We start from the raw sequence: 280,839 nt of genomic DNA, 5'->3' as shown, positions 1-280,839 counted from the left end.
CTCGCAGTGGACCGAGGGGCCGGGTGGGGGGGGGGGGGGAGAGGGGGCGTGCGGGTCCAGAGGAAAAGCCCCGAAAACCGGGAAGATGAAGGAGGGGGCGGGGCCCATCACCTCCCTCCCGCGGGGTCACCTTGGCCAGGCCCCCCGCAGCCCCCGGCGACGGGGCGGGCAGCTAGAATGCCTCTCCGCCGGCCCAGATTTCTCCGCCCAGCCCAGTTCCAGGAACGCGCGGGCAGCACCCGGCAGGCAGAGGCCCCAGCTCCGGATTCGGGGCAGCCCACGCCGGGGTTCGAGGCTGGGCTCAGCGCCTCCCGCCCGTCCAGCGCCGCCCTGGCTCCCCCCTACCCCGCCTTTCCCTCGCCTCAGTTCCCTCACAATGGAACGAGGACCAGGTCTGACCCGGAGCAGTCCGGGCTTCCTCTGGGCCCCAGTCTTGGTCACAGCAGTTGGGGGCAACCTGTGTCCTCTAGCTGAGCGCCAAGGGGTCCTTGACTGCGCGTGGCCCGCAGCGCCCAGCGCAGTGCGGGCAGAGAGTGGAATGAGCGGATAGAAACGAGTGAGAAAGCCCCGAACCTGCACCCGCTAAACTGTCCCTACCTCCTGGTGTTGAAACCAGACTGGCGTTCTGGAGCGTTTTGTTTGAGCCCATCCGGAGCCCCCACCCACTTATCTTCTTGCTGCTCTGCAAACGTTGGTTTAAAAAGCGCCCTGCGGCTGTTGGCCAACCCTGCCACTGTGCAGTTGGCCTTGAGGAGTCCAGCAGACAAAAAGCATCTTCTGTAGGTGAGGCGTCTACCTCTGGGCCTAATTCCACCTTCATCCGCGTATTTGTTGGCGCAGCGCGTCTGGCCGGAGCACACAGCATCCCCAGGGCCTGGCACAGTGCTCGGCACATAGTAGGTGCTCATGAACTGTTACGTGGATACACAGTAGATACTCATTATATTTGGGGCAAATGGATATATAGTAGGTGCTCATGACTGTTTCGTCAACGGACACAGAACTTGTGTGCATTCCATTTTAAGAGAATAAACACACAGTAGGTGCTCCTGGCCTGTTGCATTAATGGACACATACTAGCTGTCATGACTGTTGTGTGAAGAGACACAGAGTAGGTGCTCATGAACTGTTTAGTGAGAGATGAAAGACCAGTAGGCCCGGAAGGTAGTGATTTGGAAGTAACCCCACCCCCACCCGGGTTTCCCTCGTGTGGATAATGTGGAGTGAGGTCGGGTTAAACATTAGTGAGCAGATGGGCCCGGAGGGAAGTCCAGCTTCGCTACCTAGCGCCTTCCAGGAGAGGACTGTTAAGGGCCGACTCCTCGGGTCCAGCGGGTGCGTTGGGAGGGGCGGAGTCTGAGGGACGCAGAGCGCCCCCTCCCGGCGTCCGGGATCGTGGGGATTCAGCCCGAAACTCGGCCCTGCAGCCGTCGGTGTCACAAAGTCTGATCTCTACCAGGCCAGGCTCCAGGCCCTCGGGGAATCCACGTGTATGAAAAAGGTACACAAGGGCTAATTTTATATCAGTTAAAAGTGCTTACCGAGTGTTTGCAGGGTGCCAGGCACTGTGCAGTAGTGCAATAAAGAGTGACAACCTCAGTTGCCCTTGTTCTCCTGGAGCTTATAGTCCAACAGGAACTGAATCCAGTGACCAGGGAAATCCAATGATCTGTGAACCTAAAGGGGACTTGACCATAAGGAACCTTCACCCTCAGAGGAGGAAACTGAGGGCACAGGGAGGTTAAGTAACTTCGTCAAGTTCTTAGAAGCTGGTAGGAGGCATAGTCCAGATTGCAATCTCAGTCAGTCTGATTCCAAAGCTTGTGTTATAATTTACTATGTCCCTGGGGCATCAGATGGCAGGATGGGGTTTTGAGACATCCAAGAGGGCCAGGCTCTGAGAGGGCTTCAGGGGGGTTGCCTTTTCCAGGAGGCAACACCTACTCTAGCAGTCTGTCCAGGACTGGCTTCCTCCTTCTTCTTTTTCATATATATATATATATATATATATATATATATATATATATTAATGATTTTTAATAGAGAGGAAGGGAGAGGGATAGAGAGTTAGAAACATCGATCAGCTGCCTCCTGCACACCTCCTACTGGGAATGTGCCCGCAACAAGGTACATGCCCTTGACTGGAATCGAACCTGGGACCTTTCAGTCAGGCCGACGCTCTATCCACTGAGCCAAATCAGTTAGGGCTGGCTTCCTCCTTCTTAGTAAAAAGTAGGTAAGGAAGCTCAGCCGGGTGTAGCTCAGCGGTTGAGCGTGGACCCAGGAACCAAGAGGTCACCTGTTTGATTCCCAGTCAGGGCATATTCCCCGGGTTGCGGGCTCGATCCTCAGTGGAGGGTGTGCAGGAGGCAGCCAATCAATGATTCTCTCTCATCATTGATGTTTCTATCTCTCCCTCTCCCTTCCTCTCTGAAATCAATAAAAATATTTAAAAAATAAAAAAAGGAGAGGTGTCCTCTTTCCCCACCATCATGCTGAGTTTTCTCTCTCCAGAGTCCTTACTCTGAGCACTCATTCTTTGCTACCTGTTCCCTCCCATGTGTAATGGACTATCTCCCCTGTTATATCCTAAATTCCCCAAGGAGTAGGATACAAGGGCATTATTTGCTTTGTCACTCCCTCTGCAGAGTTCCTCCCAGGATCTGGAATATAGTATATGCTTCATAAATATTGCTGTTATGAACTGAATGTTTGTGTCCTCCCTAAATTCATAGGTTGAAGCCCTAAACCCCAATGTAACTATATTTGCACATGGAGCCTTTAGAAGGCAATTAGGTTTAAATGAGGTCATAAAGGTGGGGTCCCCATAATGGGATCAGCACTCTGATAAAAAGAGAGATAAGCCTTAGCCAGTTTTGCTCAGTGGATAGAGCATCAGTCTGTGGACTGAAGGGTCCCAGGTTTGATTCCGGTCAAGGCCACCGGCTCAGGTTTCGGGCTCAATCCCCAGTGTGGGGATGATTCTCATCATTGATGTTTCTAACTTTCTTTCCCTCTTCCTTTCTCTCTGAAATTAATAAACAATAATTAAAAAGAGAGAGATATAATCGATCTCTCTGTCTCTCTCTTCCCTCTCTCTCTCTCTCTGCCATGTAAGGACACAACAAGGTGGCCATCTGCAAGCAAAGTAGGGAGCCCTCACCAGGAAGTGAATTTGCCAACACTTTTTATCTTGGATTTCCTAGCTCCCAGAACTGTGAGGAGTAAATGTGTGTTGGTTAAGTTCCCCAGTCTATGGTATTCTGTTATAGCAGCCTGAGTTGACTAAGAACATTACAGATAGATATATTTTGGGGACTGAATCTTGTCCCCTAATCTTTCATCAATAAACATTTATTGAACATCTGCTAGGTTCCCATTCATTCAACAGATGCTTATTAAGCTATTATTATGTGTTGCTATTATTATGTGTTCATTCAACAACATTTATTGAGGGTCTACTGTGTGCCCAGGGTTAGACAACCCCATCAATGTCTTCAAGGAGATATCTCAATCTAGTGGGTACCACCTGTCTGTCAGTACCCAGAGGGGAAGTGGCTAATTTATTCACATACATTTGTTCTTTTTTAAAAATATATATTTTTATTGATTTTTCACAGAGAGGAAGGGAGAGGGATAGAGAGCTAGAAACATCGAAGAGAGAGAAACATCGACCAGCTGCCTCCTGCACGCCCCCCGCAACCAATGTACATGCCCTCGACCAGAATCGAACCCGGGACCTTCCAGTCCGTAGACCGAAGCTCTATCCACTGAGCCAAACCGGTTTCGGCTACATTGTTCTTTAATGCACAACACTAGTCCCAGCAGGGAACTCAGTACACAGTTTCTCTTTTCCCAGAACCTTTACTCTATCCAAGGAGCTGAGAGTGAACATAAAGAAGGCGGGCCTTAAAAACTACATTGCAGGCCCTAGCCCATTTGGCTCAGTGGATAGAGTGTCCGCCTGTGGATTGAAGGGTCCCAGGTTCGATTCCGGTGAAGGGCACATGCCAGGGTTGCAAGCTCCATCCCCAGGAAGGAGTATGCCGGAGGCAGCTGAGCAATGATTCTCTCTCATTATTGATGTTTCTATGTCTTTCTCCCTCTCCCTTTCTCTCTGAAATCAATTTAAACAAAACAAAAACCCTACATTGCAGACATAGGAGAAATGACAGGAGCTAAGATAGATGAATGGCAGCAGACCATGAACTCTGGCCCTTGAACTTAGCCCAGCCATCGGCTCTCCCTGAACCTTAGTTTCCTATCTGTAAAATGGTGGTTCTCATGCCTATTACAGGGCTGTGTGAGGCTCAGTGGAGAGGGTCACAGGGGACTTCCACCAATGCCTGGTGGGGAGAAGGAGCAGTGCAACAAATGGTAGCTATTGTTATTGAGGAAGCCTGCAACCTACTGTGAGTGGGACCAGGCACGAGGATAGAATGATGGAGGGAGTGAGATCAGGATGACTTATTAACCTTGAGCTGGCAGCCTGATGAACATCTCTCCAGTTGGCACTGTCTTGCCATGCCTGCTGGCTTGCTGTGCCTGCAGGGCTGGGACAGACGATGGGTGGGGTGTTTATTCTGGGAAGCAGCCCTGGCTGCTCCTCACACCCTGCGCCAGGGAGAAAGGAGGGCTTCAAGTTAGAACTGAGGCCCCTTCTGGGCCTGGCCTGGCCCTTAAAATCCTGCCCAACTGCCTAAAGGGCCCAGGGCTGAGAATGCCCAGGAGGCACAGCCCCAAGGATCAGCTGGGTCTTTCAGGTTTGGGACATACTCTCCCTGTGGGACTCACCTGACCCTCAGGAAACTGGTCCTAGAGGGCTTGAAGCACTCTGCTTTTGGAGTTCTGGAGGCCAGGCCTGGATGTCAGCATGGAGGTGAAGCTCCAGGGCTGAGAGGTGGGGTTGGGTGACACTGGAGGTGAGGATGTGACTTCTCTGCTCCTGGAAGAGACCCTGAGTGCTTTAATCAGGGTCAGCTTCATGATATTCGCCTGTGCAGTCCCACAAGCTTGGCACTTAGAAGGGCTCATGCTTTGGGGCTCCATGTTCTCCCATCACCATCTTGAAATCCTTAATCTTTTTTTGTTGTTGTTAATCTTCACCCCCAAGATATTTCTCCTCCCCTCCCCCCACTGACTCTTAGAAAAAGTGGGAGGTGGGAGGGAGAGAGAAACATCGATGTGAGAGAGACAGACACATGGATTGGTATGTGCCCTTGACTTGGAATCGAACCCGCCACCCTTCCGTGCCCAAGCCGGCGCTCATCGGCCAGGGCTCTTAATCATTTATTAACCCACGGCCCTGCTATTTTCCTTTTTCATTGGGTCCGGCCAAAGGTCCAGCCTGCCAGCCTTCATGCTTTGGTTTCCCCCTGTATGTAGTAAGGTCTCCCTCCAATGGGGCATTCACACCCACCCCTCAGCCACACCCACCCACCCACCCAGCAGTGCCCAGGCAAGCCCATTTCGGGGAAGACGGCGGCGGCTAGCACCTCGGAATAGCCCAGGCCTGCTGTGTAGATGGTGGGTATGTCACTCAACGTTTCTGAGCTTCTGGACAATAGTGTACTTACCTCGATTGGACTGTTTGTAAGTACCACAGCCCAACTGCGGGAAGGTTCAGAGAAAAGTTCATATAAAGGGTAGGGTGCCTGGTACAGAATACGCGCTTAGTAAATCAGAGCCATTATGTTTTAAAAATGAGGATTATTACTGGCGCTCTCTTGGAGGGAGCGAAAGAGGGAGCGGTCAGCCCGAATCCCCACGGACCTGCCCCAGGAAGGAGGAGCCGCCCCTCCTGTCTTCCCTGCTTCCCCGGGAGAGACCCTCCGCTCTCTTCCCCCTCCCCCGGGCCCAGGGCAGGGACGAGGGGGCGGAGGAGCGGGAGCGACACATTTTTGAGTCGTGACCAAGTGGAAACTCCCTCCCCGGGGCGGAAGCCGGGGGCGCCCCACTGGGGCCGGAGCCTCCGCCGGGGCTGGACTCGCGGCCGGGGGGCCGGGCACGGCGGGGGACCCGGGCCCCGCCCCTGACCCTCCTCATGAATATGAATGACCGGCCGGGCCAGCGGAAGCGCGAGGCTGTCCCGGCCCGGCTGGCCCCGCCCCCGCCTCCGCCGAGGGCCCGCGGCCGGGGGGCGTGGCCTGGCGGCGAACGTCCCGCCCCTCCCGCCCGCGCGGGGCCTTTTTCCGGCTGGCCCGCCCCGGACGTGACCTCGCGGGTGCGCGTTGGAGCCGCCCGCGGGGAGGTGCCTGCGCCCCCAGCACAGGTAGGGCAGTCCTTTGTCCCCGGCGCCACCCCCCGAAACCCGGGGGCGGCCGCCAGCCCCGGCCCGCGGCCCCGGTGCGCGCTGCCCCTCTTGCTCCGGCCCAGGGCGGGGCCCGGCCCCGGAGCCAGGCTCCTGGGCGCGCCTGCAGCCCGGAGCCGGGGTAGGAATCCTTCCCTCACCCCGGCGGGCGCGGGCACAGGGCAGAGGCTGTAGCAGAAGCCCTGCCCGCAGAGGGCTTACGGGCCAGGGCGAGGGAGGCCCGCGGGGGCATCAGAAGAATGTCCAGTGTGTCAGATGCGTGTCAGCGTGAGGACAAAAGCGGGCAAGGGCATCAGCCAGGCGGCTAGGGGAGGCTCTCTGTGTGGCTGGAGTGGAGAGGGGAGAATGAAAAGGATGGAATAATGATAATGGCTCACGTGTTGAGCAGGTGCCAAGCCAAGTGCTAGATGCTTTATGCATATTATTTCCTGTAATCATCACGACAACCTGGACCTGGGCACTACTGTTAGCTAAGAGGAAATCGGTGTCAGGGAGCCCAAGGAGATTGATGTCATTGCCTGAAACACACCCACGAGACCCAGGGTGGGGTGGCCTTAACCGAGATAGGTTCTCCACGCTACTCCTCAGTTTCCTCCCAGAGTACTAAAGGGAGGGGCAGTGAGTGACTTGAAGGGAAGGATGGGCGGTCTGGGCCCTTTTTTGCCGACAGTTTGCCCCCAAAAAACAATTTACCCAGCAGTTGGGGCCCTGAAACCCAGCCTAAAATTAGTGTACAGAACAAAGGTGTAGTCGGAGTGTTCCTGGAAAGAGTCTCTTCTCTCTGTTCTCCTGGGAGGGGCTTTTGTTGTCTGGGAAGCACTTGTCCCTCCTCTGGTCTCTGGAGCAGGTACTAGTGGCTTTGGGGAGGGAGAGTAGAACTGGGAAGAGGCTGCTGCTAGCAGTGGGCTGGGGGGAAGCCTAGTGCCCTGGAACAGTAACAAAGATGGTGTCCGCCAGGCAGGCTGTGTATACCCATCAGCAACTGCAGGGCAAGCAGAATCACCGAAATATCCCTGTGAGCCTGGAGAGATTAAAGCACAGCCACAAACTCACCCAAGTCTGCACCGGCAAGCAGGTTCTCTGACCACCGACCAGATGTGGTGGGAAGGGCCTCAGGGTTGCCGATCGGGGCTTCCTTTGCTGGCTGTACCCATCGCTTCTCTGCTGTCGAAGTGGGGGATGAAGGCCTGTGGGTTTTTCATGGAGACCTCTGCTCCAGCCTGGCTCAGCTTCAAGTCTTGGCCTTTGGGTTGGGATATAAAATGTGGAGGATTAGGAGTGGGACCCAGCCCTCTGAGTTTGAACCTCAGGAGACCAGTGAGTCAGGTCCTGGTGGTACAGGACCACAGGGGCACTTACTGTTAGGCCATTTGGTAGATAAGAAGGAGACTCAAGAGGTTAAGTGGTTCACCTGAGAGCCCACAGCTATGAAGTAGCAGAGATGGATCCAAGTGCAAACCACTAGAGTCCAGAGCCCAAGCCCTGCCCCTTAGGGAGTGGATTCACCCCAACAGAATATGTGGCCATGTGTTTGCTATAGTGGAGACCCTCCCACCAAACACACACACACACCACACTCCCTGTGGGGCCATAGGAATGGGGAAGTGATGATGACCAGAGGGGACAGAGACACTTTCTATTCTCAGATTCTCAGCTATGCAGTCCCAGGCCTCATCCCCAGGCCTTTGCATCTGGGCTGAATCGGTCTCTCCTTCTCAGGGTGGACTGGTGTAGGAGGGGCCAGAGGCACCGTAGGGGTCGTCTGCCAATGTCTTCAGCCAGGGGCTTCTTCCTGATGAGGTCTCAGGCTTTGGTCTTGGGCCCGGGCCCAAGGGCAGAATGATTCCACCTGGGCACCGGGAACCTACCTGTACTCCCTGGCCTTGAACTAAGGGTTCAGTTGAAGCTATGGTCACTGACTAGGTGGCCTGAGTGAGGGTGCCAGGATGGAGGGGGAGAGGTCTGAGGTGGCACATGTGAGTCATGAGACTTGAGTGAATAGAATGTCAGGAGATGGGAGCTGGTCCCCTGAAATGACCCCTGTGGGCCAGGAGTTGTGAACCCTCTGCACATTGCTTCCTGTTGATCTGGTCCCTCCTTCCCTTTTTTCCTCCCTGGAAATATTCTGAGTCTTAAAACCCCAATGGACTCTCAAACTCAAGATGCTGACCAGTGAGTCTGGGGCAAGGTTCAGGGACTTATTTTTTTAAAAATATTTTTATTGATTTCAGAGAGGGAAGGGAAGGGAAGGGAAGGGAAGGGAGAGGGAGAGATGGAAACATCAGTGATGAGAGAGGATCATTGATTGGCTATCTCCTGCACGCCCTCTACTGGGGATGGAGCTTGCAAACCCGGGCATGTACCCTGACTGGGAATCAAACCGTGACCTCTAGGTTCATAGGTCAATGCTCAACCACTGAGCCACTCTGGCTGGGCTGAGAATCTGCATTTTTAACAAGCTCAAGTGACTTGTGATGCATGTGGTCCTCTGACTAGACCTGGAAAACTGCTGTCCCAGGCCTCCCAGCCAGGCAAGCTGTAAGGAACCCCTTCCAAGCCTTCTGGCAGATAAGAGACTGGTGTGCCTAATGGTTTTCTACAACTAAAGTTAGATGCATTCTCTCTTGGAATGCTGTCGTCAGCTGAGCTTCTCCCCTGTTTAAAATAAATGATGGAGCCCAGTTGGAGTGGCTCAGTTAGTTGAACATAGTTTTGTGCACCGAAGTGTTACCAGTTCGATTCCTGGTCAGTGTACATATCTGGTTGTGGGTTCAATCTCTGGTCAGGTACATACAGGAAACAACTGATGTTTCTCCCTCCCTCTCTCTAAGCATGTCCTTGGGTAAGGATTAAAATAATAATAAATAAATGATGGAGTCTCAAGCAATAGCCCTGTCTCCAACCCTCCCCTGCCAAGTATCTCCAAAGATCCAGCTACCCTAGATGACCCGTTTATTTCTGAGCTCCTTGCTCTGTCCCGAGTTCTCCCCTCAAAGCACATTGTGCCAGGTTCTGCTATGTCCTAAAGCCCCAAGGGTCTGCCCCTGGTCCCTGAAACAGGTGTTTCCCTAAGGTTCCATCTTTGGACCTCTTCTGCTTGACAGGTGTCCTCATTTGAAGAGCGAAAGTGAGAGGAACACTTCTAACCCAGAGCTCCCAATATTTATACCCAGCCTCTGGGGGGTGCCAGCCCCATTTTTTTATGGGCTACCTTGATGTCTCCCCTAGGCCAGCCCGCTGGAGCTCCTCCAAATAGGCTCTTCGATTTGAGGGGAATCTAGCCACATCTGTCACTTAGGGTGGTCCAGCTGGGTGGGACTGTCTGGCTCCTTCCCGAGCTGCATGCCCTGAGAGAGGAAAGAGGGCCTGGCATCTTTAAGAGAGCCCCTCTTAGTAGCCAGGCTTCCCTGTTGGAAGCTTCTGACTTATTGCTTTCCCTGTTAAAACTATTAGTGCTGGCTTGTCTTCCTGACCTCTGGCCCCTGAGCCTCCACCCCCATGGCTGTCTGTTCTAGTGCCCCAGACTTGCAGCCCCAGGATCTCTTCGTACCCCTACCACCCTACCCACCCCGCCAAGGCACTATAGTCCCTGTTTGGGGGTCTTTGAAACGTACCATCAGCCTGTTCGCTTTTGCTCAGAGCCAAACACAGCCCAGGGATGTATGACGAGCACTTTGGACGAGTTTGTTTGGCTGCCCAAGCTCTGCTCCGTACGGCATTGGGCCACACTGCCCCTGCCTGCAGTCGGGGGTGTTGGTTCAGATCCTGATTTTGCCCTCACCAGCCTCATGACCCGACAGGTTCCTTGAGCCCACAGAGTTCCTGTATCCTCCTCTACAATGTGGAAGGTGGTAATAATAGTCCTGTCTCACAGGGCTCTTGTGAGGATTGACATTATGTGGCTTCATCTCTAAGGGTCCTTGGAATATAATATTGCCTGATCTGTATTATGTTATTTAATCCTCAAAACTACCCTGTCAGATAGATTGTTGCTGTCAGACCCATTTTGAAGATGAGAGGGAGGCTCAGAGAAGCCAAGCGATTTGCCCAAGAGCACAAAGCTATAAAGCAGCAGAAGTGGGGTTATTCTAATGCAAATCATTTCACTCCAGAGCCCAAGTTTCTAATCACTAACAACTCTATCCCTGTACCCCTGTGCTATGGGTTCTCTTTCTTCATCTCGAGTTCATTGATTCAAGAAATATTTTGGCATGTCTACTACCTAGGGATGTAGCAGTGAATGAACAGAGGAAGCTCTGCCCTTATGGAGCTTACATTTTGGTCAGGACACATGGGAAGAAATGTATAGGAACGGTAGATGCTTGCCCAGGGCCCCTCTTCCTCACTGTCTGTCCTGGGGGCACAGACCAGGACCCCCTATCTCACCTCCGTACTATTTCTTGCACCTGAAGGCCTCAAGAGGTAGACATTGGCTGAATTGGACTGGTGTGCGTTTGACCCTTGTGAAGTCGGAAGTGGATCACAGCAGGACCTGGTGTAGGGCTTGAAGACAATGGAATCCTAAGGGGATGGGGGCAGTGGCAGTGCTGGCATGGAAGGAATGGGAGTACCATCCAAGGCCAGGCTGAAGATAGGCTTTATTAGGGAACTACAAATCAACAACCATACTGCTTTACACCCACTAGGATGACTATAACAAGAAAAGAGAAACAATAATAAGCATCGGGAAGATAGGGAGCAATTGGAACCCTCACACACTGCTGGTGGCAATGTCAAATGGTGCAGCCATTTTGAAATAGTCTTGCAGTCCCTCAACATAGAGTCACCATTTAACCCAGCACTTTCACTCCTAGGTATATACCCAAGAGAATCGAAAACATATGTCCAGGCAAAAACTTGTACGTGGGTGTTCATAGTAGCATTATTACAATAGCCAGAAGCAGGAAACAACCCAGATGTTCATCAACTGATGAGTGGGTAAACAAAATGTGGTCTAGCCATCCAATGGAATATTATTCAGCCATGAAAAGGAATAAAGTTCTGATAGATGCTACAACATGAAAAAACTTTGAAAACATTATGCTGAGTAAAGAAGCCTTGCACAAAAGACCACATACTGGATGGTTCCATTTCTATAAAATCTCTAGAATAAGTAGATCAATAGAGATGGAAAGTAGACTACTGGTTGTCAGGGGTAGTGGGCACAGGGATTGGAGAATAACTGTTAATGGATACAGGGTTTCTTTTGGGGTGATGAAAATGCTCTAAAATTGATTGTGGTTTTATTTTTTTATTTTTAATATATTTTATTTATTTTTTACAGAGAGGAAGGGAGAGGGATAGAGAGTTAGAAACATCTATCAGCTGCCTCCTGAACACACACACACTCCTCCCCCCCTCCACTGGGGATGTGCCTGCAACCAAGGTACATGCCCTTGACCGGAATCGAACCTAGGACCTTTCAGTCCGCAGGCTGACACTCTATCCACTGAGCCAAACGGTTTTGGCTGATTGTGTGGTGGTTTTTTTTTGTTTTTTTTTTTTTTTTTATATATTTTATTGATTTTAGAGAGGAAGGGAGAGGGAGAGAGAGATAGAAACATCAATGATGAGAGAGAATCATTGATTGGCTGCCTCCTGCACGCCCCCTACTGGGGATGGAGCACGTAACCCAGGCATGTGCCCTTGGCCGGAATGGAACCTGGGACTCCTCAGTCCGCAGGCCGACGCTCCATCCCTCCATCCGTTGAGCCAAACCAGCCAGGGCTGATTGTGTTTTTAAAAAAATATTTTTTAATCGATTTTGGAGAGGAAAGGAGAGGGAGAGAGAGATAGAAACATCAATGATGAGAGAGAATCATTGATTGACTTCCCTCCTGTACACCCTGGACTGGGGATGGAGCCTGCAACCTGGGCATGTGCCCTGACCAGGAATCAAACTGTGACCTCCTAGTTCATAGGTCAACACTCAACCACTGAGCCATGCCAGTCGGACATAAAATTAATTGTAGTGATGGTTGCACAGCATGGTAAATATACAGAAAACATTGAATTGTATACTTTAAAAAAATATATATTTTTATTGATTTCAGAGAGGAAGGGAGAGGGAGAGAGAGATAGAAACATCAATGATGAGAGAGAATCATTGGTTGGCTGCCTCCTGCATGCCCCCTACTGGGGATCGAGCCCGCAACCCATGTGCCCTTGACTAGAATTGAACCCGGGACCCTCCAGTCTTCAGGCCGACGCTCCAAACCAGCCCGGGCTGAATTATATACTTTAAAATGGTAAATGGTGTGGTATGTGAATTATATCTCAATAAAGCTCTTACTCAAAATATTAGCCAGACTTTCCTGCATTAATGCTGACAGAAGGCACCAGGAAGTGGACTCAAGAACTTGCTGAGTGACTGGGGGAGATTCTTTGCGGTTACATTGCTGTAATTCTCATGAAATGGTTGTGGAGAAGTGATTGTGGAGGAGACTTTGATTCATCCTTAAGGCCTCAGCTTATGTGATATCCCAGAGCATGCCCCCCCACCCCCCCAACCTTATAACCCTCCCTTTGTCACTCGCCATCACTCTCGGTGTCTTCTTTCTTTCCTCTTTAGCACTTCCCACACTTGGAATTACTTTCTGTGGAGCCGATTTTGTCTGACTCTTGCTGGGCTGAGTTCCATGAGGTCAGGGGCTTGTCTGTATCTGGTTTACCCCACAGTAGGTGTTCAATAAATACCTGTAGAGTGAATGAACCCATACAGGGTAGGGAAAAAGTAGTTTATAGTTGTGAGGACGTGAAACACAGAGTTTACTCTTGTATTATTATTTATTAATTATTGTATTATTTTCCATACAAACAATTGTAAACCCACTTTTGCCCCACCCTGTATATACTGATAACTGGGGGAGGTCTGGGCTAGGGTCCATGCTTGCTGCAAGGGAGGGAGTGAGCAGAGTGAATCAGGGTGTCTCCTGGCCCCAGTGGCTTTCTTTTTCCCTCTGTTTCAGTTCCAGGAGAATGTCTCTGGAAAGGAAGCCCAAAGCCTGGTCTGGCTGGGAAGAGGGGAGAGGGGTGGGGAGCAGGAATGGGGGCTGGGCGGGCCTGGGGAGGAAGTCTGTAGCCCCAGGCTGCCGAGGGCGTGGTGTCTGTGTTTGCACCTTTGGAATGTGGCTGATTCACTCTGGGGAGAGCCATGTGCAGCCACTGTTGTTGCCTTGGATCTGACATCTGGAGGCTGAATTCCCAGAGGAGACAGATTCTTGCAAGCAGATGCCAACTTTGAAGGTCAAACTGAGTGATGGAGGTGCTTTAGAAGGAGGTCCAGAGCCCCCCCCCCGCCCCCCCCCGGATTCTGGGAGAGAGGTGAGGCCCCATCCCCAGCCGTGTTCCAGCCCCTAAGCTACCAGAGCTCTGCAGTCAGACCTGTGTTCAAAGGCCAGTTACTTAACAATTCATATAACTGCAAAGGCCTAGGGCCTGGCTGGTCAAGTGCTCAGCAATGGTGCTGGGACACTGAATTGCATCGCTCCATCCAGTAGTCTCTGTGTCACCCAGCTTGGCTCTCCCTGGGTTCCAGCAAGACCCCAGGCTTGCCTCTTGTTGGGTCTCAGCTCATCTCTGACGCTGATTGGACAGGTCTGGGTCAGGAGCTTACTCTAGCCCAAGGTAGACACCCCTAGAGCCACACAGGGAAAGTGGGAGTGAGGGGTCCCCCAAAGGAACCGGTGCCAGGGGGTGGGCAGAAACAGCACACAACCCCACTCTGCTCAGCTGCCTCCATAGGACTGGCTTCTGGGGCTCATGCCAGGCACTGTGCTCAACTCCATGGCTCTTACTTACTGAGTATTCTGCTGGCTATGCTCCTTAAGTTCTTAGAAGCTCAGTTTCTTTCTTTCTTTTGACTACTCACCCGAAGATATTTTTTCCATTGATTTTCAGACAGAGTGGAAGGACCTGGGGGAGAGAGAGAAACATTGAAGTGAGAGAGACACATCGATTGGTTGCCTCCCTCAGGAGCCAGGTATCAAACCTGCAGCTGAGATATGTGCCCTTGACTAGGAATTGAACCTGAGACCCTTTGGTCCAAGGGCTAGCTCTAACCACTGAGCAACTGGCCAGGGCATTTTCTTCATCTATGAAATCTCACAGGCTTCTTTTAAATATTGAATTAGTCAATAAATGCAAATCCCTTGGTACCTGCCTGGCCCACAGGAGGCAGGGTGCTAACATGTCTAGTTTCCTTTCTCTCCCCTGTATCTAGGTATTATGTGATTGCTCTGTGATGGTGCAGGCAGGTGTGTGTATGTGTATACACGTGTGCACATGCATGCAGCATGCCCCTTTCTCTCCTCCAAGGAGTTCTGTATTGTTTGGCTTTCCCCCAGGGGCTTAGGGACTCTATAGGACAGAGGGGAGAGGCAGGAGGGAGAGGGAAGGGGTTGAAGGAGAAGTGTACGGGCCTCACTTGCTGGTCTACAGCTCAGGCCTGCCTCTGGGAGTCAGTCACCTTCCTATTCCCTCAGTTCTACCTGGGGCTGGAGGGGGCCCAGGCTCTGGGAGTGGCTGCCTCTGTCCCTCCTATGTCACGTTAAATGCATGTTGGTCATTTGGGGACAGCACTGAAACAGGCTTGCTGATCTCATATTCTCTCCTCTAGAACCCTGGAACCTGGGGGTGAATTGGAGAGGAACCCAGGCTTGGGGATTCTCAGAAGAAGAAACTGGTGCTCAGAGTATTCTGAGCCCCTTGGACGCCTCGCAGAAACCAGGGGCTCCTGGGAAGGCAGAGAGCAGGCCTGCTGTAAGCCTTTCCAGCTTTTGTCAACTGAGGTAAAGCACCTCTCAGACTCTGCTTGGGGCCATGGAGCACTAGGCCGAGTTTCCTCCTCCTTGGCTCAGTGTCTTCCCCTCCTGCCAGTCCTGCTTGGTGCCACACCTCTGAGCTGCCACAGGTCGGTGGGTGCCAGCCCATCCTCACCCAACCATCCAAGTCCTTCGACTCTCATCCCAAACGCCACCACATGCACCTGTGGTTATTCTCATCTCCATGGCCATCTGGCATTTCATATAATGGAATCATGCAGTTGTGTCTGGCTTCTTTCACTGAGTATCATGTTTTTAAGGTCCATCCATATTGTAACACCTGTCAGTACTTCATTCCATTTTTGTTAATCTTCACCCGAGGATATTTTCCCATTGATTTTTAGAGAGAGTAGAAGGGAGGGAAAGAGAGAGAGAAACATACATGTGAGAGAGACATATCTATTGGTTGCCTCCTGCACACACCTCAACCTGGAGCCAGGGTAGGTGCCCTTGACCAGAATTGAACCCACAACCCTTCAGTCCTTGGGCCAACACTCTAACCACTGAGCAAAACCAGCTAGGGCAGTACTTCATTCTTTTTATGGTCAAATAATATTCCATTGTGTGGATAGATCAGAATTTGTGTCTCCATTCATTGATCGATGGATGTTTGTGTTGTTTCTACCTTTTGTGAATGATGCTGCTATTCCTGTATAGTTTTTTTTTTGTAAAGATGAAGGTTTTCAATATAAGTGTTTTTTTTTAAAAAAAATCACCCGAGGACATGTTTAGAAAGAGGAGAGGAGAGAAAGAGAGAGAGAGAGAAGCATTGATGTGAGAGAAGCATTGATCAGCCGCATACATGCCCTGACCAGGAATTGAACCCCCAACCTTTCTTGGTGCATGAGATGATGCTCCAACCAACTGAGCCACTCTGGCCAGGCTCAATATAAGTGTTTTTTTGACAAACACTGCAGTTAATCCTCACAACAGCCCTGTGTGTCAGTGCCGGCATGCTCTTCCTCCTGCAGATAAGGAAACTGAGGCTCAGAGAGGCGAGTCAAGGTCACACAGCTGGAAGCACTGGGATGATATAGCTCTTGGCCATTAGGCCCCATGATGCGTACTGAGGTGTTTCGGTTCATTTTTAGCAGAGCCTTGCCAAGTGCTATCCCACAGTAAATGTTGCTTATTCTTCCATCAAGGCTCATGCAGAACTCAAGCCCCAGGTGTGCTCCATGTTCAGTCATGGTGAGTGCCAGTTATGTGCTCGGTGGTAATCCTGTGGCTCCACGGAAGCACCTCAGGTGGTTACGGGAAGTCCCTACTGTTGCAGATTCATCCACAGATCTGGGACTGGGCATTAACTCCTGCCTCTGAATACATGTTCAGCCTGTATCACCTTGCTTTTCTGGGATCCCAAGGCTGTCTTTCATCTCTTGCCTTGGATTTGGCACACAGACATGGTTTACCTGCTGGTGAACTTTGCTTCTTCCACCTTCCTTCCCTTGTGGCATGGTGGGTGGGTGTGCAACTCCTGTTGTCATACAAGCCATGGTTCAAGTCGGCTCTGCCACCCTGGCTATGTGGCTTCAGGCAAGTTCCTCAACCTCTGAGCCTCTATTTGCTCATCTGTAGTGGAGGAGTCATAATACTACCTATTGATACACTGATTAGGTGGTTGTGGAACTAAGAAAAGGGAGATGAAGCCCAGCCGGTGTGGCTCAGTGGTTGTGTGTCGACCCATGCACCAAGAGGTTGCTAGTTTGATTCCCAGTCAGGGCACATGCTCAGGTTGTGGGCTTGATTCCCAGTGGGAATGTAAAAGACAAGGGAGATGTGCCCACTCAGTATCCTGTCCCTCACACACACTTGGGAAGCCACTCGTCTCTGGTCATTCCTCACTGCAAAGGCAGGCTGGCACCTGGCCCGGGGAGGGGGCAGGAGCTTTGTGTCTCTCCCTGCCCCTGGGACAGTGGGAGGCTCCCATGACTCAGTTCTGCCCAAGGAGGGGGAAGTCAAGGCCAGACCTCTGAGGCAGGGAACCCAAGGGACCTCCCTGTCCTCCTCCTCACTCTGCTCTCTGCCCATCTCCCCATCTCCCATCTCCCCATCCAGTGCTTCCAGCAAAGCTGGGCAGGGCCCAATGCATTCTCTGCTGGTTGTCTTGGCCCGGTCCTCCACCGCGTCCCTAGATCTGCAGCACAGACCTGCTGCCCTGTGGACCACCCTGAGTGGGTGCCATAGCCCACAGCCTGAGGCTGGAGAGGCAGCCATTCGGAGGGGATGTGGATCAAGGATGGGAAGACCTCTAGTCGCCAGAGTGGAGCCTCCAGCTCCTGCCAGGGAAACCCTCCCAGCGGCTGCTCAGCCTTTCCCAGCCCTGCCCTTCTCCTTAGCGTCTCACATTTCAGCTTCTGAGTTACTGGCACCACCTTGTGCTGCTGTGCTGCTGAGGCCACTGCACCAGACAGACGTTAACCCCCCATGTGCTGGTAGTGGGCTCCCTGGAAAAGCAGCAGGGGCTCAGGGTCCACGGGGCTGAGGGAGGAAAAAGCCGTCCTGAAACCAGTCCCTTTGCCGTAGCCTGGCTCCCCTGCTGGGCTTTATCTTGGTCCTCCCTGTCTGCCCACACTGAAAGCTGAAGCCCCCCTGACCCCTCGGACTTGTTCCTTCGGCTGCCTGGACGCTGACAGTCGACCACAGAACCTGGTGTCTCTGTCACTGAGTACTCGACCTTGTCCGTTCTTGTAGCCTGTGTCTTCGCCCTCCATATTTCTTGCCACACCCAGCTGAGCTCCCCTCTTGCACCTGGACCACTAGTCCCAGTGAGTCTTGAGGCCACAGGAGGTTGTGAGGAGCCTGCAAGGAGCCAGGTGCTGGCACCGGCTAGCTGGGACAATCTTGGGCAAGTCCTTGGGGTATCATCACAGACGTGGGTGCTGTAGTGAGGATGAAATAGGGAATTTGAGTAAAGCCGCCAGAGCATCAGCTGGCACTTAGTGGCACTCAAGGACTCCCGCCCACTTGCACATAGGCCTCCCCCACCATACACACACACACATGCTGGAGCTTTGAGTCCCCCTCCTCCAGAGAGCCACTGTTTCCAGCTGCCTCACCCCTCATAGCCTCTCAGGTCTGCTTTCTCGTCCGAGCAGACCTCTGTCCCTCCCCTGCCCAGGCCATGCCCAGCCCCAGCCCCCTCCTTTTCCATCCTCAGGCAGGACTGGACATCCTCCTTCTCTCCCTCACCTCTCTATTCCTCCGAGGAGCGTCAGCTGCCCAGAGAGACAGTGCACACCTCCTCTGAGCTCAACAGCAACCTCAGTTGTCCTCTTTGGACCTTTCTCCTGAACCCCAAATGCTCCCTCCTGGTTTCTTGTGGCCCCTTTGACGATCCTTCACCCTCCCTGCCACACCTCCTTGGTCCCTAGGCTGATTTACTCTCCTTTTATATTGACCCAGGCCCCTGAGCTCTCTCCTCCCCTTCCCCTGCACTCTCCTGGGAAGGGCTCAGGGTGAGAGTCAGGTCCCAGCTTTCCAGCTATGCCATGCCTCAGGCTCCTGGTCTTCTGGATGGGATCGTCACAGCTGAACTTGTGCTTACCGAGATCAACTGAGAAAGTGGTCAGCCATTTCATTTAAAAAATAAATATTTTTGTTGATTTTAGAGAAGGGAGAGGGAGAGAGAGATAGAAACATCAATGATGAGAGAGAATCATTGATTGGCTGCCTCCTGCACATCCCCCACTGCAGATCGAGCCTGCAGCCCAGGCATGTGCCCTTGACCGGAATCGAACCTGGGACCCTTCAGTCCGCAGGCTGACGCTCTATCTACTGAGCTAAATCAGCTAGGACAGCCATTTTATTTAAAACCGAAATAGTCCAGCCAGGTGGCCATATGTTGAGTTTTTATAAAGGGAATGCACCTCACTGAAGCAGGCATACCTGGTTCCTCCTTGTTGACATGGTGAAAAGCAGAGACATTTCCCTGGGGAAAGCCCTCACAGAGGGAGGTGAAACTTTACTGTGAGTGTGAGGGGAGGAGCTGAGTGCTGACCATGGAGGGAAGAGAAGAGGGATGAGGGCAGGAGCCCACTCCAGTGGGCTGTAGCAACGGGCCTGAAAGTAGGGAACAGAACCAGAAAGGCGGGACAGAGAACACGGGGCACACCGCAGGTAGACTCCAGCCCCCCTTTTTTATTTTCACCCAAGGATATGTTTATTGATTTTAGAGAGGGGAAGAGAGAGAGACAGGGAAACATCGATGTGAGAGAGAAACATCGATCTGTTGTCTCCTGTACGCACCCCGCCCGGGCATTGGATCTGAAACCTAGAAATGTGCCCTGACCAGGAATCGAACCCATAACCTTTTTGGTGTACGGGATGATGCTCCAACCAACAGCCACCCGGCCAGGGCACCAGCCCCCTTTTCAAGATCTTGCTTATGAGCAAAGTGAGTCAGATCGAGCTGGATAAAGGAAGTGGGCATCTGGAGGTCAGGACCTTTTGAGCCTTCTGAACAAGCCCATTGCCTCCTTGGGGGTGCTGGAGGCTGGAGCTCAGCCACGCCACCCCAATCTCTGCCTTGGCTTTTCTAAATATGTTCACTCTGCTTGCTCTCCCAGGATCCTTTGTGCCAGGCGCCCTCTAGTGGTTGGGGGACCCCAGCCTTGTTGGCCCAAAGATCTCTGCGTCTAGGCTAGGAAAGGAGACCAGGGCATTGGGGGATATTGGGATATGCTCCAAACCCCTGCACGAGTGTCTGACCCTCCCCCCCGCCCCCCATTCTATCTTCCTTGGAGTATTCAGGATCCCCTCCCAAGCAGGGGATTTTTGCTTCTATGGGGCCTTCATTCCTGACCCAAGAACTTATATCCACATCCCACACCCCAGCTCCTAAACAGGTTGGGGTCCCACATGTACCAGAGCATGCTGGGGTTCGAAAGGCCATCTGTTCACCTTGCACCCCCCCTCCTCCACACACACACTCATGCTTAGAGGAAAAGCCTCAAATTAGGATTGGGGTGGGGGGAGGGTCCCTAGATTCCAGTTTAGGTTCCATCTCCCTTTCTCTGTATGTCATTAGGGAAGTCCCTTAACTTTCTCTGTACCTCCTTCATGTTTCCCTCATCTGTGGTAACAGAATTCTTCTAAGGCCCCCAATGACCTTTGCCCTTATATACTCCCCTTCCATTGAGTGGGCAGAACCTGTGAATAGGGTATCACTCCCATGATTAGATTATGCTATATATGCCTAGTTGACCTTGAGGTAGAGACATTATCCTGATAATGTCAAGCTAACAAATTCCATTAGTTTGACCTAATCACATGCGTCTTTAAAAGTAGAGAGTTTTCTCTGGCTGCTTCTGGAAGAGGAAATTGGAGAGATTTGAATCGAGAGAGGGATTCATGCCTGGGACATTCTCTTGTTCAGATGGAGAAGGCCAGGGCACAAGGACCTGAGGATGGCTTCTAGGAGCTGAGAGCCAACCCCAGCCAGTAGCCAGCAAGCCAACGAGACCTCATTCTACAGCCAAAAGGAACTGAATTCTGCCAACATCCAGTGAACATGGAAGAGGACCAGAACTCCGGATGAAATCAAAGCCACAACCGACACCTCAATTTCAGCTGGTGAGACCCTGAACAGGGAACCCAGCCATGCCATGCCTGGCTTTCTGACCTCCTGAACTGTGTGATGATAAACAGGTACTGTTTTAAGCCAATAAATATGTGGAAATTTATTACATGGCAACAGGAAATGAATACTTCATTTGTCCAAAGAGAAGAATAGTATTTTAGCAACATGTGAGATAAAAATGAGAAAAATCTATATTACCCTCCCCCCAATGCTGCTGTGTAGAGTAAAAATCTGCAGCAGCTTCTGTATTTCCAGTCCCCCCTCCTGGCTGCAGTTAAACCCACATTCTTAGGGTTCATATCTTTCACCTGAGCTTCCAACCATTCTGGATGAGGGCACGTTTGTTTTGAGAAGGGCTGTGCTAATGGCACCATCAGAGCAGCCAGATCCCACTTTGGCTAAAAAAAGGCACTCTGGAACCCTCTACTGTAGGGGATCCCTGGACTTTGGCCATCTTTAGGGTCAATAAAGCCATTTAAAAAATAACAGCTTTATTAAATATGATTCACCCATCTAAAGTGTAAAATTGAAAGGTTGTAGTATATCCAGAATTGTGTAACCATCACCACAATCAATTTTAGAACATTCTCTCATTGCCCCAAAAGAATCCCCCGATTAGCACTCGCCCCTCATTTCCTCCTAACGCCCCCTCATTCCCTTGGCAACCACTAATCTATCTCTATAGATTTGCTTATTCTTGACATTTCATGTCAATGGAATCATTCAGTGTGTGACCTGTGTCTGGCTTCTTTCACTTAGTATCACGTTTCCAGGGCTCATCCATGTTGTGGCGTGTGTCAATGTTCCATTTCATTTTTTTGGTACTTTATTTCTTTTTATGACTGAATAATATTCCATTGTGTAGATGGAGCACTTTTTGTGTATCCATCATTAAAGCCTGTTGATGACTCTCATTCACTCCTCCTACATGGAATTTGGGGTGGGGCTGTGGGAAGGGGAGCAAAGGGGAGGGAAGGGCACTGGGTGCCAGCTCAGTAGATGATCTGCGTTTCTAACAGGGATCATCTGTGGGCATTTAATGAATTACACTCTTTAAAGAGGTCTAATTCTTAAAGGGCAAGCATTCTGCGGGCTGATTTTCACACCATTTTCAATGTCAACCTTACAACATGGCTGTCCCTTTCACCTGCAGCAGTTTTATTTATTTTTATTATTTAATATATTTTTATTGATTTCAGAGAGCAAAGGAGAGGGAGAAAGAGATAGAAATATCAGTGATGAGAGAGAATCATAGATCGGCTGCTTCCCACACCAGGGATTGAGCCTGAAACCCAGGCATGTACCCTGACCAGGAATCGAACCATGACCTCCTGGTTCATAGGTTGATGCTTAACTGAGCCTCTCTGGCTGGGCCACTTGCAGCAAATTTTAACAGGGAGATAGGGCCGGGGGGTTGGCCTCTCCTCTGTCCCTCCCTGCACATCACCAAACTCTGTCATTCTCCCTGGGCCGCTCAGACACCTCTGGCCACCACCACCCATGGCAACCTGGTACCAGCGATATATCAACTACACTTATTGATGCCAGGCATGCCACTAACTTCTCATGATAGCCTGAAAGCTAAGTGCTGTACGACCTCTGTTTTACGACCCTGGAGCTGGGGTTCAGGCAGAGTCTGGATTCTGAACCACACTGCATAGCTACTAGTCCTTTCTGGAACTGTTGTCCAAAGAGCAGGGAGTGTGTGTAGACAGATGAGGGAGGTCTGAGGACTGTGGCCCCAGGGAGTAGCCTCCCATATGCCAAGAAAAAAAGAATTTCAAGACGGTCATATATGGTGAAGACAGAAAACAGAGCCCTTTGGAGGTCACCAGTGACTTTAGCAAGAGCAGTTCTTATGAAGTTGGCTTTCTAATTTTCCCAGCACCATTTATTGAAGAGGCTTTTTTTTTTTCCTTACACACCATTGTGTGTTTCTGTCTCCTTTGTAGAAAACTATTTGCCCATGTACATGTGGTTTTATATCTGTGCTCTTAATTCTGTTCCATCGATCTGTGTGTCTTTTTTTTTCTTCTGCCAACACCATGCTGTTTTGATTATTGTAGCTCTGTAGTATAATTTGAAGTCAGGTAGTATGATACCTCTGGCTTCGTTCTTTTTTCTCAGGGTTGCTTTGGCTATTCGGGCTCTTTGGTGGTTCTATACAAATCTGATGATTTCTTGTTCTATTTATTTAAAAAATGACATTGGGATTTTGATGGGGATTGTATTAAATCTGTATATTGCTTTGGGTAATGTGGCCATTTTAACTATGTTGATTCTTCCAATCCATGAACATGGGATATTTTTCTATTTTGTTGTCTTTTTCAATCTCTTTTAATAATGCTTTATAGTTTTCAGTATATAGGTTTTTTACATCCTTTGTTAAGTTTATTCTTAGGTATTTTATTCTTTTGGTTGCAATTGCAAAAGGAATTTCTTTTTCAGAAGTTTCATTGTTAGTATACAGTAAGGCAGTAGATTTTTGTACACTGATTTTGTATCCTACAACTTTATTGTATTTGTTGTTGTTTCTATTAGTTTTTTTGTGGAGTCTTTAGGGTTTTCTATGTGAAGAATCATGCTATCTGCAAAAAGTGACACTTTTACTTCTTCTTTACCGACTGGGATGACTTTTATTTCTTTCAGTTGCCTTATTGCTCTGGCAGAACTATCTATCCTATCTAATAAAAGAGTAATATACAGATTGATCATCACTGCAACACACAATATAGCTGCCCCCATGTGGTCAAAGATCCTGCCCCCATGTGGAGACAAGATGGCCACTACAAGATAGCCAGCAGGAGAGGGCAGTTGGGAGGCACCCGGCCTGCAAGGGAGGGCAGTTGTGAGGGACCAGGCCTGCAAGGGAGGGCAGTTGAGAGGGACCAGGCTTGCAAGGGAGGGCAGTTGGAGGTGATCAACCCTGCAGGAGAGGGCAGTTAGGGGTGACCAGGCTGGCAGAGGAGGGAAGTTGGGGGCAAACAGGCTGGCAGGGGAGCAGTTAAGCATCAACCAGGCTGGCAGCGGAGTGGTTAGGGGGTGATCAGGCTGGCAGGCAGAAGCGGTTAGGGGCAATCAGGAAGGCAGGCAGGCAAGCAGTTGGGAGCCAGCAGTCCTGGATTATGAGAGGGATGTCCGACATCCCTGGTGGGATCGGGCCTAAACGGGCAGTCGGACATCCCTCCAGGAGTCCCAGATTGGAGAGAGTACAGGCTGGGCTGAGGGACAACCCCCCGCCGTGCACGAATTTCGTGCACCGGGCTTCTAGTATAATAAATAAAGAGCCAGGTGCTGTCATGGCCAAACGGATGACCGGTCACCATGAAGTGCATGGAGCACCTCTCGGTCCCCCCACATCCCTCCGGCCCCCCTAGCCATTTGCCATGCGGGGAGGGGGGGAGACGGAAGGCAGGAGTTGGGACAGGAGTTGGGACAGTTGAGCGGTGGCGGTGGCAGTGGGCTGCTTTGCGGGGCAGCAGCGAGCTTAGCGGAGCAGTGGCAGGGTGGGGGGAGTTTCATGGAACAGTCGCGGGGTGTGGGGAGTTTCGTAGAACAGTTGCAGGGTGCAGGGAGCCTCGCGGAACAGTGGTGGGGCGGGGGGAGTTTCATGGAGCGTCCCGTGGCGAGCTTCAAGGGGTGGCAGCAAGCTTCGTGGAGCAGTCAAGGGGCGGGGGGAGTTTCACGGAGCAGTGGTGGGGTGGGGGGAATTTCACAGAGCATGGTGGCGCGGGAGGAGCCTTGCAGAGCAGACGAGGGGCCGCGAGCATTGCAGAGCGTCCCAGGGCGGGGAGCTTCACGTAGCATCGCAGGGCGGCAGAGGCCAGTGACAGAGGCCAGGCTAGGCCTAGGGACCCTAACCGTGCACGATTTTGTGCGCGCTGGGCCTCTAGTCTATATAATAAAAGCCTAAGGCACCATTATGGCAGAATGACCAGAATGACCAGTCGCTATGACACTCACTGACCACCAGGGGGCAGATGCTCAATGCATGAGCTGCCCCCTGGTGGTCAGTGCACGCCCATAGGGGGAGTACTGCTCAGCCAGAAGCTGGGCTCATGGCTGGCCTCTCCTGGCACCGTGGCACTGCTAAGGAGCAGCGAGCTGAGCAGTAAGGAGCAGCGAGCAGGAGGGCAGTAAGGAGCGAGGGGTCCCAGATTGTGAGAGGGCAGAGGCCGGGCTGAGGGACCCCCCCACTCCAGTGCACAAATTTCATGCACCGGGCCTCTAGTGCTGAATATTCGAGTGCTGAGAGTGGGCATCCTTGTCTTGTTCTTGATTTTAGAGGAAAAGCTTTCAGGTTTTCACCATTGAGTATAATGCTGGCTGGAGGCTTGTCATATATGGCCTTTATTATGTTGAAGTACTTTCCTTCTATTCCTATTTTATTAAGTGTTTTAATCATAAATGGATGTTGTATCTTATCAAATGCTTTTTCTGCATCTATTGATAAAATCATATCCTTTTTATTCTTTCTTTTGTAATATAGTGTATTACCCCTTTGCACTCGCTTGCTTTTTTCTCGAATCCTTTATTCTAATGCTAACCATGTCGAGTCACACTCGACATCCGAGTGCAAAAGGTTACCTTGATAGATTTGATTATGTTGAACCACCCTTATGCCCCTGGAATGAACCCCACTTGATTGTGAGGTGTTATGATTATTTTTTGAGGTATTATTGTATTCCATTTGTTAGTATTTTGTTTAGATTTTTGCATCTGTATTCATCAGAGATATTAGTCTGTAGTTTTCTTTGTGTTATCCTTGCCAGGTTTGGTATCAGGGTTATGTTGGCCTCATAAAATGTGTTAGGAAGTATAGCCTCTTCAATTTTTTTGGAAGAGTTTGAGAAGGATAGGTTTTAAATCTTCTTTGAATATTTGGTAGAATTCACTGGTGAAGTCATCTGGTCCTGGACTTTTATTTTTTGGGAGGTTTTTGATGGTTGTTTTAATTTCCTCATTGCTGATAGGTCTATTTAGATTTTCCAATTCTCATGATTTAGTCTAGGAAGGTTATATATTTCTAGGGATAAATTTTCTTCTAATTGCTTCCATTTTCTCAGAGAAACAGATGTGAGGTCATGAGCTGAGAGTGAGGAGCAGGAGGAGGTGATAGAGGTGTTGCAGGAAGGAGAAAGTGGGAGAGAGAATGTACTGGGCAATATGAAGCGACTACCAGCCATCCAAGATCCACTGGCATTTAAAAATAAGATCACTTGCCCTTGCCGGTTTGGCTCAGTAGATAGAGGGTCGGCCTGTGGATCAAGGGGTACCGGGTTCGATTCCAGTCAAGGGCACGTACCACGTTTGCAGGCTCTGCCCTGGCCTGGGCCCTGGTCGGGGCTGTGTGCAGGAGGCAACCAATTGATGTGTTTCTCTCATATCGATGTTTCCCTCTCTTTTCCACTCTTTCTAAAAATCAATGGAAAAATATCCTCAGGTGAGGATTAACAAAAAAATAAAAATAAGATCACTCAGTAAGGTTGTGGGATTTCCTTTTCCCAGCCCTGTTCCGCTTGGGGGGTAGGTGCAAGGCAGGAGGGGTTATTAGACTTGAAAGGGAAAGTGTATGTGAGATGATTATATTGATAGACTATGAATTCTAAGCCAGATAAGGAGGGAAGTGAGGGCAAACTACTGCGCATAAGCTAAAGCCAGCCCACTGATACATATTTTTTTAATTGATGAGAGAGAAAAAGAAACATCGCACTTGGTTGCCTCCCATACATACCCTGATTGGGAATTGAACCCACAACCCTTTGGTGCATGGGACGATGCTCCAACTAACTGAGTCACCTGGCCAAGGCTGTTTACTTTTTTAAAAAATAAATATTTTTATTGATTTCAGAGAGGAAGGGAGAGGGAGAGATAGAAACATCAATGATGAGAGAGAATCATTGATTGGCTGCCTCCTGCATGCCCCATATTGGGGATCGAGCGCGCAACCCAGGCATGTGCCCTGACCAGGAATTGAACCAATGACCTCTTGGTTCCTGGGTAGATGCTCAACTGCTGAGCTACACCAGCCAGTGGCTGTTTAAATTTTTTTAAAAAATTGTGGTAAAAAAAAATATATAACATTACATTTGCCAATTTAACCATGTTAAAGTGTATGATTCAGTGTCATTAATTACATTCACGATGTTGTACCATCATTACCACTATTTTCAAAAGTTTTCATCACCCCAAACAGAAACTCCATACTCCTAAAGTAATAACTTCCCATTCACTCATCCCTCCAGCCCTTGGTAACCGCTAATCTACTTTCTGTCTTTATGAATTTGCCTATTCTAGATATTTCACATGAGTGGAATCATACAATACTTGATCTTTTGTATTGGTTTATTTCACTTAGCATTATGTTTTCAAGGTTCACCCATGATGTAGTATGTATCAGAACTTCATTCCTTTTTAAGGCTGAATAATATTCTATTGTATGGATAGTCCATGTTTTGTTTATCCATTCATCAGTTGATGAACAGTGGGGTGGATTGTACCTTTTGGCTATTGTGAATAATGATGCTGTGAACACCACTATACAATGATACGTTTGAGTCACTGTTTTCATTCTTTGCAGAATGAAATTACTGCAGCATATTGTCACCTCTGCTTCATTTTGTAGGGCTTACAAACTAAGAGTGGTGTCGTGGACACAATAATGCCCCCCACCCAAGATATTTATATCCTAATTTCCAGTACTTGTGAATGTTACCTTACAAAGCAAACTTTGAACTTGCTTCGTATCTTGAGATTGGGAAAGTATTCTGGATTATTTGGGTGGGTCCAAGGCCATCATAGAAAGGAGGCAAAAGAGTCAGAGAAGATGTGATGACAGAAGCAGAAGTTGGAGTGACACACTTTGAAGATGGAGGAAGGGGCCATGAGCCAAGAAATCCGGGCCACTTCCCAGAAGTTGGAAAAGGCAAGGAAATACAATCCCCTGTAGAGCTTTCAAAAAGAACACAGTCCTGCTGACACCTTGATTTAGCCAAATATAACCCATTTGGACTTCTGACTTCCAGAGAATAAATGTGTTATTTTAAGCTACTAAGTTTATAATAATTATTACAGTAGCTATAGGAAACTAATACATATAACTTTTATGTGCAGTTTACAGAGAAAGTTTGCTGACTCCTAATTTAGAGCAAGAAGATACTGTCAGATGTCAAGGATGTGAGGGATTATGCTGAACACCTTCTGAGGGCTCCAGAAAACACAGTGAACTTGAGCTTAGGAGTTGGGAGCGGGAGGGAAATGGGATCAGATTAAGGGATGTACAGAACCGCCTGGGAATGGAGGTTGGCCTGGATTTTAGGGATTTATTGTGCTACTGCTATAGTGATGGGAGAGAGTTGGAGTGTAGGACTGGGGGCAGTGATGGTATTTCAGGCCTTAGGGCAGGAGCTGCTGATCCAGTTCGAAGGACTTTGGGTTTGTGCATCTGAGGGTTCTCGGTGAGAAGGTGCCTTTTGCAGAAATGGAGAGGCCAGTCTTAGTGACAGAGCTCATGGGGACCAGGCTGGGTCAAGGCAGTTCTGTAGGAAAAGAAAGATACATTTCTCCCAGCTGTTATTCATCCATCCATCCATCCATCCATCCATCCATCCATCCAGGCACTGTACATGTTGCTCAGTGTATAGTTATGGGGTTCTGTATCCTGTTGTCCCTGAGATGTCATAGTTTCCTGAGCACATTCCCTGTGCCCACAGTCGAGGCCTTCCAGGGACTGTGATGTTAAGTGGCTTAGGCTCTGTCCTTAGGGAAAACTGCCCAACAGTTTGCTTTAGGGATTAGAAAACATGCATGCAAAACTGCTCAACATCTAGAAGGTGCTCTCACTATCTAATAACAATAATCTCTTGCCCTGGCTGGTGTGGCTCAGTGGCTAGAGCGTCGGCCTGCGGACTGAAGGGTCCCGGGTTCGATTCCGGTCAAGGGCATGTACCTTGGTTGCGGGCACATCCCCAGTAGGGGGCGTGCAGGAGGCGGCCGATGGATGATTCTCTCTCATCACTGCTGTTTCTCTATCTCTCTCTCTCTCCCTTCCTCTCTGACATCAATAAAAATAAAGTAAAAAAAAAAAAAAATCTCTAACTAGAGGCCCGGTGCACGAAATTCGTGCAGGTGGGGGAGGTCCCCTCAGCCCGGCCTGTGCCCGCTCTCTCGCAGTCCGGGAGCCCTCAGGGGATGTCTGACAGCTTAGGTCTGGGGAGCCAGCCTAAGCTGTCAGTTGGACATCCGTAGGGCTGCTGTGGAGCCGGGCTTCTGGCTCAGCAGTGCTGGAGGGGTGAGGTCCCTCAACCCAGCCTGCCCTCGCGCAGTCCAGGAGCCCTCCGGGATTTCTGACAGCTTAGGCCTGGGGAGCAGGCCTAAGCTGGCAGTTGGACATCCATAGGGCTTCTGGCTCAGCGGTGTTCCCCCTGTGGTGGGAGCGCACTGACCACCAGGGGGCAGCTCCTACGTTGAGCGTCTGCCCCCTGGTGGTCAGTGTGTGTCATAGACCTGTCGTTCTGCTGCTTGGTCAATTTGCATATTAGCCTTTTATTATATAGGATTACATAGGATAGGATAATAACAGTAATCCTTGTTATTAGTAGGAGTATTTCAATTAGGAGGTGCAATGTGGGTGGAACCTTGAAGGTGAATGGGATTGAGAAAGGTGGTGGGCAGGAGGCAGGACATTCCAAGGCAGGCGTGGTCTTCTGGAGCCTGGGGCCCACCCTCCAGGAGCCAGGGGAGGGCCTGGGGAAGGAAGATGGGGACCTGGTGAGGGTGGTGGCCAGGACAGAAGTTCATTAGCTAGTGTCCCTCCCTTCTCCGCCCCAGGCCATCAGCCCTGGTAGAAAGCGCACCCTGGTGGAGGAGCAAGCCTCGCATTGGTTTCGTGAATGAAAAGCTGCAGCTTTCCCTCCGCCCAGGCCAAGATTCCCGCCGTCCTGCCTCCCCGCAGAGGGAGAAAGTGTGTATGTCGAAGGTTAGGACGGGACCCGGCAGCAGCCACCAGACCTCCCAGCCGCGCTGGCAGCCTGCCCCCAGGCCGCTGCCGTCTTGGCCTCCCTCCACGTTTCCCTCCCTGCCGGGGCCCCCGCTTCCTAGGGCAGCCCCAGGATCCGAGGCGCCCGGCGCGCCCCCTTTGCATTCCTCTCTCCAGCTCTGGGATTCCCAGGCTTTGGAGCTGGGCTAGGCGGCCAGTGCCGGGCAGCTGGGCAGGGAGGGAGGGTGGGAGGCAGCAGGCTGGCCGGCCTCCGAAGTCGGCCCCAAGTTGCATGTGGGAAGCGGTGGCTGTGACGCAAGTTTCCAGGGGGCCCTGAGCTCGGAGGGAGCGCGCCAGAGCGGCTCCACTCTGTGCAGTTACAATCGTAAAACGCGAAAAGCCCCGAGCAGCACCCCAGGCCGCCTTCCCCGCGCCCAGCTGCGCGTCCCCCGCCCTCGAGGGCCGCAGAGCGCCAAGACCCTGCACTGGGCAGTCCCCGCCGGACCCCGGCCGCACTGGCTGGGCTCCCCCGCGGTGGCTGGCTTTTTTTTTTTTTTTCTTCCCAACGCTTGCCAACCTGTCAGCTGATGGACCTCATCACCCATAGTGGCGCATGTAGCTCAGCCGCAACTAGCTCCATTCACGCCGTGCCTTCCCAGTCAACCCGCAGCCCCCCGCTTCTCGCGCCGGGGGGAGGCCCACAGATCCCGGCGGCCCCTTGCCCACGGGGGCCCGAGCCCTTCTCATCACGGCTTTGCGCCGCCCGGGGGGCGCTGCAAATAGTCCTTTGTTTACATGCAATTCCTTACTCCGCGGAAGGAGGCCGGGGGAGTGCTGAGTTTTCACCAGCTGTTTCCCGCCTTGAAACAGACATCTGATCAGCTGCAAACACACACACACATACACGCGCCCGGGGAGGCAGGCCGGAGAGACCTCCCTCTCGCCCCTCCCGCCCGCCTCCCTCCCCTTGCCGCCGCCGCCGCCAGCATCTGGGACCGGCCGATTCTGCACCACCGTCCGGCGCTGCCCTTTGATTCGGATTTCCATCTTGCATTCTCCGGCGGACCACGGGACCCGGCTCGTGCAGAGGAGGGGGGCCGATCGCTATGGAGTATTTCATGGTGCCCACTCAGAAGGTGCCCTCTTTGCAACATTTCAGGAAAACAGAGAAAGAAGTGATAGGAGGGCTCTGTAGGTGTGTACTCCTCCCCCTACCCCCTATCCCCTTCCTACAATTGCAGCCCCGGGCGAGCCAGCCCGAGTGGGCGCGTGTGTGCGCACGCATGGCCCGCGCCGCCAACCCCGCTCGCTTTTCTTAGCCGCCCGGGCGGTTGCAGCCCCGTACGCCGATCTCGCGCCGTCCGGGAACCCTCCTCCCTCGGAACGTGGGGGCCCTGAGCGGTCCCGGTCACTTTTGTCCGCTGCAGGCGGGCGAGTCGCGACGTTTGTAATTGCAAACAGACCCACGTGGTTCTGCAGCAATCCCGGCCATGCTTGGTGCTGGTGGCTTCCCTCCCCACCCCGCGCGTCCTCCTCCCCCCTCCCGCATTGGCTTCCTTCCTTTCCCTCCTTCCTCGCTGTCTCTGGGCACCCCCTCCAAGGGGGTCTGGGGGCCCCGAGGCGCGTGGGGGGCCGCGGGCGGGCAGCTACAATGCAGCCACGCCGCGGCTCGGGGCGTGGGGGGGGGGCGGGGAGCCGGGTGGTGTGCCTGTTTGCAGGACGGAGTACTGCGGCGGGGGTGTGCTCGCGTAGGGGTAGAGGGGTGGGTGGGACCCTAGGGACTCGCGCGGCGAGCCGGGAGCGCCGCGGACCCGGGCACGTTGCGGCCGCTGCTTGCTCGCTTGCCGCCCGGGCGCTGTTTACTAGCGAGGCCTGGACGTGACTCTGCAGCCCTCTTGGAGTAGGCGGACCTCGGCGCGCCGCCTCGCGGGAGCTGTAGTTCTCCGCGACCCTCCGGTGCGGCATTGTGGGAGTTGTAGGCGCGCCGGGGCCACGCTTTCCCCGCACAAAGCTCAGCCTCTGCTGGCGGGATAGGCGAGGCAGGCCAGGTGGGGGAGCTTTTGGGAGAGTGGGTACCAGAAGCCGCGCCGAGTCTCACCAGACCCTGCACGTAGGTCTCTACCGCAAACTTTCCCACCCCACGTTCTCCCCCCAGCCATAAACCGAAAGCGGCAGGTCTCCCAGCGGGGCGAGTGGGTGGGTGGTCCGAGGTCCGCAGCGCTCCGCTACTTTACAAATTTGACCCGGGTTGTTACAGAAGCCACTTTACTAGTTTGACCCGGTTGCTCCAGATCCACCTCTTACAAAGGGCGGTGACTTCACGCACCACTCCCACCAGAATCACCCTGGACACTTGTTAAAATGCCGATGTCCGCAACTCCGATAGCTAGAAGGGAGGGCCTGGCCATCTGTATACTGAACACCCCCCGGGGGACGGCAGAGCTTCGTGGGGGGTTCTCCCGCGTGCCCGTTCGGGACTTGCAGTCTCTTTCCTGAGGCACTGCTCTAGGAGGGAAATGGCTCCCTAGGGTTGAGGCCACGTGCTCTGCCGCCAGGGAAGGCTAGGCGTGGATATTGCGGGAGGTGGAGCCCCAGATGGTGTGGCCCAGGCTGGTGAATACCTGGCGCTGCAGGTTGGGGGGAAGGTTGCTGCACATGTACTACCACCCCCACACCTCTCAACTTCACTCTCACCTCAACTACTCTCCAACACAGGCGGGCTGGGCCAGTTGGTGGGTTACAGCTAGCAGGGGCCCCTGAGTGTTGGCCCTTTTGAAGGGCCACCTGGGGGTCCTAGCTGTAAAACATTAAAAAAAAAAAAATATCTGGAGCTCTTAATATATTCTAGGGACTTGTTTAGCTAGATTTTCTTAATTGAGTTGTCAAGTCTCCCGAGTTAAGTAGCCTTATGATTCCTGTGTGGGATGAGGACACAGGCTTGGAAAGGGAACAGTTACAGCAAGTGGTGGGGTTGGGACTTGAACCCTGATCCCAGGGCCCTGCTCTTAGTCTCTGTTCTTAGCCCCTCCTGGAAAAACGCTTCGAGTTGCTGAGAGGAGGGCTGGGCAGTGGGGGGAAGGGTTGAGCTGCTCCAGATGCTAGAGAGGACATTGCCAGTCCTGACCCTGGGCAGGCTTGGTGCAGGGGATCCTGCTTCACACTGTCCCTAGCCCCCCTTTAGAGGAATCCATTTGTCCCCCAGGGGCCAAGTGCTTAAGGTGGCAGGACTCCCCTACAGGGCTGGGCTTGGGGGCATCCTCAGCCTGCCTTACTGGGAGACACTTGTCAGCCTGTGCACTGGGTATGGAGTTGGGGCCTCTAGGTTTGTTCATTTTTACTTATTTATTAATTAGTTATTTGTTTATTTTTACCAATTTAGCACTTTATTTTATTTATATATTTTTAATCCTCACCCAAGGATATTTTTCCATTGATTTTTAGAGACAGTGCAAGAGAGAGGGAAATTCAGGGAAAAATATTGATGTGAGAGAAACACATCGATTGGTTGCCTCCTGCACGAGACTCGACCAGGGCCCGGGCCGTGGAGAAACGTGCAACTGAAGTACATGCCCTTGACTGGAATTGAACCTGGGACCCTTCAGTCTGTAGGCCAACGCTCTATCCACTGATCCAAACTGGCTAGGCGGTTTGTTCATTTTTACAAGGGACTGTGGGGTGAGGTCGGAGACCTGTAGAAGATCGAGGTTGTGGGTCGGACAGGATGGACTCACTTCTGGCCAGATGGACTCACTTTTCAGACTGGTAGACTTCGTTCCATTCTTTGGACTAGGAGGGCTCCCTGCCTCTTCAGAGGGACCCTCTCTCCAGTCCCTGCACCGCCCTTCCCCCCCCCCCCCCCCCCCCCCCCCCCCCCCCCCCGCTCCCGCTCCCCATCCACCTCACAAGCTTGTAGTTTTGGACCTCTCACTTAACCGCTCTTAGCCTCTGTACAATGGAGCACCTTGAAAGTGTGGCTTCGCAGAAGGAAAGTGCCTGGTAGTTGTTAAAATGGCTCTCAGCCCTGGCCCGGTAGCTCAGCTGGTTAGAGCATCACCCTGATATGCCAAGGTTTTGGGTTTGATTCCCAGTCAGTGCACATACAAGAATCAACCAATGAATGCATAAGTGGGAAAACAAATTGATGTTTCTCTCAAAAAAAAAAAAAAAAAAAAAAGAGCCCTGGTCAGTGTTTCTAAGTGGTTAGAGCGTTGGCTTGTGCACTGAAGGGTCTTGGGTTTGATTCCCAGTCAAGGGCACGTACTTGGGTTGCAGGTTCGATCCCCGGCCCAAGTTGGGGCGCATGTGGGAGGCAATCCATTGATGTGTCTGTCTCACATCGATGTTTCTCCCCATTCCTCCTGCCATTCCACTCTCTAAAAATCAAGGGGGGAATATCCTTGGGTGAGGATTAACAACAACAAAAAAGCTCTCAAACTCTGAGAAGCAGGAGTTTAGGGACTGCCTCAGTGGGGAAAGAGACAAATTGCAATTAGAAGAAGTTAGAAATCAATTAGGGGCTTTTGAATGTGTGTTGGATTCCTGATCTAGTATTTACAAGGCATCTACTTTGTGCCAGGGTCGAGGATATCACAAAGAACCAGAACTGGCCTCTGCCCTGAGTTTGCAGTCTCTTAGAGTTGTCTATGGCGTCTCCTGGAGTCCTGGGTACGAACCTGGAAAAATAAGGCATCCTGTTATCCTCAATCTCTCTCTTTTCTCCTCTTTTAAACTTCACATGTGAAGTGAGGCAGTATTTCCCCATATTACAGATGGGGACCCTGGGGCTTTGATAGATGAAGTGGCTAAGCTTGGGGTCCTACAGTGAGTAAATTTGCATTTGAACCCCCTGAGTGCAGGGCTTCCTCTGAGGGGCCGGAGAAGCTGTGAGGAGGAGGTGTTTCTGATGGGAACGGCCTGGATGTGGTGTGTTCTGGGTCTGAGGGCAGGAGTGCAGGCTGATTGGAGCGGGGTGTGTGTGTGTGTGTGTGTGTGTGTGTGTGTGTGTGTGTGTGTGTGTGTCTATGGATAGAAACAGCTGGGATGGGTGAGGGCCCCGGGCTGCTTCAGTACCTGCTGCAGAGAGAAGGATGAGTACCTTGGGCATCCTTGGTGAGGGTTGTCTTCCTCCCTCCTGCCCTTTGGATTATGGGAGAAATCCTGTGTGGCTCTCTCACCTCTGATTGTGTAGTCGTTGAGTGGCAGGTCTGTGAGTGACTTCGGGACAGTGTGAAATGAGAGTTGTCAGTGTCTAATTTGAGGCTGGAGCCTGACAGGGATGTCTAAGGAGGATGGGGGTACTGCCCTTGGACTGAGAGAGAGGGACAGGTACAGGTCAAGATCTAGACTTGAAGAGTGTGCTCCCTGCCCCGAGCCTCTGGTTGGGATGCTGGTGGTGTTCCCAGGGGGCTTTCTGAAGGTACTCTGGTAGTGGGTGGGCCGCTCTGGTCTTGGCATCTGAGGCTGGTACCCAGACTGTTTCTTGGTAGGTGCCCTCCCTTATTCCTGAGGCAAGGCAGTCCCTGGCCAGCCCCAGGAGACTGTTGGAGGGCATTTGGGGAGGGAGAGAAGCAAGAGCTATTTGGTGTTAGTGGACGCAGGCCATCTTTGTTGCTCACTTGGGGGCTCTGAAGTTGATGGGGAGGTGTGTAGGACTTTTACAGTTACTGTAAGTCATGTTTACTTCTACAAAACTCTGAAAGAAATGCAAATATGCTTTAATGCATTTGTAGTATTAGCTGGTAATTCCAATTAGTCATCCTTTATGGGAACCCCTGGTTGGCCAGCACTCCATCAATCAGAATCCCTGGTTAGGCAGCATTCCACCAATCAGAACTCCTGGTTGGGCGGCATCCCTGGTTAGTTGCATCTATTAAAGAAACTGTCAGCTGGCTCTGGCCTGTGTGGCTGAGTTGGTTGAGCCTGGACCTGTGCACTGAGAGGTGGCTGATTGATTCCCAGTCTGGGCACATACCTGGTTTGTGGGCTTGATCTCTAGCAGAGGGCGTGCAGGAGGCAGCCAATAGATGTCCCTTCCCTCCCTCCCTCCCTCCTTCCCTCCCTTTAAAAACAGCCCTAGCTGGTTTGGCTCAGTGGATAGAGCGTCAGCCTGCGTACTGAAGGGTCTCAGGTTCGATTCCGATAAAGGGCACATGCCCGGGGTTGTGGGCTCGATCTCCAGTGGGGGGCAAGCAGGAGGCAGCCGATCAATGATTCTCTCTCATCATTGATGTTTCTATCTCTCTCTCCCTCTCCCTTCCTCTCTGAAATCAATAAAAATACATATTAAAAAAAAGCAATAAATACATTAAAAAAAAAAAAAGGAGCTTGACAGCTTGGCTCAGTGGTTGAGCATCAACCTGTAAACCAGGAGGTAACAGTTCGATTCCTGGTCAGGGCACATTCCTGGGTTATGGGCTCCATCTCGTGTGGAGCATGCAGGAGGCAGAGGATTGATGATTCTCATCATGGATGTTTCTATCTCGCTCTCCCTTCTCAGAAATCAATAAAAATATATTTTAAAAAAGAAAAGAAAACCAAACGGTCAGCTGGTACTTCCAGGACGATTTAGGTGAGTGAGAATGGGAAAGTCTTGGTGGCAGCCCAGGTCCCCCCCAGGCACTGTAGCTTTGGGGAGAAGTCTTTTCTGGGACTTAAGTCTGCACTAGGTTAACCAGCAGCTGGTTCCTGAGCCAGGAGTCTGGGCTGATGGATTTGGTGTTGAAGAGGACAGGCTGGAACATCTGGAAGAGGCAGGCTGGTGGCTTTCAATGAGCAGGAGACAACATAGGCCCCGCCCCCTGCCCTCTGGGAACTTCCATTTGAGAAACATCCCTGGGAAGCCAAACCACGGGGTGGTTTCTGCAGTCTTCTTTGGTCTCCTCAGTTTGTGGACATCCTGAGGAGATGGGAGAGGCAGAGGGTTGGCTCCCCAGCGCTGAGATTTCATGGGCAGATGAGCTGGCGTGGGGGGCAGGAGTCAGGTTTTTGGGGTGCTGCCTCTTGCTGCCATACGCAGGGCTCTGATAAACAGTGGGCTCTGTGTGAGCCATCAGTAGAGGGTGCCATCAGCTGGTGGGGAAAGAGTGTGAGCTTGGCTCCTGCAGGAGCCTGCTGCTCCCTGGTCTGGCTGCCTGACCTTGGGCATGTCCTTCCCCTCACAGGACCCTGGACTCCTCATTGCGATAGGATGAGGCAGCCACCTCGCTGGGTTTCTGTGAGAGTCAGAGGGAAATATGTAAAGAAGTTCTGTGCATGCTAATTGGAGTGAACATGATGGCAGGACATACCTGTGCTTGGTCCTTTCCGCAGGGTAACTGTCACCTGTCGTTGGGATGTGCCGCTCTGGGGCAGTGCAGAGCCCAGCCTACTCTGTGGCGAGACCTCTCAGGGCTAATAGGGTCCTGGGGTCCAGGTTCAAGTCCCAGCCCCAACCCTTGCTGAGCTAGATCTTTTCCAATCCTTTGTGTCATCATCCCCCACAGGAATTTTGGGCCACGTAACTCAGAGGAAGATTATGACAATGCAATGAGAAAATCCCAGCAAAATGAGTCCTTAGCACAATATAGTAAAAACTTTAAAAAGACTTCAAAAAACACCCACACCTCATTACTCTGTTGCTAGGCCCTCCAGGTAAGCCTTTTGTAAGGCCTAGCACTTAAGGTGGCTCAGGGGTGGACGTGGGGCTCCTTTTTGACTCCTTATTACTTTGATCTGTTCTAGCCTTTGGGCATCACCAGGGGGGACCCAGGGACTGGGTGAGGGGGTTCTCTCCTTCTATCACTCCTGAGGGGGAGGATGATGTTGCCAGACCGAGTCACCTGGTGGTTTGGCTTCCTATGGATGTTTCCATCTTTTCTTGCCCCAAAGATTCCCGACTTTAATCCACCCATCATAGAGCTTCTGGAAGGCACTGCTGGGCCCAGGAGCCTGGACTCTGTTCTAATCCACCTTCCCCTAAAGGTTAGGCAGACCTCTGCATATCAGGTCTCTGACCTGCATCTACTCTGGCCACATGAGTCACCTCCACTGCAGGGCAGGGACACTGGGAGAAGTCAGATACCTGGCTGTCTGACTTTAACCTTTTGCACTCGGATGTCGAGTGTGACTCGACACGGTTAGCATCGGTAGCAGGAATCGAGAAAAAAGCAAGTGAGTGCAAAGGGTTAAAACTGTGTTCCTCCCCTCTATGAGCCCTAAGCCTTATCTATAAAGTGGGGGTGATGGACCCCCCTTTATAGCACTGACATTTTGAGGCCTTGCACTCTTGGGAGGGGGCCCAGGGAGGCCCTGGGGGAACTGGTGGAGGAGAGGTCTTGTCTCGACCCTGAGCAGCAGCTGATGTAGAGCCCGCTCCTGGCTCATCCCCAGCTGACTACCCTCTGTCGGGAAAGGCTGAGGCACAGGAAGGGGCAGGGACAAATCCAGGGTCCTGCAGGGAGCTGAGGTGGGACAAATGGGGTGGGCTGTGGGGCCAGGAAGGGCCTCAGCTGTCTCCAGCCATTGAAGATGTGTTTCCCTCTTGGTTTTCATGTAGATTCCTTTCTGCCTGGGGCTGGGCATGGGGGCCTGGCATAGTAGGGGAGCTGAACCAGGCACCTCTGTGAGCCCAGGCTCTCCCATCTATGGAAACGGGCTGCCCAGAGTCCTTTCCCCATTACCTCAGACCCAAGGGTGTGAGCCCAGGCCTGGACCAGTCACCTCGGGGGGAGAGGGGGCGCATCAGGAAGAAGCCAGGGCTGTGGCTTTGGGTGGGGTCAGTGGCCTCTTCTGGGAGCCTAGCATCTGGAAGCCATCAAGCCAGGGGCGGGGTGGGGAGGTAGGGGGTGTTGCAGCAGAGGGCCGGGAAGGGGGAGGCCACACATAGGCCCACCCCTTGGGAGCAGTGGCTTTGGGCCCACAGTCCCTGTTGTCATCTCTGCCTACCATCGCCTCTCAGCCCACAGCCTCACTCCCTTCCACTGGCTGCCTTCTCTCTCAACCCACAGGCTGCTACTCCTACAAAATGCAATACATAATAGGCAATCACATTGCTCATTGCATGCTGGGAGCCTTGTTTCTCTGGCCCAGGGTGGTCTGCCTCTTGGAGTAGGTGTGCATGGAGAACTGTCCCTAGGGGTGGTTGGCTTGGCATCCCTTCCCTGGAGTGAGTGCTGCCTGTGTTGTCTTTGAAGTCTTAGTGCAGCGTAGTTGGGGGCTTGCACAGGAGCTTGTGGCTGAAGATGTGGCTGTGGGAATTCAAAGGGAGTAATGATGTCTTCTTCAGCCTCAAGCCTGTGACTCTGAAGGAGGTGGTCCAGGTGCATAGCAAGAGGCTCAGAGGAGTCCCAGGAGCAGGTGTCTCCAATTGTCACCTGGGTCCACCTGCATCAGAATCACAGGGATTCTAGCTAGCCCTGTAGGTTTTGGCGCCCCCCTCAGACCTGTTGGCCAGGCACTGGGGCTGGGAACTGGGGAATGCGCCGTGACTTTGATACCCAGGTATCACAGAACACGCTATTCCATCACCCTCCTGATCTGCTAGGGTGTATCAGGTCTGGCATCCTTTGCAAGGGGAGAAATAGAAATGCAAGTTACACCCAGGGTCCTCTGGAGATGAACTGTTGAAGACAGGGGTCCTTTGGGGACAGGGCATGGAGGACACCTAGCCTGAGCATGTCCCTTCCTTCCCTGGCAGTCTTGCCAACATTCCACTGACCCCCGAGACTCAGCGGGACCAGGAGCGGCGGATTCGGAGGGAGATTGCCAACAGCAACGAGCGGAGGCGCATGCAGAGTATCAATGCAGGCTTCCAGTCCCTCAAGACCCTCATCCCCCACACAGATGGAGAGAAGCTCAGCAAGGTGGGCAAGGGCTGGGAGGGCTTCCTGGAGGAGGTGGAGGGAGAAGGAAGTGAGCTTCAGTAGACGCAGCCAGCTGGGGCCCCTGACTTGTCCCTCCCACCCTTAGGCAGCCATTCTCCAGCAGACGGCGGAGTACATCTTCTCCTTGGAGCAGGAGAAGACCAGGCTTCTGCAGCAGAACACGCAGCTCAAGCGCTTCATCCAGGTAGCACCTGCAGAGGCCTCCCGTCACCTCAACACCTGTCCTCCTCCCGGCTCCCTCTCCCTGGCATGGGCATGACTGGGCTCACCACTGGCCCGGGACTCTGAGGCCACAGGTCCCACCTTCCCCACTGACACGCCTACTTCAGGTACTTGCCTTCCTGCCTGGGCTTCAGTTTACCCATCCATGAAGTGCAGTTGAGTGGCTCCGAGAGGAACTGGGTGACTTGGCAAGCAGGTCCATTCTGCCTCAGTTTCTAGCCTGTGGCCATTGTTGGATTTGCAGAGTGGGGCTCCCAGTGCCAGAGCACCTGGGTTGACAGCTTTGGGGGTCTATGATGGAGCCCTCCAACTTCCCCATTGATGGTGGTGATACAAGGGTGTCAAGGCACACTCACCAACTCCTTGGGGTCCCCAGGAGCTGAGCGGCTCGTCCCCCAAGCGGCGGCGGGCAGAGGACAAGGACGAGGGCATCGGCTCACCGGACATCTGGGAGGATGAAAAGGCGGAAGATCTACGGCGGGAGATGATTGAGCTGCGGCAGCAGCTGGACAAGGAGCGCTCGGTGCGCATGATGCTGGAGGAGCAGGTAAGGCAGGCAGTTGGGTGGGGTGGGGGGTTCCAGTCCCTCTCTCCCTTTCCTCCTGTCCCTGCTTCCCTTGAGCGCCTGCTTTGTGCCAGGTTTAGGAATGGGGGTGGGGGTCCCGTGGGGATTGAACCAGGTAGGTTCCTGCCCTAGGGAGTCACCATCTGTGTTGGGTAGGAGGATTAGTCAAAAGACCTGACACTGTAAAAATGTAGCTGTGAAAAAGGTCCTGCAGGAAGCATGGGCATTGGGAGGGGGATTTGGACTGGTTCTGCCCCACAGCTTCTCTGTCAAAGTGACTTGAGCCGAGGATGGGAGGTTGGCCAGGGGTGGGTCCAGTCTCACAATTAACAAGGCAGAGAGGGGAGAAGGGTACTCCAGGCAGAAGGAAGAGCATGAGCAAAAGCCCTGAGGCTGGAGGGAGGGAGTGAAGGAGTGAGGGAGGTGGCATGAGGGAGGTCATGGCAGGAGAGGAGATGAGTCAGAGAGGGCCTGGTGGGCTATGGTAGGACTTTGGTCTCTTCCCCAGGATGACAGGCTCCAGCTAGGGTTTGTAGCAGGAGTGAATGGCCTGTTTGACAAGGGTAGAGCATGGGGAGGCTGGCCTCAGCAACCCTGAGGGCCTCGCACTGGAGGTGGTGCAAGGGTGTGGTCCGGGCCCTGCCCCTGAGCCTGCTCTCCCCCTAGGTTCGATCGTTGGAGGCCCACATGTACCCTGAAAAGCTCAAGGTGATTGCACAACAGGTGCAGCTGCAGCAACAGCAAGAGCAGGTGCGACTGCTGCACCAGGAGAAGCTGGAGCGGGAGCAGCACCTGCGGACCCAGGTGGGCAGGTGGCCTCGGGAGGGGCTGTGGGCTATGGCAGGGCAGGGCCTACATCGTAATAATGCAGACATTCTTGGTTCCCAGGTATCTTATAGACATTATTACATGAATCCTTGTAGAAGCCCTTTGAGGCTGTTCTACTGATCAGGAAAGTGAGGCACAGAAAGGCTAAATAACTTGAACCCTGGCTGTCTAAATCCAAACTCTGTATTCCTGACCACCACTGCATTAGATGTTGGAGTGCTGCTTGGTGCCAGACAGGGAAGGGGCCACAAGTTCTTGGATGTCTGGGAGCCCCTCTTTAGGCTGCCTTTTCTTTGCTGCTTAAAATAGGGGAGGCCAAACTGGCTGGCCTCCTGTGAGTGGTTGGCGGAGGCTGTCTCGAAGGAGTGGGCAGAGGGAGATGGTTTGGAGGGCATCCTACACCCTCTGCGACCTCCCTAGGGGAAGGGGAAGCTCCCTGAACCTTTGGAGAAAGACTGAGAGCCTCTGTCTCACAGCTCCTGCCCCCTCCGGCCCCCACCCACCACCCCACGGTGATCGTGCCGGCACCGCCACCCCCTCCCTCCCACCACATCAACGTCGTCACCATGGGCCCCTCCTCGGTCATCAACTCTGTTTCCACGTCCCGGCAAAATCTGGACACCATCGTGCAGGTACCTGGTCTCGGGAAGGAGGCAGCATGTCAGGGTTGTCCTCTGGGAACAGGCACTTTGGGAGACATTAGAAACCAGGAACTGAAGGGGAATGAGACAGGGCTTGTGTGGGGAAAGGTTGGGAAACTGGGTGTATGTGTCTGTCTCCATCCCCGCGTCTCCCTCTCTGTTTGCAGGGATTGGAGGGGGAGCTCTGTGAAGGTGAGGGGTAGAGATGGGGGACGGGATGCCCCAGAAAACCTTGTTTCTTCCCTCCACGTGGGGTTTGTTGAGAGGGTCTTTTGCTACTGGAGCTCTCGGCTTCCAGAATTCCTACATCCAGCTTTTGGTCCAGAACTTCCTCTCACCTCCATCTCCTAGGACCTGAGATGGGAATGGAGGTGGCAGCGGCTGGGAGGGTGACAGTTAAGCCTCCTACAGAGGAGGAAGAAACGAGATGACAGCTCTGTGCGTCAGGCCCAAAGTCACTGCTGTACACAGCCTGGGGCAGAGACCCCTGGGGCTTCCCAGTGGCATCATCTATCTATATAAAAGCCTAAGCGACTGTTCGACTGTTTGACCATTGGACTGGTAGCTATGATGCGCACTGACCACCAAGGGGCAGACTCTCAATGCACAGGCATGGAAACATGGAACAGACTGATGAATGAATCTCAGAGGGAAGGGGACAGTGGGGAGGGTGGGAAGAGATTAACCAAAGATCTTATATGCATACTAGAGGCACAGTGCAAGAAATTCATGCACAGGTAGGGTCCCTAGTAGCTGCCGGCTGCTGGCCAGGGCCTCCCTTCCCCGGCTTCTGCCTAGGGTCTTCCTTTGTTCTGCACCGCCCCCTGGTGGTCAGCGCATAGCATAGTGAGCGATGGAACTCCTGGTCGGTCAAACTCCGAAGGGGACACTTTGCATATTAGGCTTTTATATATATAGCTAGAGGCCCGGTGCACGGATTCATACACTGGTGGCGTCCCTTGGCCTGGCCTGCGGGGATCGGGCCAAAACCAGCAGTCTGACATTCCCCAAGGGGTCCTGGATTGTGAGAAGGTGCAGGCCAGGCCAAGGGACCCCACCGGGGCATGAATCCGTGCACCGGGCCTCTAGTAAAAGAAATGAACAACTAAACCAAAAATAGTCTGTCAACCCCTGCTGCACATAATTCCAGCAAATTGAATAGTAAAATTAATAACAAGGACCTTCTATCAGTGAACAGGCCAACTTTGAAATATAGAAATAAGTGAAAGGTGCTGGTGACCTCCAAGCAGACCTGCACTGTCGTCTCCAAGGGGTTTTTCAGCTCAGCAAAGGGGTTTACTAACCCTGACTCTGGCAGGCCGCCTGCTGCTCCACCAGCCTTATTTCCGGACCTTTCTGGTGTGTGTGTGTATGTGTGTGTGTGTGAGGGGAGATGGTGGCTGTGTGTGTTCCTCCAGCCATCCTCACCACAGCCTGTCCCCCCAGGCGATCCAGCACATCGAGGGCACCCAGGAAAGGCAGGAGCAGGAGGAGGAGCAGCGGCGAGCTGTAATTGTGAAGCCAGTCCGGAGCTGCCCGGAGGCCCAGGCTTCTGACACCGCCTCCGATTCGGAGGCCTCGGACAGCGACACCATGGACCAGAGCCGGGAGGAGCCGGCTGGGACTGGGGGGCTTCCCTGACCACCCCCCCAGCCCTCCTCTCCCTTCTTGGGGTTAGAGGGGGCCGGGGCAGCAACAGGAATACATGCGGGCCAGCGAGTGAGGAATTTTTACAAAATTACAATGTCATTTGGGTCTCTTTTATGACCTCTTTTTCAATACTGTAAATCAACCTTTGAGTGAAGGCCACCCAACCTGAGGTACTGGGGGCTGGGGTGGTGGGTGTGTGGGAGCACCGGGACACCTGGGGCTGGGCCTCACCCGGGGGGGCTGGGGAAGCTGACACTTGAGGTGCCTGGCCTCTCTCTGCCAAAAAGCATTTTTTTTTTTTCATTTAAACATGTTTTTAAGAACAGGGAAAATCAAAACCCCAACGTATTTCTGCCCTCCCCAGAGCCAGCTCTATGACCATTAGTTTTTAACTCCCCCTTCCCTCCTCTTTTTGGTTTTCTTCTTTCTCTAAGCACTTAATGGGTTGGGGGTCTGGCTGGGTCAGGACTCTCTGGGGGTCCGGGGTAGAAGTTGCTTCTCCGTTGGGGTTTGCTGCTGCCCTTTTGCCCTGCCCTTCCTTCCCTGCCCCACCTCAGCACTAGGATTTGCCACTCTCCACCACCAGCTGGCCTCCACCTCTCCCTCCAGGTTTCCCATCTTCGACCCCCAGAAATGTCTTTGTCTCTCTGTTTTGTTTGTTGGGTTTTTCTTTTTTCCCCCTTTGTTTGTTTTTTGTTTTTCTTTATTTTTTGTTTTGTTTTTTTTTTTATAACAATTTTGAGGTCTTTGTGTTCAAGGAGAGCTATTATATTTTGTTAAGAAAGTGTGTGTGGGGGGAACCAAGAGGCCACCATGCCTTTATAAAGAAAAAATAAAGTTTGTACTTTGTTTTTTAGATTGTGTCTCCTGGATGTGTAGTATCCTGTGTTGCTGGACTAGATAGAGTATGGGATGCTATTTGGACCCACCAGAGGGGATTATATGTGGGTGAGCTCATGGTGACTCCCCCAACTTGTGTGTGATGTTGCAATGAGAAATCAGGATCCTTACAGTCGCTGGGATTACTCTGGGTATTCTGCAAAGATGGGAGATGGTATTGGGGGATGGGAGGAGTGGCTCCCAATTCCTTGGTGGGGAGCAAGGAGAAAATGAACAACCAAGCCACAGAGTCCTATCTCCTAGAGAAAGGACACAGGTTCAGGGTTCCTGGATGATCTCTAGGCTTTGCTACTTTTTCAACTTGTGTAACCTCCCTGAACCTCAGCCTCATCTATAGAAGAGAAAGACTCCCTCATGATGTGTTTAAGAACTCAGGTCCTGGAGTTGTTCTGCAGTAGTCAGTTCTACTTTGGGCAAGCCATGTATATATATTAGAGGCCTGCTGCACAAATTTGTGCACCAGTGGGGTCCCTTGGCCTGGCCTGCGGGATTGGGCTGAACCCAGCTCTCCGACACCCCCGAGGGGGGTCCCGGATTGTGAGAGGCCACAGGCCAGGCTGAGGGACCCCACCGGTACACGATCAGGGCCAGGGAGGGATGTGGGAGGTTGGCCAGCTGGGGAGGAACTGTAGGATGGCTCTAGGGCATGTCCGGCCCATCTCGCTCAGTCCTGATTGGTTGGACCCCAGCAGCAAGCTAACCTACCAATCAGAGCGTCTGCCCCCTGTGGTCAGTGCATGTCATAGCGACTGGTTGTCTGCCCCCTGGGGGTCAGTGCACATCATAATGAGCGGTTGAGCGGCCTGAGCATATCATTAGCTTGTTACGCTTTGATTGGTTGAATGGATGACCGGACACTTAGCATATTAGGCTTTTATTATATAGGATATATATGATATATAATTCATGCACTTGGGGGGGCCCCTCAGCCTGGCCTGCGCCCTCTTGCAATCTGGGAGCACATCCGTAGCACTGTCACAGAGGTGCCTCGCTGCGCAAGCCAGCCATGAGCCCAGCTTCTGGCTGAGCGGCGCTCCCCCTGTGGAAGCGCACTGACCACCAGGGAGCAGTTCCTGCGTTGAGCATCTGCCCCCTGCTAGTCAGTGCGCGTCATAGTGATTCATCATTCTGCCATTCGGTCGATTTGCATATTAGACTTTTATTATATAAGATATATACTAGAGACCTGGTGCACAAAATTTGTGCACTTGGGTGGGGGTCCCCTCAGCCTGGCCTGTGCCCTCTTGCATTCGGGAGCCCTTGGGGGGGATGTCTGACTAATGGCTTAGGCCCGCTGCCGCCGCTGTGCTCGCCAGCCATGAGCCCTGGCTGAGTGGCGCTCCCCCTATGGGAGTGCACTGACCACCAGGGGGCAGCTCCTGCATTAAGTGTCTGCCCCCTGGTGGTCAGTGCGCGTCATAGTGACTGGTTGTTTGGTTGATTTGCATATTAGCTTTTTATTGTGTAGGATATACTAGAGGCCCGGTGCACAGATTTGTGCACCGGTGGGGTCCCTCGGCCTGGCCTGTGGCTCTCTGACATCCCCCAAGGGGTCCCGGATTGCGAGAGGGCGCAGGTCAGGCTGAGGGACTCCACTGTGCACAATTGGGGCTGGGGAGGGACCGTGGGAGGGTTCCAGGACACGTCCAGCCTGTCTTGCCCAATCCCAATCGGCTGGACCCCAGCAGCAAGGTAACCTACCGGTCAGAGCGTCTGCCCCCTGGTGGTCAGTGCGCATCACAGCTACTGGTCAAACAGTTGCTTAGGCTTTTATATATATACTAGAGGCCTAATGCACGAAATAAGCGCAAGGGGCTTGGCCCTCGCAGCCGTGGCGGCTGCCTCGGCCCTCGCAGCCCCGGCTTCATCTGGAAGGTCGTCCAGAAGGACGTCCAGAAGGTTGTCCAGTCTAATTAGCATATTATACTTTTATTAGTATACACACACACACACACACACACACACACACACACACACACATATCCTATATAATAAAAAGCTAATATTCAAATCAACCGAAGGGCGGAATGACCGGTCGCTATGACATGCACTGACCACTAGGGGGGGGCAGATGCTCAATGCAGGAGCTGCCCCCCTGGTGGTCAGTGAGCCAGAAGTTGGGCTCATGGCTGGTGAGCGCAGTGGCGGTGGTGGGAGTCTCTCTTGCCTCTGCGGCAGCGCTAAGGATGTCTGACTGTTGGCTTAGGCCCGCTCCCATGCCTAAGCTGTCAGTCAGACATCCCCTGAGGGCTCCTGGACTGTGAGAGGGTGCAGGCCGGGCTGAGGGAAACCCCCTCGCCCCAGTACACAAATTTCGTGCACCAGGCCTTTAGTATATATCTATATATCTATATCTACTATATATCTATATCTATATATCTATATATGTATAAAGATTACCATATTTTCCGGCGTATAAGACGACATTTTAACCCAGGAAAATCTATATGCCCAGTTGTCTTATACACTGGAAAATACGGTATTTATTTATTTTTAGAGAGAGGAAGGGAGAGAGAGACAGAAACAATGAAAGATATGTGAGCAAAACATCTGGGAATTGAACTGATACCCTTTTGGTGCATAGAATGATGCTTAACCAACTGAGACACACTGGCCAGGGCGCCACTTATATTTGAACCTGTTTCCTTTTTTGAAAGTTGGGAATAATAAAATAAATAAATCAGGGAATAATAATGGCACAAAGCAATGCATATTGTTGGGGGGAGGGGGAAATGGTCCTTTTAAGTCCTTAATCCTCTATGACCAGAGAGCATTTTACAATGTATTCTCCACCTGCTTTTCCTGGTGCTCACACTGTGCCAGGTTCATGGGGACTGAGGCCAGAGTGTAATAACCATTTCACTTCTTAGCCCACAATGAATGCCTCCAGACACGAACTTGTTGAATAGAAAGGCAGATGGGAGCCTGCATTTTTAAGAACTTTTATACATTTTTAAAGGTGAAATTCACAATAAAACCAACCATTTTAAAGGGAATGATTCAATGTGGCATTTAGTACATTCACAATGTTGTGCAACCATTTTCTCTCGTTCCAAAACATTTCCATCACTCCAAAATGAACCACTTACACTGCAAAACGAACCACTTACTAATTATTCAGTTTTCCCATTACTCTTCTCCCAGCCTCCACCAACCACCAATCTGCTTCCTATTTTCTTTAGTATTTGTAAAAAGTAAAACTAATTTACATTCGGTAAAATTCACACTTTTAGTTTTTGGTTGTGAGTTTTGACAAATGCGAACAGTTGTATAAACACCACCACCATCACAATATAAAGTTCCCTCACGTTCCTTGGTGGTCCACCCAGCTCCTGGTAACCATTGATCTATTCCTACACGTTTGCCTTTTCCAAAATGTTGTAAATAGAATCATATACTATTTAGCCTTTTGAATCTGGATTCTTTTACTTAACATTGCAACTAAATTTGGGGGGTGTATCTAACTAAATTTACATAAGTTGACTACGGTCTGAAGAGAGGGACTTAACTAGAATCTGGGCGGGGACGCCCCTTCCCAAGGCCAGTCTAGCGGCCCCTTTTGGCCCCGTGCGAGGCTGGCCCACGGGCTCCGCGCAGTTCCTAAGAGAGTCAACAGAGGGTGCCGCGGCCCCGGAACCCCTGGTTCCGCGTCTACAGGCCAGAGGCGGGGCTTAGGTGCGGCCAGGAAAGTCCTCCGCCCCCGACTCGCCTGGAGGCCGTAGGCGGTCTCACCAGCGGGCGGCGGAAGTCGGGGGTACCGCCTCTGGCCCCGCCTCCCCACCTCGCCCCGCTGGGCGCTTCGGTGCGCATGCTCTCCGGCCGTCCGGCGCGCGCTTGTCGGCCCCGCCCCCGCCCCCGCGGCGGACGGCGCGCGCTCACGCACGCCCGGCGCCCAAGTGCCGCACAAGTGCGGCTCCGGCGTGTCTTCCGCGCGGAGGCGCTCGCCGACTTCCTTCCGCAGCTGCCTGCCCACCCGGAGGACGTGCGGCGTAGCGCCGGATGGTGGAGCCTGCACTGGGGGACGGAAGTCCGGCGCGCCGCGCACGTGACGTGCCGCGGTTTAGAGGCCGCGGTATAAAGTGTGACAATTTCAGTAACTGTTAGGGTTGTCGAAAGGGGAATGCAGGAGGCCGAAGGTGGTAAAGAATTATAAATTTATTTCTAAGAACAGAAGGGCTGAGATCAAAATGGCATCCACGGGGCAGAGCAGGGGAGCGGGATATGTATGTCTCTTGTAAAGGTCAGTCAGACTAACCCGTGGGCCCAGGTGCAGGTGGGGGCCGGGTAGGTGGTCCACTGGAAACTGGGTGAGGCCGTTTACTGGAAACTGAAGGCCGTTAATAATGCAACAAATCGTTGGGAGGGTCAAGAGCCCCAAGTAGGGCACAATGGAGCGCAAGAATGAGCCTAATAGTAAGTAACATTACTTTTAACCCACACTGTCGGAAACATTGCCATATCAGGACGGATGAGGAATGTAAGAAACTATGCACAAGGTGTGTCGCAAGGTGTGTCACAAGGTGTGCTGGAGTGCGTCATGCCTAGGCCACTCCTATGCCATGGGTCCAGGGTCAACGGCGCACATGGAATAGAGCAGGTCCAGTCCTGGGAGCACGTGGTGGTTAGAAAGGGCAGCAGTGCCCTGCAGTAGTGCAGACACTGGCCTGGGAGAAGGAGGAAATGGAGAAGATGTGGGAATGTTACCAAACTCAAGGGGTTTGCTGCTTGGGTTGCAATAGTCAAAAAGGAGATATAGTCATCACAAGGTAGTTTTACTTGCAGCAAGTAAAGGAGACAGGAGGTTCTGCCTTCTAAGAGAGGCTTAGCTATTGCTTATGCACACTATTTGGTCAATTATATGTTGACTTCTTTATACTTGGCTACTTTTAATTTTAAGTTTTTAAATATATTTTTGTTGATTTCAGAGAGGAAAGGAGAGGGAGATAGAGATAGAAACATCAGTGATGAGAGAGAATCATTTATTGGCTGCCTCCTGCATGCCCCACACTCGGGATTGAGCCCACAACCCAGGCATGTGCCCTGACCGGGAATCGAACTGGGGCCTCCTGCTTCATAGGTTGATGCTCAGTCACTGAGCCATGCCGACTGGGCTGTACTTGGCTACTTTAAAAAAATTATTAAAAAAATATTTTTATTGATTTCAGAGGAGAAGGGAGAGGGAAAGAGAGAGAGAGAAACATCAATGAATGATGAGAGAGAATCATCAATGAGAGAGAGAGAGAGAAACAAACATCAATGAATGATGAGAGAGAATCATCAATCAGCTGCCTCCTGCACGTTCCACACTGGAGATTGAGCCCACAGCCTGGATATGTGCCCTGACCAGGAATTGAACCGTGACCTACTGGTTTATAGGTTGACGCTCAACCACTGAGCCATGCTGGCCAAGCTATACTTGGTTACTTTCATTCCTTGATTTCCTGTCAGCTCATCCAGTTTACAGCTGCATCTACAAAATACTGTGCTACATTTTAACATTTAGCAAGAAAAAAACATTTAGAACTGCTCTGACCTTGAGACCCTTGTCCTATCTAACAGGAAGGGGATCATAGAGGACTTCCAAGTCATACTAAGAAGCTTGGACTTCATTGTTTGTGAAAAGGGGGGCGGTCTAGGAGAGACATGATCAACCCAACATTTAACAAAACCCATTTTAAGAACCTTTTTTTGAAGTATTTACTGTATAAAGTACACTCAGAAGAGGGAGTGTAGTTTGTGTTTAGTCCTGTGAATTTTCACAAACTGAATACACAACTATGTAGCCAGCATCCCACCAAGCCCTCCAGTGGTTTTGCTACTGGAAAGGGGACCTGCCCTTGGCAGGTCTGCCTCGGGTTGGCCGGTGATGTGTGGGTTCTTGACTTCGTGCAGGAAAAACTTCACAACACGAGTCCAAGGGACTATGAAAGTGCTGCGCACAGTAGAAGCTGGACACAGTAAAACAAGAAAGGGCTTAGCATAGGTTAGAAGAAGCAACAGGAGAGCTGGGCTGCCCTAGCTCTCTGGGAAGTCAGAGAAAAGGGGGCCTTCGGAACAGGTTCAGGGGTTAGCCTGAGATGAGTTGCTGCTGCCTATTGCTCCCCTGCTTGTAAGTCTCATGGGATCCCTTATAGTTTAGGAGATGTATGCCCTGGGGGGGGGGGGCAGGGAAGAAGAGGGGAAAGGGAATGGTGGAGGCTACTGCCCAGAGGGAGAGCTCGCACTATGTCCTTTGTCTTCACACTTTTATCTCTTTCTTGTAGGTGGGAATCTTAGGGGAGGTCTCACGAGAGGATTTCAGCAGAATATTCATCAGTTTTCCAGGTGTGCTCCTTCAGGGTCATGGTCTCCATGGATTGATCAGTGCTAGGGCAGGGGGTTGTTAGTCATCGCAGCTGGGCCTGGTTTCACCCACCTGGTTTTACTGCTTTTCTGGGTCTGGAGCTGAAATACAACCGAGGCCTAGATGTCATCCCTAGGGCAGTGGTCGGCAAACTGCAGCTCGCGAGCCACGTGCGGCTCTTTGGCCCCTTGAGTGTGGCTCTTCCACAAAATAGCATGTGCAGGCGCGCACGTACAGAGTGATTGAAACTTCGTGGCCCATGCGTAGAAGTCAGTTTTCGGCTCTCAAAAGAAATTTCAATCGTTGTACTGTTGATATTTGGCTCTGTTGACTAATGAGTTTGCTGACCACTGCCCTAGGGAGATGACTTATCTGCTGTAAATTGCCAGTTTGTTCAACTCTCTGTCTCAATTTCCCTCTTCCACTTGTCCTAGTTTACTGGCCTATCTCAGTTTATCTTTTAAAATGTTTTTTTTTTTTTTTAATTTGGGAATAATTGTAAAATGTCTGGGAGGTCCTGTGCACCCTTCACCCAGCCTCCCCAGGTGCTAACATCTTGCATACCTAAAGTACAACATGAAACCAGGTAATTGTTATGGGTGCAGTCCACGAGACTTATTCAAATTTTTACTAGTTTTACATGTTCTCACTTATGTATGTGTGTACATAGTTCCGTACCATATAGTGCACCAGCAATGTATGAGAATTCTGGTTGCTCTGCATCTTACCAACACTTGATAATGTCAGATTATTATATTCTTTTTTTTTTTTTAAAAAAAGAATAGTTTGTTTATTTTTAGAGAGAAATGGAAAAGAGAGAAACATCTATGTAACATTGATGACTGTCTCCTGCATGCTGTCCCCTGGGGATTGAACATGCAACTCAGGCATCTGCCCTGACTGGGAATCGAACCAACAACCAACTGAGCCACACTGGCCGGGGCAATTCTTTTTAAAATAGCTGTTCTGGTAGGTATAGTATATAGTGGTTTTAATTTTTATCATCATAGACTAGAGGCCCGGTGCATGAAATTCATGCACTGGGGGTGTCCCTCAGCCCAGCCTGCACCCTCTCCAATCTGGGACCCCCCCCCCCCAGTAGGATCGGGCCTAAACAGGCAGTCAGACATCCCTCTCACAATCCAGGACTGCTGGCTCCCAACTGCTCACCTTCCCGCCTTCCTTCCTGATTGCCCCTAACCACTTCTGCCTGCCAGCCTAATCACCCCATAACCACTCCCTCCCCTGCCAGTCTGATTGATGCCTAACTGCTCCCCTGCCAGTCTGTTTGCCCCTAACAGCCCTCCCCTGCAGGCCTGGGTCCCCCCCAATTGCCCTTCTCTGCAGGCCCGGTCACCCCCAACTTCCCTCCTCTGCCGGCCTGGTCACCCCTAACTGCCCTCCCCTGAAGGCTTGATTGCCCACAACTGCTCTCCCTTGCAGGCCTGGTCCCTCCTAACTGCCCTCCCCTGCTGGCCACCTTGTGTCCACATGGGGGCAGCCATCTTGTGTGTTGGAGTGATGGTCAATTTGCATATTGCTCTTTTATTAGATAGGATAGAGGCCTGGTGCATGTGTGGGGGTGGGGCCGGCTGGTTTGCCCTGAAGAGTGTCCCAGATTAGGGTCGACGTTCCCTTGGGGAGTGGGGCAGCCTGGGTGAGGGTCCTGTGGTGGTTTGCAGACCGGCCATGCCCCCCAGCAACCCAAGCGGAGGCCCTCGTATCTGGGATTTATTTATCTTCTATAATTGAAACTTTGTAGCCTTGAGCAGAGCCAAGCCTCCTGCTTGCTCCATGGCCGCAGCCATTTTTGTTGGGATTTATTTATCTTCTATAATTGAAACTTTGTAGCCTTAAGCCGAGGCCTAGGCCAGCCAGGGTGTGTGGAAAGCTTGGCTTCCTCCATTGCCGGGGGCATCTCAAGCCTCCTGCTCTCTCCAGCTCCGTGGCTGCCGCCATTTTTGTTGGGATTTAATTACCTTCTATAATTGAAACTTTGTAGCCTTGAGTGGAGGCCTAGGCTGGCCAGGGTGTACGGAAAGCTTGGCTTCCTCCATTGCCGGGGGCAACTCAAGCCTCCTGCTCTCTCCAGCTCCATGGCTGCTGCCATTTTTGTTGGGATTTATTTACCTTCTATAATTGAAACTTTGTAGCCTTGAGTGGAGGCCTAGGCTGGCTAGGGTGTGTGGAAAGCCTGGCTTCCTCCATTACCAGGGAAACTCAAGCCTCCTGCTCGCTCCATGGCTGCAGCCATCTTGGTTGGGTTAATTTGCATACTCGCTCCTGATTGGCTTGTGGGTGTGGCTTGTGGGTGTAGCGGAGTGATGGTTAATTTGCATATTACTCTTTTATTAGATAGGATTAGTTTTGTTCCTTTTAGATGTTTATACAAATCATACAAGGTTAGTGGTGCTGACCTTCCATACAGTTGGAATCTATGTAACAATTTTTGACTCCCTCAAAACTTAACTACAGCCATCCCTTGGTATTTGTGGGGGATTGATTTTAGGAACTATCCCCGCCCCCTCTGTGGATACCAAAATCTGAGGATACTCAAGGCTCTTATATAAAACTAGTGACCCGGTGCACGAAATTTGTGCACATTAAAAGGGGATTAATTAGAGGAAACAATTTAATATTGCTATTTGCCCTTTCTCTATAATAGAAGTGTCAGAGATGAAAGAAAATTAGTAAAATGTATATGAAAACCTTCCTCCTGTCAGAGTCTGGGGCGCACCATGGGACCCTGAGTCAAGTCCCCATCCACCCACATGCACCTCAAAATCGTGTGAGACCCAGACCCGGCAGGCCCCTCCACATTGGGCTAGATCCAGACCTGGCCAGTCCCACTCTTGTCAAGCCCTGCCGGGCAGGGGGCGTAGCCTCAGGTCCCCTGGCCCAGTGCCAGGATGGGGGGGCATGGTCTGAGGTCCCCCAGCCCAGCCCAGGGTGGGGGGGCATGCCTTGAGGTCCTCCGTCAAGCCCCGCCAAGTGGGGGACAATGGCCTGAGATCCTCTGTCAAGCCCCGCTGGGTGGGGGACATGGCCTGATGTCCCCCGTCAAGCCCTGCCAGGCAGGGGGGCACAGCCTCAGGCCCCCGGACCAGCACCGGGAGGGGGGGCGCAGCCTCAGGTCTCCCATCAAGCCCCACTGGCAGGGGGGCGTAGCCTCAGGTCCCCTGTCAAGCCCCGCTGGGCGGGGCGTGGCCTGAGTTCCCCCAACCCAGCACTGGGGGTGCACCTTGAGGTCCCCCTTCAAGCCCCCTGGGTGGGGAGCACGGCCTGAGGTCCCCTGTCAAGCCCAGCCAGGCAGGGGGGCTCAGCCTCAGGTCCCCTGGCCCGGTGCTAGGGCGGGGGGCGCGGCCTGAGGTCCCCCAGCCTGGTGCCAGGGTGGGGGGGTGCGGCCTGAAGTCCCCTGTCAAGCCCTGCCGGGTGGGGGGCGCAGCCTGAGGTTCCCTAGCCCAGAACCATGATGGGAAGTGCACCTTAAGGTCCCCTGTCAAGCCCAGCTGGGTGGGGGGTGCGGCCTAAGGTCCCCTAGCTCAGCACCAGGACGGGAAGTGCACCTTGATGTCTCCTGTCAAGCCCGGCTGGGTGGGGGGCGCAGCCTGAGGTCCCCTAGCTCAGCACCAGGATGGGAAGTGCACCTTGATGTCCCCTGTCAAGCCCGGCTGGGTGGGGGGTGCGGCCTGAGGTCCCCTGGCCTGGTGCTGGGGTGGGGGGAGCAGCCTGAGGTCCCCTGTCAAGCCCTGCCAGGTGGGGGGCGTGGCCTGAAGTCCCCTATCAAGCCCCACCAGGTGGGGGTATGGCCTGAGGTCCTCTGTCAAGCCCTACCAGGTGGGGGTGTGGCCTGAGGTCCCCTGGCCTTGCTCTGGGGTGGGGGGAGCAGCCTGAGGTCCCCTAGCCCAGCACCAGGACCGGAAGTGCACCTTGAGGTCCCCTGTCAAGCCCGGCTGGGTGGGGGGCGCAGCCTGAGGTCCCCTGTCAAGCCCCATGGGGGCGGGGGAGGGCGTAGCCTCAGGTCCCTGCTGATTGCTCGTTAAGGCTCCTTATGGGAACTTGGCCTCAGCTGTGGGTGCAGACATCTTTGTGATGGAGTGATGGTCAATTAGCATATTCCCTCTTATTAGATATGATGGCGTAGAACAATGCATATAGTCAGCCTGCCGCATCTATGGGTTCCCAAACTTGGATTGAATACTGTGTTTTTTTAAAAAATATATTTTTATTGATTTCAGAGAGGAAGGAAGAGGGAGAGAGAGATAGAAACATCAATGATGAGAGAGAATCATTGATCAGCTGCCTCCTGCATGCCCTACATTGGGGATCGAGCCCGCAATCCGGGTATGTGCCCTGACCAGTAATCGAACCGTGATCTCCTCGTTCATCGGTGGACGCTCAACCACTGAGCTACATCGGCCAGGCTGAATACTGTTTTTGATCCATGGTTGGTTGAATGCAAGGATGTGAAACCTGGGGATATGGAGGGCCAATGGTATATTCATTTAAAAAAATCCTCATATAAATGGACCACAGTTCAAACCCATGTTGTTTAAGGGTCAACTCTATATACTCTTTTTGTCTGTCTTCTTTTGCTCAACATAACATCTTTGAGATTCATTTATGTTTTTGTGTATATCAGCAGTTTGTTCAATTTTATCACTAAATGTATTACACTGTATGAATATGCTACTTTTGGTTAGCCATTCACCTAGTGATGGAATTAGGTTGTTTCCAACTTATGGTTACTGTGAATGTATTTTAGTGGGTACTAATCCTCCTAGACGATTGTGGCAGTTTCCCCTCTGCCACCAGTGTGTGAGGTAGTAACTTGGCAGTGGAGGATAAGGTAAATACATCTTAAGCATGTGCCATTGACTGTCTTTGGTGGTGGTTTCTTTGGGAGGAGGCTGGGCATTCTTGGTACCTGGTGGCCTCCTTGCCCTATTTTAAGGGTCTCTGTTAGGGATAAAACTCACTGGAAATGTCTCTCTTCTCCCATGTTCCCAAAAGATGGTTACATTATACCATGTCCTGTTTAAGAAGAGCCTCAGAAGAAATTCCTTTAGAGCAAGCATGTCAAACCCAAAGCTAACATGGGCCAAATAAACAAGGTTTAAGTTTATGTGGGCCGCAAAAAAAAAAAATAGCTTAAATTTTCATAGAAATATAGATTTATTTCGATAGAGACATGCTGAATACAAAGGGCTGAAATAAATGAGTAATCGTTAACATAAAACCATAGAACATTTTATGTTTTATTTTATATATTTTATTTATTTTTTACAGAGAGGAAGGGAGAGGAATAGAGAGTTAGAAACATCGATGAGAGAGAAACATCGATCAGCTGCCTCCTGCACATGCCCTACTGGGGATGTGCCCCCAACCAAGGTACATGCCCTTGACTGGAATCGAACCTGGGACCCTTCAGTCCGCAGGCCGACGCTCTATCCACTGAGCCAAACTAGTCACGGCACAATAGAACATTTTAATAAAAATTAATATTTTTTCTTGAACATTAACTTACCAGACACTGAATAACTGCATAAATTAATAAGCTTAACGCAAATAAACCTATTTTTCTTGTTCTCCAAAAGTGAAATATTTCCTGTTGCATACACCAAACAAGTCAGTCCAAGACTAATGATGTGGCAATTGGCTGCTACAATATTCGCTGCTAGTATTAGGGGAGAGAAATGGTGCGCCTGTGCGTAAGGCGCATAACAGAAATGAATGCAACAGTAGTAATCAGTCATTAGCAACCGTTGTAGTTCATTATCATTATTATTTTTAATTTATTTATTTCAGAGAGGAATGGAGAGGGAGAGAGATGGAAACATCAATGATGAGAGAGAATCACTGATTGGCTGCCTCCCGCACGGCCCCCACTAGGGATTGAATCTGCAACCTAGGCATGTGTCCTTGATCAGAATCGAACCCAGGATCTTTCAGTCCACAGGCCGATGCTCTATCCACTGAGCCAAACTGGCTAGGGCCGTTGTAGTTCATTATTTTTTTTTAATATATATTTTATTGATTTTCTACAGAGAGGAAGAGAGAGGGACAGAGAGTCAGAAACATCGATGAGAGAGAAACATCGATCAGCTGCCTCCTGCACACCCGCCACCGGGGATGTGCCCACAACCAAGGTACATGCCCACGACCGGAATCGAACCTGGGACCCTTGAGTCCGCAGGCCGACGCTCCATCCACTGAGCCAAACCGGTTTCGGCTGTAGTTCATTATTAATAACTAGAGGCCCAGTGCACGAAATTCATGCACATGAGGGCGGGGGGTGTCCCTCAGCCCAGCCTGCATCCTCTCTAATCTGGGACATCCCTCTCACAATCCAGGATGGCTGGCTCCCAACCGCTCGCCTGCCTGCCTGCCTGATTGCCCCTAACCACTTCTGCCTGCCAGCCTGATCACCACCTAACCACACCCCTGCCAGCCTGATTGATGCCTAACTGCTTCCCTGCTGCCCCGATTGCCCCTAACTGCCCTCCCCTGCCTTCCTGGTCACCCCTAACTGTCCTCCCCTGCAGGGCTGGTCACCCCTAACTGCTCTCCCCTGCAGGCCTGGTTCCCCCCAATTGCCCTCCCCTACAGGCCTGGTCACCCCTAACTGCCCTCCCCTGCAGGCCATCTTGTGGCAGTCATCTTGTGTCCTCATGGGGGTGGCCATCTTGTGTGTTGGAGTGATGGTCATTTTGCATATTACCTCTTTATTAGATAGGATTATGTATAACAGCATATTATAAAAATTAAGTTACAAAATATTTATTAAAACTTTTCTTACTGTTATATTGGCTGGGCTGCAAAAATATTAATTGTGGACCGCATGTGGCCCATGGGCCGTGAGTTAGACATGCTTGCTGTAGAGTCTCAGTAGCAGAAATCATTTCACTTCTCCTGAGCAGTTGGTTTGTTCTTATTTTAAGGACATTGCGAATTGGCAAGTGATTAAGTTACACACACGTAGGGACTTCCATATGTGGGGCTATTTGCTTTTGTATTAGCCTTGTGAATGGTTCCATTTTGTGTGCCTGCTTTTCTGTGGTTTACTTTTACTGTTACTTCCAATTTTTGCTTACTTGCTGTACTTTATGAGTACTGGGAAGCCACCTTTATGCTTTTGTGGTATGGGGGTAGGTTAAAATAAAAAATGTTCCTTGTATCATGACGTGGGGCTTTTTCGGCAGCAGGGTAGTCACCCCAGTTCTGAGATGTTTGAAGGGCCATCTAGTGAAATGGGGGGCCTTCGTGTGACCTTGACCTCCTTAGCAGTTGATTAACTGGCCTCAGACCAGTATGTAAAGCACATGCAAATCCTCCAGCTGCCTCTTAGAGCTGGCTGGCCACATAGTCCTTAGCCTCATATTTTTGATGGCTCTGGCTTCTACCCTGTCCCACCCGAGTCTATCTCACTGCCCCTTCTTTATCCAGCTGCCCCTCTGTGCTTTCCTGGATGCTACTGTCCTCTGTCATTTGTCTTTTTCCTCTTTTTTTTGTTTTTTGTTGTTGTTAATCTTCACTTGAGGCTATTTTTTAAATTGATTTCTAGAGAGTGGAAGAGTGAGAGGAGGGGTGGGAGAGAGAGAAACATGTATGTGAGAGATACGCAATGATTGATTGCCTCCCACATGCACTCCCTACTGGGGCTGGGGAAACTGAGCTATGTGCCCTTGACCAGGAATCAAACCCACAAGCCTTCAGTCCACTGGCTGATGCTCTAACCACTGAGCACCCGGCCAGGGCCAGGAGGGTGTCCTTTTTACTTGAGTTCTGCATGCCCTAAAATTCCTGGGCTGGCGTGGAGTTAGCATCATCCCCTGCCTTGTTTCCCTCTCTTATTTTGCCCTGCTGAGTTGCAAGTTTCTTCTGTTGATTGACAAGAGCGCCTGCTGACCTAGAGGAGGGCACAGGACTGGGGGCTGCAGGGCAGGACCAGCCCTAAATCTCATAGCGGTATAAAGGAATGAGTTCCCAAACCTGCTCTCCCCTCCACACTCCTGGTGTTAAAAGGAGCTAAGAGTTACAGCTGCAGAGTTTCTTGACTTAGGAGGCCCAAGTCACAGGTCTCCCCTGGTGTAGCCTGTCTCGGTGATCACCCTCAGAATCAAATTAAAGAGGAAACAGGAAAGTGGTTTGGGAAGACTGCACGTGTACCAGAGATTCGTTTGATGCTTGTCTCTCTCACATTGCCTCTTGCTCTGTGAGAGATACAGATGATGCTCTGAAAATTCCGGTCACAAAGAAAATTGATGGAAATTTCATTTGCTTGTAGGTAGATGGACATGTCAGTGGGTCTGGCCAGGCACTAGGGGTTAGTTGGGGGCTGCTTCTTTGAGATTAAGGGAGAGATGGTCTCCATTCACCATGGGATCCTCATGGTGCGTGTCCCTGACTGTGGGAGGCAAGTTGAGGTGGCAGGTGGGGAGATCTGGAGCACTGTGGCTTATTCTAGACCCCACATTATATTCAAAACAGTGGAGCTGGTGCTCTCTGGTAGTGAGTTCCCTGTCACTGAAGATATTCAAACAGAGGCTGGATATATATCTGTCAGAGTTATTGTGGAGGAGATTCCTGCTGTGGGTGGGAGTTTGGGTCCTTCCATGGTAGGTGACCTTTAATTAGTAAGATAAATGGGAAAATGCTCTCCAAGGATTTACTTCATGCACTGTTATTGCTGAGTGTAGAGTGGATCCAGACAGAGGCCTGCATTGTCAGGGTCCCACTTGGTTTCCCCAGCTCCTTGAGGAACTGTTTCAGGCATGGATTAATCTAGCAAGTCACTTGCCAAATGAAGGATCAAACTATAGGAACCATGTGAAGGTGAGGACCCTTGGGCTTAGGGCTCTGGCAACTTTTATGTATGTATGTATGTATGTAAGTATGTATGTATGTATATATGTATTCATGCATGAAAGAACACAGTCCCCCACTACCACAAATGATGCAGTCGCGTTTCCCACATTAGGGGAACTCGCAGGAGGCAGCACATCCATAGTGCAATGGATAAGCCTTGCCCTGGGAAAACTTTCTTCGTGATCATGGTAGCTCTCCTGGCAGGTAAGTATGGCAGCTTCTGTTTCTTACTGAGCAGGGGAAAGGGGAGGTTTTTGCCCTGGAAGGTGGTGCGATGATGGTGGGTGACATGGGATGAAACCAGTGTGGAGATTTCATAAGCTAAGTGAGGTCTGTTTAAGAATTTATGACTTGTGTCCTGCCTGATGTTCCCAGTAGTTCGAGAATTGGCCTGCACACCAAAGGGTCCTGGATTTGATTCTTGGTCAAGGGTTGCAGGTTTGATCTTCGGTCCCAGTTGGGGCGCATGTGTGGGGAGGCAACCAATTAATGTCTCTCTCACATTGATGTTTCTCTCTGTCTCTCCCCCTCCCTTCCACTCTCTCTAAACTCAATGGAGAAAATTTCCTCAGGTGAGGATTAACAAAAATAAAAAAACAAAAAAGTATTTATGATCTGAGCGTTTATCTTCAGTTGTGTCTACCCTCATTTTTAATCTTTCTTATTTTCCAAACAGTCTTTGTTTATTCTTTAAAAATTATTGTAAAATACATATATATAACATGAAATTTACCATTTTAACCATTTTTAATGTACAATTCAGTGTCATTAGTATATTCACAGTGTTGTGCAACCATTACCACTTACATTAATATTCAGAACTTTTTCATCATTCTTAGTAGAAACTCTACCCGCTAAACAATAACTCCTGTGACCCTTCCCCTCCAGCCCCTGGCAACCTCTGTTCTACTTTCTGTCTCTCTGAATTTGCTTATTCTAGGTACTTCATATAAATCATAATATTTATCTATTCTAGGCTGAATTGTGTCTCCCCCCAAATCCATATGTTGAAGTCCTAACCCCCAGTACCTCGGAATGTGACTGTGCTTGGAGATAGGGTCTTCACAGTGGTACTTAGGTAAAATGAGCTCATATATATGGGTCCTAATCTGATATGACTGGTATCCATAGAAGAAGAGGAGATTAGAACACAATACAGACTGAGAGATAAACATGTCAGGATATAGTGAGAAGGTGGCCATCTGCAAGCCAAGGAGAGCTGCTCTCCTCAGGAAAAAATAAATCTATCCACACCTTGATCTTGGGCTTCCAGCCTTCAGAGCTGTGAGAAGATAAATTTCTGTTGTTTAAGCCCGCCAATCTGTGGTATTTTGTTATGGCAGCTCGAGCCAGCTAATACCTTGTCCTTTCATAACTGGCTTTTTTTTTTTCCCACTTAGCATAACATTTTCAAGGTTCATCCATCTTGTAGCATGTATTAAAATTTCTTTTTTTATTTTTTAAAGATTAGCATTTTTAAACATTTTTATTTCAGAGAGGAAGGGAGAGGTAGAAAGAGATAGAAACTTCAGTGATGAGAGAGAACCATTGATCGGCTGCTTCCTACATGCCCCATATAGGGGATCAAGCCCACAACCCGGACTGGGAATTGAACTGTGACTTCCTTGTTCATAGGTCAATGCTCAACCAATGAGCCACACTGGCTAGGCAAAAAATTTTTTTAAATGGCGGAATAATACTCCACTGTATGGGTAGACCACATTCAGTTTATCCATTCATTTGCAGGTAGACACTTGGGTTGTGGATTTTTTCCACCTTTCCAGTATTGTGAATAATGCTGTATTGACCACTAGTGTACAAGGATCTGTTTGAACCCAAACAAGGTATCTTTATTTATTTATTTTTGGAAATCTATTTAAAAATAAATTGGGAAACCAGTGTAACAAACCGAGGCTTATTGAAAATGAAATCAGTAACTATGACTCTGTAGGCCCCATCCTGAGCCAGCACCAAGACCTCTGTTTGCCCTGACCCCTGTTCCTCAAGCCCCCAAAAGGACAAGCATGTGAAGAACCCAGGGTCAACTCTGGCCACTTCCCCACATTGCAACCACCTCCATCCCACCCTCAACTGACACCCGCCCCCCTGGATCAGCAGGCTGGGTTTAGGCCCAAGAAGGGAACAGAGAGGTTCTCAGGATGGCAGGGAGTCAAGCTATATCCCAACCGGCCCAAAATCACAAGTTAGCAAAGGAAGGCAAAGAGGATACTGGCTTGCACACCCCCTCCTTTCCCCCCAGCCACCCCAGACAACAGCCGCACATCCTGATCAGTAACACTGTGATTCTGAGGTGCCGGTGGGGCTCCAGTGGCTTTAACAGCCCCCAAGAGAGTATTGCAGAAGGCTTAGGGCCCAGGGGAGGGGGCAGGCATTTGTCCTGCCACCTGCTCAGTATTAGCCAGATGAGCTGCTCCTCTCAGCTTGTGCTTGGGATGCGTGTGACCCCTCTCCCCTCCAGAATATCCATGGCTGGGAACCAGTCCTCTTGCCAGAGAGAAAGCATATGTTTATACATTTAATTGTTTATGAATGTTCATAGCAGCTGATTGGTAATAGCTGAAACTTGGAAACTACCTAAATGTCTCTCAACAGTTGATAATAGTTTGTGGTACCGTAAGTCCTCACTTACCATTGTCAATAGGTTCTGTGACTTGAAGCGAAATTACATAATGAAACCAGTTTTACCATAGGTTATTTGTGTGTGTGTGTGAACACTGACTGGCTATTTTATAATATTAAGAAAATAATTGGGGGGGGGGTTAACAGATCAACCAAAGGACTTGTATGCATGCATATGAACATAACCAATGGGCACAGACAGTAGGGGGGTGAGGGCATGAGCTGGGGGATAGGGGCAGCTGGGGAGAGGTCAATGGGGAAAAAAGGAGACTTATGTAATACTTTTTTATTTTTAATTTTTATTGATTTCTGAGAGAGAGGGAGAGAGATAGAAACATCAATGATGAGAGGGAGTCATTGATTGGCTGCCTCCTGCACGCCCCACACTGGGGATGGAGCCTGAAACCTGGTAAGTGCCCTTGATTGGAATCAAACCCAGGACCCTTCAGTCCTCAGGCCCACCTTCTATCCACTGAGCCAAACCGGCTAGGGCTGTAATACTTTAAACCAGTGGTCGCCAACCTTTCGGACCTCATGGACCACCAGTGGTCCGTGGATCACCGGTTGGCGACCGCTGCTTTAAACAATAAATTTAAATTTTAAAAAAGTAAAAAAAAAAAGAAAAGAAATTGAGAGGCCCCAGCCCATGGCAGGGAGCAGGCTAGAAACCATGGGCAACATTTTTCTTTCAGACTCGGGACCTTATTTGGGCTGGAATATTGAAGGAGAAGCCCTCTGGTTTGACATATATAACGCCTTTCCCCCGCTGAGGGTGCCAGCTTCCGAAGGCCCTGCTTGAGATATGGCAAAGCCAAAGCTCCCACCCCAGGACACCTTCCACCACTTGGATCGGATTAGAGTACCACAGGCTAATTGATATAAACAAGAGTGAAGTTCCTATGGCACCTCATCAACATTATAAAGGAACAACGTTGAACAAAACGACATTATTTGAGGGTGTGCTCTATACCCACACAATGGAATACTACTCAGAGTAAAAGGGAATGGACTGTTAATATATGCTACAACATGAATAAAGCTCAACATAATTTTGCTGAGTGAAAGAAGTCAGATAAAAAGGAATCATATGGGCATGATTCCATTTATATAAAAATCTAGGAAATGCCAACTAATGGCAGTGACTGCAGGTCAGTGGTTGCCTGGGAAGGGATAAAGGGAGGGACTGTGAAGGGACAAAAGGAAAATTGGAGAGTGAGGAATCCGTTCGTTATTTTGATAGTATCCAATTAGACGTCAATAAAGCTGTTTTAGAGGTAAAGTACACAGTAGATACCTAATCGATTCTTGTTCCTTTCCAAGGTGCTGACTGCTACCCTCACAGTGACACCCTCCCCAGACAGACAAGCCAGTGTCTGCTTTCCCTCGGCTTTATAGAACTGGCTCTCGGGCTGTCACATGCCCTTAGGAAAATTGCATCAAACAGCACATCGAGGAGGCGACAGCAGGCTTTGGAACCCCTGCGCCACTGGAAATGGATCTCTGTCCCTCCACCCTCTGACTTACATCACATCATCAGATGCGTCTCTTAGCTCCCCTTCCTCTCCCCCTCCCATCGGCATTCTGTCTCTTCCAGAGGTCGGGGAAGGTTAAACTCCTAGCCATTAACCTCAAAGGTTGGACATTGAGGGTTTTCGTTAACTATTAGGGCTTTACTCTCCTGACCTTTGGGGAGGGGCTGAAATGTATGTCTGTGGTTCTCAAATAGGGTTCTTGTTGCTTGGCCCTACAAACTCCCTCCTTCAGAAAACAGACATGTCAAGGTCATTGACTTGCTTCAGACTTTGGATCAAGTTAGTGCAAATACTGGGAAGACTCGGATCCCAGACCTAACTCAAGGGCCGTCCCACTTTTCTCCCTGCTGCTCCCCGCCTGTGGCCCACATCATATGACCTCAGGGCTGCTGAGGGAGGGACAAGGCCCTGCCTCCTGGGGCCTGGCGGCTGGCACAGCAGTGGCAGAGCGAGCCTCCGCTCAGCCTCGCAGGGTCGGTGCTGCTTCCCCATCACGCCCGCCCAGTTGCCCTAGTGACTGTGTGACCCTTCTCCCCCGCCCTCGCTGCCACCAGCCCTATAAATAGAGGCGAAGAGCAGCTGGGCTCTCTTGGCAGTCACCATGAGGGCGCTGGTTCTGCTCTGCTGCTTTGTGGCGTCGCTCCTGCTCCCAGGACAAGCAGGTATGACCCCACCCCTGTGAGCCAGGCCAGACTTCAACTCTGTGCTGCGGGGGGCTTGGGCAGTAGTTGGAGAATGAGGCCTCCGGGATTCCTGGGGCTGATGGCTGGTCTCATCTTGTCCCCATTCTCTTCTCCCCTGGGGTCCAGGAGAAAGAAGTGGGTGGTGGAGAGAGCCTGATAACATTCAGGGGGTTCTCAGAGAGGCCAGAGGAAGCAGAAGCAGTGAACTGAGAGGTACAGGAGGGGTGAGCCTGAGTCAGGGGCCGGAGAGGTCTGGCCAGTAGATGCTGGGGAAGAGGACCTTGAAATTCAAGACTAGAGGAGCCTCCTAATGACACAAAATAAACCTATCTTAGAGCGGAAGGTGCCCCTGGAGGTGACTGAGTTGACCCTCTCCCCTGGTGGAGATCTGGCAGGCCTGGCTTTGCATGACTGAGGACGGGACCATGCTGGGCAGAGTTGGGGTTTGTCTGAGGAGCAGTGGGATAGAGTGAGGGTCAGTTCGGGATATGATTGGAGATAGAATTGGGGATGAGGTTGGAAACTGAATTGGACAGAGGAACAGGACTGTTCTGGAGTAGAACTAGGCTTGGCTGGAGCTTTGTTAGAAGTGGCTGGGGGCCTGTGTGCCATGGTTTTCCTTTGACATCTCAGCACTGTGAGGCAGAAGCGGCTCTGGTTACAGCACGGGGGTTATTTATAGGTGTGGAGGGGATACCAGAGCATTTTGCCACCTCTCCGTTCCCAAGATTCCTGGGGCTAGGTTCCCCCTGGAGATGCTTCAGGGTGCTCTGGGGACCCCCCAGGAATCCGGGACTCCGCTTTGTCTTTTGATGACTGCAGTCTTCATCCACACGAGGGATGTGGGGGCCAGAGCCCTAGCCTTTCTGATCTTTGAGGTTCTGATTTTTGAGGGCCCAGTCTCAATCAGGAGAGCAGGTGGCCGGGGCAGCAGAAGCCATTATCTTGCAAGTTAGAGGCCAAGGTAGGGGGCTCCAGCTTCTCATGTGCTGCTGGGCCCTGCCCTTGTCTGCCCTTGAGTTAATTTGGGCTCCGTGGGGCTGCAGTGGCTGGAGTGTCGAGGATTCCAAGCGGCTGTCAGGTGGCTAAGTATGGAAACAGCCGCGTAATTGGATCCTGAGCCCCGAGCCACTGCCACCCTCTCCTTTTCAAAACCCCTCCCCTGCTCCGCCCAGCCCCAGCTGCCACCTCTTCTTCCACACAACAGGCCCGGGAACTTTTAGCCTTTTAGGGACATCCTTTATCTTTTCTCCCAACAAGGGGTCTGGACATCTGGAATGTTCCACAGGCCTCTCAGGGGGAATCTTGGAGTAGGGAAAGGAGGCAGTCAGGTGCTTTGTGCAAAGATCCTCTCTCTGCATGCTCTTTCCTTCCTGGACTCTGAGGTGTGCCCTGGCCTGGCTTCTAGGGAGGGGTTGTCCACCAGTGGGCAAGGTTCCCTCCCTCCTCACCCTGCTCACACTTGGGCTGTGGGTTCTTACCCATGTGGATTGGATCACTTCTTCAGTTGTAGGTTGCATACCCCAAAAGATGGCTTCCTTCTACACCCACTGGGAGGTTCCAAACATGAGGGTGGCTTCCCTCCACACCCATAATGACAATTTTTCCTACTGGTTGATTCTCTCGCAGAATTGTGCCACCCTGCCCACAGGCCGCAGCTTAGCTCCTGGACTTCCCACCTCACCACTGGGCCCTCATTTCCATGCCCATGTTGTTTGCTCCTCACTGGGTGGCAGGTGTTCTCTCCAACCTCCCATTCCTGTCTCCTGGGGGAACCCTACAGAGTCCTCACGTTGCTCCCATGGCCCTCTGGGCTGGGGCAATGGCTCCACAGTCTCCTCTCCTCATCTCTACGTGGGGAACCAAGTGCCCCTCCAGATGCCAGGACATTGATGGAGCCACCAGACCCCCTGACCCCAGTCCTTTGTAACCATCAGGGACCTCTTTGTCTTGGGGACAGGCTTGCTCAAGGACATGGGAAGGCAACCTTGAATCGATTTACTCTGTCTCCTCATTTTCTAGGTAAGGGAGCAAAAGCCAGAGGAATGAAGAGATGTGTTCAAGATTAGACAGTGAGTTAGTGACAGGTGCACCCAGCCTAGGGCTAGTCGCACCCCATCTGGGAGTTCCCGCCATTTCTTGGCCTCCCAGAACGCCTCTGCCTGTCTGGCGTGTGAGGGTGGTGGAGAGGCTTCCCTTAGGATGCAGGACAAGAATGATGCCATTGGTCCTTTGACTTCCTGGAGGGTGGGGTGGGATGGGGGTGCTGGATTTAAGCCGTTGGCATTTGTTAGGCTGAATATGGGACATCTTTGCTTCCTGCTGCCTCCTGGAAGCAGAGAGAGATTGGGGACAGGTGGAGCAGTTTTCTGACTTTGTGCATCCCTTGTCCTCCAGCCCAGTCCTGGTTGCAGATGTGCACATCTGCTCTGGTCCCCACCCTAAAATCCCAGGGGTCAGAGGTTGGTGCATGCTGGGGCTGACCCACCCCTCCATGAGAGATGAGGGTGTACGGTACCACCAGGAAGTATGCCCTCCCAAGACCCCCTCCTCACCCACCTCAGGCTGGTCATTTCTGGTAAGAGGCCCATTCACCTTTCCTCAACAGAGCCATGCAGCAGCAGCTATGACCCACTGTGGGGAGGTCTGCTGAGAGAGTCATGAGCTCGGGCACCCTGGGGAAAGAGCAGACCCCAAAGACTTTCCAGTCCCCTGCAAGCTGTGTCCCCAGTGGGCTCTCTGTTCCTAGCTCAGTGCAACTTGATGAGCCTCTAGGGAGCATCTGGTCCACCACTTCCCTCACTGAGTCTGCGAAGTGCTAGTCTGGGATTTGCTAATGGATGCATCCTCCCAAATGTGGATGCCTTGCCGGGTGGCCTGTGAAATGGCATTTTGGGAATGCTGATTTTGCCCCATGTCTGGATGTGACACTGAAGGTCACACAGCCTGTTTGTGACAGGGCCAGATCTGGAATTCAGGTTTCCTCACTTGCCGTCCAGTGTTTTTGGCCACTTGTGCCGTCAGAAGGAGGTCCCAGTTGCATCTACCTGGCTGTTTAGTGCTCACTGAGGTGCAGTGGGCTGGGACAGAGCTAGTCCCTATGGACATAGGAGGAAGATGGCTGTTCCTCCTCTGACCCCGTCTGAGGGGCTGAGGACAGGGCCTGGTACTGAGCCTCCTGGCCTGGAATAAGGGTGGTGACTGGGGGCGTAGGAAGGGGTGGGGCCTGCCACTGGGGGATGCTGAGCTTACCCCTCTATTTTAGGCCCCTTCTTTGCTCCAAATCCAAATCCAGCTCTACTGATGACACAACCCCTTCATTTAAATATTGTTGAAGTATTAAAAGCCCATTCATTCAAACACCTTGCCACATTTCATCATTCATTTATCCCAGATTTATTATGTACCTTCTATTTTTTAGGTGTGCTGGGGGAATTCAGATAGGAGTGGGAGAGCTTACCATTCACTAGGGGAAACAGGGTGTCTTCTGCCTTAGGCCTGTACATGGGAAAAATCAGACACATAGAGGTGTCATAGGGAGGAACAGGTGAATTGAGGTGGGATGCAGGGGAGCGGGGAGGTTATTTTTAACTGAGTGGATCAGGAAATGTTTTATAGATGAGGGGGCATTTGAGCTGGATCTTGAAGAAGATAGATTCAGACATGAAAAGATGGAAGGAAGAGAATTCCATGTAAGGGAACAGAGTGAGCAAACTCCTGGAGTCAGGAGAGAATGGAGCTCTGAACTAGGAAAGGACATGTTTTGCCTGGGATAAGGGCAAGCAGAGCGAAGTGGGGGGTCATGGGAAATCTCCCTGGAAGTCTAGGTTTGGGCCAAAGTGTGAAGGACCTTGAGTGTTGGGCTGAGGACCAGGACTTTGCCCTGTGGGCGGTGGATGACCACTGAGGGCTTTGGAAGAATCTATCTGGTAGTTGTTTGTAGGGAGGACTAGAACAAGGGGAGACTGATTAGATAGCCATGTCAGAAATGCAAGTATGAAGGTGTGAGCTCAGGCGAGAGAGCGGGAGTGGAGAGGAGGGGCAGACCCAACAGAGCTGGGGCAGAATCACTGCTCAACCTGGGAGCTGGGTGGGAAGGAGCCCTTGTGGGTTGAGTGCAGGTCATATGATCTCGCCAGAAAAGGAAACCTGGAACACAAGAGAAAAGAACAGATTTTAAAAGTTCAGTTTGGGTCATTTTGAATTTCAGGTGCCAGTTGGAGATATTTAGTTAGAAAGGTGGGGTTGGACTGAGGAGAGAAATTGAGCCCAGGGATCCAGAAATGAGATTTGTTTGGGTAAAGATGAGGGTGAGTCTGTGAGACTGCCGAGGGAGCTGTAGATTTGGGGAGTGGGAAGAGAAAGAAGATAAATGGACTTCAGGAAGAGACAGGGACCTGGAAGCCAAGGGAAAGGATGCTTCCTAGGTGCTGAGGAGGAGGCGATGGCTTTGACATGCAGGAGGCCACTGACAGATTATGGGGTGCCATGTGTGTTTAACATATATAATGATTTTTAAATTGCTTTTTAGAGAGAGAGGAACGGAGAGAGATAGAGAAAGAGAGAAACAAAAATGTAAGAGTGAAATATTGATTGGCTGCCTCCTGCGCACCCCCTACCGGGGATTGAGCCTGCAACCTGGGCATGTGCCTGACAGAGAATCAAACTGGCAACCTTTTGGTGTACAGGATGATGCCCAACCAACTGGCCAGGGCAGGGGCCACGTGTGTTTAGTGAGGACGTGGAGGAGGCAGCATATTCAGAAGGTGAGACTTTTAACATTGAGTTTGGGAGGAATAGAGAACAGTAAGAATGAGTTTGGATGGGTGAGTTTATGGAGGCAGAGAATTTTATTTTTAACACTAGCAAAGACCAAGTGTGTTTGTGGGCCAATGGGGAAGGGTGAGGAAGTGACCAAGACACCAGATGCTTGAGGAGGGTGGATGAGGTCTGAAGGAGATCTTCGGGGACACATGGCACAGCACTGTGGAGCCCTCAGAGGGGTACCACACATTTGAGGTGAACTCAATAGGCTTGGTACCAGCCAGGGATCTGACCTAGTAAGGATCCTGGTCTACACTGGGGATTGCTACAAAGGTCCTGGAGGGCCACAGAAGGGAGGGAACCAGACTGATCTTCCCAAGAACTCTGTGGGGTGGAAAGGGAGCCAGTTGCTCTGATTTGTTAGGTACTGAATGCAGGGCCAGGATCAGAGCCTGGTTCCCATGCTGGAGAAACACTGGGCAGAGTCTGAAAGACCGAGGCCTGGAGGTGAAGTCGGTGAGTCAGCAGTTTACACAGTGAATGTTAGTCTTGCTGTTGGTGAGCCTGCCCCTCAAGCCAGGTGCTGCAGAGAAGACGACAGAAGGCATCTCAGGCATTCATTCAGCAAATGTCCACTGGGTCTACAATGGGTAAGGGACTGGGTTTGGACTCCGTCAGGATTAGTGACTTCAGTGGAAGTTGGCGTGAAGGCAAGTGGCCCGAGTTTCCCGGGTGATGACCTCGGTTCTCCTTCCTTGTGGAATGGAAACTGCCCAGGCTCAGGTTCCCTCTGAGGTCTTTTCCTGGCTGTGAGGCCTCCCCGCAACCTACCCCCCCCCCCCCGGCCCCATGGCCCATTGGAGTGGCTCATTTTGGGATGGGACTGAACGAGAGGAGCAAGTTGAGTTGATGAGCTGGCTTGTGTTCTCTCACCACCTGCTCTGGGGATTCAGGCCCCTCAAAGACTGCTCACCTGCCTTCTCAAGGGCCTTCTGGACTTGAAAGCTAGAAGTCTGTCTTCAGACTCCTGCATTAGCCCTGTTGGGTCCTTTTCTCCCTCTTGGTGATTCCCTTCTCTTCTTCCACACTGGCCCTGCTCTGTCCCCCCTCCTAAGACATGCCATCAGCAAAGGCCCTGAAATTCATTCTAATGAGGGCCCATGGCTCAACACTTAGACTGTCACTTTCCCAAATTACTTTTTTTTAATTTTTAAGATACGAAGGGTTGTTTTAAAAAAATATATTTATATTGATTTCAGAGAAGAAAGGTGAGGGAGAGAGAAACATCAATGATGAGAGAATCATTGATTGGCTGCCTCCTGCATGACCCCTACTGGGACCCTTCAGTCCACAGGCCGACACTCCATCCACTGAGCAAAACTGGCTAGGGCTACTTTTTGTTTTAAAGGAGTCAGAAGATTTTAGCTCAAAGAATGCATATCTAAGGTGGAATGTCCCATTACTTTGATGGGCAAGATCTTACCAAAAGTCCCTAATGACAGCATTGAGGCAATAAATAGTCCACTCCATCTGAGCACAGAGGGGCTTAACTGTGGAGTGGGGCTTTCTCTATCTGTCCTGAAAGAGTAAGAGAATGAATGAACTGGAGCCATGGTGGGCACAGCTATAGGCCTGCAAACTGGACTTGCCCAGTGCTCTGGACACCCCAAACCTCTCTGCTAACCCCCATCCCTGGAGTCCTCAGCAGGAGGCAAAGGGAGGCAGCGTAATTTGGCAGATGGGATGGGTCAGATTTTTGGAGACATTTTCCTGGTCTGCGTCGCCTGTGCTATCGTCTTTGTCTGGGATCAGGAAGTTCTGTCGTATTATTGGTTTCATACTTCTCTAGCCCCAAAGGTGGTTTTTTGCTCAGAATCAAGGTCCCAGTTACCCCTTTGCTCAAGAGACATGCCTGTGCTTGTCTCTTCTTTGTCTTCCCTCACATAGGTCTCCGGAGCAGGAGCAGCCTTTCGGGATCTGCCCAGCCTCAGGGTGAGGGCTCGGGTGGCAGAATTGACACTTGCCTTTAAATTCCCCAGCTATTAGGAATTCAGCTATACACACCCTCATGGGGCCGATAGCAGCTTCCTCTTCCCCAGCCTCCAGCTCTTCCCTAGCTGGAGTAAATGTGCCCAGGTGGTGCATGTGCCCAGAGGCCTGATTTTGAAGAAGACCATGAGACTGTGGTGCTGGTGTCAGCTCCCATCTGGCCATCCCAGGAGCCTGTTCCCCCTGGGATTATGTCATTGGGACCACCCGGAAGCATAGGTGCCACGGCTTCATCCAGCTCCAAATCCCGGGACCCAGAAGGATTTCAGGTGGGATGTTGGCCCAGGTGGGACAGGCTCCCTAGGCTCATTGCAAGGGTGTTAAGGGATGATAAAAGGCTTTTTCCTCCCACTCTTGGGTGCCCCCTCCCCACAGGTTCTTGTCTTTCACAACCTTGAGAGCCCTTGGTCCTCTAGTCCTCTGTCAGTTCAAGAGTGCCAAAGGGCACAAGAATGAGTGTGGGCTGGAAGGAGGGCTCAGCACAGAGTCCTGGAGAAGTGGGAGATGTGGCTGTCCCTTGGGAGCCCACCCTGCGTTGGGGAACCAGGATGGGGTCATGATTGGGGTGGGGGCAATATATGATCAGCAGGAGGCAACACAGATTGGGACGCTGCAGGATTTTAGAGGAAGAAGAGTGGGGTTGGTTAATCCCACGAGGTGGGTGCTAGAAAGAGGAAGGAAAAATGAGATGAGGGACCCTCTCTGAAAGGCCCAGCTCTTCAGCCTGAGGCCACACTGTGCCCATGGTGAGGTCCTGGCCAGCCACACTGTGAGGTAGGAATGGGCTGTGTCTTTGTTTTTTTGTTTTTTTTTTAAAAATATATTTTATTGATTTTTTACAGAGAGGAAGGGAGAGGGATAGAGAGTTAGAAACGTTGATGAGAGAGAATCATCAACCAGCTGCCTCTGGGCTGTGTCTTTGCATCCAGGAGCTGACCTTCTATTTGGGGAGATGACACACACTGAAAAAAAATGTAACTAACACCCCAGCAGCTCTGGTTGGAGTTCAGAGGAGGGTTGGAAGGTCAGCCTTGTGGAAGGGCAGGGTTCCCTCTGGACTGGGTAGAAGGGGATGACCACTGGACTGTCAGCAACAAGAGGACGGGGCTGTGTGTTTGTTTAATTCACTTACTGCTGCGTCACCAACACTTAGCACGCGCTCAGCTCATTGAAGGATCTTAACCATGTGGATGAATGAGTAGATGATTTGTGCAGGCAGAGCTGGAAGAGCAACTGAAATGGTCATCAAAGCCAGGAGTGGGGAAGCTCAGAGCGTTGCACTGGCAGGGACAGGATGAGACCAGCTCTGGCTAGAATGTGGGGCTCCTGTTCAGGGGAGATCAAACTACCCTGATGGGTTGGGGCCCTTTGCAAAACGTTTTGAATGCGGAGCCAAGTAGTTCTCTCTCTGGTTCTGTCCTGAGGACCTCAGCATACCTAGCCTGTTCCCCTTGTGGCTACCCCCCACCCCCTTCTCCTCCCTCCTAGATATTTTTGGATCCTTCTAGAGGAGGGACTATATTCTGAGCTCAAACAGGTGCAGGCAAAGTCTGGCCTGGAGTCCTGGGCTGAAGGAAGTGGGTTGTGCTGGGAGTTCAGTCCAGAACATGCCAGGGGAGAGCCCTGGGGTTTGGGAGCCCCCTCCCATTGTCACCTGGTCACTGCCAAAACGGCAGCCCCAATCCTCCTTCAAGTGGCCATTCTGTTGTCAGCTCTGTTGTCTCCCATAGGATTTTCCCTAGATGACAATAGGTAAAGACTTGACAAAGCTGTTGCTTTGGAAACTGTCTCGGATGTGCATCTGATTCCACAGCTGCCTTCCCTGGGCACCTGTATCCACCAGAGAGGCTTCTAGCCGCTTTGGTGGTTACTTGTTTTCTTTTCCTTGCATTTTCTCCTACCCTTTATTCCAGATGTTAGGTTGTAGAAGATCACATTTGTCTATCCCAGGAGGTCAAGACACCAGGAGTGCTCCCTGGGATCTAGGGAGGCATCTGGAAAAATTAGGGAAGGGTCACAGTGCTCACCATGGCCTGGGGGAGCCCATGCTGGCCTCAGGTGCCCAGCAGAGTGAGCTTGGATGCAAGTTGTGACAGGTGGTGAATCCACCTCTTTCTCCTGTCTTTTCCTGCCTCAGTTTCCTTTCTGAATTGGTGGTTAGGCTGCAGAGTCCCTTACTGGAGGCTGCCTGGCAGGAGCAGAGCAGCTAGCAGGAGTGGGTCGGCAGGCATACTGGGACTCAAGAACAGAGCAAGCTGGCTTTGTCATATTTGCCACCAAGCCCCTTACCATCTTTGCACCTGTTTGTTCACCTCTAAAATGGGATAATAATACTTTGTCCTATTTACAGTATGGGGTTGTTATGTGACTAAGATAAGCAAATGGCTATGAGATGCTTAAAATGTTTTCTGATATCAGATACTTTTTAAGGTTAAAAGGACTATGACAGTAATTACAGGCTATCACTGCTGTCAGTACTGCTGTGGCTTGACAACTGCCACCAGTTTCCTCAAATATCATGAAATATGAACAACTGGGGGAATCTATCTACATAGCTGCGCCTTCTCAGGACTGTTAAATCCTCGGGTTTCTCTGTCCTCAAGGAGCTTACAAACCAGGAGGGGAGACAGTCGCCGCTCATAATATGAGGAGGGAACCATATAAGGCAGGTGTAATCAGGGGCTAAAAATAAGTAGCCTAAGAGTGCAGAGAAACGGGGAGCAGCTGGGGCAAGATGGGGCCTCCGCTAGTGAAAGCACCGCCTGCTTAGTGTGAGGTGGGTCGGGAAGATTTTGTAGGGCTGGCTTAGGCGTTACTTTCTATATCATTTTCTTGGCTCTGCCATAACAAATGACCACAAGCCAGGGGACTTAAAACAACAGTGATTTATCCTCTCACAGTCTGGAGGCTGGAAGTCTGAAATTAAGGTGTTGGAAGGGTCACGTTCCCTTTGAAGGCTCCAGGGGAAGAGACTTCTCACCTCTTCCAGCGTCTGAGAGATCCTGGCAGTCCTTGGCTTGTAGATGTATCTCTATAATCTCTGTCCTCATGTCACCTCTTCTCTGTGTGTCTCTGTGTCCTCTCCTCTTCTCATAAGGACACCAGTCGTTGGACTTAGGGCCCACCCTAACTCAGTATGACTTCATTTTAACTAAGTACATCTGCACAGAACCTATCTCCAAGTAAAGCTACATTCTGAGGTTCTGGGTGTCCACGAACCAGGTATCTGATATAAAAAAAAATGTGTGTGGGGGACACTCTTCATCCATGATAGTTCCTTAGCCTTGGACCCAGATTGCTGAGCAGTTGCTGGCTCTGAGTATATAGCTCTCGTGTCTCTCCTGGGTGATAGTCTTCTACTGGGCACAGATGGCACCTGTTTCCTTGGTCAGCTCTGGCCCCATGGTCCATGCGATTGCCCCAGCAGCTAATTTGGAGTTCTGCTGATACACCCAGAGCAAGTGTGTTGAATGAATGGTTGGACAGCTGGCCGGGGGCAGGGAATTCCAGGAGAAGCCACCTAGTCTAGTGGTGAGGCTGGGGAGGACAGTGGGAAGAAGTTTCCAGCTCCCTGTTGGGTGTGCTCAGGTGCAGATCGAGTTGGAGTTAGCACATCCTGAGGGCAAGGGTGTTTGTTCCTGGCTGGTTGTGTGATGGAGAGAACCCAGAAACTCAGGCCTGGTGTGCTATGCAACCTTGGCCCCAGCTCTCCCACATGCGCCCTACACACCCAGCTCCAGCACACAGTGGAAGGGTCAGCAGGGCACAGGTACCTCCTAATGCTCTGCAGAAGCTGCTTGGAAGAACTTCCAAGTGAATCCTCTGCCAAGTCTGTGAGAGGGTTCACATCTTAGCATTGCTGCCTTTCTCTGCTCTCCTCTCTCAAAGCAGGAGCCCCCAACTGGAAGGGCAGGTATCTGGGTCTCTTCATGGCAGAATTAGGGGTCCCCAACCTGGAGTCTGGGTGTTGAGGCAGCTGTGGAAGCTGGTGGCTGCGGCTTTGTTGCACACTCTGGTTTGTCCCAGTTCTAGAGGGGAACAGGGTGTCCAGGGGCTTCTGGCCTTTCCAGAAATGCTCATCAGCGAATCCAGTCTGTACTCTTTGGCCTGGTGTGCACTCACTCTCCTAAGTCCGGCATGTCCCACCCTCCCGATTGCAGCCATTGTTCCCTGCATACACTTGGCTTGGCTCCTGCAGCCTCTGACCCCCAATGTCCTACATCCTCCCAGGAGACCCTGGTTCCACATCCTTGAGACTCTGCTCTTTGCTGCCAGGAGTGCTCTCTTCAGGCTGCTCCCTCCCCCCTCCAATTAGATGCTACTATCTTTAAGGAGAAGATCTTAAATGCAGGAATCCAGTTCATGATTATCACAGCAACCTTCTGAGCTGGTGGGGAAGTTACTTCCAACCCTTTGATGACATCACAAAGAAATAGGCCTGAGCAGGTTAAGTGACTTGGCCCAGGGTCCTGAATCCTGGTTCTGAATCTCTTCTCTCCTGGAAAGAACTTTGCCATTAAGTTGAGAGAAGTCCTCATATTTGCCATCATTATCCATCCAGCCATCTATCCAATGGTTGTTCTGGATGCTGGGATACAAAATCCCTGATGGATAGGAAACCAAATAAGTAAGTTGTATAATTTATTAGATAGTTATAGGTGCAATGGAGAAAAAGACTAGGGAAGGGAGATGGGGAAGGCTTGTTGGAAGACAGCATCACCAGGTGGCTGGGGAAGGCCTGGCAGAGAAGGATTTGGAGAAAGCAAAGAATTAAAGATACTTTGTGTGTATGTGTGTGTTCAGCAGCTTTATTGAGATATAATTCACATACCATATTATTCATCCTTTTAATAAGATTTAGAATATTGAATACTGTACAATTCAATAATTTTTATTGTATTCACAAATATGTGCAATTATCAGCAAAGTCAATTTTAAAACATTTTCATCATCTCAAAAAAGCAACTCTGTACTCACTTAGCAGTCACTCGCCATCCTCCTCATTCCCACCCTCTGGCCCCTGGCAACCACTAATCTCTATAGATTTGCCTGTTTTGGACATTTCACACAAATGGAATCATCAATATGTGGCCTTTGTGACTAGCTTCTTTCACTTAACATAATGTCTTCCAGATTCATTCATGTTGTAGTATCAGAACTCCATTCCTTTTTATGGCTGAATAATGTTCCATTGTACCACATTTTGTTTATCCATTCATCCCTTCATGGACAATTGCATTGTCTCCATCTTTGTGTGAGTGGTGTTTCTGGGAACATCAGTGTACATGTTTTTATGTGAGATATGTTTTGGGGAGATTTTATCTATTTTCAATTTTTATTGATTTCAGAGAGGGAGAGAGAGATTGAAACGTCAATGATGAGAGAGAATCATTGATTGGCTTAAGCTCACAACCCGGGCTTGTGCCCCAACCAGGAATCCAAACCTGACCTCCTGGTTCATGGGTCAACACTCAACCACTGAGCCACACCAGCTGGCTGGGGAGATTTTATATTTTTTTAAAAAGATTTTTATTTTATTTTATTGATTTTTTTACAGAGAGGAAGGGAGAGGGATAGACAGTTAGAAACATTGATGAGAGAGAACCATCAATCAGCTGCCTTCTGCATACTCCCTATTGGGGATGTGCCCACAACTGAGGTACATGCCCTTGACCGGAATCAAACCTGGGACCCTTCAAGACCGCAGGCCAATGCTCTATCCACTGAGCCAAACCAATTAGGGCAGGAGATATTATCTTAACATTAGAAATACCTTATACTTTCTTAGGACTGTATGATTTCAGAATCCCATCACATGTCATCTGAACATCCCACTATGTAGCACGTAGTAAGTACTCCATCAATAGCAATGACACGAAGGCACAATAAACCTGGAGGTGGGCAGGGAGGGTATTTTTCTTATCTCTCTTTTTTAAAAATATGTTTTTATTGATTTCAGAGAGGAATGGAGAAGAAGAGAGAGATAGAAACATCAATGATGAGAGAAAGTCATTGGTTGGCTGCTTCCTGCATGCCCCCAACTGGGCACTGAGCCCACAGTCCAGGCATGTGCCTTGACCAGGAATCGAACTGCGATCTCCTGGTTCACAGGTGGACAGACGCTCAACCACTGAGTCATGCCAGCTGGGCTCTTTTTTTATATTGATGAAACAGGCACAGAAATGCTCAAGATCCCACTGCTGGTTAGGGAAATAAACTCAGACTCCTGACTCAGTTCTCCTTTTCCTTCCCCAGAGTCACAGGTTCCCAGGGCTGCCCCCTTCAGTGCCCCACAGGGCAGCTCTGCTTGACCACCAGGGTTCCATTCCATGGGCAGGTTCTGCATGGAACCAGGGCCTCCCACCACTGTCTACTCCTGTCTCTTTGTATTCTCCTTCCGGAATATCCCCTTGCAGGGTAGTAAGGCTAGACACCAGACCTATGATGTCCCTAGAGCCGATGGGCATAAGCCCCTGTTGGCTGCCTGTGGTCTTGGAGATGGACCATAGCCTGGGCTGGGGGAACTGGACAAGGCCTGGTACAGCCTCCTATAGTAGCAGGGTGGGGGAGGGTTTCCACCCTTTGCAACCAGTAGGTCTCTGGGGTGGGTAAAGTATGTCTCCATGGTCAAGGCCCAAGGATAGTGTTTCCCAGATACTAGTGTTGTGCCCAGATGTTGGTCAGCTCTGAGGCTCCACTCACCCTGAGTGTGATTATGAGGGTCTGTGGAAGGGAGCCAGGAATGGAACATTGTAAACTAAGCTCTTCTGTGATCTTTTTGCAAATGGCCTTGAGCCATACCTTGAGAAGATATGACCCACAGTGGGAGGTTCATTACTGTCAAGTGCTCTCAGGGCATCCAGCAGATATTTCCTGTATAGGGATATTTGCCAGGCACATGCTGGACACCCTGGATCCCACTGGGGACAAGCCACAGGCTCTAGACTCAGGGACCTTATTCTTCATGGGGACACAGGTTAAAAGAAAGGCTGTCATATAGGGTGATAGGTGTTGTGGGGACACAGAGCAGAAGTACCTCAGAATTGAGGGGTCAGGATAGGCCTCACAGGGGATGAGCCTCAAAGCTGAGATCTGAAATATGAGCCAGAATTAGGCCCAGGATGTGGGGAAAAGAAGAACAGAATGGTGTTGGTGCTCAAGAAAACTGATTGGAAATCCACACAGACTAATAGGATTTTTTAAAGAATTCTGCAGGTGGTTGTCATGTGAGTCTGGATGCTCAGCACGTTTTTAGGCCCTCTGGGGACACAGAGAGGCATTGGTCCAACCTCTTTCCTAGAGGAGATGCTGACTGAGAAGGGAAACTAGGACATAGGCACACCCCTCAGAAGGTCACAGCCACACAAGGCAGGGGCTGTGTCATTTGACTCAGTGTGGAATAGTCAGACACTGAATCAGTTGAGGTCAGCAAGGGGACTCGTGTGACCTGGAGGTGTGAGAACCAGAAGGCATCACAAAGGGTGAGAGGGAACAGTGAGGCTGGAGAAGCAGGAGGGCATCCTCATGCAATGGTCGTGTGGGCCATCAGAAGGCCTATTGTGGGTTGGATTGTGTCCCCCTGAAAGATATGTTGAAGTCCTAACCCCTAGAACCAAACCTCTGAATGTGATCTTATTGGAAATAGGGTCATCACAGATATAGTGAGTTAATCTGCTGGTGGCCTTATGTGAAAAAGAGAAGATATAGAACAGAGGCATAGGCCCGTCTGGTGTGGCTCAGTGGTTGAGTGTCGACCTATGAACCAGGAGGTCACGGTTCAATTTCCAGTCAGGGCACATGTCTGGATTGTGGGGTTGATCTTCAGTGTGGAGCATACATAAAGCAACTAACCAGTGATTCTCATCATTGATGTTTCTATCTCTCTCTCCCTCTCCCTTCCTCTCCGAAATTAATAAAAACATGGTTAAAAACAAAACAAAAAAGGAAAGAAAAGTAAAGAGGCATAGGGAGAAGGCCATGCATGATGGAGACAGAGATTGGAAGTATGCATTGACAAGCCAAGGGTTGCTGGGAATGACCAGAAACTGGGAGAGGCAGGAGGCAGCCTTCTGGGGGGACTTGGCTCTGCTGACACCTTGATTTTGGACTTGTGGCACTCAGAACTGTGAGAGAAAATATCTTTATAGCTTTAAGCCACCAGGTTGTGATGCTTTGTTACAGCAGCCACAGGAAACTAATGCCCGGCGAGGCTTGGGCTTCCATGCAAGGATTTGGGGCTCTGTCCAGCCTAATGGTGGGGGACCCTTTGGGTAAATGGCCTGTTGGAGTGCCTCAGATGCAGCCTGGCAGTAGCCTCATAGGGCCCTCAGCGCTGACCAGGGAGAATCACCCTGGGGACAGCAAGTGCAGAATGTACACCTGCTCTGGCCCCACCCTCTGCCCTGCCCTTGGCTCTAACCTTCCTCTCCCCAGGAGAGCCCCGTGGGAACTAAGGAGTAGAAGCCTGCCCTGGTCTCCTGTGTGGCCACCAGGCTGCCAAAGGGAAAGAAAGTTCCCAGGTGTTATGAGCCTCAACTGGTTTCGGTATTGAAGAGACAGGCAGAGAACCCAGGCCCTAGGTGACGCGAAATTCACCTGAGAAGGAAGCTACTCTCAGTTTAATTGGTTGTAATGATTCTCCCTGGGAATGGGGATGCCCAGAGAGGGAGCCCTTGGGCATATTTCATGTTGTTCACCCGGGAAATGGTTGATCACATGCCTGAGGTTCAAAGGTCTAGGCCACTTGGGAATACAAACTGAAAGCAAGTCTGCCTCTAAGGGAGACATGAGCTTTCTAGAATGTTCCACTAGAGTTGCCTGGGTATTACAGACACCTTTGCCTGTGGCATTTTCCAAGCTTTGATAACTGAGGGTAATGGATGGATTTGTTAGGAGGCTTTGAGACTTTGTCCTGTTCACAGAGCAGCAGACAGGGAGGTGGTCTTTCATTTCTTTCATGAGTCAGACTCTGAAAGGTTCTTCTGGTCCAGTCTTCTTGTGGCCTCTGCCTTCCTCAATTCCGATAGCTAACAGCTGATCTCACGCAGGCTTAGGAACCAACTGTCCTTTGTCTCCTGGCGGTGGAGACAGCGAGCCTCTCCTTGCATTCTTCTCCAGATGACACTGGGAGGACTACAGACTAATGGCAAACTCAGGGCTTCTTGGTGCCGGTGATTTCTGGGAACTTAAACCCCATCCCAGTCTCCCCCAAATCTCTGTACAGAGCTCTGTTCAGGGACACAGCAGACGTTGGCCCTCGGCAGGCCATACATTATAGGAACAACTAGGAGAATGGATGGATGATTGATCCCAAGATTGCTGGGTTCCAGGGATAGGGCAAGATATGGGCATAAAAGACTAGAAATGTCAGCAAGAGAAGGAAGTCACAGCTGTTTGAAATCCTGCATAAAAGATCAGGTGAGGGGTCTGGAGACCTTGTGTTTTGTCTGGTTTTGTCCCCAACTTTTGCTAGGTGACTTCCAGCAGGTTCTTTTTCTGCTCTGGGCCTTGGTCTCATCTGTGAAATGGAAAAGTTGAGCTAGTTAATTTCTAAGTTTTTTTCCAGTTCTAAAAGAAGTCTCTAATGAAATATAACTATAGGGCTGAACTATAGACGAGGTTTGGGATCAGAATGTCGGGCCCAGAAGTGGAACCCATCTGCTGTGAATTTGGTGAAGCCCCCTGGGAGACGAGGTGAAAAGACCTGGTGTTTCGGTGCCTGGACAGCAGTTTTTCTGGAAGGGTCTATGGATGGGAGCACACAGGGCAGAATATTTGCTGTTGCTGCCCAGCTTCTGCCCTTGGCTTGACCTTCTCTGAGCAGACTTGGGGATGGGCGGCTTCTCTGGTCTTCTTGACAGTTGGGGGTGAGATTTGCTAAGGACACCACCCTGCTGAGCGGGTGTAGGGGAAGCTCGGTGCTGCTAACGGGGGTGGAGAGGCGCCTGTGGTTGTGCAGGCCTGTGTGTTAGGCCCTTTCAAGCCATGAAAACCTTCGCTCTGATTTCAGCCAAGCAGAGCTCCACTTGAATGGGAACTAGAGCCACCCTCACTCGGTCTTTGTGGCGCAGTCAAAGCTCATTCTCGAGGCCCAAGTCAGTTCTGAAGGGTGTATTGTTTTGCTCCCTGTGCTCACTTATCATAAGGACATGAGGCCATGCTGGCACTGTGAGTGGCCTCTCTTGGGCAGTGTTGCCATTTCTGAGAGTTGTGAAGGGCCCTCAGTGGCTCTGCCTCCAGCCAGGGCTTCTCATCTATTCTTACAGATGCGCCCTGATGAGTGGTCTGTTTAGATGTCCCCCTGAGTGTGCATTTGTGTTTGGGTGAAGTGCAGGGTCACCTCACTTCAGTGGCCTGATGGAAGGGCTCTGGGAGGTAGAGGGGATAGGGGAACCATGTGAGGCCTTAGAAGTTTCTGGGTGAGTCAGTGCTGATCGAAACTGGGAGTCAGTGACTGCAGGAGTTAACTTGGAGCTCAGCAGAACAAGATCTGAGCCTGGGAGTGTTGACAGCTAAGGTCCATTTCTGTCTCAGGACAGCTGGAACCTCATGCAGAGAATAGGGCTACCCGCATCGTGCCCATAGCTACTTGTTTGAGCAGCTTCTGGCTGGGAGAAGGGGAGACAGAGCCCCAGCCAGAAAGACCTCTCTTGGCCTACTAACTGACCCTCCAGAAGCAAGGGGGGCGGGGGGGTCAAAGGACTAAGAGAGGTGAGCCAACTTGGCTTCTTCCCAAAGCTGGTTCTGTTTTGGTCCACTCAGTGAACTTGGGATTTGGCCTGGCATCTTTGCTCTTCTAGGAAATAATTATTATACCAGACATTCATAGAATGCTTTTAAACATCATTTGCTATTTAAAATACTCCAAGGGGATTGATAAAGAAGGTGCTATTATCTGCGTCTTGTATGGGTGAGTGGAGTTGGGTGTAGGAAGAGTGAAGAGCAACTCAAGGTCACATTGCTGGTTAGTAAAACAGTAAATGAGCAGGTCCCAGCTCTCCTGACTTTCAGCTGCATCCAGAAAGACCAGTTTGGCTCTGTGACGTATGGCAATGGAAAGGCCTGAGATGTGGTCCTGGCCCAGGCTGGGAAGGTGTCAGATCCATTTCCAAGCTTCCGAATCAAGCAGACTTCCTCCAGCTTTCCTGGGTTGGGGATGAGGTACATCTGGCCTCATTGTTCCCTCCATCTGCTAAGCCCATGAAGGCTCTGACCTGAACCCAGGGTTGATTGGGATGTTAGGGACCAAACTTCGTGGGCTCGCAGTTGGGTCTCTCCCTGTCTGGTGCCCCAAAGTTAAACCATCAACCTCCCAGAGGTCTCCTTATAGAACCCAGGGAGATTCTGTTTCTTTGGGTGGGAGGTGGGAGAAAGCCAGCCACCTGCCTCAAGGTTTCAGGGGTCCTGGGAGGGTGTGGGCAACCTTTGCCTCTTGAAAGCACTTCCCTTCTAAGGTCCTTTTTGGCATTGGCATCTGCAAAGCTGTCTGAAGGCTCATCTAAGAAGTGAAGGAGCAAGGGACCCCGAAGGGTGAGCATTTACTCTGTAAATAAGGTCAAGAAACAATATGATGCCAGAAGAGGCCACTGACCATTTGCCCAGTCCAGGAGTGTTCAGAGATAAGATCTAGAACATGCAAGGGTCAGTCTGCTCACTCCGGCTCTGTGAACACTGTTTCTGAAGTGCTGTCAGCTGCACTTGAGGCACAGCTGATGAGGTGTCCAAGTGTGGGCAGAGGACAGACTGGTGATAGATGTGGGGCTCCCTGAATGCCAAGACTGACTCCCTGGGACAGATATGTCCTCAGATAGAATTGGAAAGTGATTGTCTCCCTGGGACTTTATTACTAATGACCCATTTGCATAATTGTGTATGAATAATGGGTGTTTGACTTTGGACTTGATAGTTTCAGTTCAAATAGATAAGTAATGTGGAAGAATAATCTTGGCAGATCCTTAGAAGTACATGCTAAGGAGACTGGACAGGTTGGAACTGAGTTTATATTCTGTTCCACCAGGGTGGAATAAATTCAGTGCTTAGAGGTGGACTCAAAACAGGTCAACAAAACTCTATTCTGAATAAACCTCTCTTCTCCTGATCTCAAGACAAATTCTCTGACACTTGGTACTGAGGTGGCTCAGAATCATGGTTCTCAAATGTTGGTGTTCGTTAGAATCACCTTGTGAAACACCAGATTCACACTGACCCACCTCTGGAGTCTGGGCATTTATGCTTGGGAAGCTCTTGGGTCTCAGATGCCACCTCCACATGGGCCAGGGAGCTTTGTTTTGTTTCTTGACCTGCGTTCTAGCCCATTCTGGGAATGGCTTGTTGAGCTAATAACTTGACTCTCCTGTGTCTGCTTCCTCATTTCAAGGGAGGTTAATAATTCTGGCTTTCTCTGCCTCTGAAGACTGCTAGGAAGATGAAAGAAGAACATGAAATAACTTTGGAAAGCATGAAGTTCTATGTGGAGGCAAGACATCATCTAGCTCAATGCCTGACATGTTTGACTAAAATGAAAAGATGCTATAAGGGGGAGCTCCTTGGAATGTTGGAGAAAATGATCAAGAGGAAGCTAGAGGAATTCTTAGGGAATAAGTGGGGGAGACAAGAGCAGTAGTTGTCAACCACCTACCCCTTCCTTAAATGGTGAGATAGACCCAAGTAGAGCTGCTGGGCAGGAAGTACAAAGTGGGTGACTGAACCCCAGGTCCTTCATCATCCTTCACCCTCTAGTCACTTCCATGGACCTCTCTTTCTTCATGGAACATGGTTTTCAAACTACCCGAGAGCTGAAAGAACTCTAGACTGAGAGCCATGAATTTGGGCTCTGTTTCAATCCTACCCCTGACCTTGGGCAAGTCTCTAAAGCTACCTGGCCGGAGCTTCCTCTTCTACAGTTGGACCCACCAAGGCCTTTGGCAACTCCAGAGTTAATCTGAGTCCATGTGAAAAGTGCTTTGGAAGGAGTTAGAAGCTGGGAAAATGATCAGATGTTTGGTTGGTAGAGGAAAGAGGAACTGAGCCTGAGGCTACTGCTGAGGCTATGGGTGGGGGCAGCAGCTGAGGCTGATCCCCAAAGAAAGGCTGATGGCAGAGGGGGTGTTGGGAGAGAAAGCAGAACTGATGTATGCTGTGCTATGTTCAGGGCACCAGCTTCTCAGGCACACAGGTATTCCTATCGTCTCCATGGTTGAGCTGGGGCTTGCTATTCATGTACCTTGATGTAAGCACCCAGGCCTGTGTGGAGCTGGGATGGCAGCCTTGGCAGCAGCACATACTGTATGGTACTGCATGTCCTGGGATAGACCAAGCCTCATCTTACCAGGTTCTTAACCCATCCAGGGTGTCCTGGGTCATCTGTCCCCCACCTCCTCCTCCAGGGACCGGTGAGGGGCTTCAGTGAGATGCTAGGGAGGTCAGGAAGGGAGGGAAGGCACTGTTTGATTTTATAGAATTGAACTGAGTTTAATCAGAGACTCTCTATGCCTCTGACTGTGCCTCCCAAAGGAGAGATTGTGCCCAATGTCACAACTGCTTCTTGGGGATCGAGCTCTGGGGCCCAATGGCACAGCTTGTTTCATTGAGAGACTTTGTGTCAGAGAAATTATTTTTAGCCCAGGAAGGAAGGTCACTGGGCATGAAGCCATCACCCTTGGTCTTTTTCATTCCAAATTGCTTAGCAGAAGGTCAGGGGCAGCTTGGCACTAAGTCATAAGAACCAGGGAAAAGTCAAGTATGTATATACATGCGCACACTTGGCTTCTATTCCTGCTTAGGAATGAAAATACACAACAGTGTGAAGGTCATGGTAAAGCCCCAAAGTCTGGGGTCCTCATCTCCCTTGGGACTAAAAAGCCCTCTCACCCCCATCAGGTTCAGAGGATATTTTGAGAATATTAAAAATGCCACAAGTGGTCAGACTCAATCTGCTCTGCCCAACATCATCACGATTGCCATCATTATCATCCTCACCACCAGCATCATCATCACTATCACCATCATCACCACTGTCGTCATCATCATCATCATCATCACCACCACCATCATCACCACCATCACCATCACCATCACCACCATCATCACCACCACCACCACCATCATCACCACCATCACCACCACCATCACCACCATCATCACCACCACCACCATCATCATTATGGTCATTATTGTCATTGATAGGGGGCAACAGGGACCTGTGAAAGGCATGTATTCCCCAGAGGAGAAGCCTTGACCATTGCTATTGGTCACATGCCAAGCCTCAGGTGACCCATCCAACTTGGGAGGACCCAGTGTGCACATGAGTGGGGAGAGGCTGGGAGCAGAAGCCTCAGAGTCAAGATTATTTGGCTGAGCAGTGGTTTACAGCATTGGCTGCACATTAGAATTATCCAAGATTTTTTTTGTTAAAGTGCTAATGCAGGGGATATACCCTACTTTAATCAGAACATTTGAGGGAAGGGAGAGGAATGGGACCAAGAACCTGAAGATTTCAGTGCTGAGAACATTGGTTTAGAGGTAGTTTTACCAGGTGTTGTAGACCAGAGCTTCTCAAACTGTAATGTGAAAACTGATTGTTAAAATGCATTGGTTCAGTGGGTCTGGCTGGGGCCCGAGAGTCTGCATCTCTACCAGGCTCCCCAGGTGGTGCCGATGCTTTGAGTGCTACCCTCTGAGCAGGCGGATTTGAACCCTCTCCAGGGTCAGGCAATCTCCTCTGCAACTCTGGAGTTAAATGGCCTCAGCCAGTTGCTAGCTGCGTAATGTTGGGCAAGGCATTCAGTGTCTCTGATTCCAGTCCTCTCATCTATAAAATGGGGCTAAGAGTAAGACTTGTCTTATGGGAGCAAATTAATGTTTTGTATATAAAGTGCTTAAGCATTGCCCTAGCCGGTTTGGCTCAGTGGATGGAGCATCGGCCTGCAGACTGAAAGGTCCCGGGTTCGATTTTGGTCAAGGGCACGTGCCTCGGTTGCAGGCTCCTCCCTGGCCTGGGCCCTGGTCGGGGCTCATGTGGTTGGCAACCAATTGATGTGTTTCTCTCACATCGATATTTCTCTCTGTCTTTCCCTCTCTCTAAAAATCAATGGAAAAATATCCTCAGGTGAGGATTAAATAATAATAATAATAATAATGATATTAATAATAATAAAATAAATAAATGCTTAAGCATTGCCTGGCACATTGAATAATTATACAAATGTATCTCATCTGATATATCTTGCTGTTCAGAGACTTGCAGTCTCCTTGGGTTAAACCAAGTTCCTGCCATAGAGGGTGGTGGTGGGGGGATAGATACGCAGGTAAAGGAATCAGGATATATAGGTTTTCGGTGGTAATGAAAGAAAAAAAATTTTTAAACATATTTTATTGATTTTTTACAGAGAGGAAGAGAGAGGGAGAGAGAGTTAGAAACATCAATGAGAGAGAAACATCGATCAGCTGCCTCCTGCACACTCCCTACTGGGGATGTGCTCGCAACCAAGGTACATGCCCTTGACCGGAATCGAACCTGGGACCCCTCAGTCCGCAGGCCGACGCTCCATCCACTGAGCCAAACCGGTTTTAGCATGAAAGAAAATTTTAATGAGTAACCTTCAGGTCCCTCACTATGGGATGAATTCTTATTGTACCTAAATCTCACTCTTCATAGCATTTTTCCCTGGGTCAGGCAGGGTCCCAGCCTTGGGAACACAGGGAGGATTAAACTTTGCTTCCTGCAACCCAGGAGCCAGGAAGGGACTGGAGTGTGAGCCTGGAGAGAAGCTGCATGCAGGGAAGGGCTGTCCCTGTGCTTCCCTACACACCGTGGCATACAGGGCCTGGACAAGGAGCAGCAGTTCTGGGTTCTAGTCACCCACTAGCCAGACACTTGCTGCCTTGGGCAAGTCAAAGACTTTCTCTGGACCTTCAGCTCTGAAATGTGGCTGACAGTGATGAGGGAGGTTTGGATGTGGCCATATATGTGAAAGTGCTTGGGGGAAGTGTTATATCAATATATGGGGCTCCTTTATAATAAAAGGTGCCCAAACTTCCCATTCTTCTGAATTTGATAGCAGCATAGGTTGCATCTGTGGGGACTAATGAGAAAATATTTGTTCTTGGTCCCTGGAGGCTACCCCAGCTTTCAGGGCACAAGGTGTGTGGGTACCCCCAGGCAGAAGGGGTACCCCAAGAAGTGGCTTTTCTTTGTTGAGGCAAGATGGGAAGAACAGGCTGTGGCCTAAGAGAGGGGGGTGTCTGTACTCAGAAAGTTCCTCAGAAAGAACCTTGAGTCAAGGGAGCCCGGGGGCTGTCTCAGCTGCCCCAGGGCAGGGCCCCATGGTTCCTCATCCCCACAAGCCAGGGGGGTCCCCCTACCGCGCAGGCCTTCTCCTTAAACAGGTCCAGTCTGGTTGGGAGGGGCAGAAGGACCCCATTTTCCACATAAATTAAACGTGTCCCTTGACAGAGGTCTTAGCACAGACTAAGCCCCTACTTTGTTCTCTCCTGCTTGGTTTCCCCTGTGCCTTCAGCTTCCCGGTAAAGCTATCAGCTTTAGAAGGGGATACCCTCAGAAGAGGTTGGCTAAGGCCACCGGGAAGCCCTGGCCCTTCTAGTTTTGGATATCGTTCTCTCCTCTGACCATGTCCTCTTTAATCTAAGGTAGCAAGGCCAGCAAATGCCTGCCCTTAAGGGGACAGAGTTGGATGTGTGACTTAATAAGGCTGAGAGCCACAAGTAATCCCCTAAGTACTCTGCCGTGTAACCTAAGATTATCTGGCCTGCACACACCTGTTTGCACTCCCTTGCTGATAGCAGTATAAAAAGCACGCTAGTTAATGACTCTAGGAACTGACAGGGCATCTGTCCTATCTTGGAAAGATCTCCTGGTGAGCCAGGCTACACGTGCCTTCGTGCCTGCGGCAAGGTTGAGGAAGGACTGGAAGGCTCACCCAGTTTCCATCCCTACACAGTCATCAGGACCCAGCAGAGGCTGTCAGGGTCAGGGGCGGAGCTGGGGAATGGGTGTCAGCCGCTCAGTCCTGCAGTGACAGACAGTGGGTCTGTAACTCCCCCAGCCACGGCCTCTTTGTCTTGGGAGGGGGGGCAGAGTAACACCCAGCCCTGCTTGCTGCCCAGGGCAGTTGTGAAGACCTGGGAGGGAGATGCCACCGATACCAGGTCCACACCTCCCTCCCGGAAGACAGGAGCTAGGTTGAGTTAGACTCTTTTGAGAAGTGAAGTGAGTGCCAACCCTGTGAAACTGACCAATCGTGTTCTAATCATTTAGAACTGCAAGTTTCTGCTTCGGGTGGCACAGAAGATGTTGGCAATTTGTTGGAGAATCATTTCTCTGCTGGAGATGCAAGTCTAGAGGAGAAGGAAAGGGCGCTTTATGCAGAGGCGGCCCCTCAAGAGAAGAACCTGCTCCTTCACTCCCCAGATGGCAGGGAGGCTGAGAGCTCGGAGAAGACGGCCACAGGGGCCTCCACCACGGCCCCCAGCCCGGGCTCTGACCCTGAAGCCAGCCTTTCCAATGCCTCAGCCTCAGCTCCCCCCGGGGACCCCGTGGAGCTACCAGGAGCAAGCGCCCTCCCTCCAGAGGGGGAAGAGGGGACTGGGGAAGAAGGGAGGCCAGAGCTCAGTGCAAGAGAGGGCTCAACAGAGGAGGCGGAAGGACAGGCTGGGAATGGCGTGGTCACTGAGGAAGCCAAGGAGGTCCTAGGGGACAGCCCTACACAGGGAGCAGCTGCGGGCACGGCAGAGCCTGAAGGCACAGGGGCCTTTCCTGTGGCAGTAGAGACAGCAGGCGAGGGCATCCCAGGGCCTGATCAGGGGCCAGAAGGGCCAGATGGAGTCATGGACGTGGATAAAAAAACCAGGGAGGGGCCTGAGGACCAGGGGGAGCCCAGCCCAGCTGTAGAGACAGGGGGCACCCAGGAGGACCGCCCCCTGGAAGGCCAGGCGCCAGGGATGTTGGAGGAGGATCTGGAAGCTGCGTCCTCTGAGGAAGAGGGTGGTGGCCTCAGCAGAGGCGAGGAAGGAGGAGTTCCATCCCAAGAAGAATCAGAAGAGGACAGCGGCTCTGGGGCTAGTTCAGAGGAAGCAGGGGACACCTCTGAGGAAGCAGGGGAGCCCCAGGAAGCAGCAGGAACCCCAAGCCCTGGGGACGAGGGAGCCCAGCAGAGCTCAGAGGAACCGAATCCAGGGCCCGAGGGGGACGAGGCCTCGGAGGCCAAGGCAGAGGAGCCCGTGGAGGGGGCTCAGGGTAGGGGACCCCAGAATTGCTCCGGCACTTGGGCAGCTGCATTCTTCCTGGAAGTCTTGTATGTAGTGGGACAGGCAGGGACAGGGTGGGGCGGGAGAGCCCCAGCCAGTCCGGGTGTAGGGGGTGGAGGCCTGGTCCAGTGTCGCCGGCCCAGCGGGTGCTTTGGGGCTGCTCATGAGCCACTTCTTCCCAGTTTGGAGGGACTCAGTAAGAGGCCACTCCACGAAGGGCCCAGAGGAACCTGGTCACTTCTGAGTTAGGTCCTTGGGAGCCTGCCCTTTAGGATCCCTGATACAGTTTATCACCAACCAGTGCCTTAGCCTGGAGGACAAGGTGGCAGGGTTTGAGACCCTGTGCAGGCTGGTGAAGAGATGTATGGGTGGGGATGTAGGTGGGGAGCCTGCCCATCCCCTGCCCCTGGGGACCACCTCAGTGGGCTAACACCTGGGGCATGCCCTTGAAGACGAGGCCATGTCAGGTGGGGTGAACTGGGGCTGGGGTCAGGATTGCAATGAGAAATCTTAGGCTGGCCGTGACACTGATGTCCCACAGATGTCCACTTGAAGCAGAAGCTGCTGTCTCAGGACTGGGGAGTCGGGAAGGAAAAGGGCAGGGCCAAAGCCAATGGGCAACACTGAGGATGTATCGAATCCTAGGCATGGCCAGGATGCCCATGGCTGCATCCACTGAGGACGCTGACCTGGACCAAGTGTGGGGCTTTTAGGATGGAGGAACTGGGATCAGTCTTCACCTTCCATCCTCCCAGTGTGACTTCCCCCCGGTTTCCCTGCAGAATTCAGTTTTCATATCTCTCATTAGCTTCTTGCACCCTCTATGGGGCCCTGGCAGTCAGCCAGCCCCTTCCCTCATCCTGTCTCCCTGTCCTGGGTCTGGGTGGGGCCGCCTGGGTCCTGAGATGCTCCACAAGACACATCGATCTTCTCTGCTTCCATCCCTGGTGGAACTACTCTCCCTCTGCCCCACAGGCTCAAGGCCACATGACCTCTAATTACTTAAAACCCTTGGTGCAGCCAGTTGGTAGACACGGTCTCCCTGGGGACCTGCAGGCAGTCATGGGCATCTCTTGCTTGGTCAGAACCAACAGTTGAACCCCTCTCCGCCCAGAGGCTCCTCTTGCGCATGCTTTATGGCAGCCTTAGAAATCTGATCACATGCTCATTTGATCAGGTTATTTCGCTTAGAATCCCTCCCTGGCTGCCAGTACTTCTAGGATGAAATGCAGACTCCTATGGTCCTCCAGGTTAGCCCTAGCGGAGCTCTCCTGCCCCACAGCACACACCCTTACCCACTGGGGCCCAGCACCCTTCCTGCTAAGCCACTCCTGTCTCCTGTCCCTATCTCCACCTAGTTAACTCCTCACACAGTGGAGCGTAGCTCATAAGTGGCCCTTCTGGGAAGTTTTTTAATCCCCCCTAAGACTTCCTAGACACACTTCTTAGGCCCTCACAGCTTCTGGAATCTTCCCTTCTATGGCCACATTACTCTTATAATGATTAAGATGATTTCTCCCCCTGCCCCACTAAACTGAAGGGAAATCGCCACAAGTCAGGACCTGTGTCTGTTTTGGGCACCTCCTTAGTCCCAGCACGATGCTCAGTGCTTGGCACATCACAACTGCCCAATCGCCATTTGCTGACTACATAAAATGGACCACAGAGCTTCACAGATGTTGAGCTGGGATTTTCAAAGTTCTTCCTAGAGACAGAACTCCATTTAGTGGAACTTGGCAAACTTTCTGTCAGCACTTCCTCAGACCCCGCCCTTATCCATGTCTAGGGGGCTTGGAGCCCAGCTGGCTCTTAGCTTCGCTCTAACCCTGCTCTCTGCTTCTGTCCGCAGAAGAGGCGGAGGATGTGAGTGAAGAAGCCCCACTGAGGGATCGCTCCCACATCGAGAAAACGCTGATGCTGAACGAGGACAAACCAGCGGACGATTACTCTGGTAACCAGAGGGGAAGGCGCTGGCCTGGGGCTGGGGCTGGGAAGCCTTGGGGCGGGGGCTCTGAGGCCAGCGGTCACCCCAGGAAGAAAAGCCTGGAGGTGGGGGGTGGGGGGGGGCTTCGTGGAAGAGACTCTGCAAGCAGCGTCCAAGGCCTGGGGGCTCTGGATTGGCAGGGAGGAGGAAAGGCAATCCCAGCAGCGGGATCAGCGAAAGGGTCAAGGACAAACCCCAGTGCTGTGTCTGAGGATGGTGCCAGCTTCCACACTGTGGCTGGGGAGGGGCGTTAATAGAGTTCATCACATTTGCTTTGATTTTTTACAGTTTACAAAGCCCTTTCATGCACAATATTTCATGTCACCCGCATAATAATCCAAGCTTTCCGCGGAGCTTACTGTCACCTCTTAGTTGAGTTAGTGAAAGCTCAGAGCAGGCAGGACTCTGCTGTGGCGCACAGGTAGAGAGGAGCCGCACAGGTGTGGTTGCTGACCCTCAGGCCCTCTTCCCCCCTTTGTGCCTCACACCCTGCTTCACCACTTTTGAGGTCCCAGCCTCCCCCTGTGAGCCACCTCTCCCTGGAGTCATGTTCTTCCCAACGAGGTGCTTGGGATGTTTGCATCCTCGGGGGTGGGGTGGGGGGGTGGGGGTGGGGGTGGGGTACTGTCCAAGGCCTTGGGACTCTGGGTTGGCAGGAAGGAGGAAAGGCAATCCAAGCAGAGGGACCAGTGAAAGGGTAGAGGACAGGGTGGCTATCCTGCCCTGCGGGCCTGCTTAGCGCCATACCGCCTTGCCCTCTGAGTCTAAGGCAAACACAAGTAGAGGTGGAGGCAGAGAGGAGACGGGGTTCCTCTCTGCCATGGAAAGGGCCTTCAGTTACCTGAAGGCTGAGGTGGTGCTGAAGAGGGAGGGAGGAGAGGGTTAGATGAAAAAGAAAGGCAGCTTTAGGGGATGGGGAGGGGACGCCTTGGGTTTAAAGATTTCTGAGGGTTGAGATGTGGACCAGCTCCTCCTTGAATGCTAATACATGGATAGTTGCTGGGCTGCAGATACTCCCTGCTCCCCACGAGGCAGGGCTAGAGCTGCCCTGGGAAGGGACCTGGTCCACAGTGGTCAGCAGTCTGGAGTGAGCTCTACCTGACGCCCCCCGCCCTCACCCTCCTCTGTCCACAGCGGTGCTGCAGAGGCTTCGCAAGATCTACCATTCGTCCATCAAACCCCTGGAGCAGTCTTACAAATACAATGAGCTTCGGCAGCACGAGATCACAGGTACAGTGTCCCAAGGCCGGGTCTGTACCTCCAACCTGTCCACACTCCCCCATGCCCACGAGGTTCCGAGCTCTTCGTGTGGTGGCTCGAGGACACTGGAGCTGAGCTCTCCTAAGTTCTTGGAGATCCCAGTCACGTGACTCATCCTTTCCCTGCAGGAGTACCCCGTAATTTGCAGAGTTTTCCGCAAACATTTCATTTGTAAGCACTCACGCTTCAGTAGTGCAGTTTTGGTTTCCAAGGGCAGTGATGCCAGCTTCTACCCCTCATGCACTCAAGGGCCCACAAAGCTCCCTATTCACTTACTGAGCATGTCTTAAGTCCCCTGATGGGCCTGGAATCCTTCCCTCCTCCTGTTCACTCCTCCTGGTCAGCTTCCCTCAGGTCTGGGTTATTTTAAAAATTGATTTTCAAAATAATGAAATAGGGTATACTTGTTGCAAAAAACCCACAAAAAACAACACAAAAAACCAAACAACAACAACAAAACTCCCACAAAAAAACAACTCTCCAAACTCAATAGTATAAAATAGTATACATTGGAAAACAAAATCCCTTTCTTGATTTCCAACACCTCTAATTCCACTCCCCGAGGCTCCCACTGTTATACAGTAGTTCCTCATGAATACAAGCATGTCTTTTACAGAAATGTTTTTATTGATTTTAGAGAGGAAGGGAGAGGGAGAGAGAGATAGAAACATCAATGATGAGAAAGAATCATTGACCGGCTGCCTTCTGCATGCCCCCTACTGGGGATTGAGCCCGAAAACCTGGCATGTGCCCTGACTGGGAATCAAACTGTGACCTCCTGATTCATAGGTTGACACTCAACCACTGAGCCACACCAGCTGGGCACAAGTATGTCTTTTCCTGTTTGTTTTACAAAGATGGGATCATCTCACAAAACTCTGTGTGTGTGTAGCTACTTTTGCCCTTTCGGATAGTTGCATGGATGCACTGCACTGGCTGATGGGAAGCAGGGTATTTGCCATATTCAATTTTTTAAAAATATTACAAGCACTACTATAATTGTTACATATTTCATGCAACTACATTTGTATGATAAATTTTTATAAGTGGAACACTGGAAATTAAACATTTTGATAGTTGTTGCTAAATTGCCTTAGGTTGTACCAATTCCAATTTTTACCCATAATGACAGGATATGAGAGCTCTTGTTCCCCCACAGCGATGTCTTTCTAAAGTGTTATTCATCTTTGAAAACTTTAATAATGATATCTATTTATTGTCTCAATGGTGAGTGCCATTAAACACTTTTCTGTGTTAACTGGCCCCTTCTGTATATTATTAAATTTTTTAAAAAATTGATTTCAGAGAGAAAGGGAGCGGGAGAGAGACAGAAACATCAATGATGAGAGAGAATCATTGATCGGCTTCCTTCTGCCCGCTCCCAGTGGGGATCGAGCCTGCAACCCAGGCATGTGCCCTGACCTAGAACCAAACTGTGACCTGCTGGTTCATAGTTTGACACTCAACCACTGAGCCACGCCCGCCGGGCTTGGCTGCTTCTGTATGTCTCATGTGATGCTCTTGATGGTTAAAAAGTGGATATGATATAGGGTGTACCTTATTCCTGCTTTCCAGAAGAGGAACTGGATGCCCAGAGATCACATAGCTGGAACTTGGGGCTATAACTCTCTCCTTCTCCGAGAGAACGCCCTGTTGCACAATGATCTCTATTGTTTCTTTTTTTAAAAAATATGTTTTTTATTGCTTTTAGAGAGAGTGAGGGAGAGGGAGAGAGTGAAACATCAATTGACTGCTTCATGCACACCCCCTACTGGGAATCGAACCTGAAACCCGGGAATGTGCCCTGACAGGGAATTGAACCCATGACCTGGTACATGGGACAATGCTCAACCAACTGAGCCACAATGGCCAGGCTCTATTGTTTCTTGCAAGCCTAAGGGCCAAACGATCCTCTTTGGCTTCATAGAGAAAGTGCAGGTGTTGTTGTGAGGTTATAGTCTCCCAGTTGCTTCCCTGCCCTCCACTCCTGCCTTCTCCTGCAGCCCTCAGAGCTGGCAGTTTGGCGCCCCCGCCGTGGGCTGCCCCAGGAATAGCGCTCTGCAGGGAGGGCATCCTGACTCCTGAGCTCATTTTCCAGACTTGGCTCCCCTTCCCTCCTCTCCCTCCAGTGCTGTGACTCCCTGTGCCCTTGGGAAGTCTCCTGCACAACCTCTGCTCTCCTGCACAACCTGTAGCCTCCTTCATGTGCTAGTAATGCCCGCTGCTGCAGAGGGAGGGCTGAAACAGCATCGGGGAGAGCCCTGGGGTGGTTGGTCTCAGCTGCCTGCTGGCTGAAGGTCCCACCCCCCTTGGCGTCCCCGGCCTGGGCTGGGGTAAAATAGACTTTTTGTAGGATCTTAGGTTATCACTGGGGATTCCTGCCATCGCCTCAGCCTGCCTATCCCTTCCTGTCCCTAAGCCAGGGGTTGATGCCCACAGAGATGCCAGTAACTCACGGGGCAGGGTCATGGTGTTGCTTTCAGGCAATATATGTGCGCCCACTTACGAGAAACCATCTTGGTCTTCTAGGATTGGTATCACCTTAGAGAAAGAAAACTAGTGCATCAAGTAGGAGGTGCAGCCCTGGCTGGGTGGCTCAGTTGGTAGGAGTGTCATACCATGCACAAAAAGGTTTGATTTCTGGTTAGGGCATGTATGGGAGGCAACCAATCAATGTTCTCTGTCTCTCAAAATCAATGGAAATATATCCTCAAGTGAGAATAATAATAATAAAAAGAAGCAAGGTACAGAAAAAGAATATCCTACTCCTCTTTCTATAAAACAGATGAGGAGTATGTTTTCTACTAGTATTGCTTATATATGCATGGAAATACCTGAAATAATATGTAGGGGGTCTAGGCCAGGGGTGGGGAATGTCTGGCCTGAGGGCCATATAAGGTCTGCAAAATAATTTGGTCTGGCCTTGTCAAAGCATTAGGGGTGAGTTAATTAAATGTTTGACCAAATATATATAGCAGGCTAATTTTTTAAGTTGATAATTTTGTATGGCCCGAGATGATGTTATAAATATCCAAATGGCCCTGGGCAGAAAAATGGTTCCCCACCCGTGGTCTAGACAGATTGGGGACATGGATGTGAGACTTCTCACTTGTGTACCTTTTTATACTTTGATTTTTAAAAAAATCCTCACTTGAGGACATGCTTAGAGAGAGGAAAGAGAGAGGGGGGTAGGGAGAGAGAGAGAGAGAGAGAGAGAGAGAGAGAGAGAGAGAGAGAGAAACATTGATGTAAAAGAGAAACATCTTTTGCCTTCTGGGAATTGAACCAGCAACCTTTTGGGGCACAGGACAATGCTCACTCCAGCTGGGCTTTATACTTTGATTTTTGAACCAAGACATTAAATAAATTATAACAGAAAAAAATAAATGGAGTGCCTGCTGTTTTGAGGCCTATCTATCTGCAGGCTCAGGGAGATAAAGAAGTCTGGATAATTTTAGGCACTAAATTATGCAGGGCTGACCCTCTTTGGTTCAAAGAAGGGTTGAAAGAGCTGGGGCCAGCACAGGGTGGCTGCATCCCCTGGTTTTGAAAGCACTGGAGAATTCTGCCTTTTCTTCTAGGGATCCCAACTAGAGTGCCCGTGCAGAGTGTTCTCTCTAACATCGGACACAGGGCCCAAGAACCCAAGAATTGCCTGTTCAGTGCTTGGTCTTGGGACCTGGCAAATATGTCAGGAACTTTGGAGGCTAATATTTGAGACTGGCCCCAGAGCCCAGGGTGGGGCTGAGTCTGAGATGGGATTTCAAGAGGCGCAGCTAAGGGGAGGGAGGCTGGGGAAAGGCAACGTCAGCGTCCAGGCCGCCTAAGATTGTATAAACCTCTCTCATACCCTTTCTTCTGTTACCAATCCAGATAGCAGAGTTTTCACAGCTCCCTGCTCTGTGGCAGCTCTCTGCTCTCCTTTTATGAATCCTTCTCTCCCCCAGACCAAAAACCAGGAGGCCTCATTCAGAGTAAGCTCTGCGTCAGTATCTGTTGACTTCACTTAGTGCCTCCTTCTGGTGCTAGTGTGCCAAGCATCTGGGCAAGGCCCAAATGGTATCTTTTAACTGGGTGATTGCACTTACGTAGCAAGAGATGTACCACTGATTGCTACATGCTGTCTGGTCCAACGTAGAATTCCACAACCCAATTAGATGGACTGTCTGGGATGCAGCGTGAAGAACTGTGTCGCTCCTGTAGTGAGAAACTTGTTAGCTCACTTCCACCTCTAACTCCTGCTGCCCACAGATGGGGAAATCACTTCCAAGCCAATGGTGCTGTTCCTGGGACCGTGGAGCGTTGGCAAATCCACCATGATAAACTACCTCCTCGGGTTGGAAGACACTCGCTACCAGCTTTATACAGGTGGGATTTTCTTGGGTGATTCTTGTATTTCAATGTCATATGTAAAATTTCTATGAAAAAAACAAAACATTTATATGTTTTTATGTGTCATCAATATAATAATGAAAATCACATATAAGAAACTAGCAGCTACACTCATGTTGGTAGCAGCATTATTCACAATACACAAGAGGTGGACACAACCCAAATATCCATCAATGTATGAATGGATAAATAATATGTTATTCAGCCTTAACAAATAATAAAGTTCTGATACATACTACAACATGGGTGAAACTTGGGGACCATTTTTTTATTAATATGTTTTTATTGATATTAGAGAGAGAGGAAGGGAGAGGAAGAGAGAGAGAAAAACATGTGAAAGAGAAATGTTGATCGGTTGCCTCCCATACGTGCTCCAATGGGGAATTGAACCCACAACCTGGGTATGTGCCCTGACCAGAAATCGAACCCGTGACCCTTTGGTACATGGGACAACGCTCCAATCAACTGGGCCACACCAGCCAGGGCAAAATAAACCAATTTGTCATATGGTTCCATTTAATGAGGCCCCTAGAGTCATCAAATTCATAGAGACAGAAAGTAGAATGGTGGTTGTTGCCAGGGGTTGGGGAAGTTAAGAATGGGGAGTTAGTGTTTAATGGATACAGGTCAGTTTGGGGTAATGAAAAAGTTCTGGAGATGGATGGTGGTCATACTTAATGCTACTGAACTGTACACGTAAAATGGTCAAAGTGGTAAATTTCATTATATATATATATATATATATATATATATATATATATATATCCTATCTAATAAAAGAGTAATATACAAATTTACCATCACTCCAACACACAAGATGGCTGCCCCTATGTGGTCAAAGATGGCTGCCCCTATGTGGACACAAGATGGCCGCCACAAGATGGCCAGCAGGGGAGGGCAGTTGGGAGGGCCCAGGTCTGCAAGGGAGGGCAGTTGTGGGTGATCAGGCCAGCAGGGGAGGGCAGTTGGGAGGGACCAGGCCTGCAAGGGAGGGCAGTTGGGGGCAATCAAGCCTGCAGGGGAGGGCAGTTGGGGGGGACCAGGCCTGCAGGGGAGGGCAGTTAGGGGTGACCAGGCCTGCAGGGGAGGGCAGTTAGGGGCAATCAGGCTGGCAGGGGAGTGGTTAGGGGTGATCAGGCTGGCAGGCAGAAGCGGTTAGGGGCAATCAGGAAGGCAGGCAGGTGAGCAGTTGGGAGCCAGCAGTCCTGGATTGTGAGAGGGATGTCCGACTGCCCGTTTAAACAGGCAGTCGGACATCCCTCGAGGGGTCCCAGATTGGAGAGGGTGCAGGCTGGGCTGAGGGACCCTCCCCCCCATGCATGAATTTCGTGCACCGGGCCTCTAGTATATATTTATCCATCCACAGTTAACAAAAGGGAAGTCACTAGCTTAGCAAACATAGTAGCTGATTCTTGCGGCAAACCCTCCCTGAAATACCTTGCTTAACCCATCTGCTTTCTAGTAGGTCTCTTCCTAGGAGATGACTATGTTTCTACTAACCTTGTGCCTATGTGTGCAGGTGCTGAGCCTACCACCTCTGAGTTCACGGTCATCATGCATGGGCCCAAGCTAAAAACCATCGAGGGTATTGTCATGGCAGCTGACAGTACCCGGTCCTTCTCACCCCTCGAGAAGTTTGGCCAGAATTTCCTGGAAAAGCTGATTGGCATCGAGGTTCCCCACAAACTTCTAGAGCGGGTCACTTTTGTGGACACACCAGGCATCATTGAGAACCGCAAACAGCAAGAAAGAGGTAATTTAGCACTTATTTCTGACACAGGGTGAGCTTTTGACAGTGGGTGGTAGGCAGGCAGGAGAGAGGAAATGTGGCCAGCATTGCCCAACACCAGGGGATGTGTTCTCTGCCTCCATCCCCTACTTGTTTTTACTGTGGTGCCACTTAGGTGTGGAGTACCTTGTCCTTTTACCTCCCCAAGGACTGATCTGGTTTGGAGGTGATCATTACTTTCCCAAGAGGAAGCTGATCTTCTCTGTAAGTAGCTTCTCAAAGTCCACGCTGGGGCTGAGCTGTCTTTAGGAGGCCCAGGCTGTCCTGACTGATCAAGGGCCTGGATTAATTGGATCTCAGTCCAGGTGTACTTGACCTCTGGCTAACCTGGGGCTGGGTTGAACCTGACCTTTAATTCTTCCTGCTTTACCAGGCCTGCTTCAACATAAACCTGTATCAAAAGCCCTACTTACCTTCAAGTGACAGGGGAGTGCCACTTTGGGCCCAGCAGGCACTAGGCTGTATAGGCCACTGAGTATCGTCATGACTCAGAGTTATCTGCAGAGATGAGTCATAACAGGCATTTGTAGACTATATGACCAGATGATAGATCTCAGTTTATGGCTCTCACTCCTATTTTGGTTATAACCAGACCCTGTTTTATGACTAGTAATAATATTATCACTAATATTAACCTTTATTTTATCCTAGTATATATTAGGTAATTTTATGCATTATTGGCTGATTATTGTAAAATAATTTCAAGACAGATATTCCTAGCCTCATTTTGAAAATAAGAAGTTGAAGGAATAAAAAGATATTAAGCACCTACCTTGTGACTGGAAGTTTAAGTTAGGTGCTTTCCTGTATTTGTAGCAACATAGTACTCTTGAGATTAGCCTAGGCTTCATAGTTCTTGTCATTTTATAGCTGAAATGCTAAAACTTGGAAGCATTTAATATTCAGCTGGCCAGTGACAAAGCCCCAATTCTAGCCTGGGTCTTATGCTGGATTCGCATTTCTTTCCACTAAATGATGGATCCTCACTCTTCTTTTTAATTTTTATTAATTAATTTTTTTTACAATTACAGTTGATATACAATATTATGCTAATTTCAGGTGTAGAACATAGTGATTAGACATTTATATAACTTAAGAAATGATCACCTCAATAAGTCTAGTACTGGTAGATCCTCTCTTTCACATCCTTCTAATTCCCTGACTTTTTTTTTTTTAAAAATATATTTTATTGATTTTTTACAGAGAGGAAGGGAGAGGGATAGAGAGTACATCGTTGAGAGAGAAACATCGATCAGCTACCTCCTGCACACCTCCTACTGGGGATGTGCCCGCAACCAAGGTACATGCCCTTGACCGGAATCGAACCTGGGACCTTTCAGTCCACAGGCCGACGCTCTATCCACTGAGCCAAACCGGTTAGGGCTAATTCCCTGACTTTTTTCCTTCAACATCTTCGCCACTGCCCCGGATCTTTTTAGACAGTAGGAAAATCTCCATTTCAAAAAAAGCATTTTGCTTCCCTGGAACCTTGGATTCTACTTAGACTAAAGCAAGGATCAGGCTGTTCTTGGTTGAAGGTTGACAAGGGGCAGGAGATACACAATTAATTCTTAAAAGCCTTCAGAAGGCCAGAAAATCCTTAATGCTGTTATTTCCTTCAACCTGTGGAACCAATGGTTTGGTTCTGGCAAGAGGCACAAGGGTCTTGGGCTAAGGCTTGCTCAGCCTGACTTCTCACTCCCTCTCCCAAAGGTTACCCCTTCAACGATGTGTGCCAATGGTTCATTGACAGAGCTGACCTCATCTTTGTCGTCTTTGACCCAACCAAGCTGGATGTGGGTCTGGAACTGGAGACTCTGTTCCGCCAGCTGAAGGGGCGTGAATCCCAGATAAGGATCATCCTGAACAAGGCCGACAACCTGGCTACTCAGATGCTCATGCGGGTCTATGGGGCTCTCTTCTGGAGCTTGGCCCCGCTCATCAACGTCACTGAGCCCCCAAGGGTCTACGTCAGCTCCTTTTGGCCACAAGACTACAAGCCCGATACTCACCGGGACCTGTTTCTCAAGGAAGAGATCTCCCTCTTGGAAGACCTGAACCAGGTGATCGAGAACAGATTGGAGAACAAGATTGCCTTCATCCGCCAGCATGCCATCCGGGTTCGCATCCACGCCCTTTTGGTCGACCGATATCTGCAGACGTACAAGGACAAAATGACCTTCTTCAGCGACGGAGAGCTGGTTTTTAAGGACATTGTGGAAGATCCTGATAAATTCTATATCTTCAAGACCATCCTGGCAAAGACCAACGTCAGCAAATTTGACCTTCCCAACCGAGAGGCCTACAAGGACTTCTTTGGGATCAACCCCATTTCCGGTTTCAAGCTCCTGTCCCAGCAGTGCTCCTACATGGGGGGCTGCTTTCTGGAGAAGATTGAGCGGGCCATCACCCATGAGCTCCCCGGCCTCCTGGGAAGCCTGGGGCTGGGGAAGAATCCAGGTGCTCTCAACTGTGACAAAACAGGGTGTGGGGAAACCCCAAAGAATCGCTATAAGAAACACTAGGTTGTTGTGTGGCCATTCTCGGGTTCCTGTTGGTGAATGAGCTTGTGTTCTAACTGTCTGAGAAGTCCTGGTTTATTAGCCCTTTGAGCCACACTGGTAAGAATCATCACACATTGGAGATTTGGGAGTTAATTGAGGCCAGTGGTGGGGGAAGGTGTGGGTCAAGGGAGGAGAGTGGAAACTGTGAATTATAGTTTGCTTGTCTCATTGCTTCAATTAGGAGGCCTGATTGAGGCAAGTCAGGCCATACCAGCTTTTCCTGGGTCCTATCTTGGAGGGACAGAGAGCAGCTAAATTCTAGGGTATACTGAGTTGATGAGCATTAAACAAGCTAAAAGCAGCTGAAGTTCCTTTTCCCCCTTTAAGCTGGGAAAAGAGAAGACTTGAGTCAGTAGGACTGTCCTGGTCCTTTGTGGCTGCCTTCCACACAGTCTTCTGTGTCTCCCCCCATCCCCCCCTCCAGTGCTCAGCTGTCTCTTAAACTTTGGTTGACTTCAGTAGGGGATAATCTCTTGGGCTTGAATCAACCTGGGTTTTGAGCCTTCCCCCAGGCTCTCTTCCCTGTTTCCTCCAGGGTTGGGAGGGATGGTTTAGGATACCTGAACACTAAGAGTGAACAAGAGTTCCCAGGCTAAGAGAAGGATCTGCCTCCCCCATGCCATTTCTCTGACGTGGTGTTCTAAGCCAGCTGGGAAGCTGAGTCCCTTTGTTGGCCCCAAGAGAAGGGTCAGTGTTCCATGCATTCAGGTAATTCACTGGAAGTGACTTCAGTGAAAGTACAGCTCAGAGGGTTAATTGGTTTGCAGTGTGTCTTTGTTTATTGCATGTCTTGGAAAACTTGGATCCCAAAGTCTTTGGGTTTCAGAGGGGACAATGGAGACCTTGCTCCTTTTCGTTGGGGACTTCTCTGGGCAGCCCGCCTCTTCCAAACTTAAGAGGAGGCTGTTTCCACAACTTCTCCGTGGAGACACTCCGCAGAAGAGTCGTTCCTTCCTGATTTTCATCACCATGGCTTTCCCTTTCCCTTCTTCTCATTCCCTGATGTGCTAACACTCAAAACTCACAGGAGTCAGAACCAGCACCAGCCATCAATGTCAGTGGCAACTAAGGCTTAACCTTCAGTTTTCCACCTGAACTTGATGCTGATTCCCACTGGACGTACCGCAGGAAAGCCTGGGCCTTCAGATACCAATACGTGTGGATATGTGTGTATTATGTTGTCCAAGAGAGATTAGGGAGATAACAGATGCCAGAGAGCTGGTGTGCCACCAGAAGGGCAGCGAGGGACTGAGGATGGAGGAAGGACCCTGGAGGGAAGGAGCCGTTTGACAAAAGGTGGGTAAGTGAACAGTCTGTGCAAATCCTGGAGACTGGGCCCGGGGCTGCCCTGAGGGGCTCCTGCCGAGGGAGCCAGCCTCTCTTGGGAGCTTTACCAGGAGGCGTGGCTCAGGACCTGCCAGCACCAGGAAGTCATCCTGGTGCAGAATAAAGTGAAGATGAAGGCAGAGGGAGCGGCACTGAGGATAGGCAGTGGAAGTAAAGTGGCAATCAGATTAGGGCCATGCGGAGAACTGCAACTTCGGAATTCCTGTTTCTCAGAATTAGTAACGCTCTGGTGCGGCTGCAACAGAGGCTGCTTCCTTTGGCTTCGTGGAGGACCTGGAACCTCCCACGAGAAAGCCAGAGGCCCCACTGCCTTCAGGACATTGTTTCTAAGGACAGAGCCAACCAGAGAAGAAAGGATCTGCTAGGGGTGTCCAAGGAGCTTGGTGACAGGGCCTGATGCGCCGCTTTTCTTCTCACCAAGAACCAACCCTTGCCTCATCTCTCTGTCCTTTACCCTCTCAGAGTCTGCCCTCCCACCTTGCTCCTTAATGCCCCTTAATGCACTGGAGCTCCTCTTGGCACATCTGTGTTTCTCAGTGCAGTAAGGGAAATAAAATACGCAGAATTGTATGGGCATTGTCATAGCTACTATCACCATTGCTTCGGGGGAAGAAGGTGGAATGAGGCTAATACATTCATACAATATTTATATTTTCAGGGTGGTGACATTGTCAGTGTGATCCCCCCCCCTTTCTTTTCTCCATCCATTTTTCTTTTCTTATTCCTAATCCTATGCTCACTCCTTGACTTACCTTTTCTCTAACTGCCCGCAGGCTTGTCCGTCAGTCAGCTTGGACGTTAAGAGCTATTTTGTGCCTCACTCTGTGGAGGTGGATTTTAAGCAGAATTCTGACTTTTATGGGGGGTAGGGGGGTGGGTTGAAAGCTGGGGGAAATTTAGGATCCAGAGATCCCTCAAGAGGAGTATTTGTGAGTATTTGTGCCTGAACTGTAGCTGTTTCTCTCCAAAGTGGAACCTTTCCAGTGTTCTTTCCATTCTGATTTCATCAGGTAGAAAGTCTCAATAAAGTTCCAATCTCTCTTTAACACATTGTACTTTGATTGTATCCAACCAGTTCAATCTCTTTATCTTCCTTTAAATCTAGTAGAGTATACTAATTTTTATTAAGACTGTTTTTTAGAGTTTTAGGTTCACAGCAAAATTGAGAGTAAGGCAGAAGATTTCCTATATACTCCTCCCCACAACACGCATCGCTTCCTTCACTATCAACACCTCCACAGAGCAATGCATTTTGTTACAATTGATGGACCTACATTGACCTGTCATAGGCACCCAAAGTTCATAGTTTACATTAAGGTTCACTCTTGGTGTTGAACATTCTGTGGGTTTGGACAAATGTATAATGACATGTACCCACCATTATAGTGTCATACAGAATAGTTTCACATGTGCTCCACCTATTCATTCCTCCTGTCTGCTCTCATTCCCATGTACCAATTTTTAAATTTCTTGGGGATAGATTGAAAATTTATAATTGCATCTCCTTACCCCTCCCTGTCTTCTTTTCAAGCTTCCTCCTTCTAGCCTCCCAGTGTCAAAGATGACCTGTTCCCTCAGTTGGCTATGAAACTAAGGCCTGCTATAGTATAATGGTAAACTTGAAGAAACACTTCCCTGAAATTGTCATTCTCCCTGCTTCTGTGGCAGTAGCCCATTAATAGGAGTTATTGAAATCTACCCCAGTCTCTCACAGAGGCATTTGATCCACGCCCTCAGCCACACAGCTGAGGTCCCTCTCTTGCCCCCCACACACTTGAGAGCATGTTTCTTTAAAAAAATATTTTTTTTATTGATTTCAGAGAGGAAGGGAGATGGGGAGAGTGACAGAAACATCAATGATGAGAGAGAATCATTGATTGGCTGCCTCCTGCATGCCCCACATCAGGGATCAAACCATGACCTCCTGGTTCATAGGTTGATGCTCAACCAGCCAGACATGCTGGCCAGGTGAGAGCATGTTTCTTAAAGGACAAGAACTGGGTCCTCGGAGTTGGCGGGAGGTTAGACTGCCAGGCCAGGGAAGGTGCGGGATTCAGCGGCTTGGCCACCTGCTCTGTTTTCCTGTCAGAAGGGGCTGATTTCAGGGCCTGATGAGTAGGGCAATACAGTTCATTTCCTCCCTCTCCCTTACTCTCCTCTTGATTAGGGGTCTACAGTCCACAGTCTGAGCAACCGAGCAAGCTGACCTAAGACCACTGCTGCCTACCCACCCCTGCCCCAGGTCACTTCTATAACATGACAGATAAATATAACATGACAGAAACTGCTGGAGGGATCAAAACTGGACTATTTCACAAGCCTCACACCTTACCACCTTTAGGTTAAGTCTGCCATTAAGACGATAGGTAAATAAACACAAAATGGAGGAAGCAAAATCAAAGACCATTCTAAACATAGGCCAATGATGTGAGGGGCTGAATGGAGAGTGTTTTTACAGGTATGTGTATGTATCCTTTGCAAATATGGGGGTTACATGTGGTTATATATATAAGGGGTGTGCAGGTACCTTCATGTAATGTCTGTGTGTGGACAAACAGATGTGTATGTGAGTTTTTGTGGCTAAATGATGCCCTGGTACCTAGCACAGTGCCTGGCATGTAAGACCCATCACCTATGTGGAAGCAGAATGAAAGAAAGAATAAGTGTTTTTTGGGGGGAGGGAGTAAAGATGGGGTCTGTGCATTGCATCTTGTGTGGAGAGGGTCCAGAGGAGCAGGTATGTCTGGGGTGGTGGGTGGGCATAGCTGAGAAGAAGTAATTGTATGAACGATGTGGGAACAGATTAGGGGAGCATGTGTGAGTGGATTGAACCCAAAGCCCAATCTGTGTGGAGACCCAGGAAAATTTTAGCCATAGAGGACATCCTGCCAGACCCTGGGCTTGGCAGGAGTTGGATCCTACTCCTGGCAACTGCGTGAAAGTTAGTGCCTTCAGAAACTCACAGGTCCTGGCAACATTTCATGCCAATTCCATGTTCTACAGCATTAGGCTGAGGCTTTTCCCAATCAAGGGAAACCTTTTCTTTAGAATAGGGGTGAAGAACCTTTTTTTTCTGCCCAAGGCCATTTGTATATTTATAACATCATTTTCGGGCCATACAAAATTATCCACTTAAAAATTAGCCTGCGACATTTGGTCAATTGATTCACCCCTAATGCCTTGGCAGGGCCAGACCAAATGATTTCACAGGCCTTACTCGGCCCTCGGGCCAGATGTTCCCCATCCCTGCTTAAGAAGAACATAGAGGCAATAAAAAAAGAAGTATATGAAAAGTAAATGAGAGTAGAGACACAAATTTGCCTGTAGCCAAGGTGTATTCAACAGATTCTTGGGAATTCCCTGTACCCACCTCTCATCCGAAGGATAAAATATCATGCACAAATGAGCATTTTTTTGAAAGTATTTTTTCTAATTGGTTTCAGAGAGGAAGGAAGAGGGAGAGAGAGATAGAAACATCCATGATGAGAGAGAATCATGGATCGGCTGCCTCCTGCAAGTCCCCCACTGGGGATCAAGCCCACAACCCAGGCATGTGCCCTTGACTGGAATCGAACTTGGGACCTTTCAGTTTGCAGGCTGACGCTCTATCCACTGAGCCAAAACGGCTAGGGCCAAATGAGCATTTTTAAATGTCTGCCTGCACTGTGGAACATGTTCTCTGTTTTCACATAATGTCAATGGGGAAGGGAATCAATTTCTAGAGTACTCCTTTGTGCCAGGAACTGGGCTGTAGGCGTAGAGACATTATCACACTTATACCTTAAGATAATGGGATACTTTTAATAGTTGTGCCCCAGGCCACAAGCTGAGTGCTTTATGTATATTATTTCATTCAATCCTTCAAGAACCCCACAGGAAGGGGCCATCCAATCCAGCACTGACAAGAGCACAGACTCTGGGGTCACATTGCTTGGGATTCAGCCTGGGCTCCACCACTTACTAGCTGGGCAGCCTCAGACAAATGTCTTAACTTCTCTGTGCTTCAGTTTCCTCCTTCATAAAGTGGAGATATTAATAGTCCTCTCCTGGAGTTGTCAGGATTAAATGACTTAATATATGCAACATGCTTGAAATAGTACACAGCCCACAGAAAGCATTCAGTACATGTTATGACTATTATTCATATTTTACTGATGAGGAGACAGATGGTCAGAGTGGTTGAGATGATGGCATGTGTAAGTGGTAGGGTCAAAATCCTAGCTGCTGCCTGACTCACCCTACAGGTTATGCTAGGTTACTTGCTTAGGGTCACATTAGGTGACACTGGCCTCCCTGATCCCAAAGTGGAAAAAATTCAGAACTGCCTAATTTTTTAAATAGTCACTCAGCACCTTGAAGCTTGTTAGTAACAAAATTTAAACCATTTAAAAGTAATTTTCTTTAGAAATGTTATTAAGGATTATTTCCTGAACAAAAAAATACTTAAAATTGAAAACAACAACAAAAACACCCATTTAATTCTATTTCACATTTCATTTTCACCACAATCATCTTATAAAATAGATAGGTATATATATTATCCCCAAATCCCAAATCCAAATTAAACAGGAGGAAAGCAAATCTCCAGAGAAATTATTAAAGTTCCTTCACCTGGTACATGACAAATCAAACTAAAAGGACAAATTTCTACCTATTTCACTATTTCTGCTATATTCAATCACATTGATTTGTGTTAAACTGGACATTTTTCTGACACACTAAAAAGAGTGATTTTGTATTTGTGAAGAGTGCAAAAATATGTTTTGGATATATTTCCATTTTCTTCAAACTTCTGGATTCCCCCCCGCCCCCCAACTTCAAAAGATTTGGAATTTTGACATATTTATTCAGCGGTAATCCCTGCTCCAGGGGAGCTAACCATTGAGTTAGGAATACCAGGCATGGAACTGGAATGATTAGGGAGGGAAGTCTTCAGGGATAAAGTGACCACATTTTCCAAATCATAAATCGGGATACATGGTCTGACAGGGGTTTTTCTCTCTCGTTTGCAAATGTAATTAATTATCTGAAAAGTCTGACCAATGCATACAGACTGTTAAATTTATTTAAACATTTAATAGATTCTCTTTGTGGAGGAGAATCGACTTACACAACATCACGGCTCTTCTGAGAATACCGGGACACCAGGGGGTTACCAAGCTTGGGAAGAGAGTGGAATTCTAGCTACACTTTGAAGGATGGGCAGGTTTGGAAGGTCAGGGATCAGGGGGCTGGATCCTGGGGAAGATCCAGGGCCCAGACCAAGAGAAAGGAAGATATCTGTGTGTGGCGGTTGGGGAATCAAGGTGAGATGAGGTAAGTAGGGGAAAACCAGCCTTTAAATGGAAGCCCAAGGAGTCTGGGCTCCAGGCCACTGCAAATTTCGGAAAGGAGGGTGCCATGAAGAAGCAGGGAAGACCCGGCAGCCCTGGGGCTGGCTGGAGAGGTGAGGGCTTGAGGCCAGGGAGCCTGTGTTGGCAACATTGATGGTATCCGTTGGGCAGTGCCCCTCAGATCCCCCATCCCCGGCCTGCTGGGCGGGGGGCACTGGGTTTCTGTCCTGCCCGCTCCGAGGAGCTGGGAACCAACTGCTGGAGCCCCTTAAGGAGGCGGCGGGACGAAGCCCCCCTATTAGTCTGGCCCTACGGTTGGGCCCTGGATGCCCACCAGCCCTGGGCAGACCCAAATCTGTGTCTCTTCTCTGGACCGCTGTGACATTTCGGTCACTCCATCCCAGATGACCAGGGACAGCGGACACACGGACACGCAGCTTGTGCGCCCAGGGCCAGATGAGGACGCGGGGCTGCTCCCGCCCCCACTCCCTCCCGCGGCGCCGGGTCTGCAAAAGTCCTGCGGGCTCGGGCTCCCAGCGCGATCCTGCGAACCCACCAAGCGGCGGCAGCGGCACCGAGTGCCCACAGGGTCTGGCCAGAGCCCACTCTGCGCATGCGCCTCCACCCGTGGCCGCAGCCGGGCCGAGCCCCCTTCAGGCCGCGCGCCTCCGAGTCACGCGCAGGCGCTCACGCATGCGCAGGCTCGCGGCGGTGCTCCCTGCGCGCGGGCTCGGCTGAGCGGGGTGGGCGGAGCCTCAGCGCCGGGGCGAGGGCGGCAGGGCTGGTTTCCTTCCCGCGGGGCTCGCGAGCTTCGCCCCCTCGGTCTTCACCGCTCCCCAGGGCGGAGGCGCCGCGAAGGCCGGCCGCGCTGTGGGCTCGCCGCTCCCCTCCCGCTCGGTGCGCGGTTCGCTGCTGAACCCCCGGAGGGTGTCGGAAGTTTTGATTTGGGACCGGGCGGGGTCTGGAACTTGCTCACTGTTGTGGTGTGAGGTCACAGATTTCTGGAGGCATTTGAGGAACGCGAAGAATGCCAGAGACAAATCGGGGCTGGTGGTTGTTATGTTGTGGTTTTCTCCTGCGGCCAGCCCTCAGGTAAAACAGGAACTGAGGCTTTTCAGAGATTACCCCACCACCTCCCTTCACCCTTCAGAAACTCAGAGAAACTTGAATACAAACTGCCCTCCCCTTCTGCTCTTCAGGACAGAAACCCAGCCTTACCTTGCCCACTTTCCCCTACTTCTGGGTGCCAGTAGGTGGGAAGGCACGTAGGCAGCTGAAACTCCAGATAAAGGGGACAGGAAGGGTGATAGTCTCACTAGGATGTCTTTCTTGTGGCCCCTGGAGGTCCCTGAGTCACTCATTGCAGGAGCTAAAAAGCACTTCAGAGGTTCTGCAATATCTCATCAAGTGGTCTTAACCTCCATTTGAAACATACCCAGTGACAGGGATATCAATCCAGGGTGTTTGGTGTCTTCTGACGGGATGCTGGTTAGTGGCTCCCTCTGCCCTGCTCACCCCCTGTGAGATGGCATCATTTCCCTTTGCAGCCCTGTGGAGGAAGCACTGGCATCAAGTACTTGTGTACCTGTTTCCCTGCTTGGACTCCCCCTCTCCCATGCCCAGCTCCCATACTAGGACCCAGGAAGGGGCCTTTATGGCTAAACCAGGGTTGACCAGTTGGTTATTGAAAGTAACGAGACTTTACTTTTAATCTCCTGGGTTTTCATGGTTGTTGCTTTGGAGTAGAGGTCATTTGGGCATCTGGTACCCTGGTGGCATGAGGAAAAGGAAAATTCTTGGAAGGGCGTTAGGTAATTCCTGATGTAGGGCTTGGGGAAAGAATGAGCTCATGTGGGGCTTGGGGAAAGCTGCTTGGTTGGCTAACCTGCTCGCTGCACTGAGAAGCTTTATTCCCTTACTGGAAGCCCGGTGCATGAGATTCGTGCATTGGGGAGGTCCCTCAGCCCGGCCCGTGCCCTCTTGCAGTCTGGGAGCCCTTGGGGGATGTCCAACTGATGGCTTAGGCCCGCTCCCCCAAAGCAGGCAGTCAGACATCCTTAGCGCTGCCACTGCACTTGCCAGCTGTGAGCTCAGCTTCTGACTGAGTGGCCCTCCCTCTGTGGGTGCGCACTGACCACCAGGGGCAGCTGCTGCGTTGAGCGTATGCCCCCTTGGTGGTCAGTGCGCATCATAGCAACCAGTCGTTTGGCTGTTTGGTCGATTTGCATGTTACCCTTTTATTATATAGGATAAGCATCCCTTTCCTGGGTTTAACTTCACAGCACACTCAGTAGTGGCAGAGAATTGTAGCACAAAAGAGCCATGTGATTCAACTCATTCTTTTTACACAAGAAGAGGCCAAGGCTTAGAAAAGGAAAGAGATTGGCCCAGGGTCATAGAGCCAGCTTGTGGTAGAGATGGGACTTGAATTCATGTCTCCTGATTCCCAGGCCTGTTGTTATTCTCCTTAATATACCATGTAAATTAAGGGGCCAGCAAAAAACAGATGGCACATTTCAGTTGGGTAAATTGAGGCAGGATGTAGGGAAGCAATATGGATAGTGAAATATTCTGGTGCCAGTAACAAAGGGATTTCACCATCTGAGGCAGAGAGACTGGAAGGGGGAGGGTCATCTTTCTAGAGCTGAGACTTTGGATCAAAGGGCTCAGGAATGCAGTTGAGAGTATAAAAACTTCTTCTCTTTCTCCCTTCAGATCTGTCCAGGCTCCCCAGGTACCAAACCCAATGGGAAGTCAGAGGGCAAGGGAGTCTTGATTAGTCCATATACATCAATTCTAGAGCACAGCACAGTGTGGAAAATAAAGACTGTACTTGGAAGGACAAATGAGAGATATTCAGCATAACATGCAATCTTACGTGTCTACACTAATAAAAGAGAAACATGCAAATTGACCATACCTCCGCTACGTCCACTAGCCAATCAGGAGCGAGTATGCAAATTAACCCAACCAAGATGGTGGCGGCCACGGAGCTGGAGTGAGCAGGAGGCTTGGGTTTCCCCAGTGATGGAGGAAGCCAAGCTTCCTGCCCGCCCTGCCCGGCCCTGGCCTCTGCTCAAGGCTACAAGTTTCAATTATAGAAGATAAATAAACCCCAGATACTTGCTTCTAGCCAGCCCTGGCCTCCGCTCAAGGAGGCCCTGAAAAAAAAAAAAAAAAAAAAAAAGGAGGGGCTGGGAGCTTGGGTCGCCAGGGGAGTGATCAGGCCAGGATGGGATGGCAGTTGTGGATGATCAGGCTGGTGGGGGTCGGGGCCGTTGGGGGTAAGCAGGCCATCAGGGGGGCAGTTGGGGGTGATCAGGCTGGCGGGGGGGCATTTGGGGATGAGCAGGTCGGCAGGCAGAGTGGTTAGGGGCAATCAGGTGAGTGGCTGAAGCCAACAATCCTGGATTGTGAGAGGGATGTCCGACTGCCAGTTTAGGCCCGATACCTGTAAACCAGCAGTAGGACATCCTTCGAGGGGTTCCAGATTGGAGAGGGTGCAGGCCTGGCTGAGGAACACCCTCCCCCCCCTGCACGAATTTCATGCACCAGGCTACTAGTAGTATAATAATGGTTTATATTTCTTGATTGCTTAATATGTGTCAGGTATGTCCATTGTCTTATTGCATCTTCCCATAAACTTGTTTTCTCCATTTTACAGATAAAGAAATGGATTAGTCACACCACTTGGAATGGAGGTTTGAACAACAAAGCTGCCACCTGCCTGTCTGGGGATCTTATCTTGTGTATAGTCATTTCTCTGTGGATGTTTGTGGAATGAATGAATGAGGAACAAACACAAATAGAATTCAATGTTAAATTTCCCTGAAAATCCTTAGCTGAGAGGCTCAACTGTAGAGTCTGGAGGCTCTCTGTAGAGGTAAGTCCCAGGCCTGCTGGTATCTCTCCTGCTTATTTGTAGTAAGTCAGGTTATGCAGGTTAAAAGAGTGGGTATATAGATATGACTTTTAAAAAACCTTGGACTTGTTTGTTTTCCTAGTGAAGGATAGCTTTTAGAATTAAAACATTTTCTCTCTGAAGCCACCCCCTGATTTCCGATGCCCCAAATCTGGGCAAGGGCTCAGGGTGCTGCCTCTCTTCTCTGCTCAACTCCTCACTGCTCCACCCACAAACTTAGTTCTGCTAATTGCATCGCTGGTGCGGCTCCTGGAACACGGCGTTCTTCAGGAATGGACCAACAACTAGTATGGTGAAGAGTTTTACCAGCACTCCTAAAATGGCCTGCTGTATAGCAGAAGCCTCAGCTTAAAGGCACTGAGCTCTTTCCTCCATGCTTTCTCTTCCTTTACCATCTCCTCTCTTCAGAATCCCCTTTTATTGGCCTCTTCCTTCCTAAAGTGTCCCACAAAATATTTCATTTGTTGTTTATCGTTCAAGCCCCTCAAGCATGGAAAAGGAACCTAGTGACCACATGCTATGTTCCCAACACTGTGCCAGATGCTTCATATCTATTATTTCTTAGTGATCTACTAGGTAGGGACCCTGCAGATGAAAAAAATCAAGGCTTCCGGCTAGGTGACTTGTTCACCATTACACATTGTTAAGAGTAGAGCTGGTATTCGAACTCTGATCTAACTCCAAGGCCCATCCTGGCACACTTCTCACCTAGACTAAACCCTGCTGCTTTAATCTTTGTGTTCCTCTTGTCCCTTTGCTATTCAGAGCCTTTGCCTTGTGCAATTGCCTGTGTTCCTGGGGCTTGGACATGTCAAATATGACTGTTTCAGCCCACCCTTGTGGATCTACCTAACATTTGATTCCATCCATAGTCTGTGTATCCTCCTCCAGCCCTTTGCTGATGATATCTCCTCCAGTGGGAAGGCCATTTTACCTATTTCCAATCCATTCTCCAAAGCCCAGCTCATATTCCGCCTCCCCCATGATGTCCCTCTAAAGTCATCTACCTTCAGAGTCTCAGACTCACTTTTGTGGGCCTCCCTTAAAGGATTTATCACATTATCTCCTGTATTTACAGTAATTTGGAAATGCAACTTATTTTGTTTGTCGAGGCAGGGATTATACTGTAATAGTATTTGTATCTCTTCAATTCTTTACAGAGGACCTTCCACATTGTAAGCCACCAGTGAATGAATGCATCAGAGGAGTTCTTTGTGGTGAAAATAGTTTGTAAAGTGTAGATTTATCCCCCAACTTTACATGTTGACTTTGCTTAAAACAAGACTGAGCCGTGAGATAAATGTACTGGCTAAGTTTGGGGGATGGGCGGTGGAAGGCATCTTGTGGTTTCCTTGAGGCACTTCAAATTTGGAGAGATGAAGAGACACCAATGAGGGCAGGCAGTGAACAGGATGCTTAGGTGGAAGGTCCCACACATCTGTCTGTCCATATGGGTCCCAAAAAGTTGTGGACTGTGTCCCTTGACCTTTATCATGGCTGCAGCTTTTCTGAGGCCATTTCCTGTGTTCCCTGGGTCCCTTTATGTTTGCTCCAAAAGACAAAACCACCACATTTGCTTTCACCACCAGTGGTGAGGGAGACTTTGGCCACAATGGCGGCTCTCCCTCCTTGGGACCTCAGTAAGCTCAGAGCACACATTTCCCATATCACTGAAGACTGACAGATGCTGGGGCCCTTTGGCAGAGAACGGTGTGAGAGAACGGGTGTGGGCTGGGATGATGACTCACCTGCTCTGTCGCTGCCTACAGCTTGCTTCAAAGCCCTTCAGAATCAAAACACTTCCCTAGGAGAGGCATAGAAGGCTGTCCTTACAGATAGCAGCTTGGGTTCCTGCTTCTGCAAAAGTCTGTCACTGCCCCAGTGTTTCAAAGTCTAGGTCAGTGAGCAACCATCCAACTGCATGGTCATGGAAAACTGGTAGAAGAAGTAACCCAGAAAGAAATGCCCTGATTTGGGCAACAGACAACCTAGATTTTAACTGGGCTCTGCCAGGCGCTCCCTGTGTGTCTAAAGGTAAGGGATTCATTCTTTAAGTAAACCTATTCCTACTGCGCTAGCTAAGATCAAGGAGGGCTACAAAAAGTCAAAACCTATTCCTACCCCAGATGGGCTCTCAGTCTCTGTAAATCAATGCAAGTCATGGTAATAAATTCTATACAGAGTAGCAAGGGGGAAATTTAACTGAAGCATTGACACTTGAGCTGGACCTTGCAATTGGAATTTTCCTGGCAGTTGAGAGTAAGTCTGTTGCATCTTTGGAGAATATTGTGCAGTATATTGTCAGTGGAATAAGGTCAATGGAATGTAGAGAGGGGTAAGGGTGAAGAGAGGGGATTAGACTTGAAGGTCTATCTGGGTCTAGCATGAGGGGCCTTCACAGGCCGTGTGAACTTTGAACCTTATCTTGAAGGTAGAGGGGAGACTTTGAACCAATTTCTGCTGTAGAATGATCACTCTGGCAGCAACGTGGAGGATTAATTAATTGGAAGGGTCAAAGATGAAGAGACACTGGGTAACCCTATAACAGGCAAGGATGTTTGAGGACTTCAACTATGGGATTAGAGAAGGTTAGGCTAAAAATAAACTTCTCTAATCCCCACACTGAAATTCTCTGCCCCTGAACACCTGGACCTTTGGTCCTTTTTTGTACCTGCCCCCTTCCACCCTACTCCTAGTTTATTACCTTTATTGTTTGCTCATATTCCATTGGGGTGGGTGGGGGTTTGACCTGTTTGGGTTTTATCCCTATCCATTTTCCCTGTTTTTCAGTTCTGTTCACCCAGCACTTCAGATGAGACCTCAGCTCCTTGTAGACCATCTGGTAGGAAGCTTTATTCTGCCTCAAGATCCTTCCCACTCCCCGCTCTGGCCCTGGCTTTGCTCTCTCCTCTGGCATTGGACCTTGGGTCTCCAAATTGGCAATGGAAATTATGCCATCCTTCCTGTTACTCTTTCCAAGAGAAAGGATGAGACACCATGTTTACTGGAAGTTGTTGACAAGCAGGAACTAGTAAAATGGATTAAAGGGAACTTGGCATCTTGGTGTAAGAGAGAGCCAGAGGTGAAATACAGGGCAGTTCCACAGAGTGACCCAACAAGTCTGAGCCTTGATAAATTTAGATCAGCTCTATAAAATGTAATCCTGAAACCAGAAGTATGTGTCTCCTCATGATCCCTTCACTGTTATCCCAGGCTAAGGTTACAAGTATTGCCCCTTCTTGCTATACTTGTTTGTAAAACTGTCATCTTATGATTCTTGGGCCTATAGACTTCAGCAACCAGTCAACAAGTGTGCCCAGCCTCATGCTGGCTGGGATAGAATATAGAGCTCCCTAGCTATGTTCTCAAGGAATCAGGAGCTGCAATTTTAGTTTAGCTAGGAAAGCAAAACACTTGTGAGAACGAACTAGAGAAAAGAAAATATGAATAGTTAAGAGGGCAGTTAAGATTTGGTGTGAGTTACGCTGCAAGTACCATGGAACTTGAGAAAAAAGGTCTAGGTCTCTTGGGTTCCCTCATGTTGGCCTAGATCTAGCTGAAGGTCTCAGCTGGATCCCAACCAGCCTCAATACAAGGTTGGGGGCCAAGCCAACTTTATGCTGCCCTCACAGGGGGCTATATTCCTATTTCCCAGATGTTCCTGCTGTCCCCTCAGTCTGCATCTCCCCATTTGTCAAGCTTCTCCATTCATTCTTCAAGGTCCAGCCCAAATACCTGCTTTTTCACAAAGACTCCTCCCTCCTACCAGTCAGATATGTCTAAGATCCTTTACAATCCTTTGCTTATAAGCCTGTTGTGACATTTATTCCATCCTGTTATCTATTTGTTAATGTCATGGATCGTGTGATGTATTTGTGTTCCCACCAGTTCCACAACATTTTGAGTTTCTTGTTAACTGGGAATTTCTGATTTATTTCTCTAACTTCCAGTGTAGAGCCAAAAGTGGTACCCTGCTCAAAAAATATCTGTTAAATGGATGAAAAAATGGTTTAAAGGTTCTGTTCTCTCTGGTATATCAGTTATATAAATCCAGTTCTGTAAAAGTAGTCCTAAAATCAGAAGGGGGAGGTGCCTGTTTTCTGAGGCCAGTTTCTGGCAAGGGAAACCACAGTTGGATGAAAGGCCATTGTATGTTGAGCTTCTGTGGACACACAAGAGAAGGGTATCAAATTGTTTCTTGGTCTTGACCTTTAGGATCAAAGGTACAAACATCTATACTAATAAAAGGGTAATATGCTAATCAGGGCAGACGTCTTCTGGACGTCCATTCAGACAAAGCCACAGTGGCTGCAAGGCCTGGGGCTCATGGTAGCTGTGGGCTCATGGCAGCCATGGGCTCAGGCAGCCATGAGCCCCGGCGGCTGTGAGGCCCAGGGCTCAGGCAGCTGCCGCGGCCAGCAGTGGCAGCAGCAGTGGGGTGATGGGGGCGGCGCCATCCCCTGATCAGTCTGGTTGCCTCCCACAGAGGGAGGCCAGACTACGGGGAGCGGGCCTAAGCCATCAGTAGGACATGCCCTGAGGGCTCCCGGACTGTGAGAGGGGGCTGAGGGACCCCCTCACAGTGCATGAATATTCATGCACTGGGCCTCTAGTAGGATATAAGTGGCAAGGTTGCCCTCCCTTAGCTTATGGAAAGAGTCCTGGAATCAGAAGAATTGGGGACCAGTTCTGATTCAATCTCTGGTGAGAATATACTTGCCTTATTAACTTCTTAGGATTCTTCTGTGGACCAAATGAAGTAAGACATATGTGAGTTCTTGGAAAAGTATATAGTGTGACTGGAATATTAAGCATCTTTGTATTTTCTTCTTATTCCTAATCTTTACTTTTTCATTCTTTCTATAAAGAAACTCTCCCCCAGCTGGCGTAGCTAAGTGGTTGAGCATCAACCTATGAACTAGGAGGTCACAGTTCGATTCCCAGTCAGGGCACATGCCTGGGTTGTGGGCTCGATCCCTAGTGTGGGGTGTGCAGGAGGCAGCCAATGATTCACTCTCATCATTGATGTTTCCATCTTTCTCTCCCTCTCTGAAAAAAAACCCACAAAAAACTAACACCTCCCTTCCGGCCCCCCAGAAACTCTCAAATCACCAGCCACTAAGGCCAGCTTGGAAGAACTTAGCCAGTCTTTGTGTTCACATTTAGGCCCAAAGGCTATATCCAAGATGGCAGAGAGGGAAGAACATGGTTTTTTGGCTCCCAAACCACGTGATTCTGGGTAAATAGCTTCAACTCTCCAGCCTCAGTTTCCTCATCTGTAAAATGGAAACAATAATCTTCACCTCATCCACCTCCTAGCGCTGTTGGGAGGATCAAATAAGACAATGAATATGACAGTGCCTTGTAAACTGTGAAAGTCTGTTCAAATGCTATAGATTTACTTTTTAATCTGTGCTTGAGGGCCCTGGGTGAAATTTGCCAATACTGTTGCACATCTAGACAGTGACATCATATACATGTTATTGGAGTCTAGGGTGGGGCAGAGACAGCAGGCCCAGAGTCACAGGGGCAGAGTAGAATTCAGGAGGGAACCTCACCCACTGCCTCCCTGTAGAAGACCTGATTCTGTTGTCACTCATTTTATTTTACTTGAAGAAATTCAATCTTCTGGTTTTCAAACTGTCAAAGACTCTGCCATGACCTCTGTGCTCAGGGTCAGGGCCTCTCTTAGTTCTCTGTCTCCAGGGTCTCTTATCCTGGACATGGTGGCATTCAGAATGAGTTTGTTATTGAACAAAATACAGGTAATGCATTTTGTAAGATCTCTCATCATCATTATTCTCATTTTCTTTGTGTTTGTAAATGCTGGTTGTAGGTGAACATTAAAAAAACACACCAGACTATGATTCAGAGAAATGGTAGTCCCACTCATGCTTGAAAATGTGACTGGCCAGTGTTACTGAAAGGTCAAGCTTCAGAAATGGGGTATCCCCACCTGAGTGCTTTGTCAGTCCCAGGAGGCAATGGAGCCAGAGTCAAATGGGAAAGGCTCTGTGTGTGCCTGTGGCCAGAGGGCTTTTGGATCCCTTCATTAGCCTTGCTGGTCACTGGAGCTGAAAGAAAATGGCTTCACCCACAAATACTTGTGAGTATTTATTGTGTGCTTGGCCCTGTCCTGGGTGCTTTGAAGAATATGATAAAGGTCAAGTTATGGCTTCTGTGTTGGAAGTACTTAGACCAGAGTTGGGAAGACAAGCTGACTGTGGAGGAGCCGAGGATCCCACTGGCAGGTGGTGTGTGTGCAGGGCCAAGGGAGTGGTAGATAATTACTGACATAGGAAGGCAGAGGATCCTCAAAAGCTCAAGGGTGTGGGTACTACTTTCTAGAGGAGGTGTGAAGAAGACAAAGTCAATCTTTGAGGCTCATCTCTATCTTCAAAATGACTTCTTTCCTTTTCTGGCCCCAATTAGGAGATTGCATTAGATTTCTATTGCTGCCTAACAACCAGCCAAAAATTCAGAGCTTAAAACATTCATTCATTCATTCATTCATTCATTCATTCATTCCCATACTCTTCTATAAGTCATATGTACAGGCAGAACATGCTGGTTGTCAGCTGGGGGTTGCTCTCAGCTCCTAGAGGCCACTCCCTCACTTTTCCATCTAACCCTCTCCATCTTCAGTCTAGCAACTGCTTCAGAGGCCCCTTGTGTTTTGAATCTCTGACTTCCTCTTCTGTTATCAGCTGGAGAGATCCTCTGCTTTTAAAGGACTCTTGTGATTAGGTCAGGTCCACCTGTACAATGTCCTTTTGATTTGCTTAAAGTTAACTGATTAGTAACCTTAATTGCATCTGCAAAATCCCCTTTGCCATGTGCTAACATAATCGCAGTCCTAGAGAAATCTTGGAAGTCTGTGTTAAGATTCTGCCTATCCTATCTATCTAATCTAATAATATAATAAAAGCATAATATGCAAATTGACCATCACTCCAACACACAATATGGCCACCCCCATGTGGTCAAAGATGGCTGCCCCCATGTGGACACAAGATGGCCACCACAAGATGGCTAGCAGGGGAGGGCAGTTGGGAGGGACCAGGCCTGCAAGGGAGAGCAGTTGTGGGTGATCAGGCCAGCAGGGGAGGACAGTTGGGAGGGACCAGGCCTGTAAGGGAGGGCAGTTGTGGGTGATCAGATCTGCAGGGGAGGGCAGTTAGGGGTGACCGGGCTGGCAGAGGAGGGCAGTAGGGGGTGACCAGGCCAGCAGGGGAGGGCAGTTGGGGGGGGGACCCAGGCCTGCAGGGGAGGGCAGTTGGGAGGGACCAGGCTTGCAGTGGAAGGCAGTTGGGTGCAACCAGGCCTGCAGGGGAGGGCAGTTAGGGGTGAACAGGCCTGCAGGGGAGGGCAGTTAGGGGTGACCAGGCTGGCAGGGGAGGGCAGTTAGGGGTGACCAGACCAGCAGGGGAGGGCAATTAGGGGCAATCGGGCCAGCAGGGGAGCAGTTAAGTGTCGATCAGGCTGGGAGGGGAGTGGTTAGGGGGTGATCAGGCTGGCAGGCAGAAGCAGTTAGAGGAAATCAGGCAGGGAGGCAGGCGAGTGGTTGGGAGCCAGCAGTCCTGGATTGTGAGAGAGATGTTCGTTTGCTTGTTTAGGCCCGATCCCACCGTGTGGGGTCACAGAACACAAACCCTGGTTGTTGGAGGCCTGGCCTTGGGAGGGTCCTACTTCATCAGAAGGGGCTTGCTCCAAGTGTCCCTCTGCTAAACCAGACAGATGGTCAGCAACTCATTGTTACTGGAATGATTGTCCTGTTTCACAGTGAGCACAACATTGTGCAGAGACAGTGCTGGCAATGGAGACTGAGTGATGGGAGAAACTACATAAAGGACTTGAATCTGGCTTGTTTCTGGTTCTCAGTTCTTCATGGTTTGTCCAATTTTACAGTAGAGGCCTTGAAAGATGTAGAACTTGGCTAAGAAATCATCCTGTGTGTTGCTCTCATATGATGTGTTGGCATCATATGTGCTGCCTTCTCTTGCTCTCATATGATGTGCTGGCATCATATGTTGGCATCATATGTGCTGATGCTCAGTGGTTGCATGTGTCTCAAACCACATCCTATTTTTTTTTAAGTGCTTAACTGCATAATTTAAAGGTTTTTATTGTAAGGGATGCAGGCTTTTAAAAAATGGTTCTTGGAAGGCAATTGGTGAACTATTGGTAGAGAATTTCCCAGAAATTTTTTTTCCCCCGTGGACTTGTTGAAACAGGCCTCTAACTGATGGATTGATACATTTTCATGTTTCTTGAGAACTATTGTTCTTTAATAGAAATAGTATTTAATACTGGTCTTGGGTACAGAAGACTGGATTGGGTATCTGGGCAAATTATTTAGTATCTCTGAGCCTCAGTTCTGTTTCTGTGAAATGGGATCAGTAACAGGATCTACTTCTTAGTGTCAGGAAAATTACATGAATTAATGCATGTTATGTGCTTGACATCCTTCTTTGCATATAAGCATTCAGTAAATGCGATTTTACAAAAATAGTTGATTAAGTGTGTTTGCTAATAGTGAAAGGTTAACGAGGAACAAATTGTGCTTGTTTATTTTTTAAAGCATAATCTGTGAATAACATTTTAAAAATATTTGCTAAGTAGCCTATGCTTAGCTTATAATAGGGAGTTATGTTTATTTTTAAAAGTAAGAAAAGTAGGCTTTTTGTGTCATAAGAAAGGAATCCCTGGCCTAAGACTTTTGGCATGGGTCATGAGATCTTATTTTTAAATTGTAAATGCACATAATAAAATTTGCCATCCTAAACATTTTTAAGTGTATAGTTCAAAGATAGTAAATACATTCATATTGTTGTGCAACCATCAACACCATCCTCTCTAGAACTCTTCTCATCTAGCCAAACTGAAACTCTGTACCTATTAACCAACAACTCCTTGTTCCCTCTCCCTGGCTCCTGGCAATCACCCTTTTACTTTCTGTCTCTAGGAGTTTGACTACTCTAGGTACTTCATATAAGTGGAATCATACAATATACTTGTCTTTTTTTTTTTTTTTTGACTGGCTTATTTCACTTAGCATAATATCTTCAAGGTTCATCCACATTGTAGCATGTGTCAGAATTTCTTTCCTTTTTAACACTGTATAATATTATGTTGGAATATAAAGTTCTTTTTAATTAAATTATAGTTGGCATGCAATATTGTATTAGTAATTTGACATTTATATACCTTACAAAGTGGTCACCAGGAGAAATGTAGTAACTACCTGTCTTTGTACAAAGTTATTGTGATATTATTGATTGCATTCCCTACATGTTCCTTTGTATCCCTGTGTCTTATTTTATAACTGGAAATTTGTACCTCTTAATTCCTTCACCTTTTTGCCCAACCCTCTGGCAGTTATCAGTTTGTTTTCTGTATCTATGAGTCTGTTTGCTTGTTCATTTGTTTAGTTTTTTTGGATTCCACATGTAAGTGAAAGGATACAGTATTTAGTTTCTCTGACCTATTTTACTTACCATAATACCCTCTACACCTTGGATAGACCACATTTTGTTTATCCATTTATCAGTCAGTGGACACTTGGGTTGCTTCTATCTTTTGGCTATTGAGAATAATTGTGCTATGAACATAGATATGCACATATCTTACTGAGACCCTACTTTCAGTTCTTTTGGGTTTATATCCAGAAGTGGATATAATTCTACTTTTAAGTTTTTGAGGAGCTGCATATCATTTTTTTGCAATGGCTACACCATTTTCACTCCCACTAACAATGCACAAAGGTTTCAATTTCTCCACATCTTTGCAAACGCTTTTTATTTTTATTTTATTTATTTATTTATTTATTTATTTATTTATTTTAAAAATATATTTTATTGATTTTTACAGAGAGGAAGGGAGAGGGATAGAGAGTCAGAAACATCGATGAGAGAGAGAGACATTGATCAGCTGCCTCCTGCACACTCCCTACTGGGGATGTGCCCGCAACCAAGGTACATGCCCTTGACCGGAATTGAACCTGGGACCTTTCAGTCCTCAGGCCGACGCTCTATCCACTGAGCCAAACCAGTTTCGGCTGCCAACGCTTTTTATTTTATTTTATTTTATAGTAGCCAACCTAATGAGTGTGAGATGATATCTCATTGTGGTTTTGATTTTCATTTCCCTAATGATCAGGGATGTTGAACATCTTTTCTTGTGATTGTTGTATATAAATCATGAGATCTTGATTAAGATATCAATGCCATCTGATGTATGCCATGTCCTAGTTGTAGGAAAAGTACCTAAAGGAGCAAACTGCAATCTTTTAAATCTGTAGGTAGTGACTGCTAATGGGTGTGGGATTTATTTTGGGGGGTAATGAACTATTCTAAAATTAGATAATGGTGATAGTTTCACAACTCTGGGAACATGCTAGAAACCATTGAATTGTGCAATTTAAATGGGTGAATTTTATGTTTATGAAGTAGATTTCAAAGCTGTTTCAAAATGCTGCCTTTGGAAAGTAGAACTAAAACAGTAATAGTGATTGGCCAACTCTTATTGAATAGGAGTGAATATTAAAAATTTTTGGTGAATTTACATTTCTACTCAGACTTTCAGTCACCTCTCTCTCCTTTTACTTTCCCAAATCAGTTCTAAGTCCTTCAGTCTGATTCTGTCTTATGTAAGTAAGTATATCTTAGGTTTTTCTAACCCAGCAAGCCTCTTTATTCCATCTGAGGGGGCACGCAAACTTACTTTGGCAGAAAAACTAAGTTAGACAGGGATGGGTTAATCAGCCTGGGGTGTCCCTGGGCCTCACCTCCTCTGGATTTGCAGAGGCTGACTAGAGAGAGAATATCATGATTGGTGGGTCTCCTCAAGAATGGGGTAAGCAATTGCCTACGCTGTGTTACGTAGGGCCTTAAAAGGTGCCTTCCCAATTCCCACACCTAAGTTATTCCCCTTCATTTGATGACCTGAAGTCACACCATTACCTCCATAGCCTTGGGTATGTCACCATGGCATGAGGCCGGCCCCTAGACAGCCAGGAAACCCCACCAGGACCCAGTGCTTCCTCAGGCTGAGAGCCTTTGGGCTTAAGTTACAGACTTACATGTGTGTGAAGAGCTTTTCTGAGGCTTCACTTTGCATGTATTCAACTTAGCAGGTTTCTCCTTGGTGAATCTAGAGGGGTACCCCGTTGCAAGCTTACTGGTCTGGTAAGAAAGGTAAGTGGCTAAGTAAGCTAGAGGAAAGATGGAAAATACAGGGTGTCCCCCAAAAATGTATACATACTTTGCCTGGCCAGTGTGGCTCAGTGGTTGAGCGTAGCCCTATAAACCAGGAAGTCAGGGTTCAGTTCCCAGTCAGGGCACATGCCTGGGTTGTGGGCTCAATCCCTAGTAGGGGGCGCGCAGGAGGCAGCCAATCAATAATTCTCTCTCATCATTGATGTTTCTATCTCTTTCTCCCTCTCCCTTCCTCTCTGAAATAATAAAAAAAAAAAATTAAAAACGTATACACACTTCAACAGCTGATAGCTTAATTTTGAAAATGAAATGTATTTTAATAAACACTGCCTAAATAATTATTCAAAATGTGTGTATACATTTTTTGGGGGATAGCCTATAGTTTAAGGTCGGAGGTGCCAGAAACATATTTGGATAGAGAGTTGTCAAGTCCCTCTCTCCCAACAATGATACTTCTATAGGCTTTAGACGTTACCAAAGAAGAGTGTCACCCCTTCACCCACCATCCTTTTCACGATGAGGAAATGGGTCCAGGGAGAAGAAATGACTGGCTCAGGGCTGCATGGCCAATTAGTAGAAGAGCCAGAGCTCCCGGCTCTCCTGCCTGTTCATGTTCCACTCAAGCTCCATACATCTCATCTAGCCCAGCCAACAGCCACTGGTTTCAGAGCCTCCGCTGCAAAGGGGGAGCCAGGACTATGGACACCGATGCAGCCCTCTCCAAGGGCCTCCCGAGCAGCAAGTGTCCACCCTTCCACACATGTTGCTCTTGCGGCTTTCTTTGGAGTGGGCTTCTCTCCTGGTTTCCCTTCTGCCTTTTTTGCTGCAGCCCCCTCAGTCTCCATGCCAGGACCATCTGGAATTCTAACTCTGCTAAAGATCTCCGTAACTTTGCCCACTCCCTCTGCCATGCTCTGCCGTGTGGGCCCACACCAACGCAGATTTACCAAGTACAGAGCGTTTTTCTTTTATTTATTTCTGATTGCTTAGGGAGAAAAATGTTGCTTCTCAGACTTCAGAGTCTTAGCACTTAAGTAGTGATAATGAAAAAAAAGAAAAGATTTGTAAAATAGCCCCTCATGCTCACCTCCTCCTCCAATTTGCATCATGGAAATGGTCTGTGGCTTAAGTAGGTGAGATACCCAAGCCAGGAGGGGCTGTTTCATGCCCTTGGCCTCACAGCCGTCTGCTCCTCTGTCATTTCACAGATCTTATTCTCTGAGGTCGGGAGTCCTAGAAAACTCTCTCTGTCTTGGAAAGTCTGGCCTGCACTCCTTGTGCAAAGGGAGATGCTATTTCTCCCTTCTCTCCAACTATTTCTCCCTTTCCTCTCTTTTTCCTCCTTTATCCTGCTCTCCTCCCGTCTCTCTTCTTTGTCCTCTTCATTTCCAGATTTTCTTGCCCCTGTGACAAAGGCCATCCAGTTACTTCCCATCTTGTGCAATGTCAGCAATGTGGTTATTTTTTATATGCAGATATAATGATACAGTTGGCTCATTCATCGTTGTTTGTGATATCAACCATCTGTGAATGACTCAGGCCAGAACCTAGCTTGAGAGGCCAGCCTATTCCCAGGGTGGGAATCTCTCCCTCCTTATTTTACTCTAGTTAAGCAATGGGAAGGTCTTGTTGCCTCTTGAGGCAGGGTGTAACAGGGAAGCCTGAGGTCTGTGCTTGTTTGCACCTTGTTGCGCCTTGCCCCCAATCCACTTTCAGGCAGAAGTCCTCGATTGGCAGAACTCAGACACCCCTCCATTGTAATGACTCCCACAATGCGTTCTGATTCTTTGTTTGCAAGCTATTCTACACCCCTCGATGTGAGGGAGCCTTTGGAGCGTGTGGCTGCACCTGATTAATCATTGCATCCACTGTGCCATCACATTGGCACATAGCTCATGAAAGGTGTAAAGTGGTCTCTCTGCTATTGGAGCGTTCATGGCGTTTATGATGTGTAGCCTGCAGTGGTGCAGCACTTGGCGCCTCTCGCCTCCTATTATTATTATTATTATTATTATTATTATTATTATTATTTTCCTGCAGGTGCCCTGCTGCCCACCACCATGCCCCAAATACAATTAGGACAGAGTTCTCCAGCCCTGCACACAGAGCCTTACAACTACTAGATAGTCAGCAGTTTGAGCCAAATGAAAATGCTGCTGTTGGACTGTTTTTAACCTACAGAATACTAAGTGTCTTTTGACAAGAAGACAAAGTATTCATGGCTCAGGGTGTCCTGATGCAATTGATGGTGGAGTCCTCAGGCCTCCTTCCCAGTGTGGGAGGTTCTTCTCTTCTTTCTCCTTACATGGCCTCCCTTCAGGTGTGAAAACCCCCCAAAACTTTAAAGATATCAAACCCCATGCCAGTTTATTGATTTTTTTTTTGTCAAAAGATAGAACTGTCAGGCTAACCAGCTATCTCCTCCCTCCTGCTGCAGGAAAATCTCCCTGTAAGGACAAATTGGTATCACAAAGTTGCTTGGTGGGCATTGGAGTCAGATGATTTCAAAGGGAGCATGCTCAGACGCAGGGGCTGGTGTGGGGGTGGCCAGCCCGAGGTAGATGGATTCAGCTCAGCTGAGTGCCATCTCCAGCAAGCCCACTGCAGAAAAGGTAGGTTTTCTCTGCAGAACAGAATATACCCTGCGAAGGTGATGAAAATTGGTCAGAGAGCATGCTCAGAGAATCACGGGGTCCTGGGGTGATCCTGAGCACAGTTTGATCCCCACTGAGAGCAATTTGCTAAAGCCTGTGGGGGAAGCCAGTCGGGTTGACTTGGGTGATTTCCTACCACCTCAAATAACCCACGATGGCCGTGGCTAAAACAAAGAGGAATCATCCCCTCCCTCCCTCCCTCCCTCCCTTTCTTCCTCCCTCCCTTCCTTCCTTTCTTCCTATATTATCTCTGTTTCTCTTTATTCTTTTTTTCCTGGGGTCTTTTAAAAAATGTAGATTATTTTCAATAAAAGGCACATATTTTAAGTGGATAGTTCAGTCATTTTTGACAAATACATACTCTCGTATAACTACTATGTTGATCACCCTGGAAAGTTCCTTTGTGCCTTTTCCAGTCGAGTCCCTCCACAAATGTCCATCAACTGATGGATAAACAAAATGTGGTCCATCCATACAACAGAATGTTATCCAGCCACAAAAAGGGATGAAGTACTGACACATGCTACAACATGGACTAAGCTTGAAAACATGCTGAGTGAAAGAAGCCAGGCGCAAAAGACCTGGTGTTGTGGGTTCCATTTAGATGAAATGTCCAGAACAGGCAAATTTATAGACAAGATGTATTAGTGGTTGCCAGGGTGGGAACTGAGTGCCAATGGGTATCAGGTTTCTTCTGGAATTAAATAGTGGTGATAGTAGCATAACTCTGAATGTACTAAAAATGTCCACATTGTATACTTTATTTATTTAAAAAAAATATTTTTATTGATTTCGGAGAGGAAGGGACAGGGAGAGAGATAGACACATCAATAATGAGGGAGAATCATTGATTGGCTGCCTCCTGCGTGCCCCACACTGGGGATGGAACTCACAACCAGGCATGTGCCCTGAATGGGAATTGAACTGTGACCTCTTGGTTCATAGGTTGGTGCTCAACCACTGAGCCACACTGGTCAGGCCACAATGTACACTTTAAAATGGTGAATTTTATGGCACATAAAATTTATCTTAATAAAGCTGTTACTTCGTTTGTAAAGTATATGATTGTCTAACTACTATGCTGTACACCTGAAACTAATACAAAATAACATTGAATATAAACTAATTGAAAAAATAAATAAAAATAAAAGGAAAAAAATTAGGAGCCTGGCCTACAACAAGCGTTATCACCAGAAATAACTTCTATGTGGCAGGACAAACTAATGATTATTAAACATGAACTCTCCCTGCAATTACCTTCTGAAGCTGTAAAGTGCGTTACCTCATCCCTAGCTCAGAATGGCTTACGTACCTCAGTTTCCTAGAATGGCTTACGTACCTCAGTTTCCCTTTCTCTCTCTGAACCTCTCATGTATGTGAGATCTCTGACTCTCTCATGGATGCAGAGTTCCCATACATATGTATGTAATTAAATTCAATCATTTTCTCTTGTTAAAAAAAAAAGCCGTTATTTTAAATAAAGATATGGAGCATTCCCATCACCCCCAGGAAGTACCTTTACACCATTTCCCAGTCAAATTCCTTTTGGTAGAGGCAATCACAGACCTTTTATTTTCTCTCAACATAGATTATTTGTGCCTGTCTGTTCTAGAACTTCATATAATTAAAATCACATATTTGGCACTCAGTTGTGTAGGGCTTCTTTTACTCAGCATATTGTTTTTGAGATCTGCCCATGCTGTTGTGACAGTAATTTGTGCTTTTTTCTTTTTTCTTTTGCTGAGTAGTATGACTTTTCCTACAATTTCTTTATTTATTTTCTTATAGATGGTTTTGGCTATTATGAATAAAAGTGCTATGGATATTCTTTTTTTTGTGTGTGTGGCTATGTTTGTACAGGCTTTTAATGGACATATATTTACTTTTCTCTTTGGTTAATACCTAGAAATAGAATTGCTGTTCATACAGTTTTATAAGAAACCGATAGGCCTTTTTCTAAAGTGGTTTTACCATTTTACACTCTCATTAACAATGTTTGGAGTTTTGATTGTTCCATATCCTCACCAACATTTGGTGTTTATTAGTCTTTTTAATTGTAGCCATTCAGGTTGGTGTTTTGGAAATTTAAAATTTTGAAGAATTCCGGTTTATTAATTTTGTTAATGGTTAGTGCTTTTTGTGTTTTGCCTAAGAAATATTTGCTACCTCAAGGTCATGAAGATATTCTTCTATGTTTTCTTTTAGATGCTGTATGGTTTTAATTGTTTAGGTCTAGGATCCATTTCAATTTTTTAAAATTAATTTTTATTTTTTTATTGATTTTAGAGAGAGAGGAAGGGAGAGGGAGAGAGAGAAAAAAACATTGATGTGAGAGAGAAACATTGACCTGTTGTCTCCCACATGCACCCTGACCAGGGATCGAACCTGTAACCTGGGTATGTGCCCTTACTGGGAATTGAACCAGTGACCTTTCAGTGCATGGGGCGATGCTCAACTAACGGAGCCTCACCAGCCAGGGCAGATCCATTTTAATTAATTTTTTGTTATGATGTAAGGAATTGTGGTTCAATTTTTTCCTTTTGGATAGACAATTATTCTAGTCCATTTGTTAAAAATAATTTTCATCCCATTGAATTATCTTGGTATCTTTGTTGAAAATCAATTGACCATATATATGTAGGTGTATTTATGGACTCTGTTTTCTATTCCACTGATCTATTTGTTGTATGCTAGTGCTAATATCAAATTGTCTTGATTACTGTTGTTTATAGTAACTCTTAAAATCAGTGAGGGTAAGTATTCCAACTTTGTTCTTTATTAAGATTATTTTGACTATTCTAGGTATTTTAATTTCCACTTAAATTTTAGAATCTGCTCACCAATTTCTAAAAGTCTTTTAGAATTTTTATTGTAATTACCTTGAATCTATAGATTAACTTGTGGAGAAATGACATCTTAACAATATTGTGTCTTCTAATTCATGAACATGGCGCATCTCTTCATTTATTTAGGTTTCCTTTAATTTCTCTCAATAATGTTTGGTAGTCTTCAGTAGAACTCTTAAGTTTATCCCCAAGTAGCATTTTTATTTTAATAGAGGAACCCAGAAGCCACATGGGGTGAAGGTGAAGTGGCAGATAGACAGATGATGGGCTGATATTTGGGATTGGGGCCCTATTAGGCACCCCAAATAATCACTAATAAGAAGCAGGTAATTCTCACCAAATCCCCTCCATCTGGATATCAGAATCAAGCCAGTTCTCTGCCTGGGGACATGGTAGCCAAGAAGTCTGTGTTTGCTTATTTCCTCCGTGTACTGAAATGAACACATTCTTCGTTCTTCTGGACACTGGGCAGGCACAGGCTGCTCCTGCTTCCTGACCCCTCTTGAGAGAAACTGCAATGCCTTCAACTCTGGCTGGGTCTCCTCAAGCTGTTCCTTGAGGAGCAGTGGCCAGCAACCTCTGCAGGGGCCTGGCTTGAAGAGCTGTGCATTGGTGATCTGGGAAATGTATCGGAATCAACCACACACTTGATAGAGGAAGAGTAGAGAAGAGATGAGAAGAGACAGAGCAGGAGAGGGGAACTGAATGACTTCATTGGCAGAGCACTAAAGTAGGGGGCCATGAATGCTTGAGGGTTGATCAATGGCCTGCTTTCCCATGCTGCTTTGCATTTCTAGTGGCTTTCCAGTGCCAGTGCCTGGGAGGTGTTACTCTCCCGGGGTTTCTGCTCTTCCCACAAAGCTCAGATGTTTGACTTCTCAGGGGTCCTTGAGGGTTGGCTCTGTGACTAAGATTCCTCTGTTTCTTATTTCCACAAGTATTCTAACTATATTGCCTGTCCACTTCCATGAATTAATGACGGAACTGCTGCTTCCTACATCCAGGAGTACCCAAAACACATCTGAGAATCCCTTTGAATCTATTATGTTACCTCAGTTTGGAGCCTTTAGTTTTCCCCTCGGTTGTGAGGTTGTGTAAGTGTGTGGCATGTGAGCACAAGCAACTAGGGCTCTCCACTTTATCTTTGCCGTTTTGTCACACGCAGTTAGAGGTCTTCTTGATAATTTGGAGTGAGCCCATTGAAGGCATCCTGAACGGGGATGGAGGTAGTCTGAAAGGCATGCCACAGGGAAGACCTGAGAGAACTGCTGTTCTCAGGAGATGCTTGGGGACGCACGGCTGCCTGGAAGAAGGAGCACGTTTGTTCCTGATGCCACACGGGGAGAAGAAGCTATAGGGAAAACATTTAGGCTTGATGTAAAGAACTTTGTAGGAACTGTACAACCATGGGACAGGATTCTTACCTGATTGTGATTCCCATATCCCTGGAATAAGCTACTAGATGCTGTCCGAGATTCCTGTGCTGGACAGGATAATGTGATCTTCAAGGTCCATTTGATTCTGTGTCTAACACTTTACTACCAGGAGTTGATGAATGTTCTCCTCCCAAGAAGATGTCTCCTGGGGAGAGGAATCCAAAGAGACATTTTGGAAGGTGAAGTCTCAGGGGCAGACATCAATGTGGAGAGATGGTTTGGGCTGGGTACTTGCCATTGCCCCTCAAATTAGACTGTCGCTGGTAAAGAAGACCAGCCATGATCCATTTCACCACGCGGAGATGCCTTCCCCATCAGTATTCTCACCAATCATTTGTTTGCCAAAAGTGAGCTCCCCTAGACCGGCTGGGCTAGGCTTCCTGCTTCTTGTAGCCTCTATCCATGAAAAAGTTCCAGAAGGTGTGGCATCAGGGCTGCAGGAGAGAGAGGAGGTTGCTGCTTCAGGAGACACCTACTCAGGCACTTTATGGAAGGCACCCTTCTCTCAGCATCAGCTTGGAGCCAACTTTTCTTTCTTTTTATGACTCAGTCATCATTAATCAGAAAAGCTGGCTGAGTTTTCTTCATTTCCATCAGAAGTCCCGCCCATGCTTAAGCTGTTAGTGCCATAGGAGTTTACTGCTTTCTCATTTAAGGACTCATAGGAAACTTGTCCTTCCCAGATAGTCCTCTTTGGACAGACCTCCAACCCCCTTCATGGTTTCTGTGGGTGGAGGATAACACCCTTTTCATGTGCTTTCGGCTGGTCCTACCATTGATTTATCTTCTCAAGATTCATGTCTAGCCCTAGCCAGTTTGGCTCAGTGGATAGAGCATAAACCTGTGGACTGAAGGGTCCCAGGTTCGATTCCGGTCAAGGGCACATGCCTGGGTTGCAGGCTCGATTCCTAGTAGGGGGCGTGCAGGCAATAGCTGATCAATGATTCTCTCTCATCATTGATGTTTCTATCTCTCTCTCCCTCTCTCTCTGAAATCAATAAAAATATGTTTAAGAAGAAAAAGATGTATGTCTGGGGTCTTAAGTGGGGGCTAGAGATGAGGAATACATCACTCACTCCCTATCATGGAATGAGAGGCATCATGAATTTAAAGAAAAGAGCCTTGAGGATGGATAAGTCTGATTTGTTTGAATTAGTTCCCATACTAGTTAGCTGTGTGGACTTGAGTAGTTTATTAACTCATCTAAGCCACAGTTTCTGCATCTATAAACACGAGGTGATGGCATCTCTTATACTTGGTTGTGTGGAGGTGCCTAGTGTGGTACTTGGATCTGAGTAGGAGCTCAATGAATGCCACATCCCTTCCTCTTCTTTTCATCACTTCCCGGAACTCCAATCTTCATTCCATCCAAGGCCTCCTTAGCAGCCATCCCGTAGGCACACTGGTGGTCCTGCATGCCAAAGGATCAGTCTTATTGGATGGAAAGTCTTGGTGCCTTTTAGAACTTGCAGAGGGATTCATAGACAGAGTAAGTGGCCATTTTATGCTATTTTGAGCCTGACCTGAGGAGTTGATACCTGACTCCATCTGTTACTTGTTTACTTACAACCCTGAGGTGGCCTGAAATTTCTCCCATTAGTCATTTCCATTTTTAAATTGTCTTCTGGACTCAACAGATTCATATGGAGAAATAGTCTATAGGCTGGAGTATAGAAAGCCATTTTCAAGGGTCGAGAGGAAGGCCAGGTTTGTTGTCTGTCTCTCATCCAGTAGTACATTGGACCCTTTAAAAATAAATTTAGTTGGCTGACACCTTGAAGTGGAGACTCTGTCATTTACCTTTTAAAATTTTTATTTTAAAATATTTTTTATTGATTTCAGAGAGAAAGAGGGAGGGAGAGAGAGATAGAAACATCAATGGTGAGAAATATATTTTTATTGATTTCAGAGAGGAAGGGAGAGGGAGAGAGAGATAGAAACATCAAACACAGAAGCATCAACAGACTGTTGAACCTCAGAGAGAAGTCAGGGGAGGGTGGGTGGGAAGAGATCAACTAATGAATTTGAATGCATAAGTGCATAACCCATGGACATAGACAATGGGGTGGTAAGGGCCTGGGGGGAAGACGGGAGCGGGCTGGTAGAGGTTAATGGGTGGGGGGGGGGGGGGGGAAGGAGGGCCTATGTAATACTTTCAACAATAAAGATTAAAAAAAGAAAAAGAAACATCAATGATGAGAATTATTGATTGGTCACCTCCTGTGGGATTAAGCCCACAACCCGGGCATGTGCCCTGACAGGGAATCGAACTCTGACCTCCTGGTTCATGGGCCAATGCTTAACCACTGAACCATACTGGCCTGTTTACCTTTTATTAAAAAAAAATCTGGAGTCTTGAGTGCAGGCCTTGCCTACAGCAGGAAGTTATCAACATTTTTTGATGATCCAGTGAATGTCTTTTTAAAATTATATGATTCTGACACATGCTACAACATGGTTTGACCTTGAGGACATTATACTAAGTGAAATAAGCCAGTCACAAAAAGATAAATACTGTATGATTCTGCTTATATGAGGTATTTAGTGTCATCAAATTCACAAAGACAGGAAGTAGAAGGGTGGGTGCCAGGGGCTGTGGGAAGGGAAAGAGGGAGTTAGTGTTTAATGGGGACAGAAGTTCAGTTTGGGAAGATGAACAAGTTCTGGAGATGGATGGTGGTGTTGGTTGCACAACAATATAAGGGAACTTAATGCCACTGATCTGTACACTTAAAATGGTTAAAATAGTAAAATTTTTGTTATATATTTTTTAGCACATTAAAAAATTATTTGTGGCTCAGTTGGTTGGAGCATAGTCCTATACACCAAAAGGTGGTGGGTTTGATCCTGGTCGGGGTGTTTACAGAAGGCAACAGACTAATGTTTCTCTCTCTTTTCTCTCCCTCTTTCTAAAATCAATAAAACAAATTATGTGTGTGTGTGTAATCTAATGGTATCCTAAATTTAAAAAATTGTGGTATAGTAAATTATTTCTCAAAGATAATATTATGAATTAATATGTAAAAATATTGATGGATATGTTTGCTTATTCAACCAACACTCAGCATTCAGCTCCATCCAAGCCCCTGAGCTCAGAATGAGGATCAAAGACTCAGTCCCAGGCTTATTCTTCCAGACCTGAATTTTCAGGGTAAAGCTGAAGACCTGGCCCATGAACCCCTGATTGAATGAGTGAAGGTTGGATTAAGTCAGAGGGGACTGAGGAAGAACTGTTTAATTTGGGGAATGAGGTAGTAGTGGTTTAGCTGGAGTCTGTTGTGTAAGGAGGGTCTCAGAAAGAGGGAAGGGCCCTGTGCTGGTAGACCAACCTTGGGTGCAGACACAGAGTCCTGATGTTGTCAGGTGAGTCTGAGAAATGTCAAGAAGTCCGGTGGGACTCAAGTGGGGCCCTTTGTGTTTAGTGAAAATGAGATGGAAGGAGTACATCATAGTGACTCCAGAGTCCTTAAATCTGGTGCCAGCCTTATTCCAGTTTCCTATCAGCTGGCAGCTTTGGCTAAGTTAAAAAAAGTCTCTCTAAATCTCAGTTTTCTTATCAATAAAATATTTCTTCCCAAGTTGACAGAATTAAATGAGAAAATATATGAAATGTTTAACTGAGCCATATTATACCATCTATATATTTATGTCTGTATCTGTATATCATCTATAGATCTATATCATCTATATCTACAACACATATATAGGGTGGGAGGACTCTGAAGGTCTGGACACAAACCTTGATTATTTATAGGTTTTGCTTCTCTATTTTCAACCAGGGCATTTGGGCTCTGGGGAGTGATGAGAACATCTTGGGTGTGTCTGGTTCCCTTGGTCTCCCCAGCCCAGTCTCTTTGCTAGAGGGTGGCTGAGAGTGTGGGACCCAGGGTGGAGGATCTTGGTGGAGCCTGGGGTGTCAGCATGGTGGTTGTTGAGGTTGTGGGAGCCTAAGGCTATTTTGTTGGTTACTGTGTTGGGGTCCAGATCAGAAATCTAGTCCCTTGAGTGAACCAATTTGCTTTGTTGCCATGGAGACCACTGTCTTGGTTCAGACCCATTCCTCCTACTTTCTACAGAATAGTTTGGGAGACAGTAAGGTCATTTTCATCAATGAAAGATGATGCAAGATGACGCGTGTGGATGGCAAGTATGGATGACTTAGTTGTGATACAGCCCCCAAAAATGATTTGTGCAAGAACAGTTTAGGGAAGGGAAGGGAATGAGCACTGTGAGGCTCCATTAGCTTGAGTCAGTTTATCAGATCTTACACAGTCCTCTCTTAGGGCCATGGAAGGTTAACTAGGGGAAGCTAAATATTGGGACCTTGAGAGGAGAGAGAGGAAGTCAACACAGAGGAACTAATGGAGGGCCTATGAACTCTATATACATTGACTGGCAGTCCAGTAATAATTGCAGCTAACATTTATTGAACACCTATTATATGCCCCAAGCTGAACAAATTATATCCATCTTTATGGGCTGCTCCCCCCACCCAGCTAATCCTCATGCAAGGATATTTTCTCCATTGATCTCTAGAGAGAGTGGAAGGGAGGGAGGGGAGAGAGAGAGAGAGAGAGAGAGAGAGAGAGAGAGAGAGAGAGAAACATTGATGTGAGAGAGACACATCGATTGGTTGCCTTACTGGGGCTGGGGATAGAACTTGTAACCCAGGCACATGCCCTTGACCAGGAATTGAACCCACGATCCTTCAGTGCATGGGCCGTCACCGAACAACTGAGCAACACTAGCCAGGGCTGGGCTTTTTTTAATGGGAAAAAAATTTGTTTTTATTTTTATTCATTTCTAATATATATTTAGTATTTCCTTCAATCATGAGTCTAGGCAACAGATCACAGTATTATTATCAGAGTTGTATCTTTGTCACCTTGGAAATCAAAGCTATTAAATCAAGGAGACCGACACTGCAAATTGACGAAATGATCTATGTTATTTTCTGGAATTTGGGGGTGTCTCAAGCTATGGGGATACAAATAGCATTCCCCCCCTCCTGCATTGCTTTATGAGCCATGTCAAGATAACGACTGAGGGAACAATATGAGCAAAATGTTCAGATTATCATTGTTGGAGATTGTTATCATGTGTCTTCAGGCTAAGAGGTCAATTTATTGGACTCATATGAAAGTCCAAAAAGGGCTCTGATTAACTAGTCAGTCTCATTTACTTTTTTGTTTGCTAGTTTATTCTTTCTCCTCTTTATTCATTCTTTTATTGAGATATACTAATAAGTCACATCTCATGAAATTCACCCAGAGAGATAAATAGTGACTTACCAAAGGCAACCAGTTGGCAACTTTCAAAGCTGGGGTTTAATCTCCGGTCTGATGTCCTGTATGTATTCTGGACACACTGGCTAAGTGCAATTGAAAAGGTACAAACTGACTTCATATGCTTCCGTTCTGCCTAGACCCAGCTTTTCTGGCCTTTCCCTTGTAGGGGGAGGGTGTGTCTGGGACTGTGAGGTGATGAGCCCATACTTTGTCTTGGAATAAACCATGCATCATCTTTCTCTGGTTTCATTATTTTTGTGTGTTTCCAGCCTTGCTTCCAGACATGCATCTGCTGCCTAAGGGGAGTTTTCTAGACTGAAAAGTCAGTCTTTACCTCAAGTATTGTCTTCCTCTCCTTGAACACAGGTAACTCACAGGAGTGGATGCTTCTGACAACCCAATCTCATTACATGTAAAAGGGGAGAAAAGAAATCCAAGTCCAAGTAAGTTTTCTGTTGTCCTTGACAGAATTAAATATGAATAAAAAACCAACGCAAAACCAACTAATTCATCCATTTTTTTTCTCCCCCTTCTCCCTCCCCCCTCCATTTTCTTAAAGCCTGTGTGTATCATGATGAATGTGGCTTTGAGCTCCAACCTTGGTGCCTGGGTCATGGGTCTTTAAAAAAAAAATCGGTAAGTGATTTATAGCAGAGCAGACATAAAGCTCCAGTTACAGCAAATAGATGAGCACAATGGATTGCATGCAGCATTTGGATGTAAATATGCCCATTTAAAAATAAAAGTATGATATTTTGATGTGTTAATAACATGTTGATAATCACACAGTAAGCAGACTGGTATCACGATGAGGTCTTAACTTGGTCCACAATATTCAGGCCTATAGTAGATATTCAATAAAATAGTCATTGAATAACTCTGGGAGTCAAGCTGACTGAATGAACTGATCACTGGACTTTTTTTTAAATCCTCACCCGAGGATATTTTTCCATTGATTTTTAGAGAGTGGAAGAGAGAGGGAAAGGCAGAGAGAAACATCAATGTGAGAGAGACATGTTGATTGGTTGCCTCCTGCACGAGCCCCGACCAGAGTCTGGGCCGGGAGGAACCTGCAACCAAGGTAGGTGCCCTTGACTGGAATCGAACCCAGGACCTTTTGGTCTGTAGGCCGACGCTCTATCCACCGAGCCAAACAGGTGAGGACATGGACTTTTGACACCACAATCAGATAAACAATTTAAAAAAATTTATTGATTTGAGAGAGAGAGAGAGAGAAATACTAATCTGTTGTCCCACTTATTCATGCATTTATTGGTTGATTCTTGTATGTGCCCTGACTTGGGATTGAACCCATAACCCTGGTGTATCAGGATGACGTTATAACCAAACTGAGCTACCTGGCCAAGGCTAGATAAACAATTTAAAAGTGTGTGAATTCTGTGGTTATTCCATGACTCAAAATAATCTTTTTTTTTTTTTGGCGATTTTTTTTCCAATTTTTTTATTAAGGTATTATATGTGTACATATCTTACCATTGCCCCCCCTCCACACCCCACTCCCATATATGCCCCCACCCCCCAGAGTTTTGCATCCATTGGTTATGCTTATATGCATGCATACAAGTCCTTTGATTGATCTCTTATCTCCCCCACCTCTCCCTAACCTTCCCCTTGTAATTTGACAGTCTGTTTGATGCTTTACTGTCTCTGTATCTATCTTTTTGTTCAAGTTTATAATGTTCTTTATTATCCATAAATGAGTGAGATCATGTGGTATTTTTCTTTCATTGACTGACTTATTTCACTTAACATAATGTTCTCCAATTCCTCCCAGGTTGCTGCAAATGATGAGAATTCCTTCTTTTTTATGGCAGCATAGTATTCCATTGTGTAGATGTACCACAGTTTTCTGATCCAGTCATCTGCTGACGGGCACCTAGGCTGTTTCCAAATCTCAAAATAATCTTTTAAAGTAAACCATTGTCACAATAGTATTGTGAATTAGAGAACAAAAACCCAAATTTAAATTTGCTTTCATCAAGGAAACCTCATGTGGTAATCATTTGTTTCCCACTTTCCCTAGTGGTCTGAAGTGTGAACAGCATTTGCTGCTGACTTAAGCAAGCAGGCTGCCTGCTGGGCCCCATTCAGCTTTTGATCAAGGCAAATCCAGGGGCTGCCTTGGCAGTTAAATGCACAGATACGTGATGTGATGTGATGTGATGTGATGTGATGTGATGTGATGTGATGTGATGTGATGTGATGTGATGTGGCTGGCAAACCACTGCTGGATGTGAAGTGAGAGGGAGAGTTTTTAAGTGTGCCTAGCCGCTCACTTTCCTGGGTGCAGTGGAAGCAACCAGAATAGTCCCCTTTTTAGGAATGCCTTCTCCACCCTCCCTCATTCCAGTGGGCAGGCTAATAATAACCTTGGAGTCATCTGGACTCCTCTTTCTTTTTTATATTCCTTATCAGATCCATGAGCAAATCCTGTTGGTTCTACCTTGAGCATATATGTATAATCTCACCACTTTGAACTACCTCTGCTGGTACTATGCTAGACCAAGCTACCATCATTTCAGACCTAGGCTATTGAAGTAGCCGCCCACCGGGTGTCCTGCGTTTGCCCTGACCTTCTTATAAACTATGCTCAGCACAGTGAGCAGAGGGATTCTTTTTGAAATTTTAACACAAATCACGTAACTCTTCTCAATTCTCCTAAAAAATTTCCAGATCCCCATCATGCTCATAGTAAATCCTTACTGGGATATACTAAGTCCTTACAGGGACTTATTCCCCAGTGGTCTCGCTGAGTTCACCTGCCACTCTCTCCCTGGCTCACTCCACTTCAGTCACACTGTCTTCTTTTCTGTTCTTGGAACATACCAGGCAGCCTCCCATCTCCATGACTGTCCGACTCACTGATTCTTTGCTCTGCCTAGAACATTGTTCTCCAGATAGCCATGTGGTTCCCTCTCTCGCATCCTTCAAACCTTTGCCTTCAAATGTTTCCTCCTTTATGAGAACTATCCTGATCACCCTCTTTAAAATTGTAGCAATTCTCCCATCCCACAGCCAGCACTCCTGTATAATGTCCGAGTTGCCATTCCCACAGATTAGGGAGTGAATGGTGTTCCCTGAGCTTGTCCAACTCATGGCCCTGCTACTGGCTTTATTTTTCTCCATAGAGAACTACACAATTTTCTTTACTTTGTTTATTATTTGACTTTTTCCTACCTATGACTTGAATGTAAGTTTCATAATGGTAGGGCTTTTGTCCTTTTCCCCCCACTGCTATGTCACCAGTGTCTAGAATAGTGTTCAGCACATAGCAGGTGCTGAATACAGATTTGTGAATGAATAACTGATAAAGAGTTGTTTCCTCCTTTTCAATCTTATACGTTTCATTTTTCCTAATTGTATTATTACACTGATTGGAACAACCTGAATAATGTTGAATAGAACCAGTGAAAATTGTTAATCTTTGTCCTTTCTGATTTTCAAGAGACTGCTTTTAACACTTTAGCATTATGTATTAGGTTTGCCATAGGTATTTTTTGTATGTACTATTTATTAGGTTGAGGAACTTTCTATTCATAATTTGCTGAAAGTTTAAAAAATTACTAGTAGTTGTGGAATTTGTCTGAATGATTTTTCTGCATCTGTCTACTGAGATTATCAAGTGTCTCCTTTAACATACTAATGTGGTTAATCACATTAATAGATTTTCTAATATCAACCTTACATTTCTGAAGTACTCAAACTGGCCAATGGGAGGAATACAAGTAGAGCATGGTAACCTTGCCAAGCTGGGAAGACAAGCATAGGCATTCGGAGAGGCTAAAGCGGTTTGAATTTGCACAGCAGAGTCCCAGAGTGGACAATCCTTTGTAGAGAAAGAGTTCCAGAAATCTGGAGACTGTAACTGAATACGAAGCCACATGTACGCAGAGTGAAACTCCATGAGGCTGGTCAAAAGACATGTGGGGAACTGCAATCTGAACAATTCCTAGAGTCATATAGATCTGGGAAATATTCGAGTTCCAACCAGCTACAGGAGAAAGTTCTCACGGAACTCAGTGAATACAGATATCATTCATAGAGACCCCGGAGGGTCAGCCTAGTAGTCAGACTAAACTCTTTCTAGAGTAAAGGCTTTTAAGACTCATCCAAGCAAAGCATAAGAACATACCTTGAAAGAGTTAACTTAATCTGCATGTAACATAACTGCCTGTTAGAACAAAGTCTAGTACTCAGGAAAAGAAGGCAGCAAAACAATATAGAATTCACATGTATATTAAGACTCATAAATGACAGAGATGATATGATTAAAAGACAAGGGCTTTAAAACACCTATTGTAAATACGCTCAGTGACATATAGGAAATTGCTTATATAATAAGTGGGAGGAAAAAAATAACCAAATGGACCTGTAGAGCTAAAAAATTTAATGTGGCCCCAGCCAGTTTGGCTCAGTGGATAGAGCATTGGCCTGGGGACTAAAGGGTCCCGGGTTTGAGTCTGGTCAAGGGCACATGCCTGGGTTGTGGGTTCATCCCCAGTAGGGAGCGTGCAGGAAACAGCTGATCAATGATTCCCTCTCATCATTGATGTATCTATCTCTCTCTCCCTCTCCCTTCTTCTCTGAAATTAATAAAAAATATATTTTAAAAAAATTTAATGTGAAATGAAAATTTTGCCAGATTAATAGCAGATTAGACTCTACAGAAGAACAGGTCAGTAAACTTGCAAGCATAGTAATGGATACGATCCACACTAAAGCACAGAAAGAAGGAAAAACCCTACTAGATCCACTCTGTCCTGTGGGAAAATATTAAGCAGTACTAGTATGTGTAACTATTTGTATGAATTGTTGTATATTGTATTATTGAAGTCTCAGAAGGGGGAGGGTCAGGAAAGAAATATATTTGAGGAGATACCGGCCAAAGTTCTTTCAAATTTAATGACAACTATAAACTCACAGATACTCAAAGACTCACAAGCAGATAAACATAAAGACAACCTAACCCAGAAGGGGGAGGAGGTGGGCTAGAAAGAGTCAATGGGGAGAAAAAGGGCACATCTGTATTATTTTTAACAATAAAGATAAATTCTAACAAAGAAAGAAAACCAAATCCAGACACATCAACACCAAATTGCTGAAAACCAGTGATAATGAAAAATTGTTTAAAATTTAAGAAGGCTGGGTTGATACATCTAGGTTGATGACTTTTGCTCTATTATTCTGCAAGAATTAGTTTGTTACTCACTCACTAACAGGGACATTGGGTTTTCGCTTTTTGGCGATTATTAATAAAGCTGCTATAAGCATTCTCATACAGATAAAAAAAAAATCCAAAAAAAATCCAGAGAATAAAGATACATTAAATATAGAAGAACAAAGGTTAGAATCGCCACAGATTTCTTGTCAGAAACAAAATAAGCTAGAAGACATCAGAACATCTTTAAAGCCTAAAGACAAAAACACCATCAGTCTAGACTTCTATATCTAGTGAAAATCTTCTTCAAAACAAAAACAAACACAAGCATTTTTCAAATACTAAAGCTGAGAAAATTTTGTTTCCTGCAGATATGCACTATAAGAAATATTAGAGAATGTTCATCAGGCAGAAGGAAAGCGATACCAGATGGAAACTTGGATATACACATAGGAATGAAGACCACTGGAAAAAGGAAACAGAAAATAATTTTTCTTATTTAAAAAAAATTTAAAAGGTAATTTTTAAAAGCAAAATAAACCTTGTACTGTGGAGTTTATAACACATTTAGATGTAAAAAGTAGGGCAGAAATAGCATGAAGATTTGGAGAGGAGAAAACAAAAACCAACATTTTCTTAACTCTTTTGCAAGTTGATTGGCTATATGACTGTGTTCTGGTCTGTGATTTGAGCAGAAGTGGCACATGCAATTCTCAGGAGATAGAAAGAGAGAAGGCATGTCTTTTTTCTCTTCCTTCTTCCTGCCTGGAATTCTGACTGGAGCTCCAGAAACTTGGACAAAGGAATGACCTTTGGATATTGAACAATGACTTTTCCTTCCTTGGATAATGAAAGAGCAACAAGATCTAAGGAGCCTGGTTCTCCAATAGTCATGGATTGCCAGATCAAACCTGGATGGAGCCTTCTGGATATTTTTCAGTGAGAAAATAATTTATCTTGTTAGGCTACTGTTATTTGGAGGTTTTCTTCAACCCAGAGCTGAATGCAAGTCTAACTAATATGGTTAGCTATTTAAAGGAGTAATGCAATTGGTAAATCTCTGACAAGATGATCTAAAAAGAAGAAGAAGAAAAGAAGAAGAAGAAGAAGAAGAAGAAGAAGAAGAAGAAGAAGAAGAAGAAGAAGCAGCAGCAGCAGCTCTGGCCGGGTAGCTCAGTTGGATACACCCAACCAACTGAACCACACTGGCCAGGGCTGGCTCTGACATTCTAAAACATGTAGGTTGTGACGTTTGCTCTGTTATTGTTCTATTTTGGCATTTATAACATCGGAGAAAGAAAGGGTGCGCATATATAATTTCATAGCAGTCAGCCATTAGGAAGGGCAGGCATAACTTCTGTTCCAAGCAGGAAGCCTGTTAATAAAGAAGTGAGAAGCCCCTGGAACTAAATGACTCCATTTTGCCACCAGGAAGCAAGTCCTGGCCATTTTCTCATGTGAACTGGCAGGTGAAGTCTGCTCAGGCTTACTAACCAAGGTCGGCTTTTAGAGCTTCTGGTGGGGCTGACCTTCATTTGGCACCAGGCTGTGAGCAGGGCTCCTGCGTGAAACCAGCTCCCACTGCCTGCCTTTCAAAGCCCCTGTCTGCGAATGCTGTTCTTTCCAAGGGCCCCTGTCCTCAGAATCACCTGAGACTCAGAAATTCACCAGGAATCCCTTTGCAGCATTGCACATTCCAGATCCCTGCGTAGAGCGGCCACACCCAGATTCCACTCAAGAGCCGCAGCAGACCAGCTCTTTCTGTACATGCTCTCCACCTTTTCGAGTGTTCTTGCCTCATGGCTGAGCCATATGTCTGCATTTGTGTGTGACATCATTGGTCCCATATGAGAGGTAAGATTCTTTTTCTTTCTTAAAAAAATTATTTATTGATTTTCAGAGAGAGAGAGAAAAGGGAGGGGGGAGAGAGAGAGACAGAAAGTGGGGGGAGGGAGAGAGAGAGACTTGTTCCGCTCATTTATACATTCATTGCTTGATTTTTGTATGTGCCCTGAGCGGGATTAGAACCCACAGCCTTGCTGTATTGGGACGATGCTCTAACCAACTGAGCTACCCAGCCAGGGCCAAAGTAGGTTTCTTCATCCCAAGCACATTTCTGCAACCAGCCTGGTTCCACCTTTGGAAGTAGACACAATGGTGGGAGTCTGCCAGTGTGCTCTGTGCAGTGCCTCTTTTGCAAGGGCATCTCCAGACACCCACACTTCACCTCACAAATCTTCCAAAGGCTTCTGAGCCTCCTCTCCACATGACCACCTGCCTGACCTGCTTAATCACCTCATATTCCCTCTGTACTGCAGCCCAGCTAGCCTGCTCGATCTCCCCAGCACAGCCCACCCCCTAGCCTAGGGCCTCTGACTGGGACATTTGTCCTTGTGGGTCCTAGCCACAGTCTGATGCCCCCTCTGTGTTAGAGTTCTCCAGAGAAACAGAACTAATAGGATGTGTATATAGTACATAGAAGGGTAGATGGACCTAGATCTATCATCTATATCTATCTATCTAGCATCTATCTACAGAGAAGTTTATTTTAAGGAATTGGCACACATAATCATCGGGGCTGGCAAGTCTAAAATCTGCAGGGCAGGTGGCGGGTTGGAGATCCAGGGAAGAACTGATATTGATATTGATTTCAGAGAGAGGACGGGAGAGGGAGAGAGATAGAAACTTCAATGATGAGAATCATTGATTGGCTGCCTCCTCCATGACCCTTATTGGGGATTGAGCCCACAACCTAGGCATCTGTCCTGACTGGGAATCGAACCGTGATCTCCTGGTTCATGTTTTGACGCTCAACCACTGAGCCACGCTGGCTGGGCCAAAAGATATCTTTTAATCAAATACAGTTAACCCTTTAAACACTGCTGGGCTCACCCTTTTCCGTCCTGCTGGGGGTGAGGTTCTGTGGCTTTCTCTGACCCTTAAGCCTGTGCCCTTTCTTTGTCTCCATGACTCCCACAGAGCCCTCCACCCCTTTTCCTGACATGCTGATTGTTCTCTTCTACTGATGGCATTCATTTGGACTGATGGAAAATGTCATGGGTGTGTGAGTCAGGTCTGGGTTCTAGTGTAGACAGCTCCTTTCCTCGTCGGTGATATTGAAAAGGTCACTTTAGTCTACTCCTTGTGAAACGGTGATGTGTGCCCACCTCTTTTTAAAGTTTTTATTAAATTTATTGGGTTGACATTGGTTAATTAAATTACATAGATTTCAAGTGTATAATTCTACAACACATCATCTGTATATTGTACTGTATGTTCACCACCCAGAGTCAAGCCTCCTTCTGTCACCATTTATCCTCCCTTTACCCTCTTCCAAAAAAAAAAAAAATGGAACACTTCATGAATTTGCATGTCATCCTTGTGCAGAGGCCATGCTAATCTTCCCTGTATCATTCCGATTTTAGTGCATGTGCTGCCAAAGCAAGCACATGTGCCCACCTCTTATCACATGGGAAGTACCCGGCACAGCGTGGGCGCTTCATTTACTCGACTTCCTTTTCTCTCCAAGACCAGGTGCTACCTCCTCCCCTCACATTGGCCCCTCTCTCAGCTGTGAACGTGGATTGGAAGACTCAATATTGGTGTGTTAGTCAGGGCTCTCCTGAGAAACAGAACCAATAGGATGTGTATTTATAGAGAGAGGTGTGGGCCCTGGAAAGTCTGAAATCCACAGGCGAAGCTGGCAGACTGGAAATTCCAGCAAGAGTTGATATTGCAGTCAAGTCTGAAGGCAGTCTGAGGTAGAATTCCTTCCTACTCATGGGAACCTCAGTCTTTTCGACTGATTGGATGAGGCTCACCACATTATGGAGGGTAATCTGTTTTACTCAAGTCTACTGACTTAAATGTTAATCACATCTAAAAATACTTCACAGCAACATCCAGACTGATGCTTGACCAAACTGAGTACCTTACCCTGGCCAAGCTGACACATAAAATGGAATTTCACACCTGCCTTCAAGGTTCACCTTTGATGTTGGTGGCTTACAATGGCTGGCACTAGTGAGTATTTACTGCAGACCAGGTACTGTGCTAAGTGCTTTCTTTGACTTGTTTGATTTAATCCTCATAACAGCTATATGAAATAGTTTCTATTTTGATCCTCAGTTTATAGAGATGAGAGCTTAAGTTGAGAGAAGTTAAGTAACTAGCCTAAGGCTGCACAGCAAGCTGTGGAGCTGGGGTTTGAAGCCAGGCAGTCCCAATGCAGAGAGCCCACTGATTTAGTCTCACACAATGCTGCTGCCTCTTCTAGAATCTCAAAGAGACTCTGCTTCCTTCCCTGGGCCCTATTGGGATGTGCAGGTCTCCGAGGCATTTTCTGTCTTCTGCCCCTGTCTTATCCCCATCCCTGCTTGTTGAGAGCAGGTAGAGGGTTTGTTGAACAACTGAAGTCTAGAATTGTATGTGGCCCAGTGTCTCTGACTTCCACCTTGTGCCAGTGAGGAAGGAGATAGGGCAGATTTCTGCCATGTCCCTACCTTAGCAGCCAGGGCACTCCTGCATGGCCACCTTTCCTGGCTGGGCACTGGTGGGACCACATCTCCTGCAAATGGCACCGTGATCACAGGACTCAACTGATAAGGAGTCAGGAGGAAGCCCAGCTCTGGGCTCTGGAGTCAAATGAGGTTAGTCCCTTGTAGGGCATGGTGGCCTGCCTGCAGCGGAACACAACTTCCGCCTTCTTGGAATACTTGAGCGGCCCAGGAATGTAATTTTAGGCTGTCCTGGCAACACTGCCTTGACCCTTTAGGATTAATGTTCTTTCCCAACCTTCCTGAATCTCAGGAACCACTGATTCTGCCTGCCCGGCTCAGTGCTGTGCTCACTCACTGCCCTGGGAACCAGCAGGCTGGCCCTGTTTCCTGATTCCTGGATGATGGGCTGCCTGGCCTTGGCCCCGCCACCTGCCTGCTCAAGGCCTGTCCTGTCCTAGGTTGTTGCAGGAGCAGTAACCACCACACCCCTGTCCCCACCGATGAACAGGTTGACATGGTAGGCCTAAACCTGCCTTCTTCCTCTAGTGGGTTGAATAGTGTCTCCTCAAAAGATATTCCAACTCCTGATCCCTGGTACCTGTGAATGTGACCTTATGTGGAAAAGGGGTCTTTGTAGACACCATTAACCTAAGTATCTTGAGATTAGAACATCCTGATTGCCTGGGTGGGCCCTAAATCCAATGACAGCTGTCCTTATAAGAACCAGATAGCCCGGCTGGTGTGGCTCAGTTAGCATTGACCTATGAACCAGGATGAACCAGGAGGCCATGGTTCAGTTCCCCGTCAGGGCACAGGCCCTGGTTGTGGTCTTGATCCCCAGTAGGTGGCGTGCAGGAGCAGCTGATCAATGATTCTCACTCAGCATTGATGTTTCTAATTACAGCTCCCTCTCTCCTCCTCTCTGAAATCAATAAAAATATATTTAAAAAAAAAAAAGAGAGAGAGAATGAGGTAGAGAGAGGTTAGAGATCCTGAGATAGAGGAGGCCATGTGAAGATGGAGGCAGAGATTGAAGCCATGCAGGCCCCCAGCTAAGGACTGCTAGGAGCCCCCAGAAGCTGTAAGAGACAAGGATGGATCCTCCCCTAGAGCCTTTAGAGGGAGCACAGCCCTGCTGACACCTTGACCTTGGACTTCCGGCCTCTAGAACTGTGAGACAATAAATTTCTGTTGTCTTAAGCCACAAAATTTGTGATAATTTTTACAGCGCAACAGCAAAGTAACACATCCCCTAATTATGGGTGTGGGATCCAGGATGCAAGACCGGCCCTACCTTGGATTGAGAGCCTGACTCTGGCCAGCCTGTGGCCTGGCTGCGCAGCCCCTTGTATGTACCAGGGACCCACTGCCAATGAGGGAGGGACTGGATGGAACAGGAGTAAATTGAGTGCAGCTGAGTTAAAAGGTGGCATTCAGGGACTCACCCAAGTTCAAATATTCCCTATAGTATTTGTTAGCTCAACTTTGGTTTCCTCTGAAGATAGAGACCATAGTGGGAGTTATTACTATCAGGGTGGAACAGAGAGAATAGCAGGCTGGGAAACCAGGGATTCTTGAGCACTTCTGCCATGGACTGGCTCTGTGACCTCTGATGCCTGCCTCTGTGTGAGGGGGCCATTGTGTCTTGTCCCTGCACTTCACAGCACTGTTGTGAGAATCAAAGGAAGGAGTATAGGTATAAGACTCTTGCAAACTCTAAAGTATTTCATAAACTCAAGATATTTGTATTATGATTTATAGGGTGATTATCTGTCCCAATGCATTTATACTGCAGTGTGCGTTTGAATGTGCCTTTGTGTAGCTCAATGGGGGTGGGAGGAGGTGGTTTCCAAGCTACTTATCTCAAAGGGAATTATGATTGTCACCCCAGGTGACTTCTGATAGCCCAAGCCTCACTGATCAATTGATTGATGGGACGAACCTTCATGTGAGGCTAGTGAGGCTTTTTGAGAGCTTTTGCTTGAGTTTGTATGGATACATTCTGATTTGTGCTGTGTCTGGTGGAAGATCTGTGCACATCACAGATGGAGAGGAAACCCTACAGATCTGGCAGCGGCCTGAGTTGGATGGTTGAAGAAGGCTGTTACATCTGTCCCGTGTCTGGCACCTTTATGCTTCCTGGGGGTGGAGGAGAAGAGACCCAGGACTCTCCAGTGACTCCCCACCAGTTCTTGGCATCGTAATTATCTTCCTTTGTATATGATTATGCACCCAGGGCCTAATGCACAGTGCCAGGCACATGGTCCTCAATCTCAGGGTTATGGAATGACTCATGCTCTAACCTGGAGATGAAGGAAGCTCTGGCAGTTTATAGGTTGCAACAGCTGGGAATGTAGCCCAACTGCTTTCAGAAAACATACAAGAGAGAGGGTGTGGGGTGTATCACTACCTGTGTCTAAAAATCTGATGACTAATTAATATGTAAATGCTAAGTCACTACAAATGACAGGTGGACTGAAATGATTTGGGAAAGGGAGTTAAAGTGTAGACAGGCCATCTCTCAGAATACCGAGGAAAACCGTGAAATGGGGCGTGCAGGGTTGCATTAAGTGGGGGAATGTAAACCGTAAGAGCTGTCTCCAAGGGCTTCCTGTCCAGCTTAGTCAGGAAGTAGAAGACAGTGGGATACATGAAGGACCACCACAAGGCTTACAAAGGGTGGTGCCGGGGCCATTGAGAGTGTTGTGGCTGTAGGAGTATGACCCGGTTTTGAATCTGAGCTCTGTCCCTAGCCTTTATGTGACTCTTTGGGCACGTCACTCTTCAACCTCCAGTTTCACATCTCTAAAATAGGAACAATAATATCTACCTCAGAGGGTTGTGGTAAGGACCAACTAGATCACAAGTGAAAGTGTCCAGTGGTTTACTATTATTTCACTTACTGGCTTGGGCAATGCACTTTTCTGAACCTCAGTTTCTTCATCGGTAAAAATGGAATACGTGGGGATACCTGACTCACAGTTGATGTAATAAAGGTTTGTTTTTATTTTTAACTTTAAAAAAAAAATTTGAAACAGTTTTAGACTTAAAGTTGCAAAAACACTAGAGAGTTTCCTTATACTTTATAACCAAGCTTTCCCTAATGTTAATATCGTACGTAATTACAGTATAATGATAAAAAACCAGAAAATTAACACTGGCACAATGCTATTAATTAAACTGCAGACCTTATTCCTTTGTCCTTTTCTGTTCCAAGTTTCAAATCAGGATCCTGTACTCCATTTAGTTGTTATATTCCTTAATTTTCTTCAAGTTGTGACAGTTCTCAGTCTTTGTCTCTCATGACCTTGACATTCTTGGTGAGTACAGGTCAATTTCTTGGAAGAAACATTCTTGGTGAGTACAGGTCAATTACTTGGAAGAAATACTTCTCCAGTTTGGTTAGCTTGATGTTTTCTTATGATTAGATTGAGGCTGTGAACTTTACGCAGAAATACCACAGTAATGATGTGTTATATTTTGTTTTGTTTTTTCCTTTATTGCAATAAATACACATAACATAAAAACTTGCCATTTAGACCATTTTAAAGTGACATTTAGTACATTTATAGTGTTGTACATCTACCTTGTCCAGAACATTTCCACCCCCCAAAAATCCCTTACCCATTAGCAGTCGCTCCCCATGCCCATCCCTCAGACCCTGGCAATCACTAATCTGCTTTCTGTCTCTATGAATTTGCCTATTTTGGACATTGCATATAAATGGAATTTCCTCACTGGCTGTTTTCCCTAAGCATCATGTTTTCAAGGTTCATCCGGGTTGCAGCATGAATCAGTACTTTATTCATTTTTATGTATGAAGACTATTCTGTGGACAGACCACGTTTTACTTTATTTTCTAATTCAGCAGTGAAACCGGGGGTGGGCTCCGTCTGGGGGATGCGGGAAGGAGGGAGGAGACCCCTGTGAGTGGCAGGAAGTACTGTGAGGCGTGGGGAGAAGAGCCAGGATAGGCGCACTGGGGAGTATAGGACTGCATTTACACGGTGCAGACAATGCTAATGGAGGCCACTTGTAGGACTGTCGACTGGGTAGCAGATTGCTTCGAAAGTTTCATTTGTGGAAAAGGAAAAACAGTTGTTTATGAGGAGGGGGAGATGACCCAAGGATGCGAAGGGAATCTCTGGGGGTGGAGAATCTGGTTTTCAGTGGCACCAATTTTCTAGGGGCAACCACGGCCCCCGGAGACCTGCCCATCTGTCCGCCAGAGGCTGGGTCTACCGGGGAGCGTGCTCGGGAAGGGGCTAGTGCTGGGGGGAGGGCCTGTGCTCATTGCTTATAGGGAAAGGGGCGCCTCCCTAAAGGGTAGGCAAATACAGTAGTTGCGAACTTCTATTTATAAAAAAGGTGTGCCGAGGGGGAGGGCAAACATTTACATTTCCTCCACGTCGCACCCCAGCTGTTCCTTAACGAGCAGGCCTCCTAGGTTTCCCCGAGCGGATGTGGGGACCGAACCGCGGGGAGAGGTGGTCCCCTAGCCAGCCCCCGGGGCGGGCCAGCCCCAGCTGCACCGCAGAGTTCGCGGCGGGCGCGGCGCTGCCCCGGGCGGAGGGCGGAGCCGCAGCCCGCGCCCGCCCCCGCCCCATAGCCCCGCCAGCCTCGTCAGCCCGGCGCGCGCACCGTGCGCGTATTCGGGGCCGGCGTCGGCGGCGAGCGCGGGCCGCGCGTGCGCGCTGCGGCGGGGCGAGGGGCGGCGCGGGCGGGAGTCTGTCAGTGACAGCGGGAGGGGGCGGGGAGGGGGTCGGAGACGGCGGCTCTTCCGACATGAGGCAGCGGCACCGTGGGGCTCGGCAGTGGCGGTGGCCGCGGCCGCGGCGGCATCTCTAGCTCCCTTGGGAGGCTGCCCCGGGCCGGCGTCCCGAGCCGGCGTCGCGGGAGCGGGCTCTGCGGCAGTGCCGCGCACGGGCCGCCGGCTGAGGGGCCCGCGCCCTGCCTTCGGTGCCGGGCGTCTCCCGGGCCCTGGGCATCCCCGCTCGTTGGGTCGGCCTCGGGAGCGGGCGGGAGGGGCTGGCAGCAGCCCTCTCTAGACGGGTCGCGCTGACGGGGGCGGCCGAAGCGCCGCGGGCTCCGCAAACTCGCTGCCCGCCTCCCGCGGGGCCGCCGGGCGCGGGGCGGGACAGAGGGGTCTGGCCGGCGGCCTGACGCAGTGGAGGCGCCGCGCTCTGCGCAGCATGAGGGGCCCGCCGCCACCGCCCGGAGAGCCGCGTTTGCCAGAGCGGCCGGCGGCGTGAGAGCGCTCGGGGCCGGACTCCCCTCCGCCGCCGCGGTGGGCGCAGCAGGCGAGTGTGAGCGAGGGGACACGCCGCGGGCTCGGGCGGTGCCGCGGGCTCGGTGGACGCCGCCTCGCGGACCCTGGGCTTTCCGGCCCGCACCGGGTGGCTGGGGTCGGCCTCGAGGTGGGACGGTGGAAGCGCTGGTTAGACATTACCGCAGTTTTGTGAGCATATGGTGCCTTCGCAAGTAGACCGCTGGGGCCACTTAGGAAGTGGATAGAGCTGGTGGCCTTCAGGTGCGTGTACCTGGCTGGGCACAAATACCAGCCTGACTCTGCTTGTCCCACTGACAGGTAGCGGCGATCCCGGCCGGGGGCGGCTGCGAGCGCGCGGCAACATGGCTTCCCCGCCCCACCAGCAGCTGCTGCAGCACCACAGCACCGAAGTGAGTTGTGACTCCAGCGGAGACAGCAACAGCGTGAGGGTCAAAATCAACCCCAAGCAGCTGTCGTCCAACAGTCAGCCCAAACACTGCAAGTACAGCATCTCCTCCAGTTGTAGCAGCTCCGGGGACTCGGGGGGTGTTCCCCGGAGAGTGGGCGCTGGAGGCCGCCTGCGCAGGCAGAAGAAGCTGCCCCAGCTGTTCGAGAGGGCCTCCAGCCGGTGGTGGGACCCCAAGTTCGACTCGGTGAACCTGGAGGAGGCTTGTCTGGAGCGCTGCTTCCCGCAAACCCAGCGCCGCTTCCGGTATGCGCTGTTCTACATTGGCTTTGCCTGCCTGCTCTGGAGCATCTATTTTGGGGTCCACATGAGATCCAAACTGATTGTCATGGCAGCCCCTGCTCTGTGCTTCCTCGTGGTGTGTGTGGGCTTTTTCCTGTTTACCTTCACCAGGCTGTATGCCCGACATTATGTGTGGACCTCGCTGGTTTTCACCCTCCTGGTGTTCACTCTGACCCTGGCTGCCCAGTTTCAGGTTCTGACGCCTCTCTCAGGACGTGTTGACAGCTCCAATCATACTCCCGCAGCTAAGTCCACAGACACTTGCTTATCTCAAGTGGGGAGCTTTTCCATGTGCATCGAAGTGCTCTTTTTGCTCTACACCGTCATGCACTTACCTTTGTACTTGAGCTTGATTTTGGGAGTGGCATATTCTGTTCTTTTTGAGACCTTTGGCTATCATTTCCAAGATGAAGACTGTTTCCCTTCACCCGAGCCAGGGCCCCGGCACTGGGAGCTGCTGAGCCGAGCCCTACTCCATGTCTGCATTCATGCCATTGGGATCCACCTCTTCATCATGTCCCAGGTGAGATCCAGGAGCACCTTCCTCAAGGTGGGACAGTCAATTATGCATGGGAAGGATCTGGAAGTGGAAAAAGCCCTGAAAGAGAGGATGATTCACTCTGTGATGCCAAGAATCATAGCTGATGACTTGATGAAACAGGGGGATGAGGAGAGTGAGAATTCTGTGAAAAGGCATGCTACCTCCAGCCCCAAGAACAGGAAGAAAAAGTCTTCCATCCAGAAAGCCCCTATAGCATTCCGCCCCTTTAAGATGCAGCAGATTGAAGAGGTCAGTATTTTATTTGCAGACATTGTGGGCTTCACCAAGATGAGTGCCAACAAGTCTGCTCATGCTCTGGTGGGTCTCCTCAATGATCTGTTTGGTCGCTTCGACCGGTTGTGTGAAGAGACCAAGTGTGAGAAAATCAGCACCCTGGGAGACTGCTACTACTGTGTGGCAGGGTGCCCTGAGCCCCGGGCCGACCATGCCTACTGCTGCATCGAAATGGGCTTGGGCATGATCAAAGCCATCGAGCACTTCTGCCAGGAGAAGAAAGAAATGGTGAACATGCGTGTTGGGGTTCACACGGGGACTGTCTTGTGTGGCATCTTGGGCATGAGGAGGTTTAAATTCGACGTTTGGTCCAATGACGTGAACCTGGCCAATCTCATGGAGCAGCTGGGAGTGGCTGGCAAGGTTCACATTTCTGAGGCCACTGCAAAATACCTAGATGACCGGTATGAAATGGAGGATGGGAGAGTTACTGAACGCCTAGGCCAGAGCGTTGTTGTTGACCAGTTGAAAGGTACGTGTATTTCTTTGCCTAGTCATTTCCCTCCCTAATCCTGTTTGTGTTTTAAAAAACACAAACCAATCTCTTTCCAGCATCATTATCTGTCTCTGGATACCTTACTGTGGGGGCATCTCAGAGCCAGTAGGACTTTTCCTCCAATGAGTCAAATATCACAGATCTGTTCACACTGTGGCAGTGCTGACCTAGGTGAGACCATAGAAGGAAGTAGAACTTTGAAAATGTTTCTCCTTGCCAGTTGGCTGTTAATATTTCTGAAATTCTGGGGGCAGGCCTGATGAATGTCAGGGTACCGAAGCGCTGCAGTCAGAACTTTGAAGCACTTTAAGAAGTTGCCTTTGCATTTCATTTGGTCCCTCTTAAGTCCCATCAGAACGTTTTCTTGTGCCCTTTTCCAACAATGTGAAGAATAAAACATTTCTCCTATCTAGGCCTCCCTTTGCTGGGACAAGGAAGTCAGCTCAGCCCTGTAGGACTCTGAAAATTAGATGGAATCATGTATCCCTAAGTGTACACTGCTTTTGCCTACGTCTCTTAAAAAAAAAAATTGCATTTTCAGCTTTCAACTTTATTTAACGATGCTTATCATGGATTTGTATTATCATGTAGACTGCAGTATTTTAGAATGTTGAACTTCTCAAACCACCAGGTGATTTGAAAGTGAGCAGTGCACTCAGAGCAATATTTAGACCCCCTACCTCCAGCCCCTCAGATTAGTATCTGGTCCCTTGTCCAAATCTTAAATTCCTTACTGCTAATCTTGATGTTTTCACTGGGCTTCTTTAATTCTATTATTTTCATATAGGACAAAAATATTGGAAGTCTAGGAAGTGATATTTAAGTAAGTGGGAACAAAAGTAAGGATTCTAAATAACACTTTAAAAAAATAGTCCTTATGTTTTACTAAAACCTTCCAGATTGAAGGAACATCTACTTAGGTAGTATGTAGAGAAAATCACATTGATGCTTAAAATCCTAAATTAGTAAAGCTATATTATATGTTTTATAGTGCCCACATGTTGCATAATTACACAGTGTAAAGCCCCAGGAAAGGGAATCCTCAGAAGGAGAAGTAACAGCTCAAATCAGAGATGGGAGAAGTAATCAGAGACAGTACATGGTTGAGTTTGAAGGCCTGAATAGGTTGTCAGCCTTCAGACAATCCTGTATGCTCAATTGATATTTTCTTTCTCTGCTTATGATCAGAGTTCCCCACATCATTTACTTATTGGTTATCTGGTGAGGGTGCTTTATCCTTCTCCTGATTTTTCTTTATTAGAACTTTATTAGAAGTTGTGTTTCTTGGGCAGTCCTGTAGGTAATTTTGCTAGTAGTTGAATAGTGATGTAGTAGAAGAACATTTTCACCTGATAATTACCTCTACCTAGAGCAGTGATGGCGAACCTATGACACGCGTGTCAGCACTGACATGCGTAGCCATTTCTGATGACACGCGGCCGCATGCTGAGGATGAAACATTTGCTGCTCCTGAGGATGAAACATTTGCGACTAGAGTCTTGGAGTTAGTTTTTTCCTCAAAGTGACACACTACCCGAGTTATGCTCAGTTTTTTGGCGAAGTTTGACACACCAAGCTCAAAAGGTTGCCCATCACTGACCTAGAGAGTTTTAAATGCTACATTGATGAGGTCAGAAACTACACTTCGCAGTTCACTTGAGAGATTCTTCCCTGACAAGTGTTTTTCCCTGTAGGAGAGTGGCTCTTGCTCTCGACTCTGAAGGTGCCAGTGGAGTAGAGTGCAGATGTAATTACTGCTAGGCATTTTGGCATCTTTAGGCTCTGTCCTCAGAAATAGTGGGATAGCTTCCAGAGAATAGAGCTGTGCTATACTATGTAAAATTAAGTATGACAATGATAGCAGGTCTGTCAGTGCTACTTTGAACAGGGTATTACTTGAATTTCAAAAATAAAAACAGATGTAATCATTAAGTATTAATTAAGTAATCATTAAGTCTGGAAATTGCCAAGTCTGAATTTTTGGCAGTACCTAAATTAACAAAAAATTTTTGTTAATTTATGGGTAATTTTATTTTCAATTTATGGACCAAGGGTCTAAAGACGCAGGCAAAAAAATCTAGAATGGGTTTGTTGGTTTTTTAAAAAACTTCAAATAGTATACGTAAATTTGGTAAATTCCCCTTTTCTCTAAATTGTGTGTATTATGTATTTATACGGAAAAGTTTTAGTACTGGATGGAAGGTAGGGAAAGACAAGGCTTAGCTAAACCAGTCAGTGATTTCTTTACATGGTATTCCCTCCTTTAACTGTTTTCCTGAGACCATGAATTTTGCTGTATTCAGCTTATTTTGAAAATCTTTGTGGACAGGACTCCACTAATAGAGGATGTCTACACAACTTCCTGCCCCTTTTTGAAATTGCACAGTTCGATTCTCCAGACGTTCAAATCTGCCAAATTGAGATGATCACATGGTGTGTAGAAAACATTTTTCATACATGGGATTAAGGTTATATATGTAAGATTTCTTTTAGCCTGCCTTTGGATTTGTGGTAGATATTTTTTTTATACAATGTTGGGCATTAGCCTTTCCCTCTCACCCCCTTTTCAGAATATGGGGTTAAAAATACTCAGTAGCGGGCTCTGTAGAAATGAACTTGGGTAGAGTAAACTGCAGATTCCAGAACTAGCCTGGCAGCATGAAAGGAAGCTTCTCCTCTATTTTATCTGAACAGGCTTTGTGGGAGGTGGACTTTCATTATTTATGCACATTCACTCAACTCCTTGGAAATCTTTATTGCTCTTACAATGCACTTGGCCCTGAGGATGCACAGATGGAGTCATGACAGTTCCTCACTTCCTCGAGCTCACAGTTATAAATGTTATAGAGTATGTAGAGTCAGGAACACTTTAGGGAGGTACATGAACTTGGGGTGAGTTTTGAAATTGAGCAGTGGCTCTCCAGGTAGATAGAAGGAGAACATTTGGTGCAGTGGGAATAGTATGGGCAAAAGTTTGAGGTTGTGTTTCTTGGTGGCTTGGACAATTGTAAGTAGTTTATTAGGACAAAGAAGGTTATGGGTCACTTGGGAAGGAGTTTGGATTCAGTCCTTTAGGTAATGGGGAGCCACTGATAGGTTTTATGCAGGAGGCTTAAGTGATCTGATTGCTATTTTAGAAAGCTCACTCTTTCAGTTCCAGGGACTGTATCAGAAGGGTATGAGACTGGAAATTAGTGAGCTGTTTCAGTAAATCCCAGGCAGGACTGATGGTAGCTTGAACCAAGGTAACAATAGTGGCGATGGAGATGATGGGAGAGATATGAGAGTAGTAAGATCAACTTGATAGACTTGGAGCCTGATTTAAACAGACAACTGGGGGAGGCAAGGGGCTTGATGGTTTGATTGGGAAATGGCATTTCAAGTTTCTAGAATTGACCTGGGGACAGTTTTGAGTCAGGAATGGGTGAGAGGCCTTTGACGTTTCTATGGTATGGTGGAGAATGCAGGACTGAGTTGCAGAATATGACAGGCTAGGAACCCCTGGCTTGTTCATTCATTCAACAAATAATTTATTTTGTGCTGGGCACAGTTCTAGGTGCTGGGTATACAGCAGTGAACACAGCAGACAAAAATTCCTGCTTTTTGATTGTTCCATTCTAATACTGCAATCAGACAGTAAACAAATAAATAAAATATAAAGTTTGTTTTATGTTAAGTTCAAAGGAGAAAATATAAAGCAGGAAGAAGGATATGGAATATGTGTGTGTGTGTGTGTGTGTGTGTGTGTGTGTGTGTGTGTAATTTTAGATAGGTTGGCCAATCACTGAGAGAGAAGGTAGAAAGAATTTTCAGCATAGGACTAGGAATTTGGAAATTATCCCAAAAGTAAGGAGCAGTTATTATTAAAGATAGGGAGCAATAGTATGATTTGAGTGATGGGAGGAGGGTCCTTCCACACCATTTGGGATAAACCGCTGGACCCTGTTCTATTCTGCCTTGGGCCACAAGCAAAAAGATGATGTGTTTGTCTAGAACTTTTGGTTTTTTCTATTATAGGTCGAGTCACAAAGACAGAAGGTGAAACTGTCAGAGAATGCTTACAGACATCTTATTTCCCCCCTCTTAAATATTAGGAAGATAAAACAAACGTGCTCAGTCACTCCACACACAATCATGGTTTTATAGAAGAAGTGAGAGTTTTTTGAAAACAGGAAGGGAACTGTCTAGCATGCTCTGCTGAGGTAAGAGAGGCTCAGACCTTGGGCTGGAAGGTCAAGTCCTCCTTCCCCCAAGGTTGATGGTGGTGGCAGCAATAGTAGAACCAGAGGGTAGAAGCTGGGACAGGACAGATTTGAGAAGGTGTTGGAACTCTGGGACTGTAATGATCAGGAGTAGCCCTGACTGGTTTATGAGTCTTTTTCATAAGCCAGTGGTTCTTAAACTTTTTGGTCTCAGGACCCCTTTATACTTCTAAAAAATTATTATGGAAGCTAAAGAACTTGTGTTTATGTAAGTTATATATTGATATTTACCTTATTAGAAATTAAAACAGAAGATTCAAAAATCTTTCCTTGATTCATTAAAAAATAATAAGCCCATTGTACCCATTGCATGTTAATATAAATATTTTTATAAAAATAACATTAAAATATTCTTAAAGGTATGTGTGCTTTTATTTTATTACTAGAGGCCCAGCGCACATGAAATCATGTTCGGCTGCCCCGCCCATTGCCACCCTGCCCGTCCCGCCCGCCCTGTGAGAGCCTACTCGATTGGGTGTGAGGGCATTACGGCGTGATGGCCACGGGCCTTTTATATAAGAGATTTTTTGTTAATCTTCACCCAAGGATATTTTTCCATTGATTTTTTTGAGAGAGTGGAAGGGAGGGGGAGAGACAGAGAGAGAAAAACATCAATGTGAGAGAGATACATTGATTGATTGTCTCCTGCATCGACTCCAACTAGGGCCAGGGATCGAGCCTGCAACCAAGGTATGTGCCCTTGGCAGGAATCGACCCCAGGACCCTTCAGTCCGAAGGCTGATGCTCTATCTACCAAGCCAAACCGGCTAAGGCAAAAAATATATTTTCATAAACAAAGAAATTTGGTGAGAAGAGTGGCACTATTTGACATTTCTGCAAATCTCTTTAATGTCTGTATTAATCAAAGACTGGATATTTTAAAAACTGTGGTAAAATACACATAAAATTTATTATTTTAGCCATTTTAAAATGTGTCAGCTAGATTTTTTTTTTTTTACAGAGAGGAAGGGAGAGGGATAGAGAGCTAGAAACATCGATGAGAGAGAAACATCGACCAGCTGCCTCCTGCACACCCCTTACTGGGGATGTGCCCACAACCAAGGTACATGCCCTTGACCGGAATCGAACCTGGGACCCTTCAGTCCGCAGACCGACGCTCTATCCACTGAGCCAAACCGGTTTCGGCATCAGCTAGATTTTTTTTTAGCTTCTTTGACATTGTTGTAGGATGTTGATGAATATGTAGAAAATTTGGCTTTACTTTGATGTAGAGGTAGTTGGAAAATGGAGGAACATTTTAATAGCCTTTTTAGATAACTGTGAATATTTTTCTTAGATACTGAACTAACACCCAACAGACAAGTGGTAGTTTCTTAAGGGTTACTTGTAATATAAATCTGAAATCTTATTAATCAATTTCTTTATATAGTATTCAAAGCCTACTGGATTCTTGAAGCATGAATCTTTAACCAGGTGTGATTTTATAACATCATGTATTGGTTATTTGGAAAATATTGGTGTTTTGTTATACAGGTCTTCCCAATGTTGACATAAGCAAAGTCTTTAATATTGGAAAGATGTCAACTTCACAGTGGCAGATAAGAGTTTTCCAGAATTCTTGTTTTCACTTGAAAGTTTGAATTTTATCATTGGCAACAAATACTGTCAGTTGTTTTTCTTGAAGTGGCAGACTCATTTTGTTCATTTTTCAGAAACAGTCTGCCAAATACCCATCTAAATGACCATAATTTGTCTGTAGGTCAAGTATAAAGAACATTCTACTAAAAAAGCATCTAGTTCAGCTTGTAACCCAAACAGTGGCATGGATGCTTTTCTTGACAATCATGGTACATCTGAATGCAATGGAAGTGCTGTAGTCACTTTTTCCCATTTGTCACACAGATTATGAAAAAGACATGCATTCAGCGTTGAGATTTAACACTATTATTCATTTTTACTGCTTCCTCAAAGGACATTCTTAAATGAAACTGACTTTTTTTTTCTTTTGCAAGTATGTGGTGGTAAAAACACAATGATGACAAGTACAGTTTGGTGCCATTTCTTTGATTCAGGCATCAGCAGTTTTACCCACAATTACTTTTGTACCATCATTGCCAATGTCAACACTGCAAAAGGCAAATAACATCATAGCATCATAATGGAAAAAGTTTTGACTTCACAGACACCTTGCAGAGGTCTCAGAGACCCCCTAGGGGGCTACAGACCACACCTTGAGAACTGCTACCCAAATACACATTCTCAAGTAGATGAAACAACTCAAACTGGAATTATGATAGACATATCACATTTATTGTAGAAGTAGCTAATGACTTTAGTTCATACATTTACTTTTTCTCAAAAAAAAAAATCCTTTTGTGATTCTGCCAAATATTTGTTGCCGGTGTTTAGGGTTCATGATAAAAACTATCAACTTGGTTCTTATAATTTATTTTTGCAGGGCGCACCCTTTGGTGGTTGGGTGTATGGAATTTGGTTTCTGATACATTTGGACTTAATTCTGAGTTCTGTGATTCCTGAGCCATGGAACATTGGACAAACTATATAGGGACTCTCCAGTTTATAGGAATGACAGTACCTCTGTCAGAGGGTTATTGGGAGAATCAAATGAGATGATGATTCAAGTAAAGCACTTGTTAGCATAGTGACTTGATCACAACAGCTGTTCAGTAAATAATAACCAACTCTCTAGCTGGTGAGTCACATTTTGTACTGCACTCGAGGGTGTTTCTTTTTTCCTACATTCTATTTGTTGCACATCTTGTATAATTTGGGACTGAAACTCAGAACACACCAGGGACTGTGATTGTGTCAGTTTCTCAAATTAAAAAGGGCAAGTGTCCAAAATACAAAAACACTGATAGCTTGCCCTGGATAAACTGTAGTTGGCAAATTTGGCAGCTTCTTTATTGAAAACCCCAGGGAGTTCAGGCAATATTGTTCTTGGGCTGATTCTGGTCCCCAGGGCTTAGAGGTACTTAACGTGATGTGACCCCCTTGATAGTTGAGGAATTATAAGGAAATCTTCATCTTTGAAATTCTGGAGATATTGGCTGAGTTTTGAACTTGAGCAGTTATTCAGCTCTCCTGTTTTCTACTGTAAATTCATTTACTTATTCAACAAATATCAAATGAGTTTCTACTATTTACGAAGCCTGGACTAGGTTCTGGAAATAGAGCTCTCTGGCCTCTTGGAGCCTACAGCCTAGAAGGGGAAGTAGGCATTAATCAAATAATCACCTAAACAAATATGTACTAGATTTGCTTATCGTATTACAAATAGGGCTGGGAGGTAAGGACACTTATCTCCATTTTATACAGTAGGGAACTGAAGCACAGAGAAGTACTTTGGGATGGTTACACAACTAGAAAGAGCTGCTAAGTGGTAGAGCTGGTACAAAATGACATTACTTGAGGACCTGCTGTACTATATGGTTCCCATTATCTGTGATTTCGCTTTCCATTGTTTCAGTTATCTATGGTCAATTGCAGTCCAAAGGTATTAAATAGAAAATTCCAGAAATAAACAATTCATAAGTTTTAAATTGTGCGCTGTTCTTAGTAGCATAATGAAATCTCACTCCATCCCACTCCATCCCACTGGGAATGTGAATCATCCCTTTGTCTAGCATATTCATGCTATATAACTACAACCTATTAGTCATTTAGTAGCTATCTTGGTTATCAGATCAATTGTCACCGTATCACAGTGCTTGTGTCCAAGTAACCCTTATTTTACTTAATAATGGCCCCCAAACTATTCACATAATTAAAAAAAATTTTAAATATATTTTTATTGATTTCAGAGAGGAAGGGATGAGGGGAGAGAGAAACATCAATGATGAGAGAGAATCATTGATCGGCTGCCTCTTGCACACCCCCTACTGGGGATGGAGCCCACAACCCAGGCACGTGCCCTTGTCTGGAATCGAACCCAGGACCCTTCAGTCCCAAGGCCAACGCTCTATCCACTGAACCAAACCAGCTAGGGCTATTCACATAATTTTTATAATAGTGTATTGTTGTAATTGTTCTATTTTATTATTAGCTATTGTTAATCTCTTATTGTGTCTAATTTATAAATTAAACTTTATTATAGGTTTTAAATGTATAAAAAAAACCCCATATAGTACAGCAAGTCCTCAAGTAATGTCATTTTGTTCAGCATCTTTTATGCCGTAGAAACTTAACTTATTTATATCAATTAGCCTATGTTAAAATTGGTTTCAACATACGTCATTTTGCCTAAAGTCCTAGAACTTATCCATGTCGTTAAGTGAGGACTTATTATATATAGTTGACCCTTGAACAGCTTGGGGGTTAGAGGCCTCCCTTGCAGTTCAAAATCCATAAATAACTACAGACCTCCTTTGTAGTAGTTGAAAATCTGTGAATAACTACAGCTGTCTGCTTACATGGATTCCCAACTATAAAGTTGACCTGTGAACATGATTTTGAACTTCAAGGATCAATTGAAAAAAATCAGTGTATAAGTGGACCATGTAGTTCAAATCTGTGTTTTTCCAAGGTCAACTGGATATAAGATTCAGTACTACTCAACGTTTTAGACATCCACTGAGGTCGTATTTGAGGTCTTGGAACATATGTCCCGAGGATAAGGGATGACTACTATATTTAAACCCCAAGGACTGTGTTAGAAAACACTATTTCCCACTGCATAGAATACTAGTAATTGTAAAGATTAAAGGCGAAAATTATGTTAAGTACTTAGAAAAGTACTTGGAACATGTCACTCTTGAGATTAGATTCATGAACTAGTGTTATTGAAAGTGGGGACAATTAGCAGCAGCAACAGCAGAAACAACTATTCCTTTGTTTAGCTCTTTCCAGTTCAGAGTGTTTTCGTGCACATTGTAATCTCAACCATTGTGAAATCTTAGGATCATGGGAACTGTGTTCAGAAGTTTATATTTTATTTACTTGGTTCTTTCCCTTTATAGACTAGTTATCAGACTTGAGTTAGTTTCTTAACATCCTCTGAAGGTGACCAGTGACTTTTTTCAAGACATAATATAAACTTTTGGATTTTAGCTTTTTGATATATTTCACAACATTACAGATATCTTTTTTTTTATGATGATGATCAAATTGTTCCATCTTGGCCCTTGCTGGCATGGCTCAGTTGTTAGAGTGTCACCTGTGCACTGAAGGGTCTCTGGTTCTATTCCCAGTCAAGGGCATGTACCTGGGTTGCAGGTTCAATCCCCGGCCAGTTGCGGAGCTCGTGTGGGAGGAAACCAATGGATGTGTCTCTCTCACATTGATGTTTCTCTCTCTTTCTCTCTCTCTCTCTCTCCCTCCCTCCTTCCTCCCACTCCCCTCCTCTCCCCTCCCCTCCCCTCCCCATCCCCTCATCTTCCCTCCCTTCCACTCTCTGAAAATCAATGGAGAAATATCCTCAGGTGAGGATTAAAAAAATATTTTTGTTCCATCTTGGGTCCGTGGGAATCCCTCCAGGTTGGCCCCTGAGTCCATTTCATACAGCCGGTAGTCTTTAATAGCTTTTTTACTCATTTAGTTATGTTTTAAGGAGTTGAGAAATTATAGGTGTTAAAATCTCATTAATTCTGTTTGATATATTTATTCAGAGACTGAGCTAAAGTTTACCCTTTCATTTTTTTGAAAAGAAAATGAATAGTCTATGCATGTTTATATGAAGAATTAGCACCACAGACAAAACAGTTTGTGCCTCTTAAGCTTTTTGGAAGGTTTAATGTGCATTCTTACAACTGACTGTTTCTTCTACGGAATTTTCTTACCAACACCTGTTTAGTGGCAAGTGCCTGTGAATGTTGGTAACTAGGGATAAAGAACTATAAAATGAAAAAAATCCTAAACTGACATGTAGATTACCTGTTTGCAGACTAAGAGTACCCTCAGCCCAGCAAGCCCCATCCCCAAGGACAGTTGTGGAAGGTTCCAGAAGGTCTAACTCCAGAAATTTCATAGGAACCTTGCTCTGAATAGAGCTTCCTGGAATGATTGCTCTGTCACTCTCCTTTCTATCTTGTATAATGTGTATTTGACATATTTTGTTTATGATCTGTCTCCACTCCACTAGAATGTGTCTTGAGAGCAGGAATTTTTGCAGATTTTATTTATGGCTGTATTCCTAGCATCGGGAACATGGCCTAGCATATAGTAGATGCTCCATAATATTTGTGAGATGAATGAATGAATATTATAACTACTTGAGCTCTACATATGGACACTCCATTGTGTGTGAAACCACACTCCAGACATCTACACAGAACAAACCAGGAAGAAGGTAGAGAGCAGACAACTGGTTTTCTAGTAATGGTTGATTGGTTTATTAAGTAGAGGCTATGGGCTGGGCCTTGGAAGGATCTAGGGAAGGAGATAGAGAGAGCTGCAAATGCAGTGCCTGGAAATGTGAAATATAGGCCCATGGGTGCGTGAGAATGGATAGCCTCAGGACTAAGGGTCCCAGGGGCACTACAGTGAAGGCTGTGGGGTAGGGCTGGAATTCAGGTAATTGAAAACCCAAGTGTTTGTTTAGGGCCTAGGAAATACAGTTTGAATTGCTTAGTTTAGGCAATCATTGTTAAGTTTTTAAAAATGGATATTTCAAGAAGTGTATTTATTTTTAATAATAATGTAGATCCTTATAATTCTTACTTGATTTTCATGTATACACACGAAAAACAGCATACCCTTTTTTGGGGCAAAGCTCCTGGCTAGTCCTTGTGCACAATTTCCAGGATTTTTATATGATGCTATTAAATTCTGTTCATTTTTTTCCTTCCAAAGAAAAATGTGCTAATGAAAGCAGCTTTTGACTAATTTATATTTGTGTTTGAATTGTTTGGAAAATATTAAATTAGGTTTCTTACCATTAGTTTGTAGAGAAGAAGAAAACTGATGTGATTTATTTTCTTGTATATGGACATTAAAATACAATATAACATTAAAGCTTTGACATTTTAAGTAGAAGTGTATTGCATATTGATTCAGTTAGTTTTGCCCTATTAAGTGGTTAATATTCAAAGTGTAGATTACATTGCATTCTGTAATTTCATAAATGTGTTCTTTTTCCCCTGAGAAAATGATTCTTATGTTTATTAATGTTAATTTTTGTTTTGTGAATGAGCTGTCTAAAAACCAGATGGTGTAGTGGCTAGAGGATGTTTCTGAAAGTAAAGTACTTTTATAGAATTATCTTATTATTTGTATAAATTAATTTGTTTAGTAGATTACTTTTTCATCTTAAGATGTTTTCTTTACTAACTGGTTAAGCACTTTTGGGAAAATAATTTAATCTCTCTGGTTCTCAGTTTCCTCATATTTGTAAAATAAAAAGTTCGAATTAAATGTGCTTTAAATTCCCCATCATTCTCTAAGAATAGCTGAGCTTCTCAGGTGATTGGGAAATAGTATGCATTCTTAATATGAAAAAGTGGGTGTTTTTTTTATCTATTTGTTTAAAGTATGAACCCTCATTTAGTTAAATTTAGCATATGAAAACTCAGATTTACAGAATTGCTATTGCAGAACATGTGTGAGATTCTTAATTTGCCAAAGGATTTTTACTTCCTTTGAATATAAATAAATAAGATTGAGTTAAAGAAGTGTAATTTACACATGATTTTTTTATTATGTTTGTTGAATAAAGCAGGGTGTCATTAGAGGAACCCCATTTGATTAGGAAAGTTTAAGGAACACTTTTGAAGTGGCTTGGAAAAAATGCAAAGTGATTAAATTTTTTAAAAATGTGCTTCAATTTATTAAAAAATGTGCTTGTTTGAACATTATTTTGGAGAGAGATTGGAAGGTTAGTTGCCAATAAAATGAATTTTACTGTGTTGGCAAGTTTTTCAGTAGTAGAACAGAGCTAATATTAGATTAATAATGTTCTTACTGATTGTCCTATATAATAAAGAGGTAATATGCAAATTAATCCTCACAAGATGGCTGCCTACGACCAGGCCGGCAGGGGGGTTAGTGAGGGATGACCAAACGACTGAACAGCAGGCTGCGTGGGGTGACCAGGCCAGTGGGGGTGCTGTGAGGGGCAACCAGGCTGGTGCGGGGGGCAGTTAGGGGCGATCAGCCCAGCACGCAGAGGCAGTGAGGGGCGATCCGGCCAGCCGGGGGGCAGTTAGAGGTGACCAGGCAGGCAGGCAGGTGAGCATTTAGGAGCCAGTGGTCCAGGATTGTGAGAGGGATGTCCGACTGCCAGTTTAGGCCTGATCTCGGGGATCGGGCGTAAACCGGCAGTTGGACATCCCCCGAGGGGTCCTGGATTGGAGAGGGTGCAGGCTGGGCTGAGGGGACCGCCCCCCCCATGCACGAATTTCATGCACCAGGCCTCTAGTTCCATTAATAAAAGACTCACTTGTTCCTGATGGTGGGTTCTTGTATCTGCTATGTGTTTAGTGTGCCTGGGACCTATATATTTACTATATATTTAGTGTGACTCTAGTAGTTCAGCAATTAATGCACCTGGAAAGTGGCTACCTTAGACTTTGTAATTAGAAATTAGAGGTCACTAATGATAAACAAAAACTGTTGGATTTAATTATAAAGGATTTATAAAATATTTGAGTGCTTTTCTTATCCTTTCTTACGAATAGCAAAGCAGCTCATGGAAAGTAATATAACATTTGCTGTGATTTGCAATGGCTGGTAAAACAAAATAGAAAAGGAAAAACACTATACTTTGTTCTGAAAGACAGTGGATACATATGTCATCTGACCCGAGAGAGAATTTTACCTCAACAAAGACCCAACTTGTGAAACTCTAGCTTCCCTTAGAGAAACTGTTATTCACAGTCTGTTGGAGTCATCTGTTTTCTAAGGATTAAAGTGTCTGACTCAGTGTGTAAGTAATTGCAGAAAGTTGAAAACTTTTAGAACTACCATGCAAACAAAATAATTTCAAAGGACATTTCTTGTCTCTGACAAGCATTTTATAGAGAATTTCTCAGCTGTAATAAATTAACTCTTCTTTCTGACTCTTGAAAGAAATTGTGATAATGAACACTTTCAGAGCTGGTGATTCTAAGTTTATCAACTTTACCCCTCTGCCATTTGAAGTTCAGATGGAAATGTTTGCTTTCATAGCTCTAGTCATGTTGTTACTTTATTTAGCAGCTATTAAATTACCAATTCCATATACTCCTTTGGAGGTGTTCCAGTTTGCACTAAGGTTTCTGTTTCTTTCAGCAGCATTGCTTATGGTGTGTGGAACTTTCCTGAACAAGGAATATGAACAATGTTCTTAAAGTGGATAATTTTAAGCTTTTCTATTTTAATAACCACTTTTTTGAGATATAATTCACATACCACACAATTTACTCATTCCAAGTATGCGATTCAGTGATTTTTAGTGATTGCTATTGCAAGTATGTGCAACCATCACCACAATCAATTTTAGAACATTTTTATCATCCTAAAAAGAACCCTAAACTCATTAACAGTCACTACCCATTTCTCTCTAAACCTTCCAGCCCCTGGCAACCACGAATCTACTTTTTGTTTCTATAGATTTGCCTATTCTGTACATTTTGTATAAATGGAATCACACAATATATAGCCTGTTATGACTGGCTTCTTTCACTTAGCATATTGTTTTAAAAATTAATCCACATTATAGCATGTATCAGTACCTCATTCCTTTTTATGGTTGCATAATATTCCATTGTATGGATAGACTATATTTTAGCTATTCATTAATCAGTTGATGGAAAAGTGATTCTTTTTGAAATTAACAATCAAGCTGATTGTTTAAATATAAGTTGAAATGATAGAAAATCTTTTATTATATAATAATATACCTTGACTGCCCAGCCAGCGTGGCTCAGTGGTTGAGCAGTCTACCTATGAACCAGGAGGTCATGGTTTGATTCCCCCACTCCCACCCTGGTCAGGGCACATCCCCAGTGGGGGGCGTGCAGGAGGCAGCTGATCAATGATTCTCCCACATCATTAATGGTTTCTATCTCTCTCTCTCTTCCCCTTCCTCTCTGAAATCAATAAAAATATATATTAAGAAATAATATACCTTGACTAAAATTTAGCATTTAATTTTCAAAATTCAGTTATTTTTTAAACAGCTATCCTCTTTTCTGAGCTTGATTCAGGTTGATTAAATCTTAAATTCTCTGATCCTTTCTCTTAGTTCCTTAACAGACAGCTTTAGGGGCAGTATATGGGTGAATATGAAACCAGCTTCATTTGATATGTTGTTAGATATAAATATCAATTATAGTAAGTCTTTCTGGATGGTTGAGTTTTCTGAAGAGAGGATTTTTTTAGGGGGTCAAACATTTTCCTGCTTTTAACCAGCTTAAACATTTGGTTTTACATTTCTGAAATGTATAGAACACTTCATTACCTTCAGAAAAATGAAATATGCCAAATACAATTTCATTTTCTAGATGACTCATTTATATTGCTTATTTGGCTTTTACTGATATAGCAACTACCCTATAAAGAAAGGAATTTTTGCTTTATTTTGAATAGACTGAGATTGCTTTGTTTTTCCAGTACTTATGTTTTAAAATATTTTTTTGCTTGCTCTCTTTTTATCAGCTTATGTAATATTAGTATGCTTTGCTTTTGGTTTTCAATTTATTACAAAACAAAACAAAAAAACCAAACACATAATCAAACTTGTTAATCCTGCAAAGGTAGTTTGATTAAAAGAACTATGAATTTGGTCTTTGTGCAATTTTTGATTGTCAGCTCTATTCTGAATAAGTGAGTTTGCTAGGTAGTGAGTTCAGAATGCGTAAGAGGTTATTACAGTTACTTTTAGTATATTTTTAAAGGGGGGGTGAAAGGGAAATTTGAATCAAATTTATGTCTTAGGAAAGGGAATATGTTTTCCAAAAGACTAAAGTAGCTTTCTTTTGGGTATGTAGAAATAGAAAATGGGAATTATAGATTACTAATGAAGAATTAATTAGAATTTATCTATCTATCTATCTATCTATCTATCTATCTATCTATCTATCTATCTATAAAAAGCCAGCGACTGTAAAGGGCCATAATGACCATAATGACCGGTTGCTATGACACCCACTGTGGCCAGCGAACCTGCCCGATCAGGGGGTGGTCCAGGCTGGCCAACCTCGTGGCTCCTCCTCACTGCCGGCCTGCCCCTGATCAAGAGCAGGGCTGGCTGCTATTTCCCCCTGGCCAGCCCTGCCCCCTATCATCCCACCCCTCCACGATAGGCCTGCAGCCCCTCTCCCTGGCCGCCCCACCCATGATCATACCTCCACCCCAATAGGGGCCATGGCCGGACAGCCTACCTCCCGCAGCCCCTCCCCCCACCCGGCCCACCCCAGATCAGCCCCCCAACCCCGATCAGGGGCAGGGCCGGCCAGCCAACCACCCATGGCTCCTCCCCCAGGCTGCTGGCCCCAATCGGCACCTCCACCCACAGCCCCTCCCCATGGCCAGCCCCGCTCCCAATCAGCCCCCAACCCCAATCGGGGGCAGGACCCACCAGCCAATCGCCCAAGGCCCCTTCCCCCAACTGGCCTGGCCCTGATTGGCCAGATCTGGGTAGGCTGGCCGGCCAACCTCCTGCCATTTCCTCCTCCCAACAGCCCAGCCCTGATCCACCCTGATTGGGGGCGGGCGGGCCGGACCCCGCCTGTGCACGAATTTGTGCACTGGGCCTCTAGTAATTCTATAACTAGTTATAAAGCTACAATGTTAATGATAAATTGGGGATGTACTGATTATTGTTGAAATTTACTAGAATTTTGGGACAGGACTTTGTTGACTTTCCCAAGAAAAATCTGGTAGAAAGTTTGTGTATTGTGTTCTCTAATATACTGCCAAGGCAGAACTGGCCATATTTCTTCCTTTTCGTAAGTTTAAACTTACAAAGATGTGCATGAATTTTCATCCTAGAAATTTATTAGTCTGGCATTCAGTAGCACTGAAACAGTGCAAATTGGTGGTGTTGTTTGTTCTTGGAAGATTTGTTCTTTCTGAAGGGTGCCAGACTGCCTAGTACATATTGGGCAGGTTTGTAAGTTGCATGATCTTCCCACTGCCCCTCACTCCACAGGTATGTCTGTATGTCTGCCAAGTCTACCAAAACATCAGCCTTCCTCCTCTTTGTGAGGTTTTTCTCTTTAACTAAAAATTAAAATAGATTCAATTCTTTTTTTAGTGTGGGTTGTCAATGTCTCACTTTTAAAAGTGGTCAATATGTAGTGTGGGTTGTCAATGTCTCACTTTTAAAAGTGGTTAATATGTAGTTTGCTCAAAACTGGCAGTCTGAGAACTGGTTTCTCTTAGGGGAGGTGAGTCGCTTAACCTGAAGGGTTAGGGCTAGGATTAAATGAGATAATGCACATAAGAGCACCTGGCACATGGTAGGTGTTTAGAAATATTTTGGTTTTCACCCTATGCCCCTTCCCTCAAAACCTGTTTTCATCAGTGTTGAAATTCATGTAATTGATGGAAACCCAGGAGCAGCTATGAGGAAAGGGAGGCACAAAGGGAGCATGAGCTCTGTAATGCTGAAACCTCATTCCAGATGCAAGCTAGCAACAAGGAGCTTGGAGGGCACACATTTAGATTTAAGGAAGGAGACCGATGTAGGCTTCCCTAATATCCAGACATAACTTGCCTTTTTGTCATTGTTGCTTGCCTGCCCTTTGCACATGCTTCCTCCAGCCCTGATCTCAATCTCCTGGGGCTGTGAGCACCAGACACAGCGTGATTGCTGTAAGGGAGACCGTGAAAAACAGATACACAGAAGGTGGACATAGTGTCCTGCAGCCATGGGGCTGTACAGAAAAATAAAGCAGGGTGAGAACACAGATACTGATATCAGTGACTTTATATCTGGTGGGTGAAAGGTGGATTAATATCTCAGAATAACTGTTGATTAATGTTACGGCTGATTTAAGATCATGAATGCAGCACTTGAATTCCCACTTTCCCCCTTTTGCAGATAAAGAAAAATATATTTTTGTACGTCAAGTGCTCAGTTCATGCTTCTCCACAGGGAATCATATGCCACTCATCCAGTGCCTGGACTTAGGGGGTTGACATTTCTTATGATAGTTTTTGTAAGATTGTCATGAAAAAATCCTTGGGTAAGGACTTAGGATTTATCTAAACCTAACTTGCCTCACTGTCTGAACTGTAGGCCTGGTGGGGCTGTCCCAATTGCTTTCATAAACTTGCTCTGATATTGACCCACTGACGTCAGGTTTCTTGTACCATATCTAGAACTTTCTAAGGACTCATATTCTACTTTTTCTCCATTTGCTGTTACCCTACAGTTTCTTGATGTTCTGTTCACTTTTTAAAAGTTGACATGAAATTCACATAAAAGAATATTAGCCATTTTAAAGTTAATTCAGTGGCATTTAGTTCATTTAAAGCGCTATACAACTGTCACTTCTAATTCTAAAACATTTTCATCACCCCAAAAGAAACCCTACCTATTAAGTGGTCAATCACCATTCCTCCCTCCTCCCAGCTCCTGATAATCACCAATATACAGCGACTGTTCACTGTATATTGAAATGGTGTTGTGATTAGGATACAATTATTAGTTTCTGTCTCTATGCTGGATATTTCATATTAACGAACCATACAGTATGTGGCCTTTTGTGTCTCGTTTCTCTCACTGAACATCACTGGCTGTTTTCAAGGTTCATCCAGTTGTAGCATGTATCAGTGCTTCGTTCCTTTTTATGACTGAATAAAATTCCGCTGTTTATCTATTCATCTGTTGAAGGAACCCAAATGTGACTATTGTGAATAATGCTGCTATGAACATTTGTGTTTTTGTTTGGGCACAAGTTTCCAGTTATTTTGGGTATATGCCTGAGAGGAATTGCTGGGTCATATAGTAACTATGTTTGATGCTTTGATATACCTATGTCACTTTTTAGAATGAGAGACTTGTAAAAAGTCACATCTGGCAGTCAGGTATTTCAGAAAACCCCCTCCACGTTGAGAGTCAAGTTGGTAACAGGTAATGTTGTGAATTATGTGTCTTTTTTTAAATGACTTTGTTCACTGTATATTAAAATGGTGTTGTGATTAGGATAAAATTATAATGTAGATATGACATGTTTAGAGAACTTTTCTTTTTGATAAATATATGGGTTTTTGGCTGTCTCCTTCAGGCTGGCATTGGATTTGGCAACTTTGGAATGGTGTGTTAGATAAATAGTCACTATCTAGGGCAAGCTTTTAAAAAAGTACTATTTAAATATTGGCAAGGAAAAAAAAAAGCCCCAAACAACTCTAGGAACTTTCTTGTTCAAATGAATTCAAACGGTCTAAATACAGCCTGGTAAAATTAGGCTTTCGCTTCGGTTTCCGTGGGGCATGTGAGCCCATGGGCCTCTTGTGCCGTCTGGGACACTCTCTGCTTGTTAGCTATCCTTAGAGTGCGGGAATGTGGGATACTGTCCACAGAGAGTAGTGTTCCCACAACGCTGCCTTAATATAGAACGTTTTTCTAAAAAAATGTTGGCTCCTGAAAGAGTTCCACTCCCAAACATGGTCATTGGTTCAGAGTTCATTTTTATTTGTTTTTATGTAGTTAAAGGCAAGAAAAAGTATGTAAACTTGTCAGTGTTACCAAGTATCAGAATTGCTTAGGATAGAGGAGCAGAAAACTGAGTTTCTAATAAAAAACACACCGTTCCTCCTTCAGGGCAAATAAAGACAGTGGTCCCTCTGTGGCCACATGGGGGGAGGTTGGAGGTTGGCCAGGCTCAGGCTGCTGTTTGCTGAGAAGGTGAGTGGGTGAGAAATGTTCACTGTTATGAGGAACATGCTCCAGGGACAACCTCAGTGCTCCCCTCTGGTGAGTGGTATTGCCCCCCAACTTTGCTTATCGACCCCCCTGAAAAGTTGCCCTGATCGGGGAGCTTGGAACACCCCATAGGGCAGCTGGATTACAATGGCCACAAGTGGATGGCCACCAAAAGCTGTTAGGCAGCCTTTGGGCCTACAGAGTCCTGGCAAACGTTCCCCTTTTGTTAGGATGTTTCTCAAGCAGGTAGGTGAGTAGGTAAAACTATTCTGGATGAGTGTGGTAGCTTCTCCAGGAGACAAAAGGAGCCTGTGGTGTATGTCAGGATCCCATCAGGGAGGAAACTGTTCCTTGAAAATGCCCTGTTACTCTGCTGTTGGGCTACAATTTGCCTTCTCTTTTTAAAGCCAACGTTGCTGGCATCCATTTGTTGAACAAAGTTTTTGAGGGTATGAGGATGAATATAAATTGTAGCTGTTATCTCAAAAATCTCCTAGTTTACCTGCATCATGCTGATGGGAATCTGAAGTGGAGCATTCTCAGGCTATGGGAAACAGCCTGGCCACTCCTCAAAAGGTTAAACATAGCGTTATCATGTGACCCAGCAGTTCTACTCCTAGGTGTACACCCAAATGAATGGAAAACATACATTCACACAAAAACTGGTAGGCGAATGTTCACAGCAGCATTGCTCATAATAGCCACAAAGTGGAAACAACCCAAATGTCCACCTAATGCGGAAATATATAAAATGTGGTCCACCCATATCATGGAATATTATTCATCCACAAAAAGGAATGAAGTACTGATTCATGCTACAATCTGGATGAACCTTGAAAATTTATGCTCAGTGAAAGAAGCCAGTAACAAAAGGCCACATAATAAATGATTCCATTTCAAGTGTCCAGAATAGATAAATCCATCAAAACAGAAAGTAAATTAGTGGTTGGCTAGGGCTGGGGAATTGAGAGGAAATGGAGAGAGACTGCTAATGGGAACAAGGGTTTCAAATGTTCTGAAATTGATTTGGTGATGGTTGCACAACTTTTTGAATATACTAAAAATCACTGAATGTTCTGAAATTGATTTGGTGATGGTTGTACAACTTTTTGAATATACTAAAAATCACTGAATTGTATGGTATGTGAATTACATCTCAACAAAGCTGTTATAGAAAACAAATAAGCCTCCCAGACTAACATTGACAGTTGGAATTATATTGTAGTAGAAGGTAATAAGATCGGAGATAGAGATTTTGTAGTTCATATGTATAGAACAGAAGGGTTTGAGATGGATGTGTTGTTGCGGCCTCTAGGGAGAGAGAGAGGTCTTTGGGTAACCGGTGAGCTTTGGGGTTCTGGTTCACAATTTTGGAGATTCAGAATCTTCCTTTCTATCATTGTTCAGAGTTGTACAAATTGAGGAGGACTGATTCATGCTAACTACGAGACTGGTGTATAAACTATGTGCCAGTGTATTACTTTACATTGGGGAATATGGTATGCTTTTCCAGTGTCCAGGGCACTTCCTCTATGATATCAAGATATCTGGGAGGCCTAATTAATAGTAAAAAGATTACTTAAGGAGTGTAGTATTCAAGCAAACGATCTTAAAGCATGCTATGTATTATTTAATTATGGGGAAATTACAGTGTATATCTTACCAGGGACTGGAGTACAGATTGAGTGCCTTCCCTGAACTGTGTAAACACTGCCAAAACTTTCCTTAGAGATGTTATAAAACGAATAAATATACAAAGCAAAACCTTATCATAAAATAGAAAACTCCCTGCTTCATAAGAAATGCAAACTTATGTAGAAATGCTTACAGATAAAGACATAAGTTAATGAAGACATAACTAGAAGTTGCTTAAAGAAAATAATTTATTATCTCACATACCAACAATTATGGCATTTCCAGGGTTAAGTCAAAGACCCATACTTCTTCTGTCTTCGCTTTCTGCCATCCTTGCTATGTAGGAGATGTCTTCCCTTGTGGCACGGGTGGCTGCATCCATTCCAGTAATACAGTGACATCCAACGAAGAAGAGGAACTTTTCCTCTCATGCATATCTTATTTTATTAGCAAGGAAACTTCCTAGACGTTCCTGAGCACATCTCCCTCAGGTCCCTTTAGCGCCAGGGATCACCAGCAAGGGGAGGGAGGCCCCTGTGTCCTAGACTTACTTTGCTTTATCCATTGGGGCCAGGTGGGGTGGGGTGGGGTCTTCTTGAGCAGGTGGAAGGTAGAGTCCCCAAAGAGAATCAGGCTTCTGCTATTGAGGAAGATTGGAGTCTGGGGCATGAAGAGAGAAAATGGCCCTGAGGGATACAAAGCATTAAGGCTGTGGCTTTAGTTAAAACATGTGATGTTTTATTTTTTTATGCTCACCCAAGGATATGTTTATGTTTTTTGTTTTGTTTATTTTGTGTTGTTTTGTTTTGAGAGAGAGAGAGAGAGAGAGAGAGAGAGAGAGAGAGAGAGACATCGATTGATGTGAGAGAGAAACATTGATGTGAGAGAGAAACATTGATGTGAGAGGGAAACATTGATCTGTTGCCTCCTGTATGTGCCCCGACAGGGGATTGAACCCAAAACTTAAATATGTTCCCTGACCAGGAATTGAACCTGCAACCCTTTGGTGTATGGGATGATGCTCCAACCAACTGAGCCGCCCAGCCAGAGCAAAACATGCCGTGTTTTTTTTTTTTTAATTTTTATTGCTTTTAGAGAGAGAAAAGGAGAGGGATAGATAGAAACATCAGTGATGAGAGAATATCACTGATTGGCTTCCTCCTGCACATCCCCTACTGGGGATCGAGCCGCAACCTAGGCATGTGTCCTGAACTGGAATTGAACCAGCTGAGTTTGCTCAAAGAGCAGCACCTCTTTTGCAACGCTCCCCTCTCATCCTTCAGAATGGACCTACTTGCATCTTCCTGCTGTCCTCCTAGCCCCTTCCATTAGCTCTTACCCCCACTGCCTCCACACACACACATCCACTGGTCTGGGGGTTTACTGCAGGTGCTCTGATGATAACTGTATGGATGTGTATGCATAAAAGGAAGACATTTAGACTTAATGTGGGAGGTAAAGTACTCTTAAAGGTTTTTGAACGATGCTATGAATGTCAAGATTAATGTGATTTTAATGTGTTTAAAAGATTTATTTCTTAATAATCACTCGTTAAGTGTCTTAGATTTCACTGCTGTGCTTAAAAAAAAAAGCCATATTAACAATCATATTTCTTAAGCTTTCATCTGGAGCTCTGAGAAGTATTGGTAGTCTTGTAGGAATGAGGAAGTGTCTAGAGCAGCAGTCGCCAACCGGTGGTCTGCGGACCACTGGTGGTCCGTGAGGTCCGAAAGGTTGGCTACTGTTGGTCCAGAGCATAGCCAGTTCTTCCAAAGTTGGGGAGCACTCCAGTCTTAAGGCTGGCAATAGAAGGAGAGGTGGAGATGGGCTCATGGTCTGGTGTGAGCTATTTACAGCATTTTCTTTAATGTTAAGTGAATAGAGTTCTCAAATACCCGATAATTATTGGTTCTCATTTGTTTTTCATGAGTGAAAATATGTGAAGTGCCAGCGGTTCCTGGAATATAAACACACAGTGAAAGTATTTTCTCTCCCTGTGTCTCCTGTCCCTGCCCCAGGCTGTTCTATCGACATACATTAGCACGTCTGTCTTCCTTTTCCATAAAGCACAGGCCTATAAATATTTCTTAGTTTAAAAATAGTGTTTTCTCTACCGTGAGTCAAGGTTCAGTTCTCATCTATCTAATTTTAGTTCCTTGTTTTTGTGAAGGAACACAAAATGTTTTCCTTAACCAGAAAATAGAAAGAAGAACACACAGAGACGGAGGAAACTTCTTGCTACTTTTCCCTGTAGTACAGACTTTTCTACGTGAGGTTTTCTTTTTTGTCAAACAAGTTATTGAAAAACAAAATTGTGAAGACAGGAGTTTACAGAAGGTACAAGCAGAACAGAGTGCTATCTATTGGCCATTTGTTGCTCTGTGGAATGTTTTTGGAAAGTAATGTTAGAGACATTATAGAACACTCTAGTTCTGAAAGTGTGTATTTTTTTTAACTGTCTCTATTAAACTAATTATATATGAAAAATTAATGAAACACTAAAAACAAATAATTATATGAAATCTATTACCATAAATCACCACTGTTTATGATAGACTTTGAACTTCTTCATATTCTTAGGTACAAACAATATTTTTTTCTTGGTTAAAATTGATGTCAACCAATGTGTACTTTCATTTTTCGGATGCTATTTTATATATGTTTTTCTTTGCATCTATATGATTCACATATTTTTATTTGTAAGGAGAATATAATATTCCTTTGAGTTACTGTATTACAGTTTGTTTAACTGTTCCTGTTTGAGCTTTTAGATTGCTTCAAGTTTTTTAGTATAAAGCTTTTAGGCTTTTTCAATGAAGATATAATTATCTTTTAACAAAAATGGTGTCATGTTAAACATGTTGTTTTGGAACCTCTTTTTTCACCTAATAGCTCATAAACATCCTTCCGCTGTTCATCTGTATATACATTTATATAATTTTAAATGACTATAATTTATTTGGGAAATATCCCTTATTGGAAATTGAGATAATTTCCAGATTTGTGTGACTATATATCATGATACTAAGATGTACTTTTTCCAGACATCCATTTCTTAAATTAGGATGCATCATCTTCTATACTAATAAAAGGGTAATATGCTAATTAGACTGGGAGACCTTCCGGGAGACCTTCCGGACATTATTCCGGACAAAGCCATGGTGGCAGGGCCAAGGCAGAGGCAGTTAGGGGCGATCAGGCCAGGAGGGGAGGGCAGTTGGGGGTGAGCAGGCCAGCAGGGGGGGCCAGTTTGGGGCAAGCAGGCCGGCAGGGGGGGCAGTTGGGGGCGATCAGGCCGGTGGGGGGGCAGTTGGGGGCAAGAAGGCTGGCGGGGGGGGGGCAGTTGGGGGTGAGCAGGCCGGCAGGCAGAGTGGTTAGGGGTGATCAGGCAGGCAGGTAGGTAAGTGGTTAGGAGCCAGCGGTCCCGGATTGCAAGAGGGATGTCCGACTGCCGGTTTAGGCACAGGGATCGGGCCTAAACTGGCAGTCGGATATCCCCTGAGGGGTCCCAGATTGGAGAGGGTGCAGGCCGGGCTGAGGGACACCCCCCTGTGCACGAATTTTGTGCACCGGGCCACTAGTATAATATAATGTATGCCATAGTTTAGTTGCAGCACTTTCTTTTATTTCAATGATACATCTTACAGTCACTGGCATCTTGGCTTTTTTTATAATGATGTGGCAAACATCCTTACTGGTACCTTAATTGTCTTTGGCCTCCATGAATTACTGGTGAGGTCTAACCCTTTTTTTCATATGTGCATTAATTGTTCAATTGTATTTCTTCTTTTATGAATTGCCTGTGAATTGAGGTATTTGTCTTTTCCTTATTAATTTGTATTTAAATAAGTATTCTTGAACTTTATGTTCCATATATGTTGTAAAATTTCCCCCAGTGCATGATTTGTCTTTTAATCATATTTTTTGACAAGTGGAAATTTAAATTTTATATTGGGCATATCTATCAGTTTTCTTTTATGGTTTCTAACTTTGGTGACAGGGTTAGAAAAGTCTTCCCCACTACATGATTATGTAAAATATGAACCTATACTTTTCTCTAATGCTTTAATATTTGCTTCTTTTTAAATTGACTTTAGAGAGGGAAGAAGAAGAAGAAGGAGAGAGAGAGAGAGAGAGAGAGAGAGAGAGAGAGAGAGAGAGAGAGAGAGAGATAGGAGACAGATACTTCAGTTGGTTGATTGCCTCCCTTACATGTCCTGACTGGGGATCAAACCTGCAAAAATATGTGTCCTGACCGGGAATTGAACCCAAAACCTTCAGGTTCATGGAATGATGCTCCAACCAACTGAGCCACACTGGCCAGGGCTATTTTTTTTTTTTATACTGACATCTTTACTCCACCTAACATTTATTTTAGTGTAGCATAATGGGTGGTCCAAGTGGTTAGACAGTTTTTTATACAATTTATTGGTATATACAGTTTATATATAGCATTGTTATATACCATTGTGTATAATATATAGAATTCTGATTTATATGTGAGTCTGTTCTTGCAGATCTTTTTGTTTTTTTCTTTTTATATACTTATTCTTCCAGATCAAAGTTAGACTTAAGTTGTTTCCTCACAACCTCCCTTTGGCATTTTGATTTAATTCTTCCAGGTTACAGATTAATTTGATGTCTACAATTTTGAGTTCTCATCCATCAAGCTGATATATGTATCTCTCTATATAAGTCCCTTTTATGTCACTCAGTAAGGTTTTATAGTTTTTTTTCATTAGGTTGTACATGTTTTTAAAATTTATTCTTAAGTTTTACTATTTTTCATTGCTACTACAAATAGGATCTTTTTTGTTTATATTTTCTAGCTAGTTGCTCTGTTGGTATGTAGGAAAGCTGCCAATTTTTATAATTTGCGTAATAGTAAAACCCACCCATTTTAAGTGCACAGTTCAGTGAGTTTTAACAAATGTTTGCAGTTGTGTAACTATTACCACACTTGATATAGTGTGTTTCCATCACCCCTAAAAATTCCTTTGAGCCCCACTGCAGTCAGCCTCTCTCCTGTCCCCAGATCATGGTGACCACTGACATGCCTTCTATCAGTATAGTTTTGCCTTCTGTAGAATGTTACAGAAGTGGAATCACACAGTATGTAATCTTTGGTGACTAGTTTTTTTTCACTTAAAATAATGTTTTTGAGGTTTATCCATGTGATTGCATGTATTAGTAGTTTATTCCTTTTTATTGCTAAATAGTATTCCTTTGGAAGTAGAAAAGGGTAAAGGGGGAATAGGAGACTTGATATACAGATCATGTATTGTAGAATTGTATACCTGAAACCTATATAATTTTATTAACCAATGTCATACCAATAAATTCAATAAAAAATAAAACATTACTTTGTATAGATATACCACAAATTTTACAAATCTGCTTATCAGTTGAGGGATGTTTGGGTTGTTTCCAGTTCTTGTCTATGATGAATAAAGCTGCTATGAACATTCACAAGTCTTTTGTGAACATATGTTTTCATTTCTCTGGTAAAATACATAGGAGTAGAATTACTGTGTTGTATGGTGAGTGTGTGTTTAATTTTATACAAAACTATAAAGCTGAAATGTTATTTTTATGTGTAACCAGATACTTAATTAAATGCTTATTTTAAAAAATTAGACAGCCTTAGATTTTCTTGGTAAAATATTATATAAATTTAAAATTCCTTACTTTTCAGTCTTTATACCTCTTATTTCTTTTTATTGAGCTCAGAGGTAAAGGTCAAAAATATTCTCCACTTGGAGTTACAGTAACAATGACAAGAGTTTGTGTTTTCCCTCAAGAAAAAAAAAAGGGTGATGTAAAGTACAGGAAATAATCATAATAAAGGAAACACTGGCCTATTTCTTAAGTGCTCATTGCCACTAAACTGGTCATTTAATTCCTAAAGGACTTTGGTGAAGGCTGTTTGATGTCCCCTCAGCCAAAAAGACTTCAGAAGTAGGCTAGAAATAAAATCTGTCCTGAATGTTCTTCCCTGTACTCAGATAGCACTAGGAATTGGACTCATGAGGCTCTGCTACTTCATTCACTTGTGATCTTGGACTATTTCCTGTCTGAATTTTGAACAAAACTATAATTCCCTTGAATTAAGTTCTTGAAATTTCGGCCCCATTTTATATGCTGTAATCCAATAAATTGAGATAGCTTATCCACATGCTAGCCATGGAAAGTTTGTAAAGAAAGGAGAGTGAGTCTTAATTATCTCTGTCATTTGGAGCTCTTCAGGGTATTACTAATAGATGTCTCCTTAATTTGTCAACATGCCTTAGATGAAATTAATTGAAGGCCCACGGCAATTTCAACTGCTGATTGGGTGCCCTTCTCATTTTCTTATAACCATTTCAGGTATATTTTTCTCAAATCCCAGTGTGCTGTACCTCTTGGCAATATTCACTAGACCACAGAGATGAAACTTGAACATTTTTCATCTGCACAGGTGGATTACTCATCCTTCTGTGTGTCTTGGCAGATGTTATAAACCAGCAATTTTTAGCCAGAGTGCTGTGGGGCACTGGTGTACTGCAAGAAATGTTAAAATATGCAACACCTGACTAGTCAAGGACACTGACCTCTTTCCCCTTAGATTCTCAAAAAAATGACAACACCCAACACAACAATAGCTGTCTTGTGTGAATGAATCAAAATTATACCTATTTTTTTGTCAGATGGGCAAAAAAACCATTTTTTGGTGTGGCACAGAATTTTGATAATTACTTTATGTGTGCCATGAGATGATAAAGGTTGAAAATTGCTGATATAAACCCATGGAATGGGAGGTAGAAAAGTGGAACTCTTGTCATTTGGACAGAAAAGATGCAAAATCTAAATACGTTGCTTCGTTGAATTTTTCAATGGGAAGGTTTATATATTTACTACTTTAAATCCTGGATTTGACTTTTGAATTTATCTTTTTAGCTCTGATTAGCTTTTCCAGCAGAGATGTCATAGATGAACAACTAAACCTAAACTCAAGGGACTGGGCTCTAATTCTGTTTTGCTTTTGATTTGCCATCACTTAGTGCTTTTCTTTTCTCCTCACTAACTCTGTCACTTAAAGAAATAACAGCAAAGTAAATTTCTTATAAACACATCCAGTTTCCCTTTATCACTTCTACCATAAATTAATAATCCTCTGGGGTTTAAAATTTTAATTTAGGCATTAAAACAAGGGATTAAAATCAAGCATTAAGAGTACTCAAAATATAATTTTTTGTTTTCTTTAAAGTGCATAAATAGCAAAAATAAGCAACTGTGTTGCATGCTTCTCAACATTGGAGGTGTAATCTTTTGGCTCTGTTGATATTCTACGAAAAGTGGTTCTTCAAAGTTTAACGGTTTTACTAGGTTTTTTGTTACTTTAAAAATAACCTTGTTTTTTCCATACAAAGAAATATTTAACTTTTTTCTCTCTGTCATTTTTTAACCTTCTTTTTAGACAATCTGCTAGTACATTTTTTTCTCATGTCCTTGGGCAAGAGGGAGGGTACAGGAGGCTAGGGATCAGTGCCCATCCTTGTGAGGAGGGTGCCTCCCCCTGTGTCTGGGAGATGAGTTCTCTAGCAACCAGGGAACATCTGATAGTGACCACCCACATGTGCCTGTGATAACTGGTCTGTTTCCAATCTCATGTCTTGTTTGTTCAACTGACAGCTGGGCATCTCATTAGGATGACCAGTGTACCAGAGTGTTTGGCAAAGTGCTAATCACACAGGCATTCACAATACCAGTATCAGGGCAAAGAATTGTGTAAGACCCCTGCCCTGTTTTAGCAAGAGCTGGCTCTTAAATGCATTTGTGACTAAATTCATAAGCTCTTCAAATTCAGAATTGTATTCTATTTAGTGTAGTAACTAAAAGGCTGAACTTCAAGGTTAGATGAATCTGGATATAAATTGCATCTTAGCTTTATTGCTTACAAGCGTTGTGATCACCAGCAAGGGGCACCTGTATTTGCACATGTCATGGGAATTTTGTCATCATTGAACAGCCCAGCACTTCTCAAATATAAAATGATTCTGGATATACTAGTATAGTGAAATAAGTATTGAGTCTTATACCTCTGTTGTGGGGCCCAAATTAATTTATTTGGCTCAGTGGATAGAGCATCGGCCTGCGGACTGAAGGGTCCTAGGTTCGATTTCAGTCAAGGGCACATGTCCGGGTTGGGTGCTCAATCCCCAGTAGGGGGTGTGCAGGAGGCAGCTGATCAATGATTCTTTCTCATAATTGATGTTTCTATCTCTTTCTCTCCCCCCCCACTTCCTCTCTGAAATCAATAAAAGAATATTTTCTAAAAAAGAGTCCTAGCCAATTTGCTCAGTGATTAGAACATTGGCCCTCGGAATGAAGGGTCACAGGTTTCATTCCAGTCAAATTTATATTTCTCAGTTGCAGGCTCAATCCCCAGCCCCTGTTGCGGCACATGCAGGAGGCAACCAATTGATGTGTCTCTCTCAAATTGAGGTTTTTCTCTCTCTATCTCTCCTCTTCCCTTCCACTCTCTTTAGAAAATCAATGGAAAAAATATGGTTGGGTGAGAATTAACAACAACAACAAAATTGAAAAAGTCAGGCTCAGCCAGGTGGCTTAGTTGGTTGAGCATCATCCTGTGCACCAAAAGGTTGTGGGTTCGATACTCAGTTGGGGCACGTGACTGGGTTGTGAGTTTGATCTGATACCCAGTTGGGGCACATGACTGGGTTGTGAGTTTGGTATGTATGGAGGCAACTGATTGATGTTTCTTTCTCATGTTGATGTTTCTCCCTCCTCTCTCTCTCTCCTTTCTCTCTCTAAAATCGACTTAAAAAATTACTAAGTCAGGTTTGTAAGGCATAATTTGCATACACTAAAACTTAGCCTTTTTAGGTGTATAGTCTGGTTGTTGGTAACAGGTATTATGCTTGACTCTGTGAGTTCTTTGTTCTTTTCCCCTCTTTTTCTCTTTCCTTTTAAATTGAGTATTTTGTTGTTGTTGTTTGTTAATCCTCACCCGAGGATATTTTTTCCATTGATTTTTAGGGAGAGTGGAAGAGAGAGGGAAAGAGTGAAAGGAACATTGATATGAAAGAAACACATCAATTAGTTGCCTCCTGCATGAGCCCAGGCTGGGAGGAGCCTGCAACCAAGTTATGTGCCCTTGACCGGAATCGAACCTGGGACCCTTTGGTCCACAGGCTGACGCTCTATCCACTGAGCTAAACCAGCTAGGGTTAAATTAAGTATTTTTTTTATGACTTCATTTTTGTTTCCTCTATTAACTTATTGGTTATATCTCTTTTTCTAATGCATTTTAGTGATTTTCCAAAGTTTACAATATAAATCCTTAACTATGTTAGTCTATCTTCTAATATTATATTACTTGATCTATTGTGTAAGAATGTTGTAAGAATACTTAATGCTATTAGTGTCATAATACTAAATTTTACATGTTATAAACTCCAAAATACATTGTTGTTATTTTTTTTACTTTAAATAAAATTTTAATTTCTATTACAGTTAACATACAATATTATATTAGTTTTAGGTGTATAACCTAATGAATAGAAATTATATAACTCACTAAGTGATCATGCTGATAAATCTCACTCCCATCTGACACCACATACATAGTCACCACAATATTATTGACTACATTCCCTATGCTCTACTTTTCATTCCCATGACTATTTTGTAACTACCAATTTGTTCTTTCTAATGCCTTCACTTTTTTCACCCATCCCCCTAAAGCCCCTCCCATCTGGCAATCATCAAAATGTTCTCTGTATCTACGAGTCTGTTTCTGTTCTCCTTGTTTGTTTTTCAGATTCAATTGTTGATATGTATTTATTTTTTCATATTATCTTTTTTTTCTTCTTAAAGAAGACACTAACAATTCATGTAATACTGGTTTGGTGGTGATGAACTCCTTTAGCTTTTTCTTGTCTGGGAAGCTCTTTATATGTCTTTTAATTCTAAATGATAGCTTTGCTGGGTAGAGTAATCTTGGTTGTAGGTCCTTGCTTTCTACCACTTTGAATATTTCATGCCAATCCCTTCTGGCCTGCAGAGTTTCTGTTGAGAAATCAGCTGACAGTCTCACTTGTAGGTAACTAACTGCTTTTCTCTTACTGCATTTAAGAATCTCTCTTTGTCTGTAACCTTTGACATTTTAATTATGATGTGTCTTGGTGTGGGCCTCTTTGGATTCATCTTGTTTGGGACTCTGTGCACTTCCTGCACTTATATTTCTGTCACCAAGTTAGGGAAGTTTTCCATCATTATTTTTTCACATAGGTTTTCAAATTCATGATCTCTTTCTTCTCCTTCTGACACTCCCATGATGTGAATGTTGGTACACTTGAAGTTGTCCCAGAGGCACCTTCTACTATCCTATTTTTTTCTGATTCTTTTTTCTTTTTGCTGTTCTGATCGGGTGTTTTCTGCTTCCTTAGATTCCAAATACTGATTTGATACTCTGTTTCATCTACTCTACTGTTGATTCCCTTTAATAATATACTCTTCATTTCAGTTACTGACTTTTTTAATGTTTTCTATCTCCATTTTTATGTTTCATATCTCTTTGCTGAAGTTCTTTTTAAGTACATCTATTCTTCCCCTTAGTTCATTGAGAATTCTTATAATCAGTGTTTTAAACCAGTGGTCGCCAATCTTTCGTACCTCACAGACCACCAGTGGTCTGTGGACCACCAGTTGGCAACCGTTGTTTTAAACTCTGCATCTGGTAGATTTCTTGTGTCCATTTTGTTTATTTCTTTTCTTTTCTTTTTTTTTTTTTTTAGTTTTGCTCTGTTCTTTCATTTGGTACATATTTTTTGTCTCTTCATTTTGGCTGCCTCCCTGTGTTTCTTTCTATGTATCAGGTAGAGATGCTATGTCTCCTAGACTTGGTAGAGTGGTCTTATGTAGTAGGTGTATTGTAGGGCCCAGTGGTGCAGTCTCCCCACTCACCCACTCTGGGTGCTTCAGCTGTGTTCCCTTCCCTCACATGTGGGCTGTGTGCACCCTCCTATTGTAGTTGAGCTTTGATTGCTATTGGTACATCAACGTGAGGGATTTACCCCCAGGCCAATTGTCTGCTGAGTCTGCCCCTTGAGTGTGCTGCACATGGAGGTGATTATGTGATGTTCCGGCATGGTGTGAAGCTGTCCATTAGGTGCTGTGGCCTTGTAGCCTCCTGGGAGGTACATGCCAAGATCAGTAGCCACCAGTGCCCTACCCAGGACACCCAGCATGAGATACAGAGTCTTCTGCAGATGGCAGCTATTTGTGCTGGGCTTGGAGATGCTTGGAAGAGGCTAAGCTGTGAATCAGTCAAGGCTGGCTGCCACTAGTGCTGGGCCCGGGGTCACTTAACAAGAGTCATGGAGTATGCTGAGGCCAGATGCTGCTTGTTTGGAGTTTGTGAACCTTTGAGAGATTTTAGGAAAGTTTGAAGCATGAGCCAAGACAGATCTTTTGTATGGAAAAGCCACTGGAAATGTACAACCTCCCTGATAATCAAAAGAGCAGATTAAAATGAGAATGATAAAAAACACGTTTTAATCTCTTTCATTTGCAAAGATGAAAGAGATTGGTTGTAGTTGTTGTGAATGGGCAGGGAAATCAGGCACTCTGAAATACTATTGGTGTTTTGGAATACAAATTGAGAAATCTTTTTTGGCAATACCTCTCCAAAATTTTACATGTTGCACCATTTGACCAAGCTATTCTATTCTTAGGAATTTATGCTATGGACATACTTTCATAAGTGTGCAAAGATGTATTTAGGAGGGTCTTGGTAATCATCTTACTTATAATAACAGAAAACTGGAAATTTCTTGAATATCTATCAATTGTAAATTACAGTTGGTCTATCCAAATAGTGGAATAGTTGTCAATATTTGTTAAGAAAATGATAGATTTGTGTGTACCAACATGGATAAATAGCCGTCATTTTATTGTTAATTGAAAAAAGCAAGTGACTATACCATATATGAAACATGATTTAATTTTTCAGATGTATTTGAGAGTATGTTTACATAGAGATGATGGTATATGCTTTAAAGGATATACACAAACCTATAAATAGTGGTTGTCACTAGAGTGGGATTAGAGGAACTTCTAATTTTATATTTAATACTTTTTGTTTCATTTTTTTCTTCAACAGACATGTTTACTTTTATTAGCAAAAGAATTATTAAAAGATTTTAAAAGCTACTACATGAGTTATCCTAATCAGCAGAAATGCATGTTTAAGTGATTTAAATGAGTGAATGCAAAACAAACCCTCGCTCCACACTGGGTACAGATAGGATGTGGACTTGTCTTGCTGTGAGAGTATCACATTCTATACATGCTTCATGTATTAAGCTTAAATTATAGATCATAATATTAAAACACTTGTTTTCCCCACAAATAGAAAACTCTACTTAAAGTCCTTCAAATCCCAAAAGTAAAAAAGGGAAAAATTGTTTCTGTTACCCTTTCCCCCTAGCCTATTTAATTAAAGAATGAACCTATTTTTCACCCAAAAAATGAATTTATAGAATTAGTTCGATTATGGAAAAAATAGTTTAGAGATATGATTCTGCTGACCTAGTGAGGATATACAAATTCACAAAGTAAATGTTTGAATGCATTAGCTCACAGTGGGAGAGTGTGTCTAGGAAGATGACATTGTATCTGCTGGTAATGGAGAGCCTGTCCTCTTGGTCAACTTGGGCTCTGACTTAACCTGCTCCTGAGGGTCACTTGGAGGCAATGTTGGTTTTGAACTCCTCAGGGGGTCCATTTCAGTTTAAGACGGTTCATAAAATACAGCCATCTGGGATGTACAGGGTTACCCCAGGGCAGGCATTTAGCCTTGAAATTGACTTAGCTGCCATTGCAGGATGACTCAGTTGAGCCAGAACTGTCTTAATTTGATAACTATCCTAATTTGAACCAGAAGTTGTGGATTTGACCCAGAACCATCTTGGTCTGCAGTGGAGTTGTGGTGTGTATAATGCTGTCAGATTATGTTCATTGTTGGAAGCCTGGGGAAAGGAAGTGACTTGCTTGGCCAATATAAAAATAGCCATAGAACAAGAGGAAGGATTTAAAAATTAGTCTTTTACTAAGCTTGTGAAGTAATGTTGGTTATAAATATTATTTCAATCTGTTTCATAAATCCATTTTTTAAAAAAACACATGCACTTTGAGCAGGAGTTCATGTTTCTAACTTGGGATGCATTTTTTCTCATCCACTCCCCGACCCCTACACCATCTTGTTTATTCTAATGGTTTTTTAAAAGTTGTCATTTCAGTTCTTAAAACTCTTTCATAAGAGCTGAGCATCAGCAACAGTTTTCTCTAGTTCTGTCTCAGATGATGATTTCCAGTTTAATTGTATAACAGACAAGGAAATCGAATAGTAAAGTTGCATTTGCTTTGTTATAATAAAGAATCTTTCCAAAAGTAAGTCTTTTTTTGAACTGTACGTAAATGAGAAAGTTGGGATGGACAATTTTATGTTTAACTGGGAATTTTGAAATATTGGTAGTTCCTACAACTGGGAATATTTTAAAGCTAAGTGTTTTGATATGAATTATTTGTTATTCTAAAGAGTAATATTCAGCTTTTTCATGGGTCTTATGGAAATGCTATTGGACATATATATGTCTGTCTCATTAAAAAGTAAAATTATTGCTCTAGACTAGGGAGAAAAGAGAGAAAATAAAATATAGTCAAGGAGTAGAAGGGAGTTTATAGTAGTTGATGAAAATGGAAAACCAAGTGTGTTTTTTGCTAGATAAAATATTTATGGGATATTACATATTAGAACTATTTAATACTTCTTAAAACTTCAGGGCTACATGTTCTTATATTTTGGGGGGTTCCATGATGACATGTAGATGGAACTTCCCAGCTGCCCATCACAGATTTTCCAGGCAAATTCTTACCCATTCCTAGAATAGGGTCCCTTATCTGTTGCTAGGAAGTACCTCTGTGCCTTGAGAGGCAGTGACAGAAATTGGAAAATACTTTCCTCTTAAAGTCACGGGCCTGGCCCAGCTTGTGTGGCTCAGTGGTTGAGCATCGATCCATGAACCGAGAGGTCCCCAGTTTGATTGCTGGTCAGGGTACATGCCCAGGTTGCGGGCTGAATCCCCAGAAGGGGGCATGCAGGAGGCAGCCAATCGATGGTGTTTTTTTCTCATTGATGTTTCTATCTCTTTATCCCTCTCCCTTCCTCTCTCTCTCTCTCTCTCTCTCAAAAAGATAAATAAAAATCAATTAAAAAAAAACATTTTAAAAAAGTAATGGGCCTGGATGGAAGGCTGCATGTTGCTATGTGACATTGGACTTTCTACCATTATTTCAGATTGAACACCTGTCTTATGTCTTGGTGGTGGTGTAAGGATCTTAAGAGGAGATGAATGATGCTTTACAGATGTAAAGTATTATTCCATTAGGGAAGCAAGGAATAAAACTGGAAAGCACCAAATATTTGGAAGGAAACTAAATTGGGGTTTACTTTTTCTTTAGGCCAATGTGCACTTGGGAATAGAAAGTGAAAGGAATGTGCAGGTGTTTCAAGGCTGAATGGGAAGGGGTGGGGCAGTGAGGATGGCAACTTTAAAGACCTAGATGCTTTGATCTTAGAGCACCACTAATTTGTACTTAGCTCACATCCAGTAAATTACTATGTAATTGACATAACAATAGAGGGATGTTTTCTAACAGTACTCTTGTAGCTCCAGTCTGGCAGTGGGTCGTTAGAGACTGATACATGTAGTTGTGGAGTTGCTATAAAATGCCAAAATTTTAAGGCTGGTAATGGATTAGACTACAGGAAAGGCTGTGGCTAATGCTTATAATCTTTCACTTATTCTTCCTTTGTCACCCATTCAGTAGCCATGTGTACTGTACTAAGAGTGGATTCTGAGCAAGGATCAACCTGTAGGTGAGTGATGTAAGTAGAGGATGAAGAGTGAGAAGTATTCTTTTTTTAAAAAATATATTTTATTGATTTTTTTACAGAGAGGAAGAGAGAGGGACAGAGAGTTAGAAACATCGATGAAAGAGAAACATCGATCAGCTGCCTCTTGGACACCCCCTACTGGGGATGTGCCCGCAACCAAGGTACATGCCCTTGACCGGAATCGAACCTGGGACCTTTCAGTCCGCAGGCTGACGCTCTATCCACTGAGCCAAACCGGTTTCGGCAAGAGTGAGAAGTATTAATGCAGCCCTTGAAATAGTTGTTAATTTTTTTTCTTTCATCGGGTATTTTAAAAACAAACAAACAAGCAAACAGAAAACACTTTATTCTGGACAATTTCAAACATATAAAAGTCAAGAGAATAGTAGAATGAACTGTTGGTTGTCCATAACCCAGCTTCAAATAATTATCTATTTATGGCTATCCTTGTCAATTTCTATAAAAAACACACACACCTTACTGGATTGTGTTGATTCTCTGGCTCTATTTGGGGAGAAATACCATCTCATCTTAACACTATTGAGTCCTCCAATCCAAGAACATAGTATCTATCTCCTTCCAGTTATTTAGATATTATTTACTATCTTAACAATGTTATATATTTTTCAGTACAACCATCTTACTCTACTTTTGTTAAATTTATTCCTAATTTTGATGCTGTGTAAATGGAATTCTTAGTTTCATTTTTGGATTGTTCATTGCTAGTATATAGAAATAAAGTTGATTTTTGGATATTGATCTTTTATCTGTGAACTTGATAAACTCATTTATTCGACCAGGTTTTTTTGGTAGACTCATTAGGATTTTTCTGTATATAGGGTCATGTTTTCTGGGAATAAGGATAGTTTTGCTTCTTCCATTCCAATCTATATATTTAAAATTTTCATTTCTTGCCACACTGCACTGGCTAGAGCCTCCAGTATGGTGTTCATTAAAAGTGGTGTTCATACGCACAGACCCAGGGAAAGGCCCTGAAGGACAGAAGAAAGGCTGGCCATTCCAATCCGGTAATCAGTAGAGTTTATTAAGGGAAACTTACATACATGGCATGTCTTGGGTGGCTGCTAAACAAGGTGGATATTCTCCACCCTGCTTGGCAGGTGCCAAAGCATTATATAGGGGGAAAAGGGAGTGTGGGATAGTCACAGGCACTAGTACATGAATACTATCAGGTATGGGAAATTACTTTACATGCTTGACCAGGTCAAGACAATGACGTGTTCCAGGAGCCAGCAGGCAGTGGGAGGGTGGGGAGGGGTGCTGACTTATGTCAGAATGACCATCAATTACTATCAGACAGTCTCTAAGTGGGGTTTGTGGGAAGCAACCTCCCCTTTCTGGCCCAGGTCCAGCTCATGGGTCAGACAGCAGTCACGTCATGGAACAGTCTTTCCTCCACAGTGGTGAGAATGGACATCCTTGCCTTGATTCTGATCAGGTGAACTTTTGCTCTAATTTATTTCCTATGTTTTTCTAATTCATTGATTTCTACTCTGGTATTTCCCCCTACCCTCCTATTTGGGTTTTGTTTACTTTTCTTTTTCTAGTTTCTTAAGGTATATGTTTAGGTTATTGACTTAAGATTTTTTTTTACCTGTACAGACTTAAAAAAATTTAAAAAAATGATTTTATTGATTTCAGAGAGGAAGGGAGAGAGAGATAGAAACATCAATGATGAGAGAGAATCATTGATTGGCTGCCTCCTGCACACCCCCTACTGGGGATTGAGCCTGCAACTCAAGCGCGTGCCTTTGACTGGAATCAAACCTGGGACTCTTCAGCCGCAGGCCGAGGCTCTATCCACTGAGCCAAACCAGCTAGGGCCCTACAGACTTTTTTAAGTTATAAATTTTCCTCTAAACACTTTCCATAACTATATCCCATAATTTTGATCTGCTATGTTTATTTTCTTTCAGTTTGAAGTACTTTCCCAGCTTCTCTTGTGATTTCTACTTTGATTCTTGAATTATTTAGTCATGTTTTCTAATTACCAAATACTTGGTGATTCCCAATTTTTTTCCTATTCTTGATTTCCAATTTAATACCATTGTTGTTGAGAACGTACTTTATATGATTTTAATCTTTTAAAATGTATTATACTTGTTTTTGGCTTAGCTAATTGTCGGTCCTAGAGAATGTTACATGTGTGTTCACAAAGATTGTGTAGTTGGCTGTTGTTGACTGGAAGTGTTCTGTAGATGTTAGTTAGGTCAGGTTGATTGATAGTGTTATTCAAGCCTGTGTAGCATTACTGATTTTCTGTTTAGTTATATTAGTTCTTTTTTAAAAATATATATTTTTACTGATTTCAGAGAGAGGAAGGGAAAGGGAGAGAGAGATAGAAACATCAATGATGAGAGAGAGAATCATTGATTGACTGCCTCCTGCATGCCCCACATGGGGGATCAAGCCCATAACCTGGGCTTGTGCCCCCACTGGGAATCGAACTATGACCTTCCAGTTCACAGGTCATCCCTCAACCACTGAGCTGCGCGGGCTGGGCATTATATCAGTTCTTGAAAGTGAGATAGTGAAGTCTCCAAATATGTTTGAGTTATCTATTTCCCCCTTCAGTTCTGTCTGCTTTTGCTTCATGTATTTTGGGTTTCTGTTGTTAAATGCTTAGAAGTATACTAGAGGCCCGATGCACAAAATTCGTGCAAGGGGCTTGGCCCCCACCGCTGTGGTGTTTGCCTCAGCCCCTGCTGCTGTGGCGGCCGCCTCTGCCTCCCCTCTACACCCCCCGGCTTCGGTCAGGTCTAATTAGCATATTATGCTTTTATTATTATAGATAATTATTATATCTTCCTAATGAATTGACCCTTTTATCATTATAATTTTTTCCTCTTTTTTATAGTAATAATTTTTGTCTTAAAGTTTATTTTGATATTTACATAGTTACTGCAGTTTTCTTATGGTCTTGTTTGCATAGAATATTTTTTTCTATTCTTTTATTTTTTAGTACTTCTAGTAAGGCAGGTGTGTTAGCAACAAATTCTCAGTCTCTGTTTATCTAGGAATGTCTTTATTTTTACTTCATCTTTGACATATAGTTTTGTGGGCTATAAGATTCTTGGTCAACAGGGTTTTTTCATTTTTGTTCATCCTCACCCGAGAATATTTTTCCATTGATTTTTAGAGGGAGTGGAAGGGATGGGGAGAGACAGAGAGAGAGAAACATCGATGTGAGAGAGACACATCAATTGGTTGTCTCCTGCACGCACCCTGACCAGGGCTGGGGATCCATCCTGCAACCGAGGTATGTGCCCTTGACTGGAATTGTACCCGGGACCCTTCAATCCACAGGCCAACACTTTATCCACTGAGCCAAACTGGCTAGAGTGAACAGGTTTTTATTTATTTATTTATTTATTTATTTATTTATTTATTTATTTATTTTAAAGCATTTTGAACATGTCAAGTCACTTCTGGTTTCCATAATTTCTACTGTGAAAATCAGCTGTTAATCTTATTTTGGTTTCCCTTTATATGATGAGACCGTTTCCTCTTGATGCATACAAGATTTTTCTCTTTGCGTTTGGCTTTCAACATTTTGACTATGCTGTGTCACAGTGGGTCTCTTTATGTTTATCTTACTTGGATTTTATTGAACTTCGAGTTCGTTGAATGTGAAGATTAATTTTTTAAAATCAAATTTGGGAAGTTTTGGCCATAGTTTAAAAAAAATTTTTTTTTTTTCTCCTTTCTCTTTTTCTTTTCCTTTTGGGACTTCCTTTACATGTATGTTGGTATTCTTGATGGTATCCTTTGTGTCTCCAGAGACTCTATGCCTCTCTATTCTCATTATTCTTTATTTCTTTATCAGATTGGATAATTTCAAATTTGCTTATTGTTTCTTCTACCTTCTCAGATCTGCTGTTGAGTCCATCTAGTAAATTTTCATTACAGTTACTGTATTTTTGAACTCCAGAATCTCCATTTTTTAATAATTTCTATCTTTTAATTGATATTTTCTGTCTGATGACTCATTGTTACCATACTTTCCCTTTATTCTATAAACCTGGATTCCTTCAGTTCTTTGAACAATATTTATAATAGCCACTTTGAATCTTTGTTAAGTCCAATATCTGGTCCCCCTTAGAGTTTCTATTGATGGCTTTTTTTCCTGAGTATAGTTTCATGAGGATGGTTCACAATACTTTTATGTTTCTTTGCATGTCTCATACTTTATTTTTTTAACTGGATATTTTAGCTCATATATTGTAGCAACTCTGGATTCTGATCACCTTTGGCAAATCCAGATGTTTTTGTTGTTGCTTTTTGTTTGTGACTTGCCTGGATTAATTTTAAGGGTCTGTCTCCCCAGCACTGTGCAACTGCTGATGACCCTGCTTATTTATTTATTTTTTCTGCTTTTATATTTAAGCCTGGTGTCCTAAGGATCACACCTGGGTCAGCATAGCTTAGTGGTTAGCCCGTGATTAGAGGTGTGTTTAAACATCTTAACTCAGTAAAGATTCATCATTTTGTAATGGATCTATGTGTGGGTTGAGGAACACATTACAATTCAGGCTATTTACAGATCTATCTTGGCTTTTACTTTCTGCCAGGCCTTCCTTCTTCTGCTGATTCTGTGCATTTGTTAGGCCTCACTTCAGCCAGGAATTGGCAGGTAACTCGGACCCTCTTCAGTCTCGCCTGCATGCATGCATCCTTTCAGGACACAAGGACATGTGGGAGCTTATTACTGTGGCTTTCTTATTCTTTGCATCTGCCTGTCGAATTTTTGGCTAGTCTGCTGGTCTGTTGCTTGTCCCAATTAATATTGCAACCTAAGGCTATCTGAGATGTTGGCCATTTATCATTTTTATTGGTGTTGTTATATATGACAACAGCTTTAGAAATGAACTCTATTCCACATCAAGTCAACCCCTTTAGCAGCGGAGCCAACAGTTTTCACAGCTTGTCCCTGGTGGATCTACCCCTATGATGGAGCTGGGGTGAGAGGACCCCAGGCTAAAATGCTGCAGATTGCGACTGTTCTAACTCGGGGTTTTGTAGTTCTCTTAAATAAACACTTCTCAATTTATCATATGCCTGGTGATTTCCATTACTGAAGTGGTTGTTTTTGACAAATCTCTCCCATTTTACCATTGCTTTTTTTGAGAATTAGCTTAGTGTTTTTCTTACATTCTAAGTAGTATAAGCTTGTTGTAAAAAAATTTAGCAGTATTGAAATGTATAAAATGAAAATGAAAAGTACTTATTATGCCTATACCTTAAAAGATAGCCACTGCTAACAGGTTAGTGAATTGCTTTTCAGTCTAAAGCCTTACTTTAATTATTGTACTTTTGGTTGTATCTCCTTAGCACACAATTCTGTCACTCTTTACCCCCATAGTTTCTAATTCAGAGACTTCTTTTTAGCTCCTTGATTCAAGGAGATAAATGTAATTAGCAATAATTAATTTGGCTAACAGGAGACAAGGATAAAATATTAATTCTGGTATGATTTATATACTTTAAATAGACTTGGTTCTGCCTACAACTTCCACAGCATCACTCTTGTCTAGTCTCCTCTACAGCTTTCTCATTTCTCTGCCCTTTATGCTACTGATAGCTCATCTCTTCCAGGTTCTCTGGGAAAGTGCCTGCTCAGTCTTTTCCTTGTGATGTCATTCTGTCATGGTTGCACTTAGAGAGTTCTCTGAAGGAAGAGGCAGTGTGGTATAGGGTTAATGGCCTGAGCTCTGGTGTCACATTGCTTGGGGTTCAAATGTCAGCTCTCCTCCTCCTAAGCCTTCGTGGCATTGGTTTCTTTGGGCCTTGGTTTTTTTCATCTCTACAGCGGGGCCAATAATAGCCCTTACTGTGTTGGGTTGTGATAATGATTTAACAGGACTCTACGTAATGTGCTTTAGAACAGTGCTTACTTAGTACATCGGGAGCACACAATAAATGCGTTCTCTGTTCCTCCTGCTGTCATCATAATTATTAACAAGGACTCATCCCTTCACAGTGATGTTTCAGGTTGGAGAGAAAATTTTGAGCGGAACCTCTTCTCTGCTAACAGACACTTTGGCAGTAGTTAAACCACTGAGCAGAGTCAGAACTCTCCTATAGGCTGTGTGAAGTGGTGCTAACTGGGAGGTGGTAGGTTGAGAAGAGATGCTGGTGTTGGGAAGAAAACAGAACAGTACAATGACTGGACAGGCACAGAATAACACAAGCTGAGATGATAGAGTGACTGCTATTGGGTGTGGAGTTTCTTTTTAGGGTGATGAAATGTCCTAAATTGGTTGTGCTGATAGTGGCACAGCTCTGTGAACCTATTAAAAACCACTGAATTGTACACTTTGAATGGGTAAATAGTATGGAATGTAAATTATAGCTCAATAAAGCCATTATTAAAAAATGGTGCAAAGGAAATAAAGAAGTTAAAGAGTAATTAATCTCATCATTATTTTTTCATTTACACTATACTTTTGGCTCTTTTAGATATTTCCAGCAAAAAAGTATTTATTGCTTTTAAAGTGAGAAAACAAACATAAGTTGAAAAAAAGCATGTTATTGTATCTGCCAAAACCCATTATAGACATAAAATTGTAGCTGAATAAGATTGAGGTTGGTTCCATCAGTGCAGTTTGCCTGAAAAAACTGGGCTCTTAGGCAGACCTCTCTGCTGGGACCAGCCATGTGTCAGTACCAGGCTTGGTCCTCGGAGGAGAGCTTCAGTGATTTGCACTCGCCAGATCCCAGGGCCCGAGTGGGCGATGTTGCTGTGGAGAGGCAGCTTCACAAATCACAGCCATAAAGGATAGGCATGCTGGGTGTGGCAACTTGGCAGTGGGAGCTGATCATAAAAATGCACATATAAAACTCGGCATGTCTCTGGGCTTCATCATACTCGACTCTAACAACAAAGCCAGGCGTAGTGCTGTACTGTTGATGCAGAGGTGAGTTGGAATGTCTGCTGGTCAGCCCCCAAAGATCATATGTTGCCTCCCGGTGTTCCCAGGAGACCAATTTTGAGGTCAGAATTTTGCTTTTTAACACTGAGGGCTGGTTCTGGCTCCTGGGAGGATTAATGCTCCCTTTACATTTTCTTTGAAGCCACATAATTTTTGTACAGGTATGAAAAGTCTGTGCATAAATCAGATGTGCTCTAAATGTTTTGAGATTTGAATCAGCAACCTTTCGGTGCACAGGACACCGCTCAACCAACTGAGCCACTCTGGCTGGGCAGAAAACTATTAGAGAATCTAGGATGTCACATATTTTTCTGACGAATTTCTGAGAGGAGAAAAAGTCTATAGAGGAACTTGACCTGCTCCCTCTTAGTTGCAGACTTTTATATTCTGAATCCCTGGCTGAGAGCTCCCAGCTTCAATGTTTCAAACATTGCTTGTCAGTGGGGGTTGAGAAAGTGGCTTCAAAACCATTTCCCAGAGGTCCTCAGTAAACCAGCCATCTCACTGTTGTACCTGCAACACTTTATTGCTTACTCAGGCATCTTTGATACAAAGTTACTGACATTGAAGAAGCGATGCCTTTATTTTGTTACTGAATTGTTCCAAAAAAGCATTTCTGAGGCTTCTTCACATGTGAACTCTGCTGAGAAGATCTAGCTTTCTGAGCCTGGTCGTCCCTTTGCTGTGTGTGAGAAGGCTAACCCCATCCCCACTTGCTCTCCTGCCTTTCTCTACTCTGTGCCTTCTTCCCTTTTATTGGGGTCCTGCTCTCTGCCTCTTTCTGACCTCCCAGAATTCCCAAGTGGTGGACGCATCATTGAATTTTATTTACATAAAACAATTAGTTAGGGTTTCATGATAATACTATTGTAAAACTCTGGCAAAAACAACAACACAAAACTAAAAATCTCAAGAATTGTTGTACACATCCAATATTTTTTGAGTAGCTTGGTTTTTCATTAGTACAGGTGCTTCCCCCATCTAATCTCCAGCAAGGTTTGTTGGCTGGACAAACAGTGACCAGAAGTATTTTAGAGATACAATTTGAATGAATATTATTTCAGAACTAGTGGCCCAGTGCACGAAATTCATGCACGGGGGGGGGGGGGGGGGGTTGTCCCTCAGCCCGGCCTGCACCCTCTCCAATCTGGGACCCCTCAAGGGATAACTGGCAGTCAGACATCCCTCTCACAATCCAGAACTGCTGGCTCCTAACCGCTCGCCTGCCTGCCTGATTGCCCCTAACTTCTTCTGCCTGCCAGCCTGATTGTCCCTAACTGCTCCCCTGCTGGCTTGATTGCCCCTAACCACCTCTGCCTTGGCCCCGCATCCGGGACCCAGGATTCCCTCTTCCAGCTGACCACAGTCACCCGGGATCTGGGCTTCCCTCCCTCTGGTCAGCCATAGGTGCCCAGGCCAGCTGCAGCTGCAGGAGATGGTGGGCAGGTGGCTTCGCCTGGGCTGCAGCTGCAAATGCTGGTGCCCGGGACTGTGGGGTGGACGGCTTCTCCCATCTACCAGGCTGTAGCCAGCTGCAGGTGCTGGCACCTGGACCGCAGGCAGGCGGCTTCTCCGACTTCCTTGGGATGCAGTGTGGGTGACTTCTCCGGCTAGCTGCGGCCTGGGATCATGGGGCAGGCGGCTTCTTCGTCTCCCGGGCTGCAGCCAGCTTCAGGCACTGGGGCCCGGTTTCTCCGTCTCCCCCAGGACGTGGGGGAGGCGTACATGAGTCTTCTTCTGTTGGCTGCGGCCTGGGATTACGGGGCAGGCGGCTTCTTCGTCTCCCGGGCTACAGCCAGCTTCAGGCACTGGGGCCCGGTTTCTCCATCTCCCCCAGGATGTGGGGCAGGCGGACGTGAGGCTTCTGTTGCTGTCTGCGGCCTGGGATCATGGGGCAGGCGGCTTCTTCGTCTCCTGGGCTGCAGCTAGCTTCAGGCGCTGGCGCCCGACTTTTCTGACCCCCACAGGCCCGGAGCGGCAGTGGGGGGCCTGCCACCATGGTTTCAAGTTAATTTGCATACTCACTCTGATTGGCTAGTAGTGTAGCGGAGTGATGGTAATTTGCATGTTTCTCTTTTATTAGTGTAGATTGAATCCTATGAAATCTTAGTCCTTGCGTTCTGCCACAGTTTGAGAAAGTCAGGTATTTTATTAAGCCCATTTCTATTTTTACATGCCGTAACTATGTGAATAAAACTCAAATCTCTGTGTGTGGTGGGGAAAGGGTGACAGAATTCTGGAATCTGATTCTGGTCATCAGTATTCTCATGTGTTTCCTGAAACTATTGTCTCTGCTATTTAAATTAATTCTGCAAGTATGCGCTCAGTAAATGATATGTGCCAGGCATGAGTCTTAGTTCTGTGATACAATAGTGAATAAAACAGACACAAAGCCCTGCTTTTGTGGACCATCTATAATATAGTAAGTATGCCCATGGTAAGTGCTTTGAGAAAATTCAGCATGAAAGGGCAGGGGTTTTGGGGTGCTGTGGGGTGAAGGCAGTAGAGAGGCCTGGTGGTGGTGCTTACAGTTATAAATAAGATGGTGAGGGAAATCCTTGTTTCCTTGGATATTTCCTATGAGGGAGACCCTCTGCAAATTTATAAAATACAGTTTTATTACCAGGAAGGAGTAGTTTGTGAGCTCTCTGAAGCAAATAACTTTTGAAGTTGGCATTGGCAGGATGTTGTGCAATCAGGCTTGTTGGCTGAGTTTCAGACCCCCACATCTGAAGTGAACCACAAGTTTGCAATCATTCCCCATGTCATCCAAAAATATTTTGTGACCTTGTTGGTTGGCAGTTTTTTAAATGTTATTTTAAATCTCTCCAAAAGGGAAACATCAAAGTGCAGGCTGTCCATGGCTGCCCTCCTCGATACACACAAACAGCTGCACAATACAATCGACCATTGTAGTGACATGTGCCCAACCATTATAAATAGACACAAGGCTTGAACGTGAAACACTCCAGAGGAAAGGCAAGTGTCTTCTTGATGAATGAGCTCTGCTGTTCCCATCGAAAGCCCTTCTCAGACATCAACATTATTTTATGTTTCACTGACTAAATTAAAAAACAACTGTGTTTTCTGCAGAGGCACTGCATAATTTAACTATTTCCAATATTCTGATCCAAAAGTATTTTCTATTTTTGTTATTAATCATAGATATTTCTTGTGCTTATTTAGGAATGATTGCCTGATGACTCACGTCACTGCATTTTAAATTTTTATATGATCGTATTAAGTGATAGATTTATGCATGACGTGGTATGATTTATGGCTAGAAAGGCATGCCTATTTAATATCCTGTTCATTTTCATAGTTTTAGCCCCTATTCCAAGAAATTTATATTGTAGTTTATTTGTGACATGCCAGAACACCTAAAACTGTGCCATTTATATAGTAGGTTTGTGAGCAATTTAAAAATCAGTTTTCCTCTTAAGGAAAAAAAAATGACAGTATGCTCCTTGTGTTGGTCTCTGACAGTCTCCACTGTTCATGTGTAAATTAAGAGCAGCAATGTCATAAGCTATGCCTATGTAGCATGTGTCTTAAGATGCTAGGTCACATTCAGTTAGCTGAAATATGAACACATTAAAGTGATTTGCCTTAATTAAGCTAACATGTTAAGTGAGATTTTAGTGTTATTTAAAAGTCATCCTATATAATAAAAGCGTAATATGCTTCGTGTTGGACTGTTCTGTCAACTGTCTGGTCTACCACTTGACCAGTTACTATGATGCACACTGACCACCGGGGGGGCAGATGCTCCAATCTGTAGGTTAGCTTGCTGCTGGGGTCCAGCCAATCAGGACTGGGTGAGAAGGCCGGACACGCCCTGGAGCCCTCCCGCAGTCCCTCTCCAGCCTGGCCAACCTCCCACAGACCCTCCCCGGCCAGCCAGCCCCCATTGGCCCTGATCAGGACTGGGTGAGATGGCCCCGATTGGCCCTGATTGCTGGCCAGGCCGAGGGACCCCATCAATGCACGAATTCATGCACTGGGCCTCTAGTTTTAAATATTCTTTGAGTAGTAGTATATTCATTTTCTAGGGCTACTGAAATAAAGCATCACAAACTGGGTGACTTCAAACAATAGGAATTAATTGTTTCATAGTTCTAGAGGCCATAAGTCCAAAATCAAGGTGTGGGTAGGGTTGGTTTCTTCTGGAAGCTCTGAGTGAGGATTCTTCCCGTGCCTCTCGCCCAGCTTCAGGTGGCTGTTGGCACTCCTTAATATTACTTGCCTTGTAGACACATCACTCCATTCTCTGCCTTTATCTTTTACACTGCCTTCTCTGTGTCTTTGTATGTCTTTTTCTGTCTCTTGTAAGGACACTTTCCTTGGAATTAGTGTCCACCCTAATCTAGTATGACCTCATCTTGATCCTTAACTAATTACATTTGCAAAGACCCTATTTCCAAAAAAGGCCCCATTCTCAGGTTCTGGTGCACATGAATTTTGGGCGGGGGACACTATTCAACCCACTATAAGTAGCTTGCATTCAACATGTATTTATTGAGTACCCTATTTGAGCACTTAAAAAGCACTAAATGTGGTGTGGGGGTGGGATTCAGAGATAAATGACATAGCCTTTCCCTTAAGGAATTTATGGCATCCTATTCTTCACTCAGCATTAATAATCAAATGCCATTTAGTATTTAAAGTAAGAGAGGCACCACCAACATGCCTTTCTGTCCAGTCATCCAGACCAAGCAGACTGTCTAAAGAGCTGCCCCTTGGTGGGTGTGACCAGAACTGTGTAGTTGGGGTACCCACTAATCTTGTGCCAACCCTTCACCCAGATTCCCTAAATTGTTAACGTCCTACCACATTCATCTCTCTCTTTGTCTCTACAATATACACACGCACACACAGACACTTACTTTCTCCCCCTGGAACCATTCAAGAATAGATTGTAGACAGTGTCCCTAAATACTGCTGTGTATATTTCTTAAAAACAAGGACACGTTCTTGTATAGCCACCATATACCCACCCAAATCTCATGATATTAACATGGTCATTACACATCTCCTAATCCACAGGCCACCTTTACATTTTGCCAGTTGCCCCAGTAATGTCCTTTCCAGGCCCAGGAGCCAATCCAGGGTCACAATTTGCATTAGTCATCATGGCTATTTAGTCTCCTTCAATCCGTAACAGTTCCTTCGTCTTCATGTTTCATGACCTTCTCATTTTTTGAAGAGAACAGGTCAGTTACTCTGTAGAATGTCCATCAGTTATGGGTTGTCTGATGTTCCCTCACAACTAGATTAGGTTACACATTTTTGGCAGGAGGACTGAAGAAGTGGGGCTGTGCCCTTCTAGGTGCATCGTACAATGTTGATTTGTCCCATTTCCAGAGATGTTAACTTTTATCATTGGCTGAGAAGGTGTCTACCAGGTTTCTTCACTGTGAAATTAGTTAGCATTTTCTAATTATTAAGTATTTTGAGACTGTGTAAATATCCTGCTTCTCATTAAACTTTTACCTACTAGTTTTAGCATTCTTTTATGATTCTTACCTGAATTAAAACATATGGTGGTTGTCCGACAGTGGTTTTCTAATTGCATCATTTACTTTACGTTTACTAGTTGGTATCCCACTGTAAGGTAGCACTTTCTCTCTTTCCCCTCCTTCTCTTCCTAGCAGTAGCCTCATAGATTCCTATTTTATTCATTAGCCTATAATCCATTGCTATTATTCTCTACTTTGATGCTCAGATTGACCCAGATTTGGCCATCAGGAGCCATTTCAAGCTGGCTCTTGTGTCCTTTTGACATGTCTACATCATTCTTGGAGCACTTCCTTACTTTTTGGCACAACACATTCAGGATTATCTTGAATTTTCCTTGCCCAAGTCCTGGAATAAGTAATTTCTCCAGTAAGTCCTGGTTCCTTTTAGTGGAGAATGGTTTTTAGAAACCAAGATCTGAGTGCTAGATGTGTCCATTGTTATTGAGACATCTTGATTACTAGGCCTTCTCAATGGACGTAGTTATGAAACTAAATATATGTATGTACTCTTCTACACATGGGTGCACACACACAGAAGTATGTACATATATGCAGGTATGCACACTTACATTTATATGCTCTATCCACCCAGTGAGCTATAAAAGCCGTGATGTGTCCGATTATAGTCAGATCACATGGTTCATCCTAGCTTTCCAGGCTTCCCCTGGTCATACTTCTCCAACAATAAGATTGTCACATGGCTCCATCATCTGTAATATTTATTTGTCATTCCCCGTGTATGTAACCAATTTCCCCACCCATAGGCCCTCTAGACCTTGGTACATTCCCCAGCCCTAGGAGGATTCTCTACTTGTACCGGTACCCCAGTGGTGGGCAGACTCCTTTCAGCCTGTGCCAGTGAGCAGTACGTACGCTTTTCAATCTATGCTTTTGCTTTAAAAAGGCATTTAGTGCCCTGGCCTGTGTTGCTCTGTGGTTAGAGTGTCCACCCAAGCACCAAAGGATTGCGGATTCAATTCCCAGTCAAGGGTGTGGACCTGGGTTGCAGGTTTGATCCCTGAATCCAGTCGGGGCATGTGAGGAAGGCAGCCAGTTGATGTGTCTTTCTCACATCGATATTTCTCTCCCCCTCCCCCCTCCTGCTCTCCCTCTCTCCTACTCTCTTTAAAAAAAAAATCAATTGAAAAAATATCCTAGGGTGAGGAGAGGGAAAAAAAAATAGACCTTTAGTTAGTCTAGGGCTGTGGTCGGCAAACTGCGGCTCGCGAGCCACATGTGGCTCTTTGGCCCCTTGAGTGTGGCTCTTCCACAAAATACCACGGCCTGGGCGAGTCTATTTTGAAGAAGTGGCGTTAGAAGAAGTTTAAGTTTAAAAAATTTGGCTCTCAAAAGAAATTTCAATCGTTGTACTGTTGATAATTGGCTCTGTTGACTAATGAATTTGCCGACCACTGGTCTAGGGATAGTTCTTTATAGTAACAGCCTAAATGGAACAATGTATCCAGGCAGAAAGTGGTCACTGTTTTGTTAGTGGATAACCTTGGTCATGGCTAGGGTCTGTTGGGGTGCAAGAATGCTGGGGGTGGGCCGGAGGGGAGTTGTGTTCAGCATCAGCAGGCCAGCTGTGCCTGGTTGTTGGGGCCAGCTAGACCTTGCCTTCTTTGGACTTCCCTTCATCACAGGGAAAACGTTCATTTGTATTTCCCCAGCCTTTCCTGAGTGGCCCCAGGTTAGGTTCTGCTCAGGTGTGGAAGGCAGGGAGAAGTGGCTGTGTTGTCCATGGTGTTTGAGGCAGACACACCACAGGTGCTCTGCAGTGGCTCTCCTAGAAGTTCCTCTTGTAACTCCTGTTGAGAGCTCTGAGCTACTTGCTTCAGTCATGGTCTCCTGACCTCTCTGTCCCCAGCGCTCTGCTTCCCTGTTTTTAAAACTTTCTGATCTGGGGTTACTATGTCCTTTTTGGAGTTGTGACTGATACAGGACCTTTGATCGTTCCAAGTCCTGATGACCCCAGAAACTTTCTGGTCACTTGCTTGGGCTTTGAGTCATGATTTGGAGACTGGGGGTTTCATTTGATGGCGACATTATTGGGTTTTCTTCAGTGAATGATCAGAGGCTCTGCCTGGGTGACTCCTTGAGAGCCCAGGGTTCCTGGTGTTCTGGGAGCTGGAGTGGCCCTGCTAGAGGGTTGTCAGTGGGAACACTCAGTAATGTTGACATTACTGAACACCAGCTGAGTGCAGGACACTACGTCAGGCTCTGTGGAAGAGAGAGGGGTGAATAATGGCACATGTTCCTAACTTCAACAAATTTCCATGTAATGTAGAAAGGGCAGAAATGGGCAGTCCTTAGGAAAGTAGAGAATTGGAGGTGGTCCTGTTCTCTGTCTTTACTGCTCTGATCTTCCTCTAGAGGTAGACTGAGTGGTTCTTGGAGGTGTACTGATTTTTCTTTTTACCTCACCATGCCCTTTTCAAATAGTGGAGTTGTAGAGTCTTGCTATTTTTAGGTAGGCTTTAATGGATTCATTTTCATAATAAACTCCGTCTTGACATTAGACTGCCATTAGTTGAACAAAGAGAAGTTATATAAACTGCAGAAGGGAGAAAACATGACAAGGGGATGAACTGCTGTGTTTCATAGTAAGTGTGTAACTAATTGAGGATGATTTTTCGTTGTCGGACAAAAAAGTAATCAAAATTTGAACAATATGCAGTCACTTTTTTTTAACAGACTTCATTTTAATGTTATTAGTGTTATCCTCTTTAAAAATGGCTGTGCAAATAGGACTTTGAAACAGTATTTATGATTAATTGAATCTCTTTTACATCTGCCTGACAATTCCTGATGGTTGGGTGTTTTCTTTTCCCCACAAAATGACAGGGAACAAAAACCAATGAAAAGATCTCAGTTGGCGTCCTTCCCTGTCTCAGACCTCTTTCCACCTAGGACGAGAGCAGTTGAGAACTGGGTCCTCTCCTGGGGCTGAAGGGAGGATGGCATTACAAGTCCAAGTGGGTCAGGGTGTGGCCCCAGTGAGAACAGAAGTGCAGCTCTAGAGTAACTCTCATTGAGAGGCCTTGTAGCTCCCTGGGTTACACAGGTTCAGGGGAAAGTTAGGAGATATCTGCAATTTAAGCAAGAGCAGACATTTGAGGAGATTCAAGGTCATCCAAAACAAAGATCATTCCTCTTGTATTCTTGGAATACACTGCAGTTTTCAGGCCTTGTCAGCAAAGTCTGTGGGCAACCTTGGACCAGTCCTACAGCTTACTGTACAGGAAAACATGCTGTCTGCACAGTGTTGGAAGCAAAGAATGAAAGATATCCAAAATTCTATTTATTTAAAAAAGGAGTGGCTAGAACTGTGATCATTTAGCTGCCATCACAGTGAAAACATTTCAACCAGAAGCAGCTTCCTGGTGACATAGAAGCAGAGTTTTAAAGACTGTCTTTGTAGGCATCCATGTCATGTTGCTTTCCATCCTGAATGAACACCAGCAGGTATCTTAGGGTCCACACATAAGTGAATTGGTTGCAAAGGAAACTTATTTGTCAATTCAATTACCACCACCCCCCAAAAAAGAAACTGAAGATTTTTTTACATAATGACTTTGTAACAAATACATAAATCCCCAGTCATTAACTAGAGAGAAATGTTACCTTCTTGATAAGGGAGAAAATGTTGGTTTAAGATTATCTACATTGAGGTTCCTGTCACGATGGTGGTGTAAGTAAACTCAGTACTTGGAACTTCCCACAACATCATCAAAATTGCAACTATATTACAGAACAACCATCATTCATAATTACCTGAAATCACGCTGAACACAAGTCCTACAACTAAGGATATAAAGAAGAAGCCACAATGAGACTGCTAGGAGGGGCAGAAACAGGGAATGGGCTGGTCTCACACCCACCTGTGGCAGTTAAAAATTGGGAGGGATATCTTAGCTGTGGAGGTCCTGCTAAAGAGTGAGGGATTCCAGTCCTACTTCAGAACCCCCAGCCCAGGGTTCTAGTGCCAGGAAGGAAAGCCCCCATAACTTCTGACTGTGAAAACCAGTGTAGATTGTGGCTGAGTGAGACTGCTGGAGTCCCAGTCATTTCTCTTGAAGGAACCAGGCACCAACTTACTCATATTTACTCGCTCTGAGCTCCAGCACTAGGGCAGCAGCTCAAAAGATGCCAAGGACGTAAGGAACTAAATTGTCTGGCTTTAGAGCAAACTGGAGGGGCAGCTTTCTCCCAGACAGAAGTGCTGGCAGAGGCCATTGTTTCTCTGGTGATTCCTTCCCCACAGAGCTGGCAGGTGAGCAACATATCTTTTGTCTCATCCAACTTGCAGGCCTACCCAAGCTGTTTTCGGTGGCTTTTCCATGCAAATAGCCTTTCTTGCCTCAGGTTACAGACTTTTCTAAAATTTCTCAAAGAAGCAGGATCTGGCCTCTGTGTACCCCAGTACCCTGGACCTCTGGCTAATTGGCCCTAGAACCAGCACTAGCTGGCCTTACTTGGCAGCTTGGCTTCTCCTGGGCACCTCCAAGCCCAGCACAAGTAGCAGCCATCTGCAGTTTGCTCTGTAGCTCATATTGGGTGGCCCCAGGCAGGGCACAGGCAGTGGCTGACTTTGTACCTCCTGGGAGGCCCCAGAGCCAGTGCACCCAGTAGACAGCTAGACCATGCCAGGTTACCATCCTACCACCTTCACGAGCTACACACTCAAGTGGTGGACTCGGTGGGCGCCAAAGCCCACTGAAGCAAGTTCTCTTCTTTAGAGTAAGCCCCTGCATAGTAGCTGCTCCTCTATAGTTGCAGCTGGTCCTTGCAGTCAATTGGCCTTGGGGTCAATCCCTCCCAGTGACGAGCCAATAGCAATCAAGGCTCAGCTACAACAGGAGGGTATACACAGCCCACACAGGGAACACACCTGGAGCATCCAGCTCAGGTGACTGGGGAGGCTGCGCCACTGGGCCCTTCAGGACACCTACTACATAAAGCCACTCTACCAACTATGGGAGACTTAGCAACTCTACCTCATTCATAGAAACAAACACAGCCAAATGAAACAAAGAAACAGGTCCTAAATGAAAAACAAACAAACAAACAAACAAACACAGGAGAAATCTCCAGAAAAAGAACTAAATGAATGGAGGCAAGCAAACTACTAGATACAGAGTTGAAAACAATGGTTATAAGGATGCTCAAGTAACTTAGTGAGAACCACAACAGCATATAAAAGGATATGGAATCCATAAAAAAGAACCAGTCAGAGATGAAAGATACACTAACTGAAATGAAGAATAAATTATAGGGAATCAACAGTAAAGTAGATGAAGCAAATAATCAAATCAGTGATTTAGAAGAAAAGGAAGCAATAAACACCTAATCAGAACAGCAAAAAGACGCTCAACCACTGAGCTACGCCAGCCAGGCAAGAAAAAAGAATTTAAAAAAATGAGGGTAGTAGAAGGAGCCTCTGGGACAACTTCAAACATATCAACATTCACATCGTGGGAGTGCTGGAAGGAGAAGAGAGAGTGTAAGAAATTGAAAACCTAATTGAAAAATAATGATAGAAAACTTTCCTAACCTGGTGAAGGAAATAGACCTACAAGTCCAAGAAGTGCAGAATCTGAAACAAGATGAACCCAAAGAGGCCCACACTAAGGCACATCATAATTACAATGCCAACAGTGAAAGACAGACTCTTAAAAGCATCAAGAGAAAAGCAGTTAGTTGTGTGACAACATATTAAGTTCAGTTGTTTCATTTAGTAAAAGTTAAATTTTAATTTTCAAGCATGAAATCCTGCACTCAAATTATTTTCAAGTATAATTGGCACACTTAAAAAGACAAGATTTACAGCATTAGTGCAACACATAAAAAGGCAAAAAGGCAGCACGAGGGCATGTAAATGTGACAACGTGTGGGATGTTTGAGAAATTGCGCTGGAAGTACATGGAGAAGAGGTGAAGATAGTGGGCATGGGAGATGGGGTTGGGATGGCAATCTGTGCTACATTGGAGTGTGCACTTTATTGTTACCAGTAATTTGTAATAGTACCGACTTCATAGGACTGGTGTGGGCTACATGTGAATAATGTATGTAAAGTGCTTAGTGCAGTATTTGACACACAAGCATTAAGAAACAGCTATAGGAGGTTTTAGAGCAAGATATGTTGGGTGACAGTGTAGGGGTGTTTGGAAAGAAGAGAAATTGGAAGGCAGTAGGACTGATTAGGAAGCTATTTTCCAGTATCCAAGAGATATGAAGGTTCAGGCAGTGGATGGAGCTAAGGTGATAGATTCAGCAGGGAGACTTGATAGGGCTTGGTGGTAAGGGAGAAGAAAGAGAACAAAGTTACATGGGGTCCTCTGGTTTGGATGATTGAGGAATGTCCTAGAGAACAGGGGAGAAACGCAGCTCTGTGGATAAGACCCAACTATACTGCTCATCCTTTCCAAAATAATACTATGGAGACTTCATACAGTAAAGATTGTATACTTATGTAGGTTTTTCTTTTCTTCTTTTTTTAATCCTCACCCAAGGATATTTTTTCTATTGATTTCTAGAGAGAATGTAAAGGAGGGAGGAGGAGAGAGAGAGAGAGAGAGAGAGAGAGAGAGAGAGAGAGAGAGAGAGCAGTTGGTTGCCTCCTGCACAAATCTCTACTGGTCTGGGGAACCTACAACCGAGGTATGTGCCCTTGACTGGGAATTGAACCCTCTACCCTTTGGTCCTCGGGATGACGCTCTAACCACTGAGCAAACAAGCCAGAGCTAGTTATGTTTTTTTAAATGAAGGAAAACCTTACACTGACTGTTTCTTTTCCAGTGCCAGTTGGTAGTCCTAATGTCTGTTCTCTTGCATTCTAATACATACTTCTCTTCAATGCTGTGTGATCCCCTGTAGTACAGGTCTCTGCTTGAAGACAGTTGGTAGATGTGGTCTACATTACTCAAAAGCATTATGCACAAAACTCACAAGGATGTGTGGCATGTTTGTGAATTCTCAAAGAAGTTGGAGAGGACTAGAGTTTACCACCACATGATCATGAGAAACACCATCTCCTGGATTTCTGTGTTTGAAGGTTGTCTGTTCATCTGAGGATGAAAACCAAATTACTGGAACATGTGGAACATATAGGGTGCTCATCCTGTGAACTGAGAGGAGGTCAAAGCTCTAATCCTGACATCATGGATTATGAGAAGCTAGTTTGTATCTGGTGAACACCATAGGGGCTGGGTCCCTTGGCATCTTTAAGGCCAAGATCTGGGGAGTAGGAAATTTAGTGAGGCAATCATGAAATGAAGTCAGAAGAAGCCAGGAGAAGTGAGCTTCCCTGAGAAGGAAGAAGGAAATGAGGATTCCACGAGAATAAAGCTGCTCAGTGTTTCTTTCTTTCCTCATGCATGTGACTGTCTTCTTATGCACACAGGGTTCACAGGTTAATCTGAGAATATACCAGGATGTATATATGTTTTGTGTTTTTATGTGTAATGAATGAGTATGGCCAACTTTTAAGTGAGCATGCATAATCAAGTATTCAGTATTATACTTATGTCAATTTACTGTCATCAATTTCAGAGTAATTACTAACATTTAATACACATTATTGCATATTACATATTAAGTAATTAGCAAGACATCATCACCTATCCTGTGGTTCTTTCTCAAGTTCTAGAATACATTACTGAAATACACATACTTAGCAACTGGCAGAATTCTGACATTGATTCCCTGGAGTGATGGCTGTTACGGTATGAAAGGCTAAGTGGAAGCTACTAGAACTGCCGCTACCTGTAAGATAGTACACCAGAAACAATATTCCTGGAAGGATGGCAGAGACTAGTGCCACCATCTAGGATTTTAAAGATGCAAGGGTGGTGATTCCTGCCACATCTCCATTCAACCCACCTACTTGGCCTGTGTAGAAGATGGATGGATCTTGGAGAATGACAGTGGGTTATCATAAACTTATCTAGGTGGTGGCTCCCGTTGCAGCTGCTGTGCCAGCTGTGGTTTTGTTGTTGGAACAAATCTACATACTTCCTGGCACTTGAATGTTGTTTTCTTCTGTACCTGGCAGGGTCTGCAGTGTACCTTCACCGTTATACCTTAGGGTTCTATCAGCTCTCCAGCCTTATGGCAGAACACTGGTCACACTCTTCATTCCACAGACTATCAAAGGGGAAATGACTCAGCTAGAGGAGAAAGGAGCATACAGGGACTTGGGATCCTCTTTTGGAGAGAGAGTTAGCATGTTTTTGGTTGTACTAGTAAGATGGATAGTTGCATTATATTAGCTGGGAGCCTGATTTTACTTGGAAGTTAAGTATGGCTGAAAAGAGGTTTATATATGTGCCAAGTGGACAGGACTGAACTGTGGTGGATTTATATTCTGTCAGTTTGGCCAAATGGGGACTCTTTAGTAGCTAGAGCCACAGGAGACAATTTACATGAGATACAGGAGGCAGAATTGAAGTAGCAGCCACATTTTTTTCATACTCAGAAAGTCAGTGCAGCGGCTTCATGAACTACTGCAGCTTGAGCACATTGTCTCTGATCTGCTGGCTTACCTTGTTGGCACAGGGAAGCTGTCAGGCCTGCAGCTCCTTCCAACACCTTTGCTGCAGATGTGACGAACAGCTTTTCTGTATCTTCATCTAAACTATTGGCCAAATGCTGATATAATATTTGAACAGGCCAGAATCAGGTACACAGTCCTATTTTATAGGGCAGCATATCACAAATATACTGGTATAGTAGTAAACATTTATTGAATGCTTCCTATGTGCCAGGCATTTTTCTTATATTGTTCAGTTCTCACAACAATCCTGTAAGCTAGGAATTTTCATTGCTCCAATTTTACCAATGAGTAAACTAGGGTAGAGAGAGTGTTCAATAACAGCTAGTTTTAAGGTGGTAAAATTGGTACCTAAAGCTAGACTGCCTGACACTAAAATCTGTGTTCTTAACTTCTAGAGTTGTTTGTTTCTCTCTAGACCTCATTCCTTTCAAGTAGTCTTTAATCCTTGCCAACCACATTCTCTGAGTGTGGTTGTTCAGCCAGATTATTTTCATGCACCACCACTTCCCTCATTTATTTGAATATTTACTTGTAAGAAATACTTATAAAATGCTTACATGTGCCAGGCACAGTTCTGAGCACTTTATGAATATTTACTCATGTAATCCTGATAATAACCCTGTAAGGTAGGTGATGTTAATCATGTCCTTTCAGATTAAGAAACTGAGCCACAAAGAGGGTAAGTAGTTTTCTTAACGTTACACAGGCTATGTGTACAAGAATTGGGGTCTGAACGCAGGCACTTTGGCTCTGGAGTCCATGAGCTGAATGTTGTCGGCTTGTTAAAAACGACTTCAATGAGAGTTTGTTAAGGGTTCCTCCATCCTGTATATGCAGAGAATTTGTCTTCAACTTGGAATCTTGCATATTTAGTTCTGCAATAAATGAGTCTACTGACCACGTCCTTTGGAATTAAATTCCAAGCAGCTGTAAACAATAAATATTTTGTTTCCGTTATCTTTGTAGCAATAGCAGGAGAAAAGAATTAAGGACCAAAAGCTATGGGAGTTTTAAATATTTTTTTTGTGAGTGTTTATATGTGACTTACGGGAATAACTTCCTGGAAAACAACTTTGTTTAATAAAAAATAACGCTCTTGCAACACCTTTAATAAATCAGTCTGCAGTATACGTTAGGTATGTTTTTGTAGCAAGCAAATTGTGAGAACATTTGGCAGCTAAGAGGTAGCAGCCTTGTCATAATTGTGTAACCATGCCAGAAGCTACGCAGTGGGGCTGGCAAAGTGTGGTGGCAAACCTGTGGCAGCCTGGAGTTCAGTGTTGGGGCTGCTGTCTTCCTCCTGCAACACTGCCATGCAACTGGACTCTGCAGTCTGTTCTTTTGCAAAACCACACTTTGTAAAAATTGTGAAATATGATACAGAAACAGAAGGCCACATAAACAAATATACAATCAAACAAACGCACGCAGTTTGGCTCTGGAGTCCATGAGCTGACTGTTGTCAGCTTGTTAAGAATGACTTCAGAACACCAGGCCCTAGCCAGTTTGGCTCAGTGGATAGAGCATTGGCCTGCGGACTGAAGGGTCCTGAGTTTGATTCCAATCAAGGGCATGTACCTTGGTGGCAGGCTCCCAGCCCTGGTTGGGGTGCATGTGGGAGGCAACCAGTCAATGTGTCTTTCTTACATCGATGTTTTTCTCTGTCTCTCTCTCTCCCTCCCACTTTCTCTAAAAATCAATGGAAAAATATCCTCAGGTGAGGATTAAGAACAAAAACAAAACAAAACAAACAAATAAACCCCCACAAAAACCCAGAACATCAGCCACTCACATGCCCGCCTCCTTGGTCTTGCCTTGACCTGGGGTCACATCCTTCTTATCCTTCTCTTATGGTGTTCTTACCCAAGTGTGTTTCTTTAAACACTTTCTAAGATTACTTGGTTTTGCCGGATTTGGGGTTGCTTTTGCTCCCCATTTTTGTTTTTGAAAAATTTCAGACCTATAGAAAAGTTGAAAGCATAGTGTAATAAACACTAATATGCCGTGTGTGTGTGTGTGTGTGTGTGTGTGTGTGTGTGTGTGTGTGTATGTATCTCCTCTTTTTTCTTTCCTGAGCCACTGAACCGAGCATTATGGCCTTGCACCCTTAAATTCTTCAGCATGTTTCTCCTAAGAACAGGTCATTCTCCTGTATAGACAAATAAATAATCACACTCAAGAAATTTCATATTTAAAAAATACTCTTACCAAATATATAGTTCATATTCACATTTCCCCCGTTGTCCAATAATATCCTTTAGAGCTTTTCTTCTTTTCATACAGGCTCTAATCATGGATTGTTTATTGCATTTAGTTATCACATCTGTGTCGTCTCCTTTGATTTAGAACTATTCCCCAGCCTTTTTTGTCTTTAATGATGTTGGCATTATTGAAGACTTTGGATGCCTGTTTTTTAAAATAGAATTTTGCATTGACATACAATGCACATAAACAAAAATGCATGAATTTTAAGTGTACATTTGAAGAATTTTCACAAAATGAACACACCTACATAACCAGGACCCAGATGAAATAGAGCATTGCCAGCATTCCAGATACGTTGGGATTTCATATCAGTGGACTCTGCAATATGTATTTATTTGGAGCTGCTTCTGTTACTCAGTATTGTGCTTGTGAGATTCATCCCTGTTGCTTATAGTTGGAGTTTGTCCATTTTCATTGCTGTAACATATTCTCTGTATGGCAATCTATTGTTGATGAACATGTGGCTTGTTCTCATCTTGGCTTCTACAGAATTCCTATGAATCTGTATGTACTATATCCTGGTGCATACTTGCATGCAATTCTGTTGGGTAAATAAATGGTTACAAGTGGAATCATTGGGTCATAGAATATGAATATCTTCAACACTAATAGATAATACCAAATTGTTTACCAGTGACTTTACCCATTTTTCTTTTCACCAGCAGTGTATGAATAAGAGTTGTTGTTCTACATCCTCGCCAGTGCTTGTCCAGTCTGTCTGATTTTAGACACTCTGGTGGGTGTGTGGAGGTTCTTTTGGTAGCTTTAATTTTTGATTCCTTAATTTTACTTGCATTTCCCTGATTGAGTGCCTTTTCTTAGTCTGTTGACCACCTGAATTTTTTGTTGTTGTTAAGTGCCTGTTCAAGTTCTTGCACATTTTTCTGCTGAGTGGTCTGTTTTTATTTTGTTTTGCTTTCTTACTGATTTTTAGGAGCTCTTTACAATCAGGCTACCAGCCCTGTTAGTTATATGTGAAGCAAATAGATTTTCCCTCTCTGATCTTGCTTTCTAACTATGAAATTGCTGTTTTTGTAGAGGGAATGGTCAAATATTGGCAGTTTCATATGGTTCAATTTAGTATGTAATAATCTTTTCCTTTGTTAGGTTAATGCTTTTTGTGTCCTATTTAGGACACCTTCCTCTACTTATGCCTTGTAATGTTGCTTCTGTCATAAATTGTGTCCATACATGTGTCTATTTCTGATCTCTTCGCTCTTTGTTTGTTTGTCCTTCCTTATGTCAATACTCCACTGTCTTAACCACTATAGCTTTGTAAGAGTATTGGAATCTTGTAACACAAGTCTTCCTGCTTTTTTCTTCAGGATATTTCGTAGAAATGGAATTATGCAGTATGTGATCTTTTGTGCCTGGCTTTTTTCATTTAGCAAAAGGTTCAAAGTTTATCCATGTTTTAGCATGAATTGAAACTACATTTGTTTCCATAGAAACTTCCCTTATTAAATGCCCGATTGCTTACATGGTTGTTAAAAAAGAAACAGACTCCAAATGGAGTCACTTGTGCTAATAAGCCCATGTCACCACACCAAGACTTAATACCTAACCTAACTGTAGTTTCAGCCTCTCTGAGGAATGTAATCTTAACCAGTCTGGAATTACCTGGTCAGTCTAGTAAGGCAATCTGCCTGCTAGATCCCCACCTTCCTTCAAAGGAAGATGACCTTGCCTGAAACAATTCACTCTTTGCTAGAATAACTTCCTGGCCCTGCCTCATTCTGCCTATAAAAGTCTTTCATTTTGTACATCTCCTCAGAGTTCCTTTTTATTTGCTAGATGGAATGCTGCCCAATTCATGACTCATTGAATAAATCTAATTAGACCTTCAAAAAAACACTTCATTCATTTTTATGGCTGAATACTATTTCATTGTATGGCTAGATAATCAGTTGATGGACCTTTGGGGTGTTTCCACTTTTGGGCTATTATGAATAATGCTGTTATGAATATCAGTGTACAAGTTATTGTGTGGACATATGTGTTCATTTCTCTTGGATATATACCCAGGAGTAGAATCATTGGCAACCCATATTATAACTCTGTGTTTAGCATTTTGAAGAACTGCCAGAGTGTTTTCTATAGTGGCTGCACCATTTTACCTTCCCACCAGCAGTGTATGAAGATTGTATTTCTCTTCATCCCTGCTCACACTTGTTATTGTCTGTCTTTTTAATTATAGCCATCTTAGTGGGTGTGAAGTAGTATCTCATTGTGGTTTTGATTTACATTTCCCTGATAGCTAAGGATGTTAAGTATCTTTTCATGTGCTTTATTGGCCATTTTTATATCTTCTTGAGAGAAACGTCTATTCATAGTACCCTTTGCCTTTTTAAAAATTGGGTTATATGTTTTATTGTTCACCATAAGAATTCACTATATACTTCCTCTCCAGGCATTCACAGCAATATCACATTACTTCACTCTCCTGTCTCCTCTTGCTTTACCTTCGTTGATTTGTGAGTTGATTAATTGGTGCATCAACTCATCTATTCACTTATATATTTATTCAACAGATATTTGATTGCCTAAGTTATGCCTTTGCTTTTTCTTTGCCTTCTTAGTGCTATTCTGGAAGAGCTAGCTCCTACTGCCATGTTTGGCTGGTAGCACCATCTTCTTGAAGACTCTAGGTACTTTACCTTGAGAGCATTTATACCAGTCTGAACCTCACATCACCTGATGTGGCACCTTCTCAGGGACAGGCATACCTCAAGAGTCTTACGTTCCTGCCCTCACTCCCACCAAACCAAATGGATCCCCTCCCCTAAAGTCTACTAGTATAAGTAGGTGTGTCTATTTTTTCTTCTTTACAGAAGTTTGCCTCCTTTTGGTAATGTCCAGTCCCTTCACTTGAGTTATGGGTTTTCTCTTCTCTCTTCACCAACTTTATTCCTTTAGCTACCTTCCTTTTCGCACATCTTTTCTTTTTTTAAATCCTCACCCGAAGATATGTTTTTATTGATTTTAGAGAGAGGTGGGGGAGGGAGAGGGGGGGAGAGAGAGAGAGAGAGAGAGAGAGAGAGAGAGAGAGAAACATCACAATCAGTTGTCTCCTTTATGCACCCTACTGAGGATCGAACCTGCAACCTAGGTATGTGCCCTGACTGGAAGTCAAACCCTAAATTTTTTGGTGTATGGGACAATGTTCCAACTGAACCACCAGGCCAGGGCTTCCTGCGTCTTTAATCCTTCACCTCTCCTGGACCATTCCATCAGGCCACAACATTCTCTAGCATCTCTGCCCTGCAGAAGTCCTCCAAGGTACCACATTACCCCATTTCTCTGCCATACTTCATGTCCAGACTTCGCTAAAGAATTGACCACAATCCTTTTCTTGACTTCACCACTCACGGCAGCCCACCCAGGGTGGCCTGTGCCACCACCACCCCAGTGCATCACTACTTGGCATTGTACTGCCGGTCTTCATCCTGTTTGTGTGACTGTGACCTCCCTTGTCCTTGCACTTCTTTATTTGATCCCCTCCCCCACTGTTTCTTGACAGTGAAGGTCCTCAGGCTTATTCCCAGGCTCTCTCCTTTATCATCCTCTTCGTGGGTGGTGGTAGTGACATCCATCTCTCGCCTATATCTCTCTGAGTGGGATGATGTGGCTGCCTCACTGAAATCTTCACTTAGGAATTTCACAGGCATCTTATCTCAAAGGGTCCAAAACTGAGCTTCCCATTTTGCCCTCCAAACCTTTAGCTCCCCTGGTCTTACCCAGTAAATGTATCATCATCCATTTACTGAAGGCAGAATCTGAGGAGTTGTCCTTGTTCCCTTACCTCACCCCCACATCAACTCTATGGGCATGTCCTGTCAGCTGCCTGGATGTTATATCCTGAATCTGTCTGCTTCTATCCTGTTGTCACTCTAGGCAGGGCCACTCTTACCCTTGGCCTGGACCATAGCAACAACCTTGGACTGAGTCCCTGACACTACTCTCGAAGCCTCCCAAGCCATTTACCACCTACCATTGAGTGGGTTTTTAAAAAAGCAAGCCAGCCATGTGGGACCCTGAATAAGATTCTGGAACTGAAATCAGACCCCACCCCCAACCCCTCAAAAAAAGGTGAAATTGGAATAAAGTCTATAGTCGAGTTAATAATATTGTATTGGTATGAATTTCCTGTTTTTGATTATTTTTCTGTGCTTGATGTAGTACCGTAAGACATTAACATTAGGACACGTTGGGTGAAGAACATAAAGGAATTCATTGCATAATATTTGCAACTTTTCTGTATGTCTAAGTTTAATTCAAAATGAAAAGTTCTTAAAAATTAAAATGTAAAAAAAGAAGATAGGATTGTGTCTACTCCCATGCTTAAAACTCTACTGAGGCCCTCCACAGGCCTAGCACATAATTCAGAATGTTCTTGATGTCGAATGCCACACTTACTTCTTTACTTTGCTTTAGCAACGGTGGCCCTCTTTCAGCCAGGTGAAGACATGACGATCTTTTCCACATACACCGACCCCTCCATCCAGTGTTGATCTCCTCAGACCCACAACCATGTTCAGCTCCTTCTCACCAATGACGTCTCCACTTCAACACCATTTTTTCTTCAAGGTCTTCCCTGACTCCCGTATCCAAACTAGCTCCCTACTGACTATTGTTCTCCGTTGCAGAAACCTTTAGTTTTCTTTATGGTCCTTATCCAAAGCTGGTGATTAGTGCAGTTGTTTATGCTAATTTCATGGAGTCAGTGATGGTGAATGTCACGCTTGTGGTTTTATCTTAGTGTCTAGCCTGGTATATAACTGGTGCTCAGATTCAATCAATAAACAATTCCTTGTTCCTTGTTGTGTAGGAAAAGTTTGCTGTATATAATTCATTCTCCAGAGAAGTTCCAGTATTTGTAGTGCTTCATTCTGCCCTTCCTTGATGTTTATGCTGTTTTCAAATGGACCACTAAGGTAAAGATGTGACTCAGTTCTTCACGTATTTGAATGCCCTTTGTGATAGGTGTTCATCTAGGTACTGTAGGTACTAAGATTAGTAAGACATAGTCAAATAGAAGGTATTATTATCATTTATGATAGGCTACCCTCAATCTAGGCAGATTTCAGGAGCTCATTATCTGTTGAAAGAATGAATAGAATATGTTAAGAAATCGTTTTCTTTTAAATTGCTGCAGATACTAGTATACACACCTCATATGTTATATTTACCATTACATCATAGATATACACATACAGCCTTGGGGAATCTTCAGTCTTTCAGATATTCTCAGACTGTTTCTCTTTTGGGAAGGAAAAGAATGGGCAGAGAACTATGGGATTTATGACCTCTCTTAGAGCATGGGGCTCTGTTCCTGCCATGCCTTTGACAGGTACTCACTGGAGAGTATCCTAAGGTGGCTTGATGATAGGCTACGCAGAGGGGTGTTTGGGAAATTGTTAAAGGTGGGTTTATTTTGTTAATCCTCACCTGAGGATATTTTTTCCATTGATTTTTAGAGAGAGTAGAAGGGAGGGGGGAGAGAGAGAGAGAGAGAGAGAGAGAGAGAAAAGAAACATCAATGTGAAAGAGACATGTCGATTGGTTGCCTCTGGCACACATTCCCACTGAGGCCCAGGGATTGAACCTGCAACTCAGGTACATGCCCTTGACTGGGAATCAAACCTGCAACCCTCTGGTGCACAGGCCTACCCTGTAACCACTGAAGCAAGCTGACCAGGGCATTAGAGGTGTTTTTTATGGTCTCAGTGATTAAAGATTATATTTTGTCCATGAATTTAATTTTATTCAAGATGGTACAAAATTGAGAGACAAAAATCACATAATCATATCAATCGATGCAGAAAAAGCATTTGACAAAATCCAACATTCTTTCTTGATAAAAACTCTCAGCAAAGTAGGAATAGAGGGATTATACCTCAACATAATAAAAGCCTTATATGACAAACCTACAGCCAACATCATACTCAATGGGCAAAAACTAAACTCATTTCCCCTGAGAACGGGAACAAGACAGGGATGTCCACTTTCATCATTCCTGTTCGATATAGTACTGGATGTGTTAGCCATAGCAATCAGACAAGAAGAAATAAAAGGCATCCAAATTGGAAAAGAAGAAGTAAAACTGTCCTTATTCACAGATGACATGATACTATACATAGAAAACGCCAAAGACTCCATCAAAAAACTACTAGACCTTATAAATGAATTCGGCAATGTAGCAGGATACAAAATTAACAGACAGAAATCTATGGCCTTTTTATACACCAATAATGAACTCACAAAAAGAGAAATGAAAAAAATAATCCCATTTATCATTGCATCAAAAAAATTAAGATACCTAAGAATAAACTTAACTAAGGAGGTAAAAGACGTGTACTCGGAAAACTACAGGACATTGAAAAAAGAGATAGAGGAAGACATAAACAAATGGAAGAACATACCATATTCATAGATTGGTAGAATCAACATCATTAAAATGTCCATACTACCCAAAGCAATCTACAGATTCAATGCAATCCCCATTAAAATACCAACGGCATACTTCAAAGATCTAGAACAAACTCTCCCAAAATTCATCTGGAATAAAAAAAAGACCCTGAATAGCCACAGCAATCCTGAGAAAGAAGAACAAAGTTGGAGGGATCACAGTACCAGATATCAAGCTATATTACCAAGCCACTGTTCTCAAAACTACCTGGTACTGACACAAAGACAGACATGTAGACCAATGGAACAGAACAGAGAACCCAGAAATCGACCCAAGCCATTATGCTCAATTAATATTTTACAAAGGAGGCAAAAGCATACAATGGAGTGAAGATAGTCTCTTCAATAAATGGTGTTGGGAAATTTGGTCAGATACATGCAAAAAAAATGAAACTAGGATCACCAACTTACACTATACACACACAAAAAATTCACAATGGCTAAAGGACTTAAATGTAAGACAGGAAACCATAAAAATCTTACAAGACTCCATAGGCAGCAAAATAGCAGACATATGTCGTAGCAATATCTTTATAGACACAGCTCCTAGGGCAATGGAGACTAAGGAGAAGATAAACAAATGGGACTACATCAAAATAAAAAGCTTCTGCACAGCAAAAGAAACCATCAACAAAACAACAAGAAAGCCCACTGCATGGGAGAACATATTTGCCAATGATATTTCAGATAAGGGTTTAATCTCCAACATTTACAGGGAACTCATACAACTTAACAAAAGGAAGGTAAACAATCCAATAAAAAAATGGGCAAAGGACCTAAATAGACACTTTTCCAAAGAGGACATACAGAAGGCCCAGAGACATGTGAAAACATGCTCAAAGTCACTAATCATCCAAGAGATGCGAATCAAAACAACAATGAGATATACCATCTCACATCTGTCAGAATGGCTATCATCAACAAATCAACAAATGACAAGTGCTGGCGAGGATGTGGAGAAAAAGGAACCCTCGTGCACTGCTGGTGGGAATGCAGACTGGTGCAGCCACTGTGGAGAACAGTATGGAGTTTCCTCAAAAAGTTAAAAATGGAACTTGCAATTGACCTAGTAATCCCACTTCTAGGACTATATCCCAAGAAGCCAGAAACACCAATCAGAAAGGATATATGCACCTCTATGTTCATAGCAGCACAATTTACAATAGCTAAGATTTGGAAACAGTCTAAGTGCCCATCAGCAGATGAGTGGATTAAAAACCTGTGGTACATCTACACAATGGAATACTATGCTGCTATAAAAAAGAAGAAGCTTTTACCATTTGCAACAGCATCGATGGAACTGGAGAGCATTATGCTAAGCAAAATAATCCAGTTGGAGAAAGGTAAATATCACATGATCTCACTCATATGTGGGATATAATGATCAACATAATTTGATGAACAAGAATAGATCCAGAGACAAATGGCAGAGGAGAGGGAGGGTTAGAGAGCAGCCAAAGGACTTGTATGCATGCATATTAGCATAACCAATGGACACAGACACTGGGGCAGTGGGGGTTTGCCCTGGGTGGGATTGGGTGGGGGTGTGTGTGTCAAGCAGGGAAAAAGGAGACATATGTAAAATTTTAGACAATAAAAAAAAGGGAAAAAAAGATGGTACAAAAGGCATTGCAAATTAGGTATGTAATAAAAATGCAATAGAAAAGAGCCATTGGATCTGATGGGGTTGAGAACTCATGGTTCACCCTCTGGTTTCCATAAGGTGTTATTATGGGTCCTCAGGAGAAGGAATTAAAAAGAACCAACAGGAATGTCATGATTCATGATGGTCCCCAGATGAGGTAGAGCTTGCTGCTGGGACCTGCCACTTTGGCATGGAGGCGCCATCATGCAGTGCCTTGCAGAAACTTTGGGTGTTGATGATACAGGAATTTCTGGGATATGAGCAGGGGACCAGATGTTGTTATCTATATTTATGTTAGGAAGGCACAATATGCAAATCAGTCAGCTGCAGGGGTGAATTCCTTTACCGCTGGTAGCTTGATAGCAGTGGGCAGGGTGTGGTCCCTGGTGCTCTCAGCAACACATCACGTGTGATTTCGCAGTGCTCAAAAGACCTGAAATCACATAGCCTGCTGTGGACGTTCAGACAGTAAATTGGCAGGAGAGAGGGGACCCTGGAGTAAATGGGATCCTTGAGGGGCAGAAGGAGAAATGAAGTTGGCCGAGGTGACTAGAGTGAGTTTACCCGCTTCTCGAATTTGCCTGTGACCGAGGCCTCAGCAGAAGAGGCTGTACAGCAACACTGCTCCTGAAACACCTTCTCCCGCCCTGTTCTCGATGGTTTGTGCCAAATCCTATTAGCATAGTGGCTGTGTGCCTAGTTAAACATTTAAGCCCCAAGGAGTCAGAGAGAACCCCCTCCCCCACGAAATGGTAATTTGTTCAGTCGCGTGTTTTACTACATGTGTTACTTTTAATGGGTGTGAAAGATCAGAGAGTTTGGTGTCCGGTTCACAAACTGCTTTTAAGTATCATGTAGTAAAATTTAAAGGGTATTAAAAAGTGGAAAATATGGCATATCTTATAAATAGTCACATTAAAAGCATTTTTAGGAACAATATGTGTCAAGCAAGGTTGATCTTTATATAGCTGGGCTCTGAATTATATTTTTGAACCAATTTTTCAACCCACGTTTGTTGCTAATTCATTCCTTTCCTTCACTAAGGAAGGATCTAGATCGTCATTGTTCAATAAGGCAGCAGCTAGCCATATGTAGCTATTTAAAATTTAAGTTACAATTCAAACTATTAGACTATTCACTCATACTAGCCATATTTCAAGTCCTCAGTAGCCACGCATGGATAGTGGCCACTGAACTAATAACTAGTATTATTACACATTTCCATTTTCACAGAAAGTTCTCTTGGACATTCTGGGTCTAGATTCTTTATACACTCCATAACCCACTTCCTGTATTATCTCATCACTTGCAGTTGCTTTCAGGGGTCTGATGAAAGCTTCTCCAGTTTTCTGGAACCATCTGGAACTCTCTCTTCCAGTTCCACCTCTCACACTCCTCGAAGCCCAGCTGTATATAGCTGAAATGTTAGGGCCAAGCCATATTGCTGAGTGGACCGATGTCTGTTCCTCACCTGGCCATGAGTCAGCCTGGTTCTGATCTATTCCTTGGGACCCCCTGTCCATTTATTTACTTGCAAGAAGTGGCAGGTTGTTGGCCTAAACCTACAGCAGTCATGAGGATTTCCTTAACCAGGGATAATGGGGTTGTCACCTCTCAGCCTTGTTAACTTATAATTTGAAGACCTCCTCTTATATTATGTATACTTTAAATATATTACAATTTCATTTGTCAATGATACCTCAATAAAACTGAAAAAATTAAGCTATAAAAAGAAACATATAGAAATATACTAAAATATTAACAGGACAATAGAATTATGGAAAACATTCACTTTCTATACTTCTGCTGAGGACTCAAAGTATACCTTTTTTTTATTTCTCTATTTTGGTTTTTCCATTTTAATATGTTTTTGTGCTGCCTGGCCTGCCACCTTCCCTGACTTTGATTTCTTTGACTTTTTTTCAGCAACTTTTCCTCCATCCTTGAGCTCCATTCCTGATTTTTTTTTACTGGTTTCCACAAATTCTACTTCTTTCTTACATTTATATTTATGACATATTCTTTCAATCAATGGTATTTTATGTTAAGTATAACTTTACCCTATTTATTTATAATATTTCTTTCTTATTCTAAATAAAACACAGGGTTCATAGTTGGTGTTAATTAACCTAATACATGAAGCTTTTCTTTTTTGAATTGTGGTATAATTGTGGAAAACTTAAGAGTTTTAAAAATAAATGTCTGAAGATCATGCATATGGATTAATCTCAAACATATTGCTGGACAAAATAAGCAACTTTCAGAAGAATACTTGTAAAATGATGTCATGTATGTAAATTAAAAAAGCATATTGATGCTTTATATTGTTTGGCATAATCCTATCTAATAATAGAGTAACATGTAAATTACCATCACTCCGCTACGCCCATGATTGGGCGGCGGGAGGCTGGGGGGCGGGACTTGGGGTGGCCTATCCGGCCATTGAGAGGCACGGATCTGCTGCCACTGAGGGGGGCTACCCTGCTGTTGAGAGGCGCAGGGGGAGGGACTCCCGCCCCCTGTGCCTCTCAACGGCCAGATCCGCGGCCGCTGAGGGTGCCTGCCGCGGACACCCAGCTGCGCCTCTCAACGGCAGGGTAGCCAGGTGTCCGCGGCAGCCCCCCTCAGCGGCCGTTGAGAGGCGCAGGGGGCGGGAGTCCCGCCCCCTGCGCCTCTCAACAGCAGGGTAGCCCCCCTCAGCGGCCGCGGACCATCAAAAGTGCGGGAGCTGGGTGCCTGTCTGCTCCGGCACCAGGCCTTCTGAAAGGCCTAATGCACTAGCGGACAGGCACCCAGCTCCACCGCGAAAAGCGAAAGTGTATAAGGGACCCTACATGTGCATGATTCAATCATGCACTGGGCCTCTAGTATATATATATATATATTTTTTTTTAATTTTTTTAATTTTTATGTTTTTTGAAAACCTGAAGCAATGCATGGGGAAGAGCACCATGGCAGTGGCATTCAGGATAGTCACCCACTCTGTGGGGGAGAAGGGTTTGCAATGGGGGAAGGTCCACAGGGAACCCGACCACTGCAGGTGATACTTCATTTCTTAGGTGGGACCATGAGTCTTTGGCCTATTATTTCTTAAATGTTTCTATGTCTAAAATAATTAGTCATTGATTCAAAAATTCATGCTTATTTTAAACACAAAGTAAATAATATCTGATATAGAAAGTGAAAATAAATGAGAAAAATTTCTAATATAGAAAGTGAATGTTTTTCATAATCCTACTAGATGCTGGGTACACAAAATTCGTGCACTCGGTGGGGGGGGGGGTCCCCTCAGCCCGACGAGCACCCTATCACAGTCCAGGAGCCCTTGGGGGATGTCTGACTGACGGCTTAGGCCCGTGGAAGCGAGAGAGGCTCCTGCCACTGCCTCTGTGCTTGCCAGCCATGAGCCCGACTCAGGGCTTCTGGCTGATGGTACTCCCCCTGTGGGAGCACAGTTCCTGCATTGAGCGTCTGCCCCCTGGGGTCAGTGCATGTCATAGTGACCGGTCGTTCTGCTGTTCGGTCAATTTGCATATTAGTCTTTTTTATATAGGATTATCCTGTTAATATTTTGGTGTATTTCTTTTTTTTAAGATAATGGTCTTTTTATTGGAAAAATAAATAAAAAGACTAGCACTTAGAACTTGGAATGGACATAAATATTTCTTGAACAGCAATGCTGATGGTTATGCTAAAGTTCATAGCCACAGACTACCTCTGCTGGATCCAAGTCATGGTTCAGAAGGTTTTAAAAACAGTCTAAAAATGCTCCCTTGGTAAAAGTTTCTTTTAAAAAATTTGTGCGAACGGTGACAGTCTGATACCCATTTTAATCTAGTACAATGTAGACAACACTAAACCAATACACGTGGGCATGCCACCAGGTTGTGTCACATGGTTGGGGCACATGGAAGTGCAAGAGGACCATCCTGCTACTGGGGCTACGTCTCGGACAGTTTTTCCTTCATCCATTTTTCTACACACATCCTGAGCTAAGCAATTTTAAATGTGTTTGTTTTCAGCAAGCCAGCTATAACAATTTATACTAACATACTGAACTAGAACCCATTTGAATAGGTTTTGATTTTGTTTTTTCACTTTTTAATACAAATGCCTAATTGTGCTCAGTTGTCAAGCTGCATGCATGAAAAACTGGCCAGCCCAAACACTGTATTAATCATTAACAAATGGAACTGCAAGGAGTCCACTAAGTGCTTCCTTATAATTACGCGAGTACAAGTATTTATATTGTAAAACTGGTGGGTAGCTTGATCTTTAGGGGACATGACCACAAACCAACACATGCAGATATTTTTTGTGTATGTGGACAGAAGGTACTTTTGACATTCAGTTTTGCTATACAGAAACAAAATAAGTAAATGATTTTTATTTTTTTTTTGGTAAGAGGTAAGTAAAATATTCAATTTGATTCTTCCGGGGGCAGGGAGTGAAAGTAGGTCTTCATTTTTCAGTCATCATCTGTATGAATTCTTTATAGTTGATTTGCCCACCTCCATCAATATCTCCTATGTTTGTCATAACATGATGTAGCCTGCCACACTGATGTAACCATTGCCATCCCTGTCAAATGCCCTGTGGATTTTTTCTTCACTGTCTGTATCTTTCTTTTTTCTAGACATCATAGTAAAAAATTCTGGAAAATCAGTGATTTCATTACCGTTGCAGCCACTTTATTGATTATATTCTGCAATTCGGCTTCTGTTGGGTTCTGACCCAGTGACCTCAGGACAGTGCCAAGTTCCTCTGTTGTGAGGGTACTATCGCCATCTTTGTCAAATAGGGAGAAAGCTTCCTTGAAATCCAGCAATCTGTTCTTTGGTCAGCTGATCTGCCATGTTGCCAGCGAAGGGAAGAAGAGCAGAGGGATCAAGGATGGCTGTATTAGCGCAGGGGCCGTGATGGGGGGGTTGCCGCTGCTGCTGCCAAGGCATGGTGTGTGCTAAGCACTGTGCCACTGCCACTGCCACCTCCCCCTGCACTGCTGTCCAACTGCAAGTAGGCATCACAGTCTGCACAACTCCCAGTACAAATGCCCTGTATATATATATATACACACACACACACACACACACACACACACACACACACACACACTAGAGGCCCGGTCCACGAAATTTGTGCACGGGGGTGTGTGTCCCTCAGCCCAGCCTGCACCCTCTCCAATCTGGGATCCCTCGAGGGATGTCCGACTGCCTGGTGGAATCGGTCCTAAATGGGCAGTCGGACATCCCTCTCACAATCCAGGATTGCTGGCTCCCAACTGCTCGCCTGCCTGCCTGCCTGATTGCCCCTAACCACTTCTGCCTGCCAGCCTGATCACCCCCTAATCACTCCCCTGCCAGCCTGATCAAGCCTAACTGCTCCCCTGCCGGCCCGATTGCCCCTAACTGCCCTCCCCTGCTGGCCTGATCGCCCACAACTGCCCTCCCCTGCTGGCCATCTTGTGGCAACCATCTTGTGTCCACATGGGGGCGGCCATCTTATGTGTTGGAGTGACGGTCAATTTGCATATTACTCTTTATTAGATAGGATATTTTTAAAATAAAATTTCCAACTTTATTGAGGTATAATCTATATATATAAAACCCTAATATGTAAATAGACCGGACGGCTGAACAACTGAACAACTAGTCGCTATGACATGCACTGACCACCAGGGGGTGTGCACAGAACATGGCAGGCGATGGCAGCAGGCGGGGGCAGTGGATAATAACACATGGTGGGTGTCGGCCGCGGAGGGATGGTGGAGCAAGTGAGCAGGGGTGCCAGACCAAGGCGGGGTGCTGGTTGCTGTCATTGGGGCGAGCTTCTGGTGGTTACTGAAAATTCTTTGCTCCCATGCACCACGGTCCTGCCCGGTGCTCGCATCCACTGCCAGCGCTCGGCACCAGCCCCAATCGCTCGGTGCCCTCACTGGGTGCGAGCGGCGGCTGCCAGCCCCTATCGCCCCTGAGGGCTTCTCCACCTCTCCCTACTCCTGAGAGGCAATTGGGGCAGCAGCCGCCGCTCACACCCACTGATGGCACCAGCCCCAATCGCTCCGCGCCATCAGCGGGTGCAAGCGGGGCCGGCGCCATCAATGCATGGGAGTGGCGGTGGTGGGAGCGGTGGCAGGAGCAGGGCTGCTGGCAGACAGGAGACCAGGGACTGTTGTGGGAGGGGCTGGGCGGGGGCATGGAGGATGGGCCGAGACCTGCCCCTGTGTCCACCGCAGCCTCGCGGCCCACAGTTCTTTCAAGGTGCATGAATTTGTGCACTGGGCCCCTAGTTGACAAATAAAAGTCTAAGATATTTAAAGTGTACATTGTGATTTGATATACATGTACATTGTGAAAGGATTCTCCCATCTAGTTAACACTTATGCAAAATACATCAAAAGAGAAAATCTTGATGTGAGTTAAAATCTGATTGACTTAAAAAGTGAGGAAATTCACATCCATCACCTCACATCACACCTCTTTTTTTGTGTGTATGAGAATTTAAGCTCTATACTCTTAGCAAATTTCAATTGTATAGTACAGTGTTATCAACCATAGTCATCATGTCTTATGTTAGATCCTCAGACCTTATATTTCTGTGTTCTTAATGTAGTGTGAGTTGAACACTTCGTTTCTTCCCCAGATGTTAGCTGCTCTTCATGTCTTCCTTTCTCCAAATACTCATCAGCAGGTTTGGGACCTGCTTGCTGGAGGGTTTGGAACCTTCCTTCCCAGGGAGTCTGAATGCATGGGCCTTCTGCCCACTTCCATCTGTCCTTCAGATTTGTAGCAGAGCCCCGCTTTCCATTCTAAGACAAGGGAGCTTCTGAAGACTCATCCCTCTTTTTGTGAGAGGCTGTAGATTGCAGCTCCAGGTCATGTTTTCGTACAAGTCACATCTCTGCATGTTGATGTGCCCCAGAACCCCCATCCCTCGTCCTCTGCTCTTAAATGGGCACTCACTATTCACTGCCTTGGTTTTGCTTTCAGTTTTGCTTCTTTGAGGGTCTACAACATAGTTGTGATTTTCTTGAGGCATAAATTACAGCCACATGCCATGCAGTGTGAAGCTAGCGTGAGAGAGCGAATCACCTAGCCAGTGAACTCCGGAGTGGCAGAGTGACCCCACTCTCGACTGCTCGTCTATTGCCCAGCAACACTTTTAAGGCTTTTAAAAACATACCACACACACAAAACTGATTTTTCTGAGGAAGGTGTAAAATAGAAAGACTGCCTCCAGTGTTGAAGTGAATTTAGAGAAATTGGAGATATCTAAGAAGATATTGTTTCTTTTTAACAATTTTTTTTGGGGGGGAGAGAGAAGAGAGAAACCTTGCTCGGTACACGCCCTGACTGGGCATTGAACCCGCAACCTTTTGGTGTACAGAACAATGCTCCAACCAACTAAAGATATTGTTTCTTAATCCGAAAATAGAGGTTTTAGGTTTCTTAGTTATTTGGCTTGAGCAAGTCTGCCATGGGAACAAGAAAAATGCAGTTTGCCAGTGTCAAATCACTCATCCAAAGAGAGAAAGCCTTAATTTGAGTTGAAAACTGGTTGACTTGAAAAGTGAAATTCACAGCAAGCATGTGACTGTGCTGGAGATGTGATTTGGGAGCAAGCCAGAAGCCAGGATAAACATTTCCACGAAGTAACAGGGTGCTGGTGTGGCTCCTCCCAGGAAAAGCCCATCAGGAATGATGAGAACTGTGTATTTTGCTTTGCATAATACGATGTTTCCCGGTGAGGGAGGGTGAGTTTGGCTAGGTTGCCTTTCTTTTCAGCTGAAGATGCTCACAGGAAGTGTCAATGTGGGTAGCATTGCCCCCTGCATCAGAAGAAGATGCCTTTTTCAAATAAATGTCCTTGTGGATGAAAAGGAGACAATGGTATTCAAGTCAGCCAGGGAAAGCCTGAGCCTTCTGCTTTGTGGAGGTAGAGGCAGGCGTGACGTGACGCTCAGGCAGCCTTGCTATGCTGTGCGGCGAACACTTTCTGTCATGGGGGAAAGGATTGGCAATCTAAGAAGAAAGCTTGGGTGTCAGCCCAGCTCTTTTGGACTAGACTGCAGCAGTGAGAGTTGCAAATTTGATGATTCTTGGAGATATCGTGTGAAGGTCAAACTTTTGTTTTGTTTTGTTTGATTTCTCCCAGACTTCTAAACTCTGGTCATGTTGAATTTTTAGTTCTTCAAGGTTATTTAGCCTTATTTATTTGATTTTCCTTCCTAACTCTCCCACGTTATCTATTTTGAAGCCTTTATTTTTTTATATTTTTCTTTTACCTGCCACTGCCCACTCATTTTCCTTGAATTCCCAAGGATGTTTCTTACTGCCTTTATTTTATTTCTTCTCTGAATCTGAGAACTATTGTTGCTTCTAGTTGAAGTTCACATAGCTTTATTTTTTCTCTTTTTTAAAAGAACAGCTTGATTGAGGTATAATTTACATACTATATAATTCATTCCTCTAAAGTATACAATTCAGTGGTTTTTAGTATGTTCACAGAGTTGTGCAACTATTACCACAATCTAATTTTAGAACATTTTTATCCCTCAAAAAAGAAACCCTATACCCATTAACAGTTGCTTCCCACCTCTCTACCTTCCACACCTCTGGCAACTACTAGTCTACTTTCTGTCTCTATGGATTTGCCTATTCTATGGACATTTCATATAAATGGAATCATAAAGTATGTGTCCTTTTTGTGACTGGCTTTTTTACTTAGCATCGTATAGCTTTATTTCTGTTTTCAATGTATTCTGCTTTTTGGTTTTATTTTTCAATTATTTAGCTCCCACCTATTCTCAGATTTTAAATCGAGTCTTTCATTTATCTTTTTCCTAGAATCTATTTTCCATTGTCTGTGTTACGTACTTAAAACTTTAATTCTTAAAAGTATTAATTTTTAAACTCTTAGTTTAACTATTAAAATCTTAAAATTAACTATTATTTCTCAGTTCTCAAGGGAAAAGACTATGGTCTGTGACTCTTCTTGTTATCTGCTTCAAGAGTAACCTGACATACTCTCTTCTGTCTGATGGCATTGCATGTTATCATTTGGTGAATAACAATGTATTAGTTGTTAGTCTGTTTTAGTTCCCATCACCTTGCCTTCTAGCTCTCTTGTTTTATAGCCTCTTCTGATTATTTAAACTCTGTTATATTACAATATTCCAATATAGTTATCATAGACCTTCATTTTTCTCTCGTCTCACCATAAAATGCCTTTTGTCACTTCTGAACTTCCTGTCAGCACATATTGTTGAATTCATATAATTATTTCTCCTTGTAGAGATGTGTGTCAACCTACTTATTATCCTCACATTCACTGCCACCCTTCCACTCTCTGATTTAATTTTTATGAGCATTACTTCATCCCCTTTCTTCACTTGCTTTGAGTTACTCCTGGGTATTCCTGAAGACTCTCTAAGGAAAAGCACCGTCTTTCCTTTTTTATCTGCATTAACACATGTAATCTCACAATATCCCCATGAGATGGTTTTGTTATTAGTGTTTCACTTTGTAGATGAGGGAACTGAAGTTGCGTGTTTAAGTCACAGTTTTCAACTGCACTCAGTTTCTGAAATCAGAGTACTCTTTTTTTCTTATCCATTTCTTTCAACACTTAGCCCAGGACCTAACCCTCAGTAAATACTCAATAAATATTTAATTTGTTGGATAAGTGAATTAATGAATGAGCAAATGAATGAATGATATACTACTTCGTAAGCTGTTCATGGGTATGTGAAATGTTATCTTTCAAAGATTTTGTTACTGTAGCCTTTGTGAAGGCTAATATTAAATCGTAATTCAGGAGTTTTTTAGAGGTGGGAGGAATGGGGCTCTCACGATGTTAATACTCAGCAACATAGCATTTAGCAGGGTAGCATTTATTAATGCCAAGTATGGAGGGTAAGAGGAAGACAGTGCATGGGAACATGGTCGTGAAGTGGTTGTCTGGCCACTCATATTTGGCCATGATGGCAGCATACTTACCCATTACTGGTAGAGAGAGGGAGCTGAGCGCAGAAAGCACCTGTTTCAGTAGCAGGGTGGAGAGAGAGGGAGAGGAAGTATGTTCTTCTAAAAGTTTGTTTTTTGCCCTGGCTGGGTGACTCGGTTGGACATCATCATGTACACCAAAAGGTTGCGGGTTCGATTCCCAGTCAGGGCACATACTTGGGTTGTGGATTCAATTCCCAATCGCAGTGCATATGGGAGGCAACCAATCAATGTTTCCCCTCTCTTTCTCTCTCTCTCTCCTCTTCATCCTCCTTCTCCCACCTTCTCTCCCTCTTTCCCTTCCCCACCTTCCTCTCTCTAAAAATCAACAAAAACATATCCTCAGATGAGGATTAGAAGTTTGATTTGTCCTGCTTAAGGTTAAGTCAAGATCAGGTTAAACAGGCATGGTACCTACCTTTGGGTCCTCTCACCTGCTTGGAAAAGTCTGCCTCATATTTTATTGCTTGGGACTTCCATTTTTTTAGAAAGAGGTTAAGTTTCACCACCAGTCATTTGCTGTAGGAACTTGTGGTTTATTATCAAGTGTTGGAACAACCAGGATGAATCAATTCTTGTGATTAGTTGTTTTACGTAAGAGTAGAAAGGACTTAGACCCATCCAGAGTATTTTAATGTCAACAAAGTGAAAAATGTTGTTGTTTTTTCCCCACGAAAACTTTTGGTCTTCTTAAGCAGGAGCTATATATAGGTAATTATGAAATAACCTACCTATAATTTTGTAGGCCTGAGTTATTTGGTAGATTAATATTAAGAGCACTTTTCATCTTTATTTTTCTTATTGACTAACTAGATTTTAGCTTCAATAATCTTCATGCTACTCAGCCATTACAGACCTAGTTATTAGGAAAGCTGCAATAAAAAATGAAGTAACTTTTTAGAATGTGTATGAACTAACCCAACCAGATTGCCTCTCTTATGTTTATTGTTTCAAATCACTGGTGATGCAAGCTTCTAGGAGCTTGTTATATTATGCTGCTAGTTCCCAAGGCTGCATCTCCAAACATTCTTTTCTTCCTGATTATTCTCTTCTTCTTGTTGAGTTGACAGGTCCTTGATTCTTCGTGATTCAGGATATCTCACTCCAAAGCAAGTGTCCCACAGCAAAGGACCATGATACAGGAAAGAGGCCAGAATAGTCTTTCTTTTCCAAACCGGACTATGGCATTGACGCAAATTACACTCAGTTCACCAAAACTAAGCACCGGTTGTGTGTGCAAGGCAGCTCTTGTCCTGAAAAAATTGATGATATACTTAAGAAGGGTTAAGAATGTTAACCACGTCACTCTCCTCAAAACAAGCAGCCAGAGACAAGCTCCTCCGTCAGACAGGAGCCCAGTAGGGACCGTGTAACCCCACCCTTCAGCCTCTGTAAAATTAAGCTGATAAAAACCATAAATGCTGGTGAGGTTTAAAATCAATTACCAGGAAGGAATATAAAAAACCTTAATTAATTACTTTCCTGTTTCATTATACTTAATAAAAATCATTTAGCTGCCTTATTTGACCTGCTCATGAAGAACCATTCTTATGAACTTGGACCTCAGGATTCACGTGTATGGTTACTCATTAAATCCTTATCTTTTATAAACTCTATCAGACTTGACAAGGCTGGAACTCAGTCACTCAGCCCTAATACATTTCCTGGGTATTTCACATCGGGCAGCTAAGCTCAGCCTTTCTTTATCATGCTGACGTCCCTCTAGTTTTGGCAAAAGGTTTCACTTTAAATTTAGCTTTATATTGAAACATAAATAAAAAGATACTTAATTTGTTCACCAATTTTGCTTGCCATGGACACATACAGACGTTGAACCTTGGGAACACTAGCGGGAGTGTGTCATCACTACAAGTTGGCCATTGGGGGGCTTCCTAAAGAAAAATTCAGGTTAGTAACAAATTTGGAGCAATTATGATTTAACCATTTTGCATATGCTTTTTACATAGGAGCATGAAAAAGACTCCAGTGATGAGCAGGTCAAACATCCACATCTATCTATATATAAAAGGCTAATAGGCTAAGTGTCCGACCATCTGACCGTCCGATGGGTCACTAGACGCACACTGACCACAAGGGGGCAGATGCTCAACGCAGGAGCTGCCATGACAGGCACTGGCCATTTACAGAGAAATGGCACTGCAGACCTGGTGTCCACAAAGCAACACTTGGCTTCCCCCAAGTGGGACACAGGCTTCGCCACCACCCTGGAGCGACAGCCCACCAAACCGCAGCCAATGCTGCCGAGACCCCATGGTGCAAAATGTAGCCCACAGCCCAGCCCACAATCTGTCGCTGTGGGCGCTGGGTAATGACATCATGTAGCAACACCCGGCTTCCTCTCCCTAGTGACTAGCCTCCTTGGAGTTTCTTCAGCCCAGGAACACAACTTGCTTTATAGCCAGGTACAAACATTTTACACTTTAACCAAATGTATGTGAAGTGTTTTCCTGTGCCTCATCTCATTTGATCCTCACAGAAGTCCTGTAGTAGGTAGATAGGAGACTCGGTAGAATCCTATTTTCTTTTCATTAGCTGGAAAGCAGAGATTTAGAAAGCTTAGACATTTGACCAGACTGAAAAGAAGTAAGAAATGGTGGACCTTGAAAATGACTTCAGGTTTTCTCACTGTGCAAAATATAGTCAAACACTGCTGCAGTTAAATATTTTACCGTTTGTTCTCCCTGCGTGATTTACAATAATAATCTGCTTCATGTTGATATTTACTGCTGTGTTGCTGACAATTACCTGAAAGAGAGGTTGGGGTGCTTCACTGGGCTGAAAAATGTTTAGCTACATCAGAAAACAGGTCTAATTAAGCAAGTGTATTGTATATCTATAAAAGGTTAAGTTGACTCACGCATACATGATACATATAAAGCTCTCGCTGGCGCCAATCGCATGCTTGGTTTCCATCTGTCATTGTTGATTGTGAATTTGGTTGACACTTCTATTATAGAGAAAGGGTGAATAGCGATATTAAAATATTTCTTCTAATTAATTTCCTTTCAATGTGCATGAATTCGTGCACTGGGCCACTAGTTGATAATAATAGTTAAGGTTACTGAGTTCTTATTATGTGCCAGGCACTGTTTTAAAGCCTCCATATGTGTTAATTGTTTAATCCTCACATGAGCCATGTGAGGTGCATCCTGTTTTTAGCCTCACCTCAGGAGGAAACTGAGATGCAGAGGGCTGGGGTATCTTACTCCAGGTCATGCAGTGAAGAGGTGGTGTAGCCTGAATCTGAGGTTGCTCAGCAGAAGCCACGCCCTTACCCATCTCTCTAGGGCAGTGGTTCTCAACCTTTCTAATGCCGCGACCCCTTAATACTGTTCCTCATGTTGTGGTGACCCCCAACCATAAAATTATTTTCGTTGCTACTTCATAACTGTAATTTTGCTACTGTTAATGAATCATAATGTAAATATCTGTGTTTTCCGATGGTCTTAGGCAACCCTGCTAGCGGTTCTCAACCCCATCGGAAAACACAGATATTTACATTACGATTCATTAACAGGAGCAAAATTACAGTTATGAAGTAGCAACGAAAATAATTTTATGGTTGGGGGTCACCACAACATGAGGAACTGTATTAAAGGGTCGCGGCATTAGGAAGGTTGAGAACCACTGCTCTAGGGCCTGCTGTAGAAGCATTGTGCTGTCACCATCACATTTGGGGGGAGTAGGTTCCTGTTCCCACAATTAACTTCCTGACTCCCATATTCCCTACCTGCTTCCCACCCACTGTGACTGGCAGTTCCATAGCTCCCTGGCCTTTCCTAAGCCTTGTGCCTGCTCCCCACCCTCCCCATTGCCTCTAGTGTGAAGACTCTTGGAGCTGGTCTACACCCCACCTGCATGATCCCAGGTCACCTCTGGCCATTCACCCACACTCATTCTCCTGTCCCAGTCCCACTCAATTTACTTCCATACCTTGACTCTACCTGCCAAAAGCTCCCTTTCTGGAGGACCTGTTCATGGACTGTTGCAGTAGCACCCACGGCCTGATGACAGTACCTCAGCACCTGGCCCTGCTGGCTTTCATTGAGCTGACTTCTCTTCGTCTTGCAGTTCTTAGCTGGAAGGGCACTTCATCCAGGAGGCCTGCCCTAACCTCCAAGTCTTTGCAAGGTTTCCCTCCTGTGCTTTCCAGAGCACCAGCACGTCCTCATCCTGCCTGCTGGTTAGATCCTTCTTCAGGTGATAGCCCCATATAGATAGGGGACATAGCTGATGTGATCTAGCTTGTTCTCCCAGTACTCATCACAGTGCATGGTAAACAGGAGGTGCTCAATAAGTGATGGATGAGCAGTATCACAGTAGTCACAATTCATAGTAGTAACAACAAACCTCAGGGATATGCTCTCCAAGGCAGCGTCAGAGCTTGTGACTGCAGACCTGGGCGCTATTGCTGCACCCTCCCCGGTGGTGGGTGCGTTCCTGCTTTGAAGCGCTGGCTTCAGCATCATGCATGTCTCAGTGGGACTCAGCCGTTTCCCTGCTTTAGCTGTTACACCTCCAGGAAAGGCCTCCTTCACTGGCTCTTACAGGCCTGGAGCTGCACAGGGAAGGGCTAGGCAGTTACCAAGGATACTTCGTGGGTTTGAGAGCTGAGAGCAGGGCCTCCTTGGCTTCCTCGGCTTTATGCTCTGTGGCATTCCTCAGGGAGCAGCAGCTTCAACCAAAGCAGCCCCGAGCCAGCAGCATCTCGAAGGGAACACTCTTCTGGGGTCAGGACCAGCTGCTGGCATAAAGGAAAACCTCTCCCTTCAGTGGCAGTTTCTTACTCCCTGCAATAAAAAAAATGTCCCTCCTTCTGGTCTCCCAGGTTGCCGTGTGCAGTGGCAGCACATGCTCCCTCGGAGCAGCTCCAGGGACTGGCCTTTTCATGCAGTTGTGTGATGACCAGGAATAAGCCCTGACAGCCCCGGACTCGAAGGCCAGAAACAGGACTATTCTCTGGTTAGCCCCCAAGGTGAAATAACAAGTGTTGTCTGTGACAAGAGCCTGAGAAATTCATACGAAGTTGCTTTTACTCTTCCGTTGTATTCTAGTTCATGTTCCCAATTCAAGATTATGCATGTAATTAGTTATATCTGTAATTGATCCTCTACATAAATTGGGATGTGCGTTTTTGTTTGAGGGAAAAAATAAAGGAAGATCAGAACCGTAAACAGTGAGCATGTTAACTATCTCCTTTGGGATTAATTAGCATCTAAAATTATTTATCTAAGTCTTCTGATTCCCACCTGGGATTTAGCTATACTCAAGGATGTCTCTAGGTGTCTTAAGGACTCTTGCCAAATTCTTAGAAAGTTGACTTAAAAATATACACCGTAGAGTATTTTTATGAGGAGAGAGGAAATGAACAAAGATTAAGTGATTAAATGGTGGTGTAATTATAAAATGATTAAGGATTGATTGATTATTGATTAAATATTCCCTAGGTTATTTGATTAATTGATTTTAAAACATTTATTAAATATATACTGAGTATAAGAAACCATGCAGGTTCAGCAGTGTAGACACGTCACCTCTTGATCTAGTATTTCCATGATGGCTTTTCATTACCACCTTATGCTGGAGCTTAAGCTCTCCAAGACAGGCCCCTGTTTTGTTCTTAGTACAGGGTGGGGCAAAAGTAGGTTTACATTTGTTCGTATGGGAAATAATACAATAATAATACAAGAATAAGCTCTGTGTTTTCCATACTTACAACTGTAAACCTACTTTTACCACCCTGTATAACATGCACCAGGCCTAAAATAAACATTTATTGAATAAATTATAGTTACCCCCTTCAATACGTTTGCAGTCTGGTTAAATTCTAGTAAGGACCAACAATGGATTTATTTAAATCAGATTCACTTCTGCCCTGGCTGGGTGGCTCAGTTCCTGGGAGCATCGTCCCATACACCAAAAGGTTGAGGGTTTGATTCCCAGTCAGGGCACTTACCTAGGTTGTGGATTTGATTTCCAGTCAGGGCATGTACTGGAGGCAACAGATAGATGTTTCTCTGTGACATCAATATCTGTCTCTCTCTCGCTCCCTTCCTCTCTCTAAAATCAATAAAACATATCCTTGGATGGGGTTTTAAAAAAAATGTTTTAAATAAGATTTGCTTCTTTTTTCAGAAATTTGTTGAGTTCCATCTGGAAAAGCTCCTCATTATTTCCCCAGCAGATAGTTCTGACTACCCAGAGCAGGGACCTACACGCCTGTTACAGCTGCTTAACAGTGTAGCATACATTAATGTGTTATCTCAGCCTTTAATGAGAATTGAAAGATGTAGGTTAATTGTCCACTTCACCAACTTTTTTATTTTTAACGAGGATTTTGTGAGAGGATAAAATTTGCGTAGACTGCAGCTGGATGAAAGCTGAATGTTTTTGCTATGAATATCTGGATCCAACAGAAAAAAGATAGTTGATGAATTTTAATCAAGGGAGGTTTTAATTACCCCTGTGGGTGCATATTATGGTCTCACTTTTCATAGTAGTTTTGCCTATGTCAGGGGACGTAGGTAAAATGGTCCAACTTCTAAATCCCTTACGACTAACTAGACCTACCATTGTATATGTCAGTGACTGGTATTGAGAGATGAAAACAAACCCAGGAAGTGCAGAGGGCCCACCATCATTTGGCTCTGCTGCTGTCACAAAGGAGGAATTTTTTAATGCTCATTTCAGCCCTCAAAGGTAAAATGTGCAGCCATCATTTAAAGAAAACATAATGGGAGTAAATGGTGTTGCTTGGAGGCAAATGTCCCCCTGAGGCTGCACATCTCTGAAAAGATGGAAGTCAGTAGTAAAATATGACATATTCACATTTTTCACTTTACTTTTAACTTTTCAGGAGCAGGTCCTGCACGGAGAGCAAGAACGGAGCTGTATTTCAACCAAAGGTGGTTTCAACCTGTGCTGACTGTAACTTTTATCCATAGGTTTGAAGACATACCTGATAGCGGGTAAGAGAGCGAAGGAGTCTCATTGCAGCTGTTCAGAGGCCTTGCTTTCTGGCTTTGAGGTCATTGACGGCTCACAGGTGTCCTCAGGTCCTAGGGCACAGGGGACAGCATCACCAGGGAGTGTCAGTGACTTGGCGCAGACTGTCAAAACCTTTGATAACCTTAAGGTTAGTTTTTTTTCCTATTTCTAAAATTTTATAATAATCTGTAGTACAACATGTAAAATAATAAACAGCCTTTGGGTCTGTTGCAGATGACTTGGAATGCCCTTCAATTTGGTTTTGTGATCCCCCCCCCCGCCCCCATGTAGTATAAAAGAAGCAGCATTTGCATTTTTAATATCTTTTCTTTTTTGACATATTCTGCACTTGCATTTTCTTTCTGCATTGCATAAAGGTGCTTCTCACTTGAGTTTATTATTTCCTTTTTCTGTGACCTAAGATGTCTTTGGGGATTTCTAAAAGCTAATGGTAAATGATAGTGAAGGTGATTCTCCTCACGTCTTGCTGGAGAGCTAGTTGGTCTCTTATTTCAGAGACCACTTTCTCAAGTATTTCTGTGTCTCCTGAAATCGAATGTTTTCTAATTATTTTAAATTTCGTTGGTGTGGGTAAACCGTATGATGTAGCTAGCTGAAGGAGTGCAGGCTTGCCAAGAACATTATAGTATTTCATTATTGGAACAGAGATGTCCTGGTGGCTGTCGAGAAGTACCCGTTTCTGTCATAGTGAACTAAGGAATTAATGGGATGGACCTTGGGCACATGAACTCAGCCTAGGTTATGAGCTGGTCCTCAGTTTTCACATTTGACTTAGTTCTCCTACTTGTACCTCTTGTTTATTTTTACAGTTTAAATATTTGCCATATCCTTTTTTTTTTTAAAGAGAGTTAAAACATATATCCACTTCACTGTTTTGTGCTCTCAAATATTTACTTAATGATATATTGGTCAGGATGACGGCCTCTTGTTATGGCTTTAATCCAGTCTGTTCTTTCTTATCCACATTCATTAACAGATTTGAAAACTAGCTATGTTGGCATTTAAGCCTAACAGGCACCACACTGTGACAACCAGCTGGAGTATCCAGATTATTTCACTGTGTCAGAATCTACAGGACTGAGCACCAGTTACTTTGTGTGATTATTACATTCAGGTTTATTGACAGTACTCATATATCATTTCACTGTGTGCTTTGTTAACTTAGTGCAGGGTTTCTCAGCCTCAACACTATCAACATTTTGGGCCAGATAACTGTGACAGAGGCTGTCCTGTGCACCCTGAAATGTTGAACAGTGTCCCTGGCTTCTACCTACCAGGTGCCTGGAGCTCCCCCTCCTCCCATTGTGACAACTAAGACTGTCTCCAGCCATTGCCAATGTCCTTGAGGGGGTGGGGGGTGGGGGGTGGGGGGTAAAATCACCCCAGGTATAGAGCCAGTGGGGTAGGTATTAGATCTTGTCTTCCCCGTACTCTCTGACACATGCATAACAGCTAATGTATCTGAAATTTCCTTGTTGCCTGTGCACTTTCAAAACAGCCTCTTTGCTGGGCTGATGTCTTGCAGCAGTCAGAAAGGAGCTCTGGGTGCATCGAGTGTCAGTGAGTGTGGCAGGGAAGAGTCGTGTCAGGGAGGAGCATAAGTATGGTTTCATTATCTGGGGAGAAACAATTTCCTCCAGGCTTCAACCTGAGCTGTATTTAAGTAAACAAATAGAGCTCAAAGCCAAAAATAAATGATTTGTTGTATTTTAGATCTTGTGCATGTGAGTTTCTATCCATTAGGGAGTGCATTTGCTGACTTCAATTTAAAAAAAAAATCTGGATGGACAAAAACAATATATTTAGCATATTCTATTATCTTGTATAAGTTTTCCAAGTAATGATTGAAAGTTTTCTGAAAATCTTGTGATCTATTAAAGTTGACCATGTTTGCCAAAGGAATTTGATTTGAACCAAAAAAAAAAGATCTTTGGGTTCCTTCTGGAAGGAATAGAATTGGATCTTGAAATATAATTTCTGGGGTATTTTGATGGTGTTGGGGGGATCATAGGACACCGTGATTAGGGTTGTCCCAGAAAGTTAGAATTACAGTTGGAGTGGAAGGAGCAGGAAGAGATAGAAGACCTGGCCTTCTCTTCAGGCTTCACTTTGGGAAGTCTTTGCCACACTCTGTGAGTGCTTTATAAATTACTAGAGGCCCAGTGCACGGATTCATGCACCAGTGGGGTCCCTTGGCCTGGCATGTGCCCTCTCGCAATCCAGGACCCCTCCGGGGATGTCAAATAGCTAATCCAGACAGGATGGTACCCGATCCAGATAGGAGGGAACCCAATCCCTGCAGGCCCAATCCAGACAGGAGGAAGCTTGATCCCCACAGGCCCAATCCAGAAAGGAGGGAGCCTGATCCTGTGCATTGAGTATCTGTCCCCTGGTGGTCAGTGCATGTCATAGCAACTGGTTGTTTGGTCGTTTGGTCGCTTTAGGCTTTTATATATATAGACTAGAGGCCCAGTGTATGATTCGTGCACCAGTGGGGTCCCTCAGCCTGGCCTGCAGGATTGGGCTAAAACTGGCTCTCCGACATCCTCTAAGGGGTCCCAGTGCACGATCGGGGCTGGGGAGGGACGCTGGAGGTTGGCCAGCGAGGAGGGACCACAGGCAGGCTCCAGGGCATGTCCGGCCCATCTCGCTCAGTCCTGATCAGCCAGACCCCAGCAGCAAGCTAACCTACCGGTCAGAGTGTCTGCCCCGTGATGGTCAGTGCATGTCATAGCGAGCGGTTGAGCGGCCTTAGCATATCATTAGCATATTACGCTTTGATTGGTTGAACAGACGACTGGATGGCCAGACACTTAGCTTATTAGGCTTTTATTATCCTATAAAATCCTATATAATAAAAGTGTAATATGCAAATCGACCAAACAGTGGAATGACTGGTTGGTGGGAGGCGGGGCCAGCAAGCAGCTGACTCCAGGCCAGCTAAGGAGCATGCCACTGGGCAGAGGGAGGGGACAGGTGATGGGGGGGCAGTCGGTGGAGACCATCAGTGGCAGAGGGTCAAATGGGGGGGCGGGGCCAGCTGCTCACTGGCCAGCGCCGTCTCCTGATTGGTCCACTGGATCGCCTCCTGTAGAGGGAGGCCACTGACAGTGGTGGCGGGGCAATGGGGGGCAGGGCTGGCTGCTCGCCAGTTGGTGCCATCCCCTGATCAGCCCGCCCAGTCGCCTCCTGCAGAGGGAGGCCAAGCTGCAGCTTAGGCCCACTCCCCCCCGGGGAGCAGACCTAAGCTGTCAGTTGGACATCCCCTGAGGGCTCCTGGACTGTGAGAGGGCGCAGGCTGGGCTGAAGGACCCCCCTCCCCCCGAGTGCACCAGTTTTCGTGCACTGAGCCTCTAGTATAAGATAAGCACTGAGTAACTGAATGAATCAGAATGAGCTATCAGCCTAAACTTGAAAGGCAGAAAACTGAGGTCTGCCTTAAAGATTATATAGATTATAATCTGACATATAAGACCTTCCATCAAGTAACAGTTTCTGAACAATAGAAATGTGAAATACCAGTTGCTTGCTCATACATTTTCTGAGGTTTTTCCTCTAAACTTGTTACTGCCTCATACATGTCATTGACTTATTGCCTTATATTGTCTGTACTATGATTAGATCTTCCCATTAGCTGGAATCACAGACTAGCTCCTCCTAATCCTTTCAGGGTCTGTTACGCTTCCTGCCAACAGGCTTTGATCTCCTTTGTTGCTGCTCTCACCTCATCCAGCCAGAGTTAGCTCTCATGTAGGTTTGTCACAGACCCCACATTTTCCTCCTACCTTGGTGTAAGGCAGTGTTTCCTCTGTGTTCCCTTGAGCGGTACTTTCTCTGGATGGAAATTGGTGTCAAGTATAAAAAAAAGTGTTCTGTGGTCAGGTAAATTTGGGAAGTTCCAGGTTAAACAACATTGAAAAGGTTTCTTTACTGCAGGACTTCTCAGAGCCTTTAGTATGCTAATATGCATACAGTACTTCTGTCTCCAGAGATGGATGTGGTATGCAGCATTCTCAGGCCTCGCTGACCACAGATTTCTTTTTTTAAGCTGCACCTTTTAGAAAAATGCTTGTCTAGTGGAGGGAGTTTCATGCAAGAAACAAGAAATTAGAGAAAAGGTGTTCAGTAAATATTCATCAAATGAATACACGCATATCTTGGTCCTGTTGCTCCTCTTACCTGCTGTGCTCATCACTTCTCTTTTCCATAAAACCTCCTCTTTTCCTTTTATAGGTCACCTTCATTGCAGTATTTTATGACTCCTCTACCTAATAATGCTATAACATTATAGCTACAAAATACACAGTATTTAATATTTGCCTTATGTTTGTTATATGCCTTCCTGTGAATTCTTTGAATGCAGGCAGGGCCCATGTGTTTAAAAAAAACTTATATTTTCCCCAAATGTCCAGATTATGCCTGGCATATAGTAGATAATGACAATTTTCTTTTGGCTTAAATTTTTAATTCTTAAGTGACACACAGGAAGATAGAACTCTGTAGAGGTAGCCTAAAGAAGGACTAAGTTGAGAAGCCTGAGCAGAACTAAATAGAACCAAGGTAAATGTCTAGGAATTATTTGTTTTCCCTCCTGGCACACCTGTCCTATGTGTCAGTAAGTTACTTCTTAGTACCTAGCTGAGAATTCTTATCTAATACTTCATAAAATAGTCTGAGTATTAGGATGTCCTACCAAGAAACTGTAGTCATGTCAAAGGACAAGGGCTTTGGTCCTGAGGTCATAGGTCAGAGAGAACCCTCTCACAACCAAGCATTGGCTTCTTGAGTGACTGGCAGTGAAAGGTTTTCATCAGGAAGCCTTGGCATTGCAAAATGGGGAGCTGTGAGGTGCACTGCTAGCACCGTGGCACTCGGCTCTCTGAGCCTGAGCTTCCAAAAACAGCCCTGGGATTTGGGATGGGGGAGGAGGAGTCAAGCAGGGAGCCAGGCCCTGGCTGGTGTGGCTCAGGTGTTGTCCCATGCACTGACAGGTTGCCGGTTCGATTCCTACTCAGGGCACATGCCCAGGTGTGGGCTTGATCCCTGGTGGAAGGCATGCAGGAGGTAACTGATCAATGTTTCTTTCTCACACAGATGTTTCTCTCCCCCTCTCCCTTCCTCTCTCTTAAAAAAAAAAAAGTGATCCCAGGAAGGAGACAAGGGCTCTTCATGTCACAGTCATGGAAGGCCGCTTTAGTGCCATGGGAAGGGCCAGAACTCCAAGTCAAGGTTGTTCCCAAAGCCTTGGATTTGGGACTGTGAGCAAGTCACTTAACTTCTCTAAGTCACAGTGAAATGATGATGATGAGGCAATCTCTCAGGGTTGTTGTGAAGGTTAACTGAAGTAATGCCCATGCATGCTAGGATTGTAGTAGATGCTCACGTAACACCAGGACATGCATTCATTCACTCCATGTGGAGACATGGACAGTGACCACGGTAGGAGGGAAGGACAGGAGGAGACATAGAGACTGTGTTGATTTGCCCACAATGAGTCATTGTCTCGGGAAGATCTTTCCTTCTCAGCTTGTTCTGACTTGAGAGAGATTCTTCTGTTATTGCCCTTGGTGGTTGCTGTGGGGGATGTAACCACATCACAAATGTATAATTGGTGCAGGGACACTTGGCCTGCTTAGTGTGACCTCAGCTCTGCAGTGGAGGCCTGCTGCTCATTTGTCATGAAACTGTGGGTGATAGATCGAAACTACACATGCCAATCACAATAGCTGCTGTAATGTCTTTGTGAAGAACCAAGAAATGAACACCAAAGGTGTGGGTGGTTTCTTTCTTATCACATCAGCCCTAAACAGTGAACCCTGTGAGCTGTGACAGCATCCTAGTGTATCTCGGAAAGACCTCACTGGCAATGCACCTGCTTGGCTATCATTGTGAGTTTACCATAATCTATTATTCAGAACCCCAGGCCTGTGTGCTCACCAGGTGAAAGTTTCTACATGTTTACAGTCAGTAATGAGGCTGATGGTATGGATTTGTCCACATGGGGCAGTTCAGAGAGGGCCTATCCTATTTTCAAAAGGGTTGTACTTTTCCCAGGAACCATCCTTCTGTGATAGTTGCCATGACTTTTTAATGGCTCTAAGTAAGTGATCACTTCTTTTATCTCCTTGTCATTTGTATTATTTGTATGTAAAATCATTATCAGTAGGCTCAACACGCTCAATTTGAGAAAGCAAAAGGCCTCTACTTTTTATTTTAATTCATTATAGGAATGGAAAAGGTAGTAGATCTCTCTCTCTCTCTATTTATATATATATGTATATATATACACATATATACACATATATACACATATATACACATATATATGTATATATATATATATGTATATATGTATGTATACATATATAGCTTATAAATTATTATAAAGGGTGGTCTGAATTGATAGTGGTGATGGTTGGACAATTCTGTGAATATACTTTAACCATTGAATTATGCACTTTAGATGGGTGAATTGTATGGCATGTTAATTATATCTCAGTAAAGCAGTTATAAGAGTAAATAGTAGTTTAACTGCTGGCTTTGAAATATGGATATAAAGTAAGTTTTTTTAAAAAGGACTTTTCATGTTTTATCTATATTTTTAGTTGTGTGTGTGTGTTTCCTTCAGTTAGGAGAAAGCACATCACATATAAATGGGCAGAATACATGTAGAAGGAATGAGTGAAAGAGAATCCCATTAGAACATCACAGTAATAAATGCTTCAGGCAAGATCCATCGATGAACTCTAAAATTAGTGGGCGTAAGTTTAAGGAGAAATGGGATATATGCACAGCCCCCAAGCATCTCCTCCCCCATCCTCCACCAGATATTCATTATAAAGGGAATAATAGTGCCGAAACCGGTTTGGCTCAGTGGATAGAGCGTCAGCCTGCGGACTGAAAGGTCCCAGGTTCGATTCCAGTCAAGGGCATGTACCTTGGTTGCGGGCACATCCCCAGTAGGGGGTGTGCAGGAGGCAGCTGATCGATGTTTCTCTCTCATCAATGTTTCCAACTCTCTATCTCTCTCCCTTCCTCTCTGTAAAAAATCAATAAAATATAAAAAAAATAAAGGGAATAATAGTAACTTGCAGTGGAAAATCTTATAGCCCCCCTCCTCACCATATGATGAAGGTAGCATCATCCTATATAATAAAAGGCTAATATGCAAATCAACCGAACGGCAGAATGACCTGTCACTATGATGCACACTGACAACCAGGGAGCAGATGCTCAATGCAGGAGCTGCCCCCTGGTGGTCAGTGCATTCCCACAGGGGGAGCACTGCTCATCCAGAACCTGGGCTCATGGCTGGCGAGTGCAGCAGCGGGGGCGGGAGCCTCTCCTGCCTCTGCAGCAGTGCTAAGGATGTCCGGCTGCCGGCTTAGGCCCTCTCCCCATGGGGATTGGACCTAAGCTGGCAGTTGGACATCCCCCAAGGGCTCCCAGACTGTGAGAGGGTGCAGGCCAGGCTGAGAGACACCCCCCCCCCAGTGCATGAATTTCGTGCACCGGGCCTCTAGTGATTAATAAGATTTGTGGTATCTTGTGCCCCCTGATGTGAGGTGCTGAGAAGGGCACATCACCTTTTTGGAGTTCTTCCTCAAATCCTAAACCTCAGTCAACCATGTGAAAGCATCAGACAAATCCAAATTCAAGGGCAGTCTACAAAATACTTGACCAAGGTACTTCAAAAATGACAAGATCATCGATGACAGGGAAGATAGGACCTGCCAGAGACTGGAGAAGACTAAGGAGAAATAAAAATTAAATGTAGCATGGGATCCCAGTAATAAAATCATTATGAATAAGCTCAGCCAATTCAATTTGCGGAAGCAACTGGCTCTATTTGAGAAATAGGGCATTGGGAGAGGGGGACCTGAAAACTGAATAAAGTCTGTAGTTATGAAATGAAAAGGGAAGATAGATAAGTCCAGCATCATTTGATGGGCAGCATCAGGTAGTGAGGTATTGGACATAAATGAAATTTCTCAAAATATTAAATTCTTTCTTTTCCTGACTTTTTGATGGAATATTTCCACAACATGGTAACAATATTCTTGCCTTATCAGCCTCAATTATTAAATTCAGTAGCTACTTAGGACTCAGGAACCTGAGTAGGGTTCCATGACGTTGAGATCCTGTGCCTGATTTTCACAGGTTTTTGTTTTGTTTGTGGTTTTGCCTCCAGTATTCTCAGGCTGTCCGCTTCCTGTTCTTAAAGCTTCTGGGTTGCCTTTCTTTTTCTATAACAATTACTGCTTCTATTTTCCTCCAATATTTTGCAGCTATTTTTTCTCTGGTATTTTATTAGCAGAAATCACATCTGCACCACCAGTGGCATGTAGTAGCTCACATTACAGGTGGTTCCGTTCACTTGGAGATGTCGTGTATGCATGGCTGGGATTAAGCTTCTGCTACCTGGCCTTAAACTCCTGCTATCATTTTCTAACTGTGTGACTTTGGCCAGTCCCTTCTCTTCTCTGCCTCAGTTTCTTCCCGTATAAAATGGGCTAATCATAGTGTCGGCTTCATAGGTGCTTATGAGGACTAAAATAAACTGATATGGGGCCTCAGTAAGCTGTATTTGCTATTACAATTGCATGTTCCTGTCTGCCATGTTCAACCTGAACTTATTTTTTAAAATCCTCCCCTGAGGATATTTTTTCCCATTGCTTTTTTAGAGAGAGTGGAAGGAATGAAGGGAGGGAGAGAGAGAGAGAGAGAGAAACATTGATGTGAGAGAGACATATTGACTGGTTGCCTCCTGCATGAACCCTGACTGGGGCTGAGGATTGAACCTGTAACCCAGGTACGTGCCCTTGGCCAGGAATCAAACCCACAACCCTTTCGTGCATGGGCTGACGCTCTCACCACTTAGCAACACCAGCCAGGGCTCAACCAGAATTTTTAGTTTGGCGAGTAAGGGGTGCTTCTGGTCACAGGACAGTTTGCCAAACAGTCATACTCAGCAGACTAAATAGGCAAAGCCAGGGCTTTTCTGATGTTTCCTCCTCGGTTCTCAGAAAAGAGGTTTCCCTGCTCCCTCCCTTGACAGTTATGAAAAAGAACAGCTGTTAGCTTAGAAACGATTTATCTTTTGAAGAGAGATAGCCTTGAAGAAAAACGATTTTATAGCTCTGTGCCGTATACTCTGAACAGATTGTAGGGTGCATGCATTGAAATGTGTTAAAAAACAAATGCAAATGCACCCAAGTGTGTTAGAAAAATAGTTATAATCTTCCCTTTGAGCTTACGTCCATGTTGGGGGAAGGAACACAGATAATCTGGGAAAATGCAGAGCTTGCTCTTGGGTGTTCTCCAAAGGGATCTCGGGTTCCCCAGGCAATAGCCAGCCTACTCTTTGGCCCATGATGTACTCTGTGAGGGGACCTTAGCTGCTCTTGATGAAGCTTCCCTTGGTGCCAGTGTGGCAATAGTGCCACTTAAAAGAACCAGGATGTGGCCCTAACCAGTTTGGCTCAGTGGATAGAGCGTCGGCCTACAGACTGAGGGGTCCTGGGTTTGATTCCGGTCAAGGGCATGTACCTTGGTTGTGGGCACATCCCCAGTAGGGGGTGTGCAGGAGGCAGCTGATCGATGTTTTTATCTCAACAATGTTTCTAACTCTCTCTCTCCCTTCTTCTCTGTAAAAAAATCAATAAAATATATTAAAAATAAATAAAATATAATAAAATAATATTTTTTAAAAAGAACCAGGATGTGGTCCTAACTGCCTTGGTCACTTCAGAGAATGAGGCAGAGGAGATCAGAGTGCTAGAATTATTCCTCGGTCCTCCGTGTGCCAGGAAAGGAGGCCAGAGAGAGGCTGATGGTGGTCGGGTCACAGCACTGCACTCTGGCCCCCGCTGTTGGTAAACCTTTGAATATTATGAGGATTAATTGGGATCAAGTACAGGAGGTTGCAGACATCACCTGGATAAGGGCCTGGTTATCATTCACTGGCGTGCCCTCTGCACAGCGGCGTTTCTTTATCATAGCACCTGCTATCATGACAACAGTGCTCTTTATCTAACGTGCTTGCCACCATGCTTCCCTGCGAGTCAGACGTGCCTCTCAAGGCGCAGGATATCCCAGGTAGTTAGTTTCCCAACTCGGAAATGCTTCCCAGTGAGGGCTACTCAGGGATGGAGTTACTGGCAGCGGCAAAGGGGGAGAGATGGACATTTCATGGGTTGGCGGACATTTCGCAGAGGTGTCTGGGTGCTTAGCAATAAGCAGTTTGTGAGATGCTTTAACTCAATTAAAACAAACCTGTAAATACTTAAAGGAAAACGGCTGTTGCCGATGAAGGGAAGCAAACCCACATACCCGTTGCATGGTGGAGCCCTCCTCACGCAGAAGGCGCTCTCCCCACAGAGCAGAAGGGGATGTTGAGATATGAGAATGTCTCCATCAGGATGGATGGATTTCTTAAAGATTTTTCATTTTATTTCTTTTAAAGTGTTAATCAAACCCCCCTTCCCCAAAGGAAAGTAGCTGAAAAAGAAATTGAACGACAAAGAGCAACATTTTCAAAGCAAGTGCAAAACTGGTTCTCCTGCCCAACCCCAGTCCCACTTTGTGAGCAAAGCTGCTGTGGGACTGCAGAGTGAGCAGTGAGCACTTCTGGGCCATTCGGAGCCCAGTCACAGGTCACCTGGATAAGGGCCTGGTTATCATTCACTGGCGTGCCTCCTCTACTGCTTCCCACGTGACCCCGACGGGCCCCCAGACCTCCCTGAGTGCACACTCCTAGACCATTTATGAACATTTGGCTCTGACAGTGTATGTCTCTGCCTTTGCTCCATGAGGATCTTTTGTGGGCAGCTCTACAAGATCTTACCTCCGTATTAGAACGTTTTATCACAGTAGAGTACAGGCCACATATCCTCTCTTTGTCAAAGGGATGTAACTTTGACTTGCCTATCTGTGAAGACCACTGCTCCAGGCTCCCTGGAGATTAGCTGGTCCCCATGGGCACTCCCAGTTTCCACTAGCCTTCCAACCCCTTTTCAGCCAAGACCTTCATAGAAAGGGTGCCGAATCTGAGTTGTGTGGCCTTGATTCCTATCAAGGGGATCCTCTGTGAAGGGTGTGTGCCCTTCGATGGTCACTGTTGTATAAATGCATAAAACATCTTATATATGTAACACTAGTGTGCTATGGGAATTCCTAAGAAACAGATGGCCTGTTTTAAAGTGCAACAGGTGTACTTGAAGAGGGAAAAATACTTAGAAACAACTGATGTCAAGAAATACCTAAAAAAGAAATGACTACGCAAGAGCAGATACCAAGGATGGCTGTTTGTGATCAAGGACATTAAATTACCAGATGAACTGTCTTTATAACCAGAAAGGATAGTGGCCAGAAGTTTTAATATTAAGTACCAACATTTATTGAATACTCACTAACACATCAAGCATTGTGCAGAGCCAAGCTGTGATAAATGCATGCACATCTCCACTTGTCCAACCCTCACCCATGGCAGACATCACAAGTCAATCTCAGTTCTCCTCCTGTTGGGCCAGCACATGGCCTCATCATACTCAATTCACTATTCTAGGAAGTCAGTCTCATGGGATTAGTCAGTGTACAAAAACCAAGCTGATTTAAAACACCTCCGACATGCTTTACTTGTATTGACTCATTTTGCCCTTATAATAATTCTTTAGGGTAGATACAATTCCTTTTTACCAAGGAGGAAAATGAGACTTGGAGAGGATCTCTATTAAGTGGTAGAAGCAGGATTCAGTTTAATTTCAAAGCCAGTACCTTTAATCACTGTTATGCTACTTCTCTAGTCTTAATGTTTAAACAGTGGTCAGAGAAGTAGCTGTTTATACTCTTTCAGCGTGTCTTTACGAGATTGGTGAATCCCTGGACCTTAAGGGTTTGACTCATTCTCTCAAACCGTTCCCATACTCCAAGCTGTACCCACTCCACCCCCAGGCCTGCTTGGCTCCTGAAAAGGCTGGTGTTTCCCTAGAGAAGCAAGCCTGCCACCACCAAAGTCAATTACTTCCATTACCTGCTAGGGGGCACCCAGAGGACCGTGCTGCATGTGTCTTGGGCACATTTGCTTCATTCCTCCCTTGGGGGCTGGGAGGGTCACTGTGTGTGTGTGTGTGTGTGTGTGTGTGTGTGTGTGTGTGTGTGTGATGGGGTGGGAGGAGAGATTGGATTTTGTTATATGAGAAGATCAGTGGCCCCATTGGTAAAATGTTTTGAAGTTTAACTCAGACGATACCAAGATGTGCTTTAAAATAATTTTATAGTTAAGTATTGACAATTAGAACATTTTACCCCTGTTAATAATGTCAGTTTTTAAAGAGCTATAAGCAGTTTTACCTAGGTGCTACTGTTTGTTCAGGTATGTTAGTTAATGGTTTGGCCAGCTCTTTTGGCATGTATATTTTCATTTTTTGATGAATACAAATGTCCAAACTTAGCTTGTGCATTATATAAGATTCCCAAATTACACACCTCTTTAGCATCTTTGTTTCTTTTATTTAATACAGTGTGGGCCTGAACTCTAACTTGAGATGTGATGACACTTATTTTAAATTTTTGAAATAATATCTAGCCTCCTACAATGTATTCCAATGCTATGCAAGGACATTTTTTGAGTCCTAATAAATCTTTACTGCTAAATCTGTCTCCTCTACTGGAAGCAGTTAGTTGCTATCTCAATGACACTTCCTAGTTTAATGGATCACATCCTATATAATATAAGGCTAATATGCAAATCGACCGAATGGCAAAACAACCAGTCATTATGATGCACACTGACCACCAGGGGGCAGATGCTAAATGCAGGAGCTGCCCCCTGGTGGTCAGTGTGCTCCCATAGGGGGAGCTCTGCTCAGCCAGAACCCAGGCTCACGTCTGGCTAGTGCAGCAGTGGTGGCGGGAGCCTCTCCTGCTTCTGTAGCAGCGCTTAAGATGTCCGAATGCTGGCTTAGGCCCGCTCATGGGGAGCAGGCCTAACCCGGCAGTCAGACATCCCACGAGGGCTCCCAGACTGCAAGAGGGCCCCTCCCCCACAAGTGCACGGATTTCATGCACCGGACCTCTAGTCCTACCTAATAAAATAGTAATATGCAAATTGACCGCACCTTTGCTATGCCCAAGCCACGCCCACCAGCCAATCAGGGCGAGTATGCAAATTATCCAATAAAGATGGCGGTTAATTTGCATACACGGAGGGAGGGAGGAGTGAAGACTGAAGACAACTTAGAAGGAAGAGGGAGGAAAAGGGAAAGCAAGGTGGCTGCCAGAGGGAAAGCCCGGGCGGGGCGGAGCGGGGCGGGCGGCAGTGGCGAGCGGGTGCAGGCGCGGTGGTCGCAAAGGCGGCGGCAGCGGCAGCGCACGCGGCCGCAACAGCCGCTTGCAGGATTTTCCTGCAAATGGGCTACTAGTTAATAATAATAGTAAATTTATTGAGAGCCAGAGATGATGTTAGGCTAACTACATACATATCCATTAAATCCTTACCACGTATCTTCAAGAAAAGTGTTATCGCTCTCTTTTTATAGATGAGATAACTGAGGTGAGTGATTTGAACAAGGCCATCTAAAACAATAAGGATTTGAGGTGGGATTTGAACCCTGGTTTATGAGAGATGAAACCCTTGCTGCCCTTTCTACTCTACCTGTCAGGGTTGTCTTGCCTTTCCTTTTCCAGGTCAGCTAATTTCTGTAAGCTTTTTAGAATCCTAGGTCTATAAATAGGTCCCTCCGAATATTCAGTCTATTTTATAGGAACAGCTCACTATCACATGTAGCTCATAGACCTTGGCTTAGTACCCTCATATAGGATAATGTTCAATAGCTGCTTTATTAAGATATGATTCACATACCAAGAAACTTACCCTTTGAAGTGTACCGTTTGGTGCTTTTTAGTATATTTGCGAAGTTGTACAACCATTACCACAATCAAGTTTAGAACATTTTCATCACCTCCTAAAAGAAGCCTCATGTCCATGAGATCACTATCCATTCCTTTATCCCTCTCCCCCCTGTCAACACCCAATCTCCTTTGCATCTCTGTGGATTTGCCTTTTCTGAACATTTTATATGGATGGAATCATACAGTATGTGGCTTTTTGTGTCTGGCTTCTTTCACTGAGTGTAATGTTTTCAAGGTTCATCATGTTGTAGCCTGAGTCAGTACTTCATTCCTTTTGTTTAGTTAATCCTCACCCAAGGATATTTTTCCTATTTGATTTTTAGGGAGAGTGGAAGGGAGGGAAGGAGGAGGCGAGAGAAACAACTATGTGAGAGAGACACATTGATTGTTTGCATTCCACACGCACCCCAACAGGGGCCCGGGATTGAACCTGCATCCCAGGCACATACCCTTGACTGGGAATTGAACCCGTGGCCCTTTAATGCGAGGGCCAATGCTCCAACCACTGAGCAGCACCTGCCAGGACAATACGTCATTCCTTTTGATGGCTGAGTAATATATTCATTGTATGGGTAGACAACATTTTATTGATCCATTCATCTGTTAATGGACATTTGAGTTGTTTATACTTCTTGGCTGTTATGAAACATTCATGTGCAGGTCCTTGTGTAGATGTGTTTCCATTTTCACTTTGCCAGTTTGTCTTTAACTCATCCTGGTGTGGTTTAGTAAGCCTTTCATTTGGTTACAACCATTCTATGTGACAGCAAATTGCAACAATAGAGGACTGTTTTTGTTTGTTTGTTTTGTTTTGTTTTGTTTTTTATATTTTTTTTTATTGATTTCAGAGAGGAAGGAAGAGGGAGAGAGAGATAGAAACATCAATGATGAGAGAGAATCACTGATCAGCTGCCTCCTGCAAGCCCCCCACTGGGGATCAAGCCCACAACCTGGGCATGTGCCCTTGACCAGATTGAACCTGGGACCTTTCAGTTAGCAGGCCGACACTCTATCCACTGAACCAAACTGGCTAGGGCATAGAGGACTGTTTGAATTATATATTGTGGTCATGTTCTCTTGGTGAGTTCCTATGGTCTGTTTTTTCTTGTAGACCTGCCCTTCATGCAAAATTACGTTTGCTCCCAAATCGGAAGCTGGTGCAGAAGAAGGAGCAATGCAAAATGGCTGTCAGGAGGAGCATAAAAATAAAAACAAGGTAACAAGCTCCTGGCTGTCATACCTGTCAGTTCTCCGGTGCATCCACCTGAGATGATACTCCTGTTGTCCACTTCTCGGTTCTGGGAATACTTCCTCTTAGGTGACCCATTCCATACCTTCTAGTCCTTCTGGGTTTTGATCAGACCAGTAAAGAACAGGAGTGAGTCAGAACTAATCCCTGAGAAGTAATCAGATGCTGAACTGAATGGGATCCCTAATGGGCAATAAGGGTTTAAAGACATGTGGATTAGAGAATTAGGGAAGGTTTGTGGGGCTGGAAGTTGGATTCAACATATGGTGGACTGTGGGTTTGCAAAGAGAAGAGGGGACTTCAGGATAAGAGACACATCATGGAGAGGGGCTTGGGATTAGGGACAGCAGCAAGGAAGCTGCCAGAGAAACCTCCTTGGAACCAGAGCCAGGACTGGAGCGGAAATCAGATTAGATAGCTGTGAAGGCTGGCCCTCCAGGCAGCCCACTCGGTCATCCTCCACCCTCATGTCATCTGCCCGTGGATTGTGCCACACTAGGTCCGTCTGTGTTGCAGACAGGCAGTCACCCTTTCCTAAGCTACAGCCCATGTGGGTTTTCTTTCTCTGGATCCACCCTTGCACTTCTCCCAAACCTTCCCCATAGCCCTCTGGAACCCTGGTTCGGTGGTCAGCAAACTGAGAGCCTCACCTCCCCCCCCCTCCCCCCCCTTGCTGGTTGCCTGAACGCCTGGAGTTGCAATTTGACAAATCAGGGGGATAGGGAGAAGCAGATGGGCGGCGAGGTTGGGAGTTTGGATTGGGACCGAGATTTGAAGGTGCGGCGTGCAGTGCAGTGGGACCCCAGCGTAGCAGAGGGGTTGGGTGGAATAGCATGCTGCACACCCACGGGTCACCTCTGTGTCTGCTTCCCTCTGTCTTGAGGCAGGTTTCTGGAGGACATAACTCCAAAACACAGAACGGACTCCTGAGCCCTCCCCAAGAGGAGAAGCTCACCAACAGCCAGACCTCCCTGTGTGAGATCTTACAGGAAAAGGGAAGGTGGGCAGGTGTCAGCTTGGACCAGTCTGCTCTCCTTCCCCTGAGACTCAAGAACATCCGGGAGAAAACAGACGCCCACTTTGTTGATGTGATCAAAGAAGACAGGTAAGAGTGGAGCTATGGGAATTGAAGTAAAGTTTGCAGATAGAAGCCTCTCCCTTTCTCTAAATTACCTTATCTACCATGTGTTGTCAGTATATCACTTTACTTTGAAGTAATTTGAAACTTACAGAAACATTGCATGAATAATACAAAGAATTCTCTTTATACCCTTTTCCTGATTTTTCTAACTTTTAACATTTTACTGTTTGTTTTAGTCTCCTCTCTCTCTCTCTCTCTCCTTCCTTCTTTCTTTCTCTATAAAATTTATAATTTTTTTCTGGACCACTTGACAGTAAGTTGAATACATCATTCTCTTTACTCCTTAATACTATATTTCCTAAAAATAAAGATGTTCTTTCATATAATCATAGTTATCAAATTTGGTAAATTTGGCATTGTTGTGATATTTTATATCTATAGTCCATATTCCAGTGTTGTTGTTTTTTTATCAAAATGAGATTTTTGAGAGAGAGAGAGAGAGAGAGAGAGAGAGAGAGAGAGAAATATTGATTGTACATGCCCCAAATGGGGATCAAACTTGCAACCTAGGTATGGCCCTGACCAGAAATAGAAGTCACAACCTTTTGGTATACCGGACTCACTCCAACTAACTGAGCCACCCAGCCAGAGCTCCAGTTTTGTCAGTGGGTAGCACTTCCTTTTTCTTTAGCACAGGATTCCGTCCTGGGTCACAGGTTTCATTATGCAGTGGCATGCCTCTTGAGTCTTTTTAAATCTCAGGCAGTTCCTCAGCCATTTAGTGTCGTTTATGATGTTGGCTTTTTTTTTAAAGTGCAGGCCTGGTTCTTTCATAAAATATTCCAAAAGTTGAATTTGTGTGACATTTCCTCATGATTACATTCAGGCTGGGCAGATATTACAGAAGGGGTGTGTCCTTCTCAGGTGTCATATCTAAAGGCTCCCAGTGTCCATCTGTCCTTCATCTGCATAGTAATTTTGATCAACCAGACAAGTGTGTTTTAGACTTTTCCGATTATAGTTATGATTTTCTTGTTGTGACTAATAAGCTGTCTGTGGGAAGACACTTTATTATCAGGTAAGTATCACATTCCTCGTCAAACTCCCCTAGGTTTAATCTCCGTGGATGGTTCTTGCCTATAACAGTCTTTACTGTGATGGTTTAGAATAGTGATTTTCCTGCTCCAGCACCAACTACACAGGTATCATTTGGGGTCTAGCATTCCACTGTAAAGAAGAGCCCCTCCCACTTATTCCTTTGTCTACCCATATATTATCAATCCGAACTCATGGAGCTCTGTTCTACTTAACAGGATATAGTTCACCACTGTCCTTATTCTAGTTTGATGCTCTGATTGTACCAAATCTGGCCCTGTGGGAACCCCCCTTTTGGCATGACTCCGTCACTTATTTTGAGCAATTTCTTACATTCTGTCTACCACGGCAATTTTCAACTGGTGTGCTATACCTGACTATTGCGTCAGGGGCGCTGACCTCTTTTCCCTTAGGTTTTCAAAAAAAAAAAAAAAAAATGACAACACCAACACAATAGCCGTCCAGTGTGAATGATGAGGAAGGTTGAAAATCGCTGGTCTAGCACGGCGGGATATATTCCAGGCTTGTTTTGTATCTTCCCTGCCCCCACTCAGGAATCAGATGTTTCTCAAAAGAGCCCTCACTCCTTTTAGTGAAGAATGGCATTTAGATATGTTAGTTACCAATGCCTAACTTAATGTCATCATGGTCAAAGACATACTTTCAGTGATTTCAGTACTTTACATTTATTGATTCTTGGTTTATAGCCTCGCATGTGGTCTTTTTTTTGGTGAACATACCTTTGCACTTGAAAAGAATTGGAAAATATAAATAGACCCATCAGCAGTGAGGAAATTGAAACAACCATCAAAAACCTCCCAAAAAACAAAAGTCCAGGAACAGATGGCTTCACTATTGAATTCTACCAAATGTTCAAAGATTTAAAACCTATCCTTTTCAAACTCTTCCAAAAAATTGAAGAAGAGGCAATACTTCCTAACGTATTTATGAGGCCAGTATAACCCTGATATCAAAATCTGGCAAAGATAACACACACAAAAAGAAAATTACAGACCAGTATCTCTGATGAACAGAGATGCAAAAATCCTAAACAAAATACTAGCAAATCTAAGATAACAGTACATAAAAAAAAAATACATCATGATCAAGTGGGGTTCATTCCAGGGGCACAAGGATGATTCAAGATATGCAAATCAATGTAATACACCACATTAACAAAAGAAAGGATAAAAATCACATGATCTTATCAATAGATGCCTAAAAGCATTTGATAAGATACAATATCCATTTATGATTAAAACACTCAATAAAATGGGAAAATACCTCAAAATAATAAAGGCCATATATGATAAACCCTCAGCTAATATCATACTCAAGGATGAAAAACTGAAAGTTTTTCCTCTAAAATCAAAAACAAGACAAGGACATTATGTTAAGTGAAATAAGTCAGTCAATGAAAGAAAAATACCACATGATCTCACTCATTTATGGATAATAAAGAACATTATAAACTTGAACAAAAAGATAGATACAGAGACAGTAAAGCATCAAACAGACTGTCAAATTACAGGGGGAAGGTTAGGGAGTGGTGGGGGAGATAAGAGATCAATCAAAGGACTTGTATGCATGCATATAAGCATAACCAATGGATGCAAAACTCTGGGGGGTGAGGGCATATATGGGAGTGGGGTGGGGGGGGCAATGGTAAGATATGTACACATATAATACCTTAATAAAAAAAAATAAAAATAATAAAAAATAATAATAAAATACAAAAACAAGACAAGGATGCCCACTCTCACCACTCTAATTCAACATAGTGCTAGAAGTCCTAGCCAGAGCAATACGGCAAGAGAAAGAAATAAAAGGCATCCAAATAGGGGGAAAAACTGCCACTTTTTGCAGACGACATGATTCTGTATATAGAAAACTCTAAATATTCCACAAAAAAACTATTAGAAACAATAAACAAATACAGCCAAGTTTCAGGACACAAATTTGATGTGCAAAAATCCATTGACTTCCTGTATACTAACAACAAAACTTCAAAAAAAGAAATGGAAAAACCACATGTTTTTCTCACATTGATGTTTCTCTCAGTCTTTCCCTTTCCCTTTCACTCTCCCTAAAAATCAATGGGAAAATATACTCGAGTGAGGATTAACAACAAAAACAACAAAAAGAAAGCCTTAGCCAGTTTGGCTCAGTGGATAGAGTGTTGGCCTGCAAACCAAAGGGTACTGGATTTGATTCTGGTCAAGAGCACATACCTTGGTTGCAGGCTCTCCCTGACCTGGGCCCTGGTCTGTGCTCATGCAGGAGGCTACCAATCAATGTGTTTCTCTCACATCAAAGTTTCTGTTTTTCCCTCTCTCTTCCACTCTCTCTAAAAATGAATGGGGAAAAAAACCCACCAATTCCTTTTGCAATTGCAACCAAAAGAATAAAATACCTGGGAATAAACTTAACAAAAAATGTGAAAGACCTATATGCTGAAAATTACAAAGCATTATTTTTTTTAAATATATTTTATTGATTTTTTACAGAGAGGAAGAGAGAGGGATAGAGAGTTAGAAACATCGATGAGAGAGAAACATCGATCAGCTGCCTCTTGCACACCCCCTACTGGGGATGTGCCCGCAACCAAGGTACATGCCCTTGACCGGAATCGAACCTGGGACCCTTGAGTCCGCAGCAGGCCGACGCTCTATCCACTGAGCCAAACCGGTTTCGGCTACAAAGCATTATTAAAAGAGACAGAAAAAGACACCACAAAATGGAAAAATATTTTGTGTTCATGGATTGGAAGAATCAACATAGTTAAAATGGCCATATTTCCCAAATCAATATACTGATTTAATGCAATCCCCATCAAAATCCCAATGTCATTTTTTTTTAAAGAAATAGAACGAGAAATCATCAGATTTGTATGGAACCAGCAAAGACCCCAAATAGCCAGAGCAATCCTGAGGAAAAAGAACAAAGCTGGTGGCATCACACTACCTGACTTCAAATTATACTACAGAGCTACAATAATCAAAACAGCGTGGTACTGGCAGAGAAACCGACACACAGGTCAATAGAATAGAAAGCCCTGCTATAAAACCACATGTATATGGATAGATAATTTTCGACAAAGGAGTTAGGAACACACATGGAATAAAGATAGTCTCTTCCATAAATGGTGCTGTGAAAACTGGAAAGCCACGTGCAAACGAATGAAACTGGATTACAGTTTGTCCCCATGTACAAAAATTAATTTAAAATGGATCCAAGACCCAGACCCAAAACAATAAGTTACATAGAAGAAAATATAGATACCAAACTTATGGACCTGGGTCTTAGAGAACGTTTTATGAACTTGACCCCAAAGCAAGGGAAGTAAAGGCAAAAATAAATGAATGGGACCATATCAAATTAAAAAGTTCCTGCACAGCAAAAGAAACTGACAACAAAACAAAGAGGCAGCCAACTAAATGGGAAATGATATTTGCAAAACATAGCTCCGACAAAGGTTCAATTTCCAAAATATATAAAGAATTCATAAAACTCAACACCAAACAAAAACAACCTAATCAAAAAGTGAGTAGAGGACCTAAAAATATGCCTCTCCCAAGAAAATGTATGAACAACCAGTAGATATATGAAAAGATGTTCGACCTCACTGGCAATTAGGAAAATGCAAATCAAAACTACAATGAGATACCACCTTGCCCCTGTTAGATTGGCCATTATCAATAGGACAAACAATAACAAGTGTTGGAGAGGTTGTGGAAAAAAGGAAACCATCATTCACTGCTGGTGGGAATGTAGACTGGTACAATCACTATGGAAAGTAGTCTGGCAGTTCCTCAAAAGATTAAGACTAGAGCTACCATATGACCCAGCAATCCCTCTTCTGGGTATATACCTGAAAAACTCAAAATCATGTATTTTGCAAAGATATATGCACCCCTGTGTTCATTGCAACATTATTCATAGTGTCCAAGACATGGAAACAACCAAAGTACCCTATGATAGAGGACTGAGTAAAGAAGATGTGGTACATATATGTAACGGGGTACTACTCAGCCATAAGAAAGGATGAAATAGCGCCATTTGCAACAACATGGATGGACCTTGAGAACATTATGCCAAGTGAAATAAGTCAATCAGGAAAAGCTAAGAACTATATGATTTCACTCATATGTGGGATACAAAACGAACTCATAAACACAAACAGCATTGTGGTGATTGCCAGGGGGAAGGGTTGGGCGGGGATTGGGGGGTCCTAATATAAGATGACAGGAGAAGATTGGACTTTGGGTGGTGGGCACACGGTGCAATATACAGATCTTGTAACATAGAAACCCACACCTGAAACCTATATGTTCATGTTGACCAATGTCACGCCAATCCAATAAAATTTTTAAAGGCAAAAAAGGGAGTCCACTCAGTTGCAAAGAAAGGAGGAGGCATATGTACAGTGAACTCTGCTGTGTGACAGGCACATGCTAGGCACTTCACCTATTCCATCTGATTTAATTCTAGTAGTTATTATATAAGGGAGAGAGACTACACCCATAGCTGTATTTGCCTTCTGAAACCATGTTAACATTTTAAAAAACAAGTATAGCAATTTTCTGCAATAGAAAAAGGATATTAACTATTTGCTGGCAATCTATAAAAGAATGAGTCACGTAAAACAGGTTTCATTTCTCTGCTATCAAAGTCATTGAGTGTTATCATTTTTCAGGTTTCACAACCAATCTGCATTTGTGACAGTGGCATCAAAATTACACTAACTGTAATCACAATTTTGTGATAACAATCTGTTAGCTTTCTTTGATGGTGGTGATTACTGTCGGTACTCTGAATGACAGGACAGGCGGCTCCGAATTATGTTTTCATTGGAAGCCTTCAGATTTACCTAAGTGCTCTCCGTACAGGGATTTGCTGGTCCTTCAGAAGATGGTTTCCTAGAACAAAAAAGCTGCCTTCCTCTCATCCTGGATATCAGGAAGATGTTTTCAAAAGCAGGGTTCTGCGGATGTGTGCTATAATTACGGTGAATGGTCATTCTTTAGTGGGGGAAACATAAAATGTGATTATGTTTAGAATCGCTTTCCAGAGATACATTCTAAAAGGGGTGGCCGAGCCATGTCTAAAAAAGTCATTTGGTGACTTTTAGATACAGCTTTTGTGATATGCTTAATGAGTGATGTTTTGGTAATGAATTGCAACCTGCTGATAAAATAAATATGACTGTGCTTCATGTTAATCAATTGCATTTTTCATCTCTTCTAGCCTGATGAAAGATTATTTTTTTAAGCCACCCATTAATCAGTTCAGCTTGAACTTCCTGGATCAGGAGCTAGAGCAAGCCTACAGGACCAGCTATCAAGAAGAGGTGCATGTTCCTTATAATTTTACTAAAGAAATGTGTTGTTGTTACTGGACAGTTCCCAATTAGTTTTGTGCTTTGGAAATCTTTCTTGTTTTCCTGAGTGACAGGAAAAGGAAGGCTAATATTGATTTCCCACAATCTGTAAGCTCTAAATTGCATCTTTATATGAATTTATCTACACAAGGGAGAAAACTCCAAATCCTTCTGCGCTCTTGAGTCTAACAACCAAGGCTTGTCATTTCCCAGTCCCTTTCCCCTGCAGCTGGTGCATCCACCATTAGGCTGTGTGCTCCCCTCGGGCCTTCTTGCGCTTCTATCCCAGCACCCCGCACAGAGCCAGGCCCTGCGCGAAGGCATGAGCATCTCTTACTGTCACTTGACATGCCTGTATTTTCATCTGCTGCTGCTTCAGTCCCCACCTGTTACTTCTGCCATGAAGCCAGCTTTTACCCTCCCTGAACCTGGGGCCCAGACATTCAGTGGAAGCTCCCAGCACATGGCTTTTGTGCTGCTGACTTTACAGACACAGAATCAGTGACTTTACCAGTCAGTAACTCACTTTTCAGGGTCAGTATGTAATGTGCCTGTGAGAACTTACTGGTGTGTAATCAGTTGCTGTGTGACCTTGGGCAAGTTCCTGAACTTCTCTGTGCCTTAGTTTCCTCGTTGTTAAGCAGAGAAATAGTAGGGAGATGGCCCACTTAAAGCACTTATCTCCCTGTAACTGGTTGGGGGCAGGCAAATGTTTGGGTTTTTCCACCTAAACTATACTCCATGACCATCTGTCACAGCATCTATTCATGTACCTCCACCTTTCTCTTACTCCAAACAGGTTATGAAGAATTCTCCCGTGAAGACTTTTGCCAGTGCCACCTTCAGCTCCCTCCTGGATGTGTTTCTGTCAACAACAGTGTTTCTGATTCTCTCCATCACCTGCTTCCTGAAGTACGGGGCTACCACCACGCCTCCCCAACCAGTCACCCTGGTGGTCTTCGGGGTGGCCCTGCTCCTGGAGGTGCTGTCCCTCATGGTCTCCGTCAGGTAAAGGCTCACCTGCAGGGCGGTTCTCCAGCTTTTAGCCTCTGGCTCCCTCTGCTGGCTCCACAGTTTATGACTGAACAGTCTGCGGCACAGCTGACCAGCGGTCTGAAGCGGGCTGTCTCTGCAAGCTCATTTCAGGTGAAGGGTCCTCCTTCCTTCCCTCCCCCAGCCCTACTTCACAGGTTTCTCCCTTGAAGACCCTGGCCCTGGGCACAGGTGGGCACTCTCTTTACCAGAGAGTCAGTGTCCTCTGCAGCCCTGATGCCGCCAGCTAGTCCTGTATTTTCCAAATCAAAGATTAAAAAAAAAAAAGTGGGAAGATAGGACATAAGAAAGGAAAGAAAAAGGAAGTGTATGGGGTGCAAATGATAGGAGGCTGCCCGCAGATGAGCAGACGCCTCTCCTAGATATAAGAGCAAAACTATAAAACCCTTAGGAGACATCATAGGTGTAAGTCTCTGTGAGCTTGGATCAAGCAATGGTTTCTTAGACTTAACACAAAAAGCACAAGCAACCAAAGAAAAAATAGTTGGACTTCATCAAAATTTGAAAGAACACCATCAAAAAAGTCAGAGAGAACCTGCGGAATGGGAGAGAACATTTGCAGATCTTATCTATGACCAGGGTCTAATATCTAGAATGTAAACTCAATAATAAAAAGATAACCCTTTAAAAAATGGACAGAGGGTCTGAATAGACAACAGTGGCCCCTCAGGAAGCTGGGCCCTCAGGACCTGCCCATCTTGATGTCAGGGTTCAGCTTAACATTGAGGAAGCCCACAGCTGCCGTGTACATTTCTGACTAGATATGAATGCATGGGACATTCTGTTCACAAGTACCCAGACTGCCTGTGCCATTTGCCTCCTGGGTACTATGACACTGGGTCCTTGCACCACAACCACCTCCTCTGTTCAGCCCTGTCACTCCCAACAGAGCAGCCTGTCAGCCTAGTAGACTCCCACTGGTAATTGCCCCCCAAGCTGGGGGTAAAACAGAAACAGGGAGAAGGGCCCTGACCATAAGTTTCTGCTCCTCTTCCCCAGCATCCCAGGACAGGAAGCAATAGCTTCAGATCTGGCCCTGAGTGAGTGCCCCCTCCCTTCCACACTCACTGTCATCCTGCTCCCCTCTGAAGTCCCTGGGAGGGGCCATTTGCTGAGGACTGCTAGAGGCCACACACTCATCTCCTGGCCCTGGTTGGGGTAACTCAGGTGTATCCGTGCTGTCTCCCCAAATTCCCTCCAGCTGAGTGGAGCTGTGTTACCTATAAGTGACACCTCGATTACACAGCCCTCCCTGTGGGCCTGCCCCTCTGGTCCTGGCTCTGCACCCCTCACTGAGCTGCCTGGGACATAAATCAGCTCTGCTTCTGGGGAACCCAAACTAAGTCATCCTCAGGCCCCTAGTTTGGTTTTTTCCTTTTTAAACTTAGATTTTTAGTTTTTAAAAAAATATTTTTATTGATTTCAGAGAGGAAGAGAGAGGGAGAGAGAGATCGAAACATCAATGATGAGAGAGAATCATTGATTGGCTGCCTCCTGTACACCCCCTACTGGGGATCGAGCCCTCAACCGGGGCATGTGCCCTGACCAGGAATCGAATCGTGACCTCCTGGTTCATAGGTCGGTGCTCAACCACTGAGCCACACTAGCCAGGCTAAACTTAGTTTTCTTACATAACTCACATGTAATGAATTCACTTATATCAGTCATCACCATATAATTTTACAGCTCTTCTATCACCCCAAAGAAAACACAGTACCCATTTGCAGTTACTCCACTCCCCTCCCTACCCCAGCTCCAGGTTTCCTTCTGGCATGGACCTACAACTAGATAAGGCTCTTGATCAGTCTGAGGCTAGCATTGCCTCCACACATTTTTTTAAAAAAACCCTTTATACCCTGTTCCTTGGACCCAATTCTACAGAATCTGGGCTAACCCCCATGTAGAGACTGCAGAGGGCTGCAGTCAGACAGACGCCAGGCCTGGCTGTGCCCTGATGCTGAGGTGCTGGGCCAGGTGGATGTGGCAGCCACTGTGCTCCTGAAAGACCTCTGGTGTGGCTTTAAAAGTTCACTTTACCTGGACCGTCAAAGCCTGGGAGAGGTTCAGACCCTGAAGGATAGCCTCTCCCCTGCTGAGGACACACTTATATTTAGGGTCCAAAGCTAACAAGAACCTACGCTGAGGAATATGTAGGTACCCCAGGGAGGCCAGTTCTGTGGCTGCTTCAGCGGCTGACCCGGGCCTGGCACCTCATCTGGAAGGCTTCCCAGTCTCAGCTCAGGATCTTGTCCTTCTAGCCGTTTGTGCTATGCCTTTGACAGGCAAGCGAACAGGGGTCTTCTCCTTGGAATTCTGCAGCCCTGAGACCTTTGTGGAGGGCTTCCCAGGCTGCCTTCTCCCGGCTGGGGCTCAGCTCCCTCGGTCTCCTTGTAGAGCTTGTGTATTCTGTCTTTGAGCATATTTGTGGTTATCCTTGGAAATACTCCAAGGATTCCACTAACCTTTTAAGTATCAGGAGGCCAGAATAGTCCAGGACTTAAAAGGGTCAGATGGGCCCTAGGTGGTTTGGCTCAGTGGATAAAGCGTTGGCCTGTTGGACTGAAGGGTCCCGGGTTCAATTCTGGTCAAGGGCACATGCCCAGGTTGTGGGCTCGATCCCCAGTAGGGGGCATGCAGGAGGTAGCCAATCAATGATTCTTTCTCATCATTGATGTTTCTACTCTCTCTCCCTCTCCCTTCCTCTCTGAAATCAATAAAAAAAAATAATATTTTTTAAAAGGGGGTCAGATGGGGCCTGGCTCTGTGTGGGAGATAGCCGAAATTTGGGGGTTCCTCATGAAGGCCGAACATAGTGCTATAGGTGTTAAGGCCTGAAGGTGCAGGTGCCTGGGTGCATGTGAAAAGTCCTGATGGGTCTTTGTGCCCACCTGGACTCCTGGCCCCTTCAGAAGCGAGGACAGTGGGCCTGGCCCCCCTTCACCTTCCCTAGGGGCTGACTTCAGAGAGGGATTGTGTGCATGGGTCTCCCTCCTGAGGCAGACCCCCGCTGCCCTCTCTTCCATCTCCCACTGCTGGAGTTCAGGCGCTCCTGACTCTAGGATCCCTCCAAGGCCATTCTGACCTGCAGGACCACAGTTCTCAGCCCCACATACTCAGCTCCCTTCTTTATGAAAAAATATTTTATGATGTTCACATCATTCTCCTGAAATATAGCCCACCTGTACACACAACTTCTAAAAGAATCTGTGAAATGCTGTCACTCCAATAGGAAGGAGAAACAACAAAAAAGCCATTTGAAATGAAATACGTAGTGCTTCACCTCAAATACGCTAGGGGACCACCATCTGGAGTTATAACAGAGTTGTCAGCTGCCTGCCCTCCTGTGCACAATCGCTGCCAATGTGGCAGCTCCAAACGTGGACCGTCGGGGCGTGCAGGTTTGGTGGCACAAGCACCATGGGCTGAGTTGCAGCCTGGATTTCTGAAACGTTGAACGATCTTGGTGATGTCCCAGACAAAACAAAGGGTAATCTTGCTTGGTTTACACTGTAGAGTATTCCCGGAAAAGTGTATGGTAACAACTCGCAGAAGCCACTTTCTGTTTGTAAACGAAATGCAGCTAGGCTGTCAGGCTGAGGTCACTGTCAGCAGGCTTTTCATCTCCACATGAGTCCGGGGGCGTGTGGCAGTCGTGTGGGGTGCAGGGCAGAGCTTCCCTGCACGTTGCAGAATGCCTCTCTAGATGTCAGTAGTATCCCTCAATCATTGGACCACCCTCTCCAGACCTCCTGCGCTAGAAGCAGATGACAGTATGGTGGGCACTTTCACAGGATCTGTTAATGTCTGTGTGCCCAGTTCGTACCTGCTCTGTTAGACCCACAGAGGCTCGCTTGGCTCTTTGTAAGCACATCTTACCTGAATGCATCAAGTGAATCAGGTACGCTGAGCCGAGCAAGGCCAGTGTACTTGCCATCTACCACGGTGAGGGGTTGGGGGCTCTGCCTGTGGTTCACGCCAGCGGCACCAGCGTGGGTGAGAGAGGGCAGCGGGGCCGGCTGTAGATCCTCCGTCTCCTCTTCTTCTGGCAGGCCTACCCACCCACAGACACCCCTGCCTCCTTTCTCTCCTCCCCGTTACAGGATGGTGTTTTTCCTTGAGGATGTGATGGCTTGTACCAAGCGCCTGCTGGAGTGGATAGCCGGCTGGCTCCCGCGCCATTTCATTGGGGCCATCCTGGTGTCACTTCCCGCTCTCGCAGTCTATTCACACATCACTTCCGAATTTGAGATAAACATACATGTAAGTAAAGACTTGGCGATTTTATTTCTGTGCTCTCTGGACTCCTTCATCACTTAAAAAAAAAATAAGCCTGATGACTTGGGACATCAATTTAATATAGGCCCTTAAAGAAGTACAAACTCTGTTATTCTGTGAGCTTGTCTTTTGAAAAGACTTGCCTGTGACCGAGGAGCAGGCAGGGAGGTTATCATGAAGCCTATCCAGATGCTCAAGCCTGGCATTGGCCACATCATGAATGCTGGAGAAGATGCTGCCCCGCCCTGGGGGGAGTGCCCAGTAGATACGTGTCCTGTCTGCCAAGGTCCAAATCTGTTATTTTTTTTACATGTTTTTACAACATAAAGAAACATTGTAAGCAACACAAGATCGTGTGGTCACGTGCTGGTCGGCAGGACTGGCGCAGGTAATTGACTTACCGTACTTTCCGGCGTATAAGACAACTGGGCATATAAGATTTTCCTGGGTTAAAAAGTCATTTTATACGCCAGAAAATACGGTATATTGGACTATATTGATGGGATTAGATATAATGGATTAGATATATTGGACTACCATATTTTCTGGCGTATAAGATGACTTTTTAACCCAGGAAAATCTTATACGCCCAGTCTTCTTATATGCCAGAAAATACGGTATCTGATCTGCTGCTGGTGATCAGGGCAAGAGATTCTGAATTAAACCCCATCGAGAATGAATTAATGCTGTGGTGGAAGGTGATATTTTGGGTGAAAAGTGACTGTAACATGAACTACAGGTGGGCTGACTGCATTTGATACTTGAACACCAAATTACCTTTCCGCTGATAGGCAGCAGGTACCTGAAGGAAAGGCTTTTTGAAGGTAACTGATTACACGGTAATTCTCAGAGGGTGTGGCCTACTTTCCCTTTTCTCCAAAGTGTAATTTCCAACCATCTAGATAATTTTTTTTTCATGCAAACATTTAAAAATATATATTTTTATTGATTTCAGAGAGAAATGGAGAGGGGAGAGGGAGATAGAAACATCAATGATGAGAGAGAATCATTGACCGGCTGCCTCCTGTACCGCCCCCTACTGGGGATCGAGCCCATCACCTAGGCAAGTGCCCTGACCGAGAATCGAACTGTGACCTCCTGGTTCATAGGTTGGCGCTCAATCACTGAGCCACACCAGCCGGGGTGGGGAAGAACTTTAGGGCCTCCATGAACTTGTACCCTGAAGCTTTCTGTAATGAACCTAATGATTCATGATCTGTCCCCGAAACTGCTGGATATTTTATGATAACTGCAATATTTTTATCTGACACAAAGACACAGATAAATGCGCAAATCAAGTGACCTTGTGGTGCTCAGGTGGCAGGTGGACCCTGAGTGGGGGAGGTGATGGGTTCCTAACGGAGTGCCCGCCCCTCGTTGCAGTTCACCGTGTTCATGGACTCAGCCATCCTCGTCGCCGTCGTGCACTACTGTAACTTCTGCCAGTTCAGCTCCTGGATGCGGTCCTCCCTAGCCACTGTCGTCGGGGCTGGGCCCCTGTTCCTGCTGTACGTCTCCCTGTGCCCGGACAGGTACGTAGGCCACCGTGGCTCGTGTCTGGCACTCTCGATGGCAGGGCCACCTTTACCAGCATCATTGACGTCTCTCTCACCTCAGTTTCACATCGGCACGAGCACTGTCAGCTCTAACAGATAGTCACTGTCACAGCGGGAGAGAGCTTTCAACACACATAATGTCAGCAAGTGGTGAAATGCCCAAAGAGTAGTGTGCAAAAGAAAGAGAAAGAAAATAAATTTAATAACATAATGTGTTTGCATTTAGACACTCCTGGCTGACTACCCCGGGAGAGAGAAGGCAGTAGTCACCTGTTTGAACTTATTTATAATGAAGAAGTTTGAATTTAGGAAGGTCGGACCAGGTGCTGTTTCATACAAGACAATCAAGAAAATGAAGGAATAAAGGTACAGGTGGACACAAAAATGAAAAGAGGAAGCGGGTTCTAACCTAATTTGAAGTAGGGTTAATGTACCAAGACAGATTTCAGACTGCTGAAGGAGAGGAAATGAAGAGGTATGACTGTGCAAGTGACCTGAGCATTATTCATAAATATTGTGTCAAAACAGCTCCCCATGCTATCACATGAAGCATTAGAGTCATCACGAACCACTGTAAATATGTTCTTATTTTGATATCCCTCCACATGTCAAAGAATATATTGAGTCCCTGGTACTCAAATGGCCTTCAAAACCATATCACTGGTAAGTGCTGAGGATAGAGTGGGCAGGCTGGGAAAAACAAACAAACAGGAGCTGTGTGAGAGATCCCTGGGGACAGGATCAGTTCTTAGTGCTGAACTACAAAAATAAAAATAGGATGGGTTCTGGCTGGTGTTCTCAGTGGTTAGAGCCTCAGCCCCAGGGGACATGGGGGAGGCTTACCAATGGATGTGTCTCTCGCACATTGATGTTCCTCTCTCCCCCCCACCCCACTCCCTCTCTTCCACTCTCTAAAAATCAATGGAAAAAAATATCCTCGGTGAGGATTAACAACAACAAAAAATCATTGGATGGCAATATACGTATGTGCTATATTTAAAATGTCGTATACTAGTATTAATGGAATCCTTTTCACATGTTCTAATAATTGAATAATGTTTGGTTCTTAGTTTGTTACAATGAGTTTAAAATTGCCCGTTGCATATTTGCAACTGGTTTTGTGGTTTTTAATCATTTTCAAATTAAGATGTAGTTGAAAATACAATGATACTTTGGATAGCAGGATGCATACAAGTGAGGAATTTATTCAAAAATTGCATGATAAGGTCTTGAACCCAATAAGCTTCCTTTTCTGTAACATACGTCTAAATTTTTTTTTTTTACATACGTCTAAATTTGGACTTTTTGTGTAACTACTTATAAAAACAGTTTACTCTCAGCATGTATTGAAGAACCACTTACTTACAATTACACTGGGTTTACACTAGCAGTATATTTCAGAGTTACATGAAACATTTATTCATTGTACTTCGTAGGATATCTAATATTCATGATTACTATGATAACCAGAGGGACCCCCAACATTTCCAAAATGCCCCCTAGAAATGGTATTATTGCTGAGAACCATTGCTTTAGTAAATTCAAAAGTAGGTTATCCAACCCTAGCCAGTTTTCTCAGTGGTTAGAGCATTGGCCCATGGACTGAAGGGTCGCATGTTCAATTCCAGTCAAGGGCATGTACCTCGGTGGCAGGCTCAATCCCCGGCCTGGGTCGGGGTGCACGTAGGAGGCAACCAATTGATGTGTCTCTCTCACATCAATGTTTCTCTCTCTGTGTCTCTCTTCCTCCCTCTCACTTTCTCTAAAAATCAATGGAAAAAATATCCTCAGGTGAGGATTAGCAGGGAAAAAAAAGGTAGGTTATCCAGTTTGTCGCGATATCTAATGAAATTGCCATAGTGTATCTTTGGCATAGTGTATCTTATTAACCAAAGCAGTGGTTAGTAATGGACAGAGTAAGTATCCTTCCTCAATTTACTTTAATAACAACATGAAGGATATTCAAGTTCTGTGCAAATTAAGATTAACAGGGGAATATAGAGTAGAACTGTCATTTAGTGTTTGAAAGGAAACTGTAATGAGTAGTTAAATTACTTTCAGCAGAACAAAGCCTACATTTTCTTTTCTGAAGTTGCGGCCATCTGGCATTATGGTCATTACGAAGCTCTTTCTCAAGAGCCTGAAATTCAGCAAACTGCCTTTTATCCTTTTAGATCCATCACAAACCACCTCATCAGTTATTTACAGTCATTCAGTCACTGGTGTGCGGCTTTTCCACTTGGGCCCAGAGAGCCATTGTAATGGGGAGCCCTCATCACCTCTTTGCCCAGAATTCAAATAACAGATCTTGGGAATGGCTGGCAGTTGAATCTCCCCTTGACCCAGTACTTCTCCACACACACAAGATCCTCTGAGCCCAGTTAACCATCTTCACTAAGTTTTTCCAGGGTAGGAAATATATGGGGTGGTAAACAAAAATGTAAACTCGTCTCCTAGAAAGGGGAGGGGACTCTGAGAACTGTGGCCAGCGTTTCGGGGACACAGACACGTGGCTACAGTGATGTCACAGTCATGCCTGGACAGTGTGAGACAAGGACATGAAGTCTTATAGTTCACATGTGATGTAGCTCTTGCTTTTCTTTCCTTTTCTGCAAAGTCATTTAACACCTCACGTAATTATAAAAGCCACTCTTGAGCCCTCACCTGGCCCTTGCTGCCCAGGACTGCTGCTCCCAGATGCTGTGCCATGTCCTCCTTTGCAGTGAGCCAGGCCCCCTGGATGGGGAAGTTTGCCGTTGATTTCAGGACTGGGTGGGTTCTGGGTGTAACACAACTCCAAAAGACGTTGCTAAGAATGTGGAGAGATTAAGAGCTGCATTGTGTACCTTCCCTAACCAAGAGAGTTCTTTAAGTATGAAGGGTTTCAGTGCAATAGCAAAGTCTGGCTTCTCCCTAAGATGTAATCTGCCAACACCTCTAGCAGTGCCTTTCAAAATTGAACCTTTGTCAGTAGACATTGCTTTTTGAACATGACTGAAGTTTCTATTCTATAGACACCATGATTAAATCCTAATTATAAAATACTAGTGGCCCAGTGCATGAATTCGTGCACATTGAAAGGAAATTAATTAGAAGAAATATTTTAATATCGCTATTCGCCCTTTCTCTATAATAGAAGCGTCAACCAAATTCACAGTCGACAATGACAGATGGAAACACATGCATGCGATTGGCGCCAGCGAGAGCTTTATATGTATCGCGCGTGTGTGTGTCCACTTAGCCTTTTATAGATATAGAATAAACTTGCTTAATTAGACCTGCTTTCTGATTTAGCTAAACATTTTCCAGCCCAGTGAAGCACCCCAACTTCTCTTTCAGGTAATTGTCAGGAACACAGCAGTAAATATCAACACGAAGCAGATTATTATTGTAGATCATGCAGGGAGAACAAAGGGTAAAATATTTAACTACAGCAGTGTTTGACTATATTTTGCACAGTGAGAAAACCTGAAGTCATTTTCAAGGTCCACCATTTCTTACTTCTTTTCAGTCGGGTCAAGTTTCTAAACTTTCTAAATCTCCGCTTTCCGGCTAATGAAAAGAAAATAAGATTCCACCGAGTCTCCTATCTACCTATTCCAGGACTTCTGTGAGGATAAAATGAGATGAGGCATGGGAAAACACTTCACAGACATTTGGTTAAAGTGTGAAAACTTTCCCCCTGGCTATAAAGCAGGTCGTGTTCCTGGGCTGAAGAAACTGCAAGGAGGCTAGTCGTCCCTCAGGAGAGGAAGCCGGGCATTGCTATGTGATGTCATTCCCTGGATGGACACTTGGCATATTAGCTTTTTATGTATATAGATATGCCTTTGAGAATTTTCCTGTTTTATTTTGTTTGGTGATTTGCCTATTCTCCATAGCTGATGTAAAGGCTTTATACCTATACCATTGCCTTTACCTTGTGTTATTCTTACTCAACATACATTATCAAATTATAATAAAAAATTAACTGTCTAACTTGATATCCACATAAAAAAGAAAAATTGTTCATTTAAAGTCTTCTCAGATTGCTTTATACAATGCCTTTTATAATAATATTTTTATTTATTTTAATTTCAGTTCCATAGTAATTTCCCACCATGATGCAGTACAGAATTTCAGGTAAGCTTTTAACATTGTGCTTAAATATGAATCAATGAGAGTAACTATATCATTACTGCTTATTCCTAAACTTTCTAAATCCATTGTATCTTAAATAAGAAGAACAATATATACACTCTTAAAAGAATAAAGAAAAATATCTACTTGTTGAAATATCAGATCATAGTTATATTTTATTGGGAAAGTTAAATGATAGTTAAGACATATGTTAGCCCTGGCCTGGTAAGTCAGTTGTTTAGAGCATCATCCCAATACACCAGGGTTTTGGGTTCCATCCCTAGTAAGTACACATACAAGAATCAACCAATGAATGCATAAATAAGTGGAACAACAAATTGATGTTCCTCTCCCCCCGTCCCTCCCTTTGTCTCCCTTCCTCTCTCGCTAAGCTAAAAAAATTTTTTAAACCATATGTTAAATTTGGTTTAGTTGTATATAAGACTTTAAGAGATCTCACCAATTAAAGAAAATTACTTATTTTATTCTGTAAAATATTTTGAAATAACTGACTAGAAATTTGAAATAATAAACCCTTGCTTTACTATAAACAGCAAACTAAATTCTAAATAAATTGAAGAGTCTAAAATAAAAATTATATAAAACTATATAAAAATCTAGAAAAATAAAATTAAATAGCTTTCAAGCCTCTAAGAGATAACTTTCCAATCTTACAAATAATAATGGAAACCACATGTAAAAAAAAAAAAGAAAAAAGGACGTACAGACAAATTGATTAGAGGGGATCAAAACAGATTGAGAAAAACTTTTGTGGAACTGTTGTTTTTATTTTTATTTTTTGCGGGGCCGGGGGGAGACTGTTTTAAAAAAGAGCTAATTAAGACCTGCATAAATAAAAGACAGGGGGGAAAAAAAAACACCAAAATATTCACAAGAGGAAATGTAGGTGGTAAATATATTACTGCTGAAGTCATTGCACATGTAAATACCTACAGAATTCTTTTTGGGCTTTTAAATTGTATCTTTAAAAGTTAAGACATAAATACCCAGCGCAGGCAAGGGTGTGGCACATTCATAAATTCTGGTGGTATTTAATTTTGTGTAGCTACCAGGCACTTATAAAATATAAGGTTGTTTAATAACTTTACACATTAGGTGACCTTGTCCCCATTTTCCAGACGAGGAAGCTGCAGATCAGAGAAGTTAAGAACCTGCCTGTGGTCACACAGCTGGTCACTGGCAGTGTGTAAACCCTGGCCTCTCATGACGAAGCCATGCTCTATCTGCCATGCTTCATCACTCCTCAGGATGGTACAGTTGTTTTAGAAAGTACTTTGACAATCTGTAAAAATGCTCATACCCTTTACGTAAATAATCCTGTTTTTGTTTATCTGCTGAGGAGATAATTCAGCGTATGGTAAAGGCTACATGCCCAAAAATATCAATCTCAATGATTGATAATATTGAAAATTCATCAACCTCAGTTGTCAATAAAAAATAAATTAATTATGACATACATACTCAAATTTTATAACTGTTAAAAATGGAGCAATGTGGGAAACGTGTATGGTTTTCACTTATGATGTGAAATTACATATGTCCTGTAGCTACAGCTAGGTAATTCATTGTATATGAAAAGTGTAAGATGTAATAGTTATGATCTAGTAATGAGTGATGAATGATGATACTTTTCTCTTTCTGTAATTCAAAAATTAAATATCTGTGGACGTTTAGATCTTGAAATGAGAATTAAAGTAACTATGGAACAAAGGCAGAATGCAAATGTGTTTCTATATATGATGACAGCTATAGTACTTAAAAGCAAAACACTTAGCAGCTTTTTAAAGTTAATTTTTATTGACGTGTAATATATACAAATAAAATTACCCAGATCATAAGAATACAGCTCAATGAATTTTCACAATTACCAATACCACTCAGACCAACGGGAAAAAAACATTTCCAGGCCTCCAGAAACCCCCCTTGTGTCCCATCCTGGTGACCCCCCACCCCTGCATCTGAGGCATAGATTTTAAATGGCACTGAAGTACACCAAAATGTTAACAAATCCTGTGTCTACCTGGTTAGAACCATGAGTGACCTTTGTTTTCTATTTTTCTCTATGTTTTTAATCTTCCTTCTCCATGATTATGAATTATAGTATATTTTACTCTAAATTTCATTTATGATCTAATGTCCAACCATTAAGTCATAAATTGATCCTTGCATTTAGTCACATAGAATTTCTCCTTTTGAAATGGCCTTTGCTATTTGAATTTAGGAATAGAGTCATCACCTTGGTTCCTTCTGTAATAGAATAGGAAATAGGGGTTATAGATCGGAAGTAATTCTCACAGATCTCTTCTGTCACAGGGCAGCCCTTGGGTCCTAACTGTAAATCTGTGTATTAGGACTCTTCCTTTTGAGGCTTAACATTTAAGCGAAGGGAAAAGCAAACATTGTATTCTGTTCCTCTTTCCCTGCCATCCTGGTCCACGCTTCACTGTACCCCTTCTCCATCCAAAGGGAGCTGGCCTGTGCCTTCACCAGAGTTAGGCCACACAGCACAGCAAGAAAAGCAACAAAACCAGTAGAACGATTGAGGAAACCTAGACACCTCACCCATTCCTACCACAGGGGTTCACAGGCCCGGCCGTGCTGTTAAGATGACATTAAGCCTTGGTGATGTCTGTTCTTAAAGAGGCTGTTCCTTTGTGTCTCCACTGTGGAGAAATAGAAAGAAGCCGATGAGATGGGCTCCCTCACAGAGAGAAGGTTTACTTCTCCTCTCCCTACTCTAAAGCCAACCGGAGGTTTGAGGGGCTAGACAGATCTGTTTTAGTCATCTAAAATAGTTATTTTGTTCAGTGCTTGAGATTCAGAATAGGTATTGCCCTTCACACTGGGGAACCAGAGAACAGCCCCTGACAGCAGGCGTGGTTATTGGCAGGAGTAGAAATTAAAAGGCCAAGTTGGAGATTTCAGTGCACAGTATTTTGGAATTGTCAGTGCACAGTATTTTAAATGACAGCAATTCCATTTCCAGGAGTTCATCCCACAGACACACTCATTCTGATGCCCAGTGACACAGAGCAGGAATATCACTGGGACATTGTTCCCGGTAGTAAAAGAAGGACGCAACCTAACACCTGCAGGAGGGGGCCTGGGTGTGACTGTACATCAAGCATGTCAAACTCAAAGGCTAACACGGGCCAAATAAGCAAGGTTTATGTTTATGTGGGCCACAAAAAAGCAAAAGCTTCAATTTTCATAGAAACGTAGATTTATTTTGATAGAGACATGCTGAATACAAAGGGCTGAAATAGAACATTTTAATAAAAATTCGTATTTTTTTCTTGAACATTAACTTACCAGACACTGAATAACTGCACAAATTAATAAGCGTAACGCAAATAAACCTATTTTTCTTGTTCTCCGAAAGTGAAATATTTCCTGTTGCGCACACCAAACAAGTCAGTCCAGGACTAATGACGTGGCCGGCTGCTAAAATAATTGCTGCTAGTATTAGTGGAGAGAAATGGTGTGCCTGCATGTAAGGCGTGTAAGGGAAATGAATGCAACACGATTATAGTAATCAGTCATTAGCAAACATTGTAGTTCATTATTAATAACTAGAGGCCCGGTGCATGAAATTAGTGCATGGGTAGGGTCCCTAGGCCTGGCCAGCGACCAGGGCCAATCAGGACCTTCGGCTAATGGCCAGGACCTTCCTTCCGGCTGCCAGTTGGGGCCTCCCTTCCCTGGCTGCTGGCTGCCAACCAGGGCCTTCCTTCGTTCCGTGCCGCCCCCTGGTGATTAGCGCACGTCATAGCAAGCGATTGGTCTCCCGGTCAAACTCCCACGGGGAAAATTTGCATATTAGGCTTTTATATATATAGATTATGTATAACAGGATATTGTAAAAATTAAGTTACAAAATTTTTATTAAAACATTTCTTACATACCGTTATATTGGCTGGGCCGCAAAAATATTTGTTGTGGGCTGCATGCAGCCTGTGGGCCGCGAGTTTGACATGCTTGCTGTGCATCCATGCATTAAATAGTGTACAACCTCAAGAAAATGACAGTGTTGCCGAAACCGGTTTGGCTCAGTGGATAGAGCATCGGTCTGCGGACTGAAAGGTCCCAGGTTCGATTCCGGTCAAAGACATGTACATTGGTTGCAGGCACATCCCCGGTAGGGGGTGTGCAGGAGGCAACTGGTCGATGTTTCTCTCTCATTGATGTTTCTGGCTCTCTATCCCTCTCCCTTCCTTTCTGTAAAAAATCAATAAAATATTTTTTTTAAAATGACAGTGTTGGTTACCTTGGAGGAAGGACACATATTTTTCATTGTTTATATTGTTTGAGATTCTTACAATGTATAACTCTTAAAAGTATACATTTTATACTTATTTTTAAATGTTAAATTATCTTAAGTGACTGGCGAAACAGAACTAACTCAGAGTAGGGGATGGTATTTTGCCAAACGTTTATACAGGCAGAGAGTAGAGAACTTAGAAAATTTCTTTGTAAAATTACAAGTCTTTCAAAGCGAAAGTTGGATTAGAAATCTAAAAAGTGAATATATCAGAGAATGTTAAATTTCTTGTGTCTGATAATGGTGTGGTTATGTAGGGAGATGTCCTTATTTGCAGGAGATACACAGTGAACCATTCAGGACTGAAATGTCAGTGTCTACAACTTTCAGAATGTTCAGCAACAAGTGTGTGAGTGCGTGTGCATGTTGACAGAGAGAAAAAGGAAAGTGGCAAAACGTTAACAACTGTTGAATCCAGGAGAAGGATGTGTGAAGGTTTGTTTTGCTAGTCTCTTAACATTTCTACAAGGTTGACATTTTTCAAAATTGAAAGTTGGGAAAAAAGAAAAGATTTTTTAAAACCAAAGAACTTCTGAAAAGCAAAGCAATGACAAAACACTTATTAAAGAAATCAGTTACAAAAGTCAGTCGTTATCTCTCCGTGTCTTTAGCTAGCCAACTAAGCAGAAATGGCTTCTGCAGCTGCAGTTGTTGGAGGCTTGAGCTCAAGAACATTTTATGCAGGATGCCGGCTAGCGGGGCTATTTCAGAACCTGGAAGTACAGAGAGTAGCCTTTTCTTTAAGAGATGCATGTAAGAAGAGATCTCTTTCTCTTCTCTTTCCTCTCCAGTTCCGAGAGACACCCGTGCAGTAGTTCATTGCTGCAAGACAGCAGGAGACCGGTCAGTCTGATTGGCCAGGAAGTGATTCTCGCCTTCTTTCTCCTGCTCTTGTTGGTCTGGTTCCTGAATCGAGAATTCGAAGTCAGCTACCGCCTTCACTACCACGGGGATGTGGAGGCGGACCTTCACCGCACCAAGATCCAGAGCATGAGGGACCAAGCAGACTGGCTGCTGAGGAACATCATCCCCTACCATGTGGCTGAGCAGCTGAAGGTTTCCCAGACCTACTCCAAGAACCACGACAACGGGGGAGTCATCTTTGCCAGCATTGTCAACTTCAGCGAGTTCTATGAGGAGAACTACGAGGGAGGCAAGGAATGCTACCGGGTCCTCAACGAGCTGATCGGGGACTTTGACGAACTCCTGAGCAAGCCAGACTACAGCAGCATCGAGAAGATTAAGACCATTGGGGCCACGTACATGGCCGCATCGGGGCTGAATGCCACGCAGTGCCAGGATGGCGGCCACCCGCAGGAACACCTGCAGATTCTGTTTGAGTTTGCCAAGGAGATGATGCGTGTGGTGGATGACTTCAACAACAACATGCTGTGGTTCAACTTTAAGCTCCGAGTCGGCTTCAACCATGGACCCCTGACAGCAGGGGTCATCGGCACGACCAAGCTGCTGTACGACATCTGGGGAGACACCGTCAACATCGCCAGCAGGATGGACACCACGGGAGTGGAGTGCCGCATCCAGGTGAGTGAAGAAAGCTACCGTGTCCTCAGCAAGATGGGCTACGACTTTGACTACAGGGGCACGGTGAATGTCAAGGGCAAAGGTCAGATGAAGACCTACCTTTACCCAAAGTGCACAGACAACGGGGTCGTGCCTCAGCACCAGCTGTCCATCTCCCCAGACATCCGAGTCCAGGTGGATGGCAGCATCGGGCGGTCTCCCACGGACGAGATTGCCAACCTGGTGCCTTCTGTACAGAACTTGGACAAGCCATCTCTGGGTTCTGAGAATAACACACAGGCCAAGGACCCTCACCTGTCTTCTAAGAGACCCTGGAAAGAGCCTGTCAAAGCTGAAGAAAGGTGTCGATTTGGCAAAGCCATAGAAAAAAGTGACTGTGAAGATACGGGGATGGAAGAAGCCAATGAACTCACCAAGCTCAACGTCTCAAAGAGTGTGTGACGCAGCGCCCGAACGCTGCCCACGGTGCTCTGTTCCTGAAACACAATAACATTTGTACTTGGCTGTGGTGCGCTCCGAGCGCCACAGTTCCCATCCCCAGGAGTGGCGTCACGTGGTCATTGCAGCCCTAACTTCTGTGTAGATCACAGTTATTCAGGGTTCGTTTTCATCCATTTCTCTCCTTTTCTCCCCGGAACCCTCTCCCTGGAACCCTCTCCCCTTGGTGTAACCGCTCAGCAGCGTGGAGAACAAGTGCCTTCAGGGGCTGGCTGTGTCTTCAGAGTCGAGGGACAGAGACCACAGGGCAGAGGTCATGGCACTGGGTACTGCTGGACTTTTAAGACAAAAGCTGTGGTTAAGATATCATTTTTACTGCTTTTTCTCACGAGACACTTTTCTTTGCCGATGCCAGGTTTTTGAGGTTTGTTTTTTCCTATATACTTAATAGTGTTTTCCAGTGACCTGACCCTTCTATGTAAATACATACACGCACACACACTTGCATTTATGAATCTGAGCTCAAGTGCCAGTAACTCACCGAGGGGAGGTCAAGGGGGGTGGTGCGGGCTGAGAACAGCGGTCAGCCGACGGCCTGGCGCCCCTCCCTCCCTGCGCCTTCCAGAGTACCTGGCCCTTGTGGGCTGTGAGTGCCCCGCGCCCCATACCTCCACACGCAGGCCAGGATTCCAAACGCTAACCCGTAACTAAGCTTGGGAAGCCAGGCCTCAGCAATTTAAAAGCTGTTTTCATTCTGCCCTCGTGCCGAGGGGTCTTCCAGCCGGGAGTGAAGGGGTTTGTCCTTGAGGCTGACTCGTCTGAGAGGGAAATGAAAATAAATGCCTGAGGGTTGCATTTATTTATTTATTTATTTGTCAGGAAATGTGTTTTCAGGGAGGGGATGCCGGGTCCCTCTGCTGAAGGCACACAGCGGAGGGTGAGCAGTTGTCTGCTGGTGCTTTAGCCTCTTTGGCCACCTGCCCTGCAAGGGGGCTGAGCCGGCCCCGGTGGGCATGGCCCGCGCTCGGGTCCGAGAAGCTCTCCGTCACCGCTTTTCACAGCGAGTGCCGCTGCTTCTGCCCTGCGTGGCGCGTGGCGCGGGGCGGACAGGAACCGGCGGGGTATGAAGCAGGGGGTCTGGGCAGAGCGCAGGGGCGCCAGGCAGTGCCGGCACTGTCTTGGCCTTCACACATTCAAGAAGTTTCTCTATCCTTCCCACTGGCAGCCTGTGCTGGGCCTGTTGGTGGCAGGACCGGGCCTGTGAGTGAAGGCCAGCCCTCTCCAGATGGAGGTCTTGCACTGTATGTTGGGGCAGACTCGTCTGGATGCACATGGGGTGTTAATCCAGGACAGAGGAGAAAACACTTCTGTGCCCTGTGCTGCCCATCCTCCTTGTAATTACATTTTGCCACATGGAGTCTGAACTTGACGTAGAACTGAACTCAGGCTAGAGTTGCGTTGCCATAGTCCTAGTTATTTTTAAGGTGACCCTGGCCCACGGCTCCTGGGGTAATTGGAGAACTAGCTCCTTCTCTGTTTAAGGTCTTCACCGACATGCCCCGTGCATGTGCTTTTCACCGGTAAATCTGTGTGTAACCTCACATCTGCGTTAAGTTATCACCCCTCCTCCCCAAATTTGTACAGAATCTGCCATTTCCAGCATCATGACATATTGATTCTGATCAGCCATCTCCCCAGGGGATCGCCACCCGGCTGTTCAGCCATAGCCAGGACCACGCCGTCCTGGGGAACTGAGCATTCTCAGTGACCACGACTCTCCTTCAGGTTTCACTGTCACTTTGTTGTTCTTCCAATGCCGGAGAAAGGATGGTTGTGACAATACCTCTTGCTTCTAAAGAATGTATTCTTATAAAATATTGCAGAATTTTTATTTTTATTTTTATTTAAAAAAAAAAACACTACCTAATGCTCTCCTTGTCTGTAAGAGTGTGGGCGTGTCCGGGTTTCTTCCACCAGTATTCAGGCGTGTGTTTGAGTGTGGCTCTGTTCCTCTGCCTGCTCGCTTCAGGCTCTGGAGCTGTGGCGGCACCTAAGGGGCTGGGCGGTTGCCTACTTGTTACCAGTGTCTCTGTTGTTGCGCCCAAAACGTGCTCTGCAAAGTTCATCTCTGCACACACTTCCTTCCTAGCGAACTCTTTTTTCCCCTTCCCCACCTACAAAGGTGTTTATGATTCCTGGCCCTGGGAATCCGAGAGGCTGCAAACCCCCGGGAGAGAGTCAGACCACATGGTGATCTGGTTCAGCATTGTGCAAACCGGAGCCTTTGATGGACAGCTCACCCAGAGTTCAAAATTGTCTAAAAACGCCCTGAGCCTTCCTAAATAGCCAGTTCAGATGTGCTCTCTAGCCGTTCCCAGTTCCCTGCTCTGAAGCATACCTCATCACGGAGCCACAGAATCTCTGCAACAGAACTGCTGTGTGTCTCACCCAGTTGGCATTGAACAGATAGTTGCTGAAGACAGATGGGTTTCTAAGCAGCAGGTTCAAGCACTACCGGCACGATGGATGCATTCTTCAGAGTAGCAATACCTCTTCTGAACTTAGGGCAGGAAGCAATACTTCAGAAATGAATGTGTGTAAATAGTTGCTTTGAGTTGCAATTGCTATTTTCTTCTTGGCCCCAGGTCAGATCAAATTATATATATATATGTATAAACAAGCACATGATTTTATCCAATGCAAACAAATGTAGAGCATCAGTAATTAAACCCTTAAGTAGCTTGAAGAGTCGCACAGATTATGCAACACCTGCACACGACTCCATTAACACTGACTTCGCTTGTGGAGACACCTGCACATTTGCACATGACATTGAGAGCCCAAGGGCCACGTGCTCCCATTACACGGTCTGTAATAATCTGTAGTTTCCAAAGATCAGTCTGCGTTTGCATTTCTAAATTTTTGAGGTAAACATTTTTTTGGTTGGTGGTTTCAGAAAATCACATCATGCCTGGAATCTGAAATTAAATTAGCAAGGACCAACTGTTTGCATTTTCCACCTTTCCTTTGCTTTATTCTTGGTAAATTGTTAATTTTAATAATTTCAAAATGCATCCACTAAAGAAATGGACATTAAAATATTCTAAAATCTAAATATTTGATGCCTGGTATTCTCATTGAAAAGATCAGTACCACTTCAGAGATTGGGGCACCTCTTGTTTCCTGCAATTTGTGGCTTGAAATAGGAAGATTTGCTTTTCTTTTGCATCATGACTTTGAAAACAAGGCAACTAAAAAAATCCCTATGTGTCCTGTGGGGTTTTTTTTATGGACATATTTGCTACAGTGAACTTTGGTTGAGAAGTATTTATTTTTACATGGAACTTAAAACAACAACACAGAAAAGCAGGTTGTAGGGCTAGTTTTGCTTGTGATGACAACCCCATTTTATTAGGCCTTCTAATAGTTTGATCCTGCATTATCTTAGAGAAGGGATTGACTAAGAAAGGAAAGTAGCCTGTCCCTTGCAGAGTTCCCAGGGGTAAGTCACAAAACCATTTCAGAATCTGAAGTCCCAGAGACTTTCCCCAGAAAAACACACATGCCATTTATACATCTTAGGGGTTCACAACACCTCCCAGTCTGGAGCCAAACAGAACCTGCTGTGGTTGAGACTCCTGTAGACTCAGTGAAAGGAGACGAAGATGTGGGCCTGTCCGTCCTTGCGCATCAGCTTGCAGGGATCAAGCTTCTAGGTGATTCTCTGTTGGAACCTGGTGCCAGTGAGGACACTACTACTTGATGAGGACACTCTCTCCTCCTGAAACTGCTGCAGGCTTTCCTCGGAGCCTTTCGGAGCTTAGGGAGTCACGGTCTCTGCTGCCTGGAAGGTCTTAGGAGGACATGGGTCTCTTCCACGAGAAAGAGCCCCCAGGAACGTAATGGATTTTTCAAACAGCCCAGAAAGACAGCCTCTAATGTTTGTAATAAGTCTCAAAACTTAGCCTTGGTGATTTCTCTTGTGTTTAAAATCTCTTCTCACGTGGTCCTGCTGTGGGAATCCGTCATTGTGGCCACCTGGAATAAGTCCCGAGTTCCAGGAAAAGGAAGCCAACTGGGGAAAGAGATAAATGAGAGGAAGTGATTAAGAAAAAGTATACACTTGCACACCACATACATGTAAATTTAAAATCTCCCCAAGTGTCTATTTTTATA

General features: G+C 45.6%; 3 protein-coding genes across 7 annotated transcripts; all 3 read left to right on the top strand.

The window, feature by feature from the left end:
* Positions 1-6,189: 6,189 nt before the first annotated feature.
* On the top strand, positions 6,190-44,269 carry TFAP4 (transcription factor AP-4). Of its 3 annotated transcripts, none has more exons than XM_079785129.1 (9): positions 6,190-6,271; positions 14,928-15,099; positions 20,510-20,706; positions 39,364-39,529; positions 39,636-39,734; positions 40,149-40,319; positions 41,004-41,141; positions 41,642-41,797; positions 43,253-44,269. In XM_079785129.1, exons 4-9 carry the CDS (start codon positions 39,455-39,457, stop codon positions 43,445-43,447), a joined length of 834 nt encoding a protein of 277 aa, XP_079641255.1. In that variant the 5' UTR covers positions 6,190-6,271; positions 14,928-15,099; positions 20,510-20,706; positions 39,364-39,454; the 3' UTR covers positions 43,448-44,269. The 3 variants fall into 3 exon arrangements, with proteins under 3 accessions (XP_079641255.1, XP_079641254.1, XP_079641253.1); XM_079785128.1 differs by having other exon boundaries at positions 20,510-20,781; XM_079785127.1 differs by lacking the exons at positions 6,190-6,271; positions 14,928-15,099; positions 20,510-20,706 and adding an exon at positions 29,995-30,885.
* A 20,071-nt stretch (positions 44,270-64,340) lies between these two features.
* SRL (sarcalumenin) lies at positions 64,341-103,607 on the top strand (the record flags this gene model as incomplete). The annotated part of the gene is made up of 7 exons (XM_079785121.1): positions 64,341-64,401; positions 88,511-89,488; positions 91,349-91,450; positions 92,618-92,713; positions 96,995-97,111; positions 98,655-98,888; positions 100,638-103,607. The coding sequence occupies 7 exons, from the start codon at positions 64,341-64,343 to the stop codon at positions 101,447-101,449; spliced, it is 2,400 nt and encodes a 799-aa protein (XP_079641247.1). The 3' UTR covers positions 101,450-103,607.
* A 38,521-nt stretch (positions 103,608-142,128) lies between these two features.
* Positions 142,129-279,804, top strand: ADCY9 (adenylate cyclase 9). 3 transcript variants are annotated; one of them, XM_079786752.1, is made up of 11 exons: positions 142,129-142,563; positions 150,796-152,532; positions 236,559-236,749; positions 251,645-251,749; positions 252,670-252,887; positions 259,206-259,308; positions 260,138-260,346; positions 264,492-264,651; positions 266,050-266,198; positions 270,303-270,344; positions 275,475-279,804. In XM_079786752.1, exons 1-11 carry the CDS (start codon positions 142,557-142,559, stop codon positions 276,664-276,666), a joined length of 4,113 nt encoding a protein of 1,370 aa, XP_079642878.1. In that variant the 5' UTR covers positions 142,129-142,556; the 3' UTR covers positions 276,667-279,804. The 3 variants fall into 3 exon arrangements, with proteins under 3 accessions (XP_079642878.1, XP_079642879.1, XP_079642880.1); XM_079786753.1 differs by lacking the exon at positions 142,129-142,563 and adding an exon at positions 149,969-150,508; XM_079786754.1 differs by lacking the exon at positions 142,129-142,563 and adding an exon at positions 149,969-150,514.
* The last annotated feature ends 1,035 nt before the right edge of the window (positions 279,805-280,839 follow it).

Source organism: Cnephaeus nilssonii (genome assembly GCF_951640355.1).
Source record: "Cnephaeus nilssonii genome assembly, chromosome: 2".
NCBI lineage: Eukaryota > Metazoa > Chordata > Mammalia > Chiroptera > Vespertilionidae > Cnephaeus > Cnephaeus nilssonii.
The sequence above is the reverse complement of the archived record's forward strand: the minus strand, read 5'-3'. Positions and strand labels throughout refer to the sequence as shown.

Coding starts and splice junctions, on each gene's coding strand:
- TFAP4 (XM_079785127.1), top strand. CDS start 30,797: ATGGAGTATTTCATGGTGCCCACTCAGAAGGTGCCCTCTTTGCAACAT. Junction 30,886..39,363: donor GTGATAGGAGGGCTCTGTAG/GTGTGTACTCCT, acceptor CTTCCCTGGCAG/TCTTGCCAACATTCCACTGA. Junction 39,735..40,148: donor AGCTCAAGCGCTTCATCCAG/GTAGCACCTGCA, acceptor TGGGGTCCCCAG/GAGCTGAGCGGCTCGTCCCC.
- ADCY9 (XM_079786752.1), top strand. Junction 152,533..236,558: donor TGTTGTTGACCAGTTGAAAG/GTACGTGTATTT, acceptor TTTTATCCATAG/GTTTGAAGACATACCTGATA. Junction 259,309..260,137: donor GGACCAGCTATCAAGAAGAG/GTGCATGTTCCT, acceptor TACTCCAAACAG/GTTATGAAGAATTCTCCCGT.